The sequence below is a fragment of the Ascidiella aspersa genome, chromosome 1 (assembly GCF_963924565.1).
Source record: "Ascidiella aspersa chromosome 1, kaAscAspe10.2, whole genome shotgun sequence".
NCBI lineage: Eukaryota > Metazoa > Chordata > Ascidiacea > Phlebobranchia > Ascidiidae > Ascidiella > Ascidiella aspersa.
This window is the reverse complement of record NC_139447.1, coordinates 29,639,274-29,925,639: the sequence shown is the minus strand read 5'-3', so window position 1 is coordinate 29,925,639 and position 286,366 is coordinate 29,639,274. Positions and strand designations below refer to the sequence as shown.

The 286,366-nt window shown below is 38.2% G+C and overlaps 22 protein-coding genes and 3 pseudogenes across 22 annotated transcripts; 10 read left to right on the top strand and 15 right to left on the bottom strand.

Moving 5' to 3' along the window:
- Positions 1 to 5,700: 5,700 nt before the first annotated feature.
- On the bottom strand, positions 5,701 to 6,316 carry LOC146169675 (solute carrier family 22 member 4-like; annotated as a pseudogene).
- Positions 6,317 to 12,101: 5,785 nt separating this feature from the next.
- Positions 12,102 to 13,133, bottom strand: LOC146169674 (organic cation transporter protein-like). Its single transcript, XM_083386884.1, has 2 exons — positions 12,848 to 13,133; positions 12,102 to 12,652 (listed from the first exon to the last, which is right to left on the bottom strand). Exons 1-2 carry the CDS (start codon positions 13,131 to 13,133, stop codon positions 12,102 to 12,104), a joined length of 837 nt encoding a protein of 278 aa, XP_083243010.1.
- Positions 13,134 to 16,290: 3,157 nt separating this feature from the next.
- LOC146169673 (organic cation transporter protein-like) lies at positions 16,291 to 17,583 on the bottom strand. The gene has a single exon (XM_083386874.1). The coding sequence runs from the start codon at positions 17,539 to 17,541 to the stop codon at positions 16,291 to 16,293; it is 1,251 nt and encodes a 416-aa protein (XP_083243000.1). The 5' UTR covers positions 17,542 to 17,583.
- A 5,218-nt stretch (positions 17,584 to 22,801) lies between these two features.
- On the bottom strand, positions 22,802 to 24,454 carry LOC146169672 (solute carrier family 22 member 4-like). The gene is made up of 2 exons (XM_083386862.1): positions 23,498 to 24,454; positions 22,802 to 23,182 (listed from the first exon to the last, which is right to left on the bottom strand). The coding sequence occupies exons 1-2, from the start codon at positions 24,452 to 24,454 to the stop codon at positions 22,802 to 22,804; spliced, it is 1,338 nt and encodes a 445-aa protein (XP_083242988.1).
- Positions 24,455 to 38,879: 14,425 nt separating this feature from the next.
- LOC146169671 (organic cation transporter protein-like) lies at positions 38,880 to 40,538 on the bottom strand. The gene has a single exon (XM_083386851.1). It carries the CDS (start codon positions 40,536 to 40,538, stop codon positions 38,880 to 38,882), a length of 1,659 nt encoding a protein of 552 aa, XP_083242977.1.
- Positions 40,539 to 48,142: 7,604 nt separating this feature from the next.
- On the bottom strand, positions 48,143 to 49,861 carry LOC146169670 (organic cation transporter protein-like). The gene has a single exon (XM_083386841.1). The coding sequence runs from the start codon at positions 49,859 to 49,861 to the stop codon at positions 48,161 to 48,163; it is 1,701 nt and encodes a 566-aa protein (XP_083242967.1). The 3' UTR covers positions 48,143 to 48,160.
- Positions 49,862 to 57,658: 7,797 nt separating this feature from the next.
- LOC146169669 (zinc finger MYM-type protein 1-like) lies at positions 57,659 to 62,116 on the bottom strand (annotated as a pseudogene).
- Positions 62,117 to 65,447: 3,331 nt separating this feature from the next.
- On the bottom strand, positions 65,448 to 69,339 carry LOC146169668 (endoplasmic reticulum-Golgi intermediate compartment protein 2-like). The gene is made up of 5 exons (XM_083389208.1): positions 69,141 to 69,339; positions 68,725 to 68,863; positions 68,321 to 68,526; positions 67,258 to 67,475; positions 65,448 to 66,741 (listed from the first exon to the last, which is right to left on the bottom strand). The coding sequence occupies exons 1-5, from the start codon at positions 69,323 to 69,325 to the stop codon at positions 66,374 to 66,376; spliced, it is 1,116 nt and encodes a 371-aa protein (XP_083245334.1). The 5' UTR covers positions 69,326 to 69,339; the 3' UTR covers positions 65,448 to 66,373.
- Positions 69,340 to 70,852: 1,513 nt separating this feature from the next.
- On the top strand, positions 70,853 to 80,199 carry LOC146169667 (WD repeat and FYVE domain-containing protein 2-like). Its single transcript, XM_083382090.1, has 12 exons — positions 70,853 to 71,133; positions 71,620 to 71,687; positions 71,756 to 71,829; positions 71,993 to 72,047; positions 72,128 to 72,278; positions 72,688 to 72,809; positions 73,426 to 73,543; positions 73,891 to 73,996; positions 74,533 to 74,645; positions 75,222 to 75,341; positions 77,716 to 77,824; positions 78,514 to 80,199. The coding sequence occupies exons 1-12, from the start codon at positions 70,994 to 70,996 to the stop codon at positions 78,544 to 78,546; spliced, it is 1,209 nt and encodes a 402-aa protein (XP_083238216.1). The 5' UTR covers positions 70,853 to 70,993; the 3' UTR covers positions 78,547 to 80,199.
- A 630-nt stretch (positions 80,200 to 80,829) lies between these two features.
- LOC146169666 (uncharacterized) lies at positions 80,830 to 87,910 on the top strand (annotated as a pseudogene).
- A 2,712-nt stretch (positions 87,911 to 90,622) lies between these two features.
- LOC146169665 (uncharacterized) lies at positions 90,623 to 96,533 on the top strand. The gene is made up of 5 exons (XM_083390452.1): positions 90,623 to 90,802; positions 91,411 to 91,663; positions 92,299 to 92,416; positions 92,935 to 93,103; positions 95,992 to 96,533. The coding sequence occupies exons 1-5, from the start codon at positions 90,659 to 90,661 to the stop codon at positions 96,325 to 96,327; spliced, it is 1,020 nt and encodes a 339-aa protein (XP_083246578.1). The 5' UTR covers positions 90,623 to 90,658; the 3' UTR covers positions 96,328 to 96,533.
- A 5,162-nt stretch (positions 96,534 to 101,695) lies between these two features.
- On the bottom strand, positions 101,696 to 109,995 carry LOC146169664 (uncharacterized). The gene is made up of 7 exons (XM_083390465.1): positions 109,451 to 109,995; positions 108,689 to 108,793; positions 107,292 to 107,390; positions 105,949 to 106,145; positions 104,048 to 104,212; positions 102,548 to 102,665; positions 101,696 to 101,877 (listed from the first exon to the last, which is right to left on the bottom strand). Exons 1-7 carry the CDS (start codon positions 109,521 to 109,523, stop codon positions 101,864 to 101,866), a joined length of 771 nt encoding a protein of 256 aa, XP_083246591.1. The 5' UTR covers positions 109,524 to 109,995; the 3' UTR covers positions 101,696 to 101,863.
- A 4,639-nt stretch (positions 109,996 to 114,634) lies between these two features.
- On the top strand, positions 114,635 to 122,645 carry LOC146169663 (zinc transporter ZIP1-like). Its single transcript, XM_083386808.1, has 6 exons — positions 114,635 to 114,741; positions 115,396 to 115,483; positions 116,787 to 116,949; positions 118,338 to 118,836; positions 121,840 to 121,975; positions 122,475 to 122,645. The coding sequence occupies exons 1-6, from the start codon at positions 114,635 to 114,637 to the stop codon at positions 122,643 to 122,645; spliced, it is 1,164 nt and encodes a 387-aa protein (XP_083242934.1).
- A 4,252-nt stretch (positions 122,646 to 126,897) lies between these two features.
- Positions 126,898 to 139,801, bottom strand: LOC146169662 (uncharacterized). The gene is made up of 19 exons (XM_083386798.1): positions 139,696 to 139,801; positions 139,015 to 139,148; positions 138,780 to 138,836; positions 138,542 to 138,685; positions 138,305 to 138,381; positions 137,682 to 137,823; positions 136,668 to 136,739; positions 136,238 to 136,350; positions 134,849 to 134,991; positions 134,218 to 134,366; positions 132,655 to 132,850; positions 131,769 to 131,911; positions 131,181 to 131,259; positions 130,981 to 131,084; positions 130,021 to 130,173; positions 129,191 to 129,379; positions 128,816 to 128,892; positions 127,593 to 127,722; positions 126,898 to 126,966 (listed from the first exon to the last, which is right to left on the bottom strand). The coding sequence occupies exons 1-19, from the start codon at positions 139,799 to 139,801 to the stop codon at positions 126,898 to 126,900; spliced, it is 2,277 nt and encodes a 758-aa protein (XP_083242924.1).
- A 154-nt stretch (positions 139,802 to 139,955) lies between these two features.
- Positions 139,956 to 142,690, bottom strand: LOC146169661 (uncharacterized). The gene is made up of 5 exons (XM_083388815.1): positions 142,232 to 142,690; positions 141,933 to 142,038; positions 141,543 to 141,740; positions 140,538 to 140,690; positions 139,956 to 140,452 (listed from the first exon to the last, which is right to left on the bottom strand). The coding sequence occupies exons 1-5, from the start codon at positions 142,303 to 142,305 to the stop codon at positions 140,417 to 140,419; spliced, it is 567 nt and encodes a 188-aa protein (XP_083244941.1). The 5' UTR covers positions 142,306 to 142,690; the 3' UTR covers positions 139,956 to 140,416.
- Positions 142,691 to 143,035: 345 nt separating this feature from the next.
- LOC146169660 (uncharacterized) lies at positions 143,036 to 143,867 on the top strand. Its single transcript, XM_083389306.1, has 3 exons — positions 143,036 to 143,267; positions 143,529 to 143,665; positions 143,729 to 143,867. The coding sequence occupies exons 1-2, from the start codon at positions 143,110 to 143,112 to the stop codon at positions 143,659 to 143,661; spliced, it is 291 nt and encodes a 96-aa protein (XP_083245432.1). The 5' UTR covers positions 143,036 to 143,109; the 3' UTR covers positions 143,662 to 143,665; positions 143,729 to 143,867.
- LOC146169659 (uncharacterized) lies at positions 143,733 to 145,768 on the top strand. The gene is made up of 4 exons (XM_083389305.1): positions 143,733 to 144,045; positions 144,282 to 144,421; positions 144,524 to 144,678; positions 145,460 to 145,768. The coding sequence occupies exons 1-4, from the start codon at positions 143,841 to 143,843 to the stop codon at positions 145,701 to 145,703; spliced, it is 744 nt and encodes a 247-aa protein (XP_083245431.1). The 5' UTR covers positions 143,733 to 143,840; the 3' UTR covers positions 145,704 to 145,768.
- Positions 145,769 to 152,562: 6,794 nt separating this feature from the next.
- Positions 152,563 to 153,724, top strand: LOC146169658 (glycerophosphodiester phosphodiesterase domain-containing protein 5-like). Its single transcript, XM_083388987.1, has 2 exons — positions 152,563 to 153,441; positions 153,518 to 153,724. The coding sequence occupies exons 1-2, from the start codon at positions 152,568 to 152,570 to the stop codon at positions 153,577 to 153,579; spliced, it is 936 nt and encodes a 311-aa protein (XP_083245113.1). The 5' UTR covers positions 152,563 to 152,567; the 3' UTR covers positions 153,580 to 153,724.
- A 1,268-nt stretch (positions 153,725 to 154,992) lies between these two features.
- LOC146169657 (uncharacterized) lies at positions 154,993 to 195,818 on the bottom strand. The gene is made up of 20 exons (XM_083386789.1): positions 194,229 to 195,818; positions 193,481 to 193,969; positions 191,350 to 191,443; positions 186,598 to 187,027; positions 183,383 to 184,149; positions 180,675 to 180,829; positions 178,133 to 178,296; positions 176,872 to 177,196; positions 175,264 to 175,362; positions 173,313 to 173,481; positions 163,590 to 163,690; positions 162,408 to 162,620; positions 161,428 to 161,838; positions 160,283 to 160,462; positions 158,942 to 159,136; positions 157,821 to 157,988; positions 156,729 to 156,860; positions 155,842 to 156,095; positions 155,411 to 155,505; positions 154,993 to 155,239 (listed from the first exon to the last, which is right to left on the bottom strand). The coding sequence occupies exons 1-20, from the start codon at positions 195,816 to 195,818 to the stop codon at positions 155,043 to 155,045; spliced, it is 6,228 nt and encodes a 2,075-aa protein (XP_083242915.1). The 3' UTR covers positions 154,993 to 155,042.
- Positions 195,819 to 204,222: 8,404 nt separating this feature from the next.
- Positions 204,223 to 219,384, bottom strand: LOC146169656 (uncharacterized; the record flags this gene model as incomplete). The annotated part of the gene is made up of 22 exons (XM_083386776.1): positions 219,244 to 219,384; positions 217,218 to 217,395; positions 216,926 to 217,025; positions 216,529 to 216,612; positions 215,495 to 216,097; positions 215,385 to 215,426; positions 215,183 to 215,269; positions 214,745 to 214,866; positions 214,160 to 214,274; positions 214,017 to 214,091; positions 213,711 to 213,839; positions 213,088 to 213,182; positions 212,649 to 212,823; positions 212,020 to 212,100; positions 211,092 to 211,184; positions 210,598 to 210,771; positions 209,588 to 209,708; positions 207,817 to 207,972; positions 206,827 to 207,127; positions 205,892 to 206,173; positions 204,917 to 204,992; positions 204,223 to 204,330 (listed from the first exon to the last, which is right to left on the bottom strand). Coding segments are annotated over exons 1-22 (3,240 nt in total), but the record flags the coding sequence as incomplete, so codon positions are not given.
- Positions 219,385 to 221,395: 2,011 nt separating this feature from the next.
- Positions 221,396 to 235,229, bottom strand: LOC146169655 (ATP-binding cassette sub-family C member 5-like). Its single transcript, XM_083386766.1, has 28 exons — positions 235,123 to 235,229; positions 234,901 to 235,056; positions 234,519 to 234,663; positions 234,300 to 234,442; positions 234,002 to 234,092; positions 233,535 to 233,708; positions 232,917 to 233,061; positions 232,301 to 232,452; positions 231,297 to 231,377; positions 231,069 to 231,203; positions 230,905 to 231,005; positions 229,981 to 230,183; positions 229,574 to 229,694; positions 228,810 to 229,064; positions 228,218 to 228,348; positions 227,901 to 228,009; positions 227,726 to 227,838; positions 227,491 to 227,597; positions 227,234 to 227,409; positions 226,881 to 226,947; positions 226,638 to 226,789; positions 226,269 to 226,355; positions 225,301 to 225,505; positions 224,664 to 224,830; positions 224,455 to 224,567; positions 223,948 to 224,186; positions 223,081 to 223,359; positions 221,396 to 221,548 (listed from the first exon to the last, which is right to left on the bottom strand). Exons 1-28 carry the CDS (start codon positions 235,227 to 235,229, stop codon positions 221,396 to 221,398), a joined length of 4,107 nt encoding a protein of 1,368 aa, XP_083242892.1.
- A 1,564-nt stretch (positions 235,230 to 236,793) lies between these two features.
- LOC146169654 (signal recognition particle receptor subunit alpha-like) lies at positions 236,794 to 250,481 on the bottom strand. Its single transcript, XM_083388009.1, has 14 exons — positions 250,327 to 250,481; positions 249,962 to 250,045; positions 249,518 to 249,678; positions 248,898 to 249,052; positions 248,299 to 248,431; positions 247,245 to 247,401; positions 246,807 to 246,901; positions 246,254 to 246,363; positions 245,851 to 245,937; positions 244,043 to 244,215; positions 242,360 to 242,570; positions 241,728 to 241,853; positions 240,724 to 240,860; positions 236,794 to 238,089 (listed from the first exon to the last, which is right to left on the bottom strand). Exons 1-14 carry the CDS (start codon positions 250,447 to 250,449, stop codon positions 237,964 to 237,966), a joined length of 1,878 nt encoding a protein of 625 aa, XP_083244135.1. The 5' UTR covers positions 250,450 to 250,481; the 3' UTR covers positions 236,794 to 237,963.
- A 2,832-nt stretch (positions 250,482 to 253,313) lies between these two features.
- LOC146169653 (ATP-binding cassette sub-family C member 5-like) lies at positions 253,314 to 268,155 on the top strand. The gene is made up of 12 exons (XM_083386759.1): positions 253,314 to 253,420; positions 254,915 to 255,070; positions 256,793 to 256,937; positions 257,760 to 257,902; positions 258,163 to 258,253; positions 258,703 to 258,876; positions 259,491 to 259,635; positions 260,626 to 260,777; positions 262,172 to 262,252; positions 265,755 to 265,895; positions 267,402 to 267,514; positions 267,945 to 268,155. The coding sequence occupies exons 1-12, from the start codon at positions 253,314 to 253,316 to the stop codon at positions 268,153 to 268,155; spliced, it is 1,659 nt and encodes a 552-aa protein (XP_083242885.1).
- A 678-nt stretch (positions 268,156 to 268,833) lies between these two features.
- LOC146169652 (ATP-binding cassette sub-family C member 11-like) lies at positions 268,834 to 271,165 on the top strand. The gene is made up of 3 exons (XM_083386748.1): positions 268,834 to 268,930; positions 270,380 to 270,634; positions 271,039 to 271,165. Exons 1-3 carry the CDS (start codon positions 268,863 to 268,865, stop codon positions 271,163 to 271,165), a joined length of 450 nt encoding a protein of 149 aa, XP_083242874.1. The 5' UTR covers positions 268,834 to 268,862.
- Positions 271,166 to 271,738: 573 nt separating this feature from the next.
- On the top strand, positions 271,739 to 282,643 carry LOC146169651 (ATP-binding cassette sub-family C member 5-like). The gene is made up of 15 exons (XM_083386737.1): positions 271,739 to 271,763; positions 272,774 to 272,920; positions 273,671 to 273,785; positions 274,188 to 274,321; positions 274,806 to 274,936; positions 275,389 to 275,564; positions 276,456 to 276,522; positions 276,761 to 276,912; positions 277,314 to 277,400; positions 278,541 to 278,745; positions 279,419 to 279,585; positions 279,970 to 280,082; positions 280,509 to 280,747; positions 281,479 to 281,757; positions 282,311 to 282,643. The coding sequence occupies exons 1-15, from the start codon at positions 271,739 to 271,741 to the stop codon at positions 282,641 to 282,643; spliced, it is 2,370 nt and encodes a 789-aa protein (XP_083242863.1).
- The last annotated feature ends 3,723 nt before the right edge of the window (positions 282,644 to 286,366 follow it).

The window sequence follows — 286,366 nt, the reverse complement described above, 5'->3', positions numbered from 1 at the left end:
TTTTTGACTACAACGAAGGCGCAACAAGTAAGATTCACGAAACTGAATAGCAAAAGCTTTCGAAATCATTGAGTTTTGAATAACTGCGGCAGGTATCTTTGAAAGGGTACTGCACAGTGTACAACGCATCTGTGCGACTTTTTAAATTCTTGTCATATCGCCACAGACCACCTGTGCAGTCGTCGCGGACCACCAATAGTCCGCGGAACACAATTTGAGAAACCCTGCAGTACAATCCTCATTGGGAAAATTACCCTTTCCATATTTATTGTGTTTAAAACTATTTATTGTGCCTTTACCAAGGCGCTACACACATAATTAAAAACGGCCTATTGTTCAAATTTAAAAATGTAATTTTTTGTTTGTGCAATATTCGTTTAGCAAAATACTCTGTCATGCCCGATTAGGCATCCTTATTAATAATCGTTTTGGTAAAGTGAAGGGTCGTCTGTTATATAGATTACTATTGATATGTCCACCCCGATCTGAACAGTCGTAAGGCATGTGCAATGTGCATTCCTTTAATCAGGATCGGCAACCTTTTCCCGGGCCTGATCGAAACTTAGAAAGGTATCGGCGGGCCGTAATAAATTAAAACTGATAATTAAGTTTTAGGCATTTCATTAAAACAACTGCTATTCAGGGATGGACCTAGTTTTTTTGCATTTGAAAATCACCTAACTAGCCTACATTTGAAGAGAAGACGGAAAGATTTGCGTTTGTTGGATAAAATTCTAGGCAACACAGCGTCATCCATATCCATGACCACATTAAAAAGTTGTAAATAAAAACGAGTAATTTGAATACGGTTAAACTCCATGTATTAATGTTTGTATTTAATATACGCAATGAACTAGTGTGAAGCATAATAAATGGAACTTAGAATGAAGTACCAAATTGGCGAAACTTCTATTGATAGTTACAAGTTATGTACGGTGCCTTAGAGATGAAAAGATTTTCTAGAAAGGCAAACATACTAATAAAAGACTAACTAGAATTTTAACATTAAAGTATTTACAATATACGGCCTCTTGCCTCGTTTGTAAAAGCAGTGACGGGCCGGATGATTTACATTGGCGGGCCGCGGGCCGTAGGTTGCCGACCTATGCTTTAGTTTAATCAGTAGCTCCAAACCTTTTTACAGTATTTTTTTATAATCAGATTGTGTTAGAACGCAAAAAAACAATGGTATTTGAAACTTTAATGTACGAGAAAAGACAAACTAGATCTGCTGTGTCATTTATAACTGAAAATTACCAGGTTTTAGATTGAAATTTAAAACGAAAATTTTAAAATTGAAATTTTAAAATATAAAAAATCTGGTTAGTTGATTAAGGCTTGTCTAAACATGCTGTCAGCAAATCACTTCAGAAATTCGAATCTTTTAATTTTTGTTTTTTGCATTTATACTAAAATCTAAGGAAAAAAATCGAAGATGTTTGTTCAAATGGTGATTTAGATATTATATAGGACTGACTGATAAAGGTAATTCACCCTAATCACCCTAGCGAATTTAAAAAAGGTGTGTTTGGTAGGTTCCAGATTCAGTAAAGCTTCATATCAGACGGTTTTCGCTGGCCGATGTTGTATTCAACATGCATCACTTTCCTTGGTTTGCAACATTTCCAAATTTATAATGGAGTGTTGCTCTTTCAGCAGAATATATAATAGATCGACGCAACAATAGCTTATTTCATTTCCAAATTTGTTCAGTTTCTTCCGTTGCACTAACATTTCGTGGTCGACTGGTTAAGGCAGTGGTTCTCAAACTTTTTATGTTGTGACGCCTCTGGAAAAGTTTTCTGGACTTGCGACGCGACCGAAAATAAAAGTTAATGAGAAAACTTATTATTTAAGTTATTTTATTGATACAACAACAAAAGACAATGCATATTATTTAATGTGACGTGTGGGCTTGTTTCTTTTTACAAAGTTCATTGAATCTTGGGAGAAGTTTTGAAATTGCCACACGCATTTCTCTTTCTGTGTTAATTCGTGATCGATATTTGCTTTTACCACGGGCCAAAGCAGAAAATCCTGCTTCACATAAATACAACGAGGCGAATGGGATAAAAATTCGTAGTGCACCAAAGCTGGATAATCGGCATTCATTGAAATCCAAAAGTTGACCGATTTCCTGAATTAAACGTCAATGTAGGCTTATTTTTCTTGTGCAGTAAAATAAGGTAGTGGGTTGGACAAAAGGGTAACGAATCCATTCGTAGTTCGAAAAAATTTCGGGGAAGTATTTTGAAAATTTCGACTCGAGCTTGGACAAATATTGCCCAAATATGCTTTGCAAATTTAAAGGCAGCGTCATACTTCTTATCAAGCAAATTGAACTTTCTCTTTTCAAGCAAATTGAAAGTAAGAGTATTGAGAGCATCCAGACAGGTTTGCTTTGTTATAAGCTAACTTGAAATTACACAATGTTACTGCTGTATAAAAGGCGATTGTCGCGTAACAATGCATTAATAAACATGCAAGGAATTAAAACTTTTAAACAGTTAATTCAAATCTATTAAACAGCACTTAAAGAACAATTTTAGTCCAACTGATTTTCGAACAAGTTTTAAAACTACACTTAACCCCATTTTATAAAATAAACTGAGTTCAGCAACGAAACGGAACTATTCTGCGACGCCCTTGGGAAAATAAAACGACGCACAGTTTGAGAACCACTGGGTTAAGGCATTGTTAAACCAGTTGGCAACATAACCGGTTAGGGCTGGGTGGGCAATTCATTATTGATAGCTTAAACAAAAGGTTTTCCAAGTTAGGCGGAGAAGCGTATTTTTTTACTCAACCGTTACTCTTCTTGGCACATAATACTTTGTTTCTGTTGTTAGAAAATAGCTTACATGGCTTAGCCAGGAAATTTAGCCAAGAGGATAAGCGAGAGTACATTATTATACGATGTTGTTAACTGATATAGTTTAGTTTTGTTTGGAAAATGCACTTTATAAATGGTTATATGCTAATCATAGTTTTCCGAGCCAATATAGATAAGAGGTTGCGGTCCACTAACCGCAATTAATTATTTTGATTTCGTTAGATTGAACAAAACATTAACAATGAATCATAAGTAGGGCGATTATTTCTCGAATTTTTTTTTTAATTTTGTTAAAATTTACACGTTCGGTCAAAATTTGTCAAAACTTCTTCAAGTCAAAATCGATTAAAAATGCACATAAATCTCTTAAAAAATAAAAAAAAACTATCAGCTTTTTTAAACTGTCGCTCAGTAAAAATTATGCTATTATCAACGACATTTTAAATGTATTATATCTTCTTTAGAGAAATATATTGCACACAATATGCTTGCAGAATTAACCACCAGACCTATAGTTTATCGCATTAGGTTCAGCTCGAACTGCGCTTTTGCATTAAATATTTGTTTATTCTTTTTTTTGGAGAATTGTATTAAACAGTATGTGCTGTTTTTTTACGCTTGGCATTTGCAACAAAAAATTGATTTTTGCGTTTTTAACTGTTTACACCAGGGTTCGGCAACAATTTTTGCACTGCAGACCGGTCAAAAACTAGGATTTTATCACGGACCGGCCTTCAAAAGCAAATTTCCAGCGAAGGAAATTAATACATCATTTTTAATGAGAACTTTAAGCTTGTTTTGCCGCTTAGCGCAGAACATTTAGCCAAGATGATAAGCGAGAGTAGGCCATTATACGATGTTGTATTCAGATTAAAAAAAAATGCACTATAAATGGTTATATGTTAATTATATTTTCCAAGCCAATATAGATGAGGGGTTGCTGTCCACTAAACGCGATGAATTATTTTGATTTCGGTAGAGCGAAACTTCTATTGGTAGTTACAAGTTATGTACTGCGCCAATTAGGGCTAAAACGATTCTCTAGAAAGGCAAACATACAAGTAAAAACCTCACTAAAATTTTAACATTCAACTATTTGCAATATAGTGTCTCTTGCCTCGTTTGTAAAAGCGGTGGCGGGCCGGATGATTTATATTGGCGGGCCGCGGGCAGTTGGGTAAGACATCGGCAAACGGATCTTGATGGAGCGCTGAACATTTTGGAGCGGAGCGCTACATTTTTTGCATTTACGCATAGTTGCGCATAGTTACAAATAGGCTAAAAGACAATACCTCTAATGCAGCGGTTCCCGAACTGCGGTCCGCAGACCAACTGGGGTCCGCAATGATAATATAGTCTTTAGTTTTTTAAACATTCGGCATTGGAGAATTTTTTAACATTAGTCTATGTCAGTGTTTCTTAACCGTTTTTACTTGGGGGCGCACCTAGAGACGTATGAAAACGTGGCGGCGCACCTTACGAGCAATGCGAGCGCGAAATTTTTGAGGTGTACCCACATTTCACTTAAATTGCCTGCATATTTTTATTACATGGCTTTTATAGTTGCATATTTTTAAGACTTCCAGCCTTTGAGACTAAAAACTTTATTTTGTCCATTAAACTATTAATCCGATTAAGTTTGGACTTATTTCGACATGTTTTTCCTTTTGCTCGCGGCGCACCTAGCAGTCTTCCATGGCGCACCAGTGCGCCGCGGCGCGTTAAGAAACGCTGGTCTATGTTATAAACATTACTGCCATTAGTCTTTATTCATGCTTTATTATTCGATAATATAGCGTGTTTGTTGATATCTCTTTTGAAAAAAAAAGTTTGGGAACCGCTTCTCCGATATGTTGTTAAATAAAATCGATCCTTACAACACCGACCTGTATTTTCAAGAAGCGTTTGGTCTGTACAGCTTTATAGTATATTCGCGATTTACAGGCAAAGCGAAAAACAAACAAACTGGAATAATAAAGTTACTGACGTTGAAATAAAGCACAAGATTTTCAAAACAAACTCTTGCTTATGTTAAGGGTCGCTTGCGGGGCGTAATTAGGGACTATTCGGGAAGATTTTGATGTTCAAACGTTTATAGTAAATATAGCAAAACATTTTCCAAGTGCTATACTTGTACTCCGATCCAAATTAGGAGGGAAATACAATTTTCAGAACTTGAGCTTAACAAATTTTTTAAACTAGGATTGTAACACGAAGTTTTTTGCACCTTTGTCGCATTTTCCACAAAACCCCCATTTTGCTATGCACGGCTTTTGATATATGCCCATGTGACTGTGGCCAAAAAGAATGAGTTTCGGTGGTGTGCCGTCAATTATGTTTTAGCACAATAAGTTAGCAAAAAAGCACTGAGATAACGAACACAACATTTTGCTTGATGAACCACTGTATTTTGTTCAATAGACAAGAAAAAGCCAACACAAAACAACAGAATGGCGAATGGCATGATAATGTTTAGGTTAGGTTTCATACTTAATCCAACTTAATATACGACTTAAGTCAAAGCGTAACCCAAAATCGTAGGATAGAAACAATAGCATGACTGTGAAACTCACCAATCAATACAGGTACTAATGTTTGGGTGTCATTCCAACGAATTTAGTGTTCCGTTCGATTGGATTTCCTATAGATATTATTAGAGGAAAATGTATGTTTTATTGTTGTAAACAAATTGCGTTGCTGTACTTACGAACATATTGTTTGGCAACATTAGTTATTAGTGTAATGTGGTCATACATCGAATAAGATTGATATGTAAATCGAAATAATTGTAGGCGATGGGACGCATAGAAATACTAAGGCGCTACAACAAATACATTCCCTACTCGAAGTATTACTCTTTAGCGACCTCAAGCGGACCCAATCCATGTGATTCTTAACAACATCGAATGTTCAACTGACTTCCCAGAAGTGCACCATCGCTTTCTCGCCATTGCTTTTGCTTCTTCGACGGTCTGAGGCAGTGAGACTCCTTTGGTTTCGGGCAAAAATGAGCAACCAAAAGCGCTGAGCAAAACCAGAATTGCAACAATTATATAAGGTATTAAAATATCGCCTTCTTCGCCGACATGAATAAGGAACGGGGCCAGGATTCCACCGACTTTTGATGCTACTACGACAAGGAACATTACGGTTTGCCTCGCTTTTGTTGGAAACAACTCTAATATTTGAACATAAACAATGGCGAAGGAAAAAGCAACCAAAAACTTGCAAAACATATTTAGCGAAATAAGAATTGCCACTTGATCATTTGGAACGAAGCAAGTAATGATCATGGAAAGTCCAAAGAGCGTATTTGGCAGAATATAAGAATTGACCCTTCCCATCTTTTGTCCGCATACAAAGAATGTAATTCCACCGCCTAACTCTGACAAGGCCGATAAAAATATTTAAAAAACGATTTCCACTTATATTGTTGGTGCTCAAGCCCAAAGCGTAATACATAAAACCAACGTTGAACCACATGAATGCCGAAATCACAAGTCGAAACAGCAAAAAACGCTGTTTTCCAATCTTAACAATAGTTTGAATGGCTGTAAATGTTTTTTGCCTTTTACTAAATGGAAAATAATCTACAGTTTTGCCACAACTTTTGTTTATCCTGGCAATATTTTGCAAAACGGTTTTCGCCTCCCTCACCCTACCAGTTGCAAGCAACCAGCGTGGTGTTTCGTCAATCAACCAGTAGTAAGGAAGATAGAGGACGCCACTTAAGCCATAGAATCGTAGAAACCAGCGCCAATCACGCAGCCAATATGCTAATGGCGACATCAACAAGTAGCCTAACGAATATCCCATGAGTAGAACAAAATACACAAAAAGGCGATTTTTGTTCGATGTCATTTCGAAGCCTATTACAGAGGCAGTATTGTAGTTTACAAGGCTACCTACACCACTTAAAAGAAATAAAATTGCATATGACCATACCTCCGTTGCAAAACTTAAAGAAAAAACTACAATGAATTCCCAGGCGGTAAAAAACAGAAACACAGGGCGCCTTCCGAATCGGTCAGAAATGTAACCGCTAAATAGAGCTCCAATAAGTACACCTGTAAATCTAATCGATATTGTTACAGGCCTCAACCACGCCCTATCGCATACGAGGTTAAATTCAGAAACAACTGAAACTTCAATTCCATCATAGTGCATCGCTTTACAGGGAATCTTTGTTTTGTTTGTTTGAGGATAGTCAGAGGATTCGAACTGAAAACATCTACTTCTATAAGGTTTACCATCCACAGTTTCCCAAGGTATTGTCAAATTTAGAATTTGCTCACTTGCGCTGTGATTTGAGTGGCGTGTGGTTTGCAATCTTAAATAATTTTGATCCAGAACATCGCATCGGTGTGGTGGTGTGAAATGTAGAATTAAAACTTGAAAGGTTGTAAATCCATTTGGAATGGCTGACAAAAACAAAAGCAAACAGAGTCGTCTTTCATAGTATTCTAGGTTTTCCAGAGCAAACATTTTCCGTGGCACAGATTGTTAAATTGCCTATAATTATAAAAAGAGTTTACCTATAACTATAAAATTCAGTACAAACTAACACATTACCCAACCGGCTCACTTTCTCTGCGAACATTTTTATCTCAAGTATAGTAAACATACACCTTGTTGTGTCAGTATAACACATTCAAGTGCCTCGCCGCGTGCCCATTATATTCAGAACACATTTTGGCTTTCCACCATGTTAAAGTGCACAGGATGTCTTAAATCAATGATCTTAATTAAGCAGGTACAGTGTAAATAAATAAAATACAAATATGGCTTTCCACCATGTTAAAGTGCACAGGATATCTTAAATCAATAATTTTAATTTAGCAGGTACAGTGTAAATGAATAAAATACAAATATGGCTTTCCACTACGTTAAAGTGCACAGGATATCTTAAATCAATGATTTTACTTTAGCAGGTACAGTGTAAATAAATAAAATACAAATATGGCTTTCCACCATGTTAAAGTGCACAGGATATCTTAAATCAATGATTTCAATTCAGCAGGTACAGTGTAAATCAGTGTTTCTTAACCTTTTTTTACTTGGGGGCGCACCTATAGAGACGTATAGAAACGCGGCGGCGCAACTTGCGAGCGAAACGCGCGAATTTTTTGAGTTGTAGCTGTATTTCTCTTAAATTGCTTGCAATTTTTTATTATATAGGCTTTATAGTTCCATATCTTAAAAGAGACCCCAGTCTGGAGACCAAAAACGTTATTTTGTCCATTAAAGTCTTATTCCAATTAATTTTGGACTTAGCTCGATATGTTTTCTCCCTTCACTCGCGGCGCACCTAGCAACCTTCCATGGCGCACCAGTACGCCGCGGCGCACCGGTTGAGAAACGCTGGTGTAAATAAATGAAATACAAATGACTAGGATTGGAATGTTGTACAGCCCAGAACAACAAAAAACAAGTGACTTGTGTAAAATATGCTTTGCTTTTTTATAACTGATTTTAACCGAGTATAGGGAAGATAGCTACTTGCGTACAGGGACCAGTGCGCTTATCACAGTTTGAGTAGCCATCAAGCAATAATTCTAAGGCGGGTAACGTACTTATTAAACCTAATCAATAACAATATACGCCGTTTGTGGATAACAGAGTTTATTAAGTCCTATTTCTAAATGGAACTTTAAATATGAGTTTTACAATGGTTAGCTCCAACAAACTTTATAATCCAGGTCTGAATTAACTTGAGATGAGCCGTACCTGAACTAAAAAATTTAACGTTCCAACTACCTATAATATATTACTTTACAGTTCGGTAAACTATAGATTACTCACTTATTCCGCCAAAGAATATGGCGTGCAGTTTTAAAAATGTCCTACCTCAGTAACATTATATTTATAAGGTAGGCTAAGAGAAACAGTGACTTTGCCCTAAAAAATTTTACGATACATCTATAAAAGTGTAGTACTGGTCATCCTCCGATACACATGCAAGTTATGTTGTTTCCTAGGCCGCAGACTATAGAACAGGTGTTCCCAACCTTTTTACACCGTGGTCCCTTTGAAAATTTTGATAAATCAATGACCACTTTACGTCAAAATAAAAACGTCAAATAAAAAAGTAACGGGAAAAATGTTAACTATTATTTAGGCAAAACAAAAGTATCAAAAATCCAAAGATTTATTTTCCCCGGAATTTACCGTTGTTGTTTTTTACAACTTAATTGTTACTGCTAAAACGTGAAAATGGTAAATTTATTGTGACGATTTGGAAAAATATATTGGCGCCACGCGTCACACTGTGTAGGCATTTATTTAAAAAATGATTTTCACTCAATTTAACTTCTTCCAATCTTGCAAAAAAACATACAAAATGATTTTGGGTTAGGAGGTTTAGCTTATCCAGTCCAAGTATTGCATGAATGAATACACAAATTGTTAACAACTCACACAGGAAGCCTTTGAAAGACTTACTGAATCAGTCGATCGACAATGGAACCTACGCTGGCTAGAACAACAATATCCGACCATACATAGGAAATGTCGCTCGATCATCTAACCTACGAAGGCTAAGAGGTGAGCAAGTCGAGAAACAACCATGATACCTTTGCTTCAGCAACATTTCAGTAAAAAACAACAACTTCGTATATACCAAGACAATAAAAACACCATACATGTGCAATAATTTTTTACAAATTTGTAGAATTGGGATGAGAATACAACATATTATGTCTTGTCTATTCTGTACAGCTAAATTTGCTTTAGAGCATGGTATATTATATAGTTGCTGTTAATGGACAATAACTTAATGTTAGTGATTTGTAGAACAGGAGTGTGTCACCTTTTATACTGACGGGCCAAATAACTGATTGCAGATTGTACCACGCTGTTACGTTGGTTTGTTGTTATGTCAAATAAGATCGCAGGCCGGTTTTTAGTTTTTGTATTGACATTAATTAACTTATTTATTAAAGACTGAAGGAAGCGTAATAAAATGTTTATCAAATTTCTAGTCAGCGTAATGATATTGTCTGTCGTTTAAAATTTCATTAAAATGTATAGGCCTAGCTCAGTTTTGCGTCCTACAAACATTTTCGTTAATGAAATATCATAAACAGTATTTTGGAATCGTTGCGGAGATATGCCGCGGAACGGAAGAATTAAAAACTATAACATACTGAATCTGGCTTTCGAGCCGTTTCAGGCGTCCCCTGTAAAAGAGTAAAGCAATGACAAAGTGGGCGTGAGCATAATAGTTGGGCAGTATGTTATTGTCCTTATTTGCGTAGATTTGCGAATAAGAACTCAAGAAACTAAATTTGGGATTCAAATGTTTTATTAAATTCAGCCGCAAAACTACTTTTCAGAGAACCAGATGACAACAATCGTTATGATTTTTAGAAGTTAAAAACTGGAATGGCTTACACAATAAAATATAAATGTCCAATACGTGTACGTAGAGCTTTAAACACAAATTAAATATATTGTGCGACGGTGCGATTACATGTTATCATTCACACCACATGTGTTTTATTGTGTTTGCCACTATTGAGCCGGAATCAGACGACTTAAATAATGCCGTGTTATACCTATTGCTTCAGTTTCAACTGATGAAGAACTTGAGATTTATTGCTGTATTAGTTTAAACTTGTGTTTAATGGATCATTTTCTTCTGTTTTAGACATTTTGTTGCTACAAATAGCTTATCTTATTCTATGTTTTCTTTCAGGAACGGCTGACACGAAATCGCTGCTATGGCCCATATCTCGAATTTATTCTCTGATTATTTTCTGCATATACATTACATTTCATATATTATTTTAAATATTAACTAAGCTGAAACACTTTCGAAAGAAAGGGAATCTCACCCAGATAGTAAAATGTAAAAAAAAGATTCTTCTTTTTGTATTACGTGATGCTAAGACTGTTTATAAAAACAGGGATAAAACATAGAATCATCATCAGTTTCTTGAATAATGAGTTCTACTCATAAGGCGAAATATATATTTTATTTTTTTAGGCAAAGTTGTCAGATATACATGAATTTTTCATTTTTTTGATATCATTATACCAATTTTGCCTCTTCGGCTAATCGCCGGTGAATTAACACGTTTTAACACCGAATTCAGATGAAAATAAGACTTTCGCCTTTAAAATGAAATGAATAAATCCAATAGAAAATTAGGACATATTAAGTAAACACATTCAGAGAAAAATCACCATAGCTGCCATCACCGAAAAACGAAATTAATTTTGAAAGAACAAAAATAAATCAGTTAATATTATGTAAAGGTCTTGACTAGAAATTATTATTGTAGTTGGTTAAAGTATAGTATAATTTTTTATAGCAATTGAATGGTTTCTATGTTTAAGCGTCTATAACTTAAAAGTTTTCATGTTTTTTTAGAAATGTTTTTATGATTTATACCTTTTGTAAACAGTCTTAACTTCGTTGAAATATTAACCATTTAACTTTGCATTTGTGGTTTTCATGATTGCTTCAGATGCCTCCAATCGTTTTACGACACATTTGTGCAAAATGCAAATAATGAGGGGTCACAATATGTTGGGATGCTTTTAAAAGGGCCACTACTCACGAACGGCAGACAATCATTGCTTTATCTATAGTTTAACCCGATTTAAGGTTATTTTTTCATTTTTCGTTTTTTGTAATCCTGTTGTATGATATTTTAGTTATAATAGTTAAATGTTGCATATAATTTTCCGATTTGGAACCAGCGAAATATTTCAACTGATCTTCCTGTCTCAAAGTGCACTTTCTGAAATATAACTACAAAAATTTAATCGTCTATATATAAAGCTTTATTTTGGTGTACACTTTGAAACGGTTATACTGAGAAGTTTTGTCACTTATCATTATTACCAAGTAATAAAGTATTTGAAATTATCCAGAGTTTTTACAATTTCACTTATGGCTTTAAAAGTTTTTAGTAGGATATATATTGACAACCATAGTGCAAAAGTCATTGTGGTCGAATCCCGAATCAAAATCACCATATTAAAAGAATGTGGCAAACAACATAGCATGGAAATATGTAGAAATACAAATTTATTAAAGTTTTACTTCTGTACAAAACATTGTCTCTTGTCCGAAAATATATAAGCTATACTAGAAAAAGTATACATGCTTGCAATGCATAGGCCAAAGCGTCAAATAATTAAAGCTAAACATAACGAAAAATATCGTATCAATATTACGATTGACTCGCTTCAAAAGTCGATTGATATCAATAGTTAAATAATTATTCGTTGGCCATCAACTGGACAAATTTGCTAAAGATCATGAGTTGACAATACATTGATCGCTATCTTCTTTTATAGGGTGCGTTTCTTCTGGTGATATTTCCAGCGTGGGCTGTTGCGATGAATGCGACGAACCACACCAACGCTTTCTTGGCATTGCTTTCGCTTCTTCGACGCTCTGAGGCAGCGGTACACCTTTGGTTTCGGGCAAAAGCGAACAACCCAAAGCGCTTAGCAAAGCCAGAGTGGCAATCGTTAAATAAGGGATTATAACGTCCCCTTCTTCGCCCATGTAAATCAAAATCGGGGCTACAACTCCACCGATTCTTGATGCCGCGATGACAATAGATAGCACGGTTTGCCTTGCCTTCGTTGGAAACATTTCCATGATGAGCGCATAAACAATGCTGTATGCCGTGACCACCATTAGCTTGCCGAACATGTTAAGCGTTATAAGAATAAGAACTCGACTCTCTGGCACAAAGCAAGTTAGGATCATAGAAAGTCCGAAGAGCGTTGTTGGCAGAATGTAGGTGTTGACTCTTCCCAGCTTACGTTCACATAATATGAAGAGAAGACCTCCACCAACTTCCGTTAAGCTGGATAGAAATATATTTAAAAAACGATTTCCACTCAAATTATTTGTATTATAGGCCAAAGCATAATACATCAAACCCAAGGTAAACCACATAAAAAATGAGATGCCGAGTCGAAATATTAAAATGGGTTCCTTTCCAATATTAAGAATGGTTTGGAAAGCAGTAAACGAATTTTGCAATTTACTTTTAAGAAGGTAATCCACATCTGCTCCGTCCTGATGATTAAGTCTGGCAATTTTTAGCAAAATACGTTTTGCCTCATCCACTCTACCTGTGGCGAGCAACCAGCGCGGTGTTTCGTCGATTAACCAGTAATAAGGAATATAGAGAAGTCCAGTCAATCCACAAAATCGTAGAAACCAACGCCAATCGCGCAACCAGTAAGCTAATGGGGCTAGCATCATGTATCCTAATGTATATCCCATGAGAAGAACGAAATACATCCACAGGCGATATTTCTTGCTTGTCATTTCGGCACCTATAATCGACGCAATATTAAAGTTGACCAGATTTCCAATTCCGCACAATAAGAACAGAAATCCGTATGACCAAACCTCTGGGGCAAAACTCAACATAAAAACCAAAGTAAACTGCCAAGCGGTAGAAACAAGGAAGACTGGACGTCTACCAAATTTGTCCCCAAAATATCCGCCAGCCAAAGATCCGATCATCATTCCGGCAAATTGCACCGACGTTAATACAGGCCTCATCCACGCTCGATCACATACGAGATTAAATTCAGTAACTGCTGAAACCTCGATTCCGCCATAGTACATCGACTTACAAGGAATCGTTGTTCGATTTTCTTGAGAACTATTAAAGGATTCGAACTGGAAACACTTGCTTCTTGATAGCTTTCCGCTTGCCGTAACTTCCCATGGTATTGTAAAATTCAGAACATGCTCCTTCGCAACAATCTCACTCCGATAGGTGTAATTAACTGATTGATGTCCAACAACAGTACCTTCCTTCAAAACGTCGCATCTGTGTGGCGGCGTAAACTGCAAAATTAGAACTTGGAAGGTTGTGTATCCGTTGGGAATCGACGACAGAAACAAAATCAGGCATAGACGTTTCTCGTAATATCCAAATTTCCGTTCAACGTTCATCATCGTCTCATATATATTTCAAATATTTTACATCAGTAAGACAAAAAAGTTAAATGTCACCGCTTCGATTTGTCAAAGAATTTGCCCACCTCGCGTATATTAATCGATGGAAAGACGAATAGCTTTATTCATACACTTTTCATTTTAAACATAGTACAGTTTTGCTTGCTGTCTTGTAAGCTTTTTCAAAAGATTTGCCAAGACCAATATTTGACATGGCTTTCTAAAATGCATAACACGTCGTCACTGGGTTTCTAAATTTTTAAATCGAAAACCGCCCAGGGGTAAAACAAGTAAGGCATCTGGAGAGCGCTTCAGGTCTAAGTAAGACAAAGCACGTCCGACTGAAAACAATTTTCTGCTAATAGAAGCTGGCTATAAGATCAAATTGTCCTGCCGTCATTTAGTATTTTAAATTACCACTAATGGTCTATGCTCTATATCAGGGGTGTTCAAATGATTTTTGCCATGATCCACCACAGCCAAACCTGACAACATGATGATCCACCAAATACGAATAGTAAACATATTGGACACGCTTTAATTTTTATGGTGCTTTTATTTATGTAAACGCGACAAGCGTATAGCTAATCTTGTTTAGTGTTTGTTAACGTTTGTAAGTCAGGGCGCACGTGGCGAGCGAAGCAAGCGCGATTTTTTTTAGGTATACCGGCATTTCTTTTAAATTTCTTGCAAGTTTTTATTACATTGCCGAAAAAACAAAATGTTAAAAAATATATGTCCAACATTTTTTAATGCGTTTTCCATTAACGGTAACAAAGCGCTGATCTAGTTCAAAAGACCGCATCAAAACGTAAACAAACCGGACGTAGAAAGATGATTCGCGCGAAGCGGGAAAATTTTTCGCACTTACGAGTTAAAATAGTCAAAAAGTATTTGAAATGGACTCGTATCTAGTTTGTCAAAGAGGCGGCGGGCCGAATGAATTACATTGGCGGGGCGTATCCGGCCCGCGGGCCGTAGGTTGCCGACCCCTGTTTTAGACTTTGGGTCTTACAATAGCATCGAATTGGGGCTTTCTGTCGCTGACTGATATCTTCAAACACTCACAAAGATTAGCATTTGGGAGTCTCGTTCTATGCTTGATTTTTTACAAAATTTATTAACACTGACAATTGGTATTCACATGAAAACACAGTAGAAAGTTTATTTTTTTAAGACTATTAGAAGATCCGCACAAAACGCTGAAAAGATCCGGATCCGGATCGCGATCCGCCATTTGAAAATGACCGCTCTATATGTTATGTAATGTTGAAAAGGGTGAAGGGACCAAAGCAGATTTTTATCATTTGGTTTATAGTTGCCGTTTTCATTGTATTAACTCTCCACCTGTCACCGTATTTATTTTCTTGCTCACTTATCGGTATTGTTTAAAACTTGTTGGCTATTGTTATCTTGTCAGCGTATAGGCCTACAAGTTCGCCAAAACATACCTTAACTTTAATTTGTTTTCTTACTGAATGATCAGAGCTAACTCGTGTATGGTGGCCATGACTGCCATCCTGTTTTTTTTCAATTTAACAAAAAAAAAAATAATTTAAAAAAAAAAAAAAATTTAAAAAAAAAAAAAAAATTATTGAAAAATTCGACGTGGCCCAGGACTGCCATTCCCATATAAAACGCATTACGGTCGGACCATCACTGCCAATCATAGAATACCTTCTTTTGTGTGCTGTTAAGTTCCAAGCCAGCGCATGGAGGTTTGCCACTTAGTCTTTTAGGCCTTCTGGTGGGATTCACCAAAGGGAAGTTGGCAGCTCGAAATTCTTTGCGTAATATCTCCAGAAGTAAACAAGATATCGATTAGAAATTTTTACACATTACTCAAAGCAACCGAACTTAGCCAGCAATCAGACTTTTTTTTTAAAAATAACAATTATATATTTACGAATGTTTTTTTTTTCAGTAAATTTTTTTTTTTCTTTTTTTTTTGAATTTTTTTGTTTTCTTTTTTAAATTATTTTTTTTTTTCGTTAAATTGAAAAAAAAAACAGGATGGCAGTCATGGGCCACCATACTCGTGCTAGAAGCGTTATTTTAATCTTGTTTCGTCCAGTTTTGTTTTGCTATGTTTATTAATTATATACCGATGTCCTAAGTCAAAACCATAACAACGTTGTAGTCTGACCGTCAACAAAAAAACAAAACAAGTGTTATACTGCGTGACAGTTTTAATAAACGTACAGTATAGTGTGCCTCCAGGAGTGACACATAACAATCCACATTAATAATACTACACATTCGATTAAATCATTTATAACATATATACATATTATAAATCACACAAATACTTAGGCATCAGTTTATCGCTGATCAGCACACCATGCGAAATAACATTCGGCAAATACTGAATAAAATTCACTTATACTTAATTTTTGAAAATAAAATTTTACGATTTTAAAGTGCTCTTTAAATGATTATACTATTTGCAGTTTAACAAGTGCACACACTGCATTTCATTAACGGCATAACATGTCAAAAACCAAATATTTTTGCTCTATATTTGCTGCTGCTTGTCTTCAAGCGGGTGCATTTCGTCAGGTGACTGTGACGTTGAATGTCCAGCACTCTGACACCACCATCGCTTTCGTGGCATTTCTTTTGCTTCTTCGACTGTCTGCGGCAGCGGCAATCCTTTGGTTTCTGGCAAAAACGCACAGCCAAAAGCTCCTGTAAAGGCCAGGGTGGCAACGATTACAGAAGGGACTAAAATGTCCCCTTCTTCGCCGACGAAAATTAAAATCGGTGCTAAAACTCCACCGATTCTTGACGCCACGATGACAGTAAACATAACCGTTTGCCGTGCTTTGGTTGGAAACAACTCTGCGATATGTGTATAAACAATGCCGTACGATGTGGCGACCATGAGCTTCACAAACATGTTCAACGATATAAGGACTGTAACTTGATTCTCCGGCACGAAGTAAGTTATAATAATGGAAATTCCGAAAAGGGTTGTCGGTAAAATGTAAGTGTTAACTCTTCCTAGCTTTCGTTCGCACACTAAGAAGAGAAGACCGCCGCCCACTTCCGTTAAGCCCGATAAAAATATATTTAAAAACCGGTTTCCACTCAGATTATTCGTATTGAACGCCAGGGCATAATACATCAAACCAAGCGTAAACCACATGAAAATCGAAATGCCAAGTCTCAGCAGCAAAACGGGCTCCTTTCCAATCTTAACGATGGTTTGAAGAGCTGTGAATGATTTCTGCGTCTGGCCTTTAGGAAAGTAATCCACATTTGTTTGACAATTATTATTCAGTCGTGCAATCTTTTGCAAAGTATCTTTGGCTTCACTTACCCTACCAGTGGCAAGCAACCAGCGTGGTGTTTCGTCAATTAACCAATAGTAGGGAATATAGATAAGTCCAGTTAAGCCACTGAATCGTAGGAACCATCGCCAATCACGAAACCAATAAGTTAATGGCGACAGCAGCATATAGCCTACAGCAAATCCCATAAGAAGGACAAAATACATCCGCAGACGATATTTGTTGGTTGTCATTTCAGATCCAATAACGGAAGCGATATTGTAGTTCACCAGGTTTCCTATGCCGCATAATAGAAACAAAAATGCGTATGACCAAACTTCGGGCGCAAAACTTAACAGAAAAACGGCAATAAACTGCCAAGCGGTCGAAATTAGAAATACCGGGCGTCTTCCAAATCTGTCGCCGAGATATCCACTAATTAATGATCCGATTGTCATTCCAGCAAACTGAACCGATGTAAATACAGGCCTCATCCACGCTCTATCACATACGAGGTTAAATTCAGTAACTGCTGAAACCTCGATTCCTTCGTAGTACATCGATTTGCAAGGAACCGTTGTTTTATTTTCTTGAGAACTATTAGAATATTCGAACTGGTAACACTTGCTTCTGGACCATTTTGTCGTTGAGGTATTTTCCCATGGTATTGTCAAGTTAAGAACATCTTCTTTTAAATCAATTCCACTTTGATTGGAGTGTGCCAAAGCACGTAGTTCACCAGTACCTTCATTCAGAACGTCACATCTGTGTTGTGGTGTGAATTGAATAATTAGGACTTGAAAAGTTGTAAATCCATTTGGAATCGACGACAAAAACAAAAGCAAACAGAGTCGCTTTTCATAGTAACCCAGCTTTTCATGATCTACCATTCTATGCAATTATAGTTAAATATTAGACTACTCCAATGCTAAACACTAACAAAACGAAAGAAGATCAAAGTTATGATCTACAAATGTCCAAATGCAAAGATAGGCTTGTTCGTTTGTATGACCACTGTTTGCCAAATTGCTATAGGCCAATGGTTCTCAAGTATGGGTATAGGTAAAAACAAGCTACGGGTAAATACGGGTCGCTCAGGTACAAATTAATATCTGTCAAATATTGGACTGTAAAATTAACCAGTGGACTTTTTTCTTTCTAGTTAAATTTGACCCATCCCAACATAGACTGAACTATTGCATCATACGCATTTATTTTGTTTCATATTTGTAAACTGAATTATTGCCTAATAAGCAGTTTTTGAGTCACTTCCTTTAATAAATCATCTTTCATGACAGGGGCCAGCAACCTTTTCCCAGTCGCAAGCCAAAACCAAACACATTCTCGGCGGACTGTAATAAACTTAGATTTGCAAATTTTGTTCGCAAAATCTGTAAGGCAAAAATAATAAAAATCAGGGAAGGGCCCAGGATTTGTATGCAGTTGAAAAACGTTTAATTTTAATAAAGAAGAAGCCGCTAAAGCAGTGGTAAGCAAACTTTTTTTGACGCGGCCTAAAGTACTCCTTTCAGGCCTATTGAAGGCCCACTACACTTTTGGCTAAATAGATTCTAGTATAAAACTTATAAAAGTACACAAAAATTAAGTAAATATACGCGCGAAGCGTAAAGTTCTGCGTTTACATATACAGTTAAAGTTGGAAAAATAGTATAGTTTGACTGCATGCACTCTCACATTTGGTGTGCGGGCCTGAACCTGATACACAGCATTCACAGCACATTTTAACAGTTTTTTTCGGTGGTAGTTCACATTTGTATGGAATTACTTCCGCTTTGTGCTTTCGTCAACCATCGAATTTTGTTAAGAATTGTTGACTCAAAATTATGAACTACCTCGTAATTAACTGTTACTAGCTACCACAGCAATTGTTCCATGGTTGTTTTAAAACCTTAGCACAACAAAAGACTATCGTTTAAGGCGATTTTAATGGTGAAGAAACTAGAATTTGCTTTACGATCCAAACGACCGTTGGCGGTAATTTAAAGTAAATCGCTTCCTGTCTCACTGTGGTTATTCTAATAAACTAAATATTTACATGTTAAAAGGAGGCCTAAACTTGAAAACAATTAATAAGTTTTAATATTCCAACAAATACCTAAGCGGAGATATAAAGTTACAAAACGGTTAGAATGACGTCAACGGTAGTTCTAGTGTTAAACCAATATTTCCTAAAAGGTTAAAAATTTCTCAAACAAAATATAGGTAACAATTTTGTAACATTTCAATTTTATTGCTCAAATTTTTCCTTTCATAGGTTGAAAATTATTCGCCCAAATGACATCACATAAATACAGCCCTATTAAAATCACTCCAAAATATATATAAAAACAATAAAATCGTGGCGCTTTCCCTGAGCGTGGTTGCGGAAAGTGTACAAGTTGTGTGAATTGAATATGTGGACTGCGCTGATCTCTGCTAATGTTTTGCCTTAATATGCTTTTGAATAGCCATACTTTTGGTCCATGTAACAAGCAGCATAATAAAAAGGCTGTTTGATCTTTTCAACTAATTTAAAACTGAATTGTTTTTTGTTTTTTTCAATGTTCATGTTATTTGTATATAAAACAAAACAAAATTAAATTCCTCTTTCGCCGCTAAAAAGTAGGCCGGGGGCCTACAATACAATTCGGTAATATGGCCTATGTAGTATATTCCGGAAAATGCTATTATAATGGAGTCTACAACGCATGTCATTCTCACACTTACTAAAATTCAAGCCTCTCAATAGCTAAAAAGAACTTACAATGAAATAAAGCTAAAGTAGTCTGCATTTTTTTTTTTTACAAACGCCAAACGGTCATGACATCGCACCTACACTGCACATATAGTTGTCCTTCTTAGGCTGCGAAACGTTTGTACAACTCAATGTGGGTGGCACTCAACAAAATTTGGCAATCCCTTCATCGAAGTGATATCAAATTACTACATTAAAAGCTATGACCTTATTTAGGCAAATCTTTGACTAGTGTTTCAGGTTTTTGGTTTTTACACGGTAAAGCTGCATTCATAGGCGTAAGTAATCTGTGTCCTTCTGATTTCTATTACTGATGCGGATATTCCTCAATCGAGTGTATGCGAAAAGCATACCATTTATAACTGAAACTAAAGATGGTGAAAACAGGATAATAACTCTTTAGGTTTTGTCGGTGATTGGCATATTAAGTGTTTTACAATAATACTTTCATCAAATTTCGTCGAAACTATGCTACATTTTAATCTAACTATATTTTTTAAAATCCTATTTTACATCAGTTTAAATTTGTTAAGATCCAAATGAATCATCATTTGTTGGTTGGTGAACAAACACATGTAAGAAGAGGTATTTTAGATTCAAAAGGCGTTGACAATAAAATAACTCTTGGTGTATACATAAAGGCCCCGCATATTTTTGTCGCCTAGACGTTTTCTATGGGCATGTCAAAGTACGTCCATTGTAAAATTTTGTCAACATAAAATATATCATCTCGGATATATCTTATAAACTATGGGCCTCTTAAAACTCTTAAATTGAGTTCCAAACTACAAAACACAAAGTCGCAATATACTCTTGATACTGGGCGGGATCGCTTTTTTTTAAGGTTGTGCAGATTTAGACAAGATTTTGTAAAAACGTTAAAAATTGTGAGTCAACCTATTATCCAAACGTGCAACAAAGACAAATATGAAAATAAAAATCGTTTTTTTTTAATTAAATCTATTTTGGTACGGTAATAAAGTCTCCAATAAGTTTCTGACCTGCCACAGTCGTGTGCTCCACTACTAGCTGTTCAAATGAATCACTAATGAAACGTTCCTGAACGGGCTCGCCTGTTCTGTGTACCGAAATTGCTTCGCGCCACAACAAATACGAACCACAAGGGACTAGCAAGTAGTTTAGTGAATCTCAAACACCTAGGTAATCTGTAATCAACAATACATTGCCGAGGAAAGATCGCCACTAAGGTTTTATAACCAAATATAAAGGAGTTGTTTTTATGTTGTTTAGCAAATTTCTTCTTAAAAAAGTACAATTTATAAAACAATGGTTGCGAAATACGTGACGAAATTTTATTTTCAGTTCCAATACTTCAACGTGTAAATTATCAACAAAAAAAATGCTGACCGGCGTTAAACATTGCTTCACTGTATCGAAGCTGAACCAGCAGTCTCGCAATTTCAATAGGCATATGGCCAGCTTGTATACGCACTGAATAAGCTCTGAGGGAAGTATTCAAAACATGGACATCCTTCCCCGGTAACCGGTGTAACACATTAATCACACGCATGTACCTACAAGCATCGGCCCTTCCAAATCCATTGTACGGCGACGAAAAAATGTATACCATGCGAAACGCGAAATTTCTTCTGAAAAGAATAAGACCGGCGTTTGATGTGCTAAACGTTTGAAAGAATGTTGGTCAAACGCGGCCTTACCGACAAACTTACGTTAGCCGCCGGAAAATAGGTTCCCTGGGTTAACGCTCAGGCACAACTAAGGCCTTTAAGCTGTAGGATAAACAAGTCTTTCAAAACCCAGACACTTTAAGGACATAATAAAGCGGGTAAAGGTTTGCTTCGCATATCTACTTTTCAGGAACGCCGACTGACTTCCATTGTTATACATCGATGTATTTTTAAGTGAAATGTTTGTAACAACAACTCGGTTTTATATTTTTGGAAAATCAGTTTTGATTGCAGGTACACAAGCACAAATAAAACAAATCCAGAAATATAAGTCGTTTTCGACATTGTCAAAAGTGTTTTTACTGCGTCGCTTATTTAAGATTATTTTATTAGTATTTTACTGTTCAATAGAACGGCGTAGATCGACGATAATCTTCGTTTCGTTTGTTCTAAACGCGAATTGGTACTCGCTGGGAAAAATGACGCAGTGACGTCATGGCGCAATATATTAAAAACTATTTGTGTCCTACCAAAGACACCGTACGTTTGCCATTTCCAAGCGTGCTTAGATGCCAGAAAGAGTTAAAGAGTTTTCCAAACATTCTCTGGCCTTTACAATATACAAAAACTTAAAGGAGATAAGTTAATCGTATCATCGAAAGTCTTTGCATTTTAGCCTTAAGTAGCTATATTGGCAGATCCAGAAAGAACGGAAATCGCCGAAATGCCAGTAGCCAAATGGACTGAAAAATACGTCACTATCAAATAAGTATAACTTGAACCTCAATTATTATGTGAAAGGTACAATTTTCCACCATTTGGTTTGCCCCATTACCCAAGGAACAATATCGCATCACAGGAATGCCCACGTCAGGCCTTTTATATTTTCTGTACGTCACAGGTAAATACAATTGAACAAATATCAAACATTATTTTTCAAAATATTTCATATATTGGACTATTAAAACAAATAAAAACTGGTGTTTTGTTATTAGCAGGGCCATCTAAATTTCATTGTTGCAACTTATGAGGTATAGTTGCTAAAACCGGTACGCCCTAATAGTTTTTGGGTAGTGCAAGTGGATAAACAAACTTATTTTGGCAAAATTACCGCAGGCCAATATTATTCAGTTTTTGAATGGGTATAACAATTCTATTAACAGAACCATACAAAATCAAGCACAAAGAGCTTTGGGTGTTTAATAATCTATTTTTTATTCATATAAACAACGGATTTTAAAGCACGAATAATGATAGCAAGTGGATGAGACACAAAACATGGCAAAGCACAAATAGAATAAGCAACACAAATACTTTTTTGTCAACAAACAGACCAGAAAATTCTTGGCCTCAGTTACGGTTCTCGATGGCTGCATCAAGCGTGTGTAATTTCCCTTGCCTCTCCAAAGTAGCTTTCCTCGTAAACAGCCGTGTGACGCACCATCGCCTTCTTGTAAGCGCCTTTGCTTCTTCGACGCTTTGAGCCAGCGGGATTCCTTTGGTTTCCGGGAGGAACGCAGAGCAGAAAGCGGCTAGCAAAGCTAGACTGGCCACGATTAAGCTTGGGGTTAAAATGTCGCCTTCTTCGCCGACGTAAATCAGAATAGGTGCCAGAATGGCACCAACTCGTGATCCCAAAATAACGATAGACAGAACCGTTTGCCGTACCTTAGTTGGAAACATTTCCATGACATGTGAATACACGATTCCGTAAGATGTGGATACCGTGAGCTTTACAAACATGTTGAGCGATATAAGAATTGTAATTTGGTTTTGTGGAACGAAGCAAGTTAAAATCATGGAAAGTCCAAAAAGTGTTGTTGGCAAAATGTAAGTGTTGACTCGTCCTAGCTTTTGTTCGCACACTAAGAAAAGAAGACCACCACCCACTTCCGTTAAGCTCGATAAAAATATATTTAAAAATCGATTTCCACTAAGGTTATTTGTATTGAAGGCCAAAGCATAATACATTAAACCTAAGGTAAACCACAAGAAAATCGAAATAGCCAACCTCAACAGCAATATTGGCTCCTTCGCAATTTTAACAATGGTTTGAATAGCTGTGAAAGTTTTCTGGGACTCTTGAGAAAGGGAATCAACACTACTTTCACAATGACAGTTAATCCTGGCGATCTTGACTAAAATCTTTTCGGCCTCACTCACCCTACCAGTGGCAAGCAACCAGCGTGGTGTTTCGTCAATTAACCAGAAGTAAGGAATATAGAGAAGACCAGTTAATCCACAGAATCGTAAAAACCATCGCCAATTACGCAACCAGTAGGCTAGTGGTGACATCATCATGTAGCCGACAGCATATCCCATGAGAAGGAGAAAATACATTCTAAGGCGATATTTCTTTGTTGTCATCTCAGATCCTATGACAGAAGCAATGTTGTAGTTAATTAGGTTCGCTGTACCGCATAGTAGAAACAGGAATGCGTAGGACCAAACCTCGGGTGCAAAGCTCAACATAAGAAGTGCGATAAACTGCCACGCAGTAAATACAAGAAATACTGGACGTCTTCCAAATCTATCGCCGAGATATCCACTAATTAAGCATCCGACCGTCATTCCGGCGAATTGAATCATAGTAAGAACAGGCCTCATCCACGCTCTATCGCATACGAGGTTAAATTCGGTAACTGCTGAAACTTCAATTCCTTCGTAGTGCATCGAAACGCAAGGAACCGTTGTTTGATTTTCTTGGGAAATGTTGAAAGATTCGAACTGGAAACATTTGCTTCTTGACCAAGTTTTTGCTGATGTTTTTTCCCATGGTATTGTCAAGTTAAGAATTTCATCCAGTGGATCAGTTTTACTTTGATTGATATATTCAAGGCTAGGTAGTTGAGCACTCATTCCTTTTAAAACGTCGCATCTATGGGTGGGTGTGAATTGAGTGACAAGAACTTGCAGGGTTGTAAACCCATTGGGAATCGAGGACAAAAACAAAAGCAAACAGAGGCGCTTCTCATAGTATCCTAGGTTTTCTTTAACATCCATCTCTGCGGTTTATAAGTAATTTTAATGCTTCATGGCAATATATGTATATTTTTTATAAAACAGTAAAACAGTTAGAATTCACGGTGGAAAAAAACGTTATGAGATCTGTGTTTTCATAGACAAACGTCTGTTACAATAAGAATTTTCATTTGCAACGTTCATTATTGAAAGTACATTACTAACTCAATAAATTTCACTTGTTAAAGATACGTCCTTAGTCCGTACCTAAAACCTGTTCTAGATATTTGACTGTACCCGGCTGACACTGCTTAATCGGTAGTCCTTTATCTATATCTGCCACGAATATTAGCGAACGATACGCGAAGTATTTCAAATCTTGTGTTATTTCTTCGTTTAGCAGCTTATTCCATGAACTCATAAATTACCGCAATGTGAAAATAAAACATGTGTTTTCTCAACGTGTGCCAGTCTGCAACTCCCAACGTCGAATCTTTTCACAGAATCACCGCATTTTAAGCAGCACCGTGCAAAAGCAAAATTCAAAGCAGACCTGTACAACACAAAATGTTACAAAGCGGCAAAAATGAAAAATATTCTACACAGGTTATGTAACGAAATTGAACCATGTGCAGCAAGCATATAATGTTGTGCAGTAATATCATACCTTATTATCAATCACCCCTAATACACGTCAGTCGGCTAGCCAATATAAACACACTAATATTAAAAGTCATAGAATGGAAAGTGCATTCTGTCTCGTGAAAGCACAAATAGCCGATGAATGCACGATAAATATACGTATTCAACCACTGTGATCCAGCCCTTCTGGAGTCGTGTTTTGATCAACGATTACGGCTTACTCGTCATAAAACAGCGACCTACAATCGACCAACCCATTGGTTCCCAGCCTTTTTTGGCTTGCGGCACCCTACATGAATTATAAATAGTTCGCGGCACCCTTGCTCGTATTTTGCTGAGTGGTTAATTGTAACCAGAATAAACGAGATTAACAAAGTACATTAACTGTGCAACAAGATTGAAAATCTTTTTAATTTTTGGTACTTTTATCGTACACAAAAAATTGTATTAAGCAGCTTACCAATAGAGCAAAATTTGGTATCCTTAAGAATTTGAAATATCTCTAGGCACCCTTGAGCGTTAAAAATGACACCCCAGAGTGCCGCGGCACCCCGATTGAGAACCACTGGAGTAACCAAACCGTCGATCAATGATGCATGCCAGGCCGAGGTCGTGAGTTTGAATCTCACCGCAGGCTAGTTGTTTTCATGGCCTGGCATTGCTCGCATCATTCATCGACTGATTCGGTTAGGTGTAGGCTACAGGCTTGATAAATTCACAGGTTTAACACTGCTCACTTTAAAAAATATTCAGCCCCTATGCGCTCTATATATTATGACATTTTCATCGCGCTACTCATAAACTCTTTAAATTGCAATTATGCAAAATCTTTTGATGTGCCAATAATGTCACGTTTCCTTTTAAATTGTTTTTAAATCAAATAGAAGAATTTTTTTCGCCCTTCGGGCATCAATACTGCAAATATGCTTCATAATAGCGAACGAGCTCGCTCGAAAACATTACATGTCCATTACAATGGTTTTATAAACCTTAATATGCGGCCGGAGGTTTTTTTTAGCTTGTGGCGACCCTTTTACAATCTTGAGTTGTACAGGCTTCTTCGCGTGCTAATATCCTATACATAATACATATAACTATGCGATTATAAAAATAATGTGACATCACAATCCAAAGCCGATCTTGCCATTTAGGAATTAACTATAATGTGTCACGCTGTTTTATGTTTCGACTTTTCCGAAACAAAATATTAGTTTCATGTCACTGTTCACTTGGAAGGCTGTATATAGCATAGCCTAGTAAGATATGACACGAATACAACAAAAACAAAAAATAAGGAGTATTGCAAAAACATTAGATTTCTATATTCGGTTAAAAAGAATAGGGACTCACTATACCGCTTATATTTAAGTCAATTTTTTAATCTAGAACAGGACAGGTCGGCAACCTTTTTCTTGTCGCGGGCCAAAACCAAACTTAAGTTTTCTGCGGGCAGAACAAAATGTTAAACAAGAATTGTATTAATAAAATCTTAGAACAACTGTGAATCAGGCGGGCCTCGGATCATTTTTGCACTTAAAAACGTGTTTAATTACATTCAAGGAGGCAATAACGTGTTGGCGTAAAGCGCGAAAAAAGGCGTTTGTTTGGTTTAAAATTTGAGTCCACACGTCGTCATCCATACTACTATAATGAAAAGCGTTATAAAACTACCTTTAGGAAACGCGATAACCTTAATAGTTAATCTAGTTCAGTATTTGTTAACCTTTTTAATTCTGGGCGCACCCTTGCGAGCGAAGCGATCGCGATTCGTTTTTTGGTATACTGACATTCTTATTTTAATTTGTTGCAAGTTTTTATTACATCGCCGAAAATAAAAAAATGTTAAAAAATATATGTCCGACATTTTTAAATACGTTTTCTGTTTGTCCGCGACGCATTCGCCAACCTTACGGCGCAATGGTATAAAAAAGCGCTGCGCTTTATTGCAAACACAGCATCAAAACGTAGCCTAAACAAACCGACCGTAGAACGACAATTCGCGCAAAGTGCGAAAATTTTTCGCACTTACGTATAGTTAAAATATTCAAAAAGTATTTGAAATATACTCGTGTCTAGTTGGTCGAAAAGGCGGCGGATTAATTACATTGGTGCGGCCCGCGGGCCGTAGGTTGCCGAGCCATATTGACGTGGATTTAAACCAACTGTTACGATGACTATACTGCTTTGAAATAAAGCTACCACATGCGCAACTGTTGCGAGTTGACAGATATTGGTCGCAAATACCTCAAAAACTAAAAAGCCTTAATATTCTACCGGTGGTTCCAAACTGTTGTTGTCGCGACCCCTTGCCCGTTTGCAAGAACCTACGCGGCCCCTTTATCTTGTTCATTAGTTGAAAATAAGGGTAAAGTTGACTAAAAAACACGAATGGTTCACCAAATCAAATGTCGTGAAAACAATTGTTAGGCTGGTACATTATTTTACTCCTTACACTGCTAATTTATTTGTATTGTTTTGTTTCTTGTAAGGTTTTTGTTCGACAAATAATGCACGACGATCCCCTCAGCGCCATCGGTCTGGCATCGCTCGTGTTTGGTGTCGACGTTTGGACGCCCTAGTTTAACCAGCGCCGTGAGTGCGCCGCTGTTTTACCACTGGATGCCGCCCCTTCTTCGGGTTTTCGCGAATACATTGTGGCTATTGTATCGTTTTAGGCGAGCATATTACCTTTTTCGTAAATAGCTCGTCTGGATATATGCTCAATACGTCACGTGTAAATAAAAGGTTTGGCAGTTTAAATAAAATACACACAAAATGTTTCGAGCTTCGTACGAACACATGGCTATTTGCATCTATAGAGTTGTAGACATTATTTTATTGCGCACGCATTTTGACATTTTATCATATCACGTTATGATATAACTTTTGTTTTTATCTTTTATTTTTAGAAGCCCGCAAACCTACGCTGTATTTGCTCCTTATGCTAAAAGCTTGTTCTTACTGATCCAGAATGTCACTTACGTACCCCTGAACACATATGTTTCATTTATTCGGTAAAGGAACTGTATTTGGCCTGATTCAATGCTTTTCAACCTGGGGCGTCAGCCAATTTTGAAGGGGCAAGCAAGCTCTACTAGAATTTTTGGCGTTAAAGGTATAGTTGTTTTAACGGTACTATATGCTACTATGCTTGGCATTCAATCTGCTTTTATGCTTACATCAAAATTAGACATGTATGGTTTATGATTTTGCGATTTGCTAGTTTTTAGCTACTAACTTATAATGCAGTGTTTCTCAACCTTTTTCACCCCAGGGCGCACTTGTAAACCTTTCAAATTTTTTCAAACGCGGCGCACCTGACGAGCGAGACGACTGCTAACTTTGTTTGAATACTTTGTTTTTTTCTGGCAGTTTTTATTACACCAGGCTCCCAATTCTATTATCTATAAAGAAGCCTGCGGAGTCGGTTAAAAATAACCGGACTCCAAATCCCGAGTCCGACTCCGGCCAAATGTGTGATTTCGTTAAATTCCAGGTCCGTCTGCAACCCTACAACATTTATTTTTCCCATTTACGTAACTATATTAAGGTGGATTTTCAACAATCTCCTCATAGGGGTGTGATATATCTCATCCAACCACAATACATTGCTGGAAAATATCCACCATATGCTATTTCGCCTTTTTAATTTGCATTTGGCGGCATTATTAGTTTTAAAATTGGTACTGCGCACGTCGGACTCGGGACTCGAGATAAACTCGGGACAAACGCGGGACTGTGTAAAAACTCGGGACTCGGGTAAAGAGAAAGAAAATAAATGAAATAGGCCTTTCATGTTGTAAATTATGAAAACACACGGTATGTTAGTTAAAGTTCGATGGAAACATAGAATAAGCCGCAAAAGCAACGACTCTTAACTCGGAATAAATCCAAAATGTAACGGTAAACCTAAATGGACAAAATAACGCCCAAAACTGTAACAAAACAGGGTATGGGACGATTTATTAAAGGACATATTCTTGGCATTGGCCGTTTTGGTGTCGACGTTTGGGTGCCATAGTAAACAGGATTGTTTACCTCTGTTTGGGGTTAGGCGCGAGTAATGGGTAGAATTAGAATTTGGGTTATGGTTAAAATTATTAGGGTAGTTTGTGTTGAAGTTATGGGTGGGGGTTAAGTAAAAGGTAGCAAAGGCCTTATTCTTGCCATTTAGGCCTTATTCGGACGAATTTAGGTCTTATTTTGATTTAAACGCCATTACGAGTATTAGGGATTAGTGCTATTTTGGTCTTACTCCGAACTGTTTTTTTATGCCGAAGTTGCTGTTGTTTTAATTGCGGTATTATGGCGGAAGCCCCGCTAGATATGTTGCAATAGTTCCTCTTTCTTTGTTAGCGAAGAGCCAACATCAACCATTGAGACTTCAATAGGGGCTACGAATCCAGTCATATTGCTCAGTGGTTATTCACAGAAAATACTCAGTGGTATTTCACAGAAAAAATGGCCACCTTCCACGGCGCACCGGTTGAGAAAAGCTGTAATGGTTTCTTGATCCTTTGCCCTATTTTATCTATTGTTATAATAAACGATTTGGGTTATTTTTAGTCATAAAAATGCGGTACAGTTACATGAGATCTATGTTGAGAACCGGAAGAGGGCACCATGCAGGCCATGCCAAAATTTTAATTTTCCAACTTTTACAAAAAAATACACAAATGTTTTCTTTTGTCTTGAAACTTTGTTTTATTCTGTTGGGTAACACATTTTTGCGGTCTCTATGCATACCATTGCATGTTTTCTGTCTGTTAAAAATAAACATATTAATTTTTTTGAACGTATAACTTCGCTCTAAATTATTTACGTAAGTTCTTCGCTCTTAAATTTTTTTCCTACCGTCAACCCTGAGAACATTTTTTCGGTTTGCGCGAATCAATAACGTTTTTGTAGTGGTCAGAGCTTTGGTGTGTAGAAGTCGGCTGATTATAAGTTCTCATTAATGCCTTGTTGCCCCGATCAATCACCTAACTTCTACAATGGGTATTGTTGAGTCTGATTACAAATCCACACAGTTTTTGTTGGATGGTGTTTAGCAGCCAGCCAGCCAGCCAGCAAGCCGACAAGCCACAACCGTTCTGTGTATTGACTGACACCAACTGGTGTATATTCATATAACGCTCTCGCATATATAAATTGAGAATTTGCATGAGAAAGAAAGGCGGCACGGAAGAGCGGAAATGTTTTAAAACCCGAAGCCTTTTTGGCAGCCGGGAACTGTGACAGCAACGTGTTTACACAGGTGAAATACTTTTATCTGTAACGGAAATATGTGTCACACAAAAACATTTGTAATGTGTGAAAACAGCCGAAGCTTTGTTCTCAGAGTGACAGCGAAAGGATTTCTACATGTTAAAAAGTTTTTAAAATTTGTCCGTGACGTCACATCAAAGGAGCATAACAGCGCCAAACAGCGTACACAGCAACACATCCCAAAATACACAATACAATGAATTCCAATTTATCCACTAAATATTACTTATGACACTACATGTGCTTCGCGACTTTTTTCAATAACGTGTAAATACTTCTCACAACACGTTTATCAAACTCATGCTGACAAAAAAACAATATATTGAAAAAAGGAGTGTACAAGTAGTTTGCATAATGTGTTATAAGGGTTGGCCAATTTAAACCACTCAAACATATTTTTTGCACTTCGCGTGCAAATACCGAAATGCTTTTGGTGCATTTGTTATTTAATATATAAGTGGGACGCAAGGCAAATGATAATTGCAAAATGAGCCACGATAAAAACACAAGTAACACAATACCTAATTTAATGCAGAAATGGCGGAAATCAACACCATAAACCAGGGGTGTCCAACTCAAACATGCCGACGTGCCAATTTTTATTAGGTCGCGTGTCACATTTGGCACGCGTGCCTCATGCCCCTGCTATAAACGAATTTCGTTATGCATGCATGGAAATACGGTGCCTTGTTTAAGTGTCGCTAGCACATATAACAAACATTAGAGAATACCACTTAAATTTAAAGAAATTTGCTGATAAATTTAATGCATTTGACTGACATTATGTATTTCAATCGCAAAATATAATAGTCATCGTTCCGCTCTAGGAATAATTTACTTCACTAAGCGGGTGCATTTCTACATTTGCTTCCACGTTTACTTGGCCGTCAGATTGTCCCGAAGTGCACCATTGCTTTCTCGGCATTGCCTTGGCTTCCTCGACTGTTTGAGGAAGTGGAACTCCTTTTGTTTCGGGCAAAAACGCGCTACTTATAACGCAAACTAATACTAGGGCTACGACAATTAAGTAGGGGGTTAGAATGTCGCCTTCTTCGCCGATTAGGATCAAAAACGGTGCCAAAATTCCACCAAATCTTGACGCTACACTTGCAGTAAACAAAACAGTTTGTCTTGCTTTTGTTGGAAAAAATTCAACCACATATACGTATATAATGGCGAAAGATGTGGCAGCCGTAAGTTTAGCAATCATGTTCAATGTAATTAATATTGCAACTTGACTCTCTGGCACTATGCAAGTCATGATCATAGAAAGTCCAAATAGAGCAGTCGGCATAATGTAAGTGTTGACTCTTCCCATTTTACGTTCGCAAAGTAAGAAAATAACGCCTCCAACCAGGTCGACAACCCCCGAGAGAAGTATATTGATGAATCTGTTTCCGCTTAAGTTGTTGGTATTAAATGCGAGCATATAATACATCAAACCCATGGTAAACCACATGAATGAAGCAACAGCAAGTCTAAAAAGCAAAACACGTTCTTTTCCGATCCTCACAATGGTTTGAAGAACTGTAAATGATTTTTGCTCTGGGCATTTTGGGAGTTTTGTCGTTACACTTTCGCATTCGTTCTTGTTCAATTTGGCAATCTTTCGTAAGACCTGTCTGGCATCTTCTACTCTGCCAGATGCAAGCAACCAACGAGGGGTTTCATCAATTAACCAGTAGTAAGGAATATACATAATTCCAATGGAACCACAGAATCGTAGAAACCAGCGCCAATCACGAAACCAGTAAGCGAGTGGTGACATCATCAAGTAGCCGATTGAAAATCCCATGAGAAGAATAAAATACATCCAAAGACGTTTATCTTTCGTTGCCATTTCAGCAGCAATAACCGACGCAATGATATAGTTAATCAGGCTTGCGGCACTGCTCAACAGATAAAGAACAACATATGACCATGCTTCCGGCGCAAAACTCAACAAGAAAAGTGCAATGAACTGCCATGCAGTGGAAACAAGAAACGCCGGGCGTCTTCCAAATCTATCGGCCAGATATCCTCCTAAAACAGATCCAATCATCATACCGACAAACTGAACCGATGTAAATATAGGCCTTAACCACGCCCTATCACATACGAGGTTAAATTCAGTAACAGCTGAAACTTCATTTCCTTCAAAGTACATTGACTTACACGGAATCTTTGTTTTGTTTTCTTGAGAAATGTTAAAAGATTCGAATTGAAAACACTTGCTTCTGGATAGTTTTCCGCCTTTTGTGATTTCCCAAGGTATCGTCAAGTTGAGAATTTGCTCCGTTGAGTTGATTACATTTTGAGTTAAGTTTCTGCTAATTGGCAGTTCGGACTTGCTTTCTTCTAAAACATCACATCTATGGTTTGGGGTAAAGTGAAGAACCAAGACTTGAAATGTTGTAAATCCGTTTGGAATAGAAGACAGAAACAAAAGCAAGCATAGTCGCTTTTCATAGTATCCAGCAGGCTTGTCCTCTATAATCATTATATTCAGATTTTTTATTGAAGACTATTAATCCTACTTCAAACACAAAAACTATATTTTTAGATAAATCCTCTAAAAATATTAACTTTTTATAATTCTAGGCCTATTTACCGGTAGTCATTGAAAAATATATTTTTATGTTATTTAACTAAAGCTTTGTTGCGAAATTTACTGGCGTTATTAAACTAGCCCAATATAAAACTAAATTATTGCGACACTTTGTGCAACTTTATCAGTATCATAGCATATGTGCGCTCTTCTACATGAACTCACATTTAACAGAGTTATAAACCGAAATGCCATACCGTACATATTTTTTTAAATATTTTTCCTTATTTTAATGGTCTTCATCTTCAAAAGTATCATTGTTATTTTTAATAACTGTGACTTACTTTACAATTTTGTCTAATTTTTAAAATAGCAACAACTGTCAATGCAAATCAATTTATATTTTTAAAAAGGACAAAATAGTGGTTCCAATGGTCCTAAGGTTTGGAGCGATAGATGGATGGTAGCTTAAGGCAGCGCTTTCTTTTTTTAGTTTTGTTCACCCCTAGCCAGTGTTTTTTTAAAGTGTTTTGGGGGACCGAAAATTTCTCCAACGGTTTCCCAAATTTTGGACTTGCAACTTTTTGGTATTTAAATGAAACACTTGCGGTCTCTTAAAACTACTTAGCGGTCACCCAAACCAAACCTTAAAAAAACCCTTCCCCTAGCATCTATCTCCAGATTTCATTTACCTTTGTCTCATGATATGTATCACTAGTGGTACGCGTACCACAGGTTGGGAAACCCTGCCATAGAAGCACTGGTCAGCAACCTGATGCGGCCCCGGGGGCGAATAGATCGGCTCTTTCGCCTGTGTGCTCTAGCTCCCGTGACTTGGAGACAAAAAGTTTAAATAAAAACCCTAAACTGAATCAGGGCTGTCACTCTCAAAATTAAAAAACACTAGATTGGACAATAAAGAAACACTAGATCCGTACAAAAACCACTAGATTGTTACGGCGATAACAAAAGGCCATTTCTATGTCGGTTTAACATCGCCAGGTAACATCGCCCCTTTATTTTTAAGTCTGTGTGCCATAATTGCTTTATTAAAGCCACTATTTACTAAATATACACATTATTGTCGCATGAAAAGTCAAAGAATAACGAGCACTTGAAAATATTATTACAAACCGAGATAATTTACAAAAACTTCACTACAATGCCCCTGGCTGCGTTACTGCACTTTGCCGAAACATTTGTGATGCTCAGCCATACGATCGACATCTTCAAAGTTTGCTGTATCCGGCTATGACAGTGGTTCCCAAACTTTTTTATTCCGTGGCCCAAATTGTTTTTGAAAACAGTTTGTGGCCCACCATGTGTCGTAATCTTTTTTGTATGCCCTTTAGTCCATCATCTAAATTGGATTAAATACATATAGCAAGATTGTCTGTCTGCAATTATATTTGGGACAATTCTTTTACAAAATACATTGATTCTAACAACATACAAATAATCCTTTTTACTTCCAGGTTATTTTTAGATTGGAATTTAATATCTCTATGACAACAAATTAAATTTAAAGTAAACTGCCGTGCTAATTGTGTAGCGAATAAAAACACAGGTCATGATATTCTGCATTCACGTATATAGTTTACAAATAGTCAATAATATAGAAATAGCCTCATTCCTATACGGTTTTTAAAATGCTAACAATTATTTTGAAAAAAAAACATATTCAGTTTCTCTATTTTTAAATTCTCTATTTTTTTCCACTCCTAGGCCATAGGCGTAGCCAGGGGCGCCTGAGGGGCCATGCTCCCCCCCCCAAAAAAAAAAAAAAAATTATAAATATTTTACTCTAAATCAGCGGTTCATAACCTGGGCGCCAAGCAATTTTAAGGGGGGCGCGAGCTCGACTTCAATATTTTAATTTTTTGCAGTGATTTTAGTGGTTTCGTTTGGGTTAAGCATAACTCCTACATACAAACTTTGTTTTTTTGCCAACTTTAACATTAAAACTGCCAACATTTTTCGCGCTCCGCGCGAGTCTTCTAATTCCATTTTAGAACAATGTTTTTTTGAGTGCCGTTGCTGGTTTTCATTCTATTTGTAATACACATATCATCGACGGTATCACCACCCTATGTAATTAATTTATAGATAAAAAAGTTACCGCACTTTCGGACTATTTTCATCCATATTATATGTATGACAACAGGCTAGCAACAGGGGAAGGCGAACATTTTTTCCGCGAAACTGTATTGTTTTTGCATATTGCCGTTGTATTGTGACTGTGGGTCGGAACATCTTTTGAAACACGATAACGCAATGTTTAATATGTGCGCTTGACAATTTTTGCGCTCGACATCATACAATCTTACAAATGTGGAGTCCAAGTCCTCACAACACGTTTGTCAAAATCAGCTCGATAAAATCAATGTGTCAACCACGCGCAATTTGTTATGAGCCCAATGCGAAACGCTTCCTGAGTTACAGTTTAGCCAAGTCGACCAAATAAAACTCAAAATTTTTTGACCAGCAACACCCTTCACTATTTTCCTGTTTTCTCAGTGATATTTAATAGCAAAATGTCGACATATTTTCATAGGGGAGCGCATGGCATCAGAAAATTATCAAAGGGGGCGCGGCTGAACAAAGGTTAAGAACCACTGCTCTAAATAATTCGTTTTTTAGCATTCATGAGCAAAACCACAACAGTCGATCACAGGCATGCCATACCTTCAATTATCATGCATTGTTACGTCACAAACGATGTAGTTGATATTACGTTTGCTATCATTAATTTAGTATTAGTTTTACTACTTTTAGACAGTGTTTGGTTTTTGGATATTTTTTAGGTATTACGTCAACACTCAGTCAGTTGCTGCTCAAAACGGTTTGCTAACATTGTTATTTGTGTTCATTACGGCCGGTAATACAATGACAAAAGCTAAACAAAAAAGGTTTAAGTTAAGTTTTTGCCTCCCCCCCCAAACATTTTCGGCTGGCTATACGCCACTGTCCTGAGCCATGGTCCACAGTTTGAGAACCACTGGGCTATGACATCCAACTATAAAGTACAATAAAAAGGGTACGGTCTAGTTCACAAGCGCTAAGATTGGGTTTCGGCCTTGGGGACATTTCTATTCACTATAATTATAAATAATTATAACCGACCCTGGGGGTCCTAGCCAGAGATTGTCAGAAATTTCTCCCTAGAGGCATTTAAAAAGCGATGTTTTACTTTGCCGGCTAATACACTGGCATGAACTATGGGCTACTCTAGACCTGCACCTCCCTCTCACTCCCCTCTTCTCTCTTAAACATCTTTGGTTGGCAAGCGGTGACTAAATAGGCCCACACCCTAAAGATTTCGTTTCTACACTAAGCTGGCAGTAAGCTTGCCACTGACAGTAATCAGTACAACAACTTGTTATTAACAAACATCGAGCCATCGACTTTCACCAAACATGAGCAGGCTTTTCACATTGCGTTTGAAAAAGAGAATTTTTCATTCAGCTACCATTTTTGACAATGGTAGGCGGAAAATAACATAACTATATTACTCGATTTCAAGGTTATAAAAAAACACTAGATTCTCCAAGAAAACCACTGGATTATTTCAAAAACCACTAGGTCTAGTGGAAAAGCATTATAGAAGTGGCAGCTCTAAACTGAATAATAATGGTCTCATTGTCAGATTGTAATAACGTATTGCATTTGCCTTCCGGACATAGTGCATGGCGGATTGACGGTTTATGTTGAAGACTGGCTGTTTTTTGTTTAAGTAACCTTGTTTGGTGTCTATGTGAATTTGTTATAGTTTAATAGAATTTTGAATGGTAAGGTATTGCGTGTAACTTCAAAGCAATCGTTTTAACACACCACAATGCAGTGTTTCTCAACCTTTTTCACCCCAGGGCGCACTCGTAAACCTTTCAAGTCGTGTCGGCGCACCTGACGAGCGAGACGACTGCTAATTTTGTTTGGATACTTTGTTTTTTGCTGGCAGTTTTTATTGCATTAGGCTCCCAATTCGATTATCTATTAAGAAGCCTGCGGAGTCGGTTAAAAATAACCCGACTCCAACTGCCGAGTCCGACTCCGGCCAAATGTGTGATTTCGTTAAATTCCTGGTCCGTCTGCAACCCTGCAGCATTTATTTTTCCCATTTACGTAACTATATTAAGGTGGATTTTCAACAATCCCCTCATAGGGGTGTCATATATCTCATCCAACCACAATACATTGCTGGAAAATATCCACCATATGCTATTTCGCCTTTTTAATTTGCATTTGGCGGCATTATTAGTTTTAAAATTGGTACTGCGCACGTCAGACTCGGGACTCGGAACAAACTCGGGACTGGGTAAAGAGAAAGAAAATAAATGAAATAGGCCTTTCATGTTGTAAATTATGAAAATACACGGTATGTTAGTTAAAGTTCGATGGAAACATAGAATAAGCCCCAAAAGCAACGACTCCTAACTCGGAATAAATCCAAAATGTAACGGTAAACTTAAATGGACATAATAACGCCCAAAACTGTAAAAAACAGGGTATGGGACGATTTATTAAAGGACATATTCTTGGCATCGGCCGTTTTGGTGTCGACGTTTGGGTGCCATAGTGTTTTGGAACAGGATTGTTTACCTCTGTTTGGGGTTAGGCGCGAGTAATGGGTAGAATTAGAATTTGAGTTGTGGTTAGAATTATTAGGGTAGTTTTGTATTTTAATTTTCCAACTTTTACAAAAAAATACACAAATGTTTTCTTTTGTCTTGAAACTTTGTTTTATTCTGTTGGGTAACACATTTTTGCTAAAAGTCTCTATGCATACCATTGCATGTTTTCTGTCTGTTAAAAATAAACATATTAATTTTTTTGAACGTATAACTTCGCTCTAAATTATTTACGTAAGTTCTTCGCTCTTAAATTTTTTTCCACCGTCAACCCTGAGAACTTTTTTTCGGTTTGCGCGAATCAATAATGTTTTTGTAGTGGTCAGAGCTTTTGTGTGTAGAAGTCGGCTGATTATGAGTTCTGATTAATGCCTTGTTGCCCCGATCAATCACCTAACTTCTACAATGGGTATTGTTGAGTCTGATTACAAATCCACACAGTTTTTTGTTGGATGGTGTTTAGCAGCCAGCCAGCAAGCCGACAAGCCACAACCGTTCTGTGTATTGACTGACACCAACTGGTGTATATTCATATAACGCTCTCGCATATATAAGTTGAGAATTTGCATGAGAAAGAAAGGCGGCACGGAAAAGCGGAAATGTTTTAAAACCCGAAGCCTTTTTGGCAGCCGGGAACTGTGACAGCAACGTGTTTACACAGGTGAAATACTTTTATCTGTAACGGAAATATGTGTCACACAAAAACATTTGTAATGTGTGAAAACAGCCGAATCTTTGTTCTCAGAGTGACAGCGAAAGGATTTCTACATGTTAAAAAGTTTTTAAAATTTTCCGTGACGGCACATCAAAGGAGCATAACAGCGCCAAACAGCGTACACAGCAACACATCCCAAAATACACAATACCATGAAACCAATTTATCCACTAATTATTACTTATGACACTAAATGTGCTTCGCGACTTTTTTCAATAACATGTAAATACTTTTTACAACACGTTTATCAAACTCATGCTGACAAAAAAAACAATACATTGAAAAAAGGAGTGTACAAGTAGTTTGCATAATGCGTTATAAGGGTTGGCCAATTTAAACCACTCAAACATATTTTTTGCACTTGGCGTGCAAATACCGAAATGCTTTTGGTGCATTTGTTATTTAATATATAAGTGGGACGCAAGGCAAATGATAATTACAATAGGAGACACGACAAAAACACGAGTAACACAATACTTAATTTAAGGCTGAAATGGCGGAAATGAACAACACTATAAACGAATGTCGTTAAGCGTGCATGGAAGGATGGTGCCTTGTTTAAGTGTCGCTAGCACATATTAACATTAGAGAATACCACTTCAATTTAAAGAAATTTGCTGATACATTGAATGCATTTGACTGACATTATGTTTTGTAATCGCAAAATATAATAGCCATCGTTTCGCTCTAGGAATAATTTACTTCGTCACTAAGCGGGTGCATTTCTACATTTGCTTCCACGTTTACTTGGCCGTCAGATTGTCCCGAAGTGCACCATTGCTTTCTCGGCATTGCCTTGGCTTCCTCGACTGTTTGAGGAAGTGGAACTCCTTTTGTTTCGGGCAAAAACGCGCTACTTATTACGCAAACTAAAACTAGGGCCACGACAATTAAGTAGGGGGTTAGAATGTCGCCTTCTTCGCCGATCAGAATCAAAAACGGTGCCAGAATTCCACCAAATCTTGACGCTACACTTGCAGTAAACAAAACAGTTTGTCTTGCTTTTGTTGGAAAAAATTCAACCACATATACGTATATAATGGCGAAGGATGTGGCAGCCGTAAGTTTAGCAATCATGTTCAATGTAATTAATATTGCAACTTGACTCTCTGGCACTATGCAAGTCATGATCATAGAAAGTCCAAATAGAGCAGTCGGCATAATGTAAGTGTTGACTCTTCCCATTTTACGTTCGCAAAGTAAGAAAATAACGCCTCCAACCAGGTCGACAACCCCCGAGAGAAGTATATTGATGAATCTGTTTCCGCTTAAGTTGTTGGTATTAAATGCGAGCATATAATACATCAAACCCATGGTAAACCACATGAATGAAGCAACAGCAAGTCTAAAAAGCAAAACACGTTCTTTTCCGATCCTCACAATGGTTTGAAGAACTGTAAATGATTTTTGCTCTGGGCATTTTGGGAGTTTTGTCGTTACACTTTCGCATTCGTTCTTGTTCAATTTGGCAATCTTTCGTAAGACCTGTCTGGCATCTTCTACTCTGCCAGATGCAACCAACCAACGAGGGGTTTCATCAATTAACCAGTAGTAAGGAATATACATAATTCCAATGGAACCACAGAATCGTAAAAACCAGCGCCAATCACGAAACCAGTAAGCGAGTGGTGACATCATCAAGTAGCCGATTGAAAATCCCATGAGAAGAATAAAATACATCCAAAGACGTTTATCTTTCGTTGCCATTTCAGCGGCATTAACCGACGCAATGATATAGTTAATCAGGCTTGCGGCACTGCTCAACAGATAAAGAACAACATATGACCATGCTTCCGGCGCAAAACTCAACAAGAAAAGTGCAATGAACTGCCATGCAGTGAAAACAAGAAACGCCGGGCGTCTTCCAAATCTATCGGCCAGATATCCTCCTAAAACAGATCCAATCATCATACCGACAAACTGAACCGATGTAAATATAGGCCTTAACCACGCCCTATCACATACGAGGTTAAATTCAGTAACAGCTGAAACTTCATTTCTTTCAAAGTACATTGACTTACACGGAATCTTTGTTTTGTTTTCTTGAGAAATGTTAAAAGATTCGAATTGAAAACACTTGCTTCTGGATAGTCTTCCGCCTTTTGTGATTTCCCAAGGTATCGTCAAGTTGAGAATTTGTTCCGTTGAGTTAACTACATTTTGAGTAAAGTTTTTGCTAATTGGCAGTTCGGACTTGTTTTCTTCTAAAACATCACATCTGTGGTTTGGGGTAAAGTGAAGAACCAAGACTTGAAATGTTGTAAATCCGTTTGGAATAGAAGACAGAAACAAAAGCAAGCATAGTCGCTTTTCATAGTATCCAGCAGGCTTGTCCTCTATAATCATTATATTCTGATTTTTTATAGGAGACTATTAATCCTAATTTAAACACAAATACAATATTTTTAGATAAATCCTCTGAAAATATTAACTTTTTATAATTCTAGGCCTATATACCGGTAGTCACTAAGAAATACATTTTTATGTTATTTAACTAAAGCTTTTTTGCGAAATTTACCGGCGTTATTAAACTAGCCCAATATAAAGTTAAATTATTGCGACACTTTGTGCAACTTTATCAGTACCATAGCAATATCATATATGCGCTCTTCGACATGAACTCACATTTAACAGAGTTATAAACCGAAATGCCATACCGTACATTTAATATTTTTCCTTATTTTAATGGTCTTTATCTTCAAAAGTATGATTGTTATTTTTAATAACTGTGACTTACTTTACAATTTTGTCTAATTTTTAAAATAGCAACAACTTTCAATGCAAATCAATTTATATTTTTAAAAAGGACAAAATAGTGGTTCCAATGGTCCTAAGGTTTGGAGCGATAGATGGATGGTAGCTTAAGGCAGCGCTTTCTTTTTTTAGTTTTGTTCACCCCTAGCCAGTGATTTTTTTAAGTGTTTTGGGGGACCGAAAATTTCTCCAGCGGTTTTCCAAATTTTGGACTGCAACTTTTTGGTATTTAAATGAAACACTTGCGGTCTCTTAAAACTACTTGGCGGTCACCCAAACCAAACTTTAAAAAAACCCTGCCCATAGCATCTATCTCCAGATTTCATTTACCTTTGTCTCATGATATGGATCACTAGTGGTACGCGTACCACAGGTTGGGAAACCCTGCCATAGAAGCACTGGTCAGCAACCTGATGCGGCCCCGGGGGCGAATAGATCGGCTCTTTCGCCTGTGTGGTCTAGCTCCCGTGACTTGTAGACAAAAAGTTTAAATAAAAACCCTAAACTGAATCAGGGCTGTCACTCTCAAAATTAAAAAACACTAGATTGGACAATAAAGAAACACTAGATCCGTACAAAAAACACTAGATTGTTACGGCGACAACAAAAGGCCATTTCTATGTCGGTTTAACATCGCCAGGCAACATCGCCCCTTTATTTTTAAGTCATCTTTTTTGTATGCCCTTTAGTCCATCATCTAAATTGGATTAAATACATATAGCAAGATTGTCTGTCTGCAATTATATTTGGGACAATTCTTTTACAAAATACATTGATTCTAACAACATACAAATAATCCTTTTTACTTCCAGGTTATTTTTAGATTGGAATTTAATATCTCTATGACAACAAATTAAATTTAAAGTAAACTGCCGTGCTAATTGTGTAGCGAATAAAAACACAGGTCGCGATATTCTGCCTTCACGTATATAGTTTACAAATAGTCAATAATATAGAAATAGCCTCATTCCTATACGGTTTTTAAAATGCTAACAATTATTTTGAAAAAAAAACATATTCAGTTTCTCTATTTTTAAATTCTCTATTTTTTTCCACTCCTAGGCCATAGGCGTAGCCAGGGGCGCCTGAGGGGCCATGCTCCCCCCCCCCCAAAAAAAAAAAATAATTATAAATATTTTACTCTAAATCAGCGGTTCATAACCTGGGCGCCAAGCAATTTTAAGGGGGGCGCGAGCTCGACTTCAATATTTTAATTTTTTGCAGTGATTTTAGTGGTTTCGTTTGGGTTAAGCATAACTCCTACATACAAACTTTGTTTTTTTGCCAACTTTAACATTAAAACTGCCAACATTTTTCGCGCTCCGCGCGAGTCTTTTAATTCCATTTTAGAACAATGTTTTTTTGAGTGCCGTTGCTGGTTTTCATTCTATTTGTAATACACATATCATCGACGGTATCACCACCCTATGTAATTAATTTATACATAAAAAAGTTACCGCACTTTCGGACTATTTTCATCCATATTATATGTATGACAACAGGCTAGCAACAGGGGAAGGCGAACATTTTTTCCGCGAAACTGTATTGTGTTTGCATATTGCCGTTGTATTGTGACTGTGGGTCGGAACATCTTTTGAAACACGATAACGCAATGTTTAATATGTGCGCTTGACATTTTTTGCGCTCGACATCATACAATCTTACAAATGTGGAGTCCAAGTCCTCACAACACGTTTGTCAAAATCAGCTTGATAAAATCAATGTGTCAACCACGCGCAATTTGTTATGAGCCCAATGCGAAACGCTTCCTGAGTTACAGTTTAGCCAAGTCGACCAAATAAAACTCAAAATTTTTCGCGCTTCGCGCGACCAGCAACACCCTTCACTATTTTCCTGTTTTCTCAGTGATATTTAATAGCAAAATGTCGACATATTTTCATAGGGGGGCGCATGGCATCAGAAAATTATCAAAGGGGGCGCGGCTGAACAAAGGTTAAGAACCACTGCTCTAAATAATTCGTTTTTTAGCATTCATGAGCAAAACCACAACAGTCGATCACAGGCATGCCATACCTTCAATTATTATGCATTGTTACGTCACAAACGATGTAGTTGATATTACGTTTGCTATCATTAATTTAGTATTAGTTTTACTACTTTTAGACAGTGTTTGGTTTTCGGATATTTTTTAGGTATTACGTCAACACTCAGTCAGTTGCTGCTCAAAACGGTTTGCTAACATTGTTATTTGTGTTCATTACGGCCGGTAATACAATGACAAAAGCTAAACAAAAAAGGTTTAAGTTAAGTTTTTGCATCCCCCCCCAAACATTTTCGGCTGGCTATACGCCACTGTCCTGAGCCATGGTCCACAGTTTGAGAACCACTGGGCTATGACATCCAACTATAAAGTACAATAAAAAGGGTACGGTCTAGTTCAAAAGCGCTAAGATTGGGTTTCGGCCTTGGGGACATTTCTATTCACTTTAATTATAAATAATTATAACCGACCCTGGGGGTCCTAGCCAGAGATTGTCAGAAATTTCTCCCTAGAGGCATTTAAAAAGCGATGTTTTACTTTGCCGGCTAATACACTGGCATGAACTATAGGTTACTCTAGAACTGCACCTCCCTCTCACTCCCCTCTTCTCTCTTAAACATCTTTGGTTGGCAAGCGGTGACTAAATAGGCCCACACCCTAAAGATTTCGTTTCTACACTAAGCTGGCAGTAAGCTTGCCACTGACAGTAATCAGTACAACAACTTGTTATTAACAAACATCGAGCCATCGACTTTCACCAAACATGAGCAGGCTTTTCACATTGCGTTTGAAAAAGAGAATTTTTCATTCAGCTACCATTTTTGACAATGGTAGGCGGAAAATAACATAACTATATTACTCGATTTCAAGGTTATAAAAAAACACTAGATTCTCCAAGAAAACCACTGGATTATTTCAAAAACCACTAGGTCTAGTGGAAAAGCACTATAGAAGTGGCAGCTCTAAACTGAATAATAATGGTCTCATTGTCAGATTGTAATAACGTATTGCATTTGCCTTCCGGACATAGTGCATGGCGGATTGACGGTTTATGTTGAAGACTGGCTGTTTTTTGTTCAAGTAACCTTGTTTGGTGTCTATGTGAATTTGTTATAGTTTAATAGAATTTTGAATGGTAAGGTATTGCGTGTAACTTCAAAGCAATCGTTTTAATTAGCAGTACGTTTTTGTTTAACCAATGAACTTATTTAATGTCGCTCTGAGTAGTTTTTATTTTTTAGAAAACATGATCACGTGGCTCTATTAATGCTGAAGGTTGCCGACCCGTGCCATAGAACATAGCCCATAGTTTCCTTCAGGTGTGTGTTCTACGTATTTTTGACGCCCTGTCACAGTCTGTATCGGCTTTAACTAAAATTACATCTCTGCAATTTGTACACGGCAATAAACATAAATCAGTTGACCACGTGTGGTGTGTTTTAAGCCATCAGTTCCAAGCTAAAGCAAAAATCACATCACATTACAATCACGTAGGCTAACTCCGCAAAACATACGTAGGAAACGGTTATTTTCATGGTTCTATTGCAGTAACAGTTTTCCAGCAAGTGCACAACTTCAGGTGTAATAACCGACGTGACTAAGGATTTTGCTGCTCTGCTGGGACTATATGGCTATCCGACACCGGTCAAATCCGACTCCGGTCAAATATGCGATTCCGCGCGGCCCTGACTCTAAACCCTGCATTTCGTCAACCAGGTAACTCAAACAATGTGGGTATTCAGCAATTCACTTAAAGGGATGTCGTATAACTAATTCACTCACAATACATGGTTGAAAAATATTTCACCGTATGCTATTCAGCGGCCCATATAATTCGAGCAAAAACAAGATATGTCCCGAAAATAAATTTTCGGCCCATATAATTACATTTAAGAAGGCAATAACGTGTTGGCGCAAAGCGCGAAAAAAAAGCGTTTGTTTGGTTTAAAATTCGAGTCCACACGTCGTCATCCATACTATACTATAATGAAAAGTGTTATAAAACTACTTTGAGGAAACGCGATAACCTTAATAGTCAATCTAGTTCAGTGTTTGTTAATCTTTTTAATTCCGAGCGCACCCTTGCGAGCAAAGCGATCGCGATTGTTTGTTTGGTATACCGGCATTCTTATTATAATTTGTTGCAAGTTTTGCTAAAAATAAAAAAAATGTCGAAAAATATATGTCCGACATTTGTAAACACGTTGTCCGCGACGCATTCGCCAACCTTATACGGCGCAACGGTATAAAATAGCGCTGCGCTGTGTTGCAAAAACAGCATCAAAACGTAGCCTAAACAAACCGGCTCTAAGATCATTCGGCGCGAAGCGCGAAAATGTTTCGCACTTACGTAGTTAAAATATTCAAAAAGGATTTTAAAATGGACTCGTGTCTAGTTGGTCGAAAATGCGGATGAATTACACTGGTGCGGCCTGCGGCCGTAGGTTGCCGACCCCTGATAGAGAGTCATGTTGACGTGAATGTAAAGCAAATGTTACGATGACTATACTGCTACGAAATAAAGCTACCACATGCGCAACTGTTGCGAGTTGACGTATATTGTTCGCAAATACCTCAAAAACTAAGCGTTTATCTTCTACCGGTGGTTCCAAACTGTTTGTTGTCGCGACCCCTTGCCAGTTTGCAAGAACCTATACGCGGGCCCCTTTATCTTGTTCATTAGTTGAAAATAAGGGTAAAGTTGACTAAAAAACACGAATGGTTCACCAAATCAAATGTCGTGAAAACAATTGTTAGGCTGGTACATTCTTTTACTCCTTGCACTGCTAATTTATTTGTATTGTTTTGCTTGTTGTAAGGTTTTTGTTCGACAAATAATGCACGACGATCCCCTGACAACCTTTTGCGATCCCCTTGGGGCCATCGGTCTGGCATCGGTCGTGTTTGGTGTCGACGTTTGGATGACCAGCGCCGTGAGTGCGCCGCTGTGTTACCCCTGCTTTGGGTTATTGGTGGGGTTAGTAAATGGGTTAGGGTTGACATTTTTAGGGAAGGTAGTAATGTACTTGGGGTGTGGTTTACGTTTAAGTAAAGGTTTGTTTAGGCCTGATTCTGGCCATTTAGGTCTTATTCCGACTTGTTTAGGACTCGTTCCGATTTAGACGCTACTATTAGTCCTGATTTTGGTCTTTTTCCGAACTGTGTTTTATTCCGACGTTGATGTTATTGCTATCTCGGTCTTATGGCTGGACTCCATTGGCAAATTCTTATTATCCACTTTAACTGAAAGTAATTGGAATTTTTTTAAATCTTGTTTGGATCTTTATATGCTTAACCTTATTGAAAATAATATTTAAAGTTCATAGGTGCCGTGTCATCGCACGCTGAAAACTTACCTTCTTAGAAAATGTATATGTTTGGCGTTTGCACCAATATTTTTGCAATTTCTGCTCTATGAATTTAATAAATGCAATTCTTTTTCGCGAATACATTGTGGCTATTGTATCGTTTTAGGCGGGCACATTTACCTTTTTCGTAAATAGCTTCAGTCAAAATTATCTGGATAAATGCTCAATACGTCACGTCTAAATAAAAGCTTTGGCAGTTTAAGTAAAATACACACAAAATATTTCGAGCTTCGTCCGAACACATGGCTATTTGCATGAATCTAGACCAGCGGTTCTCATCCAGTGGGCCAAGGCTTACTGGTGGGCCATAAGAACATTTGAGGTGGGCCACAGACCAATTTAAAAAAAGAAGCTAGATTTAGTTTTATTTGTGTCACTATTTAATTTTACAGGAATAATGACTTGGGGAGGAATTAAAAAGGAATGTAAATTTATTGTTCAGCCGCAAGTATCTCACTAATGCAAGGTTGAATAAATAATACGTTTTGACATATGTTCTGCTGTGTTTTGTTTTAAACCTATTTTACAGTTTTTCTTTCATAAAACTATTAGGCCCAGAATGTTTTTGCAACGTAAATGGGCCATGATTTTTTTTCTTTTATTTTTAAAAGCCCCCAAACTTACGCTGTATTTGCTCCTTATGCTAAAAGCTTGTTCTTGCTGATCCACAGTGTCACTTACGTACCCCTGAACACATATGTTTGATTTCATCGGTAAATGAACTATATTTGGCCTGATTCAATGCTTTTTAAGCTGTGGCGTCAGTCAATTTTTAAGGGGCAATCAAGCTCTACTAGAATCTTTGCCGTTAAAGTTATAATGGTTTTAACGGTACTATGCTACTATGCTTGGCATTCCATCTGCTTTTATGCTTACATCAAAATTACACGTGTATAGTTCATGACTTTGCGATTTGCCAGTTTTAAGCAACTAACTTTAAATGGTTTCTTGATCTTCGCTCTTTTTGTTTATTGTTGCAACGAACGATTTGGGTTATGTTTAGTCATAAAAATGTGGTACAGTAACAGCTGATCTATGTTGAGAACCGGAAGTGGGCACCATCCATGCCATGCCACAATTTTAATTTTCTAACTCTTACTCAAAATATGCACAAATGTTTTATTTTGTTTTGAAACATTGTTTTTATTCTGTTGGGTAACATATTTTTGCTTAAAGTCCCTATGCATACCATTGCATGTTTTTTGACTGTTAAAAATACACATAATAATTTTTTTGAACGTATAACTTCGCTCTTAATTATTTACGTAAGTTCTAATTCGCTCTTAAATTTTTTTCTACCGTCAACCTTGAGAAATTTTTTTCGGTTTGCGTGAATCAATAATGTTTTTGCAGTGGTCATTACAGTGTGTGTGAAACACAATGCAGAGCTTTTGTGCTTCGCGACTTTTTTCAATAACCTGTAAATACTTCTCACAACCCGTTTATCAAACTCATGTTGACAGAAAAACAATACATTTAAAAAAGGAGTGTACAGGTAGTTTGCATAATGCGTAATAAGGGTTGGCCAATTTAAACCAGTCAAACATATTTTTTGCGCTTCGCGTGCAAATACCGAAATGCTTTTGGTGCATTTATTATTTAATATATAAGTGGGACGCAAGGCAAATGATAATTACAAAAGGAGACACGACAAAACACGAGTAACGCAATACCTAATTTAAGGCAGAAATGGCGGAAATGAACAACACTATAAACGAATGTCGTTAAGCGTGCATGGAAAGACGGTGCCTTGTTTAAGTGTCGCTAGCACATATTACAAACATTAGAGAATACCACTTCAATTTAAAGAAATTTGCTGATACATTGAATGCATTTGACTGACATTATGTTTTGTAATCGCAAAATATAATAGCCATCGTTTCGCTATAGGAATAATTTACTTCGACACTAAGTGGGTGCATTTCTCCAGTTGCTTCCACGTTTACTTCGCCGTCAGATTGTCCCGAAGTGCACCATTGCTTTCTCGGCATTGCCTTGGCTTCCTCGACTGTTTGAGGAAGTGGAACTCCTTTTGTTTCGGGCAAAAACGCGCTACTTATTACGCAAACTAAAACTAGGGCTACAACAATTAAGTAGGGGATAAGAATGTCGCCTTCTTCGCCGATCAGGATCAAAAACGGTGCCAGAATTCCACCAAATCTTGACGCTACACTTGCAGTAAACAAAACAGTTTGTCTTGCTTTTGTTGGAAAAAATTCAACTACATAAACGTATATAATGGCGAAGGATGTGGCAGCCGTAAGTTTAGCAATCATGTTCAATGTAATTAATATTGCAACTTGACTCTCTGGCACTATGCAAGTCATGATCATAGAAAGTCCAAATAGAGCAGTCGGCATAATGTAAGTGTTGACTCTTCCCAGTTTACGTTCGCAAAGTAAGAAAATAACGCCTCCAACCAGGTCGACAACCCCCGAGAGAAGTATATTGATGAATCTGTTTCCGCTTAAGTTGTTGGTATTAAATGCGAGCATATAATACATCAAACCCATGGTAAACCACATGAATGAAGCAACAGCAAGTCTAAAAAGCAAAACACGTTCTTTTCCGATCCTCACAATGGTTTGAAGAACTGTAAATGATTTTTGCTCTGGGCATTTTGGGAGTTTTGTCGTTACACTTTCGCATTCGTTCTTGTTCAATTTGGCAATCTTTCGTAAGACCTGTCTGGCATCTTCTACTCTGCCCGATGCAAGCAACCAACGAGGGGTTTCATCAATTAACCAGTAGTAAGGTATATATATAATTCCAATGGAACCACAGAATCGTAGAAACCAGCGCCAATCACGAAACCAGTAAGCAAGTGGAGACATCATCAAGTAGCCGATTGAATATCCCATGAGAAGAATAAAATACATCCAAAGACGTTTATCGTTCGTTGCCATTTCAGCGGCAATAACCGACGCAATGATATAGTTAATCAGGCTTGCGGCACTGCTCAACAGATAAAGAACAACATATGACCATGCTTCCGGCGCAAAACTCAACAAGAAAAGTGCAATGAACTGCCATGCAGTGGAGACAAGAAACGCCGGGCGCCTTCCAAATCTATCGGCCAGATATCCTCCTAAAACAGATCCGATCATCATACCGACAAACTGAACCGATGTAAATATAGGCCTTAACCACGCCCTATCACATACGAGGTTAAATTCAGTAACAGCTGAAACTTCAATTCCTTCAAAATACATTGACTTACACGGAATCTTTGTTTTGTTTTCTTGAGAAATGTTAAAAGATTCAAATTGAAAACACTTGCTTCTGGATAGTTTTCCGCCTTTTGTGATTTCCCAAGGTATCGTCAAGTTGAGAATTTGTTCCGTTGAGTTAACTACATTTTGAGTAAAGTTTTTGCTAATTGGCAGTTCGAACTTGTTTTCTTCTAAAACATCACATCTGTGGTTTGGGGTAAAGTGAAGAACCAAGACTTGAAATGTTGTAAATCCGTTTGGAATAGAAGACAGAAACAAAAGCAAGCATAGTCGCTTTTCATAGTATCCAGCAGGCTTGTCCTCTATAATCATTATATTCTGATTTTTTATAGGAGACTATTAATCCTAATTTAAACACAAATACAATATTTTTAGATAAATCCTCTGAAAATATTAACTTTTTATAATTCTAGGCTTATATACCGGTAGTCACTAAGAAATACATTTTTATGTTATTTAACTAAAGCTTTGTTGCGAAATTTACCGGCGTTATTAAACTAGCCCAATATAAAGTTAAATTATTGCGACACTTTGTGCAACTTTATCAGTACCATAGCAATATCATATATGCGCTCTTCGACATGAACTCACATTTAACAGAGTTATAAACCGAAATGCCATACCGTACATTTAATATTTTACCTTATTTTAATGGTCTTTATCTTCAAAAGTATGATTGTTATTTTTAATAACTGTGACTTACTTTACAATTTTGTCTAATTTTTAAAATAGCAACAACTGTCAATGCAAATCAATTTATATTTTAAAAAAGGACAAAATAGTGGTTCCAATGGTCCTAAGGTTTGGAGCGATAGATGGATGGTAGCTTAAGGCAGCGCTTTCTTTTTTTAGTTTTGTTCACCCCTAGCCAGTGTTTTTTTTAAGTGTTTTGGGGGACCGAAAATTTCTCCAGCGGTTTCCCAAATTTTGGACTGCAACTTTTTGGTATTTAAATGAAACACTTGCGGTCTCTTAAAACTACTTAGCGGTCACCCAAACCAAACCTTAAAAAAAACCTTCCCCTAGCATCTATCTCCAGATTTCATTTACCTTTGTCTCATGATATGTATCACTAGTGGTACGCGTACCACAAGTTGGGAAACCCTGCCATAGAAGCACTGGTCAGCAACCTGATGCGGCCCCGGGGGCGAATAGATCGGCTCTTTCGCCTGTGTGCTCTAGCTCCCGTGACTTGGAGACAAAAAGTTTAAATAAAAACCCTTAACTGAATCAGGGCTGTCACTCTCAAAATTAAAAAACACTAGATTGGACAATAAAGAAACACTAGATCCGTACAAAAACCACTAGGTAACATCGCCCCTTTATTTTTAAGTCTGTGTGCCATAATTGCTTTATTAAAGCCACTATTTACTAAATATACACATTATTGTCGCATGAAAAGTCAAAGAATAACGAGCACTTGAAAATAATATTACAAACCGAGATAATTTACAAAAACTTCAGTACAATGCCCCTGGCTGCGTTACTGCACTTTGCCGAAACATTTGTATGCTCAGCCATACGATCGACATCTTCAAAGTTTGCTGTATCCGGCTATGACAGTGGTTCCCAAACTTTTTTATTCCGTGGCCCAAATTTTTTCCAAAAACAGTTTGTGGCCCACCATGTGTCGTAATCTTTTTTGTATGCCCTTTAGTCCATCATCCAAATAAGACATATCAACTTGGATTAAATACATATAGCAAAATTGTTCCACTGGCATGAACTATAGGCTACTCTAGACCTGCACCTCCCTCTCACTCCCCTCTTCTCTCTTAAACATCTTTGGTTGGCAAGCGGTGACTAAATAGGCCCACACCCTAAAGATTTCGTGCAGCACGCCAGCTGTTGGAATTTCTACACTAAGCTGGCAGTAAGCTCGCCACTGACAGTAATCAGTACAACAACTTGTTATTAACAAACATCGAGCCATCGACTTTCACCAAACATGAGCAGGCTTTTCACATTGCGTTTGAAAAAGAGAATTTTTCATTCAGCTACCATTTTTGACAATGGTAGGCGGAAAATAACATAACTATATTACTCGATTTCAAGGTTATAAAAAAACACTAGATTCTCCAAGAAAACCACTGGATTATTTCAAAAACCACTAGGTCTAGTGGAAAAGCACTATAGAAGTGGCAGCTCTGAACTGAATAATAATGGTCTCATTGTCAGATTGTAATAACGTATTGCATTTGCCTTCCGGACATAGTGCATGGCGGATTGACGGTTTATGTTGTAGTCTGGCTGTTTTTTGTTCAAGTAACCTTGTTTGGTGTCTATGTGGATTTGTTATAGTTTAATATAAATTTAAATGGTAAGGTATTGCGTGTAACTTCAAAGCAATCGTTTTAATTAGCAGTAGGTTTTTGTTTAACCAATGAACTTATTTAATGTCGCTCTGAGTAGTTTTTATTTTTTAGAAAACATGATCACGTGGCTCTATTAATGCTGAAGGTTGCCGACCCGTGCCATAGAACATAGCCCATAGTTTCCTTCAGGTGTGTGTTCTACGTATTTTTGACGCCCTGTCACAGTCTGTATCGGCTTTAACTAAAATTACATCTCTGCAATTTGTACGGCAATAAACATAAATCAGTTGACTACGTGTGGTGTGTTTTAAGCCATCAGTTCCAAGCTAAAGCAAAAATCATATCACATTACAATCACGTAGGCTAACTCCGCAAAACATGCATAGGAAACGGTTATTTTCATGGTTCTATTGCAGTAACAGTTTTCCAGCAAGTGCACAACTTCAGGCGTAATAACCGACGTGACTAAGGATTTTGCTGCTCTGCTGGGACTATATGGCGGCGGAGTAGGTTAAAAATAACCCAAATCCGACTCCGGTCAAATATGCGATTCCGCGCGGCCCTGACTCTAAACCCTGCATTTCGTTAAAAGGTAACTCAAACAACGTGGGTATTTAGCAATTCACTTAAAGGGATGTCGTATAACTAATTCACTCACAATACATGGTTGAAAAATATTTCACCATATGCTATTCAGTATTCCACCTTTACAATTTCCATTTGGAGGCCGTATCAGTTTTAAAACTATTTTTTAAAAATAGTCATTTCACGTTTTAAGCAGAAACTATAGCGTACTGTCTTGCCCTGCCTTCCTGCTTACTGGCGGTTTACGGCACCGTGATGTAGGGGAAGGTTGCCCATGATGGGACACATTTTTTAAAATGATTGTAGTTCTCAGTTATAACAATAATTTTGAATAATATCATGCCTACATGATAGCTCTGCCCTTAGCGCTTAAAAAACACTTATAACTTCGCGTCTAACTTTTTTAAAAAATCGTCTTAGAAAAAACGTTGTTGTGTCCCGTCTTTAGAAACCAGAGTTTCATTCGTAAGATGGAACAGGAAGAATACGTTGTTTTGAATTGATCTATTTGTACCACAAGCATTAAAACAACTTTAACTCCACCTGCTGCACTTACATAAGTGTAAAACTAGCCTGTTTAGAACAATTTCACAGAATCTTAGAACGAATTTGCTGTGGTAAGCGAAAATCAATATTTTTAAACAGGACAAGTGTGTGGCAAAGAGTAACTGTCTTGGAACTTTAGTTTTGTTGTGTCTATATTTTTACATTGAGTACATTATATAAATATTCTGCCTGTGTTGATAGCTTTCAACACACACGACCTCGGCCAAGTATTGTCTGTTTGCTCGTTTGTTTTTAGTGGACTTTTAAACAACAATTTTGTTGTAAATCGATTAAGTATGGATTTTGTTAAGTGAAGTTTTACCTGCATGATACGGCGATCCATTTTAACCAGGTGCATTTCTTAACGTATTTTATGGATAGGGAAACCGTATAAAATGTTTTAAGTCATACATCACAAATTTACAGCCAACCATATTAAAATTTGTTAGTTGAAAACTTTTGAACTATAACAAAATGTTAGCTTCTTAAAAAGAGGTAATGGCAAGTCTATTTTTTGTCACAATACCCCAAAATGTAGGTTGCAACAAATAGTTCCTCACTTGGGAACGGCTGTCCCATCTTACGCATCCCACATCACCATATACAGAAGATATACTAGCTGCTTATAGGTACAAGATAATATGAAAACCTTCCTGCATAAGTAAGCCTGGTAAATTACCCATATATTAGAAAAAAATGAATTTTATACAACTTCAACAAATATGAAATAACTCAGATATAAAAATAATAAAACCAGCAAGAACACCCCTATTTTCTTTAGATTGATATGTTGTAAAAACGCCGTAAGCCTACTGAAATGTTTTTGCGTTAAAAGGATGGCTACCATTGGGTGCTTCAAAACAAAATTAGGAATTGGCGTTACCTAATGGCATGTGGATGTAATCCCCAAGTCCCGACTCCGGCAACGTCCCATCTAGTGCAACCTTGCCCTACTGGGGTGATTTTGCGAACGTACTTACACCGCAAGGGATTAGACTGGCTGCAGCCATGTTCTCTTAAAGTCTGGAAAAAACAGGGGAAGCTCTGCCACTGTCCATTTAATTCCAGCCAAATATGGTGCTGTATTTGCCATGCAAAACTTGCGTGGCTGTGATCTAAAAAAAGTAATTTAAATTCGCACGTTTTAACTGGTTTAAGGCGGACTCATTTGGACGATACAGGATGTACAAAATAAACACGGAACGTATGCCATCCAGTGTTTTATAGTAAACATGGTGTCACGGCAAAGGTTGACTTTTATATTCGTTCGTTATACAACTTAAACTTTTGACCTACAGCTTTTAAAAAATGTTATTTTAACCGAATGCTTTTAAAAGACTCACTGTAAATCGTGCAACTGTATAGACTAACGCCATGTCTTAATAAATGATAAATCACGACCTACTTGCTTAGTGCAACGAATTTAGGACAAACTTAGGTGGTGAAAGCTTTTTTAAAACCGACGGAAAACTAGTTTACAAGCTAAAACCGATCAGTCAACAAAGTTATTTGGACAGCCGAGATAAGAAATCTCGCATATGTATATTGTATCTTTAACTGCTTATTTCAACGATTCAGTACAAGAAAGATTGCACTGGAAAAAACGTCGCAATAAAAAGGTTTAAAAATGGAACAATCGCCTGAAGTTTTGAGGTAGCTCAGTACCGCATTTAGATATATTTCGGACCGACTTGTTTTGGTGGAAATCCCTCTTTGAAAATGGTTCTTTTGACAAGTTTTGTTACCTATTAAAAATATAAGCATCACACTATCTGCTAAACCAGGGATGTCCAACCTTTTAGCAGAATGGGCCGCATTGCCACTTTAAAATTTTCGATGGGCCGCAAGATCTCTCAAATGAAAGGGGTGACGTCATAAAACAACCTAACTTATAAAAACCCGTTCTTCGAGAGTGAACTTATGCGCAAATATGCGAAAATTTAAGTTTTCACGTGTTTGGGTTGACATATTTCCTTAAAACGGTCCGGAAAAACACACATTCAGAAAAACAAACATCTTCCTTAGCAATGATGGGTGCACAAAGTGTTCGATGGATGTTGAAATGCGACATTAGACTCGATTATAAAAAACACAAGATTATGCCTATCAAATACTGCGCGATCTTCGCGTTTTGATGATAGTCGAAACAACTGTTTTTAATAAAGGCTACTGAAAGTGAGAATTAGTGGTGGGCCGCACGTAAATTTCAGTCGGGCCGCAGGTTGGACATCCCTGTGCTAAACAATGATATAATAACTTGAAAATTTCACCTAAAACACGGCTAGTCGGCTAGGCAAAAGGTAAATACTATAATAATGCGAGTTTTATAATAAAAATGATGAATTAGGTCTCACACATTCTCATTCTGGCCAGTTTTTTGTAGTTGGATTTAATAAAGGATTTTGGCTAAAATTGTTAGGTGAACAATAGGAAAAGTATAGTGATGTCGCTGTTGCGGCAGTCGCTGATTAAATCACTATAGTGAGATCGTACTACAAACAGTCGCCTCTCTAACATTGGCAATTCGGGAACCCGAGCCCTTGAAAATCGCCCTAATACACGGTTAGAGGGCTAGGCACTTGTGGCACGCAAGATGATTCTGCATGGCACGCCAATAGATTTAACGCGCACATTATCACCCAAAAAAGTACAACCATTACATCACTACCACATCATTAACATTACTATTACATTACTAACACTAGCGCTAACTAAATGGTTGCACACATTGCCAGTTCGTGTCACAAATAAGTGTCTTAGCTGTGTTGTTGTATTTAATATTATTTTTTGTGGGCGTACTTGTTGTTCACCACTAACCGTTCGTATTACGTCACAATGCCCCAAATTTGGCGTAACGTTTACTACGTTAAAGCAGGGCATTCTACATCAGTGGTTCTCAAGCGCCGTGTCAACTTTCCTGTCGGTCCGCCAAATATATTACAAATTTATATCTCAATTGCAAAAAGCAAGATGTTGAAGGCGGCTTGTCCATCAAATTTAGAACTTAGCCAGTTCCGTAATTTGCAGCATTGTGACGTAACAAAGAGTTAACGGTCTACTTTGGACTTCATGTTAACGTCACAATGCTGCAAGTGTTGTGCCCAACTATTTAAAAGTAGGCTACAACTCGTTTAAATCCTAAACTTTTGTACGTGAAAAACTTCAATAGAACCATGTATAACACGTATGATATCAAAAAGACAGCAGCAAATTTCTCATTACATAGAAGTTTTCGTTATTTGCTTTTAAGTTGCATAATTTTGTCATAATTAAATTTTGGGTTGATTTTAATTTTTGAAGGTCTACCGGTTCGCAAAAATTGTTTTAAAATTGTACCGGTCCGTAAGCTAAAAAGGTTGAGAACCACTGTTCTACATTGAAAGCAAGCACGTTTGTTTTTGTGTGACTGAGAAACCAACAAAAAGCGAAACTGATAGTTAACACTTCTAGGTATAGGCTTAAAAGCATCGAAGTATTTTTCAAAAAAGAAACGTAAATTAGATGTCAGATCACAGTAGGGTTCCTGATTCGGACTCGGGAGTCGAGTAAGACCAGGTAAAACTACCCGAGTCCGACGTGCGCGGCATGCGCAGTACTAAACTTCGAAACTGATAAAGCAGCAAACTGTAAATTGTTAAGGTGGAATAGCATATGCTCGTGGCATATTTTCCATGACCCTATAGAGCGGATTGCGGAATATCCACCTTAATTTAGTTACGTAAATTGGTGAAATACAGAGGCTGAGTCGGACTCGGAACGTGATGAAATCTGATATTTGGCCGGAGTCGGACTCGGGTTGTTTTTAACCAACTCTGCAGCCCTGATTGCCAGTGCGAAACCAAATATAGAAAAATGTTAGGCACGCGTGTTGTTAATATTTTGACATTATTCATAAACTGGCACACTGCATACGAAAGGTTGCCGACCCCTGGGCTAGGCAATAGGTAAATACTGTAGCGGTTTGCGCTCCATATTGTTACCGGGTAGAAACGCCGGCCATTCAATTGAAACAGTCTATTAGATTGTGACGTCGTCACACCAGCCTGTGTAAATTCATCAAGCTGTCAACATATTGCTATACTCGTGTTTCGTAAATTGCTTAGAATTTCCTGTTTTTCGTTGTGTGGCAGAACCGCATTGTTATGAAATTTAATTAACGCCATTTGGTATAATGTATATAAGGGTCGCAGTCTTACTGTTCATTGTGGAGTTCTGAACCCTTACGTACTGAGGTAAATTGATGTATCGTAAGCATAGGCGCCGAACTTTCGAAATTCCAGGGCGTTTTTTTCAAACCATTACGAAAGGCTTATTAATCCCTTGCACAACATAACAGCCTTAACAGTGCTATCTTGTGGCTTTTGCAACCTTCTTACAACCAGTTGTTCTTTTACAAAAAAAAGACTGCGCGGTCGGCGTTTAAAAAAAAAAAAAAAAGAGAGAAAAAAAAAGGTTTGGTGTCTGTCTGTGGCGATCTACTCTGCTCTTCATAAAGAAACGGCTCACTGCGCTTGCGTCCTGACTGTCTGTCGCTGGATATTTAAATTTCTCTTTAAAGTAAAATTTATTAGACACGTAAACAGTTCTTCCGATGGAGAGTATCGCGTCTTCACTCTATAAAAACGCCAACGAACAACAAAAGCCAAAAACACGATATTAAAAGTTACAGCATTTGTGATCTAGCAAACGTGTTTTGGCGATTAATCAACTCGTCGATAAATGAACACATATTATTTTTGTCTACACGTTCCTTGTAAACGTTTAACATGCAGACGTGATTCAGTCGTTGTTGGTCCATCGTTGAGCGAAGAAAAGTCTTTACCCTTCGAAGAACGCTGAACATTCGTTCCGCCTCACAGCTTGTGCAAGGCAGAGTCAAATATATTCGCAACAAGCACGATGAATTTGGCAGGTATTATCCTTTGCAAATATATCCTGAATGTTCTCCATTGAGCTAGATTTTAAAATTTTGCTTGCAGCCAAGACCCGCATTTGCTTAATCCAGTATGACAGCGAATTTGATTTTATATCTTCCGAATAAAACCTTTCTACATCTTCCACCGATGTGTCACTGTAGCCGGTTTGAAAGAAAACATGTTCGACATGAGACATCATTTCCAATTCCTTCGTAGGAGAACGCGAAATTAAAGACGAACAACAAGACGAAAGCGCTTGCACATATAAAGATTTCAATATTGTAAAGTAGGACTACTGGCATCTGAATCTATCAGTCTTGATCGCGAACCAGAACGTCGTGGAAGTACTGGAAGTTCTATTTCAATCGAAATAGATACAAATTCACACGAACGAAAGAACTCGCCAGCTTTTGTCTCAGCGCACATAGCAGAGATTATACAAATTACATTTTCTAGCATATAGACCGAAAACGGCCAACCGTCATTGTCTGTTTCTGAACCTCAGTGTGCAGCGGATTAACAAGCATCAACAGTTTATGCACGAAACATAAAAAAAGTAGTAAATTTCTCCATTGAAACGAGGTGTGAGCGTGCCGTATTTCTTGTCGGTAAATCGACCTCCCTGTCATCAGATACATTGACAAGCCAATGAAGGATAGTTTCATACTGCTCGAGAAATGCTTCTATAGCTGGGTAACGTAAAACCCAACGAGTTGGGCACATTGGCCTCAATGATTTTCCAATTGAGCCTTCACTTCCAAGAGAAAAACTATTGATTCGGAAGCCGTAATCGTTGGTCATGAAGCAACTTCCGAGGGGCTAGATCGCAGATGTTATTAAACACATATGTTTGTGTGTGTCTTTCATTGATTGATACGGACTGATGATCCCCCAGTGTGAAGTTGCTTGTACTAACAAAATGTGCAAGTATTGGCGCATGGTTGTTTCTCGACTCGCTCCTCTCTGAGCCTGCATAGCTCAGTTGGTAGAGCGACGGTCCCGGCTTGACCGGAGGTCGTGAGTTCGAAACACATATGTTTGTGTGTGTCTTTCATTGATTGATACGGACTGATGATCCCCCAGTGTGAAGTTGCTTGTACTAACAAAATGTGCAAGTATTGGCGCATGGTTGTTTCTCGACTCGCTCCTCTCTGAGCCTGCATAGCTCAGTTGGTAGAGCGACGGTCCCGGCTTGACCGGAGGTCGTGAGTTCGAACCTCACTGCAGGCCAGTTGTTTTTCTGGCTTGCTCTGCTTGCATCATAGATCGACAGATTCGGCGAGTCTGCGATGGCTTTTCGGTGTACTATTGATACGGAAGCCGTAATCGTTGGTCATAAAGCAACTTCCGATGGGCTAGATCGCAGATGGTATTAAACACATATGTTTGCGTGTGTCTTTCATTCCAAGAGAGAACTTTTGGAACATGGTTTTTCGCTTTGGAGATGACATAATAAAATTAACTACCGATGTCAACACGGCTAGAGCATCCACACTTTCGCGAACAGATTTGAATGCGTCTTGTACCACTAAATTAAGCTGGTGCCCTGCGCAGTAAATGTAATGTATTGATGGATAAGCTTCTTTGAAACGGTGTGCAATCTGGTTATCCCACCTCGCATAGCCTCTATTAGCTGCCACATCGTACGACTGGCCTCGACAAAGAGATAAGTCTATAGGCTTGCCATTTTTTAGAAACGTAAATCCGGGACGCATATTGAAAACTGCAAATAAACTTAATGTAGACCTAATACAAAAGATTTAAAGCAGGTAATTCTTCAAACGGGTTTGCGGTTGTTTTATATTTTGTCAGGAGGTAATTTTCAGGGCCCTATTTTTAAGGGTGGTTTGTCTAAGTAATTTAAATTGTAACCGAAAGTAATGTTCTGTATTGTGTATAAAATGAGTCGGGTAAATACTTTGTATAAGTAAAGTAGGATACGGCCCTCGTGAAAACAGCAACAATTTTAGGCCGTACATGTTGGCAAAGGCGCTGTGTACATGACAAATTCGTATTCCTGGACTAAATCATTCTCAAGCATAAGTTTAACAAAATGTAGGATTTCATCAAGCTGGCCTCGAGCCGTGTGTTATTGCCGATGATTTAAAAAGGTAATTTACCATTTTATTAAGTAATGTTATGGATAGCGTAATATTCTGGCTTGAGTTCTAAATAGTGTGTAACGTCGTAAACATTTTATTTTTTTCTAAATAAAACATTTTAATTTCTATAGTCGTTAATTGTTATATACAGCATATATGTTGGTCGTCCTTTGGCTATTTTTTGGCTTATTGTGCCTGAAATGGGTTGACTAAATGATTCCGATGGCGTGTTAATAAATTATCGCATTTATCAGCGTGACTGTGAAATATCTATTTGTTCGTCTTCGCAAACTAATATTTTACATTTTGTTGAAACAAAATTCCAAATAATGTGTGCTTATTTGCATTGAAACGAGTAAATACCCAACGGCTAAGAACGTCAAACATCTTTGACGTAACGAAAACCAGTGACATTTATCGATAGGGAATCACTCACCAACGTGAAACCTTGTATAGCAGCCATTGTTCGAATGGCGTGATGTTCAGCAAATACGTAATCCTAGTGTCATACTGCCTCCAACGTAAGTAAAATTTCGTTTGAAACTGAAAATTGGTTACGATTAAAAGCGGCGCATTAAATGCGATGTTTTGCGAACTCTATCTAAATTTGGCGCGGTAACATACTTCAAGAAGTTCTTAAACCTAAAAGTAATTAATTTAAATTAAGGCAATAAACCAAATTTGATTTTTATTTCCTCGCAGGTAATTGCTATTAAAGTTTTTGATACAGCACAACAAAGTGTAACCAAAAAGCAATTTTTAAAGAAACAAATTCAATTCTTCGTCTTGTGCGATTAAATTGCTATCTTTACACATTTTTTTTTTATACAATGCAACAAAGTATGTAATCAAAAGCAATTTTGTAACCACTTACCAACGTAAAACCTTTAAGCCGAGACGTAATCCCTGTACCATATTGCGACCAACATAAGTAAAATCTCGATTGAAACTGAAAATTGGTTAGCATTAAAACCGCAGCATTAAATGCGAAATTTTGCGAACTCTACCTAAATTTTGCGCGGTAACAGACATCAAGGAGTTTTTAAACATATAAGTCTTAAGTTGGAAACATTAAAACTTCTTTCTATTAAAGCTTTCTTTCTATTAAAAAAAAAAACAATCAGTGTGTTATGACTTCAATTTAATTTGTAATGCTGAAAACCTGCGACATTTATCAATCTAGAATTACTAACAAACGTTAAACTTTAAGTTGTAACAGCAATTGTTCAAACATGCGTAATATGCAAGCAATAATGGCGGCACCAAACTGCGTCATACGTGAGAAAAATCCTTGAAAATAAAAATTGCTTAACGGTAACCGATTTGCGACGGCGCTCGCTTACCTCCTTCTAAAACCTCCCGCCAGATAATATCCATTTCATTTCTTTACTCACCACACACAAAAATGGACCTAGCCCTAGCAACCTCACTCCCAAAAAATTATTTCTTAACACCCGCTGGAAAAATAATTAATTTATGTTAAAAAAAATTGCTTGACAGCCGTACCAACCAAAAATGAAAAGTAAAAAGTATTACTTTTATAGATGTGAGAAATAATTGCTAAATGGCTAACTCAAGAATTATTACATTTTTAATTTTTTTTTGGTAAATCTTAAATTAAAAAATCCGGGACAAATGGGTTAACCGGCCGGGACACCGGGACAAGGCCTTAAAACCGGGACTGTCCCGGCTAAACCGGGACGTATGACAAGCCTATAGTTAAGTCTAACCCGACAGCAATTAGACAAGATTTTTTTGTTTGAAACAATGTTGCCGAATATGTTTTACCGGTTTCGTACAAATCTAGAAAGCAATCCTGCACTAATTAAAACTCATTCAGGTAACGTACGCAAATGCCGATTTGTTCCTTCTTAGACACATCTGTAGTTTCATCAGCTATGATAGTGAAGAATCTAGCTCTGCTACGTCTCGTAAAATGTGATGAGAAATCATTTCAAACATTTCATTTTGTATATCATGACTTATCCACTTTAATTTTGTTGGGCGTTTCAGCCACGAACGCAGGTCTTCGCTTTGCTTTGCAACAAATTTTAAAAGTTGATGTAAATTTGAATTTGTATCGGTATGTCCTCTCAAAGCCATTACCTGGGAGCAAGTAGAGTGATGGAGGCAAAATTATTTTTCCAAAACTTAGCAATTTTGTACTCTTTAAAGCAGGGATGTCCAGCATTTAGCAGAATGGGCAGCATTACCATTTTTTTTCGATGGGCCACAAAACCTCTCAAATTAAAGGGGTGACGTCATAAGTTACGTCATATCGTGACGTCATAAAACAACTTAACTTATAAACACCCGCTTTTGAAGAGTGAACTCATGCGCAAATATTCGAATAATCTCGACCTTATTTATTACTTTTATTATGGCGAAGCGCGTAAATTTGTGTTTTTACATGTCAGGGCTGATACATTTTCTTAAAACGGTCCGGAAAAATACACATTTAGAAAACACACATCATGCTTAGCAATGGTGTGTGCACAAAGTCTTCGATGGATGTTAAATGCGTCATTAGACTCGATTTTAGTCTCAGATAAAACATAAAATTAGGCCTACATCAAACACTGCGAGTTTTACACGTTTTGATGATAGTCAAAACTCAAAACAATTGTTTTTAATAAAGGCTACTGAAAGGTCAATAAGTGGTGGGCCGCACATAAACATTAGGCGGGCCGCAGGTTGGACATCCCTGCTTAAAAGTAAATAATCGCGCTGCCTCATCACGCTCACCATGTAACATTTTTGCCCGTTAACAATCAAGATGTAGAGCACTTTCATCGTGCTTAGCAATAGCATTTTTACCGTGAGCCCAGTCACTGAAGCCAGTCAACCAAATTGGATACTTTTTAACAAGGGTGTATTTTGTGGTTGGTTGAACACGGTTGATATCTGTTGCCCACTTGCAAATTGAACAATAAGCTACAACCTTCGCTCCTTCATATTTCAACCACTGGAATTCGGTTTCCCAGTGGGGTAAATAGCGACGAGCCCCAGACAATTTTCCTGACAGACAACTAGTTCCCGGGATAGTTTCATCTATTTCTAGAGGAATGTTTGCTGTATCCGATAAGGTGGTTTTAGTTGGGGGATTAGCAAGACCAGGTGTTGCGGAAACAGGACGAAAAAATTACTAAATAGCACTCTGTTTTGCAATGTTGATTTTTCTTTTTTTTTCAAAGGATTCATTCTGCACTTTTTTAAAACAAATTCTAAGTAACAATCGCACTAAAGTAACTACTAGTTATGTGACTGGCTGACCTTCGATGAAATGCCTGTTTATAGACCAGGGCTCTCACAAATGAAAACCAGAAAATCCCTAAAGCTATGTCAAAAAATCCCTTAGATGGCATGAAAAATCCCTAAACCATAAATTAACGCGTTATACTATTATAATAACACATTAGCTAAAATATAGTAGGGGTACAAATATATATATATATATATATATATTGACGCTTTAACATATACACGAGCTTCCAGAATTAACCACCCTGTCCAAGTTTATCGCATTAGGCTCAGCTTCGTTTTTGCATTATACAGTTGTTTATTTCTGATTTGGACAAATGTATTGAACAGGATTTGCTGTCTTTTTTCTCTTGACAACATTTTCTAAAATAACCAGCGTCTTGGTTTTCTTCGGCAATTTATAGTTATTTGACTTTTTGAAATGACAAAAATATCAACCAAGGATTTCAATAATTTTGCATCAAACCGAAAATCTAGCTGATTTGTGTTCCCGATAGTCAGTAAAACAGCAAAAACGTGTTGTTGACGACGCAATCACACTAATACTTTTGTTTAAAATATTCAATATATTTGTAATAGGTCAAAATTTTTTCAAAAAAATATATTTTTAGTTCAAAAAATAATCGCCCTACTGATGTTTTTATTAGCGAATTATTTTTATCTCTTAGCATCCAAACATTTTATAATCATTGATGTGCAACCGGAATCATTTATTTTTTACCATTCAGATTTTGTTATTCAAACGAAGATACTGATTCTTGCCGATTTGAGTGAAAAAGTACTTGGGCATTCAATCTTTGTTAAATTCGCGACACTCCTTCTCGAACTTACGTTTCTGGGCAAATCCATAGGAAAATATTTCTTGTAAATTCTAAATATAATTTCAACCCAAAGAAAAACAAAGAGCCAAAGAATAACTAATAATCTCTATAAATTGACGTATTAAGCAAGTAGTGGGAGGTTGTGGCAGAATGTGGCCGCGGGCCACATTAACATGTAACACCAGAAAGTGTCTGCGGGCCGTATGTTGCCCGTTCCTGGCTTAACCTATACCCAAGCCGAAACGCTAACCTGCACCCTGACCCAAATAATGTTCGCTGTGGTAGGCTTCAACAATAATAAAAGTATTTAACCTGCTGTTAACTGGGCTAAAAATTATAAACATTGCATTAACTTGGTACAGTTATAAACATTTCCGCATTCATAATATCCAAAACTGTAAGATAAAAAATCTTTAGTCTGCATCGCTCGGCAACGTTTCGTTATGCATGATTGGCCTTCGCATTCGCTGTTCGCCTGTATCCTGTGCTAATACAGTCCGCTTGAAGCGTACGATTTTTAACACCTGGTCTAACACAGAAGCTTCAAAGCCCCGAATTATCCTAATACGAGCGCTACAAGCGTTGAAAACAAATCGAATCGGGTATTAATTACGTTCTTTTTGACAAGTTGTAATGTTTACGTCACAAAAAAACAACTGTAGCTAAGTAATACTGCGTAGAGTTGACGAAGTTGACCCTAAATCTACTGCAATTAACCTAAATACTATGCTCAGTTGTGTTTTAATATTAGTCGAATACCGGGTGCGTCAGAATGAGCCTAGATAACAGGGGTGACCAACCGAGATACATGCGGCTTTTACGCTAATGTTGCACTTACTTTTTTTTAAATGTTTCGATTTCGTTTGGTTAAGTTATGGATTATTGCCGGTTCCGACTCCGACTGTTTGCCTTGAGGCAATTATATTTAACACTTTTGAAACAAGATAAACTCAAAAATGTGGCCAAATAACATTGAAAAATGACATTATATCGAGAAATGTGTATTTTTTATTCAATATGTCTCGTATTTTTTTAAATGAGCATTTTGTCTATTTAACGAAATAAAGAAGAAACTAAAGCGCAATGTTTGGTATTATTTCAGAAACGGATCGACTCTAAATTAAGTTGAGAATGAAACTCACTGGTTTGTGAAAACATTATGTTGGTTAAGTTAGAACTTTAAGCTTTTGTTTTGGTTAATGATGGGAACATACAAACAAATGGAATATTGTGTAGTGTGCTTGAAATCGATCGAACAAACACTTGCCGAGCACGTCACGCGTACAGTACTACTACAAAATGCCTTTTACTCTTTGTCTGGATAAACCTGTATCTTTATATTATTTTGGAGCTCGCTATTGCACGCGATAAACCTTTTTTCCCCGGTTTTTCGTAAGGTTTCTAGCGGCTTCACAAAACGATCGACTCCAGACTTACCAACAAATCTCGATAAATAGATATTTATATTAGAGGTGATTTGCACACTATAAAACGCAAGTAACTTGGTCAAATTCCAGGGCGTTTTGATGCCCTGCCAAAAATCCAGGGCGTCTAAAAACGCTCTGCACACCCACGTTCGGCGCCTATGATCGTAAGTTACCTGTAAGTACTGTTTAACTGTTGTCGCAATAAATACACCTTCATTGTAGTCAAACCCACAATACTATAATATTGCCAGTTTTATAATGTAAAGTATGAATAAGGTTTCGCGTAATCTCATTTGTGACAAAAAAAGTTTATTTTTCAAAACGTTTTGCGGGACACTTGAAAATCTCTAAAGGCAAAGTGGTGTGCAGCGGCACATAGCTAATGTTTACAGAAATAATCTTTTTTTGAACTTTCACGGGTCAACAAGGGGAGGGGTGCCTGATAACACCAGATAGCTAACTATATAGGATTTTAGGTGGTTTTATCGGTACTCGTCCGATACTAAATTGATTTTGGTTTACAACCACGCTTTTTTACCTTTAAAGTGTTTTTTCTCCGGTTATACTAATTTGATAATAAGCCCCTAAACGTTATACGTCTAAACTAATGTTGGTCTAATGCTACACAAAATACCTTAAAAAATTAAATTTTGCCTATCCGAAGATTAAATTTTGCCTATCAGGCAATCCCGTCGTCGACATTTGGTATCGGATCGAACGACAACAAAAAATATCATCGGGTTTCGGAATAAAATATCAAGTAAAGGACCTTCCTTGGCACAATTACAAGCAGCAGGGGCCCGGGACCCGATTACGAGGGGGGGGGGGGGATAACGCAGCGAGCCGAAGGCTCAACCATTGCCCAACAGCCCTTCCTTCCCCCCTTCGTGCTGCATTCGGCTACGACAGTACAACTGGTAGAAGATACCCGCCAGCCGGTCGACGATGCACGAGGTGGCAAAGACGCCACCAACGATGCCGCAAACGCGCGTAAAGAAGTGCCCGAGCGGCGTGCGTTTCTCGCTGATCGACACCGAGACGGCGCTGAAGTCGTACTTGAAGAAGAGGCCCGGCTGTCCCCTGTCGCTGCCGCCGTTTTGGCCGGCGCCGGCGACGGGCCGCGATAGGTCTGAGGATGAGAACTGGTAGGTTTGCGTCTTGAGGCGGCGCGAGTCAACCGTCGTGGCCACCACGTTGAGGTAGTACTGGAAGATGTGATCTGCGGCGGGTGTAACAAGTAAGCGTTAGGTTGCTGTGCAGAATGGAACGGTTGGTTCAGTTTTGGGGTTCCTGATATTATTTTTTCCACCGTGGATAAATCAATGGCCACCGTCCATTTTAAAATCTAAATTAATAAATCTAAAAAGTAAAACAAAGAAAGTTCCTTTACAGTGTAACCAAATTTAAGTTTTGTATCCATTTTACAACCCATAATACGGAAAACTAGTATGTAATAAGCTTAATCAGTTCTTAATCAGTTCTGAAAAAAAGCAGTTAAAAATGGTTTAATGGCGTTTTAATCCACTGAATTTACGTTACCCTTTAAGTTCGCAACTAGGGTTGTAAAGGGGTGGAAAGTTTCCGGGAATTTTGCAACCCTATTCGCAATCCACAATGCCTTCGTTTTACACTTTACGGCAATATATTGAATCGGTATGGGAAGCTACGCGGTCGGATCCGGTTTGCGTCGAACAAGGGCGCCGTCTAGCGGAAAGTAAAATAATCGCGAGCGCACCATTCTCGCTGGTGACCTTCTCCTCGCCGTCCAAGGTGTTGACGAGGCCGGTTCGCATGTCGCCGAACGAAAGGTGATCGACGCGATGCGAGAAGTTGTAAACGAGGCCGGGAAGCAGCATGGAGACGTGCGCGTGCCCACCGAACAGTGACATCGGCTTGCCCGCCACCACGTGGAAGTTGCCCTTGACCTTGCTGAGCAGCGTGGTGCCGTGAAACCTGCGCCGAGTGTTTGTTGGTTTGGTTTATTCCAGTGTTTCTCAACCTTTTTTGCTAGCGTCACCCCTCAGAATATTAAATAGATTGGGGCACCCTACAAGATTTTACCGTAGGTAATTTACTAGAATGTCACTATAAACGGAACTGGAACAACACACATCAACTCTATACATTACAACGTAGGAAGGTACAATTGGACTTATTCCACCCAAATCTTACACAAAAAGTTGTAAAAGTTTAGCAAAAATCAGATTCTTAAAGATGCAAAAATATCTCTTGGCACCCTTGAGCATTAGAAATAGCACCCCAGGGTGCCGCGGTATCCCCGGTTGAGGACCACTGGTTAAACTCGCAAGCAAAATCTAATTTTTTGTGAGTTTTGTTTCGATTTTTGTTAATAAATAAGCTAACGCTTTAAAAGTTCAATTGTATAGTAAAATACTTTGTGAATGCTAACTTGCAATATTTAAGGTTGTCATACAGTTTTACCTAACAAACTACCAAGTCAATCAAAGACTTTTTTAAAAGACCGGAAATTGGATTGCTCAAGGTTTTTTTTAACATATATACTTCGAAAACAAAACAGTATAGATGCCAATGCCATGGTAAACACAATAATTTGTTTGTAAACCGCACTACACATAATTTAAAGCTGCCATAAAATAAATTCAAAATCAAAACATATATAAATCAAAAAACGTTCAATATAATTATATATACACAAAATTAATTCACAGAGAATTTATGACACCCCCAATAATGTTTTGTTTTCAATAATCTAACAGTGGTAACCATGATTGATTTACAGGCATTTAACAACATGCTTGACTGTATATATCATTTACCTGCAAGAATTGGGAGATTCGGATGTTTCTCGTCTTGTTCTTTCAAGCAGCATTTTTGTGGCATTAAATCCATCAATTATGACCAGTTCACAAAGCTTTTTGATATCACCATTTCTCACATGTTCATTTTTTATTTTTACCAAATGTTGCCTTCGTAATTCATCCTCTGGAGATAGGTCAAAGTCAACGGCTTCTTGACGGACACCCTGTTAACATTTAGAAGATATTTACAAAACATCTGTGTTAAAAGAGATCTTTAAATTAGACTAAAGTTTATATGTAGTTCACATGCTTATTCATACTGAGTTCTAAGAACAACAAAACTTATCATGGACATAATGTAAAAATGACGGGATAAACATAAAAAGCAACTTGTTTTTAACAGTTTTGGTAACACATTTCACCTCATCAAAACTGATTGAATCTCCAGTAACATCAATAATATCTCCCCCTATTAAGGGACAAGGAGTTGCCACCGTAATATCAAAGTTTAGAGGTACTTTTGTTGTAAATTGCTTGTCCACTTCATAATGGTATTCCAGTCTAACGAAAAATAGAAACAGTTACTTTAGCATAATTTTTTTTCATAGTTGCTTTTACTTTGTTAATAGTGTAATAATTTTAAATTCGGGTTTTCTTGTTTTCAAGTTTTAAAACAACCTTTTGCCTAAACAGATATGGCTTATATAATAAATTAATTATTGTATACCTAATTAATAGAAATTGTAAATTATTAATGAATAAAATAATATTGTAGGAATTTGTAGCTTATCTTTTTTGCTATTATAGTTTTATTTCAACAAACAACATAAATACAAACCTTGAATTAAAGAAGTGGTAGATTTCAGAGAGCACCAGGAACGCAATGAAGAGAAAAGTAATCAAGGATATCAAACCTCCTTTGCTGCTTTTTGTCTCTGTGTAGGATTCGGGAACTTTTGGAAAGGCATCAAGCTTTTTAACTGTTTCAAGCGTTTTTAACCTAGGGCCTCTGTACCGCAACATTTGTCACCATGAAACCTGAACTAATTTAATTTCAAGCTTTTAGGTTAATTATGTAAATCAGTGGTTCTCTTCATACACAGTTAAAATATTGTGGTGTGACGTCACAAATTCAATCATAATTAATTACTAAATTTAGATGCAATGTACATGTCAGGGAATAATACTACCTGTGGGCATTATGTTAAAGCACATAAGTTAGAACAATGGGTGTTGCCCTTTGAAGATTTTAATGCCACACATGGGCGTCGCAACAAAATTCCTCTAAAGTAGCTCACTGCTACCTGAGTTATGTGTCAACCTTTATTACTACTTTGTTGTAAGGAAAAAAGAAGTTAAGCGTAAGGCGAACTGCAAAAGAATATGTTGTGGGTACATTTTATTTCGTAAATCTATACAGATGGATTAGTTTTAAGGCTTGTGTTGCATGATAATAACCATAGTTTGTAAACTTTAATTAGGACTTTTCGACACTCGAAGGAGCATTATTCCTCTTTCAACACATGATTGCATTCTAGTCCATTCTCACCAAATATTTTTGGCATAAAATCTTAGCCGACACCCTGTCAGTAACCTACTTTGGCGTGAAATATTTCTGGCCAATTTATATTTAAAAAAAATTAGCACCTTTCGAAGTATATTTATTATGGCAGAATAAGATTTTAGCTTAAAATATTTTTGAAGTGAAAGAATTAGAAATACAGCCAGGTTCTAAAATACTACGAAGTCCTTTAAAATTTGGGCATTTATACCTCAACTAAACACTTGATGACAAACAAAAGGGGTAACACTGATTTACGGAATGATGAATGGTCGGAATGGTCAGAACGCTCACAGTTTTATTATTAAATACAATAACATTTGACCCACCTTCACCCAAACCCCACTCTAACCCAAATATTGTGCGTTGGTTAATAATTGTTTTAACGGGGTAACACTTAAATAAGTGAGCATTCCGACCATTCATCATTCCGTAAATTAGTATTACCCAACAAAAGCCACAAATAAACATCCAAAACTAAATACAGTAAACCAAGAATACTTGATTTCTTGTGACATTTAAAGAATTATTCTTTTACATAATGCAATAAAGTATACAAAGTATAAATTTTTGTTGTTCATCATAAACTATTGTTGAACTAACTTTGCTTTTTTAAGGAGACTACAAAACTTAAGAAGTTAAGTCATGCGTAACTTAGGTTTGCAAGGATATGTTTTACTATTCTATGTTCAGTCATCTGTCTATGACGTAACAAAAGTGTCTTGCAAATACGTCTGTATTCAAAGATATATTTACAAATGACTGATTAATTTAGTGTTTGAACTGCAAGGAACCGTTGTAGTACAGAGTGATTTATCAACTTATATTGCAAATTGACAGAAAAATCGTTTACGGTATTGAAGTTTTACGCATTACATGACTGTGACACACTTAGTAACTTAGTTGTATGGCCAAATAGTTTTCATGACTCCCTGGACTCTTTATGTCATTAAAATGTGTTTGTTGTCGTCTTAATTCAATGACTTTTGTTAAAATTCGGCATCTCTTTATCTTTGTTTAGATTCTTTTTTCTTTGTGGCATTCTTGCTGTTCAAGTTTCGATACATGGTACGATTAGACGGATAACTTTCGATCGACCAGCCGACGTTGACTATTATTTGAAGTAAACTATGGCGGCAGAAATTAAAACAAAGCCTCAACAGAGGCAACCTGTGTTGATGAACCGCATTGAAGATGACACACAAGATGTAGTAACGTCTGTTGTGTTCACTCCAAATGAGGATGGAATTATAACTGTAGGAGAAGATAAGTAAGCCATCCTTAACTGGTATTTGCAATTTCAATATTATTACTTTGCTTGGATAATTATAGCTACCATTTTCTGTTAGCCAATTAACAATTTAAGGTAGTGTTAATCCCATGAAACAGTGTTTGGAAAGTTATAATAAACCAAGTAATTTTAACAAGGTAATAAAGCTAGATTTCATAAATTATTATTATTGGCCAGTGTGACCCGACTCAGTCTACATTCTGTGGCAGGTGCACACCCAAGATTTTTTGGAAAGCATTTTGTGTGCACACATTAATTAGTAACTTGCATACTTAAATCCAAAAAAGAACCTCACGAATTTAAAATTTGATGATTGCACACCCTAACACCTCAAAATATGTCACTGCACACCCAAAATCTTGGCGTGAAGTGCCATTAAATACAGACTGGAGTGTGACACTAAAAGCGACTTGTTTGTAAACCTATATTTAGACATAATTTATAAATCTTGCATGTTCTCCACAGATCTATTCGCATTTGGTTAAAAAGGGAAAGTGGACAGTACTGGCCAAGCGTCTGCCATTTTTTAACATGTGAGCAATATTGACTATAGTTTACCAATTTTCATTGCTGTGTATAAATATGCCTTTTTTCTTTGAAGCTCCGTGTTCTATTTTGTACTATTCTAAAGAAGGAAGGAATTTATTTGTTGGACAGTACAATGGAAATATTGACGTAAGCCAAACTAACTTCAAATGTAACTGGTAACTTAGCAGTTTGTTATGAAAGTTCTAAACGATCAGATAAATTAAATATCGTAAGCTAGAGTTTAGATTAAACTATTAATTTTAAAAGTTACCAAAAAATTATTTCGTAAGATTTGTTATGTTGTTTTTAGGAGTTTGAGGTGTCAGAAGACTTCAACCACTTGTCACATTCAAGAAAATATTTAGGTAAAAGAATTAATGAAATTAGTTTGATTTTGATGTTAGTTTTTTATAGTGAAATTGCTCTTACATCAATTTTGTTTCAGCTCAACAGAAAGAAGTAACCGGTTGTGTGTATGCCTCACAAAACAAGGTGCTAGTTGCATGTGGCAAGGACAAGTATATCACATGGCACTTCACAGAAAATGGTCAAAGGCTGGGTGGTTACCAAACGGCATCAGTGCCAACTTGCCTACAGTAGGTGTTTCTTGTTTCTTTAGTAAATCTAGACTCAAAACTAATTCTACGTGGCAGATTAGCAATGTTGCAAAGCTAAATGTCCCTTTAAAAGAAAAAAGTTCACATTAAAGCGAATATTTATTAGATAAACATCTTTGTTGATTTGTTCTAAGCAAACCAAACAAAGGAAAATATATTTCCATGAGCTCCCAACTTTACTCTAAGTTAGAATGCAAAGAAATATGTGTTTTTTTATTGTTTGTATTGTAATTTTTAAATAAGGTATAAGCATTTAGGGCCTTTTTTCCTAGTTACCTATGGCCCTACAAAAATGTCTCACTGCACAAATTTCTTAGAAAAAGTTAAAAAATGGACCCCAATTACATAACCTGTTTCGTAAAGTAAATAATTTTGTGTTTGCTTACAGGTACGATGTTCAGTCGTACTACGTATTTGCTGGTTTGAGCAATGGGGAAATCACCATACTCAAACTGGACAAGAACGATTGCCAGCTGGTCACTTCTTTAAAGGGCCATTCAGGATCTGTGGGTAGGCACCTCCTGAAGCAAAATATTTAGAATTGTTGACTGCTTTGTGGTCAGTTTGTTTGTTCACTTTGTTTGGTAATGTTGTAAAGATATTTACTTTTTCACAAAACTAGTTTGAGGTAGATAAAGATTACCATGATAATTATTGTCTTTGTTGATAGACAAAGATCTGTCAGTTAAGAAAAATATCTAATTCTTGGCTGTGATAATGTAATGAGAAAAATGATAAACTACAGAGGTAAAAGAGTCAAACCATATTAAATCAACACACCCATAAGACATCTCTTTCCATTTTTTTAAATTTAGCATGAATAAAGTATTTTTCATTAAAGTGGGATTTACCAAATTTAATCAATGTCGAAATACCCATAAGACATGACCTTATTCCATTTTTTTTTTAAAGTTAGCGTGATGAAAGTATTTTTTTTTTAAGTTGGATTGACAAACTTTCAGCCTAATCAATGCAGAAGTGTAGGAGTAATGACATAGGAAAGTTTTTGCTTAATTTCCACACAATGGTGTATTCATAACATTGTTTTGTTAATAACTTTTGAGTTATAAATGGCGAAATCTTCTATAATATATTGAAAGAAAGGTTTGTTTGGTTGTTTATGTAGCTTGTTTGTGCTGGGATCCTGCCAAGGAGATTCTTTACTCTGGCTCATCTGACAAATCCATTATAATGTGGGACATTGGTAGTAAGAAAGGAACTGCAATTGAACTGCAAGGACACCAGTGAGTAGGCGTTTGACTTGTCATTTATCTAAATTATGTGTATTTGTTTTGCACAGAACATGTAAATGTGATTTGCACTGTAAAATGAGCATTCAAACAGCATATACAGTTCAACTGATGTTGGTTAACTTTTATTTAGACTTTCTGGTGTCGTATGATAAAATTATGTTGACTTAATGAACTCATTGATACGACTTGTTTTTATACAGTTTTAGCTAGCAACTAACATTATTAAGCTGCGTTTGAGTTAATTGGGTTTAGTTTGAATGTTTATTGTAATTTGTCTGCTCACTACAGAAGGGTTGTGTGTTAAGTTTTTCAACGCACTGTTATTGTGATTGTTCCAGGTCCCGTGTCACATCAATTCATTACTCGTCGCCAACACAGCAGTTGTTATCGAGCGGCGACGATGGCTCGTTGGTGGTTTGGAACATGGAAGTTAAAAGAAAAGAGGTGCGAGCTCCAGTGCTGTAACAGCATGTATCCCATGTTTTGTATGGAAACATATTTCACACAGTTATTGTAAAGTTGTATGCGGCTCTAACTTGCCTACAGCATAAACCGTGGTTAACAGTGTTCTACAATTTGCTTCATGTCCTAATGTCAACTAAAGTTTTAAGCAATTTTGTACTAAAGTTTTGTACGTAACATATGACCGCAGTCCGCATTTCGTTGTTTTTGCATAAAAATATGGCGAATTCAAGTTATAGTAGCTTAAACTTACCTACAGCATAAACCGTGGTTAACAGTGTTCTTCAATTTATTTAATATCAAAATGCCCAATTAAGTTTCCAGCATTTCTGTATTGAAGTTTTGTACTGTTTTTGCTTTTAATACATATCGAATTTAAGTTAACGCAGCTTAAACCTACCTACAGCGTAAATTTGGTGAATATAATTGTCCGCAATAAATACAAGGCCAGGCAAAGTTTTCAACATTTGCATTGTTGTGGATATGCTATGCCCATTTGACATTTTTGCCACTTTCAGACGCCCATTTGGCAGGATGGCAACCAGTGCACCAAGTGCAAGCAGCCATTCTTCTGGAACTTCAAACAGATGTGGAGCGACAAGACCCTAGGCTTGCGGCAGCATCATTGCAGGTAAAACAATTGATCTCGATTGTTCACTTTATCCTATAATCGGGTAACGCGTCATCGCGTTGATTATGTCGACTTCCGCTAGCTACAGAACACAGGAAATATGAAAACAATTAACGCAGCCTAAACTAAAGGCGTCAGGTGAAAGCACCCATCTAAAATATGCCCGGGTGTTTACCATTCGGCTCACTTTACACGTTAATAGTTCTCGCCAACTTTTGTTTCCGAGTTTCGTTTCATTAAGTGCATAAGACGTCAATCTATTTCGATTGCGAAGTTGCAAAATATGTAAAACAAAGCAAAAAAACGGAATATAATATAGTCATCTATATATAATAAGATTTTTGTTTAAAAATGAATATTGAGTTGCTGATTTAACTATACCATAGGGTATTTCAAGTAGGAATATGCAATTTAAATATCTGAAAGATGCTGTTTCGCCGGAATTTTTAACCAAACATATGTTAAAATCCTGATTTTTAACTGCAACAGAGTGGTAGTATGGTCCTACAAGCCTCACTAACCTTTCTTTTGTACAAGCCTCGCTAACCGTGTTTCTTCCTTGTGTGTTGTTTGCAGGAAATGCGGCATAGCGGTGTGCGCGTCTTGCAGCTCCAATCGTACGACGATGCCGCTCTACGGCTTCGAGTTCGAGGTGCGCGTCTGCAAGGAATGCTTCGACAGCGTCACCGACCTCGAGTAAGTGGATCTTGCCGCGCCGCATTTTTTTGGTGTTTTTTTATTGTACTTTGAAACGGCCGAAAGAAAAGAAATTTATGCCACTAATTTTAGTATATTTTATTAAATTGTAACCACCTTATAAACGTGTTATCTCGTCCTTGAGCAAACTGCGATTTCTTTCTGACAACTGCAGGTTTACTGTATGGCGCAATAGGCACTTGAATCTTAATTTTGTCGAATCGCTGAGCAGGTAATTGCTATAGCATTGACACTTGTGCCGCGCGTTATATGCAGATTGGGTGAGGTTATGAAGTGCAATTTATACACACATGTAAATTAATACTTGGCAATGCCACAAAGCTGCCAGTTGTGGCCCTTCGAGGAAGACTATCATTTTTGCGGTTTCGTCTTATGAATATTTCATATTTCATACGCCCTGTGCTGGCTTCAAAGAGGAAATGCATTCCTTTCCTGTATATATTCCGAATCCAAATTGGAACGAAAAAAAGTGATATGGTCGTCTGATTTTAAGTTGTCCTTTTGTCGTTTTTATTTTGGTTATTTTACTGAACCCGCAACAGGTCACAACTGCGTTGTCGACCATGGTAAAAGAAAATCCGATTTCGAACCTTGGAGCTAAATCCTTCATAAGAAAACAACTGTTTAGTTCGAGCCGGTTTCCACAGAGCCTGTACACATATAATCGATACGGTTCGTCGCCTTACGACTAAGTGGCGTAATAGACTCGCAAATTAATGGCCGCTTCTCGGCTCGAGAATTTCCGAGAACAAATGCGACTTCGCTTCGTGCCAATCAATGCTGTTTGCGACCGCACAATCTACTTCAATAATAGCCTCACATAAAATCGATGTCGTTTCACGCAATGCTTCTTTTCGTACATAGTCGTGTGTATCGCCGAGAACATGGCCGACTGTTGCGATTGTACATTGTTTGACTGCAGGTAAGCGCATGTTGTAATGGTATCAGCTATTGCGAAAGTCAGACAACCAACAATAATTGGAACGCAATGCAAATTCCCACAGGAGGTTATGCCCAACGAATACGGCTCCTAAACCAGTGGTTAACCGCAAGTTTTGTTATGACTTATGGCAGGCGGGATGTAGTTGAAGACTACCAGATATACTCACTTGTAATTCAACTGAACGCGAACGCTATAGTGTGAGTTGGAAAATAACAAGCGTGAAACTTTTTTTCATGCTAGCATTTGAATTTTTTTGGAAAGTTACAGTAATTAATAAGACCTCTATTATAGACGTGTGTATATTTTCGATGAAAACCATGGATAACGCCACCAGCATCGGTTTACCAGACAATTTATGAAACGCCTTTATGGATTCGTTTTTGTGCCTATTTAAAATCTTTCTCACGATGGTAAAGTAACCGGACTGCCTTTTCAAATCGGTGTGATTACAATGATTGTCAAATTGTCCTCGCGAAAAACGTATAACTGGTTAATACAAGGCCCAGTAATATTCATTCAAAGGTCTTGTGGTATTAAGAGCTTTTCAGGTAGTTTGATAGAGTGAATCAAATTGTGGCTAAAATGTCAACAGCTCGGCACATAAGATCATATATATATATTCTTTTACAAAGTTTATGTGGTGATTCGTTTTATTTAGGACAGGCTGTATTGGGGCAAGTCATTCACAAAATCTGCGATATCCTGTTTATTTTTGGATTTCAAGTCGCCGGCTGAAATCACGTTTAATTTGTTATTCGCTGTTGCACAAGGAAATTCCTCAGTACGTCATGCCATTTGCTGTAGCCCCGGGTAGTTTCGGTTCGTGATTAGTCCTACTAGAAACAGACAGAACCACCAAATTTCGCAGCCTTCACGTAATCCTACAACGTAACGTTGTGCTTCAACCCTTTATAGTTAAAACTAACTTTCTTAATTACCCCGTTTTAAATGCGTGGTTGTGAAACTCCGTATACGGCCAGGACTTGAACGCTACTGATATATAACTGGTCTGCCATTGTGCGCTATGTATATGCAGTGCATATGCATATCATACAGATAACTGAAAACAGCGCAAATGCGCAAACAGAGAAGCGGAAAAGCACGACCGCCAGACGGTTATGGTTGTTGACAGGTTTTGTCCTATACAGCCCACAACTTAATTATCGTTAGATGAAATACAAATAACAGTGCAACAAAATCTGTAGTTTGCCTTAATAAAATGTTGATTCAACAAATTTCAACTTGAATATATATCCTAATTAAGGAAATGTGGCTCAGGCCGGATTAAATTGCCAACGTTTTTAATGTTGCAGCAATAGTTATAACCTATATTGCTCTGCTGGGGGGAAAAGTACTACAATATGCTTCAACTTTAGCCAGGCCGTAAATTTATTGTGATTCTTTAACCAGGCGTGCCCCAACTGCCACCTTCCATGACCTTAAGCACAACGTGGTCACGTCGAGCCCTGATTGGTCAAGAGGATGGCTCGTCACTTCCGGCGGGGACAGAACTTTAAAGGTAATTTGTCCGACACCTGGTAAAAGCTTTAGTATTGATGTGTTTTGGTTTAAAGATACTTATAAATCTAACAGTTGCTTCTTTGTGCCAGTTATTGTTGCGATTCTGACACCTGCGGTAAAATGCAAGTCGTTTTAGTCGCACGAAAGCTGGTAGACAATATAAAAGCAGACAAGTCGACCTAATTCACAGATCAGCGCTTCTTAAACTTTTATATGAATATACTGTTCTGTTGCGAAACGTCGGCACAGAATAAATAATTGTCGGAAGAACCCTCTTTATAATTAAACTTTTATAGGCACGTAAATAATAATATTTCATATTTGCAAAACTTTTCACAAAACAAGTTGACCACGTGTTCGCATGTTTTTAAATAAATACAATTGAAACGAAATTCCGTAGTTTTCAAGGCGGCAGATTTTTCGATGGTTTTGGCGGCGACTCTTAATTCAATTTGTAAGCACATACCCTGAAAATCCTCCGAGCTGTTTTGGTGAAACTTAAAAAATTGCATCATGCAAATGTGTTGCTGCACACAGTTTGATCATTGCTATGCTCTTAATGTGTTCGATTTGCCGTTAATTATTACATGTCAAGGCCGCTGCCACTTTCATCAGATTTTCGTCTTTGCGCCACGTTTGCATGTAACGTCAATATGCGTTTTCTAACCCGGTCGTTTTTCCACGCAGCTGTGGGACCTGAAGCAAATCGTCACCAACTAATCGACTCTGGGCTCCAATCGCCGACAATCCCGTCCACGACTGATCGACCGCGTGTCGGCGCCAGAGAGACGCTGTTTTCTTCATGTTAATTTGCTTTCTTCACTTTGTGCAAACTGTCGCCAAAGCTACTTTCTTTGAAGTTCAGAATCGTGACCCGAGAGCTGAACTGGTTTCGGACGCACTTTGCTATATAACGCATCCGACCCCCCCCCCAAAAAATGATGGCTTAATAACGCTTGTGATCTTTATTTGTTCTTTAAACTTACGAAGCACGAGAAAAATTGTCTTGAAAGCTTTATTATTTGCGCAACAATTGGTATTTGCAACGAGAGATGTCCGATAATATCGAATCTGTAACCATTCCCGATATCAAGTGCTAGTATCGGTACTCGGACAATTAAAAGGTCGGCATTAGTGCATATCCGATGCCTATTAAGTTTGTGCATATCAAAAGTTTTCACGATCTGGAAAAGTTAATTTTTATAACGCAAACTTCGACCATATTAATGAAGTAATTCAGTACCGGATCGCTCCGCCTCCTTTTTTGTTTGAAATATCGGATATCGGAACATAAAAGGAAATATCTGACAACCGTAATCTTAACAATCGCGCGCGCACGCTGGAAGTTCTTCTTTTTGCTTAATTGGAACTCGTGCTTTTTCTTTCGCATGTCTATACTGTAAATCGCCCACTTCGCCGATCTAGCCTGTACAGATTCATCGCAACGCAGTTCTTTCTTTCTCTTTCTATTGCTCGTTCGTTTCTTTTCATTCTTTTCCACGTTTAGTCGTAACCGGAATTGTGATCGCGTTGTTGTAGTACCTACCTTGCTTATCTCGTTTTGCCAAATGGTCATTTTTAGCGCGTCAACATTTCTGTGTATGGCAAGCGACAACCCTGAATCTCCCACCCATCTACTACCCCTGGCTGTAAAGTTGCAATTGATCTTAATCGTTTGGTAGAAAATGGCGTTTTACTTCACGTGTTTTCCCACTCTGTTAATAACCGCCCTTGTATCGAAAATTAATGAGTCACAGCTATAATTTCATTTTGAAATAATTTAGATTTAGCGATATTTCGATTGTAATCAGCATTTTGAGCCTAACGCAGCGATAAGAGGCCATTGCAAATGTTTCAAACAGTTTGACACGTTTCAAAAATAATCGTCGCAAAAACACGGCATACATCGTAAACAAGCCTGGGTAGCTCATAAAAAAACACGATCTTTCAAAGTCACTTTTAAAAGGTTAAACCACCTCTGGCCTGAACATCTTTCTCACAGTTATATATAACCCAAGTTGTACTGATTGGTATTCACCAGAGAATAACATTCAAGCTACCGCCATTTCACTCTACTATTTCCAGATTCTTAGGCAGTATAGCCGGGTATATAAATGCCTGTCAAGTATATAAATCCCCAACAACAAATCGTCTATGTGACTAATCACTATACAGAACGCCAATAGTAAGAATCGTTGATTTATTTAAAATCCATTTTTGATTCCGTGTATATCATGTTTGCTATCCGATGTTCACTAGTGTTTGGCGAAAAATAGTAGTCCCATCTCCCCTATTTGTGCTGTGCCATTGTTTTGTTCAAATTTCCAGATTTTGCGAATTCTATTCCACGTAAATAAAGCGTATCGTGCTGTATGACTGTTGTCGTGCAGGGCAAAAGTTGCCATCGAGACTAAAGTTATCCAAATGGGCAAAATAGAATACCTTCTATTTTTTTAACAAAATTATAAACATCAACTGTAAAAACATGATTATTTAAACGTAAGTCATTTTATACGTTGGTAAAAAAACTTTAGTTCTATATAAGTAACAAGCCAAAGACTAAAAAGATTCCTATTTGCTTCAGTGGGAGAGTGCCAATTTTTTTTGCAAAATGCCGCTGAATGTTTTTGCTCAAAAGAGTTTGCACAAACCGTAAATTTGCTTTACTGAGCACTTTATGGCCCCATAAAGCAATTTATCTTGATACACAAAAAAACCTGGACTAATGCGAACCTTTGTTGGAGCAGCCGTAAACCCAGCCCATCAAAGACTAGAAGTTTGCCAAAAAAATCAGCAGCAAACATTGAATAAATCGGTCGTTGACTTTCCACTAACTGCTTTATTGTCGAGCTCAAAATAATTACCGGAATCAGAAAATGCAGTGCTATAAATATTCTTGTGGTAGTCAATTCCAACAGAGTCTAAGAGGCGTTCCCGCTTAACATTTCTGGGTGTTTTGTTTTGCAACATTGCATGGGATATATTCGCTACAAAAAATTGAACATGATTTTTAAAGGTCGGTAGGTCTATAATTATGCTTTTATTGACCTAAGTTTGCTGCTGTGAATTTTGTGAAAAAGGTTTTAGCTTGTTAAAAGTAATCATTGGCAGTAATATTTCATTATTTTTCTGTTGTGTTTAGCATAGATAAATGTTTTACTTGGGATTGGGTACGAATACAATGATTTAGTTTCATTGAGTGATTTCCTTGAAATGATGATATGTTACTGTAGACCCCTTCAATGTGAAGTCGCTTGTACTAGTAGAATGTAGCAAGCATTTGCGTATAATTGTTTCTAGACTCGCTCCCTCTGAACCTGTGTAGCTCAGTCGGTAGGACGACGGTCCCGGGATGACCGGAGTGAGTTTGAACCTCACTGTAAGCTATACTTGTTTTTCTTGCTTGCCTTGCTTGCATCATTGATCGAAAATATTCGTTGAGTTTACAATGGCTTTTTTCGATGTAAAATGATTTAGATGCGAAATTTTGCGTATTACATTAGGCTACTTGAAGTATGTCTGAATGGCGCATTGCGGGAACCATTCTATAGCTTGACCAAGTACAACAGATGTTATAACAATTGCAATAACATCAATCAAATTGTATATTTATTAGTCTCAAAAAGGCGTGAATCCCCTACAGTTTTGGGGAAATTTCGCGAAGCAAAGTTAATGGTTTGATCTGAAAAGTCGTGCTCATATCAAAATATTATTAATAATGACTGAGTCGTCCTATCCCAGCTAATCTCAACGAACCACATATTTGTGTTTAACACAAGCCTTACAGGCAGAGGAGAAACATTGAGTGTTAAATATTTTCATATTATATCCATATTTTGTTATGTTGCCTGATGTGGGTAAAACTTTAAAGGACGGAAATCGACGACCCACATAAAGATTTAACAAAGAAACCTATTTAATATTTTTGACACAGTTACGCTTTGGCTAGCCGCGGTGATTGGCCAAGTACTGGCCCACGGACGGTTTCTGGAGCCCCCGAGTCGCTCGAGCATGTGGAGGGTGATGGAGGGGGATCCCCTCATCGAACCCTACGCGTCGATCGTCGAGCCCAACTACAACGACAACGAACTCTTCTGCGGCGGTTTCTCGGTGATTCGCTCATAGATTTAACTTCGGCTGCTGTTTTAAATGAAACAACTCGAGCTTTGGCTATTGCTTAATCGGAAGGCTGACTATTGTGCGCATCGCTCGACCAGTGTTAAGTCTGTTTTAAAGTGGCCGCTTACTTTAAGTTTGTACATACACTTTGCGGATAATAAGGTTTGTTAAATTCCGAGCAAGTTTTATTTCCATCCTTTAAACTATTTTAATAGCTGTCAACGACTTCGTGAAGCATATTAATACAGCAAAACTTGAAATCCAAAAGAATTTGAAATATTTCTCGGCACCCTTGAGCGTTAGAAATGGCACCCGGTTGGGATGCAATGTACTAGTTAGTCCACAGCTCCACACCTATTTAACATCGATGTAATAAACTGAGAATCCTTATTAAATCGTGGGCCAACCACGGCGCGCGTGGAATTTGAAAATGCATTTTTTAGCCAAACAAGGACTCGTAACGTTACGTTTCAGCATCAAGTGAGTTTGGATGGAAAATGTGGGATTTGCGGGGATCCCTACGATGGAGAAAGGGAGAACGAAGCTGGGGGGAAATACGGCAAAGGCATCATCGTTCGACAATACGCACCAGGTTGGAAACGTTTGTTGCTAAATTTGTGGACAGCAGTATTGGTCAATGCCTATTGGTGTTAGACAAAGTTAGGCGATTGGACAAAATACAGACAACGCTTTTTCGGGCCTTTTTTAGGATGATTTTACTAAATGCTAAAGCCATACTACCAAATTTATGTGCAAATCATTTTTTAATATTTGAAAAAGCGGTGTGAAATTTTGCATCATTTATGTTTTTCCATAACTACAATTAACATGATGTATTGCAGAACAACGGCGTCATGAAAATGTTATAAATTTTAATGTGAAGTGTATTGGGGATGCCGCTACTGATGGTTTGCGGCGACTGTCACTCAAGTGTCAGGAATTAAACCCGCTGCTAATTTTCGATAAAGGTTTACTTTTAGCGAACACAATTCGAAAAGTGATAACCTACTACATTTTGCAGGTTCATTATTCGACGTGCAAATCCAGCTGACAGCCCACCACCTCGGCTTTTTCGAGTTCCGATTGTGCGAGTGGAACAACCCATCGATTCCAGCCACCAAAACTTGCCTCGACAAGTAAACAATTCTGCATTGTTGCACAGTGTTACCTAAGGATTCCAAGTGAATTGCGAAGCTAGTGTCCCCAGATGTAATAATTTTAACTAGCCGTTTTCCAGTGTTGTAACCACGAAAGTCACTACTTTCTAATACCTTGACTCTTTTGGGTGAAATGATTTAACTTACCTATTAAGTCTTACGGATAAATGACTTGATTTTTAGTAAAATTTGGTTACTTATAATTAATTTTCTGGCTGTAAAACAGTTTGTTCGCTATTCGTTACGTTTTTATCTTTTGTTGATAAACCTAGAATCGGACAATTTCCTATTTTAGTGATTTAAAATTGTATATTTCGCAAATGAATTGACTTCTACTTTTCAAACTAGTGCTTTCACAATAAATGAAATTGACCATAGACACGAGACAGTAACCGTTTGGATGGCGATACACAACAGAACGATTGAATTATAACATAAAATTTTCTGGGGTTTATTGTCATGTTTATTTATAGGATTTCCTTTACTTTGATTGCGCAAACTTAACGTTTTCAGGAACCTTCTTCAATTCGAGGATGGATCAACTAAATATTTTCCACCAACAGAGGGCGGCGGACCGTGGATGTTCAACCCTAAAGTTCAACTTCCGGCCGATGTCATTTGCACGCAGTGCATCCTTTAATGGAGATACCATGCAGGTCATTATGAAGTTTTTCGTTCATTATACGACAGTGTCTGTACAACCTACCGAAAGAATTTCGTGTGCATTCGGGTAACATAAGATGTTAAAAACCTTTTTCCATTTTCTCACTAGCACCTTTTTTATTCACGAGGCATTACGTCCTAATGCAGGAAAGCGAAAGTGTGGTGTATTAGTTCATTGGTCGGTAACCGCCGGTCCGCGGACTGTTCTTAAATGTTCTTTAAACACGAACTGTACGTAAAAACCTGGTAAAAACTCAAAAACAATTAAATGTATTTTTACATTTAAAACATATTCACTTTCGTTTTAATATACTCCATGGTTGATTGATATGACAAATAAAATCACAATTAGTATCAAGCTCTCGTGAGGTTCAAAACAACTAGTGTGCTGTGGCCAAATGAGTTACATAGCACGTTCACGACATCCAAAAATACATATTTTTATTACAAAATCGAACTTCTAGTACTTACAATATATCGCAAAATGGGATAAAATATCATGTTTTTTATGTTTAAGTGTGCTCACCTTGAAGTGCAATGGAATATCATGCAAAAAATGTTTATATGTCCCATAATGAAATAATTTATTATTTTGATATTTAAAAAGGGAAGGTTTAGAAAAAAAATTGTTTAGTTTTTATATTACGTAGGCTAACTATTAAAAGTGTCATGTAGGGCCTGATCTAAAACGTGATCTGAAATACATCATTATAGGTTATACAAAGTGTGACTTCTTTTGAAAGAAGTTTTTAAATGTCCTTATTTTGACACGCTGGTAAGAGTATAGGATTAGGTAAATGGTATACAAGTGTAATTTAAGAAAAAACGTAAAGGCCTAAAAGTTTTTATTTTAAATGAGCCGCGGGCTGGGTTAAATTGCTTGGCGGGCCTGATGCAGCCCGAGGGTTTTAGTACAGTAAGTTCCATAGTTCCTAGATAGGGGCATCTCTTTGCGGCAAAACAAGCATGGAATTCGCATTAAAAAAAGTTGTAATAAATTAACTTTACTGAACATTTGTTTTTTAAGGCCGGTCCGCGACAAAATTTCAGTTTCAAATCGGTCCGCAGTGCAAAAAAGGTTGCCGACCCCTGTATTAGTTGACATCATCACGTAAATTTGAAAGTCCCATGCGATCATTATATTTCTCTCTTGTTTGCCAAACGATTAAAAAATTGTCAAATATTTCTCATCAACATCAATTAAAAAAATATTATTATGAGCGTTCGACGCCATTCACCCTGACGAAGGCGACTTAAATAGATTGCCAAAACGTTCGAGAGGAAATATAATTACCAGAGGAGCTATATTTTATGATTAATATTTCTCTATAAGCGTGTTTATTCATTCGCAGGCAACAATTGGGATTGCGACGAAAACAACACATGTTGTCAAGGCTGCGGACCACAGGAGGAGTTTTACGGATGCGCGGACATCGCGATCGGAAGCGACCCGGTCCTTCCTCCTCCTGGATGGGTAGGAATGCAGAAGACGGATTTTGATCAATAACTAAGGAATGTACAGCTTACAGTGGCAAGGAGGCTGTACTTGGTGTAGGCCAGTGTTTCTCAACGATGACTATTGGGTTGCTGTTTACTATGGTGGGGTCACCGACTGAAGAAGTTTACGCAGGGTTTAATTTGGTTAGATTGGTTCTGAGCATGATTGCTTTAACCTGTAAAGTAAATTCGAAAACATGAATCTTAATATGTTAAGTTCAAACTTATTATTGCTAAGTTCTTGTGCTTTGATTGCTCACAAAAAGTTCAGTGGAGAGAATTGGGTGGCCAAAGCTTCGATGGTATATTTAGGCTTAGTAAGCCTACTTGTGCCGCTCGAAAATAGAGATTGAGAAATACTACCATAGGCAAATGTCAAGGTCTTAATGGCACCTAGTCCTACATCAGTGGTTCTCAAACTTTTTTAAGCGCGACCCAAATCTGAGTTTTATGAGCATCTCACGACCCAAACCTGAAACACAAAAAAATGTACTTTTTCTGATATGCATGAAATAGAAAAAAGACACAGACAACCGTGAAACAAATGATTGATTTATTTTAGTGTGATTGTTGAAACTGATTTTTTTCCTTTATAATATCAGCGTGGCTTGTTTGGTGACTAAAAGCCTACACCAGTCTTAGCAGCTACTGAGTACTGTAGCTGGCTGACATCAAAATGTTCATAAAACCACTTATGATGCAATAATCCAGGTTACTGATTTGAAGCCACGTGAAAAGCTTATGATGCAATAATTCAGTTATTTAAAAATGAAATAAAAAAAGTTCGTTTGTGCAGGATTGAATCACCATACGGCGACCCATTTCTTGACCCTGTGCGACCCATGTTTGGGTCGAGACCCATACTTTGAGAACCACTGTCCTACATCAATGCAGGACCTTGCCGGCTATTAACTCTTCTCCCAATATAAGTTGACAAAGGGTTGACTGGTGAGGCATTTTATCACTGCCGGAGTATGACCCAAATTAGTTCATTCGTTACAAGTTCGTCTATTCTGGTGGGATGCTTTTTTTCCAGAATTTTGAGATTCGGTTTCAAAACGAGTTTTGCAACCGTCACGTACTCGATTTAACATTCGTGTACATGATTTGTAACTTTTTACTCAAGATGTTATTCTCAATTGCGATTACTCTTCTTTTCTGTTTGTTTAAATCAGGATAATTTCATAGAAACATAATATATTGTTCATGGGATATTCTTTGCACATATATTCCAAGTCGACTTGATATGTAAAAAAGTACAAGTCTTGTATCATCGATGTGCTTACCACACTTATATAGATACAGCTTAAACACAAGATGCGCAAACGGGAACGCATGTTTTAATTGAATTGCATTTACACCAGAACGATCCCCCGCCAGCCCCGACATCAGCTAGTACGACAACTATAACAAGCACCGAAGCAGTAGAGAGTACCACGACTTTGTCGCCTGAAATAACCACAACCGTTTCTGACGTTTCGCTTCCTTCAGGAACAAAGGACTGTTCGGTAAGCTGATTTTTCACGTCCGTTTACCTTCCTTGAGAAGCGTGTTGTCAATAAACGTTAGGCCAGGTTTGCGGAGTCGCTTTAAAATAACCCGAGTTCAGCTCCGGCCTAATGTACGATTTTGTCGGGTACCGAGTCCATCTCCGCCTCTACACAGCTTGTATTTCACCCATTTACGTAACTACAATATGATAGATATTCTGCGATTCGCTCATAGTGCGGGTAATATAATTTACCAACCCACGATACCTTGTTGTAAATGCTGAATCACATAACGCTTTTCCACTTTTTTTTATTTAAAACTGCGCATGCGACATCGGACTCGGGTATTCTTACTTGAGTCTCGAGTGCCAAGTCCCGAGTCCGACTCCAGCAAAACAACCGACTACGTTGCGTCCCGAGTCCGACTCGGATTACGCATCCCCGCCTATAACACATTGTTAATAAATACAGTACGTTTGAGCACAGCCACGGTAAACTAAATGCATAACCTATTATAGTTAACCTTGTCTAGGAAATGTTATACATATACGACAGGATTAATGCCTCTCTGTAATATGAACCTACAGTGATTTTAAACGTCGAATGGCTTATATGCCCCATAACGAAGGTTTTTCTCTTTATTTTTCTCTTTAAGTTTTATAATTTTTAAGGCTCTTGGTGCGGGGACGCACAAGGCAAGCTGCACTGCGTTTTTCACTTGCAGTAACGACGGGTCTGGCCCATATGAATATGTCTGCCCGCCCGGCACCGTTTATGATGAATTTCGCCAAATCTGCGACTACCCGAGCAACGTGCCGCCCGAGTGTGGTGTAAGTTTTTTTCTCTAACAGCTGCGTTTTAAGTTTTCAAACACATTTTACAACATTATGTATTTATGTATTTTACATATGAAATATGTTTTCAACAAAATTGTCCAATCACCAAAACAGATAAAACTCTAAAATGGTATTGTTTAAACCAGCGCTTTCTACTTTTAACATTGTTAAATCAGAAAAGTGCCTTTGTTGCACTATAAATAAGATTATTTAACGTACAATAGTAGCGTCTCTAACTGATAGAGTTAATACGTTTATAACTGTTACAACATTATAAAAGTTTATAATGTCTTTTCATTTTTAGAACAAACTGGTTGGATGAATGTGAAACTTCACGATGCTATCATTTCGAATTCACTATACATATCTAATTTTCAGGCTCATTGCTATACCAAATAAAACATGATTTTCAATTTGTAAATTGTTTTTTTTTTTTGAGTTAATTTTACTTCAATTTATTTCAATAATAAAATGATACTCAAAAACAAATTGCTGTTTTGTCAGTAAGCTTTAAATGTATTTGAATAAGTTAATAGGACAGCGGTCGTGTGGTTTTGGGGTCATATTATTACTGTTTTGTGTGTGAGTCGCTATCGTTACCACAAGTGGATGAATAACGGTAACACTGTACACAACGGCAAAGATAAACGCGATTTTTTGCCTTTTTCTGGATTTCAATGCGACTCCGCTAATTAAATTTATTGTCCAGGTTTACTATGTTTACCGCGATGTTAAAACGTGTGACAAAAGCTCCATGAAAAGCCTTTTTTATTGTCTACAAACAATCCTAAAATATTGAGCACCAACAGAACAAAGAAATGTATGGGCTTTTGTCTTGCACTCGACAGAAGTGTTTCACATGTCAGCTCATTGTCCAACTGATGTCGGCAAATATTTTGATTAACTTCTGATTGGAATTCACGACGTGCCAAATTAAAAACGCAACGGTCCGAGCAGTCGAAATTGGGGCCGTTTCACGCCACGCGGACCAGAGATATTTGCGTATGGGAATTCGGTTCATACGGCCACTTTAAAGTTTCACGGCTCTTTTTTTCTAACACGCTATGGCCTTCAACTATACCCTTTGGCTAGAGCAGTGGTCTTGAACTGGCCCTGGAGTGCACCAAAATATGCATAAAGTGCACCAGTATGAAAAGTTATACAAGGGTGCATCACAAACTTTTAATCACCATTGATATTTGACATTAGGCATATTAGAAAAAATATGTTGGTTTTAATTGATATATAAAGGAATCTCTGTATTATTTTTAAATGTTGAAATAGTTTCTTTGCTATTTTTTCAAGTTTGTTTGAATGCTATTTTATGACATGCAACAGTGCAAGCAGCCTGCAGCCATAATCGAACTCTCACCGTCAGTGTGTAAAACTTCGACAGCTTCGCTCGGTTTAATTGACATGATGATATTGATATGCATAACGATTTTTCATGTCGCTTTATACCTCAGTTTACCTTTCAGGTAAACAGGATGGATGGGCGCGTCACAACAACTTTAAGGGTCCACCAAACCAAAAAATCTGAAGAACACTGGGCTGGAGGACTGCTAAAAAATCCGTTCGGCCTCCTTTTTAACCAACTTATTCCAGACCACATTTTTCGAGGCGAACAAGCCAAATTTCAGGCTCGGTACATGGCTGTCCCCTGGTTGTTGTTTATGGGGGAAGTACTCAGAACCAACCGGGCGTCGATTCGGCTCGCAATCGCTGCCATTCACCTGAACCTGCAACAAATCTAGACCAACAATGGCGCTCTAATTACGGCGCGCAACAGCAGGCCGAATTATAGAAAACAAGTCGCCCGGCGGTTTGTTGTTGCGTATATAGGGACGGGCGAAATGAGATGCGACGGCCGAGAAGGGCAGCTGTGAAAACATGGCTCGGAATATACGCTCATTCGCTTTTGATCGACCCCAGCAGATCCAAACACGCCGTTTTTCGAATTGATTTATTTGTGTGGTTATTTGTCCGCAATCCCGGCGCAATTTTGACGCCGACCCAACGCGAAAATTCATTCGTTTGAGGCGACTTGATTGACAAGAACGTTCGTCGCGCGCCATGATATGCCGTATAGATAATTTGTTGGAATTTTTCTGGGCCTAAATTCATTAAAACAATTAATTAATATCGGCATATCATAACTGACAGAAATGTGCATTTCATATACAAGCATATAGCCTACGGGAATTTATGAACAAAATGTGCCTTTACAAAATCCGTAATTAGGTTTATAATATTTGTGATTGAAATGAATGACTATGACAGTAAACGAAAATAGAAAAGCGTTCTATCGTATTCCAACGGTTTTATTTTTTGGTTTACAATATTTTTGCAAATATTAAATAACCTCAATCCACACAACCTTCGCATTATCCTGGATGAACGCATGAACAACACGCCAGTAGGCTACCTCAAATAAGCTGTAAATATGCACAAATAGAATAAAAAGAATATGAAATATTTAACCTTTAATAGAAAAAATGGTCCGAACATATTAAAAAATAAAATTGTAAAGCAACATCCAACAACACCACTTATAATAAAAAACATTTATGTTCTGCGCGCTTTCCGCAGTGTTTCGATTCGTAGCTATAGGTGACGAGAAACATCAAGCACCCGTCCTCGTATCTTGCGCGACCATTTTACGGCGCTGCGTTAGACGAAGTCCCTAGGCACGTGTGGGGTTATAGGGGGAAGAAGGCGGCGGCCGTTTAGCGCTTGGGGTTAAAAGCGGGGCACATGTTGCGGCTGTCTGGGTGACTTTCGTAAAGCGCGTTGGGGTCAGGTGGGGTTTGGGTTGCAAAGTCGCCGGGAGTACAGCTTAAATGTCGACAAAAAATCAAAGCGTTTGTAGTGTTGAACATGACTTAATTGGGATTTAGTGCAAATCTTGACTCACGTTCTTAGATTTTCGGAAGGATGCTCCCGCTACCTTTCACGTAAATAAGAAAACTTACCGAGTTTTCTTTAGGACTTTGAAAGGTTGTTTCTTTATAACGTCTTTAAATACGCAGACAAATTTATAAGCCAAAAAGAAGGTATAGGTAAGCCTAAAATGTCTGGCAAATCTACAGCCGTTCTCCACAGTGAGGATCCGAGTAGGCACAGTTTTGCGGAGAGCAGGATTGCTCCTCAGGGAAGACAATCCTTCCTAATAGATGATCTCTTGAAGACACAAGTGAAAAATCACTTCATCCGGGTAAGCGAAGTCTTTGGCGTTCGACACGTATACAACCTTGCGACAGATAAACCTATATTGGTATACAGTATTTGCATAGCTAAACATCGTACTTAAACTGCAAAGTTTAATTCAACCAAAAGTCAATGTATTTCATACTCGAGTTGATTTGTTTATATCACTAAAACTTGAAACTTATCCGAATAAGTTTAAGCATACCGACTCGAGATGTTGGCGACATGCCGCTCAGTGTTATTTGCCGAGTGGCATAACCTTACAGAAATTAGAATTGTGCATTAGAATGCATTCAGAAACCGGTGGGATGTCCTAGCGCATTCGGTTTGCACTATACGTTCTCAAGCTCTATTCACACCTAAATATATTCTTAGTGTTAAGTATAGCATACATCGGGAGCATCCCAATATTTTTTCCAATGCACGCAAATCCAGGTTAGAAAAACCCAGCCTGTGGTGAGGTTATCAAGAGTTAGTTTAAGGTGGTTACAAATGTGAGTGTAAATGTTAGACGCATGAAGGAAATTTTTATTTATACTGATTCTTACAGGTGTATATATAAGCTCCATTTAACCAAACATTTTTTTCCTTACTTAACAAACAAATATTCACTAGTTTCAGGACCCGAATGATTCTTCATCCCCATCTCCCTCATCTAGTCCCATCCACTCCTTGCATTCTCCGGTAGGTGTCGCACCGTTCAATCTCGCGTTCCCCCCGACGCTGCACACCCAGCGCTCCTACCAGCAGATGCCTTTCTTCACCCCTCAACCCCAGCCGGGCAACCCCTACTCGGCGTACCCCTTTAACCCTGCACTGCTCAAGCTTGGAATGGGGTTCATGCCAACGGGGAATTTTATGGCCCGAGGTAAGGATAATATTATAGAAGTACGCTTACTTGCTTTTCAAACCTTTGCAAAATGTAGCTGAGGGTTTTTCAAGGTTGATTGAAATAATGTTTGCTATGTTGAAATAATGCAATTTGTAAAAGAAGCCAAATATGTGACAGAAAACATTAGCTATATAAGCTCAAAAATAATTAAGCATAGATAGTTTAAATTTGGAAAAAGAAGTTTTAAAAGAAGCAACGGTCCGTCCCAAACAATTTTGTCGCTGTTGCATAAAAGTAGTGTTTTAGCGGGTTAATAAAACCAAAAATAGTCACAGTAAGAGCACCAATCATTTCAAGAACAAAATATGATGTTTATTTTAATATATATAACTTAAACAAACTGGCAATTCAGTTTTAATCCAAAATAGTGCGCCTTGTTAGCATTTGTTCGTATTAGCTATTAAATTAAACAACATATCTATAATTGTGTTCCGTTTGTTATTAGCGGTTGAAATATCAAAACACAAACATGCGTATAGTGCGCATCGTTCACGGTTTTTACTTGCATTTGAATATAAGTTAGGTTTGAATGTAATTTCAAATTCATTCGAACTGTACGTCGTAATTACAGCGTAGAACAGCAAACCTTTTAACTCGTATTGCGATTTCAGAGTTCATGAACCCGTTTGCAGCCTACCAACACTCTTCGGGTCTTGACATCCCGCTAATGATGCTTCGTGAGAGGTTCCTGCAGTTTGCAGAAGCTGGCGGCTCTAGGAAGTGTCGAAGGTAATTTTTTTTTGAAGCTTTAAAAATCAAAAATTTACCCTGAAATTACTACATAGCGATATGATTTTACCGTAAATCCACAAACGTTTGTTAATTTCATCCAGAAAAAAATACATTTGATAAGTATAGAACCTGAATTCTTCATAATCCTTAAAACTTTTTTCAATGTTTGAGGGTAAATCAATTCGCTATTGAAATCAATTCGCAATGGCAGTCGTGACCAGTTCTTGTTGCGAACAAATTAAATATTTATAATTCTTTTGAGCACTGATATCTTATTCTTTTTCATTTTTAAGTGATTTAAAACAAATTTTCCACATAAGATTTAACTACTTTTAGCTGCAAACTGCTGTGCGGCGTATAACAACCAAAGACCAAACATGTCGCATGAAAAAAATCAAGCGTTAAATATTTTAAACATACCCTATATTGAGTACATATACGAATCACCCGCTGGTCAAAACGTCGCCATTTTTTGTCGGCGTTTAACTGACACAGGTCTAAACCTTGCTGCACAGAAGCAGAACTGTGTTCACCGAGCTGCAGCTGCTGGCGCTGGAGAAGCGATTCGAAGCGCAGAAGTACTTGTCGACCCCGGATCGCATGGAACTAGCCGACGCCCTCGGTCTCACGCAGCTACAGGTGAAGACCTGGTACCAGAACAGGAGGATGAAGTGGAAAAAGCAGGTCGGTTGCTCGCCAACGAAAACTTAACCTAATACCCTCGCGCGCATGCGTTTGTGTGTTTAATAATTGTATGCGACGGCAGATCAAGCGGATGTTATACATGGTTTATTGGGGGGAATTTTTTTCAGCCATTTGTTTCTGAAATTGAAAATTTTACACATTTTCGTCAGGCATTATCATTAGTTGACAAACAACGGACGCTCGACGAATTACTGAACTTAATCTATCACTTGCAACATATACTTGAAGATAATGATGGACATTGTTTGTTCGTTATTTTTAGTATATTTAAATATATATTTCCGTTTGTTTGTTTTCCACCGACTATACAACAGTATACATTAACTGGCAATATGAACGTTTCTGACTCGATTGTCGTTTCTTGCATTTGATAGGTATTTAAATGCCAACATGTGTAGGAAGGGTGGGTATAAGTAAACGTTGTAAACGTAAACCATAATGGTAAACGCAGCTTATAAAAAACATAAAACATTATTGAATTTTCTTTAAATTTATCTACAGAAAAGTTTATCTACAAAAAAGTATGTTGAATTTATTTTTATGCGACACGAGATGTAATACAACGTTTTAACACACTACCAAATTAATTAAAATTAAAAGATACCCGACATCGGTATTAAATTGGCATTAAAACCCAGCTGTTAAATGCTAATTAAAATTAGCTCTCACGTAATACAATTTTCAGAACGTAATTTAATCCTCATTTCATCAAAGCGGCAACGTGGCCTGGAAATTGAAAAAAGAAATAATGTGTACCGGTAGCTTATCAAAAAAGGTCATCTATCCACAACTCGTCAGACGCGAGATTTTCGCCATTTTGATTTCGCCAATAAAGAGACACTTTACAGAGTGATTCGCCGGCCCTAACCCGACAAAGGCCCGACTGCGCGCCTCAGCGCCTAATCGATTTAGCCCGCTTCAAATGTTTTCCGAAGCTCCGAAGACCGGAAAACATTCCGAACGCCGGTCCCGAGAAGTAGAAACCAGGTGTTCGACGCGCACGGGTGTGACGGAAAGTCGAACAACAAAGGGGTCAAGCCCCTTTCGTGGGGTTGGGGGCCGGGGCGTTTCAAAGGTGCTCCACCGAAAGCGAAACGTTTTCGCTCGGCGCCCGGCGATATTGAAGTTTATGTGTTGCTCTGCTCCGATTGACCGTGAACTCCCAGCGCCCGACTGAAGGTTTAGGATGAAAGGCGCGGGTCAGGCGAAACAAGCTGTTAGCGGTCATTAGCTACGACAAGACGTGGGCCGCGCGCGAGCCGTAGGTCACAAAACGCTCTTTGTGCGAAATTAAGTCACCTGGGGGATGTGACGGTTTGCCGGAAGAATGTGTTTTAAATTATTAATGACAGTTTTTTTTTTTTTTGGGGGGGGGGGGGTGGGGGTATACCTGGATTTTACATGCGATTTACAAAAGCACTTGAAAAAAACTTTATAAAATATCTTGTAACTGCTCATAACAGTAATATTATTTGAGTTTTCCGAAATCAAAAAAGTCTTTTACAAATGAAACAAAGCCCGCTCTTTTGCGACTTTTTAGTGATTCGTTCCCACCTGATGAAAAGCTGCAGGTAACGACTTACCGGAAGAATGTGTGACACAATTTTTAATGACAGTCCTTAAAGAGTAAAATACCTGTATTTTACAAGCTATTAAAACAAGCGGTTACAAACAAAGCTTTATTAAATATATCCGCAATTGTTCATGGAAGTAATATTATTTGAGTTTTCTATTCCTCTTTAGAGTGTCCTATATGGTTCGCTATAATATAATTATGGTAAAAAAAACATAGCATTAAATACTTACCAAAATCAAAACGTCTATAAATGGAACAAAGCCCGCCCTTTTGCGACTTTTCAATGATTCGTGCCCACCTGATAAATAGCCGCACTTTGTATCACTTTAGGAACAACGTAATCGCCACCAAGAATCAACAAGTAGCCTCTAAGTGGTCGAAACCCAAACCGACGAGCCCAGTTGTTTTGACTCTGGCCGCTTTAATTGCCTCCGCTCTCTTCAGATCGTCGCGAAATAGACATTCAAACATCTGGAGCTTTCTCGTCGGCCCCACAGCCCCCCTGAAGTCCAATGGGTGCCCCAGGCTTTAATGTTAGCCTCCCGAAATTCCAGGGTTTTGTCGGCAAAGCGAGCGCGAAGTCGCAAACAAATTAGCAGCCGTCCGAACACGGCCACTTCAGAGGCGCGCCCGGGAGGGAAGAAGTCGCCGGACAGATTTCAAAACACACGCGCGAGCGGCGCCCTGTAAGGACGCTAATGTGTTCGAACTTGAAAGGCGCAGTTTCGATGAAACACGTGCATCGCCGCGGTCCTAGCGCTGTCACGCTCGACCGGTAATGACGTAGGCCCATTTCTCTTAAGGGTGAGCTTTTGCATTGCGCCAGTCTTAGGAAGCCATGGTGAAGTGTAAGGATTGGGTGCCCTTTACACCCTGTTTAAGCTGGATAAACTATAGTTATTTATATAAAAGCTCGCTGCTTAAAATTAATTCAGGAGTTTGGGATTCATTTCGTGTAACAATGTGTACGGAAGCGTCACGAAATTTATTAGGAAAAATATTTTCCACCTATATGGACAAGATTTATATTAATCGAAAGCAAAACGAAACGTTTGGGGGGAAGGGTTGTCACTTTCAACGCGGTTGGCTACGCAACAGATTTCTAGCATGGTTCCAATTTCGCAAAACTGCTTTTATTATTGCCAGTGATAAAAAAAATCTTATATTTTGCTACTTGCGACATATATATATATATATATATACGTGTTGTAGTATTGCAAACTGATTTCTGAAAGATAAGTTTCATTTATTTTCTTTGCATTTATGTTAAAACCTATATTTCATCCCACAGGTTCAACAGAGCGATTCCTCGACAGAATCGGAACACGAGATGAGCGCATGCGGACAGCAAGTCATAGAGTCACAAAATGCTACTCAAATCTCTAAGTCAAAGGACCCAATTCGATCCGGAGCCGAGTCCATCAGGACTACAGCTTGCAACATCAGTAACATCCACATGGACAGGACAACGAAAAATCCTCCTGAGGAGCTCAGGAGGAACCTCAATGATTACAGCAGCGGCGACTCGGATAACGCCGAGCCACCAAGAGACGTTGGAACGGCTGGCGGTTTTAGCTCGCTTTCAAGAGGCTATTACGGACACCCGTCGCTCTACCATTCACATTAGCAGTGTTCAGTTTTGTGAACACCTCATCTTTTAAGCCTGTAGTACTGTGTATCATTTTGATGTTTACCTGTAGCGAGCATTTGAATGCTCGTGTGCATGCTTACGCGTTTATGCGAAAAACACCGAACCTTTAAGTCTTTTAGCCATATATGATTTTCTTTGCGATTTTATAGTTGCTGTCGTAGTATTTTTAACAATACACTGAAAACTAGATAAAGATTTTGTAGAATAAAATTTCACAATAGGAACTCTGGTTCTACATCGGTTTATAGACTCTATAGGTTTATAGGCTCTATTGTTGTACTGAATTTAAAAACTTAACTGCAAAATCATGGAACTTAATTTTAAAGATTATATTAGCCGCTAATTTTGTAAAACATGCCCCAGCAAAAATCACCGTTGATGAGAAAAACGTTGTTGAAAAAGTTTGAACACCAACCAATTTAGATTGTTCACAAGGACCGAGTATTGAATAAGCCGCAATCTCATCCTATGAAAATCCCCCGAAGCTTTTCTAGCGATTAATCGCGTATTTCATGCTGAGGCGACAAAAGAAGAAAATCAACTGATCAGACAATAATTGTTGTGATCTTACCCGGGAGTAGCGAAGCGCTAAGTCGAAATATCGCCTGTAATCAGCATACAGCAAAGATATAATTAGCGAAGTAGGCGAAACTGAATCTAATACTTGCGCACGTGGTATGGCCAAGCCTAGGGATAATTGGAATTTAATTGAACTGAAGGCGGCCGATTTTACCCTCTCATATCCTCTATTAAAAATAAGCGGTCTTCTTCAGGGGGCCATATAGCGGAACAAAAAGGCGGGGTGAAACGGTGAAAGGCCGTAAGGGCGCGCATCACCGAACGAAAATGGCGACCGCGAGCCTATAATCGTTATGTGATAAGTCGGACGATATTTGCCGTAGCTATATACCAAGCGCGAATCACCGCCTGGCATTTCGACTCAACGGCGCGTGATATCACTAGTTAATTGTACTCGCAGGCCATGAGCCCTGACGACAACAAGAGACCGGCCAAGGGCAATCATTTCAGATTAGATAGAAGAAGATGAATGTTTTAACCGCTTTAAACGCTTTGCCTCACTCGGATATTAAATATCGCCACGCGAGTGAGAAATCGTCCTTTCGCTTAATGCCGGTCGGAAAACGAGTGTGCGTTCTGATTGTTCTCGTTTTGCTGTTGAGTTACGTAATCCAATTCCCATTCATTCAGGAACCGCCCGCGTTTCTGATGTTGTTTGATTCGCGTTAATTTAATCATAAAAAAGTGAAAGAGCGACTGAACATGAAAAAAGAGTTGTTTTATCTTTTACACGTTTGTAAATCTTCTTAATTGTAAAACAGTTAACAGCTGCCAAAAATGTCCGATGTATTTCACATTTCGTAAAAATTGTGATAACAATTACATTAGTTAGAACCTATAGACAAAACAAATATCCAAAGCTGCGCATTAAATGTATCATACAACAGTCGAGTTGTAACAGACATCGTGTTCACGTTCAGTTGTAGTGCAGTGAATGTTTTTTTTTGTTTTTCACGGTGAATAAAACACTTACGATACAAAACACTGTAAGGAAACATCAAAGAACTCGGCAAAGAAAAACATTTGGCCGATAAAAGCCGCTAAGTGCATGGTGGCTGCAGCCATCCTAGATCTCGGCAAAACACCAGGAAATCACTGCCCCCAAGTGGAATGTGGCGAACAGGGGAAGCGGGTGATAAATGGGGGTAGACTGGGGTGTCTTGGGGGCAACAGGTGGCCCACCATCAAGTGCGGAAACCCTAGGAATGCTAACAGGCGATTGTTTCCCGGTTTTTGGAGACAAGGCCGGTCACATTAGTGAGGCGGGAACTTCAAAAACGCATCATCCCTAAACAACATACAGCCACTGGCGAAAATAAAACTTAAAGGGGGCATTTGAGGATAGAGACAGTAAAGGTACAGAAAACGTTTTGCTTATAAAAGTTAATCAACTAGGTTTTTTGCTTTGAAAAGTCATTCTTTAGAACAAATTATACCATACTGAAATGAAGGGAAGTTTACGTGTTTATTGAAAGAGGCAATAAAATTGTAAAGCCAGATACCGTTTTGTTGTAAAGGTTTGCGAGGCGAAACTTCACAATTCTCCTGGGCATGTTTGTAATGTCGCTATTGTATTGCAACTTACCCCTCAAAAAATAAAGTAAAAGAGCTTAGTTTAGCAAATACGCTTTTCCGTTTAAATGTTGCAAAATAATTTTATTAAATGTCAATTTATACGGTTTGCTCAGTGTGTCACGTCTCTGTCTAAATAAATATTTTTCTCATTAAAATGAGTTTTTAAGGCGCCATATCCTTAAATGTATATAATACTCGATTTAATTTGCACATTTTATTACACCAACTTAACCAGTTACATCCGCTTTCTTAAGGCTACATGTTCTATGCCTTACCTGGATCCGCCCCTGGCCCACCATGCCCGAATCGCGTAAGCGCGCCGTTCGCGTGTAGCCGAAAGGACAGGTTTCGACGACATCACAACAAACCAGTCGCGTGAATATCCCGCAGCAGACAACATGTTTTTTTCATTAAATCGCCTTCGTCGCCGCTGGATAGCGTTTACGTTTCGCTTGCTGCGAAGCGTCGATTCAAGGATAGCACTTTTCAGCAGCGCGCCCTTGTAATGTAGGCCCATTAGCCGGGCTCGGTGTTGGCTAGATTTGGTTCAGCACCCCTCCCCCTAGAATCCAATATCCGGCCGGGCAGGGGCACCGGGGGTGGTGGGTTGTGGGTAAATCTTTACCATAGCATAGTCAAGGGCGACGCTCTTGGTAGAATGCATTTACAAACAAGTCGTGCCGAAGATGAATGGCGAACCTCGTTCGTGTAGCGCGTTAAAGGCTCTTGGCCGTCATTTTAAAGATAAATATTCACCTGTCCTGGTTTTGCTGCTGCTGTTATTTTTAACATCGTGACGTATGACTACAAGGACGGACGTCATGGGACAGCGTGAAATTTGAAATTCCATGTAGAGTATATCGCAACTGGAGTAATAGGCTTGCTCCGATTGTATGAGTAACAACTTCCAACAAGGTTAAAACTTTACACCTTATGAATCATTTTAATTTAATTAAAATTTCCGCGACGCTTTACGCGTAAAAAATACTCTCGTTGTATGCTGTAGTAATTTGTTAAGGTAATGTTTGTTTGCATTGGTTTAAAAGTATAAGTCTAATTTATACAACTGTACAATTCGTGTAACATTAATGTGGCCTATACTCGACCCCAAAAACTGGTTATGGTAACCTTCAGTTTGGTAAGCTATAATTAAAAGGCTTTTCTAAAGATTATAATTGATATTTTTTGTTGGCCAAGCTTATTAAGTTACAAAACTGTCAAATCTGGATAACGTACTTAATAGTAAATGCATTAGGGGATAACAAATAGTAGTTATGTTTTCGAGGTGACATACCACAACAGTGTTCGGTATTTTAAGTTTGGTTTAAATTAAATCAGTATTATGTACACAACCCTTTCTTGCCGTTTCAAACCATCCTCGTGCGAATAAAAAAAAAGAAATGTAGAAAAGGTAAATCGAAATGTAAAAAAGGTTAAAATCGTAAATCTGTGCACAATCTCCAATACGGAAGATGTCTTTTTTATCCAAGGCCCACCTACCTAAACGTGCGAACGATCGAACGGAACGCCAATATTAAAATTCTCTGGTCGCAGCTGACTGACATCGGCACTTCCGCCCGTTCAACAAAGCTTTAGGGAATTTAAAGTAAGTATTTCCGAGCAGAACCGAGTTCCCAGCATAATGTTAGTAGAGAGCGGCACACGACAGGGAATGGAAAATATCTGGCACAAAGGTTAAATATCTGAATGAAAGGAAAATCTCTGGCCGAAAGGCAAGTAATTAATTCACAGCTAATAGTGAAACTAAATATCAAACCATTAAATCTTAAATAATTTAACAAATAATATTATTTTTCGTAAGCGCGATAGCGGTTTGAATTATACAATAAAGTGCAGTTGCAGTATGTTAAGTTGTCATTGCTGATTAAACGTATGTTCTGAAAGACTATTTTTTTGTTAGATAATACAATCAAAGGTGACTGCTTATCGAAATGGGCTTTAAATTAAATCGATTTTGTTGTAATTGAAATAGCATTTTAACTCGGAGACCTGGTTTCGGCTAATATCAGCTTTCGAATCACATTTTGTAGCGTGTTTTGTTTTGGCACACTTAAGTAAACAGGCAAAAATTAATGTCGCCCTTCTGCCTGACAATATATGCATTGTGACTTTCGAGCCCTGCGCTGCGCGACCGAAATGCATCGGCGTGACGGGAAAAGATGGCGTTCGCGCTCTTTTGCCGCGATATTAATCGGAAGCGATCTTCGCTCTGGAAACGGAGCAAAACAAAACAAGCTCAGCGCGGCGCTGGCAATAATAACCGGGCAGCGCGACAAACGACCCCTTCCGCTTGGCGTTCCTGCCTTTTGCGGTGAGCGCAGCCGATCGAACACCTGCTGCTGCTGCTGCTGCTCATCGTAATGATGAAGATGCGACGCGCGCGCTTTGTTGCTGTTTATGCACGCCGCCCTTGAGATTTGGTAATTTGGAGTTTATTGCGACATATAAGTACATCACTGGTCTGACGGATGCTTTGGAAAATTAATGAGTTTTTGAACAAAGACAACGGTAGTTCTAATGCATAAGGAACAAGCGACCCTTAGATACTGTGATACCTATCTTATGACAATTGCATGGACACCATGTATTTTAAACCCAAGTTCGATAAGGTTTTGGCATCACGGATGACTTTTGTGGCGTAACTCAAGGATTATTGTCGACATTTATTTGGCAATTTGTTGTCATAGAAAATGAGTTTCTATAAGGTTTGATTCAGTCTAACATCATTGTGAACTTTTAAAACACAGTTGACCCTGCCATGTCGTGTTTAAATATGTTCAATAAACATTTTCGCCGGTCCACAGCTGACCTTTCGTGCAGCACCCCTTTATATGGTTAAACTAAATTTCGTTGTGTCATCGCCTGACTTTACCCACGGCAAAAATATTTTTTTGCACGTATACTCACGGGTTGGGTTTGAAATTGTTAAATCGAAAATAAGACAAATAAATAGGTATTGTTTTCTGGTGGAAAAATAATTTTTGTGCAAAACAATTTTCTCCACGCTTTTGGAAAAATTAATGAACAACTATCAATTGACTTGAGACGCAAGTTCTGAAAAAATTACTTGAATTTTCTCAAACCTAAAACTTACTCTATACTTATTTTATAGACAGAAAACAAGTTGTTGTGCTGCGTGAAAACACCAACGAAAACTGAAAAACCAAAATCACCGTGAAAGTGCCTTTATTTAAAATGGCGATATCAAAAAAGCACACTGCAAACAGGTTACCGGAATAAAAGCGCAACAGGCGGTTGACGAATGGATATCTTGTGTTGACGGATGTAACTAAGCTCAAAAGCGGCGAAAATAAAGTTCTTCGTCGTCCCAGTTCAATCATGCCGTCTTCCCTATATGAAATAAAAGCAAACATCGGTCAAAAGCTGAAACAGTTAATGGGCGAATAAAACCTTGATTAACAACATAGCACAGCGTGGTCCAAACTCAGCAGGCTACATTTTTTTGTAATCCGCAACCACACTTTAATTCAGTGAAGCGTCAATCATTCTATGCAGATGCTACGTTGTTCGCGTACCACTTATATTCAAAATACCCAAAACATACAATAAAAGCTAAAATATTTAAAAATAAATAAGTATTATAGACTAGTTCAACAACGGAAGCTTTTAGCCTTTGGTGTGTGGTCCGCATAAACAGCGCAACCTATTTTGTGGTCCTCCAGAATCTAGAATTCTGGAATACGGTATTGATCAAGTAGCCTACATTATTTAATTTAAAGTATTACATTTGTCCAGTTTTATGTCACAAATGCGTGTGTTAGGAATACAAACTTATTATTCAGAATAATATCGTTTATAATGTATTGTTATTTTGGTAATTTTAGTATGATAAACGTTTTTGGCGCGGTACTTTATAGCCATGACCTATAGCGTCCTAGTTTAAAGAGCAGCGCTTTAACCCAACTTACACACAACTTTGTCGAAAACTCATAATAATTAGTAACTAACTATTAACTTATCGGTTTCAATAAGACTTTTACCCTGACGATAAACCTCTTACATTGAAAGCTTGCCCTTTGCTTTGTCGACGCTGAACGCGGTTTGTCCATGATCAGTTGCTCGCCGTTCATCACAATGAACCTACCGTCGCGTTCCGAAGATTCAAAAGCAGCATAACCCTGCAATTAAATATTTTTTGTTTGGTTTAACATATCATTTTTCTCGCCTTTTCTTTTCAAGGCGTCCAATTGTACATGTTGAATGCAGGTTAAACACCAAACTAGGAAGTGTTATCAACGTTGGAAAACCTTTTATCAACAATTTTCGTTTTATGCTGTGTCCAGGGCATTAAAATTGTGAGAGTATTGCGATCAGATATCACTTTTAAGCCTCGACCAACTCTTTATTTCGACAAAAAATTTCATTATGTCATTATTAGGGCGATTATTTTTTGACCTAAAAAATAGGAAATTTTGACCTGAAAACTTAAAATTTTGACAAATTTTGACATTAAAATAATATATTTTTGCAAAATTTTGACCTGTTAGAAATACATTGTTTTAAATAACCTAAGCGTCGTTAATCACGCGTTTTTTTATACCGTATATTGCTCTAATAAAGATATAATACGATTAAAATGACTTTAAACATATATCAAAACTAAATTTTTTTGATAAAATGAACGATAAATTAAAAATAACTGAACGACCAATTTCAAAAAGCTGACTTTAGTTTTTTTTTTAATTTTGTAAGCGATTTATGTGGATTTTTATTTGATTTTGACTTGAAAATTTTGGCAAATTTTGACCTAACATGTAAATTTTGACAAAATTTTGACTTTTTTTGACAAGTCAAAAAATAATCGCCCTAATAATTATGTATAGGTCGTTGTAAAGCAATCAGTAAAACTAACGTAATTGGCAAGCTCTTTTGCACAACTTAGCGGATAAATTGCAAGGACAGCAAGTCGGACTCGTCACACTAATGACATTTATTGGAAAATAATGTGAGAATTATCCATGAATACAAATCCTAATAAAGGTATAAGTACAGTAAGTGAATTAGGCTTTTCATTCTTCATTGTCGGCCCTATAATTTCTTGATAAAAAGAACCGCTAAGTAAAATAAGGTTGGGAGGTCCACAAGGTTATAGTTAAACCTCGATTATGCTAAAATTGTTTTTCTCCGTCTTACAACACAATGTCATTCAAACCAAAATATCGCAACAATAAAATTAATATGGTTTCAAACCTTATATTTTCCTAACTTAAATTCTATTTTTTCTTAACTTAATTTTTTACGTTGCAAAAATGTTATTCTGCGATTCTAATTATTTAGTGGAAGATAACTGTAGCTTAAGTTGCGCGACATATCTAGAGTTCTACGAAACATGTGACTGAGTGTGTATCGCCTTGTCATACTTTTGGACAATGACTCAAAAAGTGATTTGCAACACCAATAAAAGCATTAGTTCAAGGTTTCTTATACTGAAAGCAAAATAATTGATCTCATACTGGGTTTAGGTATTTTTTTCGCTCTAGTATTGGATATTTTTACGCACCGGATAGAAGTAGTCCTCGTGTATAATAAAGGTCGCAATCCTCATGAAGTCCATAGCTCCCGTACCGTCTAGAATAGGCGTATGCAGCATTAAGATGTGTTCCATGTTAATAATGTACTTCGCATCAAGCTCAGACGGCTTTTCCATAATACCCGCGTGATTGTCCTGAAACGGAAGAATTGTTTGATATGACAGACTGAATGTGTAAAATAGGAAAGTTATCTCCTCGCCCCTACAGGGTCGGTTTCAGGGTCGGTCTCTTTGTATAACCACTTGTGGTTCAAGGCTGATCCTTCCCCAAATCCGATAACGTTATTTACTTTTCTATTTTGCGTGTGTTAAACTTGAAACTTACACGTACCTGACAACAATGACTTCAAATGGGAGCAATTATACTTTAGACTTTTCTGTTTTAGTCAAAGACAGTCACTTATAAGTTCCAATCTTTAACATAGAAATATGTTGTTGTTTTATATTAGATTCGACCAGTGATTCCCACGCTGGAACGCGCGAACTGATTTAAGTGCGTGGAGAGCGTTTTAGGAGAGGGGGGATTTTTACTTTTAATCATCACCTAAAACGGGTATATTGCTGTGTTTTCTTGAACCTTTGTTGATCCATGGAACACTGCCCGCAATAAATTAAATTTGCGAAATGCCAAACGAACATTAATAATAATTTACTAAAATCAAAAACATAGCAACGTTTTATTTAACTTTCCATTTTTTTAGTGCGATATTTAAGCTTTTTTGGATAAACAGAACATGACACCTAATTACTAAAACAAGGGTCCTTTGTATTTATTACGTTTGACGGTCATTGCTATACATGCAAGGTAAACTTTTAATCTATTCTCCCATCTTTTTTTGGAAGACACAGGGCTCTTTCGAAAAAGTTTACAAATTTGCTGTGGCTTTATATAAATTACACAACACACGTGTACAATATAGTTAATACCAAAACATTATATAACCAACATTTTTAAGATTGCGCAGGAAAGAAACCTTAAAAATAACTGGTTCTTCTACCTTTAAGGGGGAGCAGTGTACACACTACTGTATATTACCTTTGTATAAAGTTCCAAGTTCCCAAAACTTGTTACTTCTTATCATTGGAGCGACAAGTTTACCTTGTTTCAGTTTCGTATTTGAATTTAATAAATTTTTTTTATTTGAAAGTCAGTTATTGTACTAAAGGTAAATATCACTGATAACATGTTACCTTGCCAACCTGTCTTAGTTAGTGTTACAAAAAGATTGGTAGAATGGCCTCATCTCGTTAGATATAAACTATACGACAATAGTGTTTTCAAATCACAAAAACACTGATGCTTGTTTTGAGTAAATGAATAGGCCTATATACATTAGAGTTTGGAAGAATTAAGATGTAAGTTCACTTCATCGAGTGGTACTCAAACTTTGTTTATTTGTTTGATCTCGTTTGGTTCACTTGAAGTACTGTACACCAGCTGTACTACTTATGCCAGTGTTTCTCAACCCTTTTCGCGGCGACCCAAATATTAAGTGTAAGTATGACGACTAAGGTTTTTTTTTTCTTGTAAGCGAACTAAAAAACTAGCTGCTTGCAATCAAACAAAAACTAGGCATTAGCATAAAGAATTTCGAATTTTAATAACTATTATAATTATTAGACATTATTTGTATTGCTTCCTTAATTTTTCTAATTTAGAAATCTTGCTCAGAAACAATCTCAATTAGTATAAACATGTGAATTCTGCAGTCACCGACCCAACCAAATCAAACAGCGACCCAATTTTGGGTCGCGACCCATAGGTTGAGAAGCACTGACTTATGCGGTACACCAGCTGCACCAATATTTATTACTGATTTCATATGGTGCCCATCAAGTAACATAACCACCAGGAGAAAAAAGACTTTTACCTGCGAATGTGAAATAAATATCGACACGCTGTCGTCTTCTTCAGTGAGCCCGGGCCTCTTGACGTAGAAGGGCCTAGAACTGGTAGGTGAGCCGTCGCTCAAGCTGTCGTCGTCTTTCACCAACCAGTGGTGGTAATTGAACATCGCCACAATCTGGAATGGTCCGTTGTCGCCCAGCTGAAACTTGGGCGCCCGCGCTGCGAAGGCAAAAAAGCTGCTAATGCAGTTTCGTTTTATCTTAATTGCGTTGCTAACCACTTGACTATTGTGCACTTTATTGTGCCATGCTTTTCACGTATAGCTTAGTTTAAAGTTTTCATAAATGACATCACAACGTTAAGTCAAAGCGCGACGTCACAAAGTTATATCTTCACGTGACGCAATAAAGAATCCTAAAAATGCGACACATTTCGTTTATTTTGTTAAAGTGGTGTTACTTTCAACACAAAAATCTATATTACAAAAATGTTATCAAATCTCACAAAGTGAACAAAACGCTATTTTATTGTTTAGTTTGTAATGGACCAACCCAAATTTATCAAAATCGGTAAGATATGCCGGAAATGGAAGGGAGGTTGCAACGTAGGCAAAAAATATAGTTTAGGGGCTCCAAGTTAACAAAAAGCGACTAAAAATTAAGAAATATCGGTGCCGTTTTGACAATTTCTTATAAATTTTATTTATTTTGCGTACGGGATAAGCATTTTACGTTTATTGATACACTTCACCTTTGCAGAAGACTAAATGTACTACATTTAATAATCTTCGAGAGAACCACGTCAAGACCCTTTTAATAGATCTGAAGAAAAAGTTTAGCGATAGCTCTACATATCATGTGTGGTTCTATATTATAAAGCTACATTGCCTTCGGGGTATAACCAAGGCTTGAGATTGCGCAAAATGTAGAATTGTGACGAAGTTTATAGAGCATATGTTTTAGAAGAGTGTAAAAGTCCCCGCCATTGTTATCCAAACAAAAATACGAACAGCCATTGGTGATATATCTGCAATTTGTTCCAAAAAGCGCGAACAACATTTCCAACTTGCGAAATCTTGTAAAAAAGATTGCATGTTGCAATTGAAGGGCTAAAGACCCAGTTGTTAAAAAGAGCAAATTCTTAGAATACACTATTTTTTTATAATTTGATACACATATTGCTATCACCAAAAATGACAGTTAAAATGTTGAACCAGTTTCAAGACAAACTTGTTTTAATTCAATTTTTTCGTTAAACACGAAAGCCAAAGACTTTTTTAAGGCTTTTTTGCAAACACCAAGAGTGCTTTATTTGATGTAGGCCTATGGATCATAACCTTTATTTTCTTGAAAACATTAAGCTTACGTAGGCACAGTCCAGGTCTTTTAGAGAACATGACGATATTCTTGTTTACCATCTTAGTCTTTACGCACTCGTTCGTTGGCGTTTCGGTCAAGTAGAAGCCTGCAAATATAAATCAGGTTTCCGAAAGACGCCAAGGCCATAGCCTACTGTAATAATAGCGGGTCGGAGTGAGTAATTCAATGGATGAGCTATCCTCTTTCTTTCCTTACCTGAACCAACTAAGGTATATCGTGTTATCTTAATAAACTTACTAAAAACTTTACTTAAATAAATGGTGAAAAAAACACAAAATTGAACTTTGTTGAATAGGGTTAAATTCCCAATATGACTTTTTATAATTATGCTTTATTCATATCCAAAAGTAGCCTAATATATTTAAACCAAAACATAAACCGTGTAAGAATATAAAAGTCCTTATAAATGTAGGTATCATTTTGAACGTTTCGAATACATTTTCAACATAGTGAGAAGGCACTGATTCTAAGTATATATATAATTATATATATTGCCGAGGCATACTACACAAAAGAAGAAAACAAGGTTCTTTACTGCAGACTGCCTCAGCAGTATATATATATACTTAAAATCAGGGCATTTTCACTATATTAAAAATTAATAAAGAGCTTTTTGATACGTTCAATATGATACCGACTTCATAATGGTATTTGATATTCTTACTATACGTCTTACTACAACCTCCAACAATTATGCTCTAAAATATAAACCAATAGCTTTTTCATTTTAAGCAAATAACGGCCTATACTTTGAAATTAATTGTATTAAAAATGTTGCTGTTATATGAATAAAAGACAGAAGGTTTAGTAAAAATCTAGCATTATTTATCTCTCAGGCTTCAATAGCTCTTACAAGAGTATTTTGGACAGGGCTGAGGAGTCGGAGTCGGACTTGGGACTCGACGGAGTTGGTTTGTTTTGCTGGAGTCGGATCCGGGTATCGGGATTCCAGTAAGACTAAGAAAAAATACCCGAGACCCAAGTCCGATGTGTGCATAAGTGTTACCAAATTTCGAAACTGATAAAGCCGCAAACTGTAAATTGTAAAAATGTAATGGCAAATGGTGGAATAGTTTTCAATCCTGTACTGTGTATTGGGTGAATTATATGACACTCCTATCAGTGGATTGCAATATCCACCTTATTTTAGTTAAGCAAATACGGTGAAATACAGGCTGTATAGAGTCGGAGCTCAACTCGGGACTTAATGAAATGGCACATTTAGCCGGAGTCGGACTCGGGACTCGGGTTACTTTTAACTGACTCCGCAGCCCTAATATTTGGCCGCTTGAAAAAAAGTTTGTAGTTCACTGGTTTACAGGAAGTAGCCTATATATACTGTATATATATATAGGCGCATTAGTTACTTTAGCTTAGGCCTACCTTCGTTGCAAGTGAAGTAGCATTTCGACCCGACCTCGTTGGCACTCAAAGTGAAGTTACACCATTTCCTGCCGTTCAGTGGTGTTGGTTGACCGTGGCAATAATCTGTTGGAAAAGCAACTTGCGTTTTGCGAGTGTCGCACAACCTAACTCAAAGACCCAAAGTCAAATAAAAAAACTTATTTTGTACACAAAGGTTTCATATTGGACTTCATTGTTTTCATTAGATATTCTATGGTAAAATTGAATTAAAAAACGTTTTATTTATTTCGAATATTATGAATGCTAAAACTTGAAGTAAAAGTAAAAATAATTTGCCGAAACGATAAAAACTATTTTTCCTGGAACGCATCAATACTTCAGAGATGCCATTACAAAGTTACGAACGCGACGTCTAAAACAAATCAAAACGAGACGTATAAATCAACTTTTGGAAACAGGAGGTTTTCTAAATATGCACACGAAATCCTTATTTAAAAGGAGATAGTGGCTTGTCAAAAAAATAGATGGCCTGGTGAAAAAAAAACATATTTCACGGGTACAGACATTTTTACCGGAACCGTAGCGTCAGCAATTCCTCAAACGTTCTGGCTTACTTTCACTACTGCTGAAACTACACTATATACTAAATTAGTATGTTTGCTGTGGCTAGCACTCTATTCATATTGGTAAAACCAGTTATTCATAATGAAACTGTTCTAGCCTTGTGCAACATCAAGCATTTACAGGCAAAATAGGTACTGAAAGCCGCTACCTACTTACCTGAAGCAAACTGACTCCGAACCCTGCTCGCCAGGCATAGCAGCGCAACAGACAAGAGTTGCCCGCGCTTCATTTCGCTAGGTTTCTGCGGATCAAATCACAAATGAAAGTTGCGCCAAACTTGTGCGTGAATCGTACCGCCTCGGTTCGAGGTAAACACGAGCGATCCAATTTAATCCGATTTTAGAGCGGCTGAAACTGTTATTGACGTGACGTAAAACGTGCGCGACAGCTGAGAATAAACAAATCGGGCTTACTCTGTGAAAAACTGAAAGGCGTTTCTGCTGGATTACCGATGGACGGACACTTTATTGACAGGCATGAATGAACAGACAAGCCTGGATGCAACAAAAGTGCAAGGTTTTTGTCGATTTACATAAAATAAATGGTCATTTTTTTTTAAACCAATGGCTTATTTTTTATATATATTTTTTATATATAATTTTGCGGATTTGTGTTTTCGTTTATCGTCTTTCGGTTTTCGTTGTGCGCTGTACCGTTTCATTTTTCGGGATGTGAGCTATATGCCGTTTCTTGTCTAACTGTTGTTTTAGGTTTGCTTTTGCCTTTCCACCGTCAATCCGTCATCCTATTTTCTTATCTACCGTGTTTTTCTACGTCACTTATTCTCATACCGCTTCCCTCCTGGCCGTGTTTTTATCAGTGGCTTTCTGCGGCCGCTATACACGTATCGCATGCTCCCTTTGCTTTTGTTTTCACTTTGGTGGTTGGCGTTTATACGCAGACTGTTTTTGTCTTTGTTCGTCTTGAATGTATATTTTATTAATATATTTTACATTTTATTTTTTTACGATTTATTTGTACAGACAAACTGATGATGCCATTTTATATGGCGAAATGCATATTTGTATTAAAAGTTTTAGACCTTGCTGACTGATTTTTGTTCGGAGCGGTGCGCTTCTCAAGCTTTTATTAAAAATTTTAGAACTTTTATCGTCGGCATTATGTGTTCTGTTGGAGGGTAAGATTCTGTTGTGAATACACATACCAAGGGCTTATAGTGGGACTTAATGTGTAATGTGGGAAACGACTAAATATTGTATCGAAAACACTCGACTGACAATTCACTGTGTCGATCAACATGTCATTATATAAATCCTTAAACACTAGCCGATATTTAAATCTTCCTTTACATTTTTTAGCCCTACAATGTAAGTTTACATGTTTGTAATTTTATCTACAATCTGAGAACTTGTGATATGATTCATGTAAGTATGGATATTAAAATCCTATAGCCATTATTATGTTATTCAGAAGACCGTTTAAATCAGGCTATACGACAAGCAATTGACATGAACTACTCGTTGTGTTAATTACAAAAAACTGAAGCCTTAATTGTGAAAGTTTATTACGTGCAGAAATTGCAATGTTACGCCAAATCCGAATCTATAGAACTTATGACTCATGCTTTTTTGCTTTTTTTTACGAAACGGAAATATTGCTTGCATCATTAAAAAGCCTAATGGTGCTATAGAGTTGTCTATACAAAATTTCCCGCAGCCAGAACGCGCAGCCTTAAGCAACATAAGCTATAAACAAATGGCGACTTGTCTAAGTAGGGTCATCCTTTACCAAACTGATCCTAGCACTGACAGAGCACCAGCTTACAAAAACTTTATATTGAAACGAAAAGAATAACTTTGTTACAGCTTGCCTTCAAAATACTAAGAAATCACTTCGGTGCGATTAGTTTTTTGTCAGGTAGTGTTTACTACTAAAAAGCTCGCCAAACTCGTAGACTCAAGTGTTTGTTGATCCTCGAAAGGTCGACAAAGTCATGGCCCGCTCGAAGCGCGACCCCTCGGGCAATTTTAGGCCGCGTGCTGCTTAGCTCATGCCCTTAGCATGCCACCAATAGACGTCGCGTGCCATTTATAACCTTGCATTTTGCTGAAGTGGCGCAACCACAAATCACTTTTGCTCACCACCGCGAACGCAAACACATCAATTTACTCAGTGTTTGTTTCGCAGTGGCTGTGCAGGGTCATGACAGTTTGCAGCAATGTGGAGGACTACTTTCGGCCAAACGGCGACACTATTTCGATTATAAAACTATACCCCAAGGGCCTAAGTCAATTGCCAGAACCATAAGAGCAAAACAACATATATATTGCCTAAATACGCTTTTTGCAAAGATTTTAAATTAAATCGGACAAAGTTGGCGCCGGTCCTCTGACGAATTTGGGAAACACTGCAAACCACACAAAAGCATATATATATACATAATCTTTAAAGTAAACGTATTGTGATAATCATATTGTATACCTTTCAGTTCGATAAACCATAGGCCCATAAAACGCCAAAAACTAATTGTCGGACTCTCTCCTATAAGGGTCGTTCTACGGAATAATGTTTTTATTCCTACGTAACCGACAGTTTTCATTTTAAAATCAATCCATAAATACAGCTAAAAATCACGTAAGAATAGTATATATGTTAATATGAAAAGAATATTATCATACAAGAGTGCATAGGTACCGTACGAAAAATAACTAAAAACGCCTGTTCGTCGAAGGGTATATTTGAATTAATATGTGCAGTATATACTTTAATCGATAGGGATCCTACGTAGAACCTAAGGCGTCGTACGCACCTAAAAAAGATTCGCTGATTGTGCTCTTCAGCTGGCTGCGGGTTCGAAGTCGCAACACGGGACTCGGCGGAGTCGGTTTTTAAAAAAAAATGATACGGCCGAAAACTGTTAGTTGTAAAGATAGAATAGCATGTGGTGGAATACTGTCCAACCATATATTGTTGGTGGATAAAGTATATGACAACCCTATGAGTACATTTCTGTATATACTCACCTTTTTTGGTTACCTAAATGGGTGAAATACAGGTGTAAAAAATAGTCGAGAGTCGGACTCGAGACTAGTTGGGTTCGGTAAATTTGCCAGGGTCGTACTTGAGAAAATCGGGTTATTTCCACCCGTCTCCACAGCCCTGGTGCACTTCCAACATATCATACAACACGAAGCCAAAACGGAGCTGAACAAGTGACCTAAACTGTTCATTGAGTTTATGGAAATTGCTGGTCATAAAGAATTAACCAGCGTGAAAGAATGCTTAATATTTAATAAATAAAATCGTTTTAACGTAATAAAATAAAATACGTTTTGCAAAATTGATCTATGCTTAGTCGCGACCCTTTAATTTTGGATCTTTTTGTCTGTAATATTGAGGTGTTCATGGTAATTTAAAAGTACGTTATACCTTCTTAAGTGCAAATGTCGTATACTGATCCATCGATAAAGCAGTTTTAAGAACTGCAAAAACAAAAATCAATGCAGAAAAGCTCATAGGTTATATAAGGCTTCGAGCCATGCCAAATAAACTTTGAGGTTAATCATCATCTGACCTTACAATTTTGACACAAACAGATATACGCTTGTTTGGAATCGACATGATATGTATATCAGCGGTTGCAGTTGAACGGTAGATTTGCGTTGCTGTGGAGCATATCTGGGTAGCCTAATCGTTAATTATGCATGTCAAATATCGATAGTATGGATTTTCCATAACACAGGGTAAAACGACCGTAGTTCGTAATAGCGATTAAAGAGTTAGGTTGCATCATCGGTGATTTGGTGATTGCCATTCCCGCGAGCCGTTCAGGCTTACAATTTATTTTCAGTAACAAAAAGTTCCTAAATTAGAATGGTGAAATTCTTCGTTTCAAAGGCAGTTCGACGTGACCCACTTGGTATGTTTCTTAGGAGAAGACAAAATATGATACTGTATTTATATCGTGAAAATACGTTGCCTGGATTAGTGTCTGGATTACTAACAATAAATTCAAATTCGTCAACTTTTTAGTAATTTCAAATTCCTCAACTTGCATTAGATCATGATTTATCGTCCACATCAGTGTTTCTTAAAAGTCGCCGTCGGCTATAGTTAAATATAGTTAAATTAATTAGTTCTGAAAAAATTCCACTGTTAAGTTCAGTAGCAATAATTAGTCCAATAAAGAGAAGTGGGATATAACAGCTTTGCTGTTGTACCTACGCTTTTTTGGATCGCGACGAAAAAAGGTTGAGAAGCACTGGTCTAATCCATTTAAATTACTTTGTTAGCAAGTCATACTGTACATAGCCTACACCAGAAAAAAAAAAAAAAAAAAATCGGATGCCGTTTAATTTGTTTGAATCGCCGACTGCCGTAGTTCACACAGTTAGATTTAATATCGGTTCTACGCAAGATTTCTTCAAAATTAAAAAAGAAATCGGAAGCAATACAAAGAAATGATTGATATTAAATAAAGATAGTTGAATCATGCTATCGTCTTTTTGGTATTTTGTTTACTTTTTTCTTACGAAAAGTTCAGTGATGTGAATTGGGTCGTCTAAGGTTGGCTGTTGTACTTTTATTTTGTGTCGCCGCAAAACAAGGCTGAGGAACACTGGGCTACACCCATTAATGATTATTACGCATAAATTTAAATTACTTTGTTAGCCGGGTAAATAGCCTCTTCCATAATTTATTGCAGCAATTTTTATAAAACCATATTAGTGCCTTATGTGATCGCCTTTCCAAGAGTCACAATAACCGCTCCTCTTTTCCAGGCCTCTTTTTTCTATTTCATTTAAAAAATGTATCGCACTGTAGTACGCAATTAATCATATACGATTGATTGTGGGCGCCAATATATTTTAACGCAATTAGCCATTCTTCGATTTATGGTATGTTGTGGACGGGCGTTTGCAAAAGTCACAAAACAGCTTTGATAGTTAACAGGGAAAAAGGAAAGACGCAATGGGGGCGCGTCGTTACCTGTTTAATTGCCCGCGTTTTGTACATTGCGCTCGCGACAGAAACTGACAAGCGATTTCTCGCGGGGTCGGCTCGATGGGAGGATCGATGGCTTTACCGACGTCGTCTGATGACCGACGCGTATTGATTGAGCCGGGCGCGCAACATAATCGAAAACTTGCCGTGCGCGCAAATGAACACAAAACCTGTGTTTCGGTCGCTTCTTTCCCAATAAAGACCGCTTTACCGGCTAATGCGGGAAGAAGAAGGAAAATGCCCCTCGTGGGAATTTCGAACCGGCCATCCTGCAGTTTCAAATAGCGATACTTACGCGATCGAGGTCGTCAGACAAATGCGTCGGCGCCGCGGTTACTTGTTCTCCAAGAAATCAGGAAATTCTCTCACACCGGCATGGATTTAACCGCAGAGAAGTCGCTGCTCCTTGTGGTGTTGCTCTTTCTCGGATTCGGAGCAGGATTTCTGCCGTTCCTCCTGCGCAACAAATGCCTCTCACCAAGGTATGAGCCAGAAAATTTCTGTGAATGAGCGTTTCGAAGCCGTGTGTAAGTGTCGACTGTGGGTTATAAAGCTCGTGGACATAGTTTTGCAAGCTGGAGCCTGGTCAAAATTAGATTAAAAAAAAAACACCGAAAGTATTCTCGATTTAGTCATAATGATCGCTGTTAGACTTTGACGCAGCCGATATCGGTTGGTGATAGGTAGACATCGGTTGGTGACGGGTAGACAGCGAAGCGGCCATCTTCTGCGTATGTTTTATTATTGTTAGGATTGAAGTAGCGTGAAAGCAGTATAGGACATCGTTTTAATAAGGAACGCAAGGTTTCCGAAGAGTTCGTCACAATTCAAGCGCGCCGAAACAGACATATTACCTCAAATGTTTTAAAGTCAAAGCAAAAAATGTTTGACGTTCAACTCTAAAACAATCCGACGTTGTTTTAAACAAATGTTGTTGCGTCGTTTTTAAATTGAAATAGTTAATTGCGCTCGAGGGCTTGAAATTTACTTCACAACTGTTTAACAACAAATAATTGTAATAAAAGGCCCAAAAAATTTATAAAATCACCGATTCCTGTTCGTGACAGAGGACAAAACCTAAAATTCTGAGTGATAAACTGCTGTGTCGAGGACTTAAAGTCTTTTTCTTGTTGCAGCCGCTTTCGTGAGAAGCTGGTTAGTTTCCTCAACTGCGTGGCTGCCGGCGTCTTCTTTGCCACCTTCTTTATGCACATGCTGCCTGAGGTGAGTACGAGTAGGTCTACCGCTATCAGTTGTAGTCTAATCAGCTCTTAGAATAAATATTATGTGGTATATTATACGTTGTCTGCGATCAAAAAGTTGTAAACTATATTTAAACTGGGCTGTCGACAACTTTGGCGTAAGCCTATATTTTCGGTAGAGCAAGAACAAAAAAATCAGGTTAAAGAGGAGCAGGTTTTGCTTTTTGCTTTGGCAGTTCAAAAAATAGCTTTATCAGTTCAAAAATTAAATCTAGAAACAGGGAACTCTTAATATAGGGTCAAAGCTTCTTAAAAATAAATTAGGGCCATTCGTAAATTATATTGACTTTATTTTCGCAAAAGTATTGGTAAATTTGAAAGAGTGCGCATCGATTTCGGCTGCAATGCAGACCTGGAAAACTTTCAGGCAGCCTACAGAACAGTCATAAAAATTAACACGCCACGTTTCACACCAGTGCTATCTATAGACCTGTCAAATATCAAAAATTGTTTATATTGGATGGCATAAACCACATGGGTTTTAATCAGATGCTAATAAGAGACATGAGAGAAAATACATTTCAGCGTCCAGAAGATTATAATTATTCTTGTGCTCTTTCGTGCTAGGCAACAGACGACACTGCTGTTTGTTACCCTTTTTCTATATTTCAAATGAAGGAAAACTTACGATAGGGAGAGATATGTAAATTGTTCTTTGGACAGTGACCATTTTTTATTTGCGTATATCAGTAACTACCATTTACTGTAACAAGAAAAAGAGGAATAACGCCAAACCTTATATTAAAAAACATACTTTTTTGCATGACGATTAGTTATTTTGCGCAAATAGCTCTATAGGTCTAGCATCGCAGTCAAAACAAGAAATTATTGTCGCGAAGAAAGAAAGTCTTTTTGGTGTTCATGTGATATTTATTCTTTCTTGTATTGCCTTTCATGTTCCACAAATCAAACAATTAAATTAATGTGCAACAATTAAAGCAGTGGTTGTCAAACTTTTTAGCTTGCGGCACACTAAAACAATCTTTGATATTTCGTGGCACACTTTTAACAGAACAACAAAAGAGTAATTTTATAGATCGCCTTTAACAAACTATATGTAAATGTCTGAATATTATTGATTTGTAATAGTTGCGTATTTTTGTAAATGCTTGTATGCTTATTGGTAATATCAATAACTTTTTTTTAAATTGCAAAAAGTTTCGCGGCACACTTGACAATCTCTCGAGGCACAGTAGCGTGCCGCGACACACAGTTTGGGTAGCACTGAATCAAAGTAAAGGATAAAACTCTGACCGGTTTCCTAGGCGCAGGAGCAAGTGAATGAGGTGTTCGGGCCCGAGCTTTCTTACCCTTACGCCGAGCTGATCCTCTCCACCGGATTTTTCTTCGTCATGCTGGTCGAGCAGCTGGTGATCATGTGGCACGGATGCGGAAAGAAGAGAAGGACGGAGCTCGGGAGCCGCACAAGTAAGGAGGGATTGTCGTCCGTAATTTAGTATTTTAAGCATGTGTATGTAGGCTATTTGTTAGGATAAGTTTAAAAACGTTTTTTCCAAGACCTCAAATTCGATCGCTTGGATAAATAATGTGAATACGATAACTAATATTTTTTACGACGTAAGTTTTTAACAGGTAATTTAGGTTACACATAAAACAATTCGAAGACTTTAAACCAAACATATAGGGGTTAAAACAAACATAAGTATTTTTTTATCGTGCTTATAAATTTAATTATACTTTTTTTTAAATGTAGGGGTTTTCAATAACTTTTCAATGTGCAAACTAATTCAAACTTTTTAAAATACTGTAGCAATTCTGTATATATAGCAGGATATGTGTTGTATGGTTATATTGTATGAGAGCCGTAAAACAATGCGATTAGCACGTGCCTACTGGTGTTCCACAAATTAATTACAAGTACAATTGGCTAGGTTTGTTCAAATTAGGCTAGCTGACAAAGTTAATGAAACCTATAGCCGCAGGATTCCTAATAAAGAAAAATCTGAATTTATTAAGGATTACCATCACCTTAACCTGTTTTGCTGTAAACGTTATTAAATTCCATAAACAAATAAAAGCGTGGGATCCGAAAGTAGCACTTTTTGCCAATAATATAACGTAATGAAAAAGTACTTGCTACCATTCCTAGCACAAATAGAAATTTGCCGGGACACTTTCGATTGACTCGGAGAAATCTATTAATTGCACCAATCGTCAATCAAGTAGGATCATTTTTTTTTTATAGAAAACCGAATAGCAACAGTTTCGATTTATTTTGTTTTGAATTCAAACTTACGTAGTTTAAAAAATAAAAGTTTTAACAGTACTTATACTTCAATTATTAACTAGCTTTGGGCTCAGCCTTGTAGCAACAGCCTTGAATGAATTTGTTTAAGAAAATGTCCGTCGTTGCATAGTATGGAGAGGTATTTTGTCTTATTAATGTTTAGCAAAACTTTTTAAACAAGTTCCAAACATCAATACTGCCTGTGTAGCTCAGTTGGTAGAGTGACCGTCCCGAGTTCGAAGCTCACCGCAGGCTGGTTGTCGTTCTAGCCTGCATTGCTTGCATCATTGATCGACTGATTGGATTAGTCTGTCCAGAGCTTAAATACATCAAGGGATAAAATCGAAAAATATATTTAATACCCTGTGAACAACTTTAGTACGAAATCTAATCCATGCCGATATTTAAAAACGACGCAAGGTAAAATGTAATGGCAAGGATGGGCATTATATCGCCATTCGCCAGGAAACTAAACCTTATTATAGTAAAACGTATATGTGAGTAAATGCTAAATAAAGTCACAAAAAATATATTAAACAACAAATCTAATCCTCTCTATAAAACACAGTCGAGAACGCGCACGCGACGCTGTACAGCACCGATCACCAGTCGATGTTGCTCGGCTCACTGGAGCTAGTCAACAACAACAACTACAACACGCTTCAGCATTCAGTCACCGCACGAGACGAAGAAACTGGCGCTGGTGGCGAGCGCGATTCAAACGGCGGCGTGAAAATGTGCGTTGCGCAGCGGTCGGTCGAAACCGAAGAAATCGAGGTATCCATCGTGGACGGCGCGACCAGCTTTACAGTCGACGGCGGAGACGAAGATGAACACCATCATCATCACCACCATCATCACGGAGATCACGTACATGATGATCCGGGAGCCCACTCCTCCGTGAGAGCGCTCGTGCTCCTCCTTGCTCTTTCATCCCACGCGCTCTTTGAGGGACTGGCCATCGGACTGCAGAACAAGAAGGCGGCGCTGCGCACTCTGGTTGCGGCCGTCCTTGTACACAAGATGACGCTCGCCTTCAGCTACGGCATGAGCCTTGTCACAAACAAGTGAGTGAATTTATTTGAATTAAGGTGTACCTTTATGAATCTTATCTTAATATTACTCCTAGAGTAGTCAATATCATGCGAGCTTGTACTTTTGGCTTAAAAGCAGGCATTTTAAAGAATATTATAGCTACAGAACTGAAATCTTCCATCTAAAGAGAGAAACCTATACTTTGTTTAACAACTCCAGGACAATGAAATAATTTTAGTAGTTTCAAATGTACAAACAACTGTAATCTTATCACGAGGCAAATAATAACGAAGTCCGTTCGGATAAAGTATCTGTAAAATAATGCTGTAGGCCTACTAATGAATGAAATTTACTAAAATGTCAAAACTTTTGGTCTTTTCGCTTACTTCTTTTTTAGTTTTATTTTGGATAATTAGTCACATACAACAAAGAAACAAATATTATGAAGTTCAATAAAACAAGCAAAACTATTGACTTAAAAAAACAAAACAAGTGGGCAAATATAGGTGTATTAGTTTTTTGTGGTTTGAGCAGTTTTCACTAAAGACCTTAATTTCGGGTGATTAATTGTATAACTGGACTCGGTGCTTTCTAACGACGTTAAGACTGTTTGTACACATAAGTACAAAACATAAAATCATTTCTTAAAATTTCACAGAAATATATATTTCGCCTATAGGCATTTTACAAACAGTCTTAACGTCATTTGATACGAAAACAAGAATCTTTCTTTTATATATTATTTTCTGCGGTAGAATCCTCACTCCCGAAAGTGTTTCAGTCCTAATTGCGGATTTGTCATGGAACCTTTTAAAAGTATTGACAAGCTTAAGGACTCTTTTTGTCAAAGACAGTCGATTGTTAGACCGACTTGAACTATTTTTTTGCAAAACTAAGCCGATATTTATTACTTAAAAAAAAAAAAAAAAAAAAAAAAAAAATTGAAAATGAAAAAAAAAAAAAAAATGCGAAATTGAAATGTAAAGCTGATGTCGAATAAAATGCCAACTTTAATTACAATCGCGGCAGCAAACGTTTTATAGACCTTTCATACGTCTAGAAGTGCAGAATTTGAAAGCCTTTGGATCTTTTAAATGGACTTTGTAAACTTCAATCATTGAAGTCCGATTAGTATCGGTCTGTTTACCAGAAAAAAAACGAAAGCGTTGTCGTAAATTTTTAACTTTTTAATTGGAACGTTAATTAAACTTTTTCCAAGTCGTGACGCCTTGCAGCAAATAAAATGATATGAGAATAACTCAATGCGTTATTAAAATGATTTATTAAACTGAAGCTATTCAGTTATTGCTTAGAAAGCATTGCATTTAGTGCTATTGCAAAATAGCTTTTTGGCAAAAATGCAAAAGAATCGATATAAATGGGAGTCGATATAAATCGGTTAAATTTTTATTAATTATATTAGACTTGGGCACTCACTATTTCTTTTTTACAAAAACGAACTAATTTTGGTTTCAAATTCAACACTAACAAATAGCGTGTTAGCTAACCAGCTTCCTTAAATCTTTTTAAATAACGTTGCCAACGCTGTGACTAAAATTCTAAAATAATTGTTTGGAATATAATCAGACAACGTTCGCTTAAAAACGATTCCAATCGCTCCGAATTGGTACATTATTATAGAAAAAAATCCTTAACTTTGGTAAAAAACAGTAATATGTCACAACCACTTTTTGAAGTCTAAAAAACAATTTTTTTAAATTCCTAATGATTGTGGTCAAAGTTTTACATGCTTATGGAAAAATACATCCGTATTTCGGCCACCTATCGACTTTGGGGCTCGTATTTCGAAAGTCAATCTTGGCAATTAAGGCAAACCCACAAAGACATATACAGGATCAATGGCCTTATCAGTCGCCATTAAGGCATCATTTGCGCCAGCAATCGATACTTTTGCCCGTGTTCGCTCACTTGAGCGACGTTATCACTTCTATTGATTTCCGACCTCAGAGTCAATAAACAGTCGGTTGGCGAAAATACGAGACCGGTGCGATCGAGTATAGGTTTTGTTCTGTGGTGAAAAACAACGGGGGTTCACCGAGATGAAACAAATCGATAGAAAAGTTTGAAGGGTTGGGGTTTTGTCATTTAATTTTATGCCATACCGCAGAGCAGGAAAATATGGCCATGGGTTGACAGTTAAAACAATAAAGGTTGCGCCTAGTTGATACAACATGTAACAACTTTTAATTCGCCTAATTATTCATGATTGCTGCCAACGAAACTTATCCTGAAATATTCTGCTGTTAAAGGCAGTCAGTCTGGACTTTCACGCGAAATTCAAAGATTTATATTTAGGATTTTATTGTCTGTGGAAGATTTAGAATGACAGTCCGCGTCATCGCGTTTCACCATACGTGCATCAGTATGCAAATTCTTTGTCTAACCCCATACTTTGTGGAGTTTGTATAAAATCGCCGAATTAAAAGATTAAGAGAATATTTTTAAAATAGTCTAAACGAGTTTACGTATTAGCAAATGGTATTAGCAATATGCAACAAACAAATGCTTAACTGTTGTATTGGGTGGCCGAGTCGTGTATTTTTTTTATTTATATGCAATTTTTATTGCAATTCGAAATAATATTGATAAGCGTTACAAAGTTAAGCTGTCATGCAGATTATGCGAGGAGACGCATAGTTTTGTGAAATGTCTTGATTAACCAACGATGATTGATTTAATCATGGGTCACCAAACTTTTTTCATAAAGGGCTGGATTACGGTAACGATTAAATATCTCGTGTCGGACATAACAGTTTGTTTCAAACTTACTTGATTTGATTATTATTAAAATAATACATTAAAAATGTTTACTGTAATCCATTTAAAGTAAAACAATATTAACATTCGACAAAATTTTCCGTAAATCAACTGTTAATGAAAGTATTTTGGGATCATTAGGAAAATATGCCGCGGGATAAAAGTATAAAACCGGCTGGCCGGATTTGGCCGGTGGGCTGTAGTTTGAGACCCCTGGATTAAATCAACAAAAATGATTTAAATTAAAAAAATTACAGGGCGACTGTTCGCATTGTGTTGACGTCGATGATGATATTCTCAGTAATGGCGCCGATCGGAATTGCTGTTGGTATTGGGCTCACGTCGATTCAGGACGCGGGTGTGCTGGTTGAACAGCTGGTGGCCGTATTACAGGTAAACTATAATTAGGTGAATTTAAACGTACTGTACAGTTATCACCTCTTCGGCAGTAGACCTTTTTTGTATAAGACTGCAAGTCGAGTGGTACGTTTTAATGACGATATGTTGGTAACAAATCAGCTTTTGTACTTTGTAGCACTGTGCTGCCCAATGAAGCTCGTACATCTTTGTTAAACATCGCGGAAACTTAACGAACTGTAAAGTCGTTATGACACTATAGCTTAAAAGAAGCCTGTTTTCAGATAAGATTTAGCTTACATTTTGGTTCGAAATTGTACGAATCTGTGGCCATTAGGATTTCCTTTTTAAATGTGCGAAAAAGTTTTTAAATATCAAGTTAGCTTGTAAGGGTAATTTAAAACTGCTTTGTCCCTTTTTGGGCTTCACCTAGTTGTTGAACCTAAACCGCATAACTTAAGACCGCACTTTTCTAAAACTTAAAATCAAAAGCAAATATAGAAAAAAACGTGCAAAAATCCGCAATATTTTCCAGGCGTTTGCATCCGGAACTTTCGTCTACGTGATCTTCATCGAGATCCTGCCGCACGAGTTCGGAGACAGACACGACAAGAGCAAAATGGCCAACACCGTCTGCCTCCTGCTCGGATTCGCGGCCATGGCGGCCGTCCAGGCTCTTCCTCATGAAGAAGAAGAGGAGGAGTAACAAGAAGAGCATCTTGGATCGACTTTATCCTGACCCTTTTTGCTTACTGAATGTGTAGCGCAGTGGTTCCCAAACTTTTTTGGCTTGCGGCACACTAACAAAAATCTTAAACTTTTTGCCGCAGACTTTTAACAGAACAACAATAGAGTTATTTTACAATCGCCCTTATCACACGACAAACTATGTGTAAATGTCTCAACATTTTAGTGCGTATTTAAGTCTAAAATGTTTGCGTGTATGCCTATTTGGTTTCTGAATTTACAAAAAGTTTCGCGGCACACTTGACTATGTGCCTCGGCACACTGTTTGGGAATCACTGGTGTAGCGTGTTGTTGAGGGCCGGGCGAGCACTATATTTTTTTTTACGGAAATTTACACTTGCCCTGTTCGCTTTTACATCGTTGTATTGAGTCTTCGTTGGTTTTATGGCTTTAAAGCAATGGTTGTTCGACCAGCTTTCGAGTCTTATGAGGAGGTTATTAAAATTCACGCAAAGTTTTAAACATATTGCGACTTTCGTAAGGTATATTTTCTATTTCATTCCATCGATAATATCTGAAATGTTGTGTCTTTGTTGGGCATTAGCATTACTGTAAGGACTAACGAATTCATTTTTGTATTAACCCAAATTGACCTAATTGTTAAAATCGAAGAAAACGTGAAAAAATCTTTATCAAATTATATTGTGAGCTTAATAAAATTGTCGTTTTGTTTAAAGCGGGCCATACTTCGGTTACTCTTGGTATAACAATCCATGTACTTTTAGCGTGTTCTTAAAGCTATTTTTTTTCAAGCCCAATTTAAGTACCGACGTTGATAATAACTGCGGTGCACCGCTTTTTTACAGCATTTTATTGAATAATGAGTTTAATAATTTTTGTTGTTTATTTTTGCTTAACTTCGAGCCTATACTTTGTTCATCTTATTGTCTAACTCGTACACGTCTATAGTGAAAGGCGTATTTGTGGACGGCAACCCTGAATCTTCCACAGACAATAAACTTCTAAATATTGAATCTCGAAGGCTGGTAAAAGGGCAAAACTGCTTTCAAAAAGGAGACAGTTGCAGGAAATAAATGATAACAGCATATCGGCAACACTAAATCGGCCACATTAATGTTAACGTTTTGTGGAATATTTATTCATTAATTATGCAAAGTTGAATGTAAGTTGCGTTGCTACTGATCTATAGCGCAAACAAAAGATTACGATTGCACTCAATAGCAGCCTCATAATCGACGGGATATGTCACTCAAGGAACAGGGTATCGATTCTGTCTCCCAGCATTCAAATACAGGTCGCTACACATAATCAATTCGAAGCGATAAAAAGCGGATAACTTAGTGAGTCAGTCCTTCTGTCAGAGGTTTAGCATGCAGGAACACGACTATGTAACATAGCGCTAGTCCTCTAAGCTTTTTATGAGTCACGTACATAGAAGTTGGGATGTTAGAAAACATATGAACTTTTGCGATTGTGGCAAACAGTAGGTCTAAAAAGTAGTGCTGATAAATTCCCGATACACGACAATAAAGGGTGCACTACTACTACAATAAAGTCATATTTTATGTTGTTTAAGAGGGATTCCAACGTGTTCAATACAACCCAAAAAATTGGATTAATATTTTTTAACGAGTTTAATAAGGCAAATTTTATAACTTTTAAGAGCACATATTTTTTTTATAAAGGATTAAGCAAACTTTTTTTCCAGTGAGAAGTAAGAACTTTAACGAAACTGGCCAGACGGGTTTGCATTGAAAATTATTGAATTGCCATGAAAAAACAAACAGTTTTATGTGAGACAACGAGAACAAAATTGGTCTTTATTATGTCTAGTGTGGAATGCCAAACATCAAGAAAATTAAAATGAACGTTCAAATCAATACCCGAATTCGGCCTATGCAACTGCCTTGGTGTGGATAAAACAAACGTTTACTGCGATTGACAAATAACTGTGTCATCAGTCTAACCGACTAAAATATGTTTTTCAGTTTAGCCTACTATTTCTCTCAGGTTTAACCAACAAAGGTTTGCTTGAGTGTGAAATTAAAAGGCGAATTTAGCAGAAGCCTTAAAAAGACAAACTTGTAGTATGGTAATCATTACGAAATTTTACCAATAGAAAACAAAGAATATATTTGTTTTACATAGCTTCTCCTGGTTTATGTGCTTTTTCAATGTTCAAACAGTTTGTCTGAGTTTGTTGCTGAATTTGTATCACAATATGCGGATTTTAGTTTCAAACATGGAATTTTGCAATTAAGTGCGCGAGATGCAAATTGTACTGTGCAATTGGTCTGTGCAACTTAGGGCGAACATTGCGTGTAAACTCAAATCATTATGTCGAAGCCCAAACAGGACTTGCCTCGAACGAGCGTCCAATGGGTTAAGCGCTTTCGTGGCAACTAATCACGACCAAGATCACAAACAATACTCGACTCCACCGAGAATTGAAGAACCGTACGACCGAAAATCGCCCATCACTCGCTTACGGTTATTGCTGCCATTGCCAGGAGACCTTACGAGGCCCTCCCTTCATGTAATATGCAAACCTCGGAGGACGGGCGACCTAAGACGTATGCTCTGTTTATTATTTCCGTCTTTACTAATTATCTGTCTTAAACGTCGATATTAGGGTTTGAAGGACCGACGGCTTTATGCTGATTGACGCCCGTTTTAGGCGGCGCCCCATTCCGCCGCTCTTGTAGTTTAACGCAACGTGACAGTGGTAGAACAACGTCTGTTCTGGCAATCGAAATTGTAGTCAAATAGTGATTTTTTTGGTTTAAGGGGTCGACCAATTCGAATGACGAGTTTCTACCCACACGTTGAGCGAAGCGCAAATTTCGCGTATACAATAACGTTCAGCTTTTTTAAGCTCATTTTTTTGGATTTGTGATATTGCAATGGAAAACACAACACGAACACTTCTTCTGTTAGCGAATAACCGTTGACGTACCATGCTCCCTTTAAAAGGGATATTTCTTCTCTGTACAACCAAATGGGTTACATACCCTTACAATTACATCCAAAAAGCCATTGTTTTGAATAAATGTGGCAATCTTGTAGATTAAACCCGGTATAGAAAAATCGAGAGTGCGACTGTATTTAAATAAATATATAATCCAATTCTGTATTTTAAGCTAAAAAACGTTTTAGATAAAACAGTGTTTGCTGATTGTATACTATGGCAAGCGTTTATAACGAAGTTCAAAAAGCGAATACAAACTAGAAAAATACAAATAAATATAATTTTCTGTACTGTAAATTAAAATCGTGGAAATTCCCACCAAAAAGGGCGGGCGCCCGAATACACCCTATATAATTTTCTATGCTTATAGTTATGAACATCGGGCAAATTGCGGGACAGTCAAATAAACAAGTCATGTAGGCATTTAAACAGTGGTTTTATTTGCTGATGGTCTAGAGTAGACTCTAGACCAGGGGTCGGCAACCTTTTTCTAGTCGCGGGCCAAAACCAAACCCAGAAAGGTCTTTGCGGGCCACACAAAATGATAACTAAGAATTGTTTGATTGAAATGTTAAAACAACTGTGAATCAGACGGGTCTCGGATATTTTTTGCACTTAAAAACGTATTTAATTACATTTACAGAGGCAGTAAAGTGTTGACGCAAAGCGTAAAAAAAAGAGTTTGTTTGGTTTAAAATTCGAGTTCGCACGTTGTCGTTCGTCATCCAAACTACTAGCGAAAAGTGTAACAAAAATCCTTTAAGGGAACGCGAGAACATCTAAAGTTAATCTAGCTCAGTGTTTGTTAATCGATTTAAGTCAAGGCGGCACCTGGCGAGCGAAGCAAGCGCGATTTTTTTGGGTATAGTGGTATTTCTTTCAATTTCTTGCAAGTTTTTATTACATTGCCGAAATGAAAAATAAAAAAAATGTTAAAAAATATACGTCCAATATTTTTTAATATGTTTTCCGTTTTTGCGCGACGCACTTGGCAGCCTTCCAACGGACAAGAATCGCTGATCTAGCTGAAAAGGCAGCATCAAAACGTAAACAAACCGGGCGTAGAATCAACATTCGCGCGTAGCGCGAAAATTTTTCGCAATTACGTGGTTAAAATGGACAAAAAGTTTGTGCAATAGACGTGTCTAATTTGTCAAAGGGGCGGCGGGCCGGATGAATTACATCGGCGGGCCGGGGGGCCGTAGGTTGCCGACCCCTGCTCTAGACTCTCGAGAGGTACACCAACCTGTTTTGATCACGTTTATAAGTAGGACGGAAGACGTTACAATTGCCATTGCCACGTGAGATGTAGTGTCGTTTGCGGATCGTCCATGTGCCCAGCGGACGCTTGCTAAACACAAGGTGGACAGGGTTGAGTACAACTATCAAGAAGCAGTAAGTTTCCTAATTTTCTATGAACACGAGTTGCAAAACAAAGTGCAACATTATTTGAAAATACGAAATCTCAGATTTGGCACGAGTATACAATTTCTTTAAATCGCCTGGGTCGAGGAATTATGCAAACTATAAGGCCATTATTAGCATACGCTCGAAAATGTTTAATACAAACTTGGCAAAATGTATTTTGTAGTACAGCAAAACAATTATTGCAACGGAACCAATGCGTTATTACTTTTACATTTTTAGGTTATTTCGCCAAAAGTCACTTTCTTATTAAACTCGACGTCATAATTTACATACAAATTGCGGTATACAGCACTGTTTCGACTAACTGGATAAAAAACACACGCCTTTAGTTCTCATCCAAAAAACACAAAAAAATAATTAAAAAAGAGCTTCCCTGCAAACTATACTTATTATCCAACGTTCCGTTTATCTTTATTAGTCGCCTTTTTTTCAGGGTGAATGATACCGACAAGGCTAAAGAAAAAAAAGACCCCTATAGATCCGATTCAATAAAAATAACAAAATTAAAATAACAAAATTAAATTAAACAACTATAAAAAGCGAACCCACCGCGGCAGGATGCTGAAATGCCGACTGGTCATCGTCGGTGTGGGCTGTGCTGGGTGGTTGGCAGTACTGGGGCTGCGATGGCAGTGTGAGTTCCACTTGGGATCCGTGTTCGTATGACGGCTGCAGACAACTGTGGAATACGTCGAATAGATTGGCTTGTTATGATTTACAGTAGTGTTTTCCATGCCGTTTGATTTTGCTGTCGCCGACTGCAGCGGCTCACATGGTTAAGGTTTCTCTGAAATTGAGAAAATTGCGGTGGCTCGTATTCATTGAATTCGAATTTATTGATGCGATGATTTCTCATTTGTGTTTGTTTACTTTATCCTTCCAAAAAGTTTACTGAAGAGAATTGGTTCGCCGAAGCTAAGCTGTGATGTTTATGCTTAGTATTTGGGTCGTCGTGCAAAAACATAGGCCATTATACGTTTATACCCGATGTCTCGGCCAACTTTTAAGTAAAACAATTACCTTTTCCCAAATGGCTGCACTGCCTTTGAGAACACAACGCCTTTTAGAGTGAATTATTTCTAAAAATCTTTCTAAATGGCCGTATTTGTCTAATTCTAAATAAAGAAATCAGGTGGCACTGTATAAAGACAAATTGTATTTGATTCTCGACAAGCTTTCGCACAACCGTGCTTCATCAGGTCAAAGTATAAATGAAAACAATTAAAATGCACGTAAAAGGCGATAAGGATGGTGACGTCTAACATATCCACAGGCACATGCTCGCAAAAGCGTGTTACTGACGCAAAAACAATTATACTACGAGGCCTGCGCTTCAAGGTACGATGGGTGTAGTACAGCCTGTTGTGCACGGTTGTGCGAAAGCTTGTCGAGAATCAAATACAATTGGTCTTTATACAGTGCCACCTGATTCCTCGATTTATTTCTAAAAATATTTCTAAAATACGTGAATAATTAATTTACGCAGATTGTGTGTGCAAGAAAAACGAAAAAATCAACGTTCTAGTTAGAGGTTGAAATTGGATCGAATGACATTTTATTTGTCCAATAATGCATTATGTATCAGCTCTAAATCGTTAGCAAAGGTATTATCAGCTTCGCCAGGTTGTATTTGTATAACAGTGGCAAAGGTTAAACTAAAAGCAAGTTTCTTTTGGCAAGGTCGCGACCTATTGTATGTGTTACATACAATTTTTATCCTTCGCTATAACGGATTGAACCTGGTAAACTAGGCATACGACTCTATAGCGCACCTTGTGGATGACTTGCTTCGGTCGAAGTCGACGCTAGCTTGCAGCAAATGATGTTTTCGTGGACGAAAGTAGGCTTTCTGGAAAATAAACGAGCTTAAGTATACAAGCAGACTGAAAACAGGTGTCTTGTTTGTAATTTCAGAATGTTCGAAAGTGTAGATATTTTTAATCAATTTTCTATATTATATAGTGTTAAAAGAATCGGTTATTCTGAGAAAAATAAAAAATAAACCAGTCAATGCCCTTATGCTCGAAAATACTTCACTAAGCACTTGAGTAGCGACAATATAGCTTCTTGAGTAACCACAATAGCTTTGTCAAAAAACACTGTAGGTTTTAGGTTGGGTCACTATTTCCGTTAGAGGTAAAACTTACGTTGCGATCGCGAGGGTGCAGATGGGTGAGCTGTTGCTGATGTGAATGCTGCTGAGGCTGATGTTGTGGCTGTGAAAGCTGTTGTGGTTGAGTATGATGTTGCTGGGGTTGTGGCGGCGGAAGCTGTTGGGCGGTTATATCGGCGTGGCCAGGTACACCGTACTCTTCGAGGACAACCGGTTGGCGTATCTGAGGGAAAAGTTGACAGGTAATCCTGCCGCTAAGCTAGACTGAGCGGTGAGCAAAAGACCACATGACTATAGAATGCCTTAAACCACACCAACATCTCGGCTTTCTATGGCGAAACCAACAGGACATATTTAGGGTTACATTCAGGTAAAAAAAATCGATTATGGCAAGTAATAATAATGCGTGCTGATTTAAATTAAACATAAAACGAATTGCGCTGCTAATTGTTGAAATATTCTAATATTATTACTGTTAACTTTGCGTAGTGTAAGTGTTTTATGACTTATTTAATTTGGTAAGCAGTCCATTACTTGCGGTCAAAGGTAAGAAAGCATACGGTTTCTCAACATTGTAGTTGTCCTTACTTCGTTAGTATTTACTTGTTAGTGTTTGGCAATGATGTTTAACTTACACTGATGTTCTTTTTGTTTAAATAACATTGTTTTGTACCTATTTATATTTATTCAAATTAAGATACATATCCACTTAAGTATAAGCGACTGTGTTGTTAATATATTCCTGTACACCGATAAAGACTTCAGTATCGGGTGGGATAGACAAGTTTTAACCACTCTTACGTGAAAGCTAAGTTAAGCAGAATACGTACACGAAGACATTGTATCATAAAGAACAACGCCCACCTGCTGAACAGCGCTTTCGCCGTGGTTATAGTTCACCATACATTGGCTCATGTTCGCAACCTGGCGAGTAACGGTCGCGCCCTGCTGCGCCACATAGTGGTGGTTTGGATCGTTAAAACACGCGAGGGCGCTGTTGCCGGCAATTTGGTCGATCTGTAAAAAAGAGAAAAACGATCTGTAAAAAAGAGAAAAAAAAGTTTGCTCCCTGTGGAGTTAAGTCTGATTCACTAGAAACCTGGCCTTTTTCCTATGGAATCCTTTAAACGTTTACTTTCGGCCTTGCGCTTATAACATTTACTTTCGGCCTTGCACAGTTTACAACTCGGGCCCTACCTTCGTGGCGGCACCTGCGTCAGAAAACTGGACTCAGACCACTACTGACTTTGCTCAGAAATTCCCGTTTTTTTCTTGACCAATGGGAAGAATAGAGCCACAAACCTTAGCTACTTTTTCTTAATAAAAGAAATAAACAAAAGTCCGACACCCGACACCCAAGTCCGGCTCCGACCCTACACTCTGTATTTCACCCATAACGTAACTAAAATAAGGTAATTATTCAGTAATTCACCAACAGGTGTGTCATATAATCCACCACCAATACATGTTTGGAAAATATTCATCCATAAGCTAGTCAGTATTCGCCTTAACAATTTACAGCTTGCAGCCTTACATGTTTCAAAAATTGCTACTGCGCACGTGCACGTCGGACTCGGGTATCGGCTAGTCTAACTGATAGAAATTATAACACAAAAAAGTTTGCTTTGTTGAATCCTAGTGTTCATTTTGAAGGAGAACATACTTTCCACATTTTTACGGTAAATCGTAAATATTGACATAAAAATCGATCGCATGTGCGCAATCGGACTGTAACACCGCCCAGGCATTAAATACAGAGCAAAAAACACACCACCTGCTATACTTAAACCGAGTAACATATTGCGCTGCGGGCGTCAAACTTACACTTGGCGCCAGAGCCGATGTGGAAGGGATATCGAACAAGGTCCTTTGCATCTCTACACAATGGCTCATGTCAGGCAACGTCGTGCCGGCCATGAGGTCAGTTCCTGTAACAAAAAGGACATGGTCAAAGTTAATACAGCCTAAAATTGGACCTGTTGCGTTTTAAGGTATTTTCTGTTGGCGCCGAAAGAGGAAATTACCTGGAAACCTTTGAACCTCGGGAGCGCTGTTTCGGGGAAGATCTGCGGTTTGTAGTTCGTTGCTGGGCGCAATATTTTCCTGAGGAATAAAATGTTGGTCTTAGTCACGTCAATTATGGGTTCACATCATCATACACTGGTGATCCTTGCAAGCTAAAGCTAAATTATTTTTTTTACTTAGGTTTAAAACGACGAAGATTTCCCAACTAATATTTGGAAAAATTCTTCATATTGGGAAAGATGGTTAAAACAACAGTTGTCCAACAAACAATATTAACAAAAAAACTTTCATATATTTTTTTTATCAAGCAAGACAATTTTTCTCAGTTATAAAACAAATAAAAAACATTGTTAACCAGTAAAAAAACCTGAGCGACCAAATACGCCCGAATCGCCCTATTGCAAAATTGGGTGACATTTTTTAAATATTTTTGTGATAAATATATGTAATTTTTTTATTTTTTTTTAATAGCCCTTAAACTCTACATGTGCACGCCAGGTGAAAGTCAACGCATGTGATATTGCAGCAACTTGAACAAGGCGAGAAGCGCAGCACAACAACGTAAAAGTCGCACCAACGTCACTTACACCGACAGCGTTCTTGACCGGTTTTGGCGGCTTACGTCCTGGATGCTTGACGGTGACGTGGTGCGCCATCTTGTTCCAGGTGGAGTACTGACATGCGCAGAACGGGCATTCCACCGGCTGCGTTTCGATTTCGCCAACTGCTCCTGGAAAGAAAGCAACGTGTGGTTAAGTGCATTGGACTTGCGAAGGCCGAATATTTAACGCTTCGTCGAAGAAACGTAGAGACGCTTTATCCTTTAAAGTTTCTAAATATATTTTCACTTCAAATGAATAGAAAGGATTTGATGACCTCGGGCATATATAAAATAGCGGAATATTGGAGACTTATTTTATTAATATTAAAAATCAGAATTTCACACAAACAACAAAAACGTGGTTCAAAGCCAAAAATTACTACGTTTAAACAAATCACAAAAGTAATTCGATGATAAAGAGAACAAAAATGAAGTGAAATTTCATTGGTAGGAGGCCCATAACTAACACTTTTCACAAACAGTTAAAATAAGTATCGGATCAGGTATCAATTTGTGTTCTCGGCCACGGTCTGTCATCCAAGTGATTATTTTCTACTTTAATGTGGATTATTTTGAAAAATTAAATAGTAACAATAAAGCCAAACAACTTTCTGAGCGCTAAAGTAATTTTTTGCTTATTATATGGAAAAAATATCTGTTTCTAAGTTTCTTTTTTTTTTAATTAACTTTGTTAAACGTGGAAATGGAGTCATTGGGCAACAGATCGGATCCGCAGTAGTTTTTACCTACAATTTTGGCAACGTTGTCGAAATAAAATAAGAAACAAAATGTCGGATATCCACTTACAACAGGCAAAGTCAGACGCACTAAAAGCTTTTAAAAATTAAGCAACAAATCACGTATAAACTTACTAATGGTGGGTGGCAATTCAGCCGACCCGACGACACCCTTCTTGGCCAGGCCCCTTAAGCCTGGCGGTAGGGCCATGCCGGGGTGGTGCTTTTTGACGTGGTGGGTGCGTTTGGTGACCGACGCATAGCACTTGCTGCAGTAGGGACAGACGAAGCTCAGCGCTCTTTTGGTGAGCGGAGCCGAAAGCTCTGGTATCTATCACGAGAGAACGCGGTTTAGGAAAATACACTTACAGGCAGTGTTGTAAAGCAGTCATTTCAAAATGAAGTCCCAGTCAAGTCATTTTTACAAATAGCATAGGTTCAAGTCAATAGTTACGCATGTCAAGAAACTTTCTAAAATGGTAAGCAAATTCCATTCTGACCAAAAACATTCTAGAAATACGAAGTTAAGATTTATTACATTTTATAATTGGTTCGGTTAACTCAATTTTAATAAAAAGTATTCAATTTAGGCACGTTAACATGTGTCAAGTCATTTGTGCAAATTACCTGAGTGTAAGTCAATTCAGTCGTCTGAATGACTTAAGTCAAGTCAAGTAAGTATACCCAAAAGACTTAAGTCGAGTCAAGTCATTTGAAAACAGAGACTTAAGTCTCAACAACACTGCACAATGCACATAGATGGGTGCCGCATGGACTGGGCGATAGAGCAATGTGATTTAACCAAGCGGTATGTACTTTTTGATCTAGCTAGCAGGTTAACAATTTACAATGCAGGAATGTAGTTTTAAAACGTACTGGGCGGTATAGTATATTTAACAAGCGGTCTGTACTTTTAAACGAACTAGCAGTTAAATTCACTTATCAATTTTCTTGGGTTGGTTGTAATTCTTACTAAAAGTAGGTGGTAGGGTAAACCATCGGGTAAAACATTTCCCGTTTATTTAAATTAAAATAAAGTAGTAGAGTAAACTTTATCGAAGCAATTACCAATATTTTTTTGTATTTCTTTTAGCGAAAAGTTAACCTTATACTCAAACTAGGGATGTCCGACAATATCGGATCGGAGCCGATACCCCACTCGTCCGATACTAGGGTTATACCGTTGCTAATCAGATAACAAATTATTAAAGAAATTTAAGCCCAGATTTGCGACCCAACTTAACTATTCTACATTTAAGGTACAGTAATCCCAAAATAGTATAGTTTAACATCTGGAGGTAACTAAACTTATTAACAACAAGGCAAATTTGGGCTAAAAATGCTGTAAAGAAAAACTCGGAACATTTGGGTATTTTTATACTCGGTTTACCATAGATATGACGTCATTTGCTATCGCATCGCGCTAGTTTTTGTCCACAATTTTTGGTATCAGTATCGGAATAAAATGCAAAGCATAGGACAACACAAACCCAAAAGTGACTCAAATCTTTTACTAAACAATCAGTTTAAATATCTTAAATCACTGTTTTGGAAAATGCTGGTAAGTATATCGTTTTTTTTGTTTGTTCTATATTTGCCAATTTCACTAAAATACAAGACTACAAAAAGTCCCGTGCTTTACAAAGCGATCCTGTAACGTGTAACCCGTGTCTATTGAGCTATCCGTCTGCAATTTACCGAATCGAAAGTGACGCCCGGGTGTTTCTTGAGCAGGTGGTTGACCAGCATTCCACGACGCCTAAAGGCAGCACTGCAATGTCGGCATTTGTAGGCGAGTTCTTCCCTGTTGGTAGTCGTGATGTTCTTTATTATTGGTTTGTCAACTACTAAAGCAAGAAAATAGCATTGGAAAAAGGCAAATAACATATACTTACTGGAACATTGATATACACAATGCGTATTATATGTGATCAAGCCCTTCTGAAGTCGTACTAACCGAAGGCATCAGGTGTAAAATTCACCTCATGCGGAATTTAAACTTGACTTAACAAAAATAAATTCTTACTGAAATCCCCACATTTTACTGCAAGAATCGTTGCTGGATAACGAGTTATTTAATAAGTAAGTAATTTATAATATAAATATGTATGTATGTATGTGATTAAATACAGTAGAAAACAGAGCTAGAGTTGGTTCATGACTTGCTTCGCAGCTGAGCCAACATTGATCAGTGAGAAGATGTACGGTCGCTGCATAATTTAAGTCACAAGTGTAAATCTCACTTCAAAGTGAATCCTTTCATTGCTCTTTAAAATGATTTATGTAAGCCTTCCCCATGGAAGAAAACGGTAATTTATTTGGGACAAACCCGTCTCGCTTCTTTTCCCTGAGTGCATCCTCTTTAAGTGCTCCTTAAGCTTGTCCTTGCGTTTAAATCGCTTCCCGCAAGCTTGACAGAGAAAGCTGCTCACCTCCGAGTGAACTACGCAGTGGATCTTGAGGCTGTAGCGCCTGCGGAAAAATATCACAAATACGGCAATGTTGAACTAATAAACCAGTGAGACAAGTTTGGCTGAACATGAACACTCAAGCGTATGTAGTGGGCATGGTAAAGAACCCCGAAAGAGTCGCACAATGAACAACTCAAGAATCATGAGGAAACATTATCATAAAGTAATATAAAACCTGTAGCAACTCATGTAACAAGATTAATGGAAATGCAGAGAACCTACTGTAAAGGTCGTAAATTTTTAACAACAAAAAAACAATGTAGAAATAAAAAAAACGTGATCATTAGGGCGAATATTTTTTGACATGTCAAAAAAAGTCAAAATTTTGTCAAAATTTACACTTTAGGTCAAAATTTTTTCAAGTCAAAATCTACTAAAAAGGAACATAAATCGTTTACAAATTCAAAAACGTATAGTCAGCTTTTTGAAATTGTCGTTCAACATTTTATCATAACAATTTAGTTTTTAATTACGTCTAACGAAATGTTAACCGTATTAAATCTTCATTAGAGCAATATTACAGTGCACGCGAGCCGGCAGAATTAACCACTCAGGTCTAGTTTATCGCATTAGGTTATGCTTTATATAGTTGTGTAGTCCTGATTTGTCCAATGGTTTTGAACAGTATTTCATTTTTTTTCACTTGTGATTTGCAATTAGCCTATTTCTTATTTGGATAACATACTCGGTCGTAATTGGAAATTTTCTGCAATTATTTTTACCTTGTATTTCAATTGTTTGCACAACATTTTTCTAAAATAACCAGCGTCATGTTTTTCTTTGGCATTTTTATCGCTGTTTATCTTTCTGAAATGACAAAAACCTCAATTAAGCATTTTTATGAATTTTGCATTTAAACCTGAAAAAATAACTTATTTGAGTTCGACAAACATCAAACTAATGCGGTTGACGAGGCTAAGACACTAATGCAGTACTTCATACAACAATATGATGTTTAAATCAATGTATTTCTAATAGGTCAAAATTTTGTCAAAAAAATAAATTTCAAGGTCAAAATGTGTCAAAATTTCAATTTTTTTGGTCAAAAAATATTCGCCCTAGTGATCATTAATCGTATATTGAAATATATTTATCCTTAGGCCAAGGCATCTCTATACATGGGCCCCCAGTGTTATCAACCTTATCAGGATCTGGGCATGTAGTGGCTTGGCAGAACACCAAAAAATGTATAAAAGGGGGTTAAGTCCGACGAACCGAGAAAAACGATCAGCACACGAACAGTTTACCTTTTAAACGACCTTCCGCAAGTTGGACAGGTGTGAGCGGTTGCGGGACTGGTGGTTCCCCTTGCATCTCGCGTCAGGTCGCTTTGCGAGGGTAAAGCCTTGCTGTTTGAAGACTGTAAAGCAAAGTTGCCATTCTATGTATATTGCAGAGCTACTCAACTGGCGGACCGCGGTCCGAATGCGGACCTTTTCGGTGCCTTGTCTGTCTTTTTATAGTAACGGACATTACAGAATTCTCAGTTGAAGCGAATGACATATGTAAATTATACCGTATTACAATTTGCATGACTGTAAATTATTCCATGGGAGTTATAACGGACCTAGGCAAATTTTTAACTTTTGTAACCAGACCCTTGTTAAACAATAGTTGAGTATAGCCCTGATGTATGGTATACGCAACATTTACAGTATGTTTTTTATAGATTAGTACCTTGGCGTTGTTGGGTTTTGCGATCGTGGATACGTCGGTGGCTGCGGCTTGCTGGGAGCTTGCTGCCTGTTCCTGTTTGGGACAGAAATAGTGATGTCCGATATTTCATATTTTATTTCGATAACCGATATTTTTGGGAAAAGAGTATCGCGATCCGATCCAATAGCATATCACATCCTTTCAATGCCCATACAAATAATATATATTAAATTGAAACGTTCTAAGTTATGTTTTCTAAGGCTATTTGGCCAAAGTTTGCTTGAACGTTAAGAGGTTTAATTACCATTATTTGTTAACCTACTATTGTTGATAAGTTTACATTTTTAGGTGGAAATCGTTGCTTTCAGCGGAAAATCATGGCTAAAATACTTATATTAATTTAGTATCGGAACGGCACCGATAAGTATCGGATCGGCACCGATACCACCCTAGAATCAGAGTACCGATATCATCACGTCATCGCGTATCGGCTCCGACGCGATATACATTCCCAGACAAAATATACAATTTAGTAATACGAACGGCAAAATGCAACGGATTGATATTCAGTGAGGTCTTCTAACCAACATCGCCTTGATATTTTTGTTTTGATTTTTACTAATTTGTCATAAAACAGATAAATTGGGATGATTCATTTATGATATGTGAAATAATGTCGTTTGCGTGCCAGTGACGCCTTTACTCGTCAATAAGCTAAACCTCAGTTGCACAGCGAAACTCTGGGGCTGAAAATGTACGATGTCTGTGCTGCCAGCAGACATAAAAACATCTATGTATGGTCGTCAGCTAGTCGCCATCATAGGAAATGAGAAGTGGAAATTGATATTTAAAGTTCGTTTTATCTAAATTATTACGATTGATATATATTGGTGGTATGGTTTTGGAGTTAAACAACGTTTGATAAAGTTGTAAATAAGAGAACAAAAATTAAAGCACTCCCGGCCCAGCAGGAAATAATCAAGCAGTGCAGCCACGAAACATGAAAATTACAAATAAAGAGTTCTCTGGACATACATTGACGAGCTTGATGTTGGCACGGCGCCATCCACGTTTCTTGGGCGGGACACTGCGAACCTCGGGTCCGTTCCCTTCCTCCTCGATATCGAAGTAAGCGTGGAACTTGACCGACTTCAGCTTACGCTGGCGCCTGCTTCGGCTGCTCGAATGAATCAACACGATCTACGTTACTGTGAGTTTGCGCGACGCGCGTTTATCTGTTAGAACAGTGGCTTTCAACCTTTGTACTGATATAATTGCGGTTAATGAAGACTAAAGCTAAACATTAAAGTAAAGCTAAAGAATCGAGTTACTTAATGTACGTGTAAAATTTCGCAAACAAACAGTTAAGTTAGTGCCCAAATCCAATTTTCGCTTGACACAAACTGGGTCCGGCGAGTATTAACTGTAATCGCACTGTCCCAGACAAATACAGATCAGAAAACCATATAAATATATATTTGAGTTTTGCTAGTCGACAATTTAAAAAAAATATGTTGGTTTAGCGGGTTGAGCAGAACCAGGAGGTCGTTTAGTTAGTTTAACGCGCAATAAGTTCTTTACAATATTTTCAACCACTAAAAAAATCAACATCAAAAGTCATCATGTGACGACAAATTATAGAATATAAAACAAATTACCTGTCATTCGAAGGTTGGCGTTGTGCGGGTAGAATGGCTTTATTATTGAAACGAGCATAGTCTGCCGAATACCACACCTAAAAATGATTTATTTTCAGTATGCTATTCCTTTGTTGACAATATGCTTCTAACACAGTACATGATCATCCAATACAGTTTAATTCTACACTTGTTAAATCCGGTCGGCTAAATAAAAAAAGATTATAAAAAAAAAGATCATTAATATATTAAACTTACTTTCAACTCTTGCCTTGGCTCAATTTTTTTCGTGGTTACAAAAAATACTTTTCCATCCCTGGAGATGGATGTTAAGCTTTGCTCCTCTAAAACAGTGGCAGGGTTAACCAGTGACATCCAGTTGCACACATTTTCATCTGCCGTCTATAAAAAGGTATATGTACTTAAAGTGTAACGGAAATAAAAACGAAGATAAAAAAATATAAAAAACACTGTAAATAACATATTTATTACTTACGTTATAATATAATTCTTGTGCAGCAGATTTGTCAGCAACAGTACTATCATTCAAAGGCTAAAAAAGAATAAGGTTGAAAAATTGGTCAGTTTGGAAGTTGAAGTAAATGTACATAAAATAAAATTTCCATAATAAATAGTGCTATTTGTGCAAAGTTACAAACAATCATATATCCAATATTCAACAAAATGTTTTTTTGTAAAAAATCTGTAGTGTCATTATGCAATTTGCACACCTTAAATTTCATCAGAAACTTAGATTTCTTTGCTTGGTCTACAATTGCCAAAGGTGCATCGAGAGGTCCAAACTGGGTGCGACTTTGTATTGTGCACTTGGACAAAATGCATGGCTTTCCATCTGCACATTTACCTGTAAAAACACCAAAGTGATAACTAGGGATGTCCGACACCTGACATTTTAATCTGATACCAAAAAAAAACACAAAAAATTACTACCCAGAAAACTATGACCTCATTACTATGCCCAACCAAACAAAAAGGATAAAATTAAAAGTTTAAAGATAATTTTTCCCAGGTTATTAGGTTAAAAATTCACTTTAGCGTGAATAACTTTTAATACCCTCAGTTCTGAACCTACTATAGGTGACAAATCATGGATAAATCATGCACATTAAATTAGTTTGAAATCAGCACTTAATCAACCCTAGTATCAGGCGAGTACCAATTCTACCACTTGGCAAGTTGTATCGGCTCTGATCCGATATTTTCAGACATACCCTATGTTAACCATTAACATTTTTGATTACGGATGATAGCTGTGGGGCTTCAACTCAGAGCAGTAGATAAAAAATATACACCAAAAATACAATTTATTAAAGCCATTTTTTGATGTTTTAATGCAAATATAGTAGGTGTATGGCTTGTATGTATTGTAGGTATTAAGTAGTGTATCTTACCTATAGCAAGCAGACTTGGAAGTGTTGACCTGGCCTTGGACTTAATCGGTTTATCTGGGACACATACAAGTGGAGGTTCATTGCTCTCATATCCAATGTCTGCCATGCTTAAAGTAGTTGGTGACACAACTCAAGAGGGAAAGAATTCCGCAAATCTTCTCCATGAAACAAACCGAAGGCTTGACTGTTATACAGCTAAGCATAGAGCACAGGGATCACATATTACATAAGTTGCTAGAAAATTTCTAAAAATTAAAAAAAAAATGAAAACAGAAAGTTAGGAAATCGATAAAGTAAATTTAGTACTTGCAATTCAACAGGAAAAGGCAGTCGTAACACAATAATACATTTTCTAAATGAAATTATTTAGTAAAACATTTAATATGTGCTTAAAACGAAAATTTAAACATGCTACAATAGCAAATAGCTCATTGGAATATTCATTTACTAAAATGTAATGCACTACTCCAATTTTAAAATTCACCAAACTATAATGCACATAAAATGGTTCTTACACAATTCAATTTGGCAAACATTTAATTATACAGTATAATTTAGATGTATGGAAAAACATGAAATAAAAAAGGTAAAATTGAGAGCATTACAAAACAAACAAGGTCCACATAGAACAAACAAAAACACTATGGAACAGCAAGAGCCTTAATGTTTTTAACATCCAATGTGGATGGTGCCATTGTAAATCAGTCTTGACACTGCTAATTCAAGAAAAGTGTATTTGAGAATCAAGACCTGAGGCCTGCAAGAAAAGAAGGCATATTTAAATACTCTTGAAATAAAACAAAACGCCACAAAATAACTGACATTATAAAAAGGCAAAATACCTGAGCTGAAAACTCAGTGACCAAATTTGCGGGTTCAGTTGTAACAAGCATATCTGCAAAATTGTTTTGGGAGAAATGGTCCACCAGATCTGCATCACTTAACCCTTGTTGTGGATCCTGATACAGCTCAGTGCCTTTTTCTGCTTTCAGTGTCTGATATATAATACAACAGATTTTGAGTACAAAGCTGTTTTAATCATTATGCCCAGAAAAGTAACAAAGATAATAAGAGATAGGTGAATATGATTAGCTATTAAATTTATTTTGGAAATTTGAAATTATATTTGATATATATTTGTTATACTTAAGAAAAAAAGTTTAAATATTTTACAACAACATAATTTTTTAACATATTGTGACAAACCAGTTTTAAATTGTGACAAGAAATAAGAATATATAACAAATGTAGTCTTCTTATTTTAGCTGCTACTACTTAACAATGTACACAGAATAGTTAGCTAAGTTAAGTACAAGAAACAATTAAATGACTAGGCTGGCATAGGCTGGCATAGGCTAACACAACTAGGACTAATTTAATGTATAAACTGGTTCACTCATCACTGTGTTAATATTTAAATACTTGAATACCTGAGTGGCTTTTACAATATCTATAGCTGCACTGTCAACTGATCTTTTGTTCTGTACCATTCCATGATAAGAAAACTGCAAACAAGTAAGTTCTGGAGATTGTATAAATGCTGGGTTCATTCGACTTATTCATCAATTTTTTTCCATAGATAATAAACACTTTATGTCAGTCATAGTTTCTTGTTCTTCTGTATTTATGCTTTTATCACCCATAAAAATTAACAGATCGTGTGAAAGCATATGGAGTTGGCTTTTCAATGTGCTACAAGCTTGCAGAATAATTACAAAATGGAAATAGTAAATCACACTTAACTCTCACAATGTAGCCTCAAGGTTACTGTAAATAACTGTGCAAAAAAATTACTGGAAAAACTGTCGCCTAACATTTAAACACATTCCACAAATGTAAGTACTCACATCTCTGTACTTTTGCAAATAAATCTTCAATGGTTCAATGTAGGGATCAAAACCGAGTGTTGCCATAGCAAACAACACGTCTTCGCCATTAATGGTCTTTCGTTTTTCTTGTGCACAACGCTCAGAAGCCTCTGAGGTGATAAAACTTATAAACTCTGACACACATTCTTGGACACATTCTTTGGCATCTTTGGCAATCTGAAACCCAAAGGTTGGAAAATAATAATATTGATAAAAAACAGGATGCATCAAGAGAGCTTGTACAATATTTGCATAAGGAAATATTTTAACACAAAACAACTATTTTTTTCTAACCATTAATAGAATATAAAGAATTGTGCATAAAACGTGATAAATTATTATATATCATGTTCAATGGAGACCACACACCTTTCCATTTTGTGGAACAGCACTTTTCATTATTCTTGCGACATTTGCAATTGGAAGATATATGTCTTGCTCTCTAAAAGGCCCTTTATTTTGTTCAGGGTATATTCTGATAAAAAACAATAGTATTTTGATAAATCACATAAAGATAATCCAAATAATTGACTTAATAAATCTCACACCTTATAACAGAGCAATTTGCTTTCATGTGCATTGATGTTATGCTAATCAGTATTTGAATTAAAGCATACATCAACAAAAAAAATATGTTCCTTCTTGTTTAAAAAAGTCATTATTTATACCTTTGTTCTGATGATTCCTCTTCTTCTTTCTCATCGTTAACTAAGAAGTTAGTTGGAAACGCTGATTCCTCCATTGCATTTAATTAGGTTGCTCCTTTTAACAAGTACACACTTCGGCGCTGGTCTAGAATCTTACCACAGAATTTAAACAATTATTAAATCAATGCACATTATTCGGGTCAGGGTGCTGGTTAGTGCTTGGGTATGGGTGGGTCAAACCAGGCTGCGGAGTCAAACGCTAATTCACACCCTAACTCGAATAATGTGGGTTCTGGTAGGATTCTAGACTAGCATCCACACTTATATAAAACTATCATAGCAAGCCAGTTGGCACTTGGCACCTATTATTTTATTGAGCAATGTGACCAGTGCGATATAGACGTTAGATTTCCAAATGTGCAGACTGAAGTTGGGTTAAACTTTCGCACATATCAATGTAACGTATTATCTCAAAGGAGTTAATGAAATTCATGTTATTGTTCAACTATTGTCATTTTACATTGTATCAATTGGAGTCAAGAACAAATTACTATCATTAAACATGTGCAGTCAACCTTAAAACGTTGCTTACTCATGCGATTAACCCCTCTGAAAAATCATAAAAATTTGCCGAACAAATAAATAAAACAATAAATTCAAGCGTTACTGAACAAATTTAGAAAAATTAATTATTTAAAAATAATAAATGCGTTACAAAAAATAATAGAGTCCATAAATGGGTAGTAGATTAAGTAAAATTGTATTGGGCCTGTTAGCAACTATGATTAATCAACATTACGCATGGACAAACAAAATCTAAGCTTGGATTGCAAGGTAAATAACAATAGCAAAAGTTTAATATAAACCGTTCTTTGCTGTTGTCAACCTTATGAAATTGCATGGAAAGCGTTGAAAAAAAGTGGCAGTTTTCTGTGTCGATACCGTTTTCTTGTCCAAGACACGCGAGCATAGCTAAAAGTTCCCTTGAAGTGGACAAGGAACCGCGAAAAGGAGAAATTGAAAGAACTTTTAAACTTGACGGAAATCGTTTGCTCGTGTACGTCATATTTTTCAATAGTTTTTTTAGTATTATTCCACTCACATTTACAGTTGGCGTTTAACTCTGCATCCAATCAATTTTTAAGAACAAAGTTGCAGCAATTTATTGGCAAGACAGCTCTAACTCACAACCAAACTTATAGCATATAATATGTTTTTTTTTGCCGGATATCTTATCTATCATCATAATTAATATATATTGTGAATTAATAAAACTTTCTTATAGTCCTAACAGTAACCTAGTTTATATCTCTTCTAGGGACTGGAAGGCAACCGAAGCAAGATTGTTGAGAGTGTCGGTCAATTCCTTATTTGAGTTACTTTTGCTTGTGATTGATACTGTTAATCAATTTGATCCAAGTAACACACAATGTCTATCAGAATTGGCCTAAAAAGGTAGCATAGTATGTTTGTATGTCATTTAAAAAAAAGTTGCCTAATATTTGGTTTAATTTTCAGATGTTTAACTGTGGCAGCAGATCAGCACTTTACTTTATCAACCCGAAAATTCTGTTGTGCTGCCAAGTTCAACCAACATCATTTCTCAAGTTTGTCCATATCTAATAGGAAAATGTTCCAGCCAAAATGTGCCACTCACAGAAAAAAACATTTTGTATTACAATATTTTAATCCGAATGCTGCACAGTTCCATACAAACACAGCTTTTTTCAATGATGATACCGCAGTATCAGAGAGCTCCACAAATAATATTAAGCAACGAATTACCTTGAGTAACATGGATACTCATAATGCTGAACAATTTCAAACATCAAAGGGTATATATTAAATATTAATCACTTATAGTTAAAATATGTTTTATTATTACAAACAATGTTTAAACCCAACCAATTTAGATTTGTTTCTGGCCTGATGTTAAAACCATCTGTAGCAAAAATTTAAAGATGCTACTAAAAGTTTATTTAAAATATACATGATTTTCAATGTGCACTGAATCAATAGCAAGTTTCTAATTATTTATATAATAAATAGTATTGTAAACTAATATTTTTAGGAGTGTTTACTATTGATGAGTTACATGAGCATTTAAATGATGTTCGTGGTGAAGATATTTTTGTCCTACATTTATCCAAGTCACTTTTGTATGCCGATTACTTTGTTGTTGTAACTGCCACATCTCCAAGACACCTTATGGTTGGTTATGCTGTGAAAACATGTTCAAATTTGCTTACTATTGCATACCATAAAATATTTGACTATATGTATTTATTTTGCTTTAATTTTTTTTACACTTAGCAAATGGCTGAAACTACCAACCAGCTTTACAAACAACGAAAAGCGGAGTCAGACCCTTTTGTGGTTATTGAAGGGAAGAGAGACTGTGACAACTGGATGTGCATTGATTTTGGAAACATCGTTGTACACTTTATGCTTGAAGAAATTCGAAACAAGTAAGAACAAATATTTTCCTAATTTATTTTTATTTTAAGTGAAAAGTTTGTGAACCTTGAAGAAAGGCTTTCAAGCTGGTTGTGTAAGTTGCACCTAAAAGCATGTAGCTTGTGGAAAGCCTTGAGATCTCTAATAAACAAACAAACATTGAAAATGTAATCAAAACATACGTGATCTGGTAATTACATTTGTAGTGTCCTATGGTCATTATGGAAAGAACCCAGATCTATGAAGACCTTTTAATTTAATATTTGAAAACTGTTGCTTGAAAAGGAATATCTCTTTTGGTAACTACATATTTATATACATATTTTTTTAGAATAATGTCATTACAAAGTCACTGTGCCACAAAAGACCCAAGTGGTTTTTAAAATGGCGAAAAAACGATCTTCGTGTTGTACTGACTAGCAAAAAGTTTGACATTAATACGTTAGCACTTCTATTACATCTATGTTAAAGACGCGTAATAACAACGTCTGTACGCGAAATGTAGTGCTGAGAACAATTCATTAAAAAAAATAAGTCCCAAGTCAATTTCCAGTCAAGTCCTTGTCATAAAAATCAAATGTTAAATTATGAAAATTAATGAACTCGCCCGATTTAGCGATAACACAACTAAAAACTAACAAAACACAAAAACATAAAATGGACCAAATTAGGTAACTCGTTTTATAAAAATATTAAGTCATTTAAAATCAGTTACTTAAGTGCACTTAAGTCAAGTCATTAAGCTTTGAAAATAGTATTCCAATTATAATTGTATTTCTTTTAACCCCTCAGGTACCAGCTCGAGAAGCTCTGGCTGCTCGGACCGCGATTTGACGACCAGTTCAACGTGGCTCCAGAGGAGAGCGACCCGCTCAAGCTTCTCGAACTGCACAGCCTCGACCTGGTCGCAAATAAAATGGGCCACGTTTCAGTAATGGAAGGCGAACCACTGATCGATCCCTGGGACACCTCCTATCAACAATCCAAGGCCGAATCGGCTAAAAAAGACCCGGACGAGGACGCGTTTGTCGTTTAACCTTTCTATTGAAATAAAACTTTTGACGTTAGGGCAGCGTTTTTAATTGAAGAATAAAAAAACTCGCGTGGATTTCAATTAAGTTTTTAGTTCTGGTTTAAAAATGAAAAAAAAGTTTAGGTACTGCATGTGGCTCGCAAAGTAAGATAGACGATCGGACTCAAGCCATTTTACCGAAATTAGAACAACATCTATGTCGCAATTAAACACAGTTCGGAATAGGACGAAAATCTAACTAATATTCGGAAAACCCGTCGAAATCGATACTTCGCATTGGCACGTCAAACTTGGGTAGTCTTACTCGATTCCAGCAAAACAAACCCGTCCTCGCAGTCCTGGCCAAAACATCGCCGGTCATACTAGGGCAGTGATTCCCAGCCTTTTTCAGTTGGTGACCCACTTTAAATGTAAGTATTTTTGTGCCACTCACTATGAGATATGACGAAATTGTTTAGCAATAATTTTGAAAGGCATCTTTTTTTAATTAAAGCTTATTTCGCAGAATTTAGAACTTGTGCCGAGGTTTGTTTCAAACAATCTTTAGACGATTTTAGTCAGGGAGTCGAACCTTTTGACTTTTCCGGTTCAGGTTCGGTTCGGGTTCAAGGATTTTTTCGGAATTAGTTTCAGTTCCGGTTTTGGTTCGGAGTAATTTAAAAGTTCCGGTACAGCTCCGGTTCGAACATCGTTATTTGAAAACCGGTTCATAAAGTTCCGGTTCAGATACAATATAATTTGCGTTAAATCTCAAAATGTGGGCCGATAAATCTAGAAAATAATCTTTGAATTGTAAGTCATTTAATCTAAGTTCCGTGACTTATTAAAAAAACAGCAACTCAACATTGAAATATCTAAAAAATAAAAAATGAACGATTTTTTTATTCAATATTCATATTTTTTTCTTAAAATTTCGAACATCGCGTAACTTGTCTCTGTAAAGTTGTGACGTCATGCTGGAGCTAACCGCATTTGTTTACAGGTTCGGGTTCGGTTAAGGTTCAGGTACTTTCAAATTATTCGGTTCAGTTCCGGTTCGGCTCCTTAAAATCTTATAAAAACCGGTTCAGGTTCGGTTACGGTTCGGAAAAAAAATGACCCAAAACCGGTTCATAAAGTTCCGGTTCGGTTCTGGTTCGACTCCCTGATTTTAGTTCACATTCTGACTTAGATATTGCGGCGTATTTTGCTTTATTATGTCGTCGGTCTTAAAGCTATGGTATTATATAGCAGTGTTGTAAACAAGTCATTTCAAACTCAAGTCATTTGTAAAATAGGTACCTTAAGTCGGGCGCGGATCTAGGATTTCAGTTTGGGGAGGGCCATGAAATTTTTTCAGATATGACGTCACAATTTTTTTCAGATATGACGTCACAAAAGTATACCACTGCGTGACGTCATAATTCAGGTAAAAATAACATCGGCCGGCCGAATAAACTAACTCCTGCAAAATAACGCGAAAAACAGACCTTTTGAAAGCACGAAAAAGTAATAAGGTTAGCCTCTACAGTGGGCCGGTTTCCTAGTTTGACCCGGTATGAAGAATATCGCTGAAAGAAGCTACCATGCCTATTGTCTACATATCTTGCTTTTTCCCGAAAAGGCGAGAGCAACCGCACATGCTTCCGAAAAAGCGCCGAGGTCACGTCGCAATAAAACCATATAGCGTTGTCTGCTGCGGTCAGCTGTGGTTCTTTCATGACACTTCTCTCAATTTTTAAGTTACTGTAGTTGGTTTTTGTCAAATAAGGTTGCTGAAATGAGCAAAACTCTATGCAGAGTTAATCCTAACATTGGATAGGTTATTCAAATCCTTACACAAGGGTCGGCAACCTTTGTGTAGTAGTCGCGGGCTATAGTCGCGGGCTAAAACCAAACTCAGAAAGATCTCTGCGGGCCGCACAACATATGTTAAATGAGATTTTGTGTTATTATAACTTTATAACAATTGTGAATCAGGTGGGCCTCGGATTTTTTTGCACTTTAAAAACGTGTTTATAATTACTTTAAAGGAGGCAGTAAAGTCTTGGCGCAAATTCGCTAAAAAGCGTATACTTGATTTAAAACGTCGCCACCCCCCTTCTACTATTAAAAAAGTGTAATAAAACTACTGTGAGAAAACGCGATAAATGTTATAGGTAATCTATTTTAGTGTTTGTTAACCATTTGGGGCATACCTGGCAAGCGAAGCGAGCGCGATTTTTTGGTATACCGGTATTTCTTTTCAATTTCTTGTTTTTGTTACATTAAAAAAAAATGGTTAAAAAATATTTGTCGATTATGTTTGAATACGTTTTTCGTTTGTCCGCGACGCACTTGGCAGCTTTCCACGGCGCAACAGTAAAGAAGCGCTGATTTAGTTCAAAAAGAGCATCAAAACGTAAACACACTGGATGTATAAAGATCATTAGTGCGAAGCGCGAAACTTTTTTGCATTTACACACTTAAAATAGTCAAAAAGTATTTAAAATGGACTCGTGTCTAATTTGTCAAAGAGGCGGCGGGCCGGATGAAGTATTGGCAGGCTGGTTCTGATACAGATTTGCATTAACAACAAAAAAGCTTTTAATTGTACTTGGATATAAGTTAGTTATTATATAGTCGAGGTCAGCGTTCGGTCACTTAAACCGTCTCTGCAAATCTGAAAAACGCCGCTTTGCGCGAGTGCGCGAAACGAATTTTACCATTTTTTGAAATATTCATTATATGGCGCCATAAGCTCGTACACCACTACAAAGTTTAAAAATATGTCATATGGGGGGGGGGGGGTACATATGTCCCCGGGCGCCAAGGTACAGGGGCGCCAAAATGAGGCTTACACAATTTTCACAACAAGCAAAAAACGATCATAAGCAAGATCGCTCCAGCGGCTGTGGCAGATGTCATCTGATACGCCACCCTTACTGATGCTGTTGCCAGCCATTCACAGCAGCAGCCAAGATACTGATTCTGCGTGCAGCTGGTTTCGTCTAACTCAGTGTTTTTGAACCTTTATTAAACCGCGCCCCCTTGGTAATTGTCTGCGCTTTGCGCCCCCTTACAACAACATCAACCAATTGGGTATGTTTGAATTACATATTAGTTAGACAACATAAAAAATAGTAAAGTGTATCGTTGGTCGCGCGTAGCGAAAAATATTCAGTTTCAACCAAATAAACTGACACTGACAATTAGCTAAAAACAGGTTCGTGTCTCCGTGCATGTTTTTAGCCTGTTATCATACATAAAATAGTTGGAAAGGGGCATAACATTTATCGTTTATCTATAAGTTAGCCAAACTATAACTTGCATAGGACCGTTATATCTTCTATGCACGTTATATCTTCACAAAACATGCAAAGTTACTCACAGAGACTTTGTGCTAAAAACAATTGTCAACAAAACAAGAAAAAGTAAATAAAAGAGACCTTTTTTAAGTTTTAATCGTAAAGTTGGGCAAAAACAGAGTTTGTACAGGCGTATTAGTGGTGCCCAACTCAATTGCACAACTTGCAACTATACCATTGTTCCGAATAAACATAGTCGTAATTGGTCGTAAAATGTAGCAATCATAGTCCAGCAACTGAAAAACTATTAAAAATTAGTTCGTAGCGAACCTCGCAAATCGCAAATCCACGAACAATGTCTTCAGTCATCTACATGTGTAATTTTATTGTACAGTATATCATAAAAAACAGAATGAACACCAAACTAAACCATTAAAATCACTACATAAAGTTAAACATTAAATTAGAGCTCGCGCCCCCCTAAAGAATTGCTTGGCACCCTTATAGGCACAAACACTTTCAATTCTCCACCATAGAAAAACACAAAGTATTATATCTTTTCGTTTGTTACTTCGATGCACTTCGCTGACAAAAAACAAACCTAGATGGAAAATAGTCGACAAGATTAATAAAAATACGTAAAACTGCAATAGACACATCTGCGCCAAAAGCCAAGACTCGTTTCGTGATGGTTTGAGCCGAGCTGCTGTAAAACAGACCCAAACAAAATGCTTGATCTGGTGTATTTATCTCAACAGAAGAAACAGACGACGTAAGAGAATGCCTGGAGAAAAAGCAAAAAATGTAGGACTTTTATCAGAAGAAGAAATTGTGCGCGTTTTAAAGAATCTATTTGATCAGCTTCAACATGCGATGTTAAAACGTGTTTCACGACTAAAAGACCTAAACAATAAATTTGGATTTTTGCTTGACGTTAAGACTCTTCTATTTGACACTGACGAGGATGCAGTATGCGTCGAAATTGTGCAGATTTTGCAAATTTCTACGACACGGACATCAATGGCAACGAACTTTTCTTTGAAATTGGTGATTGCCGAATGCTTATTACTAATCGAACTGAAATTCTACCAGAAACTCCTTTTGGAGTCCTTTAGAGTTTATTGGTTTTATGGTGTTTTATGGGGATGACGGATTTCCCAATCTGCGGATTTCACAACAAATTCTGTTAACAAGAGCAGTTTCAATTGCAAGTTATGAGCGGTCGTTCAGCAAATTAAAACTTATTTCGTCGTATCTGCGTGCATTAATGGGACAGGATTTTCTCAGTGATCTTGCTATTCTTAGCGTTGAAAGAGAAATATTGGAAACAACAGATTTCGATGACGTGATTGACCAGTTTGCGACAGTGAAATCAAGAACAATAAATCTATCTATTGTAGACTATGTAAAATTTCATGTTTGACAGTGACTGAGTGAGTCATATGCTGTAGTTTGTATAACGCTTTTTCTTTAAATACTTACATTGTTCTACTAAAATTTGAATTGTTTTCCGTATGAAGTAGGGTATATTATGTTAATTTAATAGAAAATATGATGAAACATAGAGGAGGGGGCGCCAAAGTTATAGTTTGTCCCCGGGCGCAAAATACCCTCGCTACGCCTCTGAGTCAAGTCAAGTCATTTTGCCCAAATGGCTTAAGTCAAGTTAAGTCGCTACAACACTGTTATATAGGTTATTCTGATTTAGTTAATGTTGCTTTGTAGGCCTTGTTTGTGTTCCCAGCCGATCGTCGTTCGAAAACGTAGATAATGTCAAAGAACAGGGATCGTTTCTGTTTTGTAGCGACGGTTATCAATTATTAAAAAGTTGTTGTCTCTTAAACAATTCTAACAATGCTACACAGCACTTAGATTACCAAGAAATCTTATTCAGCATGGCCAGCTTTTATGGTTTTTACGAGCGGGTATAGGCCCTGATTTTTTTATCTGTGCCACTGGTTAAACATGCAGTGTCGCACTGTTGGGTGTTCGCCAAGCTGAGTAAAGCAGCCATAGTGAAAAATACTTTTTTTATTCAAAAGTGATCATTAGCAATAATATAAAGTTGGCACACAATTTAGCTTTTTTTATTTTTGAGCTATATAGTCAAGTGCCCAGTTTGACATAAATTGGGGTTAAACCAACAAAGGCGTATTTTGTAATTTTGGTAACTGATCATGATGTTTTATCACGATATCTAAACGGGGGATTTTGGGTCAGTCAAACTGACAACAGTTGCAGTTTATTATACAATTCATAGCCTAGTTTGCTTGTTAATGAAAGTAAGATATGGGGTTGAATGGAAATTCTGGTCGATCAGTTAAAATACAACTCACTTAAGTGTTTACTTTATCAGGATTAGCGCTTACTGACGTCATATTTTCCTAGCATATCACAACTGTTCTTGTTTTGTCCATTATGTAAACGTTAAACGTGGCAGATAAGGTTGTCATACAGCAATTACAGGCTAAACGAACTTTGTTTATGAGGTAGTCAGTTGGTAAATCATTAATGTTGCGTTTTTTGCATAAACACAAAATCCCACTAGTTTCATGTCAAATGATGTTGATAAGAAAGCATAACTTTAAACAAAATATGATGATTGTACTTAGTGTGTTTTTAGTATTCCATCCTTTGATATTTAAACTTAATTATTGCTTTGCTTCAATTACTTAAAACATAAAATACTATTGATCAATTTGAAAATAAAATTGTATTTTGGAAAATATATTACTATTGGTCCAATGCAAAACAGTTCCTGTAAAACTAGTATTTTACTTTCTCAATGCTGCGATGCAAAAAGTAAGGTAATAAATTATTTACATATAGCAAAATAGAATGGAGTATCTTCATCCAGTGTTGTAAACAAATCATTTTGAAATGACTTATGTTTTAGGCAAGTCAATCGTTAAATTACTTACGCTCAAGTCAAGTCTTTCGGAACAAACAATAACTAACACATAATTAGAGCAAGTCAACTCTTTGTCATGCAAAATTTAATGATAAACTGTTAAAATCAACAAACTTATCCGATTATGAGCAATATCTGAACTAAAAAAACAAAAAAACACAATATTTAGCAAGAAAATTGTTTTATGTATAAAAATAAGATGAATGAAAAAGTTTAAAAAATGCTCAATGAAAATATTTGTACCTTAGATTAGTTGATTTTATATGTATGGGTAAAAATACAATAAAAAAATAGTACATGTATTTTAAAATCGAATAAAAGTTCCACAGAAGGTGTTCTTTTTTAATATTACTGGAACATTCATATACACAATGTGTATAATCTTTGATCACATTATGTATAATGATGTTTCAGTTGAATACTGGCTGTTGATCGCTTTTAAATGAGGTTGTATGTACAAACAGGATGCGGCAGGCAATGGTACTACATGGTCACTCGTGTCCAGCTCCAACTGAGTCTGCGTAGCTCAGATGGTGACCGTCCCTGTTTGGCCAGAGGTAGTGAGTTTTTTTTCTAGCCTGGCCTTGCATGCACAAAAATCCTGATTAGGCCTACTGATTTTTATAATCTTTTCCGAAGGCATTATGTGTTAATATTATGTTTCTTTGTAGGTAGTTACTATAATGAATAATGCAGTCCACAAAAAATTGTTGCCTAAATGTTTATATTTGCAAACGAAAGCAAGAAAACAATGATAACTACGGAGAAAGATCCACTCCTTTTGAACGCATAATCTTTTGGATTTTAAGTTCTGTAATTTTACTGGCCTTGATATGGCTGTACTGTTGGTGTATTATCGGCAATGAATACAACTTTGTGGATGACTTCTTTTTCGAAGAACTTGGGTCTTGGTTTCATTGGTACTTGCTTATTCTTTGCTTCACTTCAGTTGCCCTCAGTTACATGGCTATTGCATTTTTATCAGGCTGTTTTCGAGTACTGACCAAACACCAACTGCATTTAAACTGCTGTCATAAAATTTTATTTCCATTATGTGCAGCAGTGGTTGTTGCAGGCTTTGTGTTGATTGATATGTTCTGGCCCGAGCAATTCCAACTAATCGCTGTATCGTTTCAAATTACTGGCCCATTTTTGCAGTTGGCTGCAGTCATTTCCTGGGCTTTGAGCTTGGTTTGCTTCATTAGAATTTTTAAGAATTTATCGAACAAAACTTTAAAAGTGTCATTGTTACTGTTCTATTCTGCAATTCTTATTTTTCTGTGTTCAATTCCCTTGTGGTTTTTCTCGCCCTGCATTGACCCTGGGACAAATAGAAAACCTCTTATCTTTGCACACAGAGGAGCAGACATACTAAGGCCAGAAAACACTATCCTTGCCTATAAGAAAGCCCTGGAATATGATGTGTTTTGCTTTGAATCAGATGTCAGAATTTCTACCGACGGAATTCCTTTTCTAATGCATGACGACAATTTGTTAAGGACAACTAATGTTGCTGACATCTTTCCAGACCGGAAGCACAACAGGGCAGAAACCTTTTCCTGGAGTGAGTTAAGTCAGCTAAATGCTGGGCAGTGGTTTTTAAATACAAATCCTTATCTGAATGTTCATTTGTTGTCCAGCATTGAAAGAGAAAACATATCTCAGCAGCAGATTCCCTCACTCTACGATTATGCCTCGTTAGCGAAAACTCACAACAAAACTGTTATGTTTGATTTGTTTACACCGCCGGTGGGACACCCAGCTCGAGAAACGTATGTCAAAATAACTGTGGAAACGCTATTAAGTTCGTCCTTGCCACAAGAAAATGTAATCTGGCTTTACGGCAACTACCAGGAAGTTGTCAACTCACTGGCACCCGGTTTTCACTTAGCAAGCCACAGTGCTTTCCCCAATGCATCTGCATATGGAATAGAATATTTTAATCTACCTCACCAGACCATCACCCCAAGCATCTTGGATCTGGGTACTAAAGTAATAGACTATGTCTCTAATGACGAATGGATGTTTAGCAGATCTTGGTGCCTTGGTGTTTGGGCTGTAACAACTGATAGCTGTCACACTCTAAGCAAAGTGAAAAAGCCCCTTTGGACCATGAGCCATTCCGTGTTTCTGGGAGTTTGGATTACAATAGACTTGGTGGTGTTAATTGCTGTTACCTTTGTGTTTGTTTTTTGGTATCACAGAAGGACAACAGGTATTTCTTTTTTGTTAGCTCATGAGCTTGGCACAGTGTCAAGCGAAACAATATCGATTTAAATAAATAGACTTTGGATTGACTAATCAAGTTCCATTGCCTTGAGATTACTGTAGGCTTACAATTACAACCTGCAAGTGTTTTTTTTACCTCCGCATTTGTCACCCTGTTGTATATTATGTTTTTCACCTGCCATAAATTTATCCTAAAATGTGCGATTTTCACTCTTAATCTTTTAAATCGTCGATGCAATATGTGCAATAAAATGGTTGATTCTTTAATATTATTTCCCATGATTCTTGTTCCTTTTTTACTAAAGAGTTTGAAACGTGAGATCGAACGAATTTTATTTCAAACAAAACAAGCGATGGCGAGCGCGAAAAAAAGGATAAAGAGAATGAAGGGATAGAGTGGGGGCCAAATCCCGCTTACCAGAGCAGTCAGAATTGCACATGACGCGCGCATCCTCGCCGAAAGTGGCTGCTGCACAATGAAATGAACAAAAAAAAACGTCAGCAAAGAAAGAAAGAAAGAAACTCGCTCAAGGGTTGGAACGCATCGGGTGATGGGGTCGCGAGAACACAGTGGATAGAAAAAACACAAAGATCGGCGGCGACCCTATGGTTTATTATTTTCCAGTGATATTTATCCGCTGGGTGGCGCCGGAGGGTCGTCGTTCGGTCAGGAGTGTGCGGCGACAGTAAGAAAGAAATACAGTAGAAAGCTTGCATTTTAAAAAGTAAACAAACGCAAAAACAACAGGTTCTCTGGTAATACTTATCCGGCCGCGTCTGGCCATTTTATAAGGTGACAGTGTGGTTTGCTAAATATGTGTTTTGTGTATCGGGCGAGAAAACAAACCGAAAAGATCGGGCGAGAAAACAAACCGAAAGATCGAATTATAGAAATAATTAAACGGTAAACGGTAATCTTGTGCTGGAAATAATACGTTAAAACACAAAGCTACTTTCTCGCGAGGCTGGCGTTCGTCGGAAGGGTGTCAGCTTGCCAGCCATGCTGCTGAAGAAACCGGCCGACTTTTCAGAGGCCACTGTAATGTTCTTTTGCTTGGCGGAAAGGTCGTTTACCCCCTGGGCCATTTTGACCCGGTAGCGGTAGGAGAGGGGCAGGCGGACCGACGTTGCTTCTGCGACCAAAAAGCATGAAATTTTAATGAACCGCTACACACTCGCACACAAAAAGTTAATAAAATCTGAAGACAAATTTTGTTGTAGGGAAGTAGTCAAGTGTGTGGTAAAATATAGACAAGGTAAAAGAAACGCCAATGAACACATACAACTTAGGAATGCTTATTTACCTTTTGGGCGCCTGGACAACGTCGAATTTTTCTGCAGCAGTTCTTTCGCCAAGGAGCTGTCTTCTTCTGAAAGGTCAGAACGCGCAACGCTTGATCTAAGGGGAAAAAATAGATTGTAGACGGAAATTAAATTAAGTTTTACACGCTTGACACTTTTTTTTGTCAAAATGAAAGAGTAAAATCCCAAACGTAGCTGAGTTTAGTTTTTCCTATGCGTTATTGAAGGACGAAGACGTACGTCAAGTAATCATGACAAATATAACTTATTACCACATAAAACTACATTTAAACTGTCATTACTATGACAATGTAACATTCTCAATTAAAAAAGGAAAATTAAGAACAGTTAAAAAATGTGTGCCTAAACATCACTAAAGCATCAGTTTTGGGCGACATCGCCCGTAATCGATTCCAACAACCTGTCAACTTACATTTTTCTTTCCACGTCGAATGCCTTGGTCCACTTGTTGAAGTCCTCCTCGCCCTTGCAATAGACGTGCGTGGTTTCGCCAGTGGCGCGTTCGGTGATTTTCCAGCCGCGCTGGGAACCACTGGCGCCGCTCGGAATCGAGTCGGTGCCGGTCGCCGAGCTGTTTCGGGGCGAGTCGACCTCCAAGGCCACGACTTCGCACGAGTCAAGGTTGACGCGGGATTTGTAGTAGAGAAGGTCTCTTCGAAGGATGTCCTAATGAAAAAAAATTAGGAGGATCGTTAGCGTTGGGTTAACATGGAGAGATGAGTTGTGTGAACGGATGGAAAAAATCCTCTATGGCTTGGTGTTTGTCAAACATTTTATCACGGCGACCCAAGTGCTAAGAGTTTTTATGAGTTTATATAACAGCGAAGCTTTGGCGACCAATTCTGATTAATGAACTTTTTTATAAGTGAACAAAACGTAAGACAAATAGCGTGAATAAACGCGAATTCAAGTATTAGCCTATAAGCCAGGTCTTGGTATTTCAGTTTACTCAAATTTTAAAGAAATCTTTTTCTGGACCGATTTCGACAAATCTAATCATTTTAAAAAAGAAGCTCTTAAATCAATAATGGAAATTTTCTATTAAGTTTTTTTCATGTTTTAAAATCATTAGCCACATTCAATTTCTAAATCATTAGCTCCATTAGACCGTAGGCATTAGTAAGCAAACTGTTCCTACAACAGTTTTACAAAACTTCTCTGACAATACAACAAACTCGAGTTCTTTACCGCCTGGTCGTAACCCTCTTAAATCATCGTTTTATTGCCTATTTTCAATAGCCTAGTAAAGCCGCTCATAGCAGAGTGCAGCGGATATTGTCTGCTCGCAAAATATATTACCTTCTTGCAGAAGATAATTTGCCGGTCGAACAAGAAGGCTGTACGCATCTTGGGTTTGCCTTTGGCGACCGTGTGGGCATAAACCTCGCCGGAGTGAACCAGTTCACTACTTGACGTCAGAACATCGTCGTCCTGTAATCGAACAAAGTTTTATTATTAAAGTGTTGAAGAATGACAAGATGTCCAGCAACGAACTGCAGATGTTGTGAGTCAACTCACTGCCGTGGGTAAATTGCTGTTGTGGCTATAAAATACCTTTTCCATTAATATAAGTAGTCTAAACACTTTCCTAACCATCTCCCTATTAATAACTTTCCAGGAAGAGTGCAATTTATTTAAATAAATGTTTCACTTAAATAGGTACTGAACGATTTCCAGAAAAAAACGCTAAATTGAAATTCCTAGCTGCTGAAAAGCAGCTCTTTTGGGTTTTCCATGAAGCCCAACATAAATCTCCTTTGGTAATGCGCCTAAATTTGCTGCACAAATTCGTTTTGAGCACCACTAATCGAACAAGTACAACTGAAAGCGCCATTTATTGATAGCAACTAAAAACACGATTCCAAAAACCAGCTTAAATTGAAATTCGCCGCATGCTGTAAGAGTACTTGGTTTTTCCATGAAGGCGAACTAAAAGCAGGTCCATTGTGGTTAAATACGTGACGAAAGTTGAAATTTAACAATTGAGCTTAACGAGTTCACTTGAACCCAGCTTTGACTGATTTCGCACCAGCTGTTTAAGGTAACCACGTAAATTGGGCAAGAGTTGACCTTAACTTTGCGCGACTATTATTCTTCAAAATAATAACGGGCCCAACCAGAAATCAAATAAAACAAGATTTAGATTAAAAATAAACTATTGGGAACATTATGACAAACTTGCGCAAAGACTGGCGAACAGGCTGTTTTAAGTTAGAATATAACTACACATAAATATGTTGTTTTACCAGGCATAGTATACTAAAAATAAGTTCTTTTGGTATGTATTTGTTTGTAACGTTGGACAAACAAAAAGGCTGGACAAACAAATATACACCAGAATAACTTATTTTTAGTATTACTACACATATACGATCCCGGGGGCGGTCGTACCTGCCAGTTTAGGATGGAGGATTGCCAGAGAGAAATCTTCCGGATGTTCTCCATGTGTCGTTTTCGCTCGTTGATCATCCGCGCCACACCCTTCATGGCTTCCAGCGCCGACTTGACTGGTTCGTAGTCGGGATGCTCAGGGGAGGTGTACTTTAGCAGCTCGGCCAACTGCGAAACGAAAACACAAATCGGTTAACTTCTAGTCAGTTCGGTGAGACAGCAATATACAAAAACGCGTTTAAGGTAACATTATACTTTAAAAGTGTCACCTGATTAGTAACCTGTTTTATCGTTACTAAAATTCAGAAAGACATGAAAGCCACTTGAAAAATGTTTAAGTGTAGGCCTACAGCTTAATTTGCTACCCTCAGTAACAGTCTGTAAGGATAATATGTCAAAAATTACAGAAAAAACAGACACGTTTATACGAACTTAATTTACAACGGAGTATACTTTGGTATTATACAAAAGAGCGATTTCTAAACAAACTAAAATGTATTTTATAACAGACTAAATTGTGTATTTTAAAATCAAAGATAGTATCCAAACAATGACTTGGAGTGACATGGCGCTTAGTAAGGTAACAGCTTCCGCTCCTGCAAGTAATGTGTGAGGTGACTCACAAAAACGCATCATCGCAGATTCGCGACACTGGGTCCCGCACCAGTTATGCAAAGTTTGCTGAGTAACGGGGATTATGTAAAAGTTGTCTGCCCGAGTAACCAGGATACTACAAAATAGTAACAGTGACGGTGGGTGTTAGTCAAAATCCGCCCGATGACAAGTATCACGATGCTTTTGTTCGTACAAGTGTTTGTGCGTACTCTAGGGGAGGGTGTGTTAATAGTGGACGTGTACTATTATTTTCAAACTATTTTACAAAAAAAAATGATTAACTTGTTTTGTTAATTCTATTTTAATAGGACTCGTCCGCTAATTGTACGCCTGGTAATTTTCCAAAACGACTTAGGACACCGGCGTGAAAAATAATGGGACCTCAGGTTATTTCGCATAGAACTTATAGAGTAAGGTCAGTTTTAGACAGCCTATTTGGCAAGACTGCATTATCTCTTATGAAAATCTCACAAAGCAAAGAGAAACAGTAAAATCCACAATCTTACCTGGAGCGGATACTTGCAAATCTTCTGTACGGGAGTGAGCAGGAAACCGTCCAACGGGATGTCGATCATCCTCTGCAGGAGCCGACACGCCTCCAAGAACTGGACGTACTTCTTAACGGCCAGCAGCTGCGAGAGCTGGGCTAGCGCCTGCGGGTGATTATTGCAGTACTCCGAGTAGATGCCGAAGCCGTCTCTCTGCGCAAAATGGCAAACGCTCTCGTGAATATTTATGCGCAAGAATAAATTGGCGTGGAAAACAGCTGTTCGCGTCAGCGTTTAGGTTAGCATAGGATATTTAAAATAAATGTAATGTCCTTGTTATTTAGGCCGGTATAGAAAGTTCGTTGGCGCAAAATCAGACGGGGAAGTTAAGTATATAGAATTGGACGCACGCTTTTTAGGTTTTTTATTAAATGTATTTTTACTGATATACGTTTTTATTTAACCAGTTGCTGGAAACAACATGGAACAGAGCGCAATGGCTAACACCAACTGCAAAAGCAAATATTCCAGGTTTAATTTGATCATACTACTTCGGTAGATTTTCACTCTGATACCTTTTAATGTATTAAAAAAAAACTTCTCCATCATTGTGTGAAGTGGTCCAATAATTTAAAGACAAACTACTTTTAGGTCCACTGCTAATGTGTTGCCACCCATTACGGTTTTAATAATGTTGCCGCATTAATGTATTCCATGATCTGATTAGGGAAACTAAGCTTCATTAAAGCTTATGAGAAATTCCATTAGCCTCTATAAGCGGCCGCCTAAAGTGTTAAACAGTACTTAATAGCGCACCGCAACACTACCGTGCTGCATAACTTAGCAACAAGAAATGTCTGTTGCTTATCTACAGTTAAGCAACAATGTCACTTCAGTTTGTTAAATTACCTCACGCAATTAAATGTAAATCGCTTCCTTGGGGTTAATTGAGCGATTAAAATTTTCGCCATGTAATATATTTAGGTATAGGCTATACTTTATTTATATCAAAATCAATATGCCTATTCGATCAATCCGTAATCTTGAAATAATCACAATTATTTAATAAATATGAAATTAAACCGTAGATTTTGTGTCGACAGACTATATTTGATTAATATATCGAAGGATGCGACAGTGATTGACCTTGTGAGACGCAACTTTATGTTTTAGTTAATGTTTTAGAGATACACTCGGCATCAGTAGCTGCAATAATGTGCGAGTAGAAAGATTTCGTTTATTTAAAGGACAAGTTTAACGTAATTAAACCTGGTTTTAATTCAATTTAAGCAGGCTATATGACAATCACAACTAAGCTATGCTACACTTTAATAATGTGGTATAGCAAGTAAAACTTACGTGTTCGATAAACACGTTTCCCAGTTCCGTGGCATGAATGCAGTCGCGGTTGACGGCAGCCTCAAGTCGTTGGAAGAAGTCGGTTTGGAAGTGGTAAATCTGCTCGATGTTGCCGAAGATGGTGGCGATCTGCTGCTCGGTAAAGATGTCGGGCCTGTTTCGGCAGCGAGCAAGGTAGCCCTGAAACAACAGGCAAGGTTGAAAGTGTTTTGTAAATGCTATTTCTGGCTGGGTTGCCGTTGCTTAAAGCGGACCATTGTTGTTCACTGCCCATTGTGACGCAATAGTCGTGCAAAGCTGGCCAACAATGAAAGCCATGACTATACATGCAGCCCTTTTATACCCGCCTTGACGGCCAAACGCGTACAGTAGAAAGCGAGTTTATTTCAATGATTCGCAATTACTTTGAATAAGCAGTAGCTTATATGTAGAAAATAGCACGGTGCCTATACTTCTTAGAAACGTGCTTAATTTTGGCTTTGCCGCCAAAAATAAGTCACACTATCAGTATTTAATCCGAAGCATATCATTTATGAATGAAAAATATGTCGCCATTAAAAAAATTTAAACTATATTTTATTTAAGTTTTTTTTTTTTTTAGCAGTGAAATTCAATTTTTAGTTTGCAATCAACAGCAACCATGGTAATAAACGGTAAAAAAATTTGAATAGAGGCGGAATAGCTTCCACTGCGCTGTTCACATCAGCTGTGTTGTTACTGTCCAACCCGGCTTCCTAACGTAAAACAATTTTGAAACAAAACTGCGAAAGCCAAGAAAGCCTAAAAAAGTTTCGCAGCGGATCGCGTACTTAAGCAATCTACGCATGGACCACGTTAGAGAAGAAATTTTTAGAGATGACGTCATAAATTTACGTCACAATACAAATAGACTTTGGGAATCTGCTGTTTTCGATCCAAAAAATGTAAAAGTGAAATGGAGCCTAAATACATTCAATGCAAAAATGTTTTATTTTTAATTGAACTATTTTCTTTAAAAATTTAATTACTTGTTAAATATACACTAATCTTTCAATTAGGCTTTCATGGACCCCCTTTAAACGAGTCTACGTACCCCCGAGGGACCCCACTTTAGGAACCCTCGCTTTAGACTAACTACAGAAAAATGATGTTGTTTCGCAACCAACCTGCACGACGTCCTTCAAATGGCCGACGAACACCTTTTCGGAGCTGACGATTTCGTTGATTACGTTAATTCGTATCGTGTCCTTGCTGAGCGACTGCTTACGCGGGTAAATCACCGAACCAGTCACAGGGGTGGCTGCTGGCATAGCGGGGGTCGCGTCGGGCTTAGGGGGCGAATTGGCCCCCGAACGGGCCCTGGGGGTCTCATGGGCCTCGCGTAGGGGCCGACCACACATCGGGCAGTGGATGGAGGTGTTGGAACGGCGGTCGGTGCATTGGCAGAGGTCGTCGTAGCCTGAACGCGTCCTGGACTGTTGCGGGTCGCGAGGCGCCGAAAGGAGGCTGGGGGACGGTGTGACTACGATTTCTATGCCGACCTCGTCATCATCACTCAGTTGCTGATTGACCAGGATCTACGGAAGACAACAGGGGTTAAGGTTACGAAGGAAATATTGGTGAATTTTGAGATATGCTTCGTTTTCTGGGAGCTTTGGTTTATTTTTCTATCGAGAGTAAAAATACGTTTAATATGGGCGAAAAACAACATTGGTATGTGTTCCAATTGTAAAATTGTTTTTCGGCAAAAATGTATTGAAGTAGCAACGTTTAGGCCATCAAATATTCTTCATGAAAGAAGATTTTTCGAACAGGGGGTTAAAACGTTGGTACGTTAATAAAAAATTTCCGGAAGAACAATTTTACAATTAAAACAATGCCTGGCAGGAAAAGTATATTCACTGGTATTTGTTATTAGCATTCGTTAAAATTCAGTATATTTATTAGGGACACAAACCTAATGGTTGAGTAATTTTTTTCTATCATATGCAATCAATTTTTTTAGCACAGCAATTAGCCTTAAGACTTGGGAAAAAATTTATAAAGAAAAACAAATACATATATTCTTAATTTACAGACCAATGTCCAATTTACAAACCAACGTCCAAATTTATTAAAACCAAATACAAACGAAATTGACACTCACTCTGACGAAGGTGGCGGGGAACCAGCCCTCGCTCGAGTCCAGCTCGCCCCACCACCAATCAGCGTTGCTCATGTCGATGACGCGAATGACGTCACCAACTTTGAAGCCGAGCTCGTCGTCATCCATGGTCACGTGATCCCAGAGGGCCTCGACGAAGATGCCGTCTGGATGCGCGTGATGGTGGTTGTGGGAGTTTGGGTCCTGTCCGTCGCGCTGTGCAAATAAAAAAAGTTCATTTTGTGTGCCTGGCATTATACGTGGGAGTACGCTGTTCTTAGACCTGCATTTTTGTTGTCTCATTTCAATTATTTTATGTTAGGAAGCTGGTTTGGGCAGTAAGGCCACAGCTTAAGTGACAACACTTTGAAAGCTATTCCGCCTTTTAACGTTCATAACCAAGGTTGCTATTGATTGCAAAATAAAATGAAAACATTAAAATGCGAATATTCAAAAACCTGGTGTGCTAGAAAAACACTTAGGGCAATTTCAGGATCAGCGCATGAAAACAATCTATCTATCACATCTCCGTTTAAAATTTGCTGTTGACCAGTGTTATCAATGCAATTTCCCAGAAATATACATATTTCATTTAAACTGGTTACTAGAATAAACTACTTATCTATATAATTCAACGTTTTCTACTTGAAATTTCGAGTGTAGAGATTGATTGATTCACAGTTTGATAACTAAATATAAACTAATTGATTTCTTGTGTAAAATTTCGAACTCATTGTTTGATAAGAGATGATCACCGGATATTGGTTGCGCTAAACAAACTTAGATCGGCGATAAGCAAAACAAACGCTTGGTTTGAGGAAATTCCTACTTATTTTTGGCCACAGATCACTAAAATTGATAACATGACTCGCGACTAAAAATAAGGACGTGTAAATTAAATAATACTGTAACCTGTAATACAACATTCCCCAAGCTATAACACATGCTTAAAGTGTTTAAAAATACCAACTGAGTCATTTTGTTATGATGTTACCAAGCTTGGTCACTGATATGACAAACGAGTTGATGTAGATGAAAGGTTATGCCTTATAAACATTATAAGGCATCCTATCTAAACTCATTTAAATGTAAAAAGTTTTCAAATGCCCTTAGTTTTAGCCGAGCTGGTTGCCCGTGAAAACAAACCACATTCCTGGGAGTTAAAGAAAACAAAGTTGCACTTACTCGCGACGCGTTGGTGCTGATGAAAACGTCTTCATCGTCACCGGTTCGCTGTTGATTTCCCTTTCTGGTCATGGTTCCATACCCCGACTCGTTGGAAATACCTGCGATATAAGAACGGATTAAGTTTAGTCGATCCACACGTATCGGTATTATTTTTTGGCTGAGTTTTTAGAAGATTTTCTAGATAATAGCTTAGGAAATAAGAACACCATATGGGTTTAATCACATAGATTGACATTTTCAATTGTTATTTCTTGTACTACTCCTAATACAAACAAATCATTTTTAAAATCCGACCGATTCTAGTTTAGAAAGACTTTGTTAGGTTACAAGTGTTTTTCTAAAGTCTTTCTAACTAGAATCGGTCGGATTTACCGCATAGAACAAAAATAAACGCATAGAACAGCTTGCTGCCTTGCAAAAAACGGTACACTTCACTTTGCATTCTGTTTTTCACTAATTACAAACCAGAATTGCTAAACAAACTCCTATCCTACTTTAGAATACGCGTAGAGAACCAGCAAAGGCCACAGGTTTCTTTCAAAAATGCGATAGACATATATGGCTGTCCAACTCACAGCCGCTGGACACGGACTTGGTCTTTTGCTTGGGGTGCGTGTGGCTTCGCATCAGAGGTTTCGGCGAAGGTCTGAGTGCCACGTTGCAATCGAATACATCGTCCTCGTCTTCTATAGGCTCGTCGTCGTCGTCTTCGTTGTCCACAATCAGTAGGCTTTCAGTATAAAGACCGCTTGACTGGACTCGGGAGCGCACGCCCTGGTAGGACAGGTCGTGTTTGGTGGCGGCGGTAGAACGTGGACACTGCGGTGTGAAGCGGCTGTCCGCCACCTTGTTCCTGTCGCGTTTGACCTCAAAGCTGCGCCGGATCGTCAGTTCCCTGTTGATGTTCACGCCGCCGGCCAGGGGCGCGCTCACCGTACACAGCAGCTCCCTTCTCGGACTGTACACTTGCTTGATGAAGCTACTGCTCTTGCTGGTTTCACTGCTACAGCTGCTGCCAGGCTGGACGAAAGAGCTCGACGACGCTGCACTCCGTCTGACGCTGCCGCCCGCAGAGCCGCGCAAAAGAAAGCGCCCGCTCTTGGTAAAGACCCGGAAAATGGACTGCGACGTCAGCCTTTTGTTACTCAACGACCCGTCTTTGTTTTCCTCGCCCTTACGACGCGCGCCCACGGCGTTGGGAGACGACATGCCAGGGACAGAACAACGGCTCTTGGCAAGTTTTATGGCTTTCCGTTGCGGCGAACACAAGGCAACATCTTTTCTACATGTTTATATACTCTGAGTAGCAGAAACATAAGGTTGATCGCCTGCAAGAACATCTAGTAGTACTGACCTCTGTGGTGTGATACTACAACTTCTTTCCTACACAGTAGCAAACTACCATTAGAACAGTTTTCTATTCGGCAATTGCATAACTCACATTTACAAGTCGTGAAGTTTAATTTAACACAAAAAATCACACTACCATATACTTACAACAAGAACTCGTGACAACAGTCTACCTAAGAACTGACCAGTGCTTCTGCCTGCCTCAACAAAGCTGAAAACCACAACGCAAAAGGAAACTCGTCACGTGATGCTTTTACCACATCCCTCATCGGGCGCGCGGCTAATTGCTAAACCGCGCATTAAAACGCAATTGTAACGAAACATAATCTGAACTCGACTGAACCGTGTCTGCATAGTACGCACAAGGCCAATAGCAACAAGCAACGATCATCGGTCCACCGCCCTCAAAACAACACAAGGGCAGAGCAATAGATCTGATCGATCGCCACCGTCTCAAGCCTTATCGATGGAGCTTTTTTCCATCGCCAGGTCTTCAGGAATAGCGCGCAATTAACGGTCGAACAACCCCAGCGGCGACCTTCTCTTTTCTTGCACAGCCAGTTCTGCCCGCAGCCTCGTAACAAAGGCTCCGGTCGATGTGTTTGCTTCCGAGCGGTTGCCAATCACAGCGGCTGTGTGTGGTGTGCAAGGGGATAGTTGCTCGACGCATTACAATGCTGATTAAAACACGCCTGAAGGTGCCAAGTGATTTTTTTAATCGCGCCTTCTCGGCCGCTTCAAAGGGCCATGCGCCGTCGCGGCTGCAGAATCTCTTTTCCACTCTGACAACTGACATCATCCCTTTTTTATGTTCGAGATAGTCAACACCAGTGCTCCAATTTGCAGCACAATATATACTTCGTAAAATTTGCTTCTAAGTCACTGGATGATCAGACATCTTTCTAATTTTACTAGTTTTAAGGGATTATTTTTTTATTTAGGACTCTAACTTAGCCTAAAAGTAATCTCGATAAATACAAACTTTTCTCAGTGTGGAATTTTTTTAAGTCGGGAACACTGTTTAACGCCAAAACCAACATCGTAGCGTTTGTGTATAGAAAATTAGTAAAAACGTTTAAATTTTCGGAGTTAAATGTAGATGCAACTCTGTGATTAAGAAACAAATACCCAGGATTCTTGCTTATGATATATTCTTTGATGCAATTAGAAAAGGACATAGTTTATACATAGCCTTATAATTTGACTTGTAAATTTGTTGTCGCCATTCTTCATGGAACACCTTAAAATAACGTTGTAGTGAAAGCATTCCGTATGGAAAATTAATGCCTCTGCGAAGGCACTTCAGACGTGTTTTGCTCGACCTGCGTGGACCAATTAAAGCGCTGCTACGAGAGAGATCGTGCACGCGCGCAATTAGACTGTTCGAAGAAAAACACGTTCAACCTGGTCGTTGCGGCAAAACACTACACAAAGCAGGATTACGCGTATCGAATGACAACACACATCGAAAAAGAAGTACACGTCTTCTTCGTTTTAGCAAAACAGGTTAGCACTAAATGACGTCTCCTACTAAACGATTAGTATTTCAGCTTCGAAGGGATTTTACCTTTTTGGTACATTTCTGATTAGTTTCCTGTTACTAAAAGGTTAAACATCTGAATGGAACTATGAGCCATCTTCTCAGAAAATGGTTTGGACGAACGTTGTTTGACAAATAACACTCACCCCTTAGGACCCTCGTCTGCCCCTAAAAAGTCGAAGTGAAACGGGTTTAAAAATGTTCTAATTCTTACAGATATTGGAATTTACCGACCCTTAAAATTTAAGGTACACATTATAAGGTACCAAATGCCCGAGGCTAAAGCCTGTTTTAGCCACTTTGTTATCAGCCATTGACACCCGCACGCTTTTCGATTTAATGTGCCTTTGTATATACGTTCGCCACCTACCCAATACCCATGTTGGCACTTTTCGTTTTTTACAGCCCTATGGGTCGACATAAATGAGGTGGCGGGGAATAAACACTTGGCGCCTCGACGTGCACAGCACACGTCACGACAATCAAGCAACAAAAATCCACGCGTGGCTGTCGGAAACACGTCGGACGCAAGTCTAGGCAAGTTTTATGCCACAAACTGCTAATAGGTTACAGTCTAGTAGTAGATTGCACAACATATCGAAATGGTCAAAATTAATCGATTTCCTGGAATATATTCATTTACCTCGGTAACTCATAAAAGCAATCTATAAAGGCGAAATATGAGGTAATTTTCCTAGATTAGAATTAAAAAAATAGCCAAATTTTTCAGGGAAAAAAGCTACAAACTATAACCACCAAAAAAAATGACAAGATTAGTGCCAACTCAGAGTAATTTTAAATAAAAGTTATCCTTTCCAAAAATTCGGATTTTTTAAATTAGCTTGAGAGAGATCGCCTCAGTGTATCACAACCTAAAAACAGTGATTCGCGTTTCCTGCCTTTTAGGGGCCTATAAACAATCGCGAGATTCCGTCTTACGTTTCTTAGACTTCCGGGCGCTCTTTGTGCGGCGCAAACGCCGGATGCTGGAACGCATTCTGGATCGGATCGGGCTCCTGGGAGTCACGTCCTCCGAGCTCACTGTCTTCGGGATCGGATCGAATGTGATCTCGACCGGGCTGCGAGGCGAGTTAGGCATGCTCACGGCAGACCTCTGGTTTTTCTGCGAGTGCTTTCTCATCATTTTGTTGGCGTAGCCGTGGCCAACGCTCAGCAGGAATCGCTGCATCGTTTTCTGTTTTCTTTCCGCCTTGTTTTTCACTCTTGACGCGAAGTGTAAGTCCTCTTCAAACGTTTCGAAAGTTCAGGTGCAAATCGAGCGGTTCCTAACGGATTGCCTATATAATATCGTTGCTCAATTGTGTGCGGTTGCGCTGAGGAAAAACGGAGAAACTGGGTTAATAGGGGTCTTGCAACGCTTTCTGGGAAGCTTGTAGGACCTTCTAATAATCTAAAAAAATGATACTACAAGACAAGCGCTTTAACTGCCTCGTTTCTTGCCTGGATAAAAGCTTTGCAAATAAAAACCCATAAACCGGGTTAGTCACCGATTTGTCTGACGAAACCCTGCAGAAGAACCCCTGCCATCCACCGCAACGTATCATACCAACAAAACACAGCAACTGTTGCCGATGCAGTGTCGCCGCGCATCAAAACAGTGTGACTCACTCCAGCAAAACGCCAGCTCACTTTCGACGACTAGCAATCATCGGCTACCGCAACCTAATCGGCAAAGGCCACCGACTCGCACCAAAAGAGCATCTGAAGGACTTGCCGCATTCAAGTCAAGTGGCTCGCCGCAAATTGAACTCGGCGCGACTAAAATAGCCCTCGTGTTTTAACTCAAGTCAGGAAATCCCCGACTCAGAGCCAAGGCACGTCAGAGGCGGAAAAAACGTGGAATATCGAATAGGCAAATACCTACGGACGGGTTCTCGCAAACTGAATCGATTTACTCCGAAAAAAAATACCATGACTGGTAGCACGCCTGAACTGCATACGGGCGCACACAATCACAACAAATGACAAAGCTTTTTCCTAACTTGGTAGTTGCTCTGTCACAAAACAATGGGGCATTGTTTTGCCCATTTCCGGGAAAACAAATGACAATTAAGTTAAGCTATTAATGTCTTTTTAATATAAGTTTTGAATCATAGACGATGCGCAATCAATAACATTAAAAACTCAGTGTCACATACCATTTGTTTGATGCAGTGAATTGAATTGCTTTCTACCACTACGTGTCTGTTAGCGATACAAAACTATATACAGCAAGTTTCAGGTAAATAAGTATTTAAGGCTTTGAATGCACAACCCTGCAATTAAAACCAACGACACGTTAGGTCCAATTTTATGTATTTATTAACACAAACGAAGGCAATTTCTAAATATTGCCATTTCCCGCAATTATGTTAAATTAGTTTATTGAACGATATAGTCACTATTAATTTTGGATTTTTATGACGCCTTGTTCAAAATAAACCTGTCGAACCCCCATAAAAAATGCCTCATGCTTACTAAAAAAAAAGTTCTGTTCTAATTTTTCCTTTAAACCTGAAAAAAATCAGAAACGCTATAGTTAAGCATAACAGGAGTCTGCCACGTGCATTAAACTTACTAAAGACTTGTCAAGCACAAAACGTTAGATCACGCTGAGTATGGCCGTCTAGAATTTAAGAAAGTGCTCTTACCCAACTGCAAAGCAATATGACCATGTCTTGAGGCGTGTCACGAGACCTTAGTCTCTGGTCCTTTTCTCTAAATAATCCTAACTGGGCACGAAATCGTTACTGTGACGACACAAAATTCTACTGAATCATCCTCAAATAACTATTACCTCACAATCGTTAACGATCGGATTTTTCTGGCATTTCAGCGCGACGCAATGCGCGTTTTGCGAACAGCTAATGCGACTGAAGTCTGGAAACTGAAAGTTTGAAACGTCGCGCGTCCATCTGACCGACGCAGTCGGACTTTGGGCCTGTCGACTGAAAAATAACTCTCAATTTTTTATGGTCCACCTTCCGTTTTCGTTTGAGAAGTTTCACAGCTGCAACTTCGGTACACGTGGAAGCATTCACGTTGCAAAGAGACACAGGGAGGGGTCGATAAACGACGCCAGGTCGATACTACTACTACTACGCTGCTACTGCTATTGCTTCAACGCAGTGCCTATACCCGCCCACCCCATTGGAACACATCGATTCCCTATAAACACGATAAATTATGCATCGCGTTTGGACGCACACAGGCCGACAGCCGCTAAGAGAAAAGCTAAACTCTCCTGTTTTCACGTCAAGTCGAAAGTTATTACGGATCCGCGTATATACTCGCGCTGCTGCATGTAATAACCCTGGCCGCCGCTTGCAATAATTTATACACAGACGCTGGACTCCAACCGATTCAGCTTTGCGTCTGTCAGCTTGTGCGCGTGATTTTAAGGCGCAAAAAAACGCCAGTCGCCCTTTTTCCAGACAAAATTACGTGGGTGACCCAAGTCGACGCAAAATAGACTGCGCTTCTGTTTAAAGGCCGCTGCTACTTCCGACATGCCTTTTGCGATGGTGACGCCGCGAGAATTGACATGACGCAAGTCCCGTGTTTTAATAGTTTACCAGATGTGTACGCCCGTCGGCCGCGCGCGATGCCACCCCCTCCCAAGGAATAATTCAGTATTGCCGAGTTCCGGCGCGTTCTGAGACATCTGCTAAAATTACTGCGCGTTCGGGATTTCCGGAAAACCGAGATGGCAAAATAGACGGGCAGATTTGGGCTCACAAAATAGAAGATATACACATTAAAGTGTCTATTGTCGGATTAGAAGTCACGGGTTCGGATATTTTTGGACTAATATAAATTCACCATATATTCTACGCGCTCATTACGTATACTGATTCTTTCATATTAAATAGATTTTGTACATTTATATTGGGGACTCCCGAGATTTAATATACAAGAAGATATGAAACATTATCGTCATGTGCATAAAACAGTAATTTGTCTTAAATAATTTATAAAACCAAAGGATCCTGTTTATAGCAGCAATGTGTATCATATTAATCCAACATCGGAAATATTCAATGACTGTGGTACCTTTTTGCTTTAATTGTGGACTGATTTGCAAATCAATCATCGAGGAATGTAAAACGTACTTATACGTTGTAAGCCAAGGCCAAAAATTATTTGTCGTTAAAATTGCACTATGTGCTCTGTGGATGAAAAACTAAAATTCTACACTTTTTGTTTTTAAAAGAGTGAGGTCACATTCCGTGAGTGAAAGTTCGTGACACTTTCAACGCACCAGACTGGCCGTTTATATAACCTACTATATAAATTGTCATGCTGAAAATTGGTGCTATAATGTTTTATAGTTCTCCTTATGCAGTGTTTTTTATTGTCTTTATATTGTCCTTTGTTTAGTTATACTTTAACAGTTACGTCCACCTCTTCAGTACTAAATTAGTATCATACCAAAATCAGAAGCGCCAAACATTTTTGTGATGTACGATTCTGAATTTTGTGTGAGCATAAGAAAGTGCACAAACAAGCATAACGTCAAGTGAAGGGCATAGGAACGCAAAACAAAGGGATAAAAAGTGAAACTCTTGCCGCAACAGAAATGCTCGGACCCTTAGGGTTAAGAAGTACTGTTCTCTACAGCACAATCAAAACAAACCCAGCCGAAACATGTACTGCTTGTTAAATGACTCGCAATCGACGATGCAATGGGCGTGATTAAGGCAATTCCACCTTCGGCGAGTGACGCGCCAAACAGGGATGACACGCGTTTTGGCGCACAGCACGCTTGTACTGTATACGCACTTTCACGAGAACAACAGCAATCGGCCAATCGCGTATTGGCAGCTCCTGGTGTTGTGGTTTGCGCATTGCTGAACGGTTAATTGTTAAGCCGTTATTACTAGGGTAAAAACAAAATACGACAGCGCAACTGGAATTGTTCTATCCCTGGTTCAGACACGACGAATCGCAAAAAAATATTGTCCGACACAAATCGAAAAATATATATATATATCGAATATTGTTACTATGCGGTTAAACATATCAATTCATAGCAAAAAGTAATATATTTAAAAAAAACAAATTTTTTATTGTTCTGCTAATCTGGTTTTAAGGAGAATTACGTCATCCTTAGGTTTGCAATTTACTAGAAACTCGCTATTTGGTATCACAAAAACTGCTATTAATATTTAAATACATATAAAACGTATATGTTCCTGTGCAATTTAACACTCCATATGTCCAGATATTGAACGAATCAGTTGAGCAGCGGCGATTAGAATTTAACAATTACTTTTCTGCAAATCGTTATCTCATTCACATACAGCTTCCTTTTGCGATCAGCTTGTCAAAAGAAATTACCGAAAAAAAAATTACTTGGAAATTAGCATAATTTTGAAATACAGATCTCCTTCCTCGATTTTTTTAAAACAGAAAACTACTTAAATTTACGGATTCGCCTGCTTCAAAACGTACCACCAAAAATCACTAGTAAACGCCTAAAACTCAGTTCTTTCTATTAAACTAACTTTCTTACCAAAGGCAAATCTTTAAAAAATTGTAAGTTTATATTCAACAGTCTACATTGTTAACAAAGACCGCGTTAACTAAGTTGCATGTATCTGCATTCCCAAACTATGTGGTGACAGTGAGTTGTAGTCAACCGTTTTACTATGACTTTCACTTAACAACCTTTGCTCTTACTAAAAACGAAAGCAATGGCGATCGTGCTTCACCCCTCGTTATATATCAAACTGTTGCAGCAACAAACTGTGTCGAAAAGCCAGGTATTCTCAGTATCCATGGCCAAGCTGGAACGGTTTCCTATGGACTTCGAATCATGCAAAAGCTCTTTTCCTGGTGAATGCGTCTGTTCGCTTTCGTCCCGTCGCGATATTACGGTCACAATGGCCGCGTGCGTACATTGACCGCTTCTCTCGCGTCAATCCAGTGTGACAGGCGGACGGCATTGAATTCAAATTCGCGACCGTACTCAAAGGGCCGTATTCGTTGAATTGGTTGGCAGCAACACTATACTTGTATTGAAAGACCAGCTGTATACTGGTTATTTTCACTCGCGTTGCCTTTGCAAACTCTCGACAACTTACTGTACGTAAAAGCTCTGCATCTGTGCTTGTCGCGAAAGGCTGGGAAGGGCCATTAGGCCGTGACTGTGCATTGCCAAATATATAAATTAGAATAGCCGTGCGTGAAGACGTGAGAGCGTCAAATGGCAATTAAATGTGCCCCGCGTTTGCGTGACCTTTCTCGTAATTAATACTATCGACGACGCACGCTGGATCCCTGCCAAATACGTACGTTTTGCGTGCAAATATGAGCAAACTGCGTGGCAGACGTCAGATTTTCAACAAATTGAAGTTTTCTTGGGATCGCGTTGAAAATAGAAGTGCAGAACTGCAATTGGCTTCTCTTGAAGAAACGCCAGATTAAAAGTTCGCTTGTATATGGTCGTCATGCGTGGTTCATGTTAGGAGTCCTGTCACATACTTCGCATGCTGGCCAAGGCTGAAAGTGTTTTTCGTGACACAACACATCACAACTTTGCCTGGGTTTCTCGCAAATACTGCAACAGGCGTGTTTGCCGTCCCATTAACCTTTCGAAGAAATCAAGCTCAGCAGAAAGTCACACGCACGCCCTATACAGGTGGAGGCTTGTCTTGCTGATTTACCAATGCCAGTCGAAATCGCTATTAGGTCTAAATCTACTGATTCGTAACTAAAGTTAATTGTCACATCTTCGAGACTATTAGTAGTCAGTACGTGACGACAAACATGAAAACCTGTAGGGTTACCAAACATAAATGGTCCTCGCGAAAAACAAAGTTACCCACCTGAGACGGTGCTTCCCCGCACCTTGGAGCGCCCGTCGGGAGAGGAAAGGCCCTGGCCGAATGGGGATAGCTGGTCTGGGACCCTCGTTGCCCCCGAAACTGCTGACGTTGGGTGAGGCTGGTAGCCCCCGATCGGCACCCGGCAGGAACAGTAGAGCTCGGCGTAGTACTAAAACAGCAGGAGTGTTTTTGTTAATTCTGGCATCTGTTATGACCAGGTGAAAATTAATGAGAATAATTGTGTTAGTTGTTTATCTAAGTCAATTACTTGACTTAAGTGCACTGAAATCACTGTTTTCAAATTACTTGACCTAACTTGACTTGACTTAAACCTTTTGGACAAATGACTTGGGTTAACATAATGTGGTTTTATTAGGCTTTTTTTATATATTTTTTTCAACATAAAACAATCTGCTTGCAATATGTTACGTTTTTGTTATTTTTTAGTTGGGTTATTGCTTGGAATCGAGTTAGTTTACTAATTTTAGTAGTTTAACGCTACTTTCATAACAAGGACTAGATATGGAATTAACTTGCTATAACTATGACTTGACTGGAACTTGACTTGTGATTTGTTGACAAAGACTTGACTTAATTTGAGTTATTTTACAAATGACTTGACTGGGACTTCAGTCATTTGGAAGTGACTTGTTTACAACACTGTTGTTGACACAGGCCATGTGATGCTTGTAGGAAAGGGTAGATGGAAAACTGCCTTACATCAGGTCAATAACTTTAATACAACACACAAAACACATGGAGCAGTCTTATTAGAAGGCTACGCTAGACTGTTCACACGACTTTTGTTCGCAAGTCATCCTTTTTCATACAAGTTAAAAAACTGGAAAATTTTAAGTTCTCCGATAAATAACACGAAAGTTATTGCAAGAAAGATTTAGCGTATCATTTTTTTATTAATAACCGGTTTTGTTAACTTTGCAAACAATTTAGACCAGGCATGTCCAACCTGCGGCCCGCGGGCTACATTGCGGCCCGTCTGAAATTTTTGTGCTGCCCGCTAGTCATTTTCACTTCCTAGTAGTATTTTAAACGTTCAATATTAGCATAATTAAAATGTACCAGTCAGCTTTTAGGGGCGCACTAATAGTATAGTATGAGCAATATACATATATATATATATATATATATAAGTCTAAAGGCCCGTTATACCTCTGAAGAGCAATACTTAATCTTGAAACTTAATAGGTTCTGCGGCCCATTAAATTATTTCAAGTGTCAATGCGGCCCACGATAAAAAAATGTTGGACATCCCTGATTTAGACAATGTGTTTTGCATAGTGAGGCGTATTTTTTGCGATGCAAAAAGGGCTACTGGCATCAGGCCACTGGTCTGTCATTAAGGTTGACGTAAACCTAATTGTGTCAGACTAAATAACCGAACTGCCGGTAATTTTTTGCGTAAAAGGTTACCACATTAAATAGCGATTTATTCATTTGAACATAAAGAGCTATACGGGTGGCTTAATGGTTGTCTAGTCGTTCAATTTGATTGTATTGAAATTAAGCTCATGACTTTAGGCATATATCAATTATATGCAAAATTTGAACCTAATTCAATACTGACAGTGTGAAAACATTTGCAGGGTTTGACTCATATGAAACGTAAAGTTAGGTGTAGGAAAATTTTAAACAATACGCTAATAAAATGGGAATTCATCTGTTTTATCCTGAAGGAAATGAATTACACGTCATAATTTTACCATTGTTTTATATTTCTTTCTTTTCAGTCAGAGAAAAATAAACTACAATCGAAACAAGTTAACACTACGTCGCTTATCGGCTTAAATAGGCCTTTTTAAATCACAAAACAACGTTTAACAGCTAAAAATTCTTGTTTTCTTGTGATCAAACGCCGTTTTTTGTCCACGTGAAATGCACAGGAGTGCTTACTTGTCTGACATGGGAAGATAATACGGAATCGATTGCTTACCTTGGGCGGGTAGAATCTGACGAGGCTTTCGGGCATCGTGTTAAGGCCGCCAATCACCGAAAAGGCCTTAGGTTGCATTTGAATGCGCGGGAGGCTTTCCTGCGAAAAAAGCGGAAGATAAGATCAAATCAAGGCCTCTGTCGACGCGTCGTAACATTTGATCCGTTAGCCCTTGTTGACATATAATTATACATATCTGCGCTTCCTCGCCCTTTTGCTGCATGTTCGTAGCCACGCTTTGCGTCAGCGGCGCAAAAGTATTTGGAAATTGTGTAATGAGAAACTGATAGATGCCTGTTTATCAAACTGCAATGTAAAGAGGTCTGGTGAGGTGGATATATAGGTAGCGAATCCCGCAGCCACAGGCGACAGCAGTAAAGCGACAAAAAAAAACAAAATAAAGATATATGATCTTAACTTTGGGAATCGGAAACAAACAGAAAAACTCAATTCCTCACGCCTATCCGCCACCATAAGTAACATTAGCACAAATTACCATTTACTATGGATTTTTTTGTTGACATTACAGGAAGGCTTTTAGCAATTAAAACAAGAGATGTAGAGTTTTTTACCAACAAGTTCAAAAAAGGATCGAAGTTATAACGTTCAAGTTGATTTTCACTTTATAATATGCCAGTTTCGAATCCCCCTTTTTCTCGAAAATGATACCCCGACAAAGAAAGTCGTCAACCAGGTTTACAGGCAGCGAGAAGCCTACGCCGTTTTAGTGGTGATTGGCAGTTTATGAAACGGCTACTTCGCAGAAATATCTGCCGCGCTTGTTACGTCATAACGGGTGATTGTGACCTGACAAATCACAACAAAACGCCGATTTCAAAACATGAAATAGAAAGGAAGTACGCGTTTCTGTTTCGCTCCTTTCTTAGTTGGAAGGCGGCTAGCAAAACAATGAATTTCGTTTTTTTTTAAGTTGCGTTGCCGTTTCAACCATTTTTAGAATTACCGGCCTAAATATGTGCGTAAATATCTATATACCAGAAACAACAACGTTGCTAGTATAAATTAACACATACGTTGGACTTTCATAAATGCAGGAAAGCCATTTAGAAGAGCGTAGGTCTTTTCCGCGCACAACGCAACTTTTCGCGAAACCATCTGGCGCAAAGGTCATGCATAATGCATCGGGAAACCAACGCAAATTAATACGCCCAGCGTTTTGCCATCCTGCGACACTAAAGCCTGCGCCCGCTAAATTAAACCAAAGGCGCTGCACGCCTCACACAGAAACGCGGCGTACGTGTTCATCAGTAATTAAAAATTTAAACTGCGGAATGTGGTGGATTTTTTGTGTTGTATTGTTGTCCCTACAAGCGAGAGTTTGTCTATAAAGAGTTTAATCAACAATCAAACGTTTTTTTACTCAATGCATTTAGGTTCCATTTCACTTTCACAGTTTTGGACCGAAAACAGCAGATTTCAGAAGTCTCTTTATATTGTGACGTAAATTTATGACGTCATCTCTTAAAATTGCTTGCCTACACCGGTCCATGTAAAGTAAAATTTTTCCTAAGGGGTTCGCGGTAAAAAAATATTTAAGAACCCCAGCGCTAAACCATCCCAATCTCTCCCACTTAGCAAAATCCTTACCTCGTCGCCTAACGACGACAGGTTCTCCTCGCTGAAGCTACTCCCAAGAGTCCGGAGGCGGGTCGCCAATATGGTATTGGAGGAGAAGTGGTCGCTGGGTGGCGCCGCGTGCACGGGCGATTGGATTCGCGGCGAGCCGCACTCGCGACAAGTGTCGACTTGGGGGGCGCCCCTGGGCGGTGCAACGCTGAAGTTTTTTAGCTGGAGACTGCGTGGACGCTGGTTAGACGTTAAGTTTGATGAGGACGCGCCATCAGGAGCGAAAGACTTGTCCTCTCCGCAGGTGGAGACCTCCTTGTGCTCCGGAATGACGTGCACCTCCCACCTAAACCGGGCGGAGGATTTTTAATAAACAAGACATCAAACAAAGAGGCCTGAATGCAGTTTCGAAATGATTTTTTAGAATCAATTTCGCTCTTAAGGCTTTACACGAAAAGCCAGCTATCACTAGTCAGTTGGCTTTTCGACTTTGGCTTTTCGTGGAATATTCATTCAATTGAAGAGACTGCTTGAAAAAAAGTGGTAAAACATGAATGGTAGCAGGCCCTCTACGTGGTTAAAGTTTCTCATCGAAATTAAGATAAATAAAATCTTGAAAGTAAGATAAATTGGTGATATTTAAGAAGTCGTGTTTTCATATTGGAATCTGTGGATCGCGAGCGGCCATCCTACGATTTTAGGTTTTCTATATCGTATGCATAAACACGCGCAGGCTGCAAACAAGTAGTTATCGTGTGACAAAGTTTTCACCATGAAACAGTTTGTAATCGCCACCGATCCTCAACAAATGCGGCATATCCGACTACATTTGTAGGATAAATGCTCATAACCGTCGGACACAAAACCCATTTTTTGTTTTTTTTGTGTGTATAACGGTGGCATGCACCTGTGACCGCCTTGCAATCGAGTAAGTGTCAAGGTATAAGTTGATAAATATTGTTGAATAAAGTTAAATAATGCAAGATGTCGTGCTTAATGAATTGTATTGCTTAAAACGCATCCCGTAACGCCTTCATTTAGACATAAAGTACAAAAATTATATCAAAAGCGGTAAAATTAAATGCACATTCGAAGACAGCTTACACCAGCAGCAATAATCTATTTTGTCGAACAATAATCTATTTTGTCGGCACTATTTACCTAATTTAACTAGGCGCAACATATTTTTATCAGTCAAAAAAAGTACAAAAGTACAACGTAAATTGAGTTTTATTTTATAGAATTTACAAACTCGTTTTGAACAATTATTAACAAAACCCACTTTAGATTCTGGACTTCCGACAACGGTCGTATCCTCCTTCTCACGTTTCTGCTTCCCGTTGCAGATCCGGAGGACGCGGAGGACACACTGTTTCTTCCCATTCCGCTCTTGGCCTGGTCGATGTCCAGTTCGGCCAGCGAGTGACGCCTCCATTCGTCAGTTACCTGTAATAAAATCAGCGTGATCCCGCTATCATTTAATCGTCAAAGAATTTGGACAATACAATTTTTATTTTAATCGAAAGTTCTCTGCAAATAAATGTTAATAGGTATACCATGCGTCGAGCACGGATCTGTAATGTAGGGCTCAGGTTGAATTGATCTCAGTCATTAGCTGATAAAATAGAAGTGCGTATCGAAACGTCTTTATTACGATAATGGTTTAGTATTTAATGCTGTTATTTTTTTGTTGAAATTAGTTTTGATTAGAAATCGGTAAATGGTTTACTGTTGTATGCTTTATATATATACCATTTTCATTGTTTATTATTATGTTCAAATCGTTTAAAATGGGTTTAAAATAAGTTATCCGCGCCCATTTCTTCCATTTGGTTGATGTATGCCTATTTATAAAAATAGGCCTACGTGTCTAAGCTATAAATAATCTTTGATCAAAATGTGTGTGAATCTTTCATTGAGCTACAAGTTGTTTAAACCTCTTTTGCTTTTTTATTGCTACGATTAACGCGGATTATTTTTAGTCATCATTTGGCCCCTTATAATCCATTGCCTGTTAGTTTTTTTGTCTAATTTGCTTTCGCGTCACATGTGCTCCGCCAGTGGGCGCAGCTTACTCACAGGGCAAGGAAATTTTACACGGGTCCGACTCCGGCCAAATGTGCGATTTTCTCGAGTCCCGAGTTCGACTCCGATTCCAGAGCTTGTATTTCACCCATTTACGTAACTAAATTTATGAGGATATTCAGCAATCCACTCATAGGGGTGTAATATACTTATTCCTACAACAATTTATGGTTGGAAAAATTCCACCCTACGCTATTCCACATACACAATTTACAGGTTGCGGTCTTATTAATTTAAAAAAACTAGTAGTGCTCATGCGCGCGTTTATAAATATACCTATCGTTTCTTATTAGGTGCTCCCTATCTTTTATTTGGTCAGGTTCTTCCACTGTTTTGTATATTGTGGCGCAAAATTGGCTTGACTGTGTTTGGCTGATAGAACACCAGCATAATGTTGAAAAGGACCGCCAATGGGGGCAATGTCCATTTTATAGTGGTGATATTATCCGGCATAGTACACGTTTCAAATAAACAATAAGTCCAGTCCGTTTTAGATGTAACATGTCTAGCGTTAAATTTGCCTTGTCCACTTTTGGACATCATTCTATTTAAACCTTGGCGTTATAGTTTCTCTCGTTTTTTTAATAAAAGGCATTATCGCAACTACTGGCAAACAGAGACCATTCAAACAATATTAAGTTTACCTCGTGTTCCCTTGAAGGTAAAATGAACACTCTCAGGCTCAGCAGCGCCTTGCAATTAGTGTGGATTACGTTAAAATTGTTTATGTGCTTATATCGCGGACACCGTATGAGACCCATAACTCCTGAAGACGACGCAAATCCTATTTCAGCAGTTCCGTAACAGGTAGCAACTTTTCCCAGAAAGGAATAAATCTTATTAATTAGTTTACGCTGTCCGTGCAACATTAACCCATGTAAGAAGGCAAAGATTTGAATGAATTACGTTGTTATTGGATCGAAGTTAGAGACATGTACGATTGTACGGTAGAATTGCAAATGCGTGAAGGGAGGTTTAAGTCGATGGTTTGAAGTGTTTATATTTCATTTAGCTGGGATTTGCCGCAACGGAAGACCAGACCTGGCAAAACAAACGTGTTACACCCAAGTACGTGCACTTTGTACGCTGCCCTTTCTCACGTGACGCCCTAAAACAAACTGCAAGGTTTGTCAAGCTACCGAGAGTACCTTTTATAGCAAACAAGCCTAAACGCGTGCTGCTGTTAGATTTCATAATGCCTAATCGGGATGACATGACTGCAAACGTCACAACAAATGTCAATCTTTATGTAATAGTGTTGTACACTAAGGATACGGGTTTTGGTGTTTAATTGGATTTGTGTGCGTGTATAACGGTGGTTCACGAGCGGCATGGCGAGTCACCACCGTGTGTCTCGATTGTTTTATGTTTTTTAAACGTTTTTCTAATTTTGAAAGTACGCAATTCGTATTAGCAATAGGCAAACTGAAAAACATGCGAGGGAAACACCTGTGATTGCCTTGCAACCAAGTGTCAAGGTATATGTTGATTTGGTTGTTATGTAATAAAAACAAAGGCTACATATTTGTATTACTGCAGAACGAGCTAAAAATTAACGTTGAACCATGTGACTTACATCTAATTCCCCATAGCAGCGCCTTTATTTAACCATGGTCAGGTGATTTCGTGTAAAAAGGGAGACAAATGAAAACAACCAAATTCTGAATCCCCCACACCTTGGTATGTTTTTTATTACCTTACTATTAGCTTGGGTACCGCATTGGTAGGATATGTATTACCTTTCCAGTCAGGCCGTCAAAGTTCACGACAACGTCGTCGTCACGGTCACGATTGAGTGGTTTAAGGAACTGCAGCGACATCCTGCGGCGGATCGAAGCGTTTTTGGCCGACTGCTTTTTGTGTCGTGCCTCTGCGTTGTCGACCAGAGTGATGTCTAATGGATTTATGGAAAACAAAATTAAAAAAATAAGTAACTCAAACGTTTACCATATTGTACACTCCATAGCCATAACAATATCTTTTTATAGAGTCTATTTAGTCACCATGTTTATAGTTGTTGGACCAAAAACAAACAGTTATTTAACCAAATTGACAAGGTTATGCGAAAAGTTGAAGAATTAAATAACGAGAATTAATTGAGGGCCAATCTGTGAATAAATCCTACATGTGTCAAAGCAATGCTAAACAGAGAATCAGGGCCGTTACGGATCACAAAGCATAAAGGCAGGCATCACTACCATTTGTAGTGTTTGGGAAACTCGTTTCAACTAGACGAATTGTCCAAATAATAGAGATGAAACATGGTAAAACGATGCACATTTATGCTAAATGTTTAGCGATTTAAAATTGAATAATTTGACCTATTTAAAAAAGAAGAAAATTTTGTAAAAATGCCAGGTTCTCACCCAAACTTTTCTGTACGAACAAACAACCCAGGTTTGCTTCAAATTTTAATACTGACGAGATGACAAAGCGAGTTATTTTGGTGATTGTTGCACAATTTTATTTCACAACTTGAACAACTTGATAATCAATAGTATTAAACAAAAAGTAAAAGGGCAACATTGGAAGAAATCTTTTGGCCAACCCTTTTTACGGTCATGCGATTGAACTAGAAAGGCAGTTTGTTTGCGTAAGGTAAGTCGCCGAATCAATAACTTATACGAGATGTTGTGCAAATTGAGACGTTCCTATTGAATGTCGCAATTTAGACGGGACTGTTAAGACGGGAAATGTTTAAAAATATATCTCGGTTTACTGACGCATGTCAAATCAAACGTTAAATGCTGATGGTACTTCCCTTGGAAGATTTGGCCACATAGTGTTAGTCAATTGATATCGCACCTTGCAATAAGTCTTAACTAAACTCTACATACTACAGATTGGTCGCTCATATGACAAAAAAGTATTGCGTTTCAAAGTATGCAGGGTAAATTTTCAAAGACAGAGTGCTGGAGAAAGTACGATATTTCGTCTAGACTAGGGCTTCCAAACTTCTTCGAAGTTTATTAGAATTTATCGCGAACTTTCAGGTTTGTAATAAATAAACAGAACATTTCTTGCTGTCTGCTTCATGAGACATTTCTTAAAGGTATGTGGAACAAATTTGGGGACTGGGTCGTGCAATATGTTTTACATTAGAAATGAAATAGAGAACAGTTGTACTTGACTCAAGTATTTCGAGAAAAATGAGGCTACATCAATATAACAAAAAAAATGATTTAAATATATGTCGGTTACGCAAATTACCTATATTTAAGTGCGTTAGTTAACAAAATCTATTTAAAATTAAGGTATTTACGCCAATTGCAAAATTCTTAACTTTCTATTTCGTCTTCGATACTTGCTATGCGAAATACTGCTCAGAATGAAGCGTATTGGCCGATTCTGTAAGTTTAATATTTATTTTGGAAGAGAATGACTTGACTTGTTATGGAAATGACTTGGACTTGGTCGTGTTGACCTTCTAATTGTGAAAAATGTCTTGACGGGGATTTAGGTTGTTTAAAAAAAGCGATTCGTTTGCAACACTGCATATTTTACTACCCGAAAAACTTGCCCTGGTCTACACTTCTCAGCTTTAATATAAACTTTAGGTATGGTCACGGTTTGTAGATTCTTTAAGCCAAAATTAGTAAATATACATTGTTTAAAGTCTAACACAAAGGCTCGAACACCTTAATTAGCGACGAGTATATAAATATACAAAACTTGAGTTATTAAAGTCAATTTATATTTTTGAAACCCCGTGGCCCACTGAACAGCATTGTACCTATACCTAATTGAAGCCTGTAACCGAAATCCATAACAATGACAATCCGCTTAAAGATTAAATTAGGTCAGTTCACATAGCCCATTAAAAATCAGTCGTACCGGGTACGTTATTTTCGAAACGTTTACGCGCCAATATTAAAAATTAGCCGCGCAGTCAAAACTGTGGAAAATGTTGAAGTAAGGTATTCAAGAGATCTTTAACAACGGTACAAAAGTATAGTTAAAAATGAGAGCCAGGCTGATGTTAGAATATTCATAACTAGGGCTGCTGAGCTGGTTATAAATAACCCGAGATCGACTCCCTAGTCCGACTCCAGCTAAAAAAAATATACCCGAGTCTGACTTCCGAATACCGAGTCCGACTCCGGCAAAATATGCGATTTCGTCGAGTCTTGAGTCCAGCTTAGACTCTACAGCCTGTATTCCGCCAATTGACTAAATACGGTAGATATTTAGCAATCCACTTGTATAGGGCTGTCATATAATCATAAAATTTTCACCATGTGCTATTCCACCTTCACAATTTAAAGTTTGCGGTAATATCAGTTTTAAAAGTCGGACTTGGGACTCGGGTAGTTTTACGTGGCCTTTCTCGAGCCCGAGACCCGAGTCCTACTCCAATAAAACAAACCGAATCCGCCGAGCCCCGATTCCCCAGCCCGACTCCGACTCCGCGGCCCTAGTCAAAACATGCCCACAACAGCCGACTGACCTGGTTGGGATTCCACCGTCGTCATGATAGTGCCTTGGTTTGGCTGCGCGTTGCTACTGATAGCTCTTTGCTGGTGCTCGCTCCACGTGGCCAGGTTCTGCTGCGAGAGGCGGAAGCTAAAGCGGTTCAGAGAGCTGTTGCTGCCTCCGCTGGCGGCGCTCATCTTGCGCGGCTTGGGCGTAGTCGGTTTAATAGGCTGACTGGGACGCGCCGCGACGCCAAAGTCTCGACAGGACTGAAAGCGCCGCTCTAGATGCTTGCCTGCTGGTCGCTGCTGCTGTTGCTGCTGCTGGTCGTCACCGAGGCTGTCGGCGATGGAGCGTGACGGTCCGAAGGTGTCGTCACCAACGTTAAACGACGGTGACACCGAGCGCCGGTTGATGGCCGCTATCTTGAGCGTGAGCTTGTCCTTGCACAGCGACTGGGAGCGGCGCATGCGCAATGTAACCCTTTGAGGCTGCGTTGGCGGCGGCTGCTCGCGAACTGGAGATTCCCCGTCGTCTGGCGGGCTCGCTGCTTCCGAATCGCCGACGACAAGCGGCCTCGAGTTGGACGCGAGCAACTCGTCTTCGAAAACCGACGCGAAACTGGACGAGAGACTGGCCCCGTGGGGCACCGAGAGACGCCCCATGTGGGACCTGGGGGTGCTGATCCCGGTCAGGCAACTGCTGCTCTTGCTCCCGTTGATTGCCGTCTCCGGTCCGGGCAGGGAAGCGACGAATGTAATGCGCTCGGCCAGGTTCGGACAGTCCAGGTTTAGGGAACGCCTGCGAAAAGAAAGTGCAAACATTTATTGGTCGTCTTCTATGGCATCCGCGTTGGTGAGCATTGGCTGTTTGTACCATTGTTAAAGTGCCGAGAAAACATTGTTTAATTGAATTATTTCAAAACTTTATTATATTTTCGTCCCATTGACAGAAAATTTAAATAAATAGAAAAACAAGACATGTTAGCCTTGTTTGACTACAACCAATCGCACATGACCATACGAGCACATTTAAAATGACTTGACTTGTGATTATCATTTCGTAAAACTTATTTTGGGCAAACTTGGCGTAACTACACGTTTGTGTGATACGCGTAGTTGTACCTTGGGGATATGCGGTGTGCTATTGGAGTCAAACGACGTTGAAAATGTTACTAATTGAACATTTATGTTTTGATGTAATGACTTTGAATTAAACGTGCTTGAGAAACCATAATGATACGTAACTTGGCTTCTTTTACTTGTTTACCAAGCTGTCCATCATTGAATTATCCGCACACTTAATCGTAAAGAGTACCTTCCGGATTTTAAATAAACTCTGAAAAATTACTATAGGAAGTGATAAGGGGAATCGATTGATGGCCGAAAAGCGTAAAATTTAGGCCTCTTATAATAACAAATACATTAAAATAGCAATAGGCTTCCACCGTTTATTTTGACAGTGGCATATGGCGTTGTTCCCAAATAGGTGCAACAAATTATAAGTGCAAGCAAAACAACGAAAGTGTTGGCCGCTTTTGATGCTCTTATAGATGAAATCGATTCTGTTTTCCGCTTCATGTTTACCCGACGGCCTAATGTGCTTAGCAAAGATAGCACGCAAATATTGATCAAGATCCGCGCGTGAAATTCAGTCGAAGTCCTTTAAACAAACATTCCACAGGATGATGTAGCCTTAAAGCCCGGCCAGGACAGTTTAAAACTGCAGCTCTGGAACTACGAGATACTAATTTACGCGGTAGGCGATTAGCTTGGGGTCCATGGAATCTCAAAGCCGAACGGGTGTAAATTGTTGATCGTTTCAATAAATTTTTGTTTAGACTAAAGGCCTCGCGCCATTAAATGAGCAAAACTTGTCCAATTCTGAATGGAAGACTATTGAAACAAAGTCAACTAAATGTAGTTATGGGAAATATTTTATAAAGGTGCTTTAAATTTGATCGTTTCTATATATTTTTGCTCCCACTTAAGGCCCTGCGCCGTTAAATAAGCAAACCTTGCGCATTCCTAAATAGAAGACTATTGGAATAAAGTCAGCCCAAATGTAGTTCCGGGAAAAATTTATCATGGTGCTCTAAATTCTAACGTTAGGAAAGTTGAGATTCACGTACACACACACGAGCGCGCGCTGATGGTACCTCCCTATGTCAATTGAGGTTTTTGTGCGGCAGTGAACCCGGACGCCGTTTATTCCTCGTCGCCCATTCATTCCAAACCGCACGAATTCCTCGGGAAATGAAGGGAGTAAGCTACACCCACGGCGACTCACCCACCAAGAACGCGAGTTCGCAAAGAAACGCTAGACAGCCAAGTCGTGCGTCATCTCTGCGGTTGTTTTGCTGGGTCATGCACAAAGCACATTGAACCGTATTGAAGTCCAAATAGATGAAAAGCCCGATTGCATAAATTAGATTCGAATTAGCCGCATTTTTGCTCTAATTTATGAAATTAGAAAACCTGGAATTTATCGAGTCGCCCAAGTCTGGCAACAAGCTTAAAAACGACTGTTTGCAAGTAGAGCGTAAAGAACTTGAACATTGAAGTCCGGTGGAAGGGCAACACAACTTTCCAAGCACAGTTTGTAACTAAAGCAGTCCCAGAAAGTAACAAAATGGTATGAAGTTATAAAGTAAGACAAGATGCAACATAGTTAAAACAACCAATCCCGTGGTGAAGATTATTTTTGCAAGAGTAAAATCCCCAGCAAAGCCACCTGGAAATACTTCCTTTCGAATGTTAAAAAAAATTACGAAAAGTTCGTCACATTTATTATATTGATGGCTCTTATGTATTTCTTTAAGCCAGTGGTTCTCAACCGGGGTGCCGCGGCACCCCGGGGTGACATTTCTATCCTCAAGGGTGCCGCGGCATATTTGGGAATCTTTAAGAATCGGATTTTGCTAAACTCTTATAACTTTTTGTGTAAAATTAGAATCTAATAAATCTAATTATAACTTTCTACGTTGTGTAGAGTTGACGTGTCTTGTTCAAGTTACGTTTATGGTGACATTCTAGTGATTTGCGTACGATAAACCTTATAGGGGTACCGCAATCTACTTATTATTTCTGAGGGGTTCCGCTAGTCGTAAAAGGCTGAGAAACACTGCTTTAAGCATTGAGTATCCAACCAGCGAGCCAGTATAGTCTGGGGGCCTCTAAAGCACGCAAGCGAAACGTTTTCCACCGGCGTACGCTCACCAGTAGCACCGGTGGGCGTGGTTAAAGTTACCTGTTGGCTGCCTGGGCTCTCAACGCTCGAGCCTGCTCATCTTCAACAGTCGACTGGCGCGCCGCGTAGCTGTGGTTGCGCCCCTTGGCTTGCAGGAGCGACCTGCCGGGGTGGACATCGGCCGTGGCGGCGGTAACTGTCTGACTTTTCTGCTGTGACGTAACACTCGGGTCGCAAGAGCCAGCGCCGATCAGGAAGCGCTCGCCGCCCGTGAAAGAAACAGGCCTCTCAGGTTGCTCCGAGTCGAGACGCTCCGAACTGGACGAGATCTCGACGCTGTAACGAAGTCTGGGCTTGCGTCGCGGCCGGGCGTCAGCTCTCATAACAACGCCGTCGAAGCTGCCGCTGCTGCGGCGGACCGCTTTTGTCGCTTCTGTAGCCGGCGTTGGCGCCGACGACGCCGGCGTTTCGGAGGCAACCGGGCTGGAACCTGTAATCGTAAATGGATTGATTGGGATTTCGTGCTCAGACAGATATTTGGCGGCTAAAAATTGGAGAATTAATGTCGCAACTGACCCATTACGATGCGTAATTTGGCTTTGCTGTCAATATGTAAAAAAAATGTATGAACGTGTTGTTTCTTCTTTGTGCGTTTTTTAGCATGTTTATAAATCGCTGGTTGATTAAAACATAAATATTTTAGACAATTTTACGTTTTTGATTGAGCAAAACTGTGAACGCTCGTTAAGCATACAATACGTGTTTTTAATTTAACATTTAATCCAGCACCTGAATTGCAAATCTAATCGACAAAAAAAATAATTTCGAAATTTTAATTTTTTTTTAAATGTTAATTTACATCTGTGTATTTGAAACTTTTATGAGCTGTTTTGCCGTTTAATGTGCTATATTTTATTGGTACGAGTCCAAGTCTTGTTGAAGTCGAGAAGTTTTTTTTGTCAGTATTAAATATGATTGTATTCGAAGCCGACTCCGTAAGTTGGGCAGCACTAAGCGGTTTCATCTTGAAAGCAGAGCGGCCATGCTAACTGCGATTCCCGACAGAATGAGTGACGATGCAAATAAGCGGTTCGACCATCCCCGTTATGCACGGAATGCCTCGGGACGACTGAGAGCCTAATCTTGCTCGCGTGAGCTGCTGTTTGTTTTCTAAACGCCAAAGCAAGATGCGCATTTAGCGACCGCGAATCGGCCGTCTTACGTGGCCAGTTAAAAGTAGGCCGACAATGTTTTTCTGGTCCCTGTGTTCCTCTATACGTTCCCACTAATTTTCCAACAAAACAGGGAAAGTGTAGACTCCATTTCATCACTCAATAAAAAATCGGCAGTCTAAAGAGTGCGAAAACGTCACGAATCGTGGCAAAAATTCAGAGCCGGCCCTTATGTAAACGGCCGCGTAAAGTGGCTTAATGTGAGAACAGAGACAAAGCGTTGGAGACAGACAGAAGCCTCGCGTTATCGCGCTGTACATCTCTCCATATCTCGCTGCTGTTGCGGGTGGCTCGGATGACGCTTCGCAGGTGGCGGTTTTTGCGGGACCAAGGGTGGCCGGGCAGCTGCGAGCTCGCCCAAAAACAACAACCGCCAATCTAAGTCCTGGGGAGTCCGTGCGACCTTGTGTGCTTAATGCGCTGCATTCGATGGACCGATGCGCGTGGATACCTTTGATTTTGCTTGCTGCCCTTTAAACGCTTTGGTGTGACATTTTACCAAAAAAACGGGTTGTGAAATTGAAATGCAGACAATCTGTACTTGTATCTATAATCTACGTTTAATAACCACTCGTTAGCCTCTTTACATGAACACATCAATTAGCACATAGTTGTGTTAACATCTGTTAGGTAGAAGAAAACCGAGATTGCAAATTTATTCCTAGCTCATTTCAAAGTGGGCATATAAACATGCCAAGAGGTAAAAACACGTGTTGGACAAAAAAACATGGCACGCTAAAAACTCTTTAAACCGGTTATAAAAATGGCGGAAACTGCACGAAACTGTGATTCAAGAAGGAGTCTTTCGCTTTTGCAAAGATTTGACTTCGCGGCTAAATCGGAATTTTAAATGCAAGGTACAGGTACGCGCGTTCGTCATGTGAGTAGGTATGTCAGCTTGTGCAAACCGAAGCTTTAAGTGGCGGTCTGGAAAAGCGACGATTAAGACTGAAATATACATCAATCGCATCGGGATCATTTCATTGAATATTTTTCACCACTTCCTACATTAGTCCGCGTGATGTATTAACAGTATAATATCACATGGCTGATGTCGAAATCGTAGTTGTTCTATTGGAATTGGCCACAGTAGCATATAGATACCTCAGGACGCGAAAAGAAATGGACAAATATTTTAAACGCTTTAATATCTTAATCCATTCTAAAGTGTGCCCGGGATGACCAACGACGCCATTAGGCTCTTTTACTTTGTTCACGGTCACGTTATTTTAATCTCTTCCGCCGCATTACAGAAAGGTAATCTTAATCAAGGTTGGACCTTATCCCGCATTACGTAATTAATGCCACGCGCGTCAGCAAAACTATTTCATCGCACTTCGTCGTCCTCCCATAACCCGAGGCGACGGCTTCGATTCGGCAAGGAAATAAAGCAGTTGATCGTTGAACGCAAGAGTAACGCCAGCGTCCAAATGCCGGTTTCCGGTGCCAACACGCCGCATTGCGTTGCAGGCCAGCCCGTCAAAGGCAGCCGGATCCAATTTATGCTTAAATGCGCTTTTTAGAAGAAAAGCTTGGTTTTCTGTAAAGTAAGCTAAGTACGTGTTTCCACAACAGAATCTAGCAATCCAACAGAACACACAAGGCCGACGATTAAAGTTCTAAATTATTTGTATATAGCTTGAGAAGCGCACTAAAAACAACAATCAGTCAGCAAGGTCTAAAATTTAAATATAAATTTTACGCATTAAAAGGCGCCTTGTATATGGGGTTTAGTTCTACCCGTCTCGTGTGATTTTTAAACACAAAATAATGCAATTCAACCGCACAAGACAATTACAGCACGCAGCACAAGTCAGAAACCTATTATTTTCGCGGGCTGGAATTTAAACGTGAATACCTGGTGAGAATCGCAGTTACTGAACTAGGAGTAAATAAAGGTCAAAATGTGCTACAAAAAGGTGCCTGATCGCCCTTGTTCGATGTGGCCAAGTAAACGCATTATACAGCGAGCGGTTGGCCTCACAAAAATACCTAAGTGGGCTCGGAGTTCGAATTAGCGCCTCGTCGCCCAGCCTGACCATAATTGGTAAAAGCCAAAGCAGCTAAGAAACGCAACTTCGCTGTGCGTGTACGGTTTCGTGTAATACACAGCAATGGCCCGTTTTCCAGTTTAGAGAGACGAATGTACAAAAATGAAACAAATTATTCCATTTATCAAAATGCCATAATTATTCGAAAACAGGACGAGAAGCTCAGCCTCGGTAAACGTCGTAGTTGGACGAAAGCGGCTTGTTTTGGGCGCGGACCGAATAGGATTTGCAAAGGGATACAATTTCTCTTATGGTTTACTCTGGTAATTGGGAGCGGTTCGTTCCGTCTCAATTAGGAGTTTTCTGAAATACCTGCAAACTGAGTCACATAGTTTAAGTTAAAAGAGTTAAAGGCCGCCAAATTCGGCCATACTACTAAATTACAGGGTTGATTTCGCAAAATAAGTTGTTGCATTAAAGCTTGCCAATTGCAGCAGCAATGGTATATGGAGCCATCTTTAACGCCTAAATTGTGTTGTCTAAATGCGTGAAGATTGCACACTTTTTATGGAAGAAAACAACGTTGCACGCAAACTAACGCAATGGCGATTTCCGTAGAAATACAGTGTTTCTTTACATGTTTTAATCACCCCTAGCAGAGAAAACTGTATGTCTTCGCCCAAACGCCAAATTTGTAGATTGTACGACTGTACGTGGTAGACATAAGCAACAGTGGGTGCGAGATTGTTTGTGGACGCATTGTTGTTGTAGAAACATTTGTTGTTCTTGAATTGACTGCATTTTTATGGTAAATTCACGGCGAAAGATGTTCACTGGAAGATTTTTTTATGGATCGGTACAAGTTTCGCAATGAGTACAAATAGCAGTATAAAAAATAAATAATTCAACCCTCGTTTACCCGTACTATAGTTGGTTCACTATTCAAAAATCTCTTTGACTCGAGGCCCAGGGTAAACTATTCATCACTTAAGAAACACTGTTGCAAAAATCTAACGTCATGTGAGGCTATCGCATTGATTAACCTTACAATTTTGACGTATTATATGCCAATATCGTGTTATGCACACGTACTTTGTTGTTATTTAATATAAGATGCGCGATCATAGAGAAACCCTATTCGTAACATATGTCTTGCCCGAGGCACTGTCTATATCTTCTTCGCCATGCTGTATTGTATTATTGGGGAATTCAAAACATTTTGGAGACGATAAAATAGGCGTTTCCTGGCATTTGAGGATAAGGGAATTAATAAAACAAAACTGACAATATCTTGTCGCATATTTCTAACTAAAGTGTGGTATGATGACGTAGTTTACGATACGCCTTAATTATAGCCTATGTTTATCAGACAAAGTGTGATTAAATATTCTACACTACTTAAAATGCATGCGCACGGTTGGGTGGATTACTGCATTTTTTTTTGGGGGGGGGGGGGGTAATAATTTATCAGATTTTGACCTTTTAAAGAAACAAAACAACGCCACACGTTTTGTAGCAAATTTTAAAAAGCTGGAACTTTGGTCGTAAAACTGTGCTTACAGTAACACTTCCAAAGGTTGGTTATTTACCGTTTCTGTCATTTGACGACGACCTTCTCCGTTCCCTGGTGACACGTGACGCGTAATCTGCATGGACGTTCCTCCGGCCAGGACTCGAATTGACCTAGTGCACAAAATACAAGCTGAGTTAGGAATCACGTTCCAGCCCTAGATAAAGAGGCGGTCCTAAAACGATGTAGTTAATTCGAAGTTCCTTTGGAAATTCTTGTTTGAATATAACAAAAAAAACATTGCCTTCAAAGACCATGCCTAGTAAAAGCATTTACTTAACGCTTAGTCCTAAATGTTTGTTTGATTTCTTTATAGTCACTGGTTTGAAAGACTTAAATTGACATTTTAGGGCAAATTGACTTGACTTATCTTTGACTGGGGTCATTTCAAAGTTACTTGTTTAGGCACAGAATAAACGTATAAATCAACCCGCAGGTGTTCACGCGTGCCGCGAATACCAGGCGCCCTGGCCCAAAAAAATTCCAAGGAGAGCGGTAAACAACGCCAGTGCGCCCCACCCCGCGCGCCAGCACCGGCAACACTGCGCAAAAAGCAAAAACAAAACGCGAAAGGATACGCGGCCGGGCGATGTATCGAAGTTGCCACCACCTATAGGGCTTTGGGTTGTTGGATTTCAATCGGGCGCAAGAAACACGACACACAAAAGGCATCGGAGGGTTTGTTGTGGCCACAGCGCTCACACGGTCGGCACAAAAAGGCGCTAGGGTTACGCGCTGCTGCCCGACTGACGGGTCGCCCGGTCCCGCGGGACAATGCAACTACAAGTGTCGCCGCTCGCGCAAACACGTTCTTCGTATTATACACGTTCGATCGTATATATATATATAGCGAGCTGTTGATGACGGAAGGGCGTCGCATTGTTATTGCGCGCCGAGGGACCATCGAGTCGCCGTGATGTCATAATCGTGAGCGATCGAACGGTCTTGGCGACGCGGCCGTGAACGAGTGCGGCTCGTCGGTAATTAATTGACCGAGTTCTGGTAAGGGAACACTCGCCGGCAATGATTAACCGCTTTGAACACGTTGGTGTGCTGTTTAAACGACGTTAAAATACCACAACATACCTTTAAACAAGAATGAAAAAACGTTGTTAAAGCGTATGGTAAGATCCTAAAGCCCAAGCCTTTTTACTGAATAGCTAAACAGCGATTCCTATCTACCATAAAGGAGGGATCAATTTATAATACAGCCAATGTAAAAAATGCGTCAGATCGCAGCTACAAAGGGGTACAGGCATCAAGCTAAATGAAAGCTGTTGAGCGATTTTCGGTTTCGTTTTACCGTGACTTTGTTGTTATGTTTTTAGATAAATAAAATTTTCAGCGCGGTGTCAAGTTCAAAGGAAGATCGTTCCATTTCGAAACTCCACTGCTGCACGACAAAAGTTGTTTTAAAAGATCCCCTGCCGATGGAATAGCCTGCTGTAAACTCCCTTCTTTGTTTTGCGCGAGAATTACGTGCCAAACAATATATTAAGAAAAGTCGCATTTTCGGACGAAGCTTTGTTTTAGAAACTAAGACCTTTGCTAAACTAAACAAATTACATTTTTGTGTTATTATTTTACGACAACCCACAATACTGAGTTGTAGGTAAATTTAAGATCTAAATTTAACAATATTGTCCTTTTCGTTAAAGTGGCGCGGTGTTTGTATGGCAGGCTGAAATTACCGATTTGCCCAGTGACCATTGGTTTTTTTTTATTTTGGGTCTAAATGCTAAGCACGGGCTACGTAAACCGAACCCACGCCTGCTTTACGTTTTTAACACGAAATGACCGCTGCAGATCCCGTAACTGCGGCACACTGGGTTAAACGTCTCGCACGGCATCAGCGCATAGGCTCGCAAGCACAGTCGCCATTCCGACGAAATCACCCCCAAATTACGGTCCATAGCAGCAATTTGGCGATCGACCGATTTCTTGTAATTGAAAGGCGCTCGCGTTTTGCCGCTGATTGAAGCCGGTCAACCATAATCGCAGCCAAATGCACGCTGGACGAGCGATTGAAATCTAAACTTGCGCCTATAGTAATATGATTCCAACAGCGGAAATAACAACGCTCGGGGTAACCTAACCTGTGACAACTATAAGGGATGCGCAAGGAAATCTATTTTTCTATTGCAACTCGCCTTTATTTTGCGGAAACCGACGGCCGGGGATGGATCAGCGCCGATTTCTTCAACTTTCGGGGCTGATTGCTTCGTATTTACGCTTGTCTTTTGATCCGTTTCGTCGCGGGGCGCTTTTGAATCCGGTTCTGGCCCACGCGCTTTGAGCGGCTGCCTTTGCGTTGCTGATGCTGTAGTTGACGTTGTGGTACCCGACGCCGTTGCGCTTTGGCGCTTGCGATTTTTTCGCATAAACGGGAACAGGGCCTTGGGCAGCTTTGGCGCCTTCCGGCCGCCGCTAAGGGCAGGGCTCTTGGCCGGATCGGAAACCTCGGAGCCGCTTGACGAGCTCACGCTGCCGATTCGCCCCGGTGGCGTCGATCCGCCTGTTTTCTTGTCAACTGCAGCTCTAGGATCGGCCTTGAATCTACCACGTAATCCGTTGCTTCCGTTTCGCTTGGTCATGTTCTTCGGCTTGTCGGAAGCGACGCCTGTCGACGCCGAACCGCTCTGGCGAAATACAAAATGTGAGCGCGATCAGTGGGCTACACACAGATATACAGCCCGACTGGACAGCTACACAGTTATACAGGCAGCAGCTGTACAGGCAATTATTCTCGAAACAAGTAAGTCGGCGCTTCGCGGCTCCTCACGCGACGACTGGGCTCCTCGTATCGTGTTACACCCTACAATAAATTTGCTTTACGCATGACGCGCGAGCCCTCGCCAAACACAGCCAATACACAATTATGCACCACACATACGTTACCTGCGCAGTGGGACGACTGTGCCCCGTGATCAACTTGACGATGCGTGACCTGCCGTTGCTCATTGTGCCGCTTTGAAGCTGCACTTGGCTGGCGGAGAGTTTCTGCTGCTGGCGACGGTCGTGAATGGAAGTACAGGGGCTGCTCACAAAGTCCTCGGCCGTTAGGTCGGTCAGCGACTTGCACTGACGCTTACGATCCGAGTTTTCAGGCGAAGATTCTACCGGTCGGGTAAAACAGTTGCTGTTGCCGAATGGGTATTGATGGCTACTGTTGCCGCTCGGTGCAGCTCTGCCCTTCCGTAGGTCCGCGAGCGATCCAAACCTCTTTCCGTTTACGCTTCCATTTGCGGTTGGAACATTGTCGGCGAAAGTCACACAGAGAGAGTGCCTCGATTCACGACAAACAATCCCGGGCTTCAGCACATTACCATTGAACCCGGGTGCGATTGTCGAACGGCAAGAACTGCTGTTGCTGTTTTTATTTCCGACGAGGTGCGAGTCTACAACTGCTGCTGATTCTGCACAACGGTAACGGTGACAGTCGACTAACTTGGATAAGGCTCCTTGCCTTAGCGAGTCGAGCGCCGAATGGCCGCTGCTGTGGTTAACAACTTGAACGGCCACGCGTTCCGCCTCTGAATGGGATTCCTCGTCTGAAATTTGATTAGCTGCAGCCACAGGACTGCTGCGGCTGGCGTTGGGGCGGCGCGCTCTGAGCGAAACTTCCGCGGCGTCGTGACAGTTCGTCACCTCAGGACTGTCACTGAGTTTATCAGCGCTAAGGGCTTCTTTCGCATCTGCGGCGCGCGTTAAGTGTGCTGATTCTTCTGCTGTTGCTGTCCTCGGCCAGTCCAATGCGGCGACGATGGGTGCGCGGTTCGGTTCCGGGCGCCTGAGCGGACAAGTGTGGCGCGTCGGCTGAGCCAGTCGGCGTTTTTCTTGCGCGCCCAACGCCGAGTGCTGTTCGCGGTCGTCACGCACCAGCAGCGCCGAAGCACCCCCGTGCAATGAGGCCGGCGGGTCGGTCACGCCCCCTGGACTTGCGTCACGATGGCCAGGCACCGTGTCGAATGCCGCCCTTAACGATTCGCCGCCGCTGACGGGCGATTTGCCGGATTGCCGCGAGCGCGCTAGGCTCTCCATGCTTGCGGTGATGTGCTTCATGTTCTGCAGCGACGAGTAGATGGCGCTGGTCGAGCCGACCTGGTATGACTTGAGCGCCGACAGGTTCCAGCGGAAGTCTCCGTTTACGACGCCCTGGTGCCCGGGTGTTTCGGCCTCCCAGCCCAGGGGGTCTCCGATTTCACGCGTCGCAGCGCTTTGAAGCCGGGCAGTGGACATAGTAGTGGACTGTAGCTGTTGTTTTTGTTGTTGTTGAGGCCGCTGGCTAAAGCGGCAATAGCGGCCTGGGCTCTTGGGCGAATTGTTGCTGGACTCGGAAATTCTCGAGTGCGCTTCAAGTGCGACTTGAGTGCCAGCCAGTGAACTCTGGTCTTCCGTCGAAGTCTCGAAGGTCGCCTCAGGACATTTCCAAGCCTGTGATCCATCGCTGACCGTCGTTTTCGTTTGCGTTTCGAGCGCGGCGGCCATTCCGCTGACATTTCCCGCTCCGTCACTTTCCTGTGATGTGGCAGCGCCCGCTGCAACTCAGGCCTTACGTGCTAAAGTTAACGACCTGTGAACAGAGTGAGCAAAACAAAAACAATCAGCGCCCGCGCTATCAGCTCTCTACCGTATCTCGTGCCTTTACAAAAACATTAAAGGCCCGGGTCGCGATTACAGGTTGTCGCTGTGTCTTTACGGGTCAGATGTCGCAAGGACGGCGGTGGCGTGAGAGCGAGATATCTTTCTGCTCGGCGCTGGCGTATCGAATTTTCTCGGACAATTTTGATTCGGGCTACGTTACGACGCGCGCGCCGCTACATTATTATGATGGACAGGCTGATTTTCGACGGCAGCTGTATCCAGCAAGCCTCTTCTCTATCTTTAATGTTTTCCGGCAGTAAAAGGTAAAAAAGGCCAACAAATTGTGCATAATAAGTAGATCACTACCGTTGCACGAAATCACATTTTAAATTCATTGTTTCATCGGGTAACGAACTACAAATTGCTGTGTAACGTTTTCTTAATGATCCTGTTAGCAAAAGCCTGCTTAAAATCTGAATGCCCTCGCCTAAATGTAACTTTACGACCTTTTTGAAAATGTTTCACTTTCCGCTACCTCGAGCGCGGTTGAAACCCTGCATTTGCGCAAGTTTTCAGTTGCTTCTTCCTGGAAAAATGCGCAGGTCTAAGTGTGTAGGTTCGCTCTCTTCGTGTAAGCCGCTCTCGTCACAAGATGCGAGCTAATCCTGCCAATTTAATAACGGCACTATATAGGCTGGCAAGAAGTCGACTGCAGAGGCTTACCGGGAATTTATTGACTGCCGTCGGGATCAAACATGTACATTAGTGTACTGTGGGCGTTTCAATCGCTCGGCTATATGAAAAAGAGGTAAAATGTTTAATTTTACAGCAAAAATCTTAATTTGTGTTATGTATTTAGATACTGATGATGCTTTATAGCGAAATATATTAATCTTTTTATCACATACAAACAAACTGATTTTTGGTTACTAAGTTCTGTACTTAGTTTAATCTTTATCATTGATGTGCAACCAGAATCGTTTGTTTTCACCATTCGGATTCAGGCAGATTTTGTTATTCGAAAGAATACTTTGATTATATTGGATCCATATGTCATAGGGCTTGCTTCCTGCATTGTGCCATGATAAATAAAGTTGAAAAAGCAAAGCTTACATGCGAAAGAGTAGTCTAGATATGTTACACATCCAAATGGTTTGTTATTCAAAATTGCGTGTTTACAGTCAAATGTGGCTTCACTTTAAACGGATCGAAACTCTTTAACATTTTCAAGCACCTTAAATGTTTCCGGACAACCCTCACAAACCGCCAGCCGACAAACACAGCACGATACCTGATAGCATTGCAGCGAAGTTTACACATTATTTCTTCATAGAGGTCAAAGGGTGGCTTAGATATTACTATTTTACAAGGCACTTAACAACAATAAAATCAGAAAATTTCTTTGGTTCAAAGGGTAAAGGATTATTAAAATGACAAAGAAGCCTTACGAAGTATATCTTCAAGGCTGGACTGTAGTTTACCTCAGCAATGTTTTTTGCAATGCTATTACGAGATAAACATGATCTTACTTCGTGATGCTGATTTACCGAAAACATTATGTCGTAAAACAAAACATAAAAAGTTCTGCTGATAACTTCGTCACCTATTGGCTTATCCTTAGATTTAAGAGTGAAACTAAACCTAGCGTTAACAACTGAACAACGCTTATAAGTCGTACATGAACCAAACTACGGCAGTTCCTGCACTTTCCTGTAGCTGTCCACTCAACCTGTCATTTAGATCTAGTATGGGGTGCTGTGCACTTCAGCTGGGCCAAACTTCTATTTTCGGCTAGATGTGAAATACCGCGATCCTTTGTTTGCTAATTCCGTGACGAGAAAGCGACTTTCCTTCTATATACTCTTGCGCGTTGGCGGAACTACCAAGAACCGCTCGCTTTTTCCTTCTGCGCGTCGAGGCTGCCGTTAAGCCAAAGGCGACCGCGTCTGTGCAAACATATTTAACCGGGCAAGGGCGGGGACTCGTGGCCGAGCTTGAAATTCCGGACAAATGACCGAGGCAACGTTACGAACCAACCAGCATAGTTTACCGCGTGCCTTTAAGTCTTTTCTAGGCCAGTCTTATAAACGGCGAACAGGGCTATTTCGCAACTCCTCTAAACACCACTTCACACCCCGCGGTCGCCTTTTCTGTCGACAATGGCGTCTTGGCCTCGGTCCAAACCCAACAAGCGCGTCTAATCTCGGTCGCCAAGAACAGTGTGGTCGCTCGCGAACCGAGTTTAAGTCCGGCGAACATTCCCTCTGGGGCTCGTTTAATATACGCAGGCTTTTCATACAGCCGCTGTGTATATGGGATCAGGTAACACGCACCAACAGCAGCAGTCGTCATCGACGAGCTGGCAATACGCAATTGAGTTTCGAGCGGCCCCGGAAAAATCGATAGTACGCTTTGCCGAGCGCTTGAGCGGCGCCATCCCGGAGCGGCGAGCGATTAGCGGTCCTATTAACGACTATGAGCGGTCGCGGGCTGGCCTTTGAATGGGAAAGGCGTCATGGGCGCTGCGTGCCCGAACTGGCCCCGGGTGCCGCGACGCTGCGGTTTAACCCAAACAAACTACAACACGGCGCCCGGGTCGCTGGCAGCAGCGGTTAACCCAAATAAACGACCGTCGGAGGTGGCCTGTTTCACCTCGAAACATATACATAAGCTGTATGAGAAGTATACACAGCGGGAACGGGCTGCCTAGGACTACCAACCGCCACCAATACCTATGGCCCCTTGTTGTCAACACATGGCAAAAAGCTCAAAAAGGGTGCAGAAAAACCGCAACGGTCGAATTTGGGAACATATCACTGGTTGACGAACCACAAATTGCCGCGTAACGTATTCTGCAGCCTGATTTTGGCGTACTTCTGCTAAAAATCTGAATGAAATAACGACCGTTGGCGAATAAACAAACGTCGGCGGTCGCCTGTTTCAGTTCGAAATATATACATAAGCTGTATGAGAAGTATACACAGGGGGAACAGCTTGCCTATAGGACCGCCAACCGTCCTTCTTAAGGCTACCAATACCTATATGGCCCCGTTTAGTTAACAAATGACGACAAGCACAAAAAGGCTGCAGACATACCGCAACGCTCGAATTTGGGAACATATTGTTCTCAATAAACGCGATTAAAAAGTTTGTATAACCGTTTTTGTATACTGTTAGAGGCTACCATGAAGTAGTAATGACAAATATCGTCGTTCATATGAAAAATAGTGAATCTTAAACTTTTTGAAGTGATTTATCTCGGAAAATACCATAATCTAAACCCATGGTAGCTTACCCCCGCAATTAGAAGACCGATTTTGCGTATGCAGGCTGAAAAACCCGATATTTTGGACAACACGTATTGCGATCTGATACCAAATGAGGTCTTTCATATGCTCGAATACAACAAATAGATGAAATTAAAACCTTCAAACGTAGTGTTTTCAGGTTGTTAGGTCAAAATTTGGTTCAGCGTTAAAAAGTTTAGTTACGTCCCGTTAATCTACTAATTTTTATCAAATGGTTATTAGTTAGAAAATTGCAATTGTTTTCACTGTTAAAAAGTGTATAGTGATTTTACATCAATCGGCAGCTAAACCACCCAAGTATCAGACAAGTACCGATACTACCAGTTGGCATCGAGTAAACGGCTCCGATCCGATATTATTGCGCATCTTGCTACAACTTTGTTATCCTTAAAGAAACGATAACGTCTTTGCAGAGGCAACTGTTCGTACATTGAAATCGAAACGAATAGTTCACAGAAACGGCTATTGCAGCTCTACTTAACATATATCGTCGCTGCTATAGACAAAAATAAATACGGATATACTGCGCACACGACTACCTTACACTAGTCCTCGATGACATGCCGCTCTATACCTTTATACAATGTAATCCGATTTAAACTTAATTTGCCGGCCGGCGCTCGCCTTAAGCGAGAGCGTCAAAACTAACATGGAGCTCTTGGTCTCATCGCCTGCGGTTTGTTTGCGCTAAGAGGTTGCGATCTTCAGCTGGCTTACCGACAAATTTGCGCCTTTGTCAAAGCAAACAGCCGTCCGCTAAAGCAACACCAGGCCGACACTCGACAGGTAGCCAGACTGCCTATTCGGTAGCTATACACATTTACTGAAGGACGCAGATGGAAATGTTATCGTTTAAAAGCGCACAATATCGATACAAAACGATTACAGGGGGGCGTAATTCGCCCAAGAAGCATCGAGCTGCGTGAAAACCCAAAACGGTAATCGATAAGCTGAGCTGTAAACCTTTCCCACCAGGACTGAAGGTGAAGCGGATAGCAGAGTAAGCGCCGCAAGAAAATAGCCACTGCAACATTTTACCACAAGCCCTCGTCATCGATCAGCGCACAGCTGACTTACTGACTGAAGGCAGTGCGTCGCAGCCGGCGCCGGACTCGACACTTTCGACTGACGGACATCTGTCGGTGTTGACCTCTCGGCCATAGGTAAGCGCGAGGTCCGGCCCTGATCGAAAGCTTAAGAAAAATTGCGACGAGCTACGACTACGAAACTAGAAAACGTTGCAAACAAGCACATTTTAACCAGAAATCTTTAATTAAGCGCAAAGTGTTATTTTTTAGTAAATTTAAAAGTATGTATCTAATTATCAACTAAATCGAAAACGGCCCACTTCTCAAAATAAAAACGTTAATGGTATTCCTTATTTTAACGAAGGTTTGATTGAAATCCAAGTTCGAAAAACTATTGTGCACAAGTTTTCGTGCCTTACAAAGGCTGAAACCATAATTCCACTTATTGCCTGCGCGATTTTTACGATTTTTGCGGACCGTTATGAAGCGGAGACGAGGTGCGTGACTGCCTATACGCTTTGTAGACATTGTTATGAGCCTTGCATAAATAATTTACCCTCAATACTCCGCCTGCGGTGGTTTTGGCCAATTCGAGCACATAAAGTTTCTAACGCTAATGCCTAACACCGCTGCTGCCTCCTATGGGCTAATGCGGTAAAGCAGCTGTCGTCAGTGGCTGTCTAACAAGAAACTTCTTAGATGTGTATTCCAACGTGTCAGCGGCTTTCAGTCAACAGGCTTCGGTGTCTTACTAGTTAACGTTTGATCGGGGCGCTAAAAGATAAATACCATATGGGTTACGCGAAACGCCAGTCGCCTGGGCAATGTGCTATTGACTTTGGATTGTTTTTCAGGGTCCGCCTGTGTTGAACTTTACATCAGGAAAACTACAAAGCGAACTCCCGGCGCAAAACAAGTTCCATGCAAATTGGGTCTGACACCATCTAAGGAAAAAATTATAATTTGAAGTTATTGCATGAGACAACGACAGGTTTTCATGATTTGTTGTGGTTGACATGGGCGTTTTTTTCTCAACAAGTTTAAATTGTTTGCCGGGCCACCAAAACAAGGCATTTTTTACTCTTTATACCCGAAGGTGCCACCTGAAATGATATTTCTCCCTTTATAATGAATAGATATTATCTTACTTTATGTTTGATACTATCGTTAGAGTATGTAGATTCCATGCACACTCGTGATGTATTTTAGATAAAATACATTTAAACCTGTAGACTGTCATTTGACAAGAATATAAAATAACACGCGTTGTGTATTTAAATCACATTATGGTAAACCCAATCGCGCTAGCTCGTACTGTTTGCATCGAATAAACGTCCTTAAATTTTATAGCTGCCATTAAGAAAACCTTCGAACTATTTTAACGACTGTGCGTGTGATTCTAAATCTGTGTGTCGCAACAAATTGGTGTATCTTTAGAGATTATCAAGTGTAAAGCCTGTATTTCTGTAATTTAGCTGAATAAACTTTTCCATATCACTCATTTTCATGCGAGATTTAAACTCACACTATTCTTTGTAAAACTCATGTCGTCATGGTATTTACCTATTGCTGTGCCCTGCATTAGCGTCTTTTGCCAATTTTTGGTATTGCTCTTTGCAAAAAGCGTGCCACGAACTTTTTTTGATTTTCTTTGTGTGGCGCGAGTTACAGAAAATCAAGAAACACTTAACTGGATAACGAAACCTTCGGGAAAAACCTGTATGCACTACAGCAGTAGCAAGTTTTCGATTCTTATCCGCCAAAGGCCTTACAACGAATGAGTCATTCCGCAATCTTGAACAAAGAATCAACGCAAACCACGCTTTCGTGCATTCCAGTTTATTGGCGCTCGCAAAAGCTGTCGCTAGATCCGCCGCAAGCCCGCCAAGGCTCCAACCCAGAGGTAAAGCGCTACCTTACAAGGCCGAGGCAGCAAGCGACGACGACATCGAATGTTGCTGGTCGCCGACAAGGCACATTAAGAAAAACTAATCCCAGCCAAAGTCGAGTCGCCGCGTTCGACTTGCAAAAGACCCCAGACTCTGTCGTGACGCTCCGCGGCCGCTTAAGCCATCGCAAAGTCTCGGAGGCTTGCGCAGATTTAGAAATACAAATGTCAAAACGGAGGCGGTCGATAAAGCAGCAAAATTTCCAGACAGTAAACGAATTAAGAGCTTTCGTGTCAAACGAAATTTGGGTTTATAAGTGGGTGACGGCGAACCAGTTACCGCAAGTTTGTTGCAACGGTCAAAGTAACAACCAGAGAACAACTTAAAACTCAATGCCCTGGCCACAGAATGACGTCGTTGATTCAACGCCTTGTTACCGCATTATATATTACTTTAAAGTTAAAAAAAACCAGCAATGGTAAACAACTCACCATTCTTTTTGTGTGTTTATCATGCACAAAATGGTGATTTTCGATTGATTAATTTAAACGTACATCAATTTCCATGGAAGATTTTCAATAAAAAAATCCGAGACTGAATATCACTGGCTCATGTGCGACCTACGCAGCACTTATATTTGTAAATTCCACAAGCCAGCGAAGGAATGGTTATGCGTCGACAAGTCTCAAACGGTTCGGTCGGACCAAGAACAAACTCACCACACGACGGCCATCGTAACAAGCGTTGGGTTGGCTTGAAGTTGCACGCGAAAAGAGAACGACAAAAACACATAATTGTTACACAGAATAGAAAGGGAATACGGCGAAAAACAAGATCTAGTGCCTCGAAAATAGGGCTACGCGAGAATGAATTAAAGAGGTTAAGAAATTGTTCTACAGTTAGGAAGATATAGGTTTCTACTCGGTTTCCATGACGCCACTGTTTGCGTCGTCCACAGGAGGCGCTGTTGGGTTCAGGGCGTCTTTGCCGGAATTGATCGGTTCAGGAACTTTGTTTTCGGCACTTGGTGTGGCGGCGAAGTTTAAACTCACCCTGCTGCTACCCTTGCTTTCCTGTAAACGCGAAAATTGAGTTGAAATAAAACAAACCAACTAGATATATAATATATATATATCGTTTCGGCGCTCCATACCGATATGTCGGTTTTGGTAAATTTAGGCCAATAATTTTGTCCAAATTTCAAGAAAATATTTTATTTATTTACCTAAAAAGCAAATAAATTTCCTAGAGGTTTGCATTTGAATTTCGGTTGCGGGGAACATCACGCAAAGTTAATATGTAAAATAAAATTTGTAAAAGTGGAATTTATTACGATTTTATTGTTAATTCATTTAAATTTTTACAATATCCCAATTATGTGAAAAAATCGGTATCGGTGTCGGGTATCGGTTGACAAAAAATTGAAAAATTGAGTATCGATATCGTCCCGAAAATGTAATATCGGTCGACCGCTAAAATGTCATAGAAAAACAACCTTCGAAAGAAGTTCAATTCTGCACTATGGCATTTACAAGATTGTCAAAGATGACAAGTAAAATAAATCTTCGGATAAATATATACAATACATCTAACTTGCGTTTGACAATTGCTAAACCTAATATTTAAATCAAATTCGACCTATTTTCAGCTAGTGTCCTAAATGTCTCATACTTCACCGTGCCTGGGATAAAAAACAATCACTGAAATACAGTATTTGTCTTTTTTCAAAGCGCGATTTATTTTTTCACACACAAAGTTTGACCAAATCGCGCATTAAACCAAAATTATTCTTCATAAAACCATAAAAAATGGCCATTTTTATTTTTTTAAGGATTATCTCGACGAAAGGCCCATGTCCTCGTTTCATTCCCACCTAAAAATGGCATAAAAGCACGCCCACGGGATCTTTAAACTCGCCTAAAAACCAGGACTGAAAAAAAACCGCGCGAAACACAGAATAATCACCGACCGCTTTTTGTGCGGGCTTCTTGTCGAAAAAGGTTTTGAATGCGGCGTGCGTCGGAAGGCCGAAGCAGCCATGAGGGGCATTCCCTTCGTTAACCGGCTCGGTGTTCCATGGTTGCGACTGGGGCGAGGCCAGCGCGATTGTTGTGAGCTCCACCCTGCGGCTGCTGTCCTCACTGGCCGCCATCTTGCGACGCGAGCTCTCGATCAGGTCCTCTGGCGACACCTGCCGACAAATAAAAGAGTGAGCCTCGCCGAGAATTGAAGAGGTTGAATTTCTTTAAAGGGTTTTACAGCATAGTGATAGCGTTTCGATTTGTTAATAAAGGAAGTTAAATTCAAGGAGTTAAACTTCTTCGGAAGGGTTTTATTAAATAGCAATAGCGTTTTGGTTCGCTAATGTTTGCGCTTTTTATGGTTAGTTGAAAAATCGATAAAAAAAGGTTATACCACACTGATGAATCTCAAAACCAAAAAGGCCGAGTTAATCGACCTCATCATAATAAAGACGCTTCGATACGCCCTTTAACGTAATTAGTTAATGTGGCTGAAATATATCCAAACCTGACTTATAAAAGGTGGGACGCAATTTTTATCATTCTAAGTTTCTAATTCTGAGAGAAATAACAAAGTTGAAATAGTTTTTAACGTAGTTGTGGTAGTTAGTTTTTAAGATTTTCTTCGCGGACGATTGGCGTCAGCTAGCTTTGTATATAAAACATCCAACCAAATTGTTCATTAAAAAATTACACCAACAAGGAAGTTGAAGGACAAGATCACGCGCCAGTGACGTCAGTAAACAATAGACCAACCTTTGTTGTTGCGAACTGGCTGATGGCGGCAACCGACTGTTCCTGTTGGGCTTGTTTCTCTTTCTCCATCTTGTCTCTAAATCACAAGTTAAAACATTACATAAGGCAACATACCACTCGATCAAAAACAAACTGAGCTTATTGGGGATGTGCTTTACAGGCGTCGGTACGAAACCCACTTTACGGAGTCAGGCGCTGGGGGGCATGGCTAGCAAAGACGTAGTCCAGTGTATGACCAAAAGGTCAGACGAATAACGGTATAGAGCGGTTAAAGAAGCCAAAGAGAAGGTTAATACATAATTGCTGGAAATGAATTTTCGTTTTTGTGTGGTATTTTTTATGGTCTTATTACTCTACAGTCTAGACTACCAGTACAACAAGTGCAACATTCCGAAAAATTGCGGTCCACTGTTCAGTGGAATAGAAAAAAGTTGCATAAGTATAACCTCCTATGCCATAGCCCGGAGTTTTTTTTAACTATTTTGGGTCACGAACACTTTATGCAATAAATAATTTTGTGGAAAACCAAAAAACGAATTATAATAATGTATTAAGAAAAAAACAAAGCAACAATTATTCAATTTTAGTTTTTCTTAGTGCGATATCTAGGTCTGTTTGGATGAGCACAAAATGGATATTTCGGGCTTAATAACAGCAGGGACACGCAATTGTTATCTCAGTATTACACATCAATAAATAAAACAAATCACGATGGCACATTTAAACTGTGATAGTGGATATCATAGTTAGTTACCTTACAAAAAAAAATTACTTAATCCCAATGTGTGTTAAAGCTACTTACGCCTATTGTTTTTTAACACATTGCTCCAATTAATAAATTTGTTGCTGAACACCTGGACGTCTTTAACGGAACACTAGTGTTCCTCGGAACACCGGTTGAAAAAATCTGATATAACCCAACAGCAACAACAAAAAAAAAAGAAAAAAAAAAGCGACTTTAAAAAAGCGACTCACTTTTGCATAGATTGCTCGAGCAAGTCCTGAGCCGAAACCTTGGTAGTGAACTTGCTGATACTGGGGATGGCCACTGGCTTGGTGACCGGGGGTTCTTTGGGCGGCAATTCGGCCCCAGCGGGGGTCGCAGGGCTCGCGGCAGGGGCCCCAGTGGAAGTGGGGATTTCCGGGAGGGCGACGAACTTGATTTCGGGCACTTTTGTGACGTAACGCCAGCGACAGGGCACCGGGAATTTTTCGTGGTCGAGCGAATACTTATCAAAGACCTCGTCGAGGACAAACCTATAGGGTAAAAAAGTACAAACAAATTTGTTTAACGTTTAGTTTTGAAACACGAAGAGAATTTTGCCTAATATGATCCTTTCCTTCAAAAAATATTTTTTTACTTGTCGAACACATCGTGAAGACAAACCTATTGTAAAAAGCACAACAAAATAACGCAATAAAGGGACCAATTTGCCTTGAATAAGAAAATCTGACTTCTTATTTGAATTGTGACAAAGCAAAATGTTTGTTTTCAGATAAAGTAGAAATATATGTTGACTGTATAATAAACAGCCTCGTAAGTTACTAATAAAAATAAACCGCAATCGAATGTTAGGAACTATAAGAATACGAGAGAAACTTTATCGATTATAATTATATCATTATAGGCATTTTAAAAAGTTAAAATTACATTTGGCTTTCGTGGCAGACATTTTAAATGTGAAGTTTCAAAATACACACGTTAAGGCGCCCCAAAGATATTTTAGCCTAATATGATCTTTTTTTAAAGAAATATTTTTCTCACGTTTTCCAATTTTTTTTCGAAGCACGGAAAAACAGCAATTTACTCGGGAGAAGATAACTATTCATTTAACAACAGTTACGAATAGCCAACAAAACTAAAAACATCCAAATTATGGGCAAACAAACAAACAAAAGCAGAATCTCACCAGCAGGATCGCGAGAGGTTATCCCTTCGTCCGTACACGCCAATCTCCTTCATCTTGCGCATCAGCTGGCTCTTCGGGATCCAAAACGGACCCTTCTCCTGCGGCGTGAATATCGTCACGTCGGCCAGACTGCTGCTTCTCGACGGCGAGGCGTCTCGCGACTTGACCACCCTCGGGGAAGCCCCCTGGGGCTCGGGGGTGGGTGCGAGGGACGACTTGGCGGGGCTAGTGTTGGCGCTGGGGTGGCTTGAGGTGATCTGAGCGACTTCACTGTCCGAGGGGTCAACGCTCGTGTCCATCGCTGGAAAATAATAAAATTACATTTCATGTGTTTTTGGGTCACTCAACCGTTTATCAACCTTTTTTTCTTTTTTTAGTGCTCCTCAACATTTTTTCGCGGCCACTCAAAAACTAAAGCGTAAGTACAACAGCGAACCTTTTGCGAACCCGACTATCTTTCCAAGTGAATTTTTTGCAATAAAACAAAACTTTGGAAATTAGTATTTTAGTGCGATTTCAGTTAATATCAGCAATGTCATTGTATTTCTTACACTGTAGAAAACTTTCTCAGACCAATCTCAGTAAATCTAACCATATGTAACTATTGCAATCGGCGACCACATTTTGGTCGCGACGCATTTGTTGAGAAACAGTGTTTTAGGTCATTGTTTCAAGAGATTCTAAAAACTGCCCAAATTAGGAATACAGGAAAGCGTGCACGACTAGACTCCAAGTTGAGAAACTTTTCTTAAGGTAAACATGGTCGGTTGTCGGTGATTCTGGTGTGAGTTTAAGCAAAAAAAAATAAAACATTTCTCGTTTATTAAAAGCGGAGAACGCATTTTTAAAGTCGATAAAATTATATTGGATATTGCCCATGTCTTGAAAAAATGTCCTTCTTGTGGGACAAAAACGAAACCAATCATGTTAATATGCATTACAAAAGAACAATGTATACATCGCGACGACTTTGCTACAATTCAAAGTTACCGTTAGAGTTCGAAGAGTTCTCATTCTCATCCACGGGTCCAGCGTTGTGAGGTAGCTCGTTTGTATTCTTCATTCTCCAGTAGGCTTGGAACTCCTTTACCAGCTTGGCCGCGCTGTGTGGATTGCCGTGCACCATGCGAATCAGGTCGGGTAGAGCTAAAACACAAAAGCATTGCGGTATGGCGGATAGAAATCTGTACACGGTTTATACCAGTGGTTCTCAACCTATAATGCTTCGTGGCCCCCTTTGTTAGGCTCTTAACTCTCGTGGCCCCCTGGCCATAAAAATGCCTAGCATGGTATTTAACGTGTTACTGTTTTCACTTGTTTTACTTCTCGTTTTACAATGAAATGCTTGTTTTGCAACCTAACGCCCTTAAAGGAAATATCTGTACCTGACATTACACGTTAGTTGCTCGCCCAACTGCATTTAACGGACCCCTAATAATTAGGCGAAAGTTATCAGCCAGTATGGTCGCCGGTAAAAACGCTAACGCCGCATATATGACTGCATTTGAAGCTGCAGCACAGTATATATGGTTCGCCACAGTGATAGGCTGCGTTGATCCAAATTTTCTGCGATTAAACGAATAAATTATATCGTTTTCAATTACCCTATATAAACGGAAGAACTTTTGTAATACCATGACCTAGGTTAAGAGTTCTGCCCGTGGCCCCCCAAACACCGCTCCGTGGCCCCCCAGAGTGGCCGAGGGCCACGGTTGAGAAACCCTGGTTTATACGATAGCGGCATTGGACATTTGTTGTTGTTTTTTTTTTCGGTAAAATGCATGGTAAACAAAGACTGTAATTTAGGTTCTTACAGCAAAGATTTTGCTTCAAAAATAGAATTCTAAATAATCTTAGGCACTGATCTGTAATGTAGCTTGATAATGAATCTCAAAGCCAAAAGGTCGACTAAATCGACATCATCTTGATAAACATATTTCGATACCCACTTGTATCATCATCAGCTTATGTTAAAACGTATTTATCAAGATGATGTCGCTTTGCTACACTCTTTTCGACTTAATGATTCATTATAGTGCCTATAACTGTAATAAATACATCTGCCTCAAACAACTTGGTCCAGTTAAAAATGTTTAACCACTGTGAGCATGCATAGTACAATAGCACTTCAAAACTACATGAAGCTATTGGGTTTTGTTTACTATCAAGCAGCACATAAAATATATTACACTAACAAAATTATAAATGCATTATATTAAACAGGACCAAATTTTTTTTTAAATATATTGAAATATAAATAAAAGTATCAAATATTTAACAAACTTTAGCAAAGGTTGGAGACTTTCTAGCATTTTTTTATTTTCCTAGCACTCATGTAGCCTATTGTTGTGACCCGCAAACAATACGTAAAATATATTGTTGAACGAGATGCCGAAAATCTTTTGACCAACTTGTACGAATATGAGCAATACCTCAACTAAAAAATATAGGAAAAACGCAACCGATGGCAAGCAAATTGTTTTATGAGCAAAAATTTGGATGAATAGCCCAATTTTTTAACAAAAATACTTAAAGAAAACACTTCATTTCAACCAAAGACATTTGTTCAAAAGACTTAAGTCAAGTCATTTGTCCGAAAGACTTAACTCAAGTTAAGTTGTTTTGGCCAAATGACTGAAGTCAAGTCAATGATTCGAGTCATTACAACAGTGTAAAATCTGAAAACCAAAACCAAGTGGTGGTGTATCTCATAGCTTCCACTCACTAATCTAGCATGTAGAAATATAAACCAAGCCCAAACCTTCTTCTGGAACGTTCCGCGGTTGTTTCGATGCTTTGGGCGTCGCTTCGTTGCCACCTTGTGACGAGTTTGTGACTTGCGGCGGTTCAAAATCGATTGGCGTGTCGACAAAAGTCATAACCTTGAAAACGAATTGCTCAATTAAAATTCGTATAAGTGAAATTGCTTTGCTGTGGACTCTTGTTCGATTAAAATTAAAAAAAAAATTCGGTGTTGTTAAAAATTACTATTAAACTTCCCAGTCATCCACTGCAAATTTCTGTGGCACTATATTTTCTTGTTAAAATTAGTTTATTTATTCAAACATGCGTTATACAACGCATGGTTGACATGTTTTACGAAAAACAATTACAATGAGCAGAGGCTAATTAATATATAAAAACAACGAACGATAAGCGAAGCTTTACAATACATAAAAACAAGGGACCTGTAATCGATGATTTACATTGGTGAAATTTTATGAGCGGTGACAAACAACATAAAAATAAGGGAACCGAAAACGCAGCACTGGTCGTAAATTATAAGTCTAATGGTTGGCCTAAGAGAAGCACCTCAATTGCATTTTGGCAAACTGGAGAAAAAATAATAAAAATACGAGAAAATAATGCCTTTTAAACACCAAACACTTACTAGATCACTGTTTCATGTAGGACTAGAACAGTGGTTCTGAACCTTTTTTCTTTCGTGGCCCATTTACGTTGCAAAAAAATTCTGTGGCCCGATAGTTTCATGAAAGAAAAAAACTGTAAAATCGGTTTAGAACAAGTTTAGAACAAAGCAAAACATATTTCAAAACAGATTATTTATTCAATCGTGCATAGTAAGACACTTGCGGTTGAACAAGAAATTTACATTCCCTTTTTATTCCTCCCCAAGCCATTATTCCTGTTAAATTAAATATCTAGCTTTTTTAAATTGATCTGTGGCCAACCTAAAATGTTCTTTTGGCCCACCAGTGAGCCATGGCCCACTGGCTGAGAACCGCTGGACTAGAATGTTCTTAAATTTACCTCGAACTGCTGCAGTAACTCCAGCTGGCTTTTCTGGAAGCTATCCTGTACATCTGGCCACACGCACCCGACCACCACCGGCTTGAGCGCCTTCACTCGCTGCTTGAACGAGTTCTCGAATTCCTGCTGCTTCATTTTTAGCTTTTGTTCCGACAGCTCTTCCGACCCTTCGCCCTGAACAATAAAAGTTTAGGAATGAGTTACAGATTATTGAAACTTTTTGACAATAAATCAATATAATTTGTGAGTCACTTTTTGTGACAATTGATTGAACAATATTTGCAAGCGTTTGGTCTTGCAAGCTTAAACATATTTTTTGTTAAATGAATAATTTTGTTTGAAAACTATATCTATATAATAAATCAAGGATAAACTTAAAAAATGTATGACCAGCTGCAGCTTTTGTACAGGTGTGCAGTGGGCTTGATATTAGGAAAACTTGGGTCTATCTAAAAAAAAGCCAAGATATTAATGGCATATTAAGGATAACTTACATCTGCATCAAGGCCCTCATCGTCGGAGAGGTAACCATGAGGAACAAAAAATCCATCCTCCTCGTCATCTTCATCCTTTTCGGTTTCCTCCTCCTGAAAAAGGGTGGAATTATGTTTATTATCTCTTAAAAAACTTATGTTGTTAAATTTGTCAAACTCCAAAGGGTATTTTTTTTTAAACTAGATCAATTTTGTCAGGCGTTAGCCTTAAGTCGCAGTGAAAACCTGTAAAATAATACTTTCTAGAAGCGCGATATATTTTATCGTTCATTTACTTTAAAGTTGCAAAAGTAGTAATTGGTATAGCGTCGCACTTTTTATGTTATGTTTAGTGGTCCATTGAAAAGACGGAAAACAAAACGCAACTATAACTTATAAGTTCGCAAATAAGCCATTTAAAACAAATTGCACATAGGATGTACTGCGACTTTCAATCCAACACTCCAAAAATTCAAATCCAACATTCCCAAAAAAAGGCTACAACATTCCAAAAATTAGGCGTTCTTGACACGACCCTTAATCCGAACTTGAGCCATGGCCCACTGGTTGAGAACCGCTGGATTAAAACCTTAAGGTACGCATTGCAATGGTTCAGTGCTCGCGGGCCACAAAAAATGATGTCGCGGGCCACAGTCATATGGCCCGCGGGCCTTGGTTTGGACCACCCTGTTAGCCAATCTTTACAATTTATAGTTTGCGGCTTTGGCGGTTTCTAAATTTGGTAGTACTCATGCACACGTCGGACTCGAGACTCTGGTTGTTACACAGAGTTTTACTCCAGTCCTGTGTTTAAGCAAAATAAACCGTCTTAGCCGAGACCTCAGTCCAACCCCGAGACCTCAGTCCAACTCATTCCTGTTTTTCACAGCGAATTTCGTCTTTGCAGAGCTAAAAATGTGAAGCCGAATAAATTTAAAGAGTTACTTACTCCATCACTGTTTGCGATATCTTCGCCTTCTCCAGGGTCCTCCCATTCATCGTCAGAATCAACTTCGTAATCGAGCTGACCCTGGAAGATAAATGGAAGATTTGTGTGCAGCAATAATTGGGCCAACCAACCAATTACTCTTATGTAGTGATTCTAAGTCAGGTGGCGTCTCTTTTTGCGCACCTAGTCGAATTTTATTTTGCTTAAATTGCTTTTAAGTTTAAAACTGTATTAATAAAGGCTAAAAATAAATCATAAGTGCTAAACGGTAGTGGCATAAAAATTATAGGATGATGATTAAACGTAACAAAGGGAAAATAGAACTTACCACAGTCAAAATAAATTTACAGTAGCGTTATATTCCTAAACTCCCCAGAAGATCTAAAATCTGTTCACGTACGACTTGGGAAGCCGTGAAGTGTAATTAAAGATACTTACTAAGGTTGAGAAATACTGCTTTAAAATGACGGCTTATAAAAGCAAAGTTAAAATTGCGTAGAACTCATACCAACAATTTCAGCTTGTAATTTAATAAAAAAAACTACACAGGTTTGCTACACTAATGTAAAATTGCTGGTGTGTTTAGCACATAAAACTATAAAGAACTTCATTCCGAAACCAAATCTCACTTCGTCTTTTGCAAACGGGTTTTTTGGCTTGATATCTTTGCTGAGTTTTCTCCAGGTTCCGTAGTAGGGAGGTCGATTGTTCTCCGTAAACTGGAGAAGCTTTCTCTTGAAAACGCTTCTCCTTGAACAACTACTCTCGTCAATCTGGACAATTTCAAGTCCGTCATCTGATAGACTGTCCAACATAAAATAAAAATTTATTAATATTTTTATGGAATGAAGATTTCAATAGGCCCAACATATTTTCTAGGCGTTGTTAATCTTTGAAGAATTTATTTAAAAAAAAATAAAAAATACAAGATTTTAGACAAATATGGCAAAGTTTGTTAAGTTAGGTTTAATTAGGCTTTAGGTTTAATTAGGCTTATTTAAACACAAATAGAAACTGTTAGATATTAACATTAAAAAAACACCAAATGTTATCCCAGATGTTAATTACCTTAGGCGAGTTTTGCTGTTGTTTGGAATGGTTGCATTTTCTTTTCTGAAAGGCTTCACACCACTTCTTAAATCATCAATGTATGAGAAATTTTCCTAATAGTTATATATAAATATTTTACAACTAAAAACAGTGTTTTGGGGTGAATACTCAGTTAACAAGTGTCTTTGTTACTGCAAGTATATTACGGCATGTCACACAGTTTAATGAAGAAAGTTCAACATTTATAGCCTTTTAAAAGCCTAAAATTAGATTGCTCGGAGTTTTTCTTTCAAATAAATCAAAAACAGAACATTATAAAAGCCATGGTCAACAGTTTCAACACAGTAAAAAAGAGTTAAAAACTAGTCTTACGACATAACTACATATATAATTAAATTCCCTTTGAAAGCCCTTTGAAAAAAAACATAGGGTTTTTAAAGACCTGTGAAAGACTTTGTTTCTACCCTATAGTATATATGTTAGAAAGCAGACATAAAATTTTCTTAATATGCACATAATAGTTTATAAAATCTGTCAAGTGCAAAAATGTGCTATATAAGTCAAATTAAACACTTGACTAGCAACGAAATTTAAAGGTCAAAACCAAAAGGATGAAAAAAGACTTGTGCTTATGCGTCTACCTGTTTTCCCATGAGGACATCCAGCTTTTCTACATTAGAACAAGCGAGCTTGTGCCTAACCACAGGAGCCAAAACCATGCCTTTTTTCAGTTGGAACTGAACAAAGTGACCTGTTGTCACTCTGGGTATCTAAAATACAAATGTGTCACAATGAGTATTAATTTTTGCCAGGTAAATTACGAATTTACATATATTTTAGTTGAAATTAGCAAGTTAAAATACCAAACTTATCTGTCGGTCAGATTTGGAAAAAACTAAACAACTCAAAAACATTTTTTTAATTAATACATCAACAAGGAATGTAACCTGAACTTTTTTCTCTGTTGGCGATGGTTTGAAAAAGCTTTTGAAGGCACATGCTTGCTTTTCCTTAATACGTTTCTGAGACAAATAGAAAACACAAAAAGTTAGTCACAAATATTCCATTAAAATCGAAGAAAAAAAGCAACCTTCTCTTCTTCCACTTTTTGTTTTTCTTCCTCCTTCTTTAACCTCTCTGCTTCTTTTGCTTCTTTTTCTCGTTGTTTCTCTTCATCTTTTTGTTCCTTTTCCAATCTCTTTACTCTATCAAACAAATAGATGAACATGAAAAAAATAGCCACAGTAATAGCAGCGTACTTCTTAGTTTTATAAACGTAAAACTTGAATAGTAAAATAAAAAGGTATTACAAATAACAAAGAAAATTAAATATGGATGCAAACAGGTAATGCACAATTAACTTGATGTCATTTTAGTTTTTTAAGTTACTTGTGTTCTTAATCATGCAATTACAGTAGATGGGTTTTCTTTTTATGGTACCATAGCTCATCGGTTTGTACATGTATATATAGATTAGTGTATTGCCATGATGTTTTTATCAATTTTTTTTCTAGTATTCAAATTTGAAGGTTGAATTTACTTAAAACTATCTACGAATATAAATAAGTTAATTCACGCATAGCAAACTTGAAAATACTGTTTTTTTTTCTAAATTGTAGTCACGGTTTAAGCTTTCTGCTTGATGACTTAAGATTATTTTAAAATAACAACATACTCCATTTCTGCTTTCTTTTTTTCCTGCTCTTCTAATTTCTTTTTCATTCTTTCTTCCTTAAGCCTCTCAATGTCTTCCTTCATCTTTCGTTTTTCTTCTTCCCTTATGGCCCTCTCTTCTTCCTGTGTTGCAGAAAACAAAATTAGAGTCAATAAAATACAAAACCTGCAGTGTTTTATAGATGAATTTAAAAATAAAATGTTTTTTTGTGGAATTTATGCAGTAAGAGTGTTTTATATAACTGTGTATAAGTCCTTGGTTTGGAGTCAACAATATTAAATAAACATACATGTAAGCATAAACAATAATTTCCACTGTTTTTCTCAATCATTTACAAAATATAGGCAAAATATTTTTAAATGTTTTTATCCTAGAATATTTGTTGTGTTTTGTATTCATTCTAAAAGATTAGCAAACAATCAAAGTTAACAAAACTACCTTTTTCTTTTTCTGTTCCAGTTTTTCCATTTCTTTTTGGTGTTTTTCTTCCTCTTTTAAACGACGCTTCTCTTCTTTTTCTTGATTCTGCAATTTGAACTTAATATCAATATGTCTGATTTTTTATTTAGTACAAATGTAGCTACTAAATAACACAATAACACACTACTCTTATAATGCTAATAAAATAAACTACTCGTACCATTGCTTCTTTTGATTTCTTGCTGCTCCGAGGCTTTTGAGTCTAAAGAAGAAAAACACAACAATTAGTACCTTATCTAATAGCTCACACAAAACACAAACTCTTTTTACCGGAGAGCGCTGCTTGGCATTTGGGGTTTTTGCAGTATTAAGGGTTGCAGAAGACTCGGAGGAAACCTTGTCAGAACTATCAGCTGGGTCATTGAGATTGGATGTTTTGCTTGGTGTTCCAGTGGCTTCTTCTTTGGCAATTTTATTTTCAGACAGCCCCTCTTCAGTTTCAGGCGTGGAGTCGATCACAATCATTTCAACATCAGTGCCACTGTTGGTTTCAGATTTTTCTGGTGGGCCGTCAGTCGGTGGAGAAACCTTAATAGAAGGCTTTATCGCAGGACTCGTTTGCAACAGTTCAAGGACAGATCTTCTTGGCTTTTTGGGCTTGTTCTCAGTATCGGAAGAATAACAGGCAACATTTGGATGTTGGTTAGAGTTTGTCAATAATTTTTCTTGATCAACAGCAGGACTGTTGCTAATGTCGGATATTCCACTGGAATGGGCAGCAGGAGATTTTGACCGTCTTCTCTTTTTGGAATCCTTCGCTGCTAAGCTCGCCATGAGACCTTCTTTGTCATTAAGAGAGCGCGCCACTGCTGCATTGATCGCATTGTCGATGTTGCGAGCCACTTCATCAGACATTGCAGACTGGGTGGCCTCCTAAAATACGTTATTAAAAAACTGTCAACATTTGTATATATACTTAAGACAAAAATACCAAAAAACAACATTAAAAAAATTATAAAAGATAGATTGGATTTGTAATTGTCCACATATATTCCACTTAAAAACCCAACTAAAATATCTCATAAAATCAAGATGTAATGAATTAAATCTAGGTTAAAAAAGATTAGGACGTAAAAAAATGCAATGGATTAGGACATAAAATCAAGAGCTAATGGATAGTAGGATAGGAGACATGGGTCATCTATATATATTTTTCACAAATGGGTCTTTCAATCATTGGTGTGCTGAACAGGGTTGGGATCTGCAACACGCTCGGGCGGGTTCTGGTTATAAACGATTAAATCCACAGAATGTAGAATTTAGAGAAAATTCATAAGAATAATTTCAGTTTTTTAGGCAGAAACCTGCAAAGCTTCACATTCTGGATCCGAAAGCAAGTCAATGACTTCATTGTCTTCCATGGTACTTTCTATCATTGAGCAGTTTTTCTAATAAATGTTTAACCATTAAACGTGTTTACAAGATTAGTAATATAACATAATGATACAGAATGGATTGCCAAAATACAGACAATTTTACGTATGGCAAACAAAACATTCAGCAAATAGATAACATATATATAGCCTAGTGATATTCGGCACTAATAAAAATCTCATTTTAAACTACTTAATGAAACATGCACACTTATATGTGTGTAAGTGTTTACAAATGTGATCTAGCTGTTCTGAAGCCGCTTTTTTTTTTTTTTTATGCCATGGCTTTCTGTGTACTATTTAAATTAGTTAATATGTATCTTTAAACCTCAGTATTGTCTTCCCCAACTTCCAAATTAATGCTGGTAGACACTTCAGGACATTGAATTGTTGTGTGTACATCTGCTTTGACTGTGATGGAGTGACTACTGTAAATTACATAATAAAACATACACTAAATAAAAGTAGGTTAAAGTAGCAAAACACATTGAAAATAGGATCTTCACATAAAGCAGGTTGGTATGTATATTTTACAACTTTATTCAAAATTACCTACATCTATAACGACAATCTTGTACGACATACTTTCCAAATAAATTACCAACACAACAAAATAAAACCTTTTTTTGCTATTTGACAAGGATTTAAAATTTATTTCTTCTTCAGTCGAAATATTTTCTGTTGAAGAGAGATTAGATTTATTTAATTTTCCACTTAGGATCATCTTTTGATGGTTGGTAATGTTTTCTTTGTTTCCATCTGATCCAGAGTTTTTCGGGCTGCCAAATGAAAGTCGAGCTAAAAATATAATTCATGCTATCAATATAAATCAGATGTAAAAATGAAAATATTGACTATGATGCTATAGCAGGGGTGACGAACACGGGGCCCGCGAATGAATTTTGTGTGGCACGCGAAGCATTCGGGCGACATCACAACACTCGTGATGGGCTTCACTATCGTGTGAACAACACTCAAGTAGTGGTTTCCACGCTACACAGGATTCGATATGGTCTTATACTGTATACAGTTTTACAAATGGCTTGATTCACTGTATTATGTTGTGTATGTACTGAGATTTGTGAATATACTTAACAAATATCAACCGAGTAAGTGACTCTCTAGAGTTTAAGAAGTTATAAGAAACGTGTAAGAGACTTAGACAGCCCTTAGCAGTTTGGGAATTTAAACACAATCTAAAATGTAATAAATGCGAGGGATTTCCCAAAAAATAACGATCCTGAATTTTTGACTGATATAAAGAAAAAATATTACCTAACATATAAAAGTCATTGTCTGAGTTGCTTTATTTGCCCTTACCAGCGTAAGTACTTGATTAAATTTATTAAACCAATTAAAATGCGCCCTGCACAGTAAAGGGGCTAAATTTGGAAAGCGAAAGGATTGGTGTTTGAACTTTCAATGCAATTGTATTGAAGTCATAAACAGAGGTCACTGCACAAAGCCCCCGTTGTTTTGGCATAAAAGAAAGGGGCAAAAATCCGAATATTTATTGACATCGTAATCCCACTGTCTTAGGACCTATTTTTGCGACCGATTTTGCGTTTTAAAATTCCCCAACGCAAATAGTCAAATAATTTCATCAGGATTTTCAGGAATTTTAATTTTTGAATATTGTTTCTCGGGAGTGAAGAAATCTGGGAAAAAGAGGTACCCTAATCTGTGGTGTATCTTGGTTAGTTGGAACAGCTAGTGTTGTGTTGAATAAAAATGCTTAAATGTAGAAAATATTATGGTGCTGGTCTAGAATCCTAGCACATATTCGTCCGGACGTTTATGTTGCTAACATATTTGGGTTAGGTTGCCAGTTAGCTTTTGGGTTTAGGTAGGACAAATATTATTGTTATATCTATTCTCCCATATTTATTTTATTTGCAATTTCATTTTTGACAACTTATTGTGTCACTGTGAAAAAGTGGAAGGATTGTAAACCAGTGCCAATATTGTTTAAAAATTAAAAAAAAAATGAGAATGTTTTCTAATTTTTTTCATTGGTCCTTATTTTAAGTGGCAGACCCATGGTAGCCTTTTGCTATGACTAACCAACACTCAGTTTGCAACTCATTCCATTCGGCGGTCGGTTGTTTATGCCACCAGGGAGAAAACACGTCGCTGGTCTAGAATTCTATCACATTTATTTTAACACTAACAAAACGAGAACAGTCAAAGTTTAAACTGCAAGGAAAGGCATAATTATGTTAGAATAAATATAATAATAATACTTAACCCACCCAAACTCAAACTCTCACCTCTCACCCTAACCCAAATATTATTAGCAATATAACCCAGACAAAAGTGTGGTAGGATTATAGTCCAGCGCCAAAAATACTTGTGCAGTTTTATAAGGTATTCACACAAATTAAGAAATGGTCTGCATATGCCACAACATGCATATTGGGCACAAAATTGGGATATTTACTGTTCAACAATTCCATGTAAAAAGGCGTTAGTTCTTCCAACTAACTGAGAAGTTAAGTTCAGTACAGTTTAAAAATATATTAGTTCACTACTTGCAAATACAAACTAGACTCTTATTGCAAAATCAATTAGCAGTCGCACATAAGTGTTTTTACTTGCAAAGCTATTTTTATACAACACTATTTCGAATATAGGAAGTTCACTAACCTTGTTTAAGCTTTTTCGAAACAGGAACTATCACATCCGCCATGATGGTAAGTTGGGTAGGAGTGTTCACCAGCTGTTAATGTGGTCATGAGGTAAATCTAAAAACTAATGTTTTCCTGTGTCGGAAAGGCGGCAAAAGCAGCTTCCCTTATTCCAGGTTAAAGAATTGTGCATCGAATTTGGCGCGAACCATTAAGTCACTGAACCATGACACTTTAGGAAAAAAGACTTCTACTTAAAATACTTACTTTATTCTCCGCGAGTAAAATATATAGTTTTTTTAAGGGTAGGTGAGCATGCTTTGTTGTTATTATTTATGTACCAAATTTTATCTTAAAAAATGAATTTTGTAATGCACAGGGCCGTATCTTATTCATTAGGCTTTGGGATGTGTACACTGTTGTACAGCCGCCTATGGGGCCTAATAATTTTGTCAAATTGGCGATTTCGAAGGTCTTTAAAGAGTAAGCCTAAACCAGGGAGTGCAACCGAGCCCGAAATTTCCCGAACCGAAATCGAACCTTAACTAATTTTCGACAATTGAGCCAAACCGGAACTTAGCCGAGTAGAACTTGAACCTTGACAAATTGAACGAGTTAACATAGCGGTTTACTCCAGCATGTTGTGACAACTTATATTTTAAAGAGTTAAGTTAGGCTACTACGTTAGAAGTTGCTGACGTCAAATAAAATATTCGAAAAGAATCGTTTCTTTAGGTGACAGCCAAAAAAGTGCAACACGCTGTGACAGCGCTTTACATGCTGGGATAAGCTATACCCAGGGTTGCCATACCGTGCTCATTTCTAAGATTTGTGCTTATTTTCGGGTGCAGTGTCTTAGAAAACATTAATGTGCTTATTTATAAGAAACGTGCTTATTTTATAGTTGTGTGCTTAGTTTGTCTTATTTTAGTTTCTCAAAAGTGTGCTTTATTAATTATTTCACTTTCACGGAGGAGTGAGAAACTTCATTTATTTATATTTACCAAGTTCTTTGACCCAGATTATAAAACAATGCATTATTATTACATAATAACAATGGATTGTGAAAGTAGTAAGCTGCACTTACAAGCCATTTTACGCGTTTATAAAGCGATATTGTGCAGAGCTACTGGTTTAGATAACCATGGGTCATTGGGCCCCTTAATGTGGATTTGGCGCCGCCTAAAGGGGAGCGGTAGAGCCAACGTTGGGAAACACTTACCTGTAGAGACTATGGAAAAACAGCCATTAGTGCCCACAATGTTACGACAAGATGCAAAAAATTTCCTAGAAGCATTACAGCAAATCATTCAATGAATAATTTTATTACAAGCAAAACTTTGTTACAAAACAAAATGCCCCGAGCTTAAGGCGCCAGGTCTCTTAAATAATAGGTTTTACCAATTTCGATCAAATAAACGCAGTTTTTTTCGCGCTTCGCGCGATTAAGCTACGTTTTCCGCATACAAAATACGTGTTTGTTATTTCATGACGTTTTTCCTAAAACATCCCCGGAATCCTAGATCTTGCCATGGTTATTAGTAGCGTGCTTATTTTTTTGGTGTACCGTGCTTATGTTTTGGTCTGAGCAGATGGTAACCCTGGCTATACCGGTATGTTGAGTTAGCTAATATATTTTCTTTCATAACATACTACCGGACCACCTTATTTAGAGATATTGCCAATATTATCTGTGAGCAGGTTTTTTTAAGGTTTGGTTTGGGTGACCGCTAAGTAGTTTTGAGAAACCGCAAGGGTTTCATTTAAATACTAAAAGTTGCAAGTCCAAAATTTGGGAAACCTCTGGAGAAATTTGAAAAAAAAAACACATTAAAAAAAACACTGCCTGTGAGGTTTACAAATTATCTAATTAGCTGAAAAGATGAAGTCCACAATTTCGACGAAAATCGAACCATTCGTGCTTATGGTTTATATAAATAATTAAAATGATGCAGCCGTTTGTTGATTTATTCTGGTACCTGGCGACAGTAGAAAAATACTCGATTTACGAAAACTTATTTGAAAAAAAAGCACGAAACAACATCAATAAATTGCTTAAAAAAAGGACGCAAATTAAATCATGGAGGGATTGAAGGCACTGTTCGTATGCGTGGTAAATGACTTGGCTGAACATGATACAAGTCAATAAAAATGTAGATATTCAATATGTGCTACGTTTCACGTGCTACTGTTGTAGAAATAGATGCATAAGATGTTTCATTTTCGCCACTGTCTTTCTGATTGCTATGTGCTGCTAGCATCATTTGACGAAAATGTGACTTCGGGTTTCTAAGCAAGTTCGAAGGTTCATCGAATTCGGCAACCTGGCGAATTACAAATCAGCGTTTTAAATATATCGGATGTATTGCAAAACTCATATACCAAAGACATATTACTGGTAACATTTTATTCAATTATAAAATCTGACTTGGGTACATGGGCGCCCCCCACCCCCATTGGAATTTCAAAATGCGAATATTAGTAGGCCTATTATTTGTAAGTGTAATATGTATTACTTATGAAGGTTAAAAATATTATAAATTATTCATTGTCCCTAGTGGCGTATCAAGGGGGAGCGGGAGTTCTTATCCCCCCCTTTTTGTAAGTGATATTATCGGTTTTTGTTCGTTTTTGTTATGATTTGACAACCTGTTCGAAGCGGCGTGCGTTTTAAGTAATTGGGTCACGCGTCTTAATCTAATGCGAAACCAAAATCGAGCGCAAAACCCGTTTTTCGTCTTTTGTTTGGTCGACCGTAAAACCTGGATAGTTTTTCTCTTTCGTTATTTGTTTTGGTTGACTGATTAGCAAATCTGGATTCGACAATTGACAACGCTAAGTCAAACCTTCTTTCTTTTTTTTCTCGTTAAAAAATGTGAGTTAGGCGCAGTATGTTCCTCACTGTTCGGTCTCTGCGCTAATATCCGATGTTGGTGTAACATCGACATTTGTTTAACTGAAGCAGATTCGTAAAAGAAGGTATAATGGTGACTGTCGTGCGCGTTTCAAAGTCCCCATTATTAGGTAATGATATAGTTAACGCAAATTAGGCTTTTTAAGCATACTCTAAGTAAGACCACGTGCTAAGTGTGCAATGGACATAATTATTTCCCCTCAACCGCAGCTTGTAATTTAGCTGCTTGGCACACAGCTCGGCTCAGATGTTGCACGTGCTCGATTTTGCTGGACGTATTTGGCTGTTTCTGATTATTTTTTTATAACGTTTTGCAATCTCCATTCTATGACGTCACACTGTCACTGCCTTATCACCTCATTATTCATTAACGTCAGAAACAAAAGGGGAATTCCCTAGGTTGAAAATTCAGGACCCCCTTTTCGATTATCTGGTTACGCCCCTGATTGCCCCCCCCCTGGAAAATTTTCTGCGGGCACCACTGCTTAGGTATATAAATTACTATAACTTATTTCATAATGTCGTCTATAGAAAAAATGTTGTAAAATATTTGTTTAAGTGGAGGAGGGTTTCTGTTACATTAATTTCGCCACATTTCGGCATTCGATAACTTACAACAATCTGCTTTCAATATGTGCACGTTTTTTAACAGGATTCATCAAAATGGTATGCGAAATAACAGACCTAAAGATTACATGCTAAGGCAACCATGCGAGCCTTGAATTCCCATGAGTAATTTAGACATCTGAAAATATTAAGGTATTTACCTGTTGCTTTTCTGTGTAATATGTGATAGTTGTTTTCGATTGTTGTTTTATAATGCATTTTAAAACAAGTGAGATGCGAGTTTTATTTTTTTGTAGTGTACAACAAGTTGAAATAGTTAGAGAATTACTGATCTATAATCGACAATCGTGAAGGAACGTCCAAAATCACGTATACCCTTCCATCGTCCATGACAAGTATCTTGTCGCAGGTGAGCACCGTGTTGAGGCGATGGGCGATGGTGAGCATCGTGCAGTCCTTGAAAGCCTCGCGGATCGTGTCTTGCACCAGACTGTCGGTCTTGCTGTCGATGGCCGCCGTGGCCTCGTCCAGCATTATGATGCGCGAGTGGCGCAAGATGGCGCGCGCCATGCACATCAGCTGGCGCTCTCCCACGCTGAAGTTCTCGCCATTCTCCACCACCTCGCTCTCCAGCTTCTCAGGGAGCTCACTTATCTTTAAAAATTACGACTTTTTAAGACACCATGCCTTGTGTAAGTTTACATGGCAACATCAAAAACACTTGTGTTGTGAAGATTCAATTAGCTTAAAAACAAGGCGCTCACTGTTTTATAATTGGTATAAATGCCAACTGTTCTTACGGTGAAAAATAATGCTGATTTTATTGTAAAATGTCAAGTTCAACAATTATGCAAAGACTCTTCCTTGGTATTCAAAAATTGCTAGTAATTTCAGAGGACCTTGGATTACAATGCTTGTACATATAGTGAACACTAATGTAAACTATATTAACAACATAATATATTCTTGAAATGAAAAATTGTCTGATGCATATCTTCGGGGTAGTGCTACAACTTTTAAACTCGCTGTGTTTAGTAGGTTACTTCTGCCTTTAACATTAAAAAAGAGCATTGATGTTTTGCAGGTGGCAATGTGAAGTTGTCTAAAAGCCGCAACACAATGAACAAAATTAGGAGAGCGTGGGTCTTAAAAAAGGCCTCGCGCTAAAAACAATAACTCCGATTAACTTATCAACGTTCAGTAACAAAACCAATACAACTGATGCTGGCTTTTAGCCCATACCGCTTCCTTCATGTGACTCCGTTCCAAAGCTTTCCAGATCTCGCGATCTGAATATTGCTTGAAGGGGTCGAGGTTGTAGCGCACGGTGCCGACGAACAAGACCGGGTCCTGCGGGATGATTGACAGCTTCTGCCTGAGATCGTTCAAGTCAATCTCGGCGATTTGAACTCCGTCAATCACGATGCGACCGCTCGACAGCTCCACCAAGCGGAAAAGCGACACGCCCAAAGACGATTTGCCTAATTTATTGCAAAAATAGGTAAAAACAAATATTTATTAATCAATTTAAATTCTAGGGTGAAAGAGGATGTTTTCTTTCAAATTTGAGCATCTTTGCAACAAAAATTATATTTCTGGCTTTATGTTACATTGCCTGGCGGTATGATTAACTCGTTTTACGCCTAACCCCTGACGTTAAAATCGTGTCTTCACGATTTGTCGTGTAGGGTCAGTTGGTTGTTCCTGGTGATATTCCTAAACTTATTGTAGTGTTTCTCAAGGAAATACCTGATCCGGTCCTTCCAACGATTCCAATCTTTTCACGCGGTCTTATGGTGAAACTGACGTCTCTCAATACCAGTGGTAAATCCGGTCGATATCTCATGCAGGCATCCTCGAATCTTTGCAAATAACAAAGTATTATACAAAGATGTTTTAAAAGTGTCCTTAGCTAGTTAATCAGTGCGTGGAAAGTGGAGATTTTTAGATTTCCTCACCTGATCTCGCCTTTATTTGGCCAGGATTTTTGAACTTGCTTGTACTCTTTGTCCGTTGGTTGTTCTGGCTTGCTTGAGGTGATGTACTCGCAAATGCGCTCCACCGAGGTAAAGTAGGACTCGGTCTCCACCGAGAAGCGAACGCAAACTTGAAAGAGCCCTGTCATCTAAACAGAAACATAATAAAGCAAACAAATCGGTTTAGGCTGACTTTATATTTAGATAGAGTAGAGCAGCACCAAAATTAATGATACACGATAATCAAAAATATGATTTTTTTTGTAATTTGAAACATGTTTACTATATATGTGATAGGTTTCCATGGACTAAAATAACTATCGTATTGAAGTTAACGGCAAGTTTACGGATGAATTCTGAAATTAATGTAATGATAGAGGCTAAATTTACGTGTGCCTTTATCATGCTAAAATGTTAAACTATGTTCGATCTATAAAATGCAAAAAGGCAACTGTATAAAAAATGTAAAAGGGCAACTGAGAAAAATGTTAAAAACGGCAATCGCAGAGAAAAAGCAGAAACAAATATTTAACGGAAATCCGCCGAAACTGATTTAGTTTAAGATCTTGTTTCCAGCTTTAGTTTAATTTTCCAAAAATTTTATTCACCCCGATTTTACCTGCATCGAGTAGGTGAGGGCAAGTCCAGCGTAGGACGCGGAGGTGTGTCCGACAACTTCTGGGTAGACACTTGAGAGTACGACCAGCAGTGATATCACGAAGGTCACTGCCACGGTCATTGCGTCCAGTCTGACCGATAGCCAGCGCACCGAGGCCAGGTAGGCGTAGTGGGCAGCATTGTTGACATCCAAGTGCCTTTCGAACCTAGCTTTGTAAGACCGACAAAACGTGGTGAGCTCGTAATTAAGGGCTGTGTTGTTCGCTTATATTGATTCGAAGGCGATAACATGTATCAGTTAATTCAATATTACTACTAAGTTAAGGTGATGAGTCGGAGTCTATATTACATTAGTGTTAGTTACGGCATTCTGTATTAAATTTAGTTTATACTATTTCCCCTAAAAGCCATCCAGTAACCATACTGTGTTTGTCATAAAATATTGTTTTTCAAGTTTTCCCAGTTGCTTAACACAAAAGAAAATCCAGGCTAAATACTAAGGTTAAGAAGACACAGATTAAACTAAGAGCAAAACTGAGTAAATCGAACAAACGCGCCGAATCAAATTGATTTTCGGTTTAAGTTTTGTAAGTTTACAGTATAATCGTTTAATCTTTATCACTGACGTGCAACCAGAATCGTTTGTTTTTCACCATTCGGAATCAAGCAGATTCTTTCATTAAAAAACAAATTATTGTTAAAAAGACATAATTAGTTTTGTTTAGTTGAATTACTGATGGTGGTATACGTACATTCTTATGCATCCCTATTCGCTGGCTTTCTCGCAAACTCAGAAATTAAAAAAAAAATATATAGTTAAATTTTGCTGAAAATGGGTAACTTTGTACGAGAGCCGTTTTAAAGTTTGAAATTACTGAACGCTACTTTATCTCGTGAAAAGTCAAAAAAGGAACTGCCTAGTGCCTTCTCTAACTCAAACTCAACACGTTAATTCGGTTACACACTTACGTGTTGATGACGTCATCTGTTTTGTCGTAGGCGTGTATAGTGCTCAGGCCTTGTACCGTTGAAGACAAATGCGAGAACCACGGGGATCTAAAACGTGAGACAGATGAAATAGTAAAATCAAACAAATTCAGGACGACTGATGACTGTCCTAAGTATTGTGTTCATAGCGACTTATTTTCTTGATAGACACTTTTCCGTTTGTTTTACCTCCAAAACCAAACAGCTTAAATCATTGCACTAAATACACCTGATTTCGGGTATATAGGGGTCTAAAGCTTCGCTATTGAAAAACGTTTGAATTGCAGTTGAGTCTTATACTAATTATAACTAAAATAAAAACGTTGTCGACTAGTTAATATGTTTTGTCACCTTGTAACGCTGTCCAGTCGTTTCATTTCTCTCACGGCGCTGCGAAAGTAAACGTAGATGAAGCCGAAAAGCACAGCAAAAACGATGATGGCTATAAGGAACCAAGGGAAGACTATAACAATGCTTATCATGGAAAAAGCCACCAGAAAAATCTGCAAGATCAAAAATATAGATCAGGCGACTTTGCCGAAGTCGAAATCAATATGATAGAAATGCAAATATGTAAATAATTTACCTACAAACCTGTTGTAAGAACTTGTCCATGATTAATGGCAAGCGAACGTCCATATCATCGATATCACCTGCAAACCTGGGCGCAATTTATAATTAAAAGTATATGTTATATTGAGAAACACATTTTTTATCGAAAACTTGCATCAAACAGAAAAATAAATGTATGAAACTTGGTTTAATGAATAGTTTTACCCTATTAATGAAATTTGTGGACATACGTTCCAACAGTAACATGTGGGACATAGATTGCAAATTAATGAAAGTCGTATTATTTGTTTCAAATTTGGTCGAATTTGGTCGAATTTTCAACTTGAGAAACCTTAAAGTCATTTAAAACGACCGCCTAAGGAAAATCGTATTACCTGTTCATTATCCTTCCAGTAGGTGTACCGTCAAAGAAGGATATCGGGTTTGCCAAGATTGTGTTAAAAACTGCGTCGTGCAATGTGCAGGCGGCCACGCTAACAAGCCGAATAAAGACGCAGGATTTAGCGACTCCAAAAATAATGGTCGCGAGTAGGATAAGAAAGTAAACGAGCTGCAAAAAAATTGTGAGAATGTCAAAATGTTTTTGAAATGAGAACATCATTGTGCGTATCAAGCGTTCACCAGAAGTTACCTGATAAAAGTCGACCTTGTCATTCGTGGATATATCTGGACTTACGCACAAGCATTTCTCCTGGTTTATTGAAGCGTTTACTTTTGAGGTTGTAGTTGTAACGGCACCTTAAATTCGACACATAAATACGTCAGGTGAAAGACCTATTGGACGTTCTTTATGCTTTTTGCCATTGTATTTTGACGTCATTTACGTGCTTAATTTTTTTTACCTGACAAAGTCGCATTTTCTGCACACGGAATTGTCTCTCCACCTTGGTCAATCCAATAGCCAAGCCACCAATTGGAAGCCGTAGAACCGCATATAAGCAACGCGAAAATCAAACCACACACTACGGACAGTGCATACCTTGAAATCAAAAGCTCTTATTTAACCATTTTTGTTTTGGTGCTTTTAGAAATTGGACTCACCCACCGGCCGCAACGACGTATCGACGATAGGTGGATCCCCTGACAGACCCCTTTTGTTTTGACTCGACTTTGATCAAGTTAACTTGAGCTTTGTCGATGAGGGGTTCACCTGAATGGACATAACTTACCAAAGGATATCATACGCGCATAAGGAGAGAAAGAAATGAGTACCGGTATGTTTAGTTCTGCATATTTGGACTTTAAAGGTTTTTTAGTTTTTAATCAGTAAGGTAGTCTGTTTTAGTCAGTCATGTAAGTTTTTAATTTTGTCAACATTCCCCACGGTAAGCGCCCGAAAAAAGCTTAAAACGTTTTACCTTTTCGGTAGTTGTAATCTTTTGTGCAGATTTGCTGTTGAAATATTTCTTCGGCAGGATATTCACAGCTGTTGTTTATATTGTTAGTGCTGTTGCTTTCTTCCACATTCTGCTGCTCCAAGTGATAATTACTAAAACGGGCATTAACAATAAAACGGTGATTAAATATTCTTACACAACTGGAGTTTTATCAAATAGCTTAAGTTAAAGGACTCAGCTTAACGTGTGACATTTGCATTAAGGCATGGGTCTACTTAAGGTACTTTAGAGCAGTGACTTAAGTGCACATTGTCATTACATGCTGTCGTCGCTAAATCCACTCTTGACTGTTTTAAACTAAATAGAGATATTACAATTTCGAACTATTTTGCTTACCCAGGCTTAATTTAGCCAAGTCATTCGAACATTTTATAATTAACGTAAATTTGTAACGGGCTCTCCACGGACTGTGACTAATTTATAACAACTTTCAAGTCAAGACATTTAGCCAGTTGCTCCTAGTCAGGGAATATGCCTCAAAGACATGCATTAACTAAAGCAGCCGAAAAACTTTAAGTAAACCAAAACCGACAAGCAAAGTGATCTAACTCACTTGATCAGTTCTGCGTAGTCGCTCTCGTGCGACATCAGCTGGTCGTGAGTGCCGTGCTCAGCGATGCGTCCTTCCTTCAGCATGATGACGTCATCGCAGTCCTTCAAGTACTGCAGCTGGTGAGTGACGAAGAGCACGGCCTTGCCCTTCATCTCCTGCTTGATGCAGTTCCAGAAGATGTGCTTACCCACGTGAGCGTCCACCGCCGACAGCGGATCGTCCAGCAGGATGACGTCACGGTCGCTGTACACCGCTCTGGAGGAAAAAGCGAGGCTTAGAAGGTCGATTACACTTTATTAATTAAGGGTAAACCGGCCGCGTTCTTACAATTTCGAAGCCCTGCAACAGCATACTGGTTACCGCAAGTTGTTGAGCAAAATGGTGTTAAGGGGATCATATATGTCAAATTGAATAACGCTTTTACAAAAAAGGGTTCATATATCCTACATGCTTTTTAGAGATAAATCAAACTAAATTGGAATGCAATTGTAGGTATTTTAGTATTGGCATATTTTTGTAACAGCCTAGTATCTTTTTTTCATTAGTGGCCTTTCTGAAATATGTTGAATCAATGGTTAACGACACAACGGTTTTATACTAAGTAGCCTACAACTAAAATTCACAAAAACATGGACATTGATATATAATAATGGACTCGAGCAGATAATATTGGTTCCTCCTTTAGGTGATTTACAATGGCAAGTTCAAGTATATGTCAGCGCAAGACGTTACTTTAAATAAAAACAAAACCGACCAGCAGATACCTCGCAATACTTATTCTTTGTTTTTGGCCACCTGACAAATTAATTCCGCGCTCACCAATCTCCGTCATATCACCGTTGACCAGGATGTAAAAGTCTGGATTCAGACAGCATGCTTCTACCACTGAAAGCGAACGCGAAATGTCAAGATGTAGCTCAAATGACGTAAAATAGTATTTTTTCAAAAGGGTCTGCCCAAACAACAAGGGCGAGTTATACAAGTGCCTTATGATTATGAAACAAATTAAAACAGGTGCCTTTTGAGGCAAGTTATTTTTTCAACTATAGAACAAAGATATTGCCTGCTTAAAATTATGAGCACAAATTACATTTTTGTAGCCTCGAAGCTCAGCCACTGAGATACATCTCATGCCTTTTTTGTTAAAAGGGCCCTTATATATTTCGCCAACCTCGATTGTACTTGGCCTCGTCCCAAGGTGAGCCGAAGAGGATGTTGTCGCGTACGCTTGCGTGGAAGATCCAGGCTTGCTGTGGTATGTAGGCCAGCTTGCCGTTGATGCCAATGCTACCCTTCATGACGCGGAGTTGGCCCAGGATGCTCGATATCAGCGAAGACTTGCCGCTACCCACAGAACCGCAGATACCTAGCAACCTTGACAGTCGTGTAAATCAAGGTTTATTTAGCACTTTGGTACTACTTTCTGTGTCAGACTTGGGAAAAGCTTGTTAACAAGGTTGTCGATTGGTTTACAGGTTCTAATCTTCTAGAATCTAGAACAGCGTTTATTAATCTTTTTGAGCCAGGTAACACTTTATGTAGTAGGATAATAAATAATAGACGGAGCACCAAACGAAAGGCGTTATTGTGCATTAGAATAAACAACGGAACAACAGTGCATTAACTTTCAGTTTTTCTTGCGAAATGTGCAAAACATTGATATACTGTTCTTAGGCAGCGAAAGCCCACACAGTAACGTTCCTATTATTAAAACAATAAATGGCAAATCACGATTAAACATTTAAACTGGTGATAGTGGATCATTAAGTTCATAACAAAACTTAATTCCATTGCGTTAAACCGGTGCTTTTCGACCGGTGCTCCATGAACATCATTTAAATTAACAAATTTCTTGTGGGAACACCGGTTGAAAATTGCTGTTTTAGACTGTGGTCCGACTTTGTTTACTTAAATTCGCAATCTTTGCAGTGGTTTTAGGCTGCTTGGTCAAAACATCTTTATTTATGTTGCCTACATTTATTTGTTTAAACTTTGATTTACCAGGTAGGATGCTAAAAATCCCTATTTCAGTACTCTATAGGAGTTTAAATCTGCTGACATTTTTCGTTTGTTGATCACTCCGGTTTTAACTTACCCCGTCCGTCGCACTTTGAGGTTCACACCTTGAAGTGTTGGGTCTTTCCTTGGTCGCGTATCTTTGCCAGAAGGAATCGCAGTCCAATTGCAGGATTCAACCTTAAAGGTTAGCGTCCAATTATAATCGTTATACTTCAACAACATAGAGACAAATATGCTTACTTTATCTACATCCCCCCAAGCGGCTGTAAAATTACAAAACTCAACAGCAACGTCATCGCTTAGAGGTTTAGTTGAAATTGGACGAATGTCTTCCATCTTCAATAGACGATCGATTCGGTTGAAAGACACGAAAGACTTAAACAACATAAATTTTGTCAGGTTTAAATAGGCTATAAGTATACACATGTAAAAACAACTGTATTTTTTTCACGAACAAATTATATTTACCTCTGCAACTGACTTGACCGGCTTCGGCATAACAGTAAGAATAAACTTCACCGAGTTGAAAATGGCCACAACTGTGTACGCCTGAAAAGCAAAATGCAATTTCATACCTTGAATTCACATGGAAAGTGTTTGGTTAGAAAATTTGCTATATTGGAAATAATTCACAAGATTAAACATCGTCTTTGCTTATTTCGCTGCAAGGACAACCCTGTATTGCCGCCCAACTCAGATAATACTAATTGCTTTGTAATATGTTTTACAAAGATTTTATAACAGGGCACTGCTAAAAACAATATATATTAAGTTATTGCAATATTGGTATAGCTATAATAATAATCCTTATCTTTTTTGTTGGTTAAATATGACATATCTTTCAAGCATATTATGAATACGTTATAAATATTTTTAAAGTTTGTTTCGAATAAACAAAAACGCTATACGTTAAATATGATGCATGTTTGTTTACTGAGAGATGATAAGTAAACAGGAAAACCAAATATTATCTACAATTGCTACTACTGTCTGTATTGCGCTAATTGTTTTGGTAGAACGCAAACTGTTTAGTAGTCTATCAAACGAAAATGGACACATTTCACTGAAACCTTTCATTTTATCCGTATGCTAAGCCAGTGATTTGCATGTTTTTTTCCTCGGCAACCGAAATACTAAGCATTAATATACGAGCGAAGCTTTGGCGACCCAATTCTGCTCACTGAACTATTTGTAAGCTTGAAGTGAACAAAACACACGAATAATTAGCAAAAATAAATTCCAATTTATTTGATGAGCCATGCCTTCTTATAGGTTTTAACTATTATCGATAGTATTGAAGAAATCTTTTTCAGAACCATGCCATCTGAAAAAATCTGACTAAATAAAACTATTGCAGTCGGCGACACAACCAATTACACGGCGACCCAATTTTGTGTCGCCACCTATAAGTTGTAAAACACTGAGCTAAGTCATACTGACAAACGAAATGACAAACTCCGATTTAGCCTTACCTGCGAGGCGTCCAATGGGTGTCCGAGAAAGGTGTGGACAGTTAGAGTTGTGACGGTTGCCAGCAGTGGAACCAGGGGAATGGCAGAGACAAGAAAACTTTGAACCCGCCCAACGCTCACTAAGAGCCTTCGCTCCTTTTCGCGAATCTCGGCTGAAAGCAAACGTTAACTTTAAAATACAAATATATACTGTATGTGTCATATGTAGTCTACCGATCAATATCGCTTAAGTACTGAACGGGTATCGATATTACCACATCGGTTCAAAACGATATTATCGGACATACCTATACAAATAAGATAACTCGTTTTAAAATAACTGGAAGATATTGAGTTTTTAACCGTATATATCTACTTATAAACAGGATAACCGAAGTTTTAAGGTAAAATTTACTGTTGTAAATATGCGGATAGCATACATTGATTGAATGGAACGAACTAATTTGTTTCAAATATAATATTAACATATATTTAAACGTATACGGCAACTTAAAACCTGTTTAAGCGGTACCCGAATCTAAGTGGCAGTTTCGCCAAAAGCTATACAAAGCACATTAAAAGCATTTCTACTGACCAAAGCAGAAAGTTTTAAAATAGCAACTTAAAAAAGAGTTACCGATAGCACTGGAAAAACTTCCCTCCCAAGCGTACATCTTGATGAGCTTAATGCAAGTCAGAACTTCGTTCATCATTCTCAGACGCTGGTCAGTGACCTTGACGTACTTCTGCCGCAAGCTGGCCATCCAAGTACTTAGCCGAATCTAGTTTGAGACAAATGACATTTTAGGGCGTAAAAAAACTTTCGAAAATATTTAGAACAGTAGCATGGAAATGTCAAGTCTTTTTGAACAATAACCAGTCAAGTTCTAGTTCATTCATTTTTAGAACAAGTCAATTTTTTGTCAGATCATTAACAACAAATAAAACGTTATAAACCAATACAATTGGTAAACTTAAAAAAATGGGAAAGTCCGATTAAGAGCAATAAATCAACTAAAAATAGCAAAAACTAAACATAAACCAACGAACTCATGTAAATACCTAAGTCCTTAGACAAATGCATTTTTAGGGCGTAAAAAACTTTAAAACATATTTCGAACAGTAGCATGGAAATGATGTTCTCCTATAAATATTTAACATGACTGATCCCCATAGTATGGACATTCCCAAAACTTAAGTGAAACGTCTGAAAGATACAACAACTGAGTGCAGACTACAATAAACTGTAACTTACCTGAACTGGAACAAATGCGAGTATGATCGCAATTCCAATGAACGAAGTCCATCCGATCACGAGGTAGCCAAATACAATTGCAAGGAGCGTCAGTATCGGGACACCCATCAATATGCTAACCGACATTATCATTTCAGTGATACGCTGTCCGTCGTTTGCTAGCAAATTTACCAGCTAAAAACATAAGCAATTGAACTAAACGTATATTTGTGTAAGACTGTACGTCAACCACGTTCGCACAACGCCTATTTTCCTGATAGGGTCAACTAAGTTTTACTCTTACACCTAATTTGGACGGAAATTATTTTTGTTAAATGGCTATTTGACACAATACCGTTTGCCATGATCCTATTGAACTATGATTGTGCATTTTGTAATTCAATTATAATAATAAGTTGTCCCACATCCGCTCCTAAATACATTAGTCATAATAGTTTAACGGGTAAGCTTAGATGTATTGAACTTACCTCTCCCACGGATTTATCCTGCAGGGTCCTCAAATTTGCAATTTTTCGAAAAATCAGCGTAAGGATTGCACCACGTGCTCGCACAGCTGTTCTACACCAGAACAAAGGCATTTAATAGCTGGTTTGAACATGGAACACAATTCAAAATAACACGCAAGCCATTACAGTAGGAGAAAAAAACAAATATGTGTTACACATTGGTAAACTTTATCGTAAACCCGTTGTGTTTTTAAATTAATGTAAAGTTCAAGTCCTAAAAAGCTTAGTAATCACCCCCAATATCGCAAGTCATGCTGACCTGTAGCTGATAGCCCAGAACAGGGCAAGTAAGCAAGAACGGCCTAGCTCTGTGGCAACCAGACCAACGCAAAGCCAAAGTCCACGCGAAAGACTAGCCGACTCCAGAGTTGTAAAGCTAACAAGGCGACTGAGAAACAGCATCTGTAGTGAGACAAAATACTTGTCCGTATGCAATCCACGGTAATTTCATTAATTTATATACTGTAGCATAACTTACCGGCCCAAAAATGCTACAGGATACGGAAAGAAATATGGCAAGAGAGGCTGCAAATACTCTAGTTCGAATGTAGCGAAACACGGTGCGTTTAATGGAGGGACCCTTCTTGGAAGTTGGACTGTCTTCCTTATATATTCGTCGTAACCTACAAATCAACTGTCATTTGATCGTGCATGTGTGTTTAAATTATAAAGTTTTCTAACCATTCAGGATTGTTTAAAAATAAACTCTGTCCCGTGTTTTGAAAAGGGCTACAACCATAAGTAGTTTATGCTTGTTGAAAACAGTAGATTCTAAAATAAGCTCAATTGCTATTCAGTGAATAATATTGCGCCCTTATTCCAGCAAACCTTTAGTCGAGCTTGAAAAGTACATTCCTCACCTAGCAGATGCGGGTTTTGCACTGTCGTACGTCGAAAGAGTCGGTAGATCGTCTATCGTTAGACAACCTCGCGCCCGTAGTATTGTGCTGGTAAACCAATGAAATGTCATGAACGAGAAAAAGTTTGCGTTGTCGACGGGCGACGGAAGTTTTCTACTGAAATAGAGAATCATTTTATGCACTAAGTAAGATCTTGTTTTTGGGCTTTATAGCAAGTCGTACCTGTCAAGTCTAACCGGGCTGAACATCTGCAAACTCTGTCGATACTTTAAAAGCGGAGATGTGTCTTTTCTGAGCTCGCAATCCGACATTTCGAGTTGGTCGCCCATTTTCCAGTTTGAACAAAACTGTACAGCAAACTGCAGCAACTGACCTAAAACTACCTCTCCGCAGAGATAAACAGCATGTTTTGTGTCAATGTAAGACAGTGGTTTCCATTTTCAATGTTGTTGGCTTACAGAAAAGCTAAAGAAACGATAAACAGATGTAGGCTAATACAGCTACTGGCATAGTTGTAATGACACAAGTCATTGACTTGACATAAGTCTTTTAACCAAAATTACTTGACTTGACTTAAGTCTTTGGGATAAATGACTTGACTTGGACTTTCATTTTGTCAAATAACTTGGGGTTAAATTAGGTGTTTTTCATTAAAATTTATCTCAAGTTTTCCACATTAAACACTTTTAGTGCTGTATATCCCGTTTGTGATATGTTTTCGTTAAAATGTTGCTTAAAATCGGACGAGTTTACCAATTTCAATAGTTTAACAGTTTACTTTTATGTCAATGATATGACTTGGAATTGATTTGCTCTCATAATGACTCGACTGGGACTTGACTTGGGCAACTGATGACTTGGACTGCGACGTAACTTCTTATTTTTGTAAAAGACTAGACTTGTACATTTTAAGATGACTTGTTTACAATACTGACTACTGGTGAGCAAAATACAGAACTGCCCTGCTGTGTCACAACTATATTGCAAACTGCTTTTCGCCGTCGAAAGCACGCCTTTTGGTCGTGCGCTTGCAAATTATTGACAGCTCCAACTCGGCCACCTTTTTTGCGCATTACATGTTTGCGAAATTTGCCACTTGACCTGGAGTCTGGCGGTTTATGTGAGTTGGCAAACAAGTGAGGATGCTGCCGCTACCAATTGAACGTGATTGTTTTCATGCTAATAATATTGAAACTTGGCAAATCCTTTTAGCAGAGTTTTAAACCTGTCATTTACAATGCCTAAAGTCCAATTAAACTAAAGTCATATGTTAATGTAAAGTAACTTAAGTCCAAGTCAAATATTTTAAAACAGTAACAAGTCAAGTCCTAGTTTACTTATTATTAGAACAAGAAAATTTAAGCTGGATCATTAACAACAAATAAAACGTTAAACTGGTGAAATGGGTAAACTTGTCGGATTAAGAGCAACAAATCAACTAAAAAATAGAAAAAAACAAACCAACTCATGTAAATACTTACTTTTAAGTTATTTGACTCAATAATTTAAGTTTAAAGATGTCATTGTTCAAGACTTGTGCCACATAATTTGTCGAGGTGACCCGAGTCATTACTACCCTGAGTTTCAGTAAAGCTTTCAAGTTTAATGTTTGTTTTTTTTCATAAAAATATTAACTTTTCAGTCGCAATGCTCCTAAATAGGTTTTCGTAATAGTGTTAAATCTTTCATTTTTACCAGTCTAATTCCTACAATTGCCCTATCGGAGTTTCTTAAACTTAATGTGTAAAATATGGGGGATATAGCCATAAACTTAATTTTTGACCGGATTCAAATTTTACTAGCCAATATTTAGCTTCTGTAGAGACCTCTCTAAACTGCAACAGGTTTTTTATTGAACAAACCGCTATGTCACAACACCACGTGACTGCGTGAATGTATAGAAAACGTCTCGCAATAACTTCTTATAAATACAATATGTATTGCACGAAAAATCCGACAGATCAAAAAATACTCGTCTCAATCTTAATTCCACACACACAAACATACAAACATACACACTCCATATTTCCAAGGTGCGCAAAAAGCAAAATTAAGGCGGACGTTTCCAAAAAGGGACACTTTGATGAGCTATAGTATTTGTCGTAACTTTTGAAGAGACAATTTTATAATAAAAGCCCAAACCAAAGTTTCTAAGAACCTAATTAACTTTCTTTACTTTTTGAGGTGCAATATTAAAGCTACTGTTATTTGCTAATTCTCACCGGTTTAAAATTTATATAAGTTGCAGAAAAAGGGTAGGATTGTTAAGTTGGTTAAAAGTTAAACAACAAAATAAGTCAAGGCGGCGATAGGTCTAAAAATCAACGACAGGTCAAAACACGAAATAATAACAATTTTTAACTGATATACTGTAGGGCAAATTAGAAAACTGAACAAAACAAAAATTGAAATCAGTGGTGGGACTGAAAATGTTGGAACGCTTTCGGAATGCTGCAAGTTTGGTCATTTGGGTAGTTTATATTTCGGCTCAATGCCTATAAGTGGCCCCTACAGTATGGCCCACCAAACAAAACATTAGGTTCAAAAAACTAAAAATATTATTTTTATTAATATTTTTTGTTTTGATACTTTTCTATTTCCGTTTAATTTTTATAACACATATTTTCTATTTCTGGTTTAAATTTCTCGGATTCATTACAAGAAATAACAGTTGATGCCAAGCAATTTTAATACTTGTCAACCACATGTCTAGTATTTTAAGCGCTTCTCATATTGTAAGAAACGATTATAATACTCGCTTAAACCGAAGCGCAGAAAAGTGAACTTTTGTTTTCGTTAAGACCTTTCAAGGAAACAAAAAATGGGATCCCACCACTGGATTAAAATCCCCAATTAGGCCAAATTAGAAAGTACTGCGTTTTTCTTGCAAGGAAAGATGTACGACACAAATACAAATCGAAGAAAAAATGCGATAAGACTGACACCATCACCGTTGAGACGACGTTCTTTCACCAAAAATGTAGTCGGATCGTAAGTTCGTGTATATTGACATTTGTACAGCGTTGCCATAAAATGCAACTGAAGTCTGGTGCTTCGCCAGCCTCACTTAAGTAGAGACTGGACAACGGCCTTAGCGTTGAGGCTGCGTAGGTCAGGGTAGGACTGACCAGTGCCCACGAACACAATCGGCTGACCAGTGGTGTACGTCATCGAAATGGCGGCTCCGACCTAAGTAAGAAATTGCGTTAGGAAGTTACTGCGAACATATTAATTATAACTGCACTGGACTATTACACTAGACAGTGGTTCTTAACTTTTTTAGCGCTCGTACCCCTTGCGCGTTTATGAAATTTTCTCGTACCCCCTGTCTACAATGGACGTCGAAAGTAAATAAAATAATAAAAATTAAACCAAGTGTACAGTCTTGTAAGTTCAACAATATTTACAACACACAAACAATCAGTCAATTTACTAATGGCTTTTTTGCTGTTGCTTTCCGTAAATTATCATATTTAATCGAGGTTCTTTATTTGAGATAGACACACGCATATCATCTCTTGGATCCAATCGGTTTCTCGGGTTAGTTTTGATGTTTACAAGAGTTGAGATCCCCGTTTCACATAGGTAGGTTGTCGCAAAAGGCACAAGGATTTCTAAAGCTTTTTTTGCTAACTGGGGAAATGAGTCAAGTTGTGCACACCAGAAGGCATCTAACTGCATTAAATCAAACTCCATTTTGATTTTACTGCTTGCTTTCATTTCAATGAGGTCATCTTTCATTTGGTCATTATCACCCATAAAACATAGGTTGAAAATAAATCAAATTTCTTTGTGGAGTTCAAACACACGAGTAAGCACTCTGCCACGGGAAAGCCACCTCACCTCGGTGTGGTATAGAAGTACGGTCGTTGTGCTTAGCCCCAAGCTCGTTACAAAAAACTTTAAACAGACGATGATTGGAGGCATTTCCTCTGATGTATTTGACTGTACTCATAGAAATTGATAATACATTTTTAAGTTGTTCTGGTAATGACTTGGCTGCAATTGCATGACGATGTAGCATACAGTGTGTGACTGTGATGTAAGATACCTCATTTTTCACGAGGGCAGCGAAGCTTGATTTATTTTCAAGCATGACAGGTGCGCCATCGGTGCAAAGTGAACCGCACATGTCAAAAGTCATTTTATTTTTCAAAAAGAACTCCTTGACGATATTGAATACGTCAATTGACTTTGTGGTTATTGTCAATGGTTCACAAAATAAAAATTCTTTCAGAACTTCTTTCTCTTTCACATACCGCACAAAAACTAATAACTGACTACAACAACTGACGTCTGTTGACTCATCGAACTGTAGACTCACTTTGATAGGACTGGATTTGTTGTCAGCAATCACCTGTTGCAAAATATCTTCGCTTATATCACGAATCCTGGAACTAATGATGTCATTTGACAATGGCACTAAACTTAGTTTTTTTTCTGCCTCAGTCCCCAGTACTGTTTTTGCCATTTTCATTGCGCATGGTTTCACTAACTCTTCTGCTTCTGTGTGTGGCTTATTATTTTTGGCACACAAAAATGCAACTTGATAAGATGCTAGCAACAATGGCTTTTCAATCGGTAAAAATCCATGCTTTACTAAGGTACCACTCTGATGAAAACGTGCCCTTATGATCTTCAAAGTACTTAAATTATTTCCTGACTTTTCACCCCCATGTCGATTATCGAAATGCTCAGTAAGCCTTGAAGGTTTGAGATTTGCATTTGCGAATACTTTGCTGCATAAAATGCACTGCGGCCTCTCAGTTCCATCTTTTTCCGTCAAGCAAGTGAACCCATATTTCACATAGGCTTCATTTCACTTACGCTTTTTAGACATAACTGCTTTTTTTTAAGTTTTAGGACAATTATTATGCCTCAATAACAACTCTTAAATGGGAACTAAACTGGAATTTAAAACAGTGCAAAAATGGAATTCTTCCACTACTTCTTTCTCTTTCATATACCGCACAAACACTAATAACTGTTTACACTTTACAGCAACTGACGTTTGTTAGTTCAAACCATCTGTAGGTAGCACTATGACATCATAGTACAAAACCAACTCGTCGTAGACATATAAATAAAAAGTAACTTGTTTTATGCATTCTTTACAAACAATAGCGCATAATTTCACACTGCATCTCGTACCCCCTGCTTTGGTGCTTCGTACCCCCAAGGGGTACACGTACCCCTGGTTAAGAACCCCTGCACTAGAGGATTCTCTGGTAAGTTCGGACGGATAACCTTAGCTATGCGCCCCTTAACAAAACCAAAACTTTTTATTGCGACTTATTAGTCTATCGTGCGAAATGCACACTGAGATAGTTATATAGGTTCGAATAATCTCACCGTATATCTTTATAAGCAACAAAGAACAATAATTTCTTAATTTCCGTCATTCTAATGCAGTGTTTCTCAAACTAAAAAAAATTGTGGCGCCATTTGGTGTGGTTGGGTCGCCGACTGCAATAGTTTTATCGGCTTATTTTATAGGGTTGATTAGGAGCAATTTTTTCGAGACTGAACCATTTGCGTAGTAAATACAAAGACATGGCACAGAGTAATTTAATTCCAGCGTATTTATAAGTTTATGCTAAAGTCTAACGTTTCGCACACAAAAAGTGAAGTGAAGAGAATTGGTCACCTAAGCTTCACTGTGATACTTCCGTTTATTATTAGTTTTGCCACGAAAAAAGGTGAAGAAACACCGAAAGATCAAAAATACAATTTTATAACAGGCTAATTTGCCAAGTGAACAGCGCAAAAGTAAAAACAGACCACGGCTTAGAATTAAGCAGAGGAGACTTAATCGACACTCACCTTGTCGTCAATGGTGTCGAACTTTGTGAGAACGATTCCGTCGATCGACCTCGGGTTCTGTTCCCTTGAGTAGTCGGCCAGCGCCTGATTGAACTTTACCAGTTGGTCCACCGCCTCGTTGCCCACAAGTGCCTCGCCTGCGTATTACAGTTCAATATATTCAGTTTCAATATTTAGCTGCATCGTTCAATGAGTAGTTTGTATAACATTATGCAATCGCATTAATGCAGCTGTTAAGAAGTTTTTTTGGCAAAACTTAATAATTATACTCTGTAACGTTTATGCTGCGTGCGCTTAGGATTTTTTTTATTAACTAACTTACTCGGCGGATTTACTTAACATAATGTGAATAAGATGAACGGTTCCTAATAAAGCAGGCGTAATGAACAACAGTAGAAGTAATTTAGTAGTACGCGATCACAAAAGTTTCATAACCACTGATTCTATAAAGCCTCTATGACACCCAAGCAAAAATTGTCTAAAAATGGATCGAAGAAACTACACCGTTCACATTGATATTATGTTGACATAAAATTAGTGATACGCGTGTCTTATAGATATTTGTTGTAAAAAGCCAATGTTTGTGTGAAAAGTCATAAATATAATCATTTTGAAGGCGTGATCACCCAATATGATAGAAGTTCATAAACATAGAAAGGCACTTAAGTTATGTAAATATTGCAAGATAAAAAATCAACCTGTCGTGTAAATAATGTGTTTCATCAATTTTATTATTTAAGCGATATTTGATCTACATCCGTAACACGGTGCGGCTTTGACAAAGCTCAAGTTGAAAAAGCAGCCTTTAAAATAAAATTAATAACCTGGAAATTCGAACTAGTTTAAAAAAGTGTGCACAATGTGGTTGCAAGTTCTACAAAATCAAAAAATTGATATTTTCTACATTTTTAATCAAATTTTTGTGAAATTTGTTTTCTTGAATACAGATTGTCACCGAAAGGATTTTGAAAAAAAAAAACAGAATAGGAAACCCATGGACTTACCAACAAAAAGAACCAGATCCGGGCTGTTGACGCTGATCAGTTTGGCCAGCGATCGCATGAGCGGCTCGTTATCCTGCATTCTACCAGCAGTATCAACCAGAACCACGTCGTAACGCTGCTCGCGTGCTGAAGGACGACAATAAATAGTTCATCAAAAAGAACAAAGAATATAAACAAAGCATGAATTTGTATAGGTTCAACATGTATTGTATATATCTTGAAATATTATTTTCCGAAAAATCAAATAGGTTTAACGTCTGCATGTCTCTTTCAAACTCGACATTTTGTTCTCCTTCAGAAAGTTTAGGAAAAAATACGAGGATGAAAGGCAGTGGGGCCAGTGAAGCGCTATATAATGCTAGGCATCAAAGATCGTATGTTATTGAACAAAACATCTCGATTGACACCACTTAATCATTGACGAGCAAATGTTTATATACAAAATAATTTCTTCAGGGTAAAATGTGGAAAACGGACAGAACCCCATCGCTTACCAATAGACACAATTTATGTAAAAACAATGCAATTTTATTTGCTAACTCATGGCCCAGAATCGAAACGAGTTTCCCATGATGATAAAACAACATCCAAGAAAAACAAAAAAACACCAACATGCAAAAAGGCCAACCTACCGGCGTTAATGGCCTGGCTTGCGATGCCGGCCGCGTCCCTTCCGTATCCCTTCTCGTAGAGTTGAATCTGAGAGGTTCCCCCGGCGGTTGGGGGGTGCAGGGCGTTCAGCCTGGCCACGTGGGTGCGCAGTTGCTCCACTGCGCCGGCACGAAAAGTGTCGCAGGCGGCGATGAGCACGCGAAAGCCGTTCTCCATTAGCCAGAAGCAGATCTGCAGTTGTAAAGATATAAACTTGAACTTGGATCAACCTTTTTGAAAGTTTCACTAACGATAACAGCTGCGTACATTTAGACACTGGGTTGCCTTCGCTAGTAGGGATGTTTAAAGTCCAACTTTCTATCAGTATTATTAGTATTATAGAATCGTACGTTCCGAGTTTATGATACCTAAACAAAATGTATTTATTTATTTTTTCCGAAAATTCCCGTTTTACGGTCAAGGTCGTAATTTTGAATCTCACCGTAGGTTAGTATTTCTAGCGGCAAATGCATTACTTGCCAAAAACGGCATTCGTCAAGCAATTTCCGTTCTAAACGGTCGGTGTTTATAGTCGGTGTTTATTTTTAAATATAAATACATACAGATGTAGTTCAGAATAAGAAAGGAATATAAGGGATCAGGTGGCACTATGTAAAGACAAATTGTATTGAATTCTCAACAAGCTTTCGCATTCATCAGGTCAAAGCGACTGACGCAAAAACACTAATATGCTTCGCAAAGCATAATCAAAAAGTTCGATGCCATCAATGTTGGGTTCAATCGAGATTTCGGCTTTATGTCACATTACGCCTCATAGCACGCCTGACCTCCTGTTATAATTGTTTTTGCGTCAGTCGCACGCGCCTTTTCGGGCATGGGCATGTGCCTGTGGATAAGCTATACGTCACCATTCTTGTGGCGTTTGACTCGTGCTTGTGGTTTTACGTGCATTTTAGCAGTTTTCATTTATATTTTGATCTGATGAAGCACGGTTGCGTGAAAGCTTGTCGAGAATTTAATACAATTTGTCGTTGATATAGTTCCACCTGATTCACCTATCTAGCATTAGACAAATATGGCCATTTACAAAGATTAATATAAATAACTATCAGCAAGTGAAACTATTTAAAAATTTAATCCAGTTTAGTTTATAACTAATTTGGATTAATAGGGGAATAATTTACATATAAATTAAAATATTTCATAATTAAGTGGCGTTGCGCGTGATAGTATGTCATGGTTGCCGTTGGATTAATAAAAATTAGACGCAGTATGGCTATAGCCTATATCAATCAAATTTCAATGAGAATTTTATGCATTGTATTTTCATTGGTCGAATTAAATAAAACAGAACTATAGGGCTCAAATCGCCTATATCAGCAATAGGCAGTTTCGCAAGCTGTTAGTACAAAAATTAACCTGCGAAGGCAAAAAACGGTTTGAGCGAAAACATATTTTTATTCTGAAACTTTTGACAGTAGGTTTAAAACTGTGAGCAACTTAATCTACATTTATACAAACTGTTTCTACCATGCATAGTAATAATAATAATAATCTAAAGTAACTCCTCCGGAAATTCTAATCCTTAACAAGCGTTTCGGCAACCTATGCACAAATCTTTTGACATTAAATGCTTTTTTGTGTCACTAACAGATCAAATGATCAATCATGATACCAAAGACAAACAAAGGGCGGTCACGTACCTTGGCCAGGTTGGTCGACTTGCCGACGCCGTTGACGCCGCAGAACGTAATGACGTAGGGCTTGGCTGCACGTTGCGCCTCAAGAACGTCACGAAGGATGTCGACGCGACGCTTCGGCGTCAGAATCTGGACAAGACTGTCGTGCAAGCTCTGGCGAACCGCAGACGCGATTGCTGATGGAAAACGCAATTTGATTATTAGTACTTACTTTGTTTGAGGCTTGGGTGTGTGTTTTTAACCTGTTAGTTAGTCTGACGATAGCTTAAGTGCCCACTAAAATGGTATCAATTGATATGATAACCAGTTTTCAATTGTCTAAAATCGACTTGAAGGTTTTAGCTGACGGCAAATGTATCGAAATTCTTACATAGGTTTAGATTTCCCCTTTAGGTTTTGCAACATGAACCGCGTTAGTATAGTCCGGAACCGCGTTAGTATAGTCCGGAACCGCGTTAATATAGTCTGGACCAGCGTGGTCCAACTGCAGGCCCGCGGGCCAAAGATGGCCCGCGAGTTCCGCTTTTTGGCCCGCGAACTGGTCGTCAGCTTTGCTACAATCTAGCAATATCACTTCAATTTTTGTTTCTTTGTTATTGCAATGGACAAAAATTTCGTAAATGATCCTTTGCGATTTCATAACTACCGTAGCTCAAAGGTGTAGATTTCAAAGTTAGTATATAAGCCATATGCCAGCGATTCTTAACCTGGTGGGGGCGCCCCCCTAGGGAGGCGCAAAGCAATTCTTAGGGAGGCGCGAGCACCAAGTAATATTTAATTTTTTTGCAGGATTTTAATGGTTTCGTTTGGGTTTTACACCACTCCTACAGCGCTGTAGGCTACAAACTCTGTTTTTGCGATGTTTAACATTGAATCTGCAAAAAATTTTCAAGCTTCGCGCGAGTCTTGTTTTTCTACTTTTCCTGACTATATTTAATCCCAAAGTCTCATTGAGTGCCATTGCATGTTTTCTTATCATCGAATGTATAACGGCCCTATTTAATTACAATTTTTCTATTTTATAGATAAACGATAAAAGTCATCTCCCGTTCAAACTTTTTTTAATCCATATTTTATAATATATGACAACAGGCTTGCAACAGGGGGACTCAAACTTTTTTGCGCGAATCTATAATGTTTTTGCAATATGGCCGTTGTATTGTGTGTCGTCACATCTTTTGCAACAAGATAACGTACTGTTTAAATCAATGTGTCGAGCACGAGCAATTCATTGTGTGCCCAATGCGAAAACCCTCCTGAATTTACAGTTTAGCGTCAATTCAACTAATTAAACTCAATTTTTTCGCGCTTCGCGCGAACGACAACAAACTTCACTATTTTCAAGTTGTCTCAGTAATATTTAGTGGAAAATGCCGAATTGCTTTTCGTAGGGGGGCGAAAGGCCTATGAGAATTACCAAAGTGGGGCGCGGCTGAAAAAAGGTCAAGAACTTCTGCAATAGGCTATGTATAATTTGCCAGCAATAAGCCTAGAATCGCTATTTAAAAACATTGGCCCGCAAGATAAAAAAATGTTTTTGGCCCGCGATGAAAAGAAGTTGGACCACGCTAGTCTGGACGATGCCTCGTTTATTTAAATTATCATGAAACACTAACGTTGACAAATTTCAAACTTTTTGGCGAAAAGGGTAACCTTCATTCAAAATATTTAGATCAGAAACCTTTCTGAAAAGATTATCGTATATTTTATTTTAGTAGACGAATATCATTATTTATGGTCAGTTCAGGTCCCTAACTGCCCAATATACACATGTGTCCAACTTAATTCCGTTTTAGTGAAGGATAACTTACTGTTAAATGTGCCCAGCACTTTTCCTTCGAGCTTCGTGGAAACAGAATCGCACATTTTCGAGGCAATGTCAGCAGCCACATTCTTGCCTGTCAATCAAATTTAGCAATGGTTGAATTCCGACGAAAATATTTTCATGTAATAGTTTTCTATAAGAGGGACTTACGTTAAACTCATTACCTTACAAGTGTGTACACAGATTTTTAAAGAGATAAGAAACAATTATGCGCAACAGATGACAAAAAGTAAATGTGACTTGTTTTACTGTAAAAAACTCCCTATTAACCTAAAAACGAGGCATTTAAACGTTAAAATGTATAAAACAAAAGGTAACAGATACTTTAAATCATATATTTTTTTTGTGCATGTTTATTTATGTTATATAGATTTGCTAATGCAACTAACCGATCAGATGGTCCATCATGGTGTTCAGAACGGGCTCCAACGCTTCTTTGGTTAGCGGCTTGGAGCCGACCAGGCTTCGGAACATGCCAAATAAACCGCCAGAGGATTTCCTGTGGAAAGGAGAATCGCATTGTCAGGGCTCGCTTATACGGCTGAGAAGCGCCACATATGTTTCGCCGCCGTCATTCGTTGATAAGGCTTTAAAAGTGTTTTACTGTGTGTGAGTCTTAAGTAAACAAACTGTTTTTTAATTGCATACGTTCACCGTAAGGTCAATAAAGTGATGTGTTATAGGAATAACAAGCACGCTGTTTAACCACGGTTATCAATGTCCAACATTCCATTAACCTTTAAAAAGATTATTGCAAAGTTAGGTCAAAATCAACGTCCTTATTGTAAAACCTCAAAATAAACATTGTGAAAGGTGTTTCCGCCATGGGCAAAGTTTTTAAACCGATATCTTGACAAACAAATCGTTTATAGTTTATTTCCATTTTTTTATAAGGTTTTAGTTTGTGTTACTTATAGGTTTATAAATTGCATATTTATATACTTGTCCGTGCTGGATCCCAAATTTTCCGGAACTTCTGCATGGACTTCCTCTACCTCAAGAGCCTGAATGTTGCGAGAGTTGTTGACCCATGCTTGCTATAAATGAAGGTATAGCAACATTTATAAATCGAAAAAAAAATTGTAATAAGAACACCACACAATGTAATGAGTTTCCTAAAAGTAAACAATGATTTGAAACAACTTTATGAAGCTTTCAGGGCCAAAAGAAATAAAAAGTGTTTAGCAACAATTACACCTCCTGATAAAAATTTTACAATCCAGGCTACGTGCAAGCAGATTACAAAACACTTTAACCTCCCGGTTAACGAAACATGTTGGCTTGGTAAAGAAGCTTATGCAGTATGGCGTCATGCATAGTTTTGAAAACGCCAGAAAATGGATAGAGAGGTCAAATGTGTTAGTTGCTTATTCACTTTACCTGTTCTTTGGTCACTGGTTCAATGTTGACATCGTGTCCGTTCTGCTGGGCAGAGCTGTAATCCAGGTTTCCAGCCTCTTTGGCGGTGCCACCTTTGTCCCAAACTCGGGCACTCTTGGACTTGTCCTTTTCTTTTTTGGCCAAACCAGCCTTGCCACTAAAACACAAATAGCAATAAAATGATCTTATGAATTGATCAGTTGCATGTTGGATCACCAAGCACTGTTTTTACAAATGTTTGATTCTGACAGACAAACTTGGCTGGCAGTGCAAATTGAAATCTACACAAAACCTATTATAATGGGATTCTTTTGAAAAAAATCCACAATGTACATATATATGCAAATTTGAATCAAATTGTAAAATTCAGGTTATACATAACAGAGTGATATTGAGCAGTACTTATTCTACTTTTCACTAATTCTGTAAACACAACATGTTTTGTCAGCAGAAATCCTTTACAAGGTAAATACAATAATTATGCATGTGCGTTTTAAAGGCTTAGAAAAACTGGCAGACTTCATACGCAAAACAAAATATCAACTTTTGGTATAAAACCCAATATTTTAGTAAAAGTGACAAAGGCGACATTCACAATAAGGAGAAAGAAAATACTCTAAAATGCAGTTGCTCTATATCAGGGGTGGGCAAAGGTATTAAATGGAAAAGCCATTTGAAGAAAATACAAGTACCAGAGAGCCTCAAACTTATTTCAATACAAAAACGGTAAATAAGCAATATATATTAGCAAACATTAACAGAGTTGTAATATAACTTAGAACAGAAATAATTAACACGATATTTATGATATTAGTGTTTTGTAAATGAACTCTTCGGATTCTATGTCTAGTGTTACGTCATAAACGAAATGCTGCCCTAAATAAGAAAAGAAAAAGAGATAACGTTCATAAACGGTATCTTGGTAGCCTTTACATTTTTGTGGGATTTTACGATTCGAATAGAAGAGCCACAAAAAACATGCCGGCAAGCGGCAGTTTGCCCACCCCTGCTCTATATAAAAAACACCTAGGATGTATAAATAACTAACACTTACCCAGCAGGAGAACCTTTTTTCCCTCCTAACTTTTGCTTTTGAATAAACATTTCCCTGCGACGGGCAACATCTGGTGATTCCTCATTTTTGCCTGACTTTGGGGAGCCAGTCACGTTGACTTTTTCATTAACACCTTTATAAAAATAGGACAATTTACAGCATGTTTATGCAGAAAAAAACTAAAAAAATAGACGTATTTGTTAATCATAAATCTTTGCTTTGTTCTCTGCTGGTGACCACAAGCTTAAGACATAAACCTAGACACCAGTTTTATATTTGCCCTATTTTCAGTTTAATTCAATGAAACTTAACATTGAAACACACATCACACCATAAGCCAAATTTTACCGCCAAAGCTAAAATATTTGTATTTTTTACCTATTCAATCTTTTCTTGTCAAGTATATATATATATATATATATATATAGTATTACTATGTTTATTATTAATAATACCGCTTGACCCACCCTCACGCATCTTTTCTTGTCAAGTATATATATATATATATATATATATATATATATATTTTAGTCGTATTTTCAATTTAGTTTAATTTAGTTTTGCTTCTATTTTAACATATCCACTAGTATACTACATACCATTTGAAGTTACTTTCTCTGGAACGCTTTTTTTGTTAGCCTCCGGTTCTGCATCATTTTTAACAACATGCAATGACTTGACTGTCTTTTTAGACTTTTCGGAGTCACGGTAAGTCTTCATAACCTTTGGTTTTGCCACCGATTCTTCAGCACTCCTTTAAAACATAGACACATTGTTAGTAGTATCTGCTAGAATGGCCAGAACTCATGGAAAGCATTATTTATTAGTAAAAGTCTTTCACATTTGAAAGTTTGAACAGATATTATTTTTGCATTTTTATCAAGGTTATGTGAATCAATTACAATTTCTTTCACCTGTTTAAATATATATGGTATAAATTTGAATTAATTTAAAACAAAATCGAATTGATGTTTCAGTTTATCTAACTATATTTATTAAACTCCTAATTCGCATTTTAATTTTACATAATGCTAAACAAAAGTTTTGTTAAAAAAAAAAAGTTTGTTTGTTTTTCAGAAAAACCTATATAATATTTTAGAGTGAATATTTGCCAAACTATTTATAAGAATTTATAAAAACTGCTAAATTGGTGAAAGCGAAATATCGTCCAATGTTATACGAAAACAGATATATGGTTCTATATATATCTAGAGTTTACCTGAGCAGCTGTTTGAACTCGTCATTGCAATCAAAGTCCGTAGTAAGCAGTTTTGAGGTGCCATCCAGCAACTGCTGACGATACTTGTCGCGAAAAACACGATGAACGTCGCTGACAAATTTGTCAATGTATGACAGAGACAAGATTGTCTGATAGCCAACCTAAGAAAAGAAGTAAACAAATAACAGTTACGATACACCTAATAAATTTGGTACTGAGTGGAGGATCATTTTTTTTAAATCTATAACTATAGTATCTGAAGAAATAAAATGGCATATTTGAAATGTTTTTCTTTTATGTAGAATCAATGAGAAACTGTAATTAAATAAAAATATGTCCTTAAGTGTTATATAGACAATTAAATTAATACAAGGAAATATTGCTAAATAAGAGCTTTAACTTATGCAGTTATGCTTTAAGGAGATTTCATAATTTCAAACATACCACAAAAATCAACTCAAATTCATTGTCAAGGCGATATTTCATTTGGAGAGAACCATGGGTAAAATTTGCTGACCCTGTTTTTTCCTGTAAGACGAAACTTCATTAAAAATATATACGTGGAAGGATTTATAGAATATCAAACATAAAATTAATAAAGGCATTGGTATTACATATTTATGGTTTGGTGTTGGGTGTGGAGATATGTAGATATTTGTCGTTTTAATAATAAACCTTTTGATTAAATACTACAAAAAGTAAATCAATTGTTTAACTTAAATATTATTACAGATTGGTGTTAATGATATTAATATTCATGCCACATTAAAAGTGATTAAGTGTACTAGCTTGAATAATTGACAATTTACCTGCAAAATAACGCTTCTAATGAAAGCATTGATTGGTTCTGTGAAATTTGTTTTGACACCTTGAAATGTGTAGCACCAAAGAACAAAGCCACCTTTACTAAAAATAGCAAAGAAGTCTAACATTTTTGTAAATATTAAGTGATAATCTTGTTGAGATAATCTATACAAAACATAAAACAATTAAATGAACACAACAAACAGCAAATCGTCTTTTAATAACAATATACCAAATACTGATATTCATATAGAAGTTTCCCAACAAAATTGAAAAAAATCAATATTTGTCTTATCTAATTCATCATGTGTTAACCTTCAAGATGCTGTCATACTGAAAACAAGGAGAACAAACTGTCTTTTTTGCCTGAATTGATTCAAGGAAAAAAAAACGTGACTGTTAGTCTGACATTAAACAAAATATTAGGGTCTCTATCATATTTATTTGTTATTTCTTTCTTGCAATTTCATTTTTGACATCTCGTTTCGGTATTGTAAAAAATATTGTTTTAGACCAGCGCCGAAGTTTGGTACGTCTAAAACATTCCAGCGCTTAATTGTCCGACACGACATAAGGAAATAATTAGGAAATAAATTTTTTAAGAATAATTAGCGAATCTGTATATTGAGACAAATCAGAATGCACTTATCTTACTTGTCTGGTTTTTATTTTAAATTTTTCTTTGGCTAGAAAATTTATTTACTATACGTCAAAACTGTAATGATAAACCATCCGTGACGTTATAACTTTTACAACCTTAACTTAAAATGATGCAAGTTTGACAACTACTATGCTAACCAAAATGCACAAAATAATAACATAGTAAAATTACATCAAAATATGTTGGCCTACAGTTGATAAATATGTAACATAACTGCAATCCATGAAAAATTGACGTAAATAGGTGTTCAAACAGATTGCCCAAAGTTCCCTTTCTATAGAGACTTTGATATTGCCAGAGTGTAAGGGAAATTCCCAGTTTAAAACTAATTTTGTTTTTATCTTATGTTTACCGACATTGAATCAGGGAGTCGAACCGACTTTCCCGGATCAGGTTCGGTTTGGGTTAAAGGATTTTTTGGGATACGGCTCAGTTCCGGTATCAGTTCAGAGCAAATCAAAAATTCCGGTTCATCTCCGGTTGGACCATTGTTTTTTCAAAACCGGTTTATAAAGTTTCGGTATGGATACAATAGAAGTTGCGTTAAATCTAAAAATGTGATCAATAAATTTAGAGAATAACTATTGACTTGTAATTCGTATAAAATCTAAGTTTCGTGACGTATTACAAAGCTAGCAGCTCACTTCTAAAATATCTCAACAATTGAAAAGCAACATTTTATATACAAACTAAAATAGGTAGCTTACATACGGTACTTAGCTGTTGGTTTTTGACCTTTTCGTGACTGCGCAAAAATTTTGTTCTGAGAGATTGTTTTTTGTGTTATGCTATCCCTAAAATGCCTGGTTTATATTGCAACTTGGCATTTTAATTCAATATCAATAATTTGTCTCAAGGTGACGCTATTAATCCGTTTCTTGGAACGCGCCTTTGACAAAAATTCATAGATTAATTGAGATTCACTTAACGCTTTATGTCAATATGCGTTATTCAAAACGCACAAAGCGATATCAAACGTTATTTAATCAAAAACTTTTTCACAACAATAGTGAGTGAATCTGATAGCGGACATGTGGATAACGAATCTATAATATTGATTTAATTTGAACAATCCCTGAAACCTAATTGATTATCGTTTAACAAATAATTTTGTTTCAAGGGACGTGGCAATATGGGGCACAAAGAGAAATTTGTAAGAGATAAAACAGAAAATTAGGAAAAATTGGGCCAGTTACATGCTTATTTCCAATTTATGCAATTGGTAGTAAGGAATTGCAGGTAGTTTATAGAAGTGTTATATACAATTCTTAGCTCACATACAAGCGTCAATAGCTTTAATTTATGTATGGACATCGTTAAGCTGAGGCAAATATTTTGACTTTATGTTGCCATAGCCTGCTGGTTACCTCGCATTAGGAACATCACTTCCTTTTGCATTGGTGCATTTTGTCAGCGATCGCCTTAATTTGTTGTTTGCATTGAGGTTCAGGAATGTATCGGGGCAAGTTTGAACGGTCCGAGCTGACGAATAGTCAATAATTACCTCGGCTGACCTAACCACTGGTAAGCCAAGTCACGCCGATGTCAGCCGAGTCATGGTTTGCGTTTCTTTTTCGAAAGCGCCACGGTAGCCTTATAACTGTCGGTCACTTCCTGGCAAGCTCTATCATGCGTTTATGAGCGGCAATGTGGCATATGCGCCTTTTCGCGCGACCTAGTTTGATTTCTGATCTGAGAGTATTGAAGTTGTAGCATTCGAAAAACGGTTAGTCAAACTAACTAAAGCGATTGTTTTTAACCTGCTTTACGCGTACTAGGGTACTAGTGATACGCGATGGCTTTCAGGTCGTACAAGAATAGCTCTTATGTCGCATGCATTTGTGAATTTTAACGTTTCACATTGTAAATTTTTTTCTGCTGCCGTACATTATACATTCTCTTGGCTGTATTCAAAGGATACATAAATTTAAAATTTCCGCCTGTAGCGCTTTTAACGAATTTGATGTCTTTAAGTGAATTTCAGGAAAAATGTTTCGTTTTAAAGCATACGGTAGGCCTGCGCTATAAAAGTCTTGCAACAGGGTAATTGAAACGTATATTGAGTTGAATTGAAACGTATATTGACCCTGTGGTAATATAGTAAGTGGAAACATCTGTCAATTTAGGCGAGGGGTTGTTTATTAAAAGGTCATGAACGAGAGGAAGCTAAATGATCGAGATGAAGCAAAAATGCTTACTGTTTTTACGTAACTAGCAAAACGTAATCAAATTTAACAGATCAAGTAACCCAGTATTGCCACCGTCCTACGCTTGTTTGTAGAAACCAGCAACAAAGGGTTGTTTTAAAATAGAAATACCAACTGATTCAGAATGGATTTCGAAGTCACGGGTGTTGACTATGATTCCTATCAGCGCGATGAATTGCATTCCAAGTACTGGCGGAGTTTGCAAAACCTTAAGCCCGTAAGATTTACAAAGTAAGTTTTTCTATTTCACTATTGTAAAAAAAAATAATTTAAGCTTTTGCAGTTTTTGTCGAGTAGCTTACTATTGTCGACAAAGCATTGAAGTTATTCACCATCGGACGCACTAGAAGTCATACTTTTACGTTTTGCAAACATAGCAAAATGTACAACATTTATGTTGTACTTGCAGTTGGATAGCTTAATATAAAAATTATGATGCATTTCTTTGTATGGCTAGCTTATAAGCTCAACTGGCTCATAGGCTTTATTATATGCTAAACTGCTCAATACTTGACACTTGTATTGTTGTTGAAAACTGACTTCATTCATTTACTCTCTATTTTAGATCTGAATAAAGCAATGTTACTAGATTATAACACTATTAGAAGTGACCAATTATATGGCAATGATTGACAAAAACCCTCCCGTTGTACACACAAATAGATATGTCCGTTGTTTCAAAACAATTATTGCGCGTTGTGTTCAATTGGCTTAAATCTACTTATGTAAGGTTAAGAGTGAGGTAAGATTTGACACTATTGTAGCACTAACTCAATATTACAATACGCAACAGTGACGTTGTATTTCCAGTAATATTTGGTGATAATATCACGTTCTTCTGTATAGTTGTGACCTCGCGGGTCTACAGAAACATTATCAATTAATAACTTCTAACTCCTCCTTTACCCCACATTCTACTCTGTAGGATGTTAGCAGGTATTTTTTGTTGGAGAGATATGTGAATGCAGTTATATTTGAAATCACATTGTTTGCCATTGCGTTATTAGTGATCGTTAAGTTGTCTAATCGTAAACCATTTAAAATTTTAATTGTTGAAAAGTTGCAAATTGGTGGCTACTGTCTAATACCCTTCGGCCAATAGCGGAGATCTAAACTAAGTTGGCATTATAGGTAACTCTTTCTTAGGCTTACTTAAAACTACCCTTCGTGTTTAGTTATGAAGATTTCCGTGAGTAAGGCACTGACATATTTTCGTTTGTTGACTCTTGATATTTTGGTACCACACTTTCTCATGTATATTGCAATGACTCATTTTCCTCCTAACTTTGACGGTTATTTACAGCGTCTGGCGCTTGTCAACCTCATCATCTCAAATATATTGCTTTAGCAATTTTCGCCTGTTAAAGATTGACGCTGTAGATAGGTTTTTGTCTGATTGTTCACATAGGCAAATCTGTTATCATTATAGACTGCAGACCCCTGAAGGTCCATGTGGAAAGTTTTTTAAGAACACGTCATGCGTTTTAAGTTTTGCTGACCGCTTTGCTGTCAAAATACGCACGCCCTATTTTTTCTATAGAACTTAAACGTCGCAAAATTTTACGCGCGTCGAAACACTCTTTCATGTGAAATTGAATTTTCAAAAGTAGTTTTATCAAAGGTGCGCCAAAAGAATGATTCAGGCGGAAAGCACGAACCTGAATATCGCCCCTTTTGCACAAACCAACTCTTTCAACCGTCTATTTATGCTTCGCCGTCTTGTAGAAGGAAGGTCGCTTCGCCGATCGACAATGCCAGCTTCCTCTCGTTCATGACCTTCAGCTGGGTCACGTCCACCATTTTGGCTGCGCGCAAAAGTCTGAGCTTGGAACAGCTGCCACCGCTGTCGAAGTACGACTGCGCCCAAACCGCCTCCATCAGGTGAGCTGGGGAGAATTAGGAGGTTCGAAATTTTCAAGCACTTCGTCGGCCTAGACTTGTATATGGTCTTTCCAAGAGAGCGTGTTAGAGCTATGTAAAATAGTTGTAAGGCCGCATTCAACCGAAAACATAAAATGCCCAAAAGCTCCAAGTAAGGAGACTTTTATTTTTTGACTTGCCAATAAAACTGTTTTTAATTCTTTTTAATTATATATCAATTCGTTCTGGAAAGATATGTTTTATTATGCAGGAGCGTCTGGAGCAAATCACGGTATTTCTATATTTATAAAATTAGTATTTTGTCAAGATATTTTACAGCAATGAATATGAAACTGCCTCGAGAGACTCCTAATGGGGATTTTTTAAGGATTTAAAAAAAACAAAACATGTTCTTAGGACTATTACAATTGGGCAAACAGGAAAACATGCGACCTAATGGCGCACTATTAAGTAATTTACGGGTAATATAATGGTATTTTCGTATTGATTTGCCGTGTGTTAAGGTTGAATCACAATTTATAATGTTTATGTTTTGTAGAACGTGTTTTTTTTACATTTTGTATGCCTCAAGCCGAAAAAACAACTGTGGAATTGTGGGTATGTCGAACATAAAATATTTAGCTTGTTTTTTTTTTTGATTTGTATAAAGATGTAAAATATCGCTTTTTAACACCCCCCAAAAAAGTTTTAGTCAAGCCCGTGTGCCCGCCATTGCATCAGCCTGTTCCGCGGCAAAAACACCCTTATTTGAGTGACGTAAACGGTGAGTCATCGCAGCGGGTTCCCACCCACAAAACGCTCCCAACGCCCTCCTAACGCCCTGGTTGTTCAGCCAGCAGTTAAACAAACGTGATAGATTGCACAACGCTTCGTAAATCTGTCACAAGCAGCAGCATTTTAACGCCAATAGTGATTGTGGAACTTTCCCCGAAGTTGATTAATGTTTTACTCTCGTTCACTTGGTACAACCACAGAGTTGTGCCTATAAGCGTCGAGTCTATATACGGAATCGGCGTTTTATTCAATTGGCACGATGAAAATAATCTTTTTTAACCTATTCAACTTTAATTGAGATTTTTGAGCAACATGCATTAAACTGACTCAAGTTGGTTATCTTCATCTTTAATCGTTTACCTCAACTTAAGTTTTTTGCACAACGACTTGTTTTGCACTTTGTGGGTGTTTGTTCAGCAATACACGCGTTAATTGTGTTTACCGATTTAAGCTGTCTAACCAATAAGTTATTTTGACGTGTTAATCCCCTAGATTTTGACATAGGTATCAAATATTTGCTCGGGAATTGTCAATTTTAGAAAAGATTTGACCAAAAGTGTGTTGGAAACGGTAAATCACAGCAGTGGTAAATCTGTGCGAAATTTTATTATTGACTAAAACACTGAGACCCCACGTGTACTAAAGTGGTTGTCAATTTTAAAAAGGCCAAATGTGAAATTTGTTACCTGGTCAAAAACGAAGACGAAATTATAAATGAGGATAGAAATACAAACACACTGCGGGTGTCATTGACTACTATTAAGAAAAAAACACTTATAGCACCGAAAATTGTATTTTATAAAAACCTGGCCCTTAAAAGAATGCCCGCTGATGCTTGAAGCGCTCAGTATAGCACAAAAAAGGTTGCCGACTTCTGCTGCACACACGAATGTGAGCGTTGGTCGATTTGACCGGTGCCGGAAAACCGAAGTCTTCTTTTGCGCGCAGATTAACGAAGCTCTACGAAGAGGACTCGAGATCGAACGACGGCAAGCCATCAATACAACGGGTCGTGTTCAAATATATTCGAACCAGAATGATCGTGGCTTCATTGGCCGTTTCGCTTTCTGTCACTTCGGCCATCCTCGGCCCTGTGAGTTGTGTTTTTTCTACTTGTTGTTGCCTCTTGCTGCACACGACCGGACGTTGTTGCGTCATAATGGACTGCGTGTTTGAAAAATGCGGTCGCGTTGCGTAATCGAATCGAAACATTTCCGCAGCGACCTGATTTTAACGCCCGTGTAAATGCCATGTCCAATACTTGTTAACAACGTGAATTACACGTACGAACTATGGCCAATAAAGTACATTTTACAGTTGCAATTCACCAATAAAATCAGTTATGAAACCTTATGCTTTGTGTGGTAACTGTCATCCAAAGATTTTAACATTTGGGTCATTTTGTTGTAAAAACCTCTAATACTTCTGTGCATTTAACTCATTGTCCGTTTTCAAGGTTAAGCCTTAAATAGATTTGGCCACTTTTTTACCTTATTCTCCGTTAACCTTAAAAAGAACTGGTTGATATGTTTACACGTCCTTTTATAACAAACACAAACAAAAAAAACACAGTTAGGGCTCATAACAAAAACATATTTTTTCCCCGCTTTACCCGACTTATCTCTTTTCAGGCCTGGGTCGGGTATTTATCAGTATCGCAGAATTAATTGATGATGCAAGTTTAAAAATATAATCTCGCACGTCACATTTGTTTTCGGCCGTTTAATAGCATTTGTTAACAAATATGCTGTTGCCAGGTATAGTAACCTAAAAATAAGTTCTTCAGATATATATTTGTTTGTCCAACGTTTCGGCTAACTATTCAGCAAGCCTTCCACGGTATGGCACACATGGCCAACAAGATGCAAAGTAAAATAACACCAGCATTAGCTAACAATTTGATTGCAAACTGCAGGCGCTTCTGATCAACCGTCTGGTGAACTTCGCAGGGTTGCCCTCGCCTACTCTCGGCTACGGACTTGGTCTGAGCTTCGGCCTCGTGGTAACCGAACTGGGAAGATCCTGGTTGTTTTCTCTTATGTGGGCAGTTAACTATAGGTGAGGTTTAGTTTAAGTTTATACAGAATAAAGCTAAACGACTGGGAAAGAAGCTATAAACGATTATTAAGATACGTATAGCGGCGTGTTGCGTCGAACAATACGTTTTTGATGTTTTTTACTACCAGTTGTTAAACATACCACTACTCGGGTTACGATTTTCCCAAAAGTTATCTTTTTAACTTACAGTTTGCAAAGACAGACACATTGCAAAGTCTTTTCTAACTGAGTGTTTTCACGTTTTTGTTTTTGTTTCACAGGACAGCGATACGGACGCGCGGAGCCGTACTGAACCTTGTTTTCAAGAAAATCGCGAGACTGCGAAGCCTCAAGGACAAGTCTGTAGGAGAGGCAAGTCTTACTACTGTTTCTTTTGTCTAAAAATGTGTTGTTTAAAACCTCTATTTCATCATCAGTCTTTTGCCCAAATTACTGTAGACCAATCAGGGGTCAACTTCAAAACTAAAAACAGTGGTTGAAGTGTACTTAAGTGATTAAAAGTGTCATCTCTAGCCCACTGAAAAAAAAAACGAAAAATAGCTAAAACTTGTTCCACAATTTGGTAAACAAACCTTCAATGAATATACTGTTGCTGCCAGGCATTGTGTTACTTCTTTTATTGTTTGCCTAGCATATATATATATATATCTTTTCGCCTATAGTTGGACTTAGATTTCCCTGAAGAAGATTGCCCGAATAGGTGGTCGAAACGTTGGCACGGCGCCAGCGACGACTATATTCTAAACTCTAAACGTTGAGTCAATATTTACCGTGTTGTTTTCTTTCGTTTGCGCGCGCAGCTGGTCAACCTGCTGGCCAACGACGGACAACGACTGGCCGAGATGATCATGTTCGCCGGAATGCTTATAGGCGCTCCGGTTATGCTTGTGCTTGCCACCGTCTTCGGTTGCCTGACGCTGGGCTGGACCGCTTTGATCGGCGTCGTCATTTTTCTCGCCTTTTTTCCACTACAGGTGAGAAATTTAGATGGCGCCACCCTTTATTGCACATTCAGTTTGTCGTTATCTATGATTTGCCTGCCATTATGCGGCTTTGATTTTTGAATTTTAAAAATTTTAACTTTTTTTTACTTTTTTTCTGTTTTTTAATAGCTGCGATATGTAAGAATGTAGATTACCCTAAACATTCTACAAATGTTAACTATAATATTGCAAGTTATGGTTTGTGTGTTGATTTTATTTGGTTGCGCCTAAAATGCCCAAGTATATGCTCCCATTAACTAAACCAGTTGATGTGGTACATTGCTTATTACAATAGGAGAAAACAACCTTGTATCGCGTTGTCATTTATTACTAAAAAGGATCATTTTTCTTGATAATTGTAAGCTATGTTTAGTGATTATTTGCCTTTGGGGCTTAACTATAAGGTAAAAAATAAGCTTCTTAAAAAACAGTTAATATTCGATTAAATACAAAAGTTCTATTTGGGTCTCTAATCAGCGTGTCATGTGACGACATTATATTTGAAGTTAAAAATCTAAAACATAATGTGCTTTTTTGAGCGACTTTAAAACCTTTTTACTCCCTGCATCAGTGTTGTGCGCAATTTGTATTTGCCTTGTTTTAAGATGTCGCTAGGCAAAGTTATGGCCAAGTACAGGCGCCAGTGCATCGGAGTAACTGACCGGAGAGTGCGGATGATGAACGAGATCTTAACCTGCGTCAAGCTAATCAAGATGTACGCATGGGAAAAGAGCTTCGCCCAAACGATTGGTAAAAATATCACGCGTATTAATATGATTTGTAAAAGAGAGCGTTTTCCAATCAGTGCGCAACGGAAGGTAGCCAGTTGCGCCGCAGGTCAACGGAACTTTATTAGACATAAAGTCAATCTTTCCTCATTTTTTTTTATATTTTCGGCTAAAAAAATAGCTGTATTCTTAAAAAATTTCGAGCTTATTACGCACGTCAGGAGCGCTGCCACGTTTTCAGACATACAGAAATGCTGGTCTAAGGTTCATAGACTTGGTATAAGTTGGATTTTTTGAAAAAGTCATACATTTAGGTCTTACCATAAAACATAAGTCCAGTGTAAGTTATCGATTATTCAAGTCGAAGCCCAGGCAAGGCATTTAAATATCAAGTTAAGTCACAGTTTCCCCATAATTATAATTAGCATTTTTCCCCTAATTATAATTAGCAAATTTGCTTTTGTTTAAACCCGTATAGTAAAGTTTTGCTTGAAATCAGCACAAGGCCGAACAAAACATTACCTAATTCCTCGCCGCAATTAATACTCAATTTCCTGTCGTAATGGAACGATCGATTGGCCAAACAAATTTACGCAACAATACGTCAAGGTGCGCGAGCAGTTATAAGGAGTTAAAAGTTTAAGATTCACAATCAATGCGAAATATGATATTAAATGAAGTTGAAAAAGGAGAATCGGAAAGGTATTTGATAGAAAGATGATACCGAAAAAAATTGCTATAAAAGTTTAACTTGAACGCCCAACATGCATAACTCTATTATACATAAATTCCAATAGAGATTTGTCTAAAAGTGATAAACACAGGTTTTTACGTGACAGCTTGACGATATAACTCACTTATTCTTACATTTGAAGTCAATCTAAGTAGATTCGTTTTGATGTCCTTTTCCCAAAGCGTGTTTTAGTCCCATTTTGATACTTTCAGCTTAGGTTCTCTTTAGCTACTTTAAACAGTAATGTAACTTAGCCATTTCCCTCCTAATTTTTGGCAGCCGACATTCGCGGCTCGGAGGAGGAAATTCTCATGAAGTCGGGCTACATCCAGAGCGTCCAGGTCTCCATTGTTCCCATCGTACCAGTGCTGGCCACGGTCGGTACCTTCATGGTTCACACGCTAATCGGATACTCGCTGGACGCTTCGCAGGCAAGTATTCAATGTAATGGAGATTTGCCGTTTAATTTTATAGTAGGCGTTTTAGCGAAGCTAGTATAAGGCTTTCTGCAGGTTAAAACGTTGTTTCGTATGTAGAGGTTGTTTTTTCACACGCTTTACCTGGCCAAATAGTAAAACTAACCAAGTGTTACTTAATCTTTCGTCAGCCTTTCAAAATAGAACCTGTCGATGTTTGTGGAAACTTATTAACAAGATTTAGATGTGCGTAACATTTTGCGTAAGTCAGTTCCGAGTGGCGAGGTTTTATGTTAGATAAAAAAGGCCTATATCTCTTTTGCATTTATATTTTACCAATTTATTTTATCAACGCTACGACTATACATCAGTATGCGGTGTCCAGCATCAATTTTCGCATATTAGTGATTGAAAAGGACTATATTTAAAAATCACAAATGTGTTTGTTAGCAAAGGGGTTAATTTGCTCACAAATTGGGCTTTTAACCTTTTTTTTGAAGGATCGACTTTTTTACACGGTAGAAATGTATTCGTACAGACATTTTCAAATTATTTACAAAGTTGAACAGTAACATAAATTGGATCGTATTTTAAAAAAAAATACGATTGCCCTGCTTAAATGTAGTGATCATTTGGGTCAGATTTACTCCATCCTATAAACTGCGACCTTAGCTCTAGTTTTAATTTGCAAAATGGCTGTTAATATTTCTGTAAACGTAATAAATATTTGTTTGCATTCGACGAGGCTTTTTAAAGATGAAGCCTATGCTTGTCAAATAATTTTTGTAGACCAACGGTTCACGTCATAAATGAAAAAATAATTCAACCAGAAATAGGCCGTAAAGGCTTTAAATGGCAAACGCCAATATTTGTTCGGTCAATAAAAATAGTTTAATTATTCGGTATAGCAACATACAGAGAGTTTGGTTTACGAGCTTTCCGAAGTAACCACTCCATTAGATTTGCCATTTTTTTTTTTTTTTAACATAACGAGTCTTTTGACCTGAAGAAGCAGCTGATCTCACAGTTTTAGAACCAATTTAAAAACTGAAATTCAACCATTTTTGTTGCTCGACAATGCACAGAAAACTGTAATGTAATGGAGGATAATTTTATCGAATTCCTATTTAAACCACAAATACAATAAAAATAAAAATATATAAATTCCCACAAAATAGGCAACCCCTTACAAATACTATGAATCAGCTTTACAAATCGATATTACTGTAATTGCATTAGAATTGTATTTTTAACTCAACGTCATATAAAGAGTCTTTAGATTCCATTCGTTTAGACTCAAAGCGTTCCTAAAACGACTATTGTATACGTCGTTCAAAAGGATGGCCTTATCATAAAGCAAACAGAAGGGCGAAGCCGGGCCGTGACTGTTGCATCTTGTTTGTTTTCAGGCTTTTACAGTCATCGCGATTTTCAACTCCATGAGATTCATCCTTGCTGTCCTGCCGCAAGCGGTAAAGGCCGTCGCCGAGGTAGGAAAGCTAACGCGTGTTCAAAGTTCACTTTTAATATTTGTTTTACGTAGAACAGTGCGCTATTTCCAAGGCACACTATGAAGTTAGGTTAAAAGTGAAAGCATTGTACTTTATATCGTACACGCTCATAAAATACCCTTAAGCCAGAAGATACGCTCACCTAAATGTGCATGAAATGTTTCGCTGTGTATTCATTTTATGTATATCTATATGTGAGCGTATCTTCTGACTTAAAAGGAGCTTAGCATTAATGTATGTTGTACGTGTAAGATATAAACAATATTATTTTCACTTGAGCTTTGTCGACCTGCTGGAACCCCTTTATTTCTTTAAAATATTGCCAGAACACAACACTCTAACATCCAAATAAGTTGTTACACGAAGTGCTTGCGGTCTATAGTTGCTTTTAAATGTTTTAATTTGTTTTAATTTAAAGCGAATGGTGGGCTTTTATTACCTTAAAAATCCTATCGTTTAAATAATGATACGCGCACCCGATGAAATTTCCTTGTGGAGCCCAATTAGCAAACCAGTAAATGTTTCCATTTATTTGCGTTAAGTTGTGGGGCTGATAAATGTTATTTAACTGTTTGAAGAGATTGAAAATGATCTGGAACAACAATTGGCGCTTTTTGGCCTAAGCATCTGTCACTTCCACCTCAACAGTGTTGTTTCACAATTTTTTACGCGCGGAAAATGTTAATTGATTTAAAGCGTAATGAAAATGAGTCACTGTACTTCAAGGTGTCGACTCATTGTTGTGCATGTTTCTCCTAAAAACCGCAGCAAAAGGTGTGTTATTCCTGTGTTTGAACCTTATACAGGGTTGTTTGAACCTTGTTCAGCGTCTCGTTTACTTATCATTCATGAGCTAATCAATGTTTTCTGAATCGTTTGTCCGCCCGGCCAAACAATATCCGTTATTACGCGGCGTACAATGCCAAAGTCGATTGTAAAAAGGTGAACGACACTTGCCTGAGCCGAATTTGCCAAGTGTATTTACATTTTGCGTCGCATTTAGTTCCCCCTGATTGGCCTACTGACCCGAACTCGTTACCAAGAGCACCGAACTAGCGTCCCCTACGACACCTGATATAGTCATACATAACTGGTCGAGGTACAAAGGTTATTCAGGTTGAATGCGATGAGGTCATCTTGACCTGGCTTAGTGATCGAGGCGATTGTTATTGTCACGTGCACTTTTATTATCCGCTCTGGGTCTGTCTCGACACTTCGCCAAACGTTGCATCATTTGGTCCAAAATAAATTCACAAGAGAGGTACAATGCAGACAAACAGCAATGATGCCTTTTCTCCCATTTGTCCCAGTTACTCGGTCGGCTTGTTACGACCTTCGACCTTCGTGTTTGCGGCGCCCGACGTTTCATTACTAAAATGGGAAGATTTATTTGGCCTCAATAAAACTAGCAACTTTTATTATTTTGAAGTAGGACAAAAGGGGCAAGAAAGAATGACGTCGGTTGTAGGTTTCCAAAATTGTTTGATCTGCCACACGCATTGGTTAGTTTTACCCACTGTTCTAATAAATTTCGGCAGGCTGTCATAAAGTAAAGGGTCAAGCAGCCAATATAGAAAATATAAAGTTTTACTGCAATATTTAACAGAAGGAAGGAAACATGCTTTATATTGCAACATTTCAGGCGTTTTTGCCTGTACTACTATCACAAAGAATAATAAAACAGTTAAATTTTTTCACGTGCAGTATTTTACCCGTTGTGGGTCTGTCCCGACACTTCGCCAAACGTTGCATCATTTGGTTCAAAACAAATCCACAAGAGAGGTATAATGCAGACAAACAGCATTGATGCATTTTCTCCCATTTGTCCCAGTTACTCGGTCGGCTTGTTACGACCTTCGACCTTCGTGTTTGCGGCGCCCGACGTTTCCTTACTAAAATAGGGAGATTTATTTGGCATTATTAAATTTAAGAACTGTTATTTTTCAAAGTACGACAAAAAGGGCAAGAGAAAATGGGATAAGTTAGGCTAACAAGAATTGGTTGACCTGCTACGCGCATCGGTTTGTTTTACCCACGGCTAATTATTAATATTTGCAGGCTATCATGAAGTAAGTGGACCAAGCGGCCACTATTAGGAAAACATAACCTCTTACTACAATATTTCTCACAAAAAAGGGAACATGCTTCATTATTTAAAATTGCTGGCAGTTCTACGTGTTTTATCACTATAGGTATGATTAACTACATACAAATATGTTTTTCACGTGCAGTATTTTACCCGTTGTGGGTCTGTCTCGAGACTTCGCCAAACGTTACATCATTTGGTTCAAAACAAATTCACAATGGTGGTATCAATGCAAACAAATCGCAATAAAGCAATTTCTCCTATTTGTCCCAGTCACCCGATCGGGTTGTTAAGACCTTCGACCTTTGTGTTTGCGGCGCCAAAAATTTCATTACTGAAATGGGAAGATTTAGTTGGCCTCAATAAAACTAGCAACTTTTATTAATTTAAAGTACGACAGAAAGGAGCAAAAAGGAATGATCGGCTGTTGGTTTACAAAAATTGTTTGACCTGCCACACGCATTGGTTTGTTTTTTCCCACTGCTATACTTGGTAATATTTGCAGGCTATTATGAAGTAAAAGGTCCAAGCAGCCACTGTTAGGAAAATATAAACTGTTACCACAATATTTCTAACAAGGAAGGGACCACGCACTATATTTCAAAATTTCTGGCAGTTCTGCGTGTAATATCACAAGGAATAATTTAACACAGTTACTTTTTTCTGGGGGAGGGCAAATGTTTATAATATAATAAGTTAAGAAAGTTAACGCTTGCTGTAATTGTAGAAATTTAATGTGACATAAGCGTGATGAAAACCCACCATATACTCTACACATTTCACATATTCATTTTTCGCCATTTTATTCAAATCTTTCGACATCTAAACGAGTGGGTATACGGCTTATCATGTTGTGTTAATTCTCAGTTTTTGTTTACGCATACCTCGTTGTTGGCTGAGTAACCTTAGACATATTAGCTGGCCTTGATTTCCGTCATGTGCTGTTAGTGCTGCATTAGATTTTTTGTCGATTGTGTTATTAAAGAGAGTAAAATGTTCCGGCAACTTTGCTGTATACACGTTTAGTAACAGCACGACTTTGCCTCGCCTTATTTTAAAAGAGGCGTTGTGAAAGAGCCGGCAATAAAGTGAGGGATAAGTCATTGTAATGTTTTCAAGAGACACAACATTGTTGCTCCATTTTGCGGCATTTGTTTTCCCACTAAAAACGTTGCTAGAAAATTTTAGGAAACTCCCAAAACGACATATTCGTTTACCAGTTCCTTACACGATGCAGTTTGGAGCTACGCATTAAGAAATTATAAAAGTTAAAGCCATGCAAGTTGATTTACAATTGATGTTTGGTTTAATAATTTTTTTGATTTGGCTATATCGTTTGAAGCTTTTTCCATCAAATCAATTGCAATTTAACTTTTTTCTTTATCTCGGTTTCAGGTCTTTGTATCCTTCGATCGAATCGACGATCTGCTCAAAATGGAAGAACTAGAGGAATACTACGTGGCGACTTCCAGTCAAAACTTGGCGATCGAGCTTAAAGACTTCTGCGGCGCCTGGGACGTAGTTGAAAAACTAGTGGTCAGTATTGTGCACTCTTAAGAAGTTACCTCTATTTAGCAGCGCAATCCATTATAAGAAGGACAAGGCGTTTAACCCGAAAACTGAGCTGTTTTACAGATAACTTTTCTAAGTCCGTGTTTTCGGGCCACAGCATTTTGCCACTCTTGTAATGTTGCAATTTTAAGGAAATTTGCTTAGTGAAAGTTTATTTAGGAATTCGTCAATTAAATATGGACTTATTATTACTTTCCGACGCTATGCAGTTTTTTACTTGCCACTTGGACATGTTTCTCTAATTTGACAAGTAAACCTTGTGGTAAAAAACAACATGCCGCAATTTTTAAACCGAAAACGAATATATTTCATTAAAATTAGTTTTTTCGTAAAACCTGCTTTAAAAATGTAATGCAACGTTTTCAACGTTTAATATACGTAAAAGTTTAAAACAAAAATTTACTCACAAATTTAAAAAAGTTGGACAATATGACCCAATGGTGGGTTAATACTGCGCAACGAAGTAAAACAAACAAAATTTTTTCTTCGTAAGTGTTGAATTTCAGTAAATCGTATGGTACTAACTGCATCGTAATCCCAGAGCGTACGGCAACGTGATATCATGATTAAGCAAAAACCCAGAGTATTCCATTTTTTCTATAAAACGCTACCAAAGCAGTTCGCGGTTAATGCGAGTTCAGATGGCACACACAGCTTTGCATTGTCATCCACCGAAATCGTTAATTCGACCTTTAACAGGATTTGCTGTCATGGCGCGAATTTCAAGTTACAGTGACCCCAGAATATTTTCCGCTGAGTTGGGCTACGTGCCTTGTCAACAAAGCGCCTTAGTCTGTACGTTGTTTGCTTACATGGCTTGGACTATGTGACCGGCATGTCACGGAAGATTTGCGGTTGGAAAATCAATAAGTCGCTTATAAACCGCGCCAGATACCCAGGTTTTACGATAGGATCGCCGTAAAAAAATGATGGTTACGAATTAAAATAGCTGTATTGCGTCACACACAGGCCTGTTTATATTGTAAGTCGAACCTATAAGAGTGTAAAAACTAGATTTTTTTTATTTTACGCAAGTGTAGAACAAAGATTTTAAAAGTACGTTAACATACGGCGTTAACATATTTCTTTGATTACCCTTTTACTCAGTTGTATACAACAATATTGTATTTAAAGTTAGATATATAGTGTTTATAAATAAGCGTTGTTTTGCAAAATGATCGAGAGGGTGAGCGTTAAAATATTTAGGGGTCTGCAAGCTTGATAATGTTCTAAAGGGGGTATCCTTAATCGAAAAAAAAAAATTGTGATCACTGATTGAAACGAAATTCAAATTATTTGACCCCCCCCCCCCAAAATGAATTACGCGGCACGTTCAAATCGACATCTAACAGTCTTTGAAGTGCTGGAACTGCCTTGGCCAGATTTTTTAGGATTACTACGATATGCAGCTGCTTGGTTGCCTCGATCCCGGAATAAACTCTTATATGCCGCCGAACAATTTTCGCTCAGGAAAACGGGAAAGGGCAGCCGGTGCCGAAGGCTAGCAACCGAGAGAATGGGGAGCTAGAGACCAGGGTCGAACAAGTGGTACATGACGTCACGCTGGAAGTACCCGTCGGCGGGTAAGACGATTTTGGTTGAAAGAGTAAACAGTATATATAGTTAATGTTTTTTATAGGTATTTCTTTCTTTAATTATTATCCTTTTTTAATATTAAACTTGTATATTTTCGCGAGATAATTTATTTGGAGCGACTTGACCTGGGATTAATTTCGTTTAAAAAACTCTTTTTTGTAAACGATTTATTGATATGCATTTGTTGGTGTTTAAATGATTTATAATTTTTGTAAAATAATGTTTAACTTTATGTTAAGTGTGACTTCACTTGGGGTCCACTTGCAATTACAAGTTGGACTGGTACTTCAATTGCTGTTTGTTTGAATTGATATAACTTTATGGTATCGCAAAGTTACATGTTTATAATTATGGAATGGCATTTTTCCTGGTTGCGTGGTGTAGGAAATCTAACCTTACGTTGTCACGATCATAAAGGCTGCTGGGCATCTGCGGTTCAGTGGGCAGCGGCAAGTCGTCGTTGATCTCCAGCATCTTGGGCCAACTTCGCGTCATGAAGGGCAGCATCGGCATCAACGGCAAGCTGGCCTACGTACCACAACAAGCCTGGATCTTCCACGCAAGCGTACGCGACAACATCCTTTTCGGCTCACCTTGGGACGAGGCCAAGTACAACCGAGGTTGGTAAAAAAAGAAGGGTCGTTTAACGAAGAGGGCATGGGAGTGTCTGAGTTTCGCTTAAACGTTGTCTTTTGGCTGATTGGTTCAAGGTGGCAATGACATTGTTTAAGTTCCCCGGGTAGGATAAAATAAACTAATTTACATAAAACCAAAACCAGCCAGACGCGATAAAAATTCACTTTTGGCAGAGACTTAGTATATCATTTTAAATAGAATTATATAGGGTAAAATAAAGGAAGGACGAAGATCACAGGCAACGTTAAATATGGGCAGTACCACCATTTTAGGGGTGATAGAAATCAAACTGTAAAAGTACTTGTTGACAAAACGATATTGTATACTGCTTATAATCTTGAGTGAAAGCGGACAATTTTAAAAATTAGTTGAACATTAAAAAGGCAATTAGCGTGACATACACTTAAGAAAGATGTTTTTTCACACGTTGTTAGTCATTTACGTACAACACATGAACAAAGTTATTTTTGAGTGAAATTGTTTCCGCCTGGTTTTAAGTAACAAATAAACCAAAAATATATAGGAACCTACTGTCTGTGTTACAAAGAGCGAGAAATAAGTAGATAGTTTAAATTGTTTTCTCCACAGTTGTAAAAGAAATAGAAACATTGAAAAAGCACGATTTAAACTATATTCTCCTTTACAGTGGTGGACGCCTGTTCGCTGTCGTCCGACTTCAAGATTTTGGCGGATGGAGATATGACGGAGATCGGTGAGCGTGGAATTAACTTGTCTGGAGGGCAGAAGCAACGCATCAGCATAGCCAGGTATTGCTGATGGCATGCTATTTGCAAAAATACAACATGATTTTTAGTTTAAAAAGTGGTCAACAAGGCAGGGTTTTCACATATGCTAGGCCTTTGGTTCTCCAGCTGGGGTCCGCGGTCCTTTTGGGGTCCGCGAGACAATAAACCCAACAAAAAATCTATAACCCGACGCTCCTGACGAAGAAAACCTCTTGTGCAAAAAAAATTCAGGAAACTTACTTTTCCAAAGCAAGCTGATTAGTTGTTCATTCACGTTATTGTACACCTTGAGTTGAATTGTCCATTGTGACCTCATAGTATTGCATTGTGCTAATGAGAGTTACGTTTTTACAGCTTGCTGCGCTGTCACTGTGAGCTGTACGGTCACGGTTTTAAAACTGTTCGTGATTGCTTCACACAAAAAAGTGATTCGGTAGAGGTTAACATAGACGAGCTGATAGCATAGAAGCAAGTACACCCATCCCATTGATAACGTAAAAACAAGTGTTATTTTGTGTATAAAAAAGTTTGAGAACCACTGTGCTAGGCTATTTCTGAAAAGTTTACATTTTTAGTGATAATTATTGAAACATTTAACGATTTACTAATTCCAAGATACGTTTATTGATTTTTACTTTTTGTTTTGTGGCCTCTATAGGAGTATTTATGTCAAATGAATTTATCAAGTAGGCTACACGCGGCTATTTAAAACAGACCCAAAGGTTATTATCCATTGCTTTTTACTGTAGGTCTTCAAAGCTCATGACTTTTAATCTAGATGTACACAAAATTTTACAAGCCAATTCTTGCATTTTAGCTAATTGCCCAGCTATGCTTATTTGACGCAAACACAAAATTATTCTCCTAAATTAAAAATCCGGATTCTGTTTCGGGTAATATTCGCCTAAGACGAGAAAGGGTAAAACTGTGAACCTCGACGAAGACTGACGTTAGCAATCTGTTGCATAAGAGCCCTTTCTTGCCGTATAAGCGACAAGAGAAATATCGGGTCAAACCGGCAACCGAAGTTGGGCAACAACAAACAGAACCTTTTTACCAAAGCTGATATTTAGTTGACACACAGTAGCGGGCAGTGAACTGGCAAAGCGAATAAATTGTTTGCTTATCTTGTTTGCGTTGCTGAACAAAGTGTACATTAAAGAAATTGCCAATCAAGTTTTCAGTCAGTTTTAAAAACTGTCGAATGTACTGCATTTTGTTAAAGGTGAAAAAGTTTCATACGTGCCAACGGAAAGACCAAGTTCAACAATGCAAGTTTAGTCAGTTTTAAACTTGAACTCCTGGAATATATTCTTTCAAACGCATTTAATTTGATTTCGGCGTATCACAGAACGAAAAATAAATAATGTTGTGTTTGAAACTCCATTATTTTCATTCGGGTGGTAACCGATAATACTTAACTTGCGGTTCAAGTAGAATACCCTTGCTTACTCTTATTTTTTTGTGCAGAGCGGTGTACAGCTCACGTGACGTCGTCCTGCTGGACGATCCGCTGTCGGCGGTAGACGCTCACGTGGGCAAGCACATCTTCTGGAACTGCATCAAGCAGGAGATGAAGGGCAAAACCGTGCTCTTCGTAACTCACCAGCTGCAGTACTTGAAGGACTGCGATGACGTCATCATGCTGAAGGAAGGACGCATCGCTGAGCACAGCACTCACGACCAGCTGATGTCGCACGAGAGCGACTACGCGGAACTGATCGGGTGAGTTTGACATCCCTTTCAGCTATAGTGTTATAAGTGGTCTGAGACTAAACTCAAATTGATTGGAGTCGATCCGCCTGGTTAAAAGCCTTAATCAGAGTTCCAGTGATTTGGCAATGTTCTTTGTATCTGCAACCTTTATGTCTTTGTGCTCTTCAAGAAATCGCCAACGGTTTTTGAAGCGTCGTTCTCTGTCAAATGCAACTACGACAATTATCTTTGTGGATCTAACCACATGCAGTTAAGATCGTTACCGACCAGCTTCTGTAGGTTAAACATTTAAGGTGTTTGCCCGATTTTTTTATCTGAACTAATTTGTCATAAAAATATTATACAACTAGCGCCCTATTAGGCACCTTCACTATATTTGTGGAATTTCAACAACACGTCTTTCTTTCCTCCAGTAACTTCTACTTGGAGCAGGAAAAGGAAGAGAAGAAGGAGGTAGTGGTTGACAAGGAGCTGGTCGAGAAGATCATTCGCAAGAGGACGATGAGCACCAACACGGACATCTCGCGCATCGGTTGGTAAACTCATTTAAGGCCGATATCCGATGCAGTAACGGAATACCCAATTTCCTTTTATAGCTATTTTTTTCCTTTTATAGCTACTGCTTTTCTGTTTATTGTATTTTACCTGCTTTTATCAATCTTAACAGATTTATTTTTATCAATCTTCACAGAATGCCTTTATCAGGGTTGGTGACATTGTATACCGGTTCTTCTATTTTATCTCACTTTACACTAAGAAACTCTTTTTTATTTGCGATACCGTTCCTATAAGCTAAGATATCAAAACTCGTCAATCGCCCGAAATACAATAAAATTCAATAGATAGATACCACAAAAAGTCTTGCAAGCTGGTCGGCAAGCCTATTTGCAACACGAACTAGTTTTTTTTTAAATAACTACAAATGTACTAAAAACTCACGGGTATACCGGTTTCAAAGCACAAGGTTTGAGGATCACTGTTTTATAGGAACGGCAAGATAAGCAACAAATGTATAGCCAGGAACTGTGTAGATTGATATGAACTCGAAAAGCAACTGTGATTTTTGCCCCAGTGTTACAGGGCTTTGCTTAAGGGCAAAACATATGACCCACAATGTTAGAATACAAGGACCACGAAAGTCAGTTATAGTTGCTGGACTTGAAATAGTACAATTTCGCAGAGTGGTCTACTTGAGCCGTTAATATTGTTGCACGCGTTTTATTCAAGTCGATAAAATTGTATTTTGATAAATCACCACTCTTCATTGTATTTTGATAAACATATAGCCTAAGGATTGCGCAACTCAAAATGAAATTAGCCAATAATTCCTTAATCCACTTGTATAGGTCTAGTTAGACTCGTTTGGATCCATGTAGAAACACGTGTTTCTGCGATAAATACAAATCAAAGGAATTTAAAAATTTGAATTAACACGTGTAACAGCCAGGAATCGCCATTTATGTGTTTCTGACTCTGTTTAGGTAGAAATGTGCCACGTCACCGAAAAGTGACCATGTAGATTTCGGTGAGATGCAACAATAATTTTTTAATGAATATACTGTTTTTTGTTTTAACTTGCTGTAAAATCTAACACGATAATACGTATAGTAAAAAAAAACAACAAATGAACTGCTAAAACTATAATCAGTTCTTTTACTACAACGTTAATTTTGTATGTTGAATCGCTCTCTAACCTTAAATAAATATTTACTCCAAATTTGCACTCCGGGAAGACTTTTTTTGTCCTATTGGTGTACTCATACGCTGAGATATACAACTTCGTGTGAAAATCTAAAATATTGAATTTCAAATCTGGGTTTGAATTTATAAAATAGAAGTAAGCAATTTTTAATTAGGTTTGTATAGATGTCGCACGCCGTAAAAAAAGTTTTTTTCAAATGCTTACAAAAAATAAATAAACTGCTTAACAAACAGTTGTAATAAACATATATCACTTTTCCATATTTTCATGTTTTTTTAAATAACTGACAATTGCTTTTCTTACCAGTTATTTGTTAAACAGCCTAACATTATCCGGATTCGAAGTAAACACCTTAACACTTTATTGTCTGCGGGAGAAATTTCACATGGAAAAATTTCACAGAAAACCTCAATTCGGAGCACAAGTTTAACCCCGTTACCTTGCAGTAGATAACGACCTGGACAACATCAGCCTCGATTCGCCGAAGATGAACGGCGCCAACGGCAAGGACGTGTTCGAGTTTACACGCTTTGGAAGCATTCGCTCCGTCGGAAGCCTGGCCGCCGAAACAGGCGTAACTGGACCAGACGCAGGCAAGGCCTTTGTTTTCCGCAATAGCTAATGATGAATGTTGGGAATTAGAACTGGGCCATTATATTAAATTTTTGTTTGGCTGTTTGGTTTTGTTTCCAGTTGACTGAAGTATTATTTCAACAATTAAACATTTTGCTTTAACTTTTCAGTTGAGTACCACAGGTGAGATTCGCAAGAACGTCGAATCTATTACATCATAAATGTTACAAAGATTAAATAAAAGTGATACCTTCAAAGCAATACATTTTAAAATTGTATTTGTAAAATTAATTTCGGCGTGTAATTTATGTACAAGTTTTAAAGAGGTTTAATTACATTTTTTATGAAAATTGAGTTTAACTAATTATTACTTGCAATTAAGTCCTTAAACGTTTTCTAAATACTCTATATAAAGTTATGCTGATTGCAATTGTTTAGGATTGTTCAATACTTGAAAATAAATCCGAATAATGTCACTTAATGCTTGGTAAAGTTCCTACTTAGCTATGCTAAATAATATTGAACTCTGCAGGTTACATTACATTCCATCTCTGCATAACAACTAGTGGTTGAAATCTTTTCCTTGTTGTCATCTGTTAACGTTATTTACATGGGAATTGCATTTGGTCGTCGTATAAAAAAAAATTTAAAACTTTAAGCACACCTTGTTGTTTTATTATTGTTCTAAAGCACAAAACGTCGAACGTCGGCGACGGAGCACATTTTCTCGCACGTACATTTGCTGTTAACTTTAATTGATGTTGTTTCAGATGAAGCATTTGTAGACCCAGACAAAATCCCAGTTACTTTGGTCGAAGGCGAATCAAAGAAACAAGGTTCGGTCAGCGGATCCACCTATCGTCAGTACGTTCTGGCGGCCGGAGGGTAAGCACGCATTTATGTTGATTTGTACAACTTTTTCAGTCTAGTTACTATAACGCAGTGTTTCGCAACCTTTTTCATCGACAACGCAAATATTAAGTGTAAGTATATAACAACGAAGCTGTGGCAATTCATTATATTCACTAAACTAATTCTAGCCTAAAGTGAACAAAGAAGAAATAAGATAATGCAATAAATAAATCCAAATATAATACATTTTAGTCATGCCTTCGTATTGCTTTCGCAAATTTCGTAAGTTAAAAAAAAAATTCACAGGACCAATCTCTATAAATCTAACCTTTTGAACTACTTCAGTTCGCGACCCAGCCAAATCAAACCCAAAATTTGGCCGCGAACTATAGGTTAAGAATCATTGCACTAATCGTCATATACCTTCAATTGTAGGTACATCATTGCGGTTTTGTGCGGTCTTAGCTTCATCTTGCTGATTTTCGGTTCTACGGCCGCCAATTGGTGGTTGAGTTTCTGGATCGAACAAGGCGGTGCCATCATTCCGTGTGAGAACCAAACCACCACTGGTAAGAATAAAACTAAAAAATGTCATAGATCTCGACGTTTTAGAGCCTATTTATGAGTTATCTCGCTATCTAGGAGTAGAGAGCATTCATTTAAACAGTTGGTCATCGTTGTGGATTAATGGTGTAAAACATGTTGTGCTAAACGAGTGTAAGTTTTTGGTAAACTTTGAATTTAACAGTAGGTTAAAAATGCAATTTAAATATCGATATTCCATATAACGCGGTGGTCAATATGCTGCCTTTTTATTCCACTTTACTTCCAACGGAATTGAATAAACCCTATGTCCCTGTATTCTAGTTTTCTTGTTGGTACAAAAGCCATTCATCTTTTATCGTTTTGGGCACCGACTTTCGACATGTTTCTAACGTGAAAACGTGGTAACTTAGCAAAGCAACAATTTGGTATAAACCTTAAATCTTCTCATCAAACAGCTGTTCTCCCTGCCTGCTATGAATTCACATACAATATCTCATTTTTTTTTAGATAATTTTACAAGCACGATCCTGCCGATAGAAAGCATGACAGGTTCAGGAAACTTCGAAACCACCGAAAGCACCTGCGTGCCGACCAAAAGCCCCGACATTTCGACAAACGAGAACCTGGGATTTTATCAGGTGAGGACTGGCGTGCAGCAAAAATGAAATTAGGAAGATCAAAATACATTTTGTGATTGATCTGGGTCTAACTTGTAAAAGGTTTTGAGGTGTTTTGATGTGGTAATGTTAAACTTCTTATCGACTCTTTTATTGGTCAAAGTGCATTCGTTTTTATTTCAGATGACAAGAAAATATGATATGTTCTTCCATTCAGGAAATATAAAATAACCTTATACCTGTCGCTTTACCAAATGTTTATGACATATAATTTGAAAAGCCAAGTTGTCGTTATCAGAAATGTCAACGCAATAATATTTCATTTTTTTTTGCCCTGGACCAGTTGTAGGCAACAAAATACCTGAAAACACTAATTCAGTGCTGAAAGATTTAAAAATATTAGCTTTTTTAATAATAAAAAAGCAGACTATATTGCCTTAAAAACCCTGTTAACGGTTTGCTCGTGTTCCCAGCTCATCTACTTCGTCATTCTGCTGGCCACGCTGGTCGCCGGCGCCGCGAAAGCCCTCTCCTTCGTCCGTATTGTGATCAGTGCTGCCTCCAATCTCCACAACAAAGTCTTCCGTGTTGTCTTTGCTAGCCCAATGTCCTTCTTTGACAGCACACCAACGGGAAGGATATTAAACAGGCAAGTTTGAAGCTACATCAGCTTGAGAGCAACTATATAGACTTTCTTAATTCAACTAAATATTGTAGGACCGTTTCCCGATAACAGTTTCGATGAAGTGTTCACACTTTTTTCGCTCCTTAGATAGCGTACCTGGCCTCTAAAAACGATCCAGCCATTCTAGTGCCAAATTAGAGTTTTGCATTTCTGCATTTCACAGCACTGCAGTAAGTCGCATATAGTGTCTATAGTCTGTAGCACTGCAGTAAGTCGCATATAGTGTCTATAGTCTTTTTTACATACCTCGGCTAATTACCTTTCCTACTTTTTGAAAAACAACTAGTAAAAAATATGGCAAGAAAGGGAAAAATCGTGAAGCAGATTGCTTTTGAATTGACCAAGTAAACTTGTCGAAAAGGTGACGCCCGCGGTTTATGTCCTATTTTTTATCGGTGCCCGCCATGTTAAACACGGCTACGACACGCGTGGCAGGGTTGTGTCTGAAGCTTAAGAAGGATTAGCCGGCTTTTATTTGCTGTTGCGTAACGCGCAACTATACACACACTTTGGTTTGAACCCACACTGTTCCATTTTAAACATACCCGTAACACTCGCACCGTTGGCTGCCGTTAAGCCTTGTTTCTAAATATATTTATTCCAAATATATTTTTAACTTTTAAAATACAATAGAAAATATTTTTTCTTCAAGCATGGAGATTCATTTTAAGTCAACCAGGTCTAAAACTGGTCCCACATGTTTCGAAACAGATTTTTGAACTGTCACACAGTTAGAATAAGGCGATATGAGTTTGACTTAAGTATATTTGACATCAGTTTGGACCTCAAGTATTGTTTGTATTGTTTAATTTTCTGATTTTGTCCTACAATAAACTTTCCTGCTGTTTGTTTCAGATTTTCCCGTGATCTTGACGATATCGACGTTAGGCTACCGCTGATCCTTGACATGTTTCTTATCCAGGTAAAGCTAATTTCCGCTAGTCTACAGCCATCATATTTCACCGTCCATTTTATGATCTACTTGGTGATGTTGTATAACGTACGTGTAAAGGCTCATGGCGGACTACTACCTCTTTACGAATTTACAGTTTTCGCAAACGAAACATAAAGATATTGTACAATGTAAACTCTTCAATAAGTCAGTGTCGCAGAAACCTTTGTTCGGTTTTATACCAATTTTATAATGAATGTTTTTTCAGATTTTGCTTGTGCTCTTCTCCATGATAACCATGGTGATAGTCTTTCCTTGGTTCCTGATTGCAATCGTTATTTTGTCGGTGGTGTTCGGCTTCATCTACGTTTACTTTCGCAGCGCTGTGCGCGAACTGAAACGTCTGGACAACGTAACCAGGTGACCGACACGAGAAATGAAGCAACTTTGCTGGAATAGTCAGAGTCTAATGACAAAATATTTATTAAAAGACATGTAACTTTACACGATTGCTGGGTTGGGCTCCGGACATGCTTTGTCATGCGAAAGTTAATATTTAATTCTTTATGGCAATGGTATTCGAAAGTTTTAGCCATTTGCACACTTATACAGCTTAAAGGTATACATTATAATTTAACAATCAACCAAACTACACGTTAGAAAATAGGTAAATAACACAGTGTTGTCATTTATCTAAATATTCTAATGGATGGTGTGCTTGAGTATCGCATGCTAGGTTCTGGGCGAACGAAGGCATTGGGTACATGCCTATGACCGATTTTACGTATTATTACAATTTATCCTTTGTTTTCGACTTTCAGATCGCCGTGGTTTTCTCACGTGACTTCCACCATACAAGGTCTCAGCACAATTCACGCGTACGAGAAAACCGAAGACGTCATAAATACGTAACTTTTGATTCATTTCTTCTTTATGTTTCAGAACAGTTTCGCAGTGTTAAGCAAAGCAATTGTGCAGCATATTGTCTCGCCAGCGACAAGGTTATGCGGTTAATCGATGCGATGCATTTTAAGTCAATTTATGTCTAAAATAAGCAACACGTTTTACTTATCTCGGATGCTTTGCATCTGACGAGCTTCATGGCTGACAAACTAGTCATTTCCGTTTGTGTACATTTTTGTCGCTTTATTAAAAGTTATAACAACTCGGAAGCAATGTTCGAATACTCGAGCTTTTTTCGAAACCGATAATCTTGCAAAATAAGTAAAACCGCAAAGCCAAAAAGGTCGAATAGATCGACACCATCTTGATTATTAGGACGTTTCGATAATGACATTAACTGAAGATGATACAAGCTCGTATCGAAACGTCTTAATAATCAAGATGGTGTCGATCTACTCGACCTTTTTGGCTTTGCAATTTATTATCAAGTAAAACCGCCTGTTTAAATACATTCAGAACAGCGTTTTAGTGTTACAATAAATTTGAAGAGCAATCTTAATATAACCGATCATTTGTGACCACGCGTCAAATATAGAAACTAAGAATGATGACAATTGCGTCCCACCTTTTATAAGTGATGCTTGAATTACTTCTCGGTCACTTTACTTGAAGATGATACAATCTCGTATCGCAACGTTCTAATCAAGATGTCAATCTACTCGACCTTTTTGGCTTAGCAATTCAATATCAAGCTGCATTACAGATCCGTGCATATAGTGTACCCAGATTTATGACCATGTTTTTCAAAGAATAAAAAGAAACTTCATCGCGCGTTAATTCACTCTATGCGATTCTTTGTTACACCACTGGACTCTAGTCTCGCGAGTTTAAACGTTTTCTCACCCCGGTCAGGGGAACGTTTCTTATCGTCATAATCGTCAAAATATTGGTTACCTAATAATCGTCATAATCGTAAAAATATTCGTTACCTAATAATCGTAATAATCGTCAAAACGTCTACAAAAAACGCGGGTTACCGTAGATAAATTTCGTATCAACACCGATACAACTTGATATTGCAAGGGTACCTCGCCTAAGACCCGACGTGATCAGCAATGCCTATAATCATAATCCAATTCGCTCAGGTTCGGCACACAGCTGGATGATAACACGTCGCCGTTCTTCACCTACCTTTGCTCGATGCGCTGGCTCTCGGTGCGGCTTGACGCGCTCACCGTGTCTGTCACCTTCATCGTCGCCCTCTTTGTGGTCATCTCGACCCTCTACCCCGGGGTGCTCGGCAACATCTCGGCCTCCACCGCTGGCCTCGTTCTTTCCTATGCCATACAGGTACTGAAAGGGTAGGGTGAGGTTAATGTGAGGGGACAAATGGCGGTTTAAGATGATGCGAGATTTTAAAGGCCAGTAGAAACGGTTTGGAAGTTTTGTGCACTTTAAATCGTTCGAATTCGATGTCTATAAAGGAAAGGCCGCGGTTTAAGTGGCGTGGGGTTACAAGGCCGACATAAAGCGGCGTTTGGCCTAAGATATTATTGGGTCGGGCTAAATTTAAGTTCTAAAACGTTAGCCTATACAGTTGTATTGGACCAAAAAGTATTGTTTGAAATTGTGTAATGTCAAAAAAAGACTTATTTCTGGAGGTTGTGGTCTTAAAAGTTTCGTCATATTGAGATAGAGACAAAAAGGTCTCGTCTACTACTATGGGTGTATTAGTAGATCTATTTCTTTTAAAGTAATGGTTACTGAGAGCGGTTTCATATAAATGGTTGAACAGGGGCTAAATTAAATATTTTTTAGCTCAAATAAAATGGTTTGAAATCTAATTTGCTGCAACTAGTCGGCTATAAATAACTTATGCATTTCTGAATTTATAAATGTATCAATATAGGGCTTTACGTTAAAGGTTTCAATTATAAGTTGACCTGCTGCTTAAGTGCCGGTATAAATCACATCATCCAATGCGGTAATGTATGACAAAAGGCGAAACAATCTTTCTGTTTAGATGACAGGGCTCTTTCAAGTTTGCGTTCGCTTCTCGGTCGAGACCGAGTCCTACTTTACCTCGGTGGAGCGCATTTGCGAATACATCACCTCTTGCAAGCCAGAACAACCAACGGACAAAGAGTACAAGCAAGTTCAAGAATCCTGGCCCAATAAAGGGGAGATCAGGTGAGAAGGGACTGAAAGGAATTCGATTTGCGGGTGTAGTAACTAATATCCCTGTTTGTATTCTAACTATGGTTTCGATAGCCTATAATGGTTTCTGGAACAGTTGTTAAAACGTAATAGGAAAGTGCTAAGGTTAACGTCATACGAACGACCGGGCAACAATGCTACAACTGTAGTTAGGTATCCAATTAATTAATGTTGTCACAAAGATTAAACCCCCGAAAACATATAGCAGAAATTTCACACTAAACTATTTTGACGACTCCGCGTACACCAAAATACGATATCTCGAACTGTACAAGAGTACAGGTTACGGCTTGTTTATCACTTTTGTCAAGAGAGCTTATAAAATATATTCAAACCGAGTGTGATATTCGATTTTAGGTTTCAAGATGCCTGCATGAGATATCGACCGGACTTACCTCTAGTTTTGAGGGGGGTTAACCTGAGGATTCGACCCCAGGAAAAGATCGGGATTGTAGGAAGGACTGGATCAGGTATTTGTTAACATGGCGGCCATATTAATGTCGTAGAGCATTGCACTCGGATGTTCTATGTATTGCCTTGGATATTGATTTTACATATTCGATTGATATCCAATTTGAAATACTTACTCTGTTTAAATCGTGCTTTAATTATTTAGCCAAGTAGGATGTTTTGTATAAAATATTTATTCGACCGAAGGACATGGAGTTGTAACGCGATTGTTAAAGACATTTTTTTTAATATTGCAAACAGATATAAATCAAACTTTAAATATATATTTTTTAATTTAATTTGGCCAGCAATGAATTTAACAATGGTGGATCCCGCTAAAAGCCAGAAAAAACAGTCACTTTAACACTAACTTTTAAATCTGCATTCGCTTGAGCGCGTCTTGTTTTAACATTAATCTATGTACGTTCTGCAAATTATTTAACCAGGCAAGTCGTCTTTGGGCGTGTCGCTTTTCCGCTTGGTGGAGCTGTCGCGCGGTCGCATCGTGATTGACGGAGTTCCAATCGCCGAGATTGACTTGAACGATCTCAGGCAGAAGCTGTCAATCATCCCGCAGGACCCGGTCTTGTTCGTCGGCACCGTACGCTACAACCTCGACCCTTTTGAGCAATACTCCGATCGCGAGATCTGGCAAGCCTTGGAACGGAGTCACATGAAGGAAGCGGTATGTGAAACCCAGAAATCTTTGATATCTTTTGGCTTTTTAAGTAGGAATGTACCTGGATTTTAACTAATGCTTTGTCACAAAACATCAATTCCAAAACGGTTCTTCCTTCTTTGCATTTGCTAGGGCTCAGGTAACAACAAATTTTCTTACAGAAGAATCAACGTATACATTAATTCATAAGCTATAGCGACAGAATCATACATAATTCAATTACTTTTTTAAATGCACTCAATTTCTCTTTTAAATGTGTAGTTTTACAAAAAACAATAATAATGTTTTAGGACGCTTCGGGAAAGTGTCATAAAACAACCTCTTATGGAAGTTAAGTCGTTCTTCCATTTTCATTTTACCGATTAGCCAAGCTTCCATATTTCGGATTGAATTATTTTGTGGTTAAAACTTGTGAGTTTTCTATTTAGTTGCAAACATAAATAACGTAGGAATGGTAGCAAGTATAGAGCAAACTCTTCTCTCAAACGAACGAACGTTGCTTATAGAGTTAAGTCTCACGTTTAACTATGTTGCTGTGGTTTAAAGATTTATTTATATCCCCACCTTAAGACTCCAGACGGTCGTTTTAAGAAATCCTTTTTGCTGTTTATTTCTACAATATTCCAGTTTTCATATATTCAAACAAAGATACTTCATGAAAATAGTATTTCAAATGGGAGTTTTAAATTGGCACATACACGCCTTACCGTTTTTTATGAACTTCATTCTTGCTATAGATTAAAGAGCTCCCTGATAAGCTGGAGAGCGAGGTGGTTGAAAACGGCGAGAACTTCAGCGTGGGAGAGCGCCAGCTGATGTGCATGGCGCGCGCCATCTTGCGCCATTCGCGCATCATAATGCTGGACGAGGCGACGGCGGCCATTGACAGCGAGACCGACAGTCTGGTGCAAGACACGATCCGCGAGGCTTTCAAGGACTGCACGATGCTCACCATCGCCCATCGCCTCAACACGGTGCTCACCTGTGACAAGATACTCGTCATGGACGATGGACAGGTAACTGCACGTTGATGACCGGGCTACATTTGATATATATTTTGGCTTTATTGTGTAGTAACTGCTACATTTAAATTCAAAGCTCTGAACACATACCGTTTTGATAGACATGAGTTTTCGAAGCACTGTCATCTATAGTGTAAGAATAATGATACGATAGTTGGCCTGTATATTTTATTAAAAAGGTTAAAGACAACGCAGTATGGTTTGAACGATTCTCCCGTTTTCGGGTTCTGGTTGACTGCCAAGTTTCTATTTATTTAAAAAAATTGTAAATGAACTACATGGTGGGCAGTACGAACGGGTTAAAAGTTAAACTTTTTCGCACTAAATTGCCAGGCTTTTAAGAGTCATCCTAACGAAAATTCAAGCAAATAAAACAAATTGTTTCAATTAAAGCACAAGTAGACGTATAGGCACGCAAAAACTTCATGCCTGTTTTAAGCGTCAAACAGAAGTGACCTCGGTCATTCGGGGAAAATTAAAATGTTAGTCAAAACGCAGCAATTTTTTTGTGAACCGGTTTCTAAATTTTCTTTCCTCATAAACCCAGGTTGCGGAGTTTGACGAGCCGGCCAACCTGCTCAGCAACCCCGAGTCGCAGTTCTCCAAGATGATCGTGGCCGCCGCCAGCATGGAGGACGAGAAGGGCGGCGCCAAAGAAGTGACGTCACCGCAGAGTCGCGGCGCCGACGGTATCGACAACGACGACTTTGTCGCCCGCGACGGCGGCGAGATTGTCGAGGTACGGATATCGAGCGACGACAACTCGAGTTCGGGCGAGGTGAAGAAGACGTTCGACAACGTTGCGTTTGTAGATGACAGTGGGAGCAGTTCCAGTTCCGAGAGCGGCGATTCGAGAAGATTCGAAAACAGCGTTCTTTAGAGTGGAGTGGTTTTCAGCTTGCCCGTGTGTGGCGCGATTGTGATAAGGCGTGACGCGGTTTCCCCGAGTTTTCAAGTTGTGCTTCGCGAGGTTTCTTACTTTTACGTGACACAGCGACACCTTTAAGAAGTGCTAAAAGTCCAATCGCCTTTCTTTTGTATAGTTCATGGTTGTTAAACATATAACTAGCAACTTTGTTAATTCGTTATTTGACAAGCCTAAATTTTTTTTTGTCTTTTGTGTCGGTTTATATAGACACCTACGATGAATGAGAACGTTAGGACGCTCACCATAAACCTCTGGAAGATTATTTCACCGCCAACCTATTTATTCCTAGTCTCGCCATATTTTTTAGTTTGTTTCTTTAATTTTATTTAATCAAACTGTGGCAGTTATTAATTTTCCGTGCAGTGTTTGTTTCACGCCAACTTCAATTTTTGTTTTAATTTCTTTATTCGCTAATAAATATCTTTAATTTATATTTATTTGGTGCAGAAGAGAGCCTTTAAAGTTTAAACCACCTTAAACATAGAAAATTTAGATAGCCTAAATAACGGACCAACCAGTTGTTCGACTCTAAGTGTACGAATTGTAGATTTGTATATAATTGTACATATATTTATATTACCAAAGTTCAGTTGTTGAACACAATGGAAAAGTTTTTTTTCTAATGGAAAGCAAATCAAGTTTCCGTTTAAGTACAATCAATTTCTTAGCCAACATTTAATCGGAAAAATCTTTGCAAATGTTTAATCCAGGGAGTCGAACCGATTTCTAACCGGAACTTTATGAACTGGTTTTAGGTTGTATATATATTTTTTTCGAAACGTAACCCAACTTTAACCGTTTTCTGTAAGATTTAAAAAAAAAAGTTTGAAAGAACTTTAACCGAACCCGAATCTGTCAATAAAGCGGTTCACTCCCGCACGACGTCACAACTTGTCAAATTATGTCATGTTCGAAATTTTATGAAAATAAAGAGTATTCAATAAATGAAACGTGTTTTTTAATTTTTCATATATTTAAATAATGAACTGCTTGTGTTTTAATGAACTGCGTATGTTTTACGTCACGAAACTTAGATAAAGTGCGAGCTACAATTCTATAATTATTAGCCTCTACTTTTATTAACGCATTCTAGGTGTAACGCATGTCATATTTTATTCGAACCGGAATCTTTTAAATCGGATATAAATTTGGTCGAATCGGAGCTGAACCGCAAAATCTAAACTGCTCTGAAACGGAACTCAATCGGATTAAAAAAAACCTTGACCCGAAACGAACCTAAACCGGACAAGTCAAACTCCATGCTTTGATCGTATTAGGCACACGATATTAGATCTCAAATCTTATAAAGACGTTAAAAAACACTCTAAAAGTAGCTTATAATATCCGCTTGCGCAATGCGCGCGGTTTCACGATAGCTTTTGTTGGCATTTTAATTGGTGCAATAAATTGATATGCGGCTGGATTATAAATTAAAACGCGCAAGCAAAAAGCACATTTTTCAAAGTAACGGTAAATTTTTTAAAAAGATTTTTCGCGGCGAGGCTTGCATGATGTATATTTATAAGAAAAATGCCCAAGGAAAACAAATTATAATAGAAAAGCTCTTAAACAGCTAACGACCATTAACTTTTGTGTATCGCCATACTTCCTTTTTTAAAGCCGAATATTGCTCGGAAGTTCGCACAGAAGATAACATCGCCAAAAAGCGTAACATAGTCGGAGCACTTTCGGCATATTTACATTGATAGATGACATACCTTGCACATAGAAGTACACAATTCACAATTGTTTTGCACGGTTCATATTTGTGAACTTCAAAGAGTTATTGCTCAGGTTAAAAAATAAATGATATTCGTTTCACACTTAACCACGCGCTGACGTTTTCCCAGTATAAACACGTCATGGGACCACAAATGAAACAGGTGGGTATACGGTTTTCGTTGCCATTTTGAAAGAAGGTACACACGTTCGATTCTACTTTACCGAACGAATAAAGTGAATCATTTGTTATAATTACGCCACAGCTGAACTTAATCTGGAATCTTCTTAGTTTGTTTTTGAGTGTTGATTTGAACAGGTTGCGATATATGCTTTTCCAAGGCAGAAGTGCACTTTGCAATATTTGCACTCAAAGTCTCTCTTTTCACCCTCTCCCATTTGGCCATAAGAATGTAAAGAGGGTTCGTTTAACTTTGGAAATAATTAGCATTTGGGATAGTAACTGGTCCAACACTGATTTTAAAGGTTCAAACAGGGATCATAAGGGTCTTGATAACTGTTGTTTTTCTGAGGAGCGACAGACCCCTTGCGGACCAGATATTTAATACTATTTGAAATGTTTTCAGCAATTGTGCTAGTGAAGTTTTTTTGTTTGTTTTTAATTAAATCGGCGTCGTTACTCGGGCTAGTGGGAATCTCCACGCCTAACTAATTGATAGTGCCTGATGGCTACAGAAGACCACTTTGCATGGGTTTATGACTGTTTTTACGATTTGTGCCAATAAAAAACGCATTTGATTTGGACAATGGACATGTTTACTTTGCAGCTTTAAATTTCGCCGAAGTCTTCGATTATCCGAAAGACTTGTAAAATCTGATCACAACCCGATAGAAATACTGTAGTGTCGTCAGCAAATTGGGACACTTTAAATTATTTTCAATTTATTGTAATGTAAATTATTTTCAATTTATTGTAAATGTAATGTCGTTGCAAAATAAGTAATGTTTTAGCCTACAAAATGGTACAGCACGTTTATGACATAGCATTTCAGGTTTTAGAAATAGGTTTTCGAAGCAGACACGTATTGCACCAAAACAGTTAAAGAATCGTGACATACGTTCGTGCTAATTTCTTCAATAAGCAACTCATCACACGGAAACGCGAGTTATTACAAACGTCGACCCAAACATTAATGCAGTGCCAGTGTGTCAAATACAGAGCAATTATTCACTGTGCTGCGTTGGAATTTTTTTTTATGGAAGGTCAAAGATGTTTTAGCTGTTTCTAAATCAATTATATATGCTAAACTCAAAAATACCAGCAGTTTATTTCAATCAGGTCCATTTTTCCCGCCGAAATATAGGGTATGCCTAAAGCTAATACTAATTCTCAAACATCTTCTGATACCAGAAAAATATGTGATGTGTGTGGCAGGTTGCAGGCTGTTCTCACGTAGTAGCGAACCTAGGAGCTGCGCGGGTTGTAGACCAGCGCCAAATTTTGCGTAAGGTCATTTAATTCAAGCTGTGTATTATACGTTATAACATAAACTTGTCTAACATAGAGTGAAGTATTAAGTGCACTGAAGTATTTACATAGCTTAATTAAAAATAAAATACAATACTTATCACCTAAACTCGCACTAACCTAGGCTGAAAGTCTACTTAGATGTTTAATTTCAAACATGTCTTGCATTCATTCTCTTTTTCTCATTGTGATGTCACTATTGTTTTATTAACTCATAATTAAATTTTGTCACTTTTGATGACATAACAAATTTGTATTAAAGGACCCCTAAAGGCAAATTTGCCTAAAGGTTTAAATGCAATCTGCTATAAAAACTGAACCTGATGATAGAAAATGAATACGTTTTTTGGAATCAACATAAAAAAGTAGGCCTACACAAAGAACCGTGAACACCTTGATAACCTTGATATTTATGCAGCACAGTTATCGATCAGGTTTATAATATCAGAATGCTAACTAGTGAAAAC

Excerpts from the sequence above, each read along its gene's own strand:
- LOC146169661 (XM_083388815.1), bottom strand. The coding sequence starts at position 142,305 with ATGGAGGAATCAGCGTTTCCAACTAACTTCTTAGTTAACGATGAGAAA. Across the intron at positions 142,039-142,231 it reads GAGGAATCATCAGAACAAAG|AATATACCCTGAACAAAATA; the intron begins GTATAAATAATG and ends GTTTTTTATCAG. Across the intron at positions 141,741-141,932 it reads CTGTTCCACAAAATGGAAAG|ATTGCCAAAGATGCCAAAGA; the intron begins GTGTGTGGTCTC and ends TTTGGGTTTCAG.
- LOC146169655 (XM_083386766.1), bottom strand. The coding sequence starts at position 235,229 with ATGGGCGACCAACTCGAAATGTCGGATTGCGAGCTCAGAAAAGACACA. Across the intron at positions 231,204-231,296 it reads CGGTCAAGTCAGTTGCAGAG|TCTTTCGTGTCTTTCAACCG; the intron begins GTAAATATAATT and ends ATGTTGTTTAAG. Across the intron at positions 227,598-227,725 it reads AGGTGGAGAGACAATTCCGT|GTGCCGTTACAACTACAACC; the intron begins GTGCAGAAAATG and ends GTCGAATTTAAG.
- LOC146169672 (XM_083386862.1), bottom strand. The coding sequence starts at position 24,454 with ATGGATGTTAAAGAAAACCTAGGATACTATGAGAAGCGCCTCTGTTTG. Across the intron at positions 23,183-23,497 it reads TCACAGCTATTCAAACCATT|CTCACGGTATCCACATCTTA; the intron begins GTTAAAATTGCG and ends ATGTTTGTAAAG.
- LOC146169668 (XM_083389208.1), bottom strand. The coding sequence starts at position 69,325 with ATGTTGCGGTACAGAGGCCCTAGGTTAAAAACGCTTGAAACAGTTAAA. Across the intron at positions 67,476-68,320 it reads GAATCTCCCAATTCTTGCAG|GTTTCACGGCACCACGCTGC; the intron begins GTAAATGATATA and ends CACTCGGCGCAG. Across the intron at positions 66,742-67,257 it reads GAAGGTCACCAGCGAGAATG|ATCACATCTTCCAGTACTAC; the intron begins GTGCGCTCGCGA and ends CACCCGCCGCAG.
- LOC146169660 (XM_083389306.1), top strand. The coding sequence starts at position 143,110 with ATGGAAAGCGTTGAAAAAAAGTGGCAGTTTTCTGTGTCGATACCGTTT. Across the intron at positions 143,268-143,528 it reads GACGGAAATCGTTTGCTCGT|GGACTGGAAGGCAACCGAAG; the intron begins GTACGTCATATT and ends TATCTCTTCTAG.
- LOC146169674 (XM_083386884.1), bottom strand. The coding sequence starts at position 13,133 with ATGACAAGCAAGAAATATCGCCTGTGGATGTATTTCGTTCTTCTCATG. Across the intron at positions 12,653-12,847 it reads TGTGGATTACCTTCTTAAAA|TTGGTGGAGGTCTTCTCTTC; the intron begins GTAAATTGCAAA and ends GCTTAACGGAAG.
- LOC146169651 (XM_083386737.1), top strand. The coding sequence starts at position 271,739 with ATGTTAGAATACAAGGACCACGAAA. Across the intron at positions 273,786-274,187 it reads TACGTTCTGGCGGCCGGAGG|GTACATCATTGCGGTTTTGT; the intron begins GTAAGCACGCAT and ends CTTCAATTGTAG. Across the intron at positions 280,083-280,508 it reads TGTAGGAAGGACTGGATCAG|GCAAGTCGTCTTTGGGCGTG; the intron begins GTATTTGTTAAC and ends TTATTTAACCAG.
- LOC146169652 (XM_083386748.1), top strand. The coding sequence starts at position 268,863 with ATGACGGAGATCGGTGAGCGTGGAATTAACTTGTCTGGAGGGCAGAAG. Across the intron at positions 268,931-270,379 it reads CAACGCATCAGCATAGCCAG|AGCGGTGTACAGCTCACGTG; the intron begins GTATTGCTGATG and ends TTTTTTGTGCAG. Across the intron at positions 270,635-271,038 it reads GACTACGCGGAACTGATCGG|TAACTTCTACTTGGAGCAGG; the intron begins GTGAGTTTGACA and ends TCTTTCCTCCAG.
- LOC146169673 (XM_083386874.1), bottom strand. The coding sequence starts at position 17,541 with ATGAGGCCTGTATTTACATCGGTTCAGTTTGCTGGAATGACAATCGGA.
- LOC146169658 (XM_083388987.1), top strand. The coding sequence starts at position 152,568 with ATGCAGTCCACAAAAAATTGTTGCCTAAATGTTTATATTTGCAAACGA. Across the intron at positions 153,442-153,517 it reads GGCAGAAACCTTTTCCTGGA|CATTGAAAGAGAAAACATAT; the intron begins GTGAGTTAAGTC and ends TTTGTTGTCCAG.
- LOC146169663 (XM_083386808.1), top strand. The coding sequence starts at position 114,635 with ATGGATTTAACCGCAGAGAAGTCGCTGCTCCTTGTGGTGTTGCTCTTT. Across the intron at positions 114,742-115,395 it reads AACAAATGCCTCTCACCAAG|CCGCTTTCGTGAGAAGCTGG; the intron begins GTATGAGCCAGA and ends TTCTTGTTGCAG. Across the intron at positions 118,837-121,839 it reads ATGAGCCTTGTCACAAACAA|GGCGACTGTTCGCATTGTGT; the intron begins GTGAGTGAATTT and ends AAAAAATTACAG.
- LOC146169670 (XM_083386841.1), bottom strand. The coding sequence starts at position 49,861 with ATGATTATAGAGGACAAGCCTGCTGGATACTATGAAAAGCGACTATGC.
- LOC146169657 (XM_083386789.1), bottom strand. The coding sequence starts at position 195,818 with ATGGCCGCCGCGCTCGAAACGCAAACGAAAACGACGGTCAGCGATGGA. Across the intron at positions 180,830-183,382 it reads GACGGTGGAATCCCAACCAG|ACATCACTCTGGTCGACAAC; the intron begins GTCAGTCGGCTG and ends TAAATCCATTAG. Across the intron at positions 173,482-175,263 it reads TCAGATTCTACCCGCCCAAG|TACTACGCCGAGCTCTACTG; the intron begins GTAAGCAATCGA and ends CTGCTGTTTTAG.
- LOC146169654 (XM_083388009.1), bottom strand. The coding sequence starts at position 250,449 with ATGTTAGACTTCTTTGCTATTTTTAGTAAAGGTGGCTTTGTTCTTTGG. Across the intron at positions 249,053-249,517 it reads GAGTTCAAACAGCTGCTCAG|GAGTGCTGAAGAATCGGTGG; the intron begins GTAAACTCTAGA and ends TATGTTTTAAAG. Across the intron at positions 240,861-241,727 it reads GGATCTGGTTCTTTTTGTTG|GCGAGGCACTTGTGGGCAAC; the intron begins GTAAGTCCATGG and ends TGTAATACGCAG.
- LOC146169653 (XM_083386759.1), top strand. The coding sequence starts at position 253,314 with ATGGATTTCGAAGTCACGGGTGTTGACTATGATTCCTATCAGCGCGAT. Across the intron at positions 265,896-267,401 it reads ACGTAGTTGAAAAACTAGTG|GAAAACGGGAAAGGGCAGCC; the intron begins GTCAGTATTGTG and ends ATTTTCGCTCAG. Across the intron at positions 267,515-267,944 it reads CTGGAAGTACCCGTCGGCGG|GCTGCTGGGCATCTGCGGTT; the intron begins GTAAGACGATTT and ends ACGATCATAAAG.
- LOC146169667 (XM_083382090.1), top strand. The coding sequence starts at position 70,994 with ATGGCGGCAGAAATTAAAACAAAGCCTCAACAGAGGCAACCTGTGTTG. Across the intron at positions 72,279-72,687 it reads TCAGTGCCAACTTGCCTACA|GTACGATGTTCAGTCGTACT; the intron begins GTAGGTGTTTCT and ends GTTTGCTTACAG. Across the intron at positions 72,810-73,425 it reads GGGCCATTCAGGATCTGTGG|CTTGTTTGTGCTGGGATCCT; the intron begins GTAGGCACCTCC and ends TTGTTTATGTAG.
- LOC146169659 (XM_083389305.1), top strand. The coding sequence starts at position 143,841 with ATGTTCCAGCCAAAATGTGCCACTCACAGAAAAAAACATTTTGTATTA. Across the intron at positions 144,046-144,281 it reads ACAATTTCAAACATCAAAGG|GAGTGTTTACTATTGATGAG; the intron begins GTATATATTAAA and ends TAATATTTTTAG. Across the intron at positions 144,679-145,459 it reads CTTGAAGAAATTCGAAACAA|GTACCAGCTCGAGAAGCTCT; the intron begins GTAAGAACAAAT and ends TTAACCCCTCAG.
- LOC146169671 (XM_083386851.1), bottom strand. The coding sequence starts at position 40,538 with ATGATTATAGAGGACAAGCCTGCTGGATACTATGAAAAGCGACTATGC.
- LOC146169662 (XM_083386798.1), bottom strand. The coding sequence starts at position 139,801 with ATGGCAGACATTGGATATGAGAGCAATGAACCTCCACTTGTATGTGTC. Across the intron at positions 136,351-136,667 it reads CAAAACCCAACAACGCCAAG|TCTTCAAACAGCAAGGCTTT; the intron begins GTACTAATCTAT and ends TTTGCTTTACAG. Across the intron at positions 131,085-131,180 it reads CGAGGTTCAAAGGTTTCCAG|GAACTGACCTCATGGCCGGC; the intron begins GTAATTTCCTCT and ends TTTTTGTTACAG.
- LOC146169665 (XM_083390452.1), top strand. The coding sequence starts at position 90,659 with ATGTCTGGCAAATCTACAGCCGTTCTCCACAGTGAGGATCCGAGTAGG. Across the intron at positions 92,417-92,934 it reads GGCTCTAGGAAGTGTCGAAG|AAGCAGAACTGTGTTCACCG; the intron begins GTAATTTTTTTT and ends CTTGCTGCACAG. Across the intron at positions 93,104-95,991 it reads GGATGAAGTGGAAAAAGCAG|GTTCAACAGAGCGATTCCTC; the intron begins GTCGGTTGCTCG and ends TTCATCCCACAG.
- LOC146169664 (XM_083390465.1), bottom strand. The coding sequence starts at position 109,523 with ATGAAGCGCGGGCAACTCTTGTCTGTTGCGCTGCTATGCCTGGCGAGC. Across the intron at positions 106,146-107,291 it reads AAGACCTGGACTGTGCCTAC|CGCGGGCGCCCAAGTTTCAG; the intron begins GTAAGCTTAATG and ends TTGCCTTCGCAG. Across the intron at positions 102,666-104,047 it reads ACGAGGACTACTTCTATCCG|GGTTATGCTGCTTTTGAATC; the intron begins GTGCGTAAAAAT and ends ATTTAATTGCAG.